The sequence below is a fragment of the Moschus berezovskii genome, chromosome 8 (genome assembly GCF_049115385.1).
Source record: "Moschus berezovskii isolate FMDL1 chromosome 8, NW_MosBer_1.0, whole genome shotgun sequence".
Lineage (NCBI taxonomy): Eukaryota > Metazoa > Chordata > Mammalia > Artiodactyla > Moschidae > Moschus > Moschus berezovskii.
In genome coordinates, this window is record NC_142467.1 from 8,057,058 (window position 1) to 8,345,415 (window position 288,358).

The 288,358-nt window shown below is 41.0% G+C and overlaps 2 protein-coding genes and 1 pseudogene across 3 annotated transcripts; all 3 read left to right on the top strand.

Annotated features, from left to right (window-relative positions):
- The first annotated feature begins 24,793 nt into the window (after positions 1-24,793).
- On the top strand, positions 24,794-40,509 carry NUDT12 (nudix hydrolase 12). Of its 2 annotated transcripts, none has more exons than XM_055430255.2 (7): positions 24,794-25,021; positions 27,677-27,888; positions 28,434-29,023; positions 32,025-32,192; positions 33,727-33,840; positions 35,935-36,134; positions 37,088-40,509. In XM_055430255.2, exons 2-7 carry the CDS (start codon positions 27,683-27,685, stop codon positions 37,196-37,198), a joined length of 1,389 nt encoding a protein of 462 aa, XP_055286230.1. In that variant the 5' UTR covers positions 24,794-25,021; positions 27,677-27,682; the 3' UTR covers positions 37,199-40,509. The 2 variants fall into 2 exon arrangements, with proteins under 2 accessions (XP_055286230.1, XP_055286231.1); XM_055430256.2 differs by having other exon boundaries at positions 24,794-24,927.
- A 15,874-nt stretch (positions 40,510-56,383) lies between these two features.
- LOC148777013 (F-box only protein 27 pseudogene) lies at positions 56,384-56,970 on the top strand (annotated as a pseudogene).
- A 1,947-nt stretch (positions 56,971-58,917) lies between these two features.
- LOC129558986 (uncharacterized) lies at positions 58,918-176,173 on the top strand. Its single transcript, XM_088838422.1, has 12 exons — positions 58,918-58,975; positions 59,839-62,172; positions 68,519-68,710; positions 85,195-85,362; positions 93,091-93,192; positions 103,273-103,383; positions 111,447-111,625; positions 160,265-160,422; positions 162,188-162,230; positions 164,062-164,248; positions 173,789-173,924; positions 175,831-176,173. Exons 1-12 carry the CDS (start codon positions 58,918-58,920, stop codon positions 175,928-175,930), a joined length of 3,768 nt encoding a protein of 1,255 aa, XP_088694548.1. The 3' UTR covers positions 175,931-176,173.
- The last annotated feature ends 112,185 nt before the right edge of the window (positions 176,174-288,358 follow it).

The following is a 288,358-nucleotide window of genomic DNA, read 5'->3' on the forward strand; positions in this document are numbered from 1 at the left end:
TGATAGCTGTCATACTACAATCTATCAAAACTGTTTCAAATGAAGTTAAAGACAGCTGAGCACTATTAGAATCCGTTTATAGAAAAAGCAGAACCAACCTGATAATTTCAACTGAGTCATTTCTGAGTCTGCCTAAGAAGCAAGAAACCCTGTAACAGGTCTCTGCATACCATTAAGTCTGCTCTAGTGAAATCCCTGTTGGGCCTCCGTTTCCTCATCTGAGCAATAACCCCATTCAACTATATGATTTCTCAATTCTATTCTAATTTTAAGTGTTCTAAATTAAATTAGATTAACAATAGAAACTAAGTTGCTATTAATGTCTAGATGACATACAGACACGTAAAGATATGAATGTTTAAATAAGCAATATGTAAGTTACTCAAACACGTTATAAATCTTTTAAAATCCAAGAAAGAATAAACAGTTTTTGATATGTCACCCTTAAAAGTCTTTGTTGTTTCTAGTAATACGACACAAAAACTGAGAAAAACCAAACAATACCTCAATGAAAACAAAAGTCATTTTCTATTCCAAGGTCCTTTTCTTTAAAATGAAAGAAGAGAAATGCAACAAAATCACGGTCTATGAAACAAACTGTAACTAAAGAGGATATTTTAAATTATTTCCACAAATGCCCAGAGCAATTTGAACTTTCTAAAATTTGTTACCCTCTTCAACCAGAGTACTTTAGCTTTATAAAAGGTTTCTTGAAGTTTACCACAAAATTTCAAAATAACTACCTTTTATTAAGTGGAAATAAATAATGTTGCTGTGACATTTTCCCTGAAAACTTTACAGTATTCAAACCACCTAATCTTTGTATTGTAAGTATTCTGTGTTGTTTTTTTTTTCTCTTGGTTCTATAAGCAAAAAATCAGGTAAAAAATAAGCTGATGTTTTTTACTTAGTTTCATAATTAAAACAAAGTTTAGTCTCTAAATGAGTATTTTTAAACATACATCTTACAAGTTTCAACTGAGGTTTAAAATAATACTTGAAATAAAAATTAGCAATAAATTTAAGTCTCTGCATAAAGACTCCTTACTAATTGTATTATTCATGTAGATTTGAAAGGTACATACATTCCCGTTCAAGCTGATCGTACATGAAAAGTCACAACCTTTGCTAGTACTGCCACCTGCTGTTGATTCTAAATCATTTTCCAGCAAATATAAACTGAAATAAAAATAAATGGAATAGCATGGACAAATTGGTCTGGAAAGTAAACATGGAAGGATTTTAAACACATTTTGTGTGCAAGCCACTGATAAAGTTTTTCTAACAAAGTTGTATCTACATTGTAATAAACCTCTTACTATGAAAGAGCCGCATAGTATATGACTGAAAAGATCCTTGAACATTTTTCATTAGTTGCATTTGACTGAGGTATATTTGTTTTTAAATTTTTTATTGAATTATTGCTGTCATAAAATATAATATTGGTTTCAGATTTACAACATAGGGATATGACATTTATATACACTACAAACTAATCACCATAAGGCTAGTAATCATTTGTCAGACTAAAGTATATTTTTTACAAGAACATTAATTATGTAACAGAAAAGAGGGAATTCAGTACCAAAAATCTGAAACTATTAAAGCTTTTTCAGAAAGAATTAAGTGATTTTCTTTTCATTGAGTAAACAAGTCTAATAAATGAGAAATAAGCATCTATGTACAGTTCAGTTCAGTTCAGTTCAGTCGCTCAGTCGTGTCCGACTCTCCGCGACCCCATGAATCACAGCACGACAGGCCTCCCTGTCCATCACCAACTCCCAGAGTTCACTCAAACTCATATCCACAGAGTCGGTGATGCCATCCAGCCATCTCATTCTCTGTTGTCCCCTTCTCCTCCCGCCCCTAACCTTTCCCAGCATCAGAGTCTAACCAGTGAGTCAACTCATCGCAAGGGTAGCCAAAGTATTGCAGTTTCAGCTTTAGCATCAGTCCTTCCAATGAACACCCAAGATTGATCTCCTTTAAAACGGACTGGTTGGATCTCCTTGCAGTACAAGGGACTCTCCAGAGTCTTCTCCAACACCACAGTTTAAAAGCATCAATTCTTCGGCGCTCAGCTTTCTTCACAGTCCAACTCTCACATCCATACATGACCACGGGAAAAACCATAGCCTTGACTAGACGGGCCTTTGTTGGCAAAGTAATGTCTCTGCTTTTTAATATATTATCAAGGTTGGTCATAACTTTCCTTCCAAGAAGTAAGCGTCTTTTAATTTCCTGGCTTCAATCAGCATCTGCAGTGATTTTGGAGCCCAAAAAAATAAAGTCTGACACTGTTTCCACTGTTTTTCCATCTATTTCCCATGAAGTGATGGGACCAGATGCCATGATCTTCATTTTCTGAATGTTGAGCTTCAAGCCAAACTTTTCACTCTCCTCTTTCACTTTCATCAAGAGGCCCTTGAGTTCCTCTTCACTTTCTCCATAAGGGTGGTGTCATCTACATATCTGAGGTTATTGATATTTCTCCCAGCAATCTTGATTCCAGCTTGTGCTTCTTCCAGCCCAGCATTCCTCCTGATGTACTCTGCATATAAGTTAAAGCAAGGTGACAATATACAGCCTTGACGTACTCCTTTTCCTATTTGGAACCAGTCTGTTGTTCCATGTCCAGTTCTGACTGTTGCTTCCTGACCTGCATACAGGTTTCTCAAGAGGCAGGTCAGGTGGTCTGGGATTCCCATCTCTTTCAGAATGTTCCACAGTTTATTGTGATCCACACAGTCAAAGGCTTTGGCATAGTCAATGAAGCAGAAATAGATGTTTTACTGGAACTCTCTTGCTTTCTCCATGATCCAGCGGATGTTGGCAATTTGATCTCTGGTGCCTCTGCCTTTTCTAAAACCTGCTTGAACATCTGGGAGTTCACGGTTCACATACTGCTGAAGCCTGGCTTACAGAATTTTGAGCATTACTTTACTAGCATGTGAGATGAGTGCAATTGTGCGGTAGTTTCAGCATTCTTTGGCATTGCCTTTCTTTGGGATTGGAATGAAGACTGATCTTTTCCAGTACCGTGGCCACTGCTGAGTTTTCCAAATTTGCTGGCATATTGAGTGCAGCACTTTCACAGCATCATCTTTCAAGATCTGAAATAACTCAACTGGTATTCCATCACCTCCACTAGATTTGTTCATAGTGATGCTTTCTAAGGCCCACTTGACTTCACATTCCAAGATGTCTGGCTCTAGGTCAGTGATCACGTTATCGTGACTATCTTGGTCGTGCAGATCTTTTTTGTACAGTTCTTCTGTGTATTCTTGCCACCTCTTCTTAATATCTTCTGCTTCTGTTAGGTCCATACCATTTCTGTCCTTTATCGAGTCCATCTTTGCATGAAATGTTCCCTTGGAATCTCTAATTTTCTTGAAGAGATCTCTTGTTTTTCCTATTCTGCTGTTTTCCTCTGTTTCTTTGCATTGATCGCTGAGGAAGGCTTTCTTATCTCTCCTTGCTATTCTTTGGAACTCTGCATTCAGATGCTTATATCTTTCCTTTTCTCCTTTGCTTTTCGCTTCTCTTCTTTTCACAGCTATTTGTAACACCTCTCAGACAGCCATTTTCCTTTTTTGCATTTCTTTTCCATGGGGATGGTCTTGGTCCCTGTTTCCTGTACAATGTCACGAACCTCCGTCCAGAGTTCATCAGGCACTTTATCTATCAGATCTAGTCCCTTAAATCTATTTCTCACTTCCACTGTATAATCATAAGGGATTTGATTGAGGTCATATCTGAATGGTCTAGTGGTTTTCCCTACTTTCTTCAATTTAAGTCTGAATTTGGCAATAAGGAGTTCATGATCTGAGCCACAGTCAGCTCCTGGTCTTGTTTTTGCTAACTGTATACAGCTTCTCCATCTTTGGCTGCAAAGAATATAATCAATCTGATTTCGGTGTTGACCATCTGGTGATGTCCATGTGTATAGTCTTCTCTTGTGTTGTTGGAAGGTGGTGTTTGCTATGACCAGTGCGTTCTCTTGACAAAACTCTATTAGCCTTTGCCCTGCTTCATTCCATGCTCCAAGGCCAAATTTGCCTATTACTCCAGGTGTTTCTTGACTTCCTACTTTTGCATTCCAGTCCCCTATAATGAAAAGGACATCTTTTTTGGGTGTTAGTTCTAAAAGGTCTTGTAGGTCTTCATAGAACCGTTCAACTTCGGCTTCTTCAGTGTTACTGGTTGGGGCATAGGCCTGGATTACTGTAATATTGAATGGTTTGCTTGGAAACGAGGTATACACAAACATCAGTGAATCTAGGTGAAGGATATACAGATGATCATTTTCCTATCCTTTCTTTCTGGTGTTTATAAAGCTTCTACATATATATATATATATATATATATAGATACAGTCATAAATATATATATGAATTAACAAAAGCAGTTCCCATCTTTTGATGGGGAGCTCGTGGTTTATAATATAAATTGCATTATTTTGAGAGAGGGAAAAGTTAGGTAAAGCATTGGGTTTTTTTTTCTTTTTGCAGCTTGAGGCAGTTGTAAAATAACTTAATGTAGCTTTTTGCAACTGTGTATTCTATAGCATTTTTTTCATTCGGTGATCTTTTAACTTAATGTTTATGGCATTGTGCTTTGTACCATTTATTAAATTTAGAAAAAAATTAATAAAAAAAATAAAGTTTCTAAATAAAAAGTTGGAGGAAAAAGAGAATGCACTGATATACCAGTGCAGCTAAACTTCGAGGAATTTAAGAGACCGCTGAACTTGTATTTGACAAATTTAATACGTAAAGTCTGAGAAAGGCTGAAGTAATACTGAGGCTTTCATTTTTCCTCATTCTAGAGACACACGATTTAGAGCAGCCGTGGTCTTCTGGGAGCTGGCCAGGTGCACAGTTGGAGCAGTGAGCTAATGCTCCCTCTGGGTGAAACAGGGACAAAGTGCATAGAAGAACATGAGTGCACTGAACACGTTTTCCTTTCGAAACTTAACAGCTCCAAAACCATTACGTTAAAGCTTTATCAGTGTCCTTCCATTTTCTGTGTCTATCAAACATTAAAAAACAGAACCAAGACCTTTTCCAAAATATATGCATGAGAATTTTATTATTAAAAATACAGAAAACTCATTTTAAAGCCGCCTATTTTTTACCAAGAAATCTAACATTTGCATAATAAACAGCTTCGGATTGTCTGCTGAACTCTTTATGGATTTCCCCACTCACTTTCCTCATCCGTGTGTATGTGTGTATGTGTTCAGTCATGTCTAACTCTTTGCAACCCCACGGACTGTAACCGCCAGGCTCCTCTATCCATGGAATTTTCCAGGCAAGAATAGTGGAGTGGGTTGCCGTTTTTTCCTCCAGGGGATCTCCCCAACCCAGGGACCGAACCTGCAGCTCTCGCATTTCCTGCATTGGCAGGTAGATTCTTTAACCCTGTGCCACCTGGGAAGCCCTCCCTCATCCACAGAATTTTAAAATCCTTGATCCCAGAAGGTCATAGTCTACAGGACAGTGCTTCTCTCTTCTTGAAGTTAAGAAAGGATGGTTCAGTATCTGATATTTTTGTAAAGTGGCAACATATAAATTTAACGGTTATGGGGTTGTCATTGGGTACAAAATGCATTGAAAAGCAGAAAGAAATGCCCACATGCAAAGAGAAAATACGAAAAGGCAAGTACAATTTTTTTTTTTTTTAAAGGAGAAGAACACACAGGAGGAGAGACAGGGAGCCTGGCAGCTTTCTAGTCCATGAGCCCAGCAGTACTTCCTTCCACGACCTCTCCCGTATCCATACAACCCCCTTCACAAAGGGAACTCTGACTACTTCGCTATGTGAATCTGTTTCTTGAAGCCAAAAGCCTTGACTCCAACAAGTCCAGAGAAAATTCCACACAAGAGAAAAATTCGGACCCAAATAAAAATTTGAAAAAACTGAAAGATGTGGATGGATGTTGTCCATAAAATACAATTTTAGAGACACGTAATATCCATCAAAAAAATTGTCGTATTGACCTAGAGGAGAGTCCACACATCGGAATTTCAATGGTTTCTGTGGTAGATGTTATTATTTATTCAAAATATCCACTCTTCCTTATAAGTTCCCTCTGTAATGACTCTGCTTACATAAGAAATATAATTCCTGCCACCACAATCTCAGGCTTGACCTTGGAACTTGCTTTGGCCAATCCAAAGTAAGCCCAAGGAACCTGTGCCACTGTCAAACAGAAACTTGAATGGCACGTGCGGTTTCACCGAGCTTTCCTTTCTCTCTGACCAAACCGGAAAAACCAACAATGTGAGGTCGTATTACAATGTGAGGATGTATTACATGCCAACCTGCAACAGACATGTAACATGAACATGAAATAAACCTATACTGTTGTAAGTCACAGAAATTTAGGAGTTGACTGGTACCACAATATAACCTGGCAAAAGCTGCTAGTGCAGGTCTCAAACAGATTCTCATTATAAATAAAGCCAATGGATAAGAAAGCAAATATTTAATTCTGAAGTTCATTTAAATATTGCTGAAAGGTCACATCTGAAATGTCTTTTTAGTTTTCAAGCTATCACAGTGTTGAATGATTTTAAGGCTCTTTATATAGACTACTCGGGGCTTCCCGGGTGGCACAGTGGTAAGGAATCTGCCTGCCCATGCAGCAGGAGACCCAAGAGATGAGGGTTCAATCCCTGGATCATGAAGATCCCCAGGAGTAGGAAATGGTAACCCACTCCAGTATTCTTGCCTGGAAAATCCCAGGGAGCCTAGCGGGCTACAGTCCATGAGGTCACAAAGAGTTGGAAATAACTGCACACACACATATACAGAATACTTACCAAAGAACAGATTTATTACATTATCCATGTTTCTAAAAATTGCCAACAGATTTATCAAAAAGATATTTTTTTCTTAATATATACTTCAGAGATATTCTAATTTTAACATGTATACTAAATACCGAATATTCTGACATTTTAAAACAATGTATCAGTTGAGAAAAAGTTTTAAAAAATTTTTTATTTTCTTCTTTTATAATTACGAAAATCTGATTCCAAGGATTTCTCCCTAATAGTATAAACCAAAAGCATCTGTTAACACCACTCTTATTTTATTGGTCATTTTATAATATCTGAAGTCTTACATAATCCAGATAATAATTCTGCTTTATCTTTTTCTGAAAAAAATATGCCTTATTTAATATTTTTATAACTGGAAATTGTTATCAAATAATTATAAAATTAAATATGAAACTAATTCTATATATGCTGCCACTAAGATTAGTTGTGTGACCTTAGGGAAGTCATTCAACTTCTCTAGTCGGACATGACTAAGCAACTAAGCACACAAGCCAGCAGAAAGGCTTAGAAAAACAAGGAGAATGATCTCTGCCAACTGTACAGAGTATGAGTCAAATGATGCCATAAATCCTTGCTCAACCTAAAAGGCCACACGGTCACAATAAAAGAAGCAGAATAGTTACATACAGTTTTCATAAACCTTAGTATGAAGAATAAATTGTTGATGAATCAAGTAGTGTGGGACACCCTTCTATTTCTCCACTAACCCCATCATTTAACCACAATAAACTAATGAGAGAAATTTCTCATACAATTCACTTTTTTATTCTAGGTGATAATTTGATAAACACTCTCCATTTAAAGTACAAAATAATGTCTTAAAGGAAAAGAGATTAAGGAAAAACCCCAAAGTGTTTTAAGTTACATATGCCAGTATTTCTTAAACTTTTTCTCATTTAGTAGTTGCAACACTACTCATTATAACAATTTTATAAGGAAGATACTATCATCAATCCATTATCCAGATAAAATAACTGAGGCACAGTTTAAATTACTGGCTCAAACTCAAAGCTCAAAGTAACAAGAGTCAGGTTTTGAACCAAGGGGGCAGTATTAGAATAACCTCCACTTCAACCAAATATTATCATACTTCCATAAGTGAAGCAAAAAGAATTAGGGAAATAAATGAAATGTAGTAGTGCCAATAAAATAATAAGCTATTATTTCATTAGTTCACATTAAGAACATCTTTTGATTAATGCCATTCACTTGAATTATTGAAATTCCATATTGGTAGAATCATGTGATTCATCAACTAATATAAATGTTGTTCACATAAATGCATAACTTCCATTGCTACAATTTATTTCTTTCATCACTACTGATGAATCAACTTGGAAAAATCCATTTTGTTTCTTTACTAGGGCTGAGAAATTTTAACCTGTGAACTACATTGTGCCTTTGGTAATGAAAAGGTAAAGTTGGAAAAGTTAAGATCAAGAACAAGTAAACACATAGTAGTTGCAACACTAAAAATAACAGCTATTGCACCTAGAACAGACCTGTGATACAGCACAGTAGTCTACAAGAATACACCCCAAATGGTATATATAGCAAACATTTATTGTATTTTTTTGAGAATAAATCTGTAAAAATTACAATGTAAATGAAAATCCCCAGAAGTATCAATACAGTGAAAATGCCTATACTACCAAAGGCAATCTACAGATTCAGTGCAATCCCTATCAAATAACCAATGGCATTTTTCACAGAACTAGAACAAAAAACTTCACAATTTGTATGGAAACATAAAAGATTCCAAAGAGTCAAAGCAATCTTGAGAAAGAAGAATGGAGCTGAAGGAATCCACCATCCTGACTCAGACTATACTACAAAGCTACAGTCATCAAGATAGTATGGTACTGCCACAAAAACAGAAATACAGACCAATGAAGCAAGATAAAAAGCCCAGAGATAAACCCACGTACCTATGGGCAACTTATCATTGACAAACAAGGCAAGAATATACAATGGGGAAAAGAGTCTCTTCAATAAGTAGTGCTGGGAATGCTAGACAGCTGTGTGTAAAAGAATGAAATTTGAACACTTTCTAACAAAGATACACAAAGATAAACTCAAAATGGACTAAAGACGTAAATGTAAACCAGAAACTATAAAACTCTTTGAGGAAAATACAGGCAGAACACTTCATGACATAAATCACAGCAAGATCCTCTATGACTCACCTACTAGAGTAATGGAAATAAAAACAAACAAGTGGGACCTAATTAAACTTAAAAGGTTATGTGCAGCAAAGGAAACTAAAATCAAGGTGAAAAAATAACACTCAGAATGGGAAAAAACAATAGTAAATGAAACAACTGACAGAGGGTTAAATTCCAAAATACACAAGCAGCTCATGCAACTCAATGCCAGAAAAACAAACAACCCAATAAAGAAGTGGGTAAAAGACCTAAACAGACATTTCTCCAAAGAAGATGTACAGATGGCTGATGAACACATGGAAAGATGCTCAACACTGCTCATTATTAGCGAAATGCAAATCAAACTACAATGAAATATCACCTCACAGCGGTGAGAATGACCATCATCAAAAAATCTACAAACAATAAATGCTGGAGAGGGTGTGGAAAAAAGGGAACCCTCTTGCACTGTTGCTAGAAATGTAAATTGATACAGCCACTATGGAGAACAGCATGGCGATTCCCTTAAAAACTAGGAATAACACTACCATATGACCCAACAATCCCACTACTGGGCATATGCCCTGAGAAAACCATAACTGAAAAAGACACCTGTACCCCAGTGTTCATGGCAGCACTATTTACAGTAGCTTGGATGTGGAAGCAACCTGGATGTCCATTGAAAGATGAAGGGATAAAGGAGCTGTGGAATATAATAATGGAATATTATTCAGCCATGAAAAGGAATTCATTTCAGTCAGTGTTAATGAGGTGGATGAACCTAGAGCCTATTATACCAAGAGAAGTAATTCAGAAAGAGAAAAATAAATGTTATATTTTAATGCATATACATGGAGTCTAGAGAGATGGTACTGATGATCCTATTCTCAGGGCAGCAGTGGAGACACGGACACAGAGAACAGACTTACAAACACGGCGGGGCTGGGGAGAGGAGAGGGTGAGGTGCATGGAGAGGTAACATGGAAACATGTGAAACAGACAGCCAGTGGGAACTTGCTGCATGACTCAGGGAACGCAGACCGGGGCTCAGTGACAATCTCGAGGGATGGGTTGGGGTGGGAGGTGGGAGGGAGGTTCAGGAGGGAGAGGACGTATGTCTACCTGTGGCTGATCCATGCTGATGTGATGGCAAAAACCAATATAATACTGTAAAGCAACTACCTTCAATTAAAAATAAATAAATTTACAAAAGAAAAAGTCCCATGGAATGATCTATGTACATGAATAACAACTCTGCAAATACCAGTGAAAGAAACACACCTTAGATGGAGATTTGAATGCTAATGACAACTTCTTGCCAGCTATTACTTTATACAAGAAGACATGCCATTGAAACAGAGAAATGTGAACTTGTGATTTGAGAAAACATTCACTAGCTGCAAAAAAAAATACATTTTTCCAAATTAAATTATATTCAAAACCTTCAAGAAAAAAAATTACAAGATTCAGTTTAATTTAAATCTTACATTTAATATATTCAAATAACTCAGAACTTTTAAATTTAAAGAAACACACACACAAACCATGTCCCCAGTATCAGAGAAAGGTGACAAAAATCCATTACTTTCAGGAGAAAAGAGTCAACCATTTCCAAGGAGACTATTTGACTCTTTAGAAGATCTAATTTCCCAGAATTGAGCCAGGGTTTTTATGACTAGTCCATTATGAAAAAGATCTTATGCATTTTCTTCCAATTTTTCAAATGAGAAAATTCACACAGATTAAATATAAAAGAACCTCTATATTTTTACATCTAAATTTGCTCAGATTATCAACAGAATAGAAATTTGTTTTTATCAATATATCACAGGAAAATGATTTCTCAAAACAACTTTCCTTGGTACTATAAACTACATAAAACAAACAACTGAGATATCACTACATCTTAGCTTTCGAGAAGGCTGATCAGGATCACATACTTTCTTTTTCCAGAATATATGCTTCTTTTCTAATAACAGCAATAAGCCCAAAGGGCATCCATACACATTTCCAAGTTTCAATGATCGTCTACGTATTACGTAACTATCCCAGTATAATGCACTATCCAAAACAGTCTTTGGCCAGTACACCTCTCCAAACAGATACTGGAATTGCTTCCCTCTGCCTTCAATGAACTCTCTGTAATGAAAGTTGCTTTTTAGGCTTAACCTAGAGCTGCGCCCTGTGGGGAATGATGGGTCTTTGTAAAATGTGTTACCGTTTACTAATAAGGATGCAGAAGCAGCACAACTGATGAACCAGCAAATCTGCTCTGACTAATTTGGGCTTTGCTGAATGAATTTGAATATCATCAAAATACATTATCCTTATCCATAACCTGCTTCCTATGATTCGCTCTATCTCCACACTCATTTCAAAAGTAACTTTAAGCACTTCAATATTTTACATACCTGTGCTAGTCCTATGGCATTATATAAAACAGGACTTTTTTTTTTCCCCCTAAAGGATAAAAATGAAGCTTGCTACAGAAAAAAGTTACCAGGTGACTATTTCGGACGTGGAGAAAAATGAGAACATTTACACAGCAATATTACATTTGAAAACATATAATAAATAATAATTTCTCACTTAAATAATAGAAAACTACTTGAATATTCACCATCTAACCACCAGGAAACCATGAAAGAGTAGGTTAAAATTCTTTTACCAGTAACAGCTTGCTTTATCTTGAACACACCTTCCCTCCCTCCCGCCCTCTCCCTCTCGTCCTTCCTTTGTTTTCTCTCTTCTTGGGTCATTCATGAATCTATTTAACTTCTACTAAGAGTGTAACACATGCCAGGCATTATGGTTGAAAAGGATGAAAAGACGGACAGGAGAGTTGTTCCTCAAAGGAGCTCCTAATCTTCTGAGAGTTAGAAAAAGAGAAATGCCTATAAGTTATTATGAAAAAGGTTTATTCGGAGTGCTCTGGAACCAGCCAAGCGAATATAATGAGTGCCATGGGATGGTGACACGTGAACTTAGTTCTGCAAATCAAGTAGGAATTACTCAAGAACAGGTTGTATGAGTGAAGAGGTGGAGTGAGGAAGAAACAGAAGGAGCTGACATGCCACGGTGTCTGTAATAACTGGTGGCGCTCGTGGTAAAGAACCCGCCCGCTGATGCAGGAGACAAGAGACATACGTTTGATCCCCGGGTCAGGAAGACCCCCTGGAGGAGGGTACATGACTGAAGCAACTTAACACACACATACATACACACACACACACACACACGTAGAAAATGAGAGTAGGGGAGCTCCCCAAAGTTGGGTACATACGACAAATACAAGAGTACAGGAAGAAAAAACTAGAGCTTTTCTTACAATTATTCTTACCACCTCCTTTCCCAAAATTATCTTTTTGTACCTATGATGTACTGTATACAGTATTTTAGAATGCTAAATGTTGTACATGTATATAATTTACATACAAATAAATATATTCTAGATATATGTCCTTCAAAATGCAATTGATGGTATTGCGATTAAATAAAAAGAAAGAACTCATACTCTACATTGTCTTGAAAGTGATGTATAGTAATAAAGTACTTAAAGCAAATGAACAACTGGATTTTAAAAGATCACTCTTTAGCTGTAACCTAGGAGATAAATAAGAAGAAGAGATCTGAGACAAGAAAAGTAGTAGTGAAGCCTCTGCAGTAATCCCAGAAAGAAGGTCTTAAACAACTGCGGTGTCGCAGTGGGAATGCCAAAGAGGAGGCAGAATTGCTTATAAGGAAAAAAGATTATCAAGTATAAATCAGATTGACTTAGGCCATTCATTAGATTTTGGTGCAACACAATTCCATAAACACAATTTATACATTCTTCCAAAAGCAGGCTTACAAATCAAGTTGCAAGGTACTATTATCCTATTTGCAGTCATTAAAACTCAAAGATGAAATTATATTCTGATTTCAGGACTAGGACCAATCCTTGAAAAGCAATATGATCACTGTTCTAGCTATTTCACTCCAGTTTCTCTCATACATGGTAAATTAAAATCTTGATCACTGAATATGGGTGAAAAAGAAGGAAGGAGGGGGTTGGCACAGGTGAGGGTGAAATATATTGGCTGATATTAAAGTAAGATGCTAAGACCAGTATCTCATCATGCCCTGGCCTCCCATCAGTGATGGAACAAAAATAGTATTGTGTTTCTGTTTTTCTCTTTCTACTTTACCAGGTTCCATAGGCCAGGGACTTTTAAATGAATCTGCCTCCAAATATGTCACAGACTTTGTTAGCTAAATAAAACAGAAACCATACAAAAGAGGATGAATGATGACCTATAACTTAGGCAGACATTGTTGTTCAGTCACTAAGTTGTGTCTGACTCTCTGTGACTCCATGGACTGTAGCCCACCTCTGTCTATGGGATTTCCCAGGCAAGAATACCGGAGTGGGTTGCCATTTCCTCCTCCAGAGCATCTTCCTGACCCAGGGATCAAACCCATGTCTCCTGCTTAGCAGGCAGATTGCTTACTGCTAAGCCACCAGGGACCCCCATAACTTAGGTTTAAGTTTTATCCATTGGGGTCTAAAGTTCAATTTAAAAAAACTACCTACATTTTGCATAACTGAATAATATTACTCTCCATCAACATTTTAAGAACTCCCTATTTTGGGGATGAATAAATTAATGTTTAAATTTTATTGCAGATCAAAGTGCCTGATCTTACCCAAGATGTATCATACTTATGATCCTGTTGCCAGTAAAGTTCCCTGTGATAAACTGAAGATATCTTTACTCACAGCATGTAACTTTTAAACTAGGACAATATGGGATATTATAAGAGCTATCCTTAGTTGTATTTTGTAATAATTTCTTATCCTGCATTGTAAGTATTTCACATGGCCTTCAGTGGCATAGCTTCTCTCTTAAAGAACTCTATAGTTTTCCCACAAATCTATTGGTCAGATTTATTTAGGAACTGACTAGACAGTATAATGCCAACAGATGAATTTGCAAGGATTTTTCACAAGAACTTCAAATATTAGAATTCACTTTTAACAATAATGTGTTAAGCATTAACGTCAAAGCCACTAATTAATACTGAAAGTAGGTTTTCCATCCTAGAAATATGTAAGTACTTTTTGGAATAAAAACTCTGGAAATTTACTGGATTGAGACCGACAGTTCAGATCAGAGAATAAAAACAAAATGCCATCCCACAGATTTAAAAAGTATTTATTAATCAGTTTAAATTTCACTCCTCTTTTTAATGTATTCTGAGAATATTGAAGCAATCAGCATTATATTATTGTTGTAATGATAGCTTAGGCGGCGACAGAAATCCTCCTTGGGAGACTGAAATCAGACAAGCTGGAGACAGCTGACAGGGCACACTGCAGGGGCACTTTGTTTAGAAATAACAGGATAGGTGCCCTCTAATCATAGTAAAGTCATCCCAGTTTTTCATGCCAAAATTCCAGATTTACTTCTGAACTAACTCTGCACAGGGCTCAAGAAAACAGAATAGATTCACCTCCAGCAATAAATTAACTGACATGCAAGCACATAACATGTGGCTTTAAATATAGCACTATATTACCCATCTTCCATAGAGACAGAATGGACTCTGATTCATACAGCAGGTAACAAACCTAAGGCTCTCAATCATGGCTGAAGGAATTTACGTGCGCTGTAGACACTCACTCTCCTCAGAAGGTCATCTCTGCACAGCCTGGGAAATAATCCCTGCCAGCTGATTTGCAAACTGCCTGAGGCATGGCTCCTGAGAGACATAACTCCTCTTCTTTCAAGGTTAGAGGTCAGAACCATGATCACAGCTCAGTCAAATTTAAAGGAAAAAGTATCTGGGGTCAAAAATATCCTAAGGAAAAATAGAAGACTAAAACTGACAAAATATATTGTGCTCCTCTGAGCTTTAGCATGATGATGGAAAAAAATCTGTTGCAGAATATTAAGTTTAGATTTTTTTTTATCTGACAGCTTCAAAATAACTAAAACTGAATACAGACTCTGACGAATGTCATGCTGCAATCAGTTTCGAGGACATTTTTAAATGCTACACACCCATTTAAATCCTCATCAGCCTAGACATTCCAAAAAAGTAAAATAAAATCAAGTATAAGAGACTTAAACATGAAATGTGAGCAGCAGCTCAATGATTAAATTACTGCATCAATTAACTTGAGTACACAGATAGAAGGCTGCTCTTTCAAGCAATGTTAATTCTGCCTCTGATCAGACAAGACTCCTCCTCACGTCATGCTTGTCGCTTCATAAAACATAACGTACACAGCAAAAAGGCAGAGACAATTTGTAAATAAGAACAAACTGCTCCTTGAGAATTCTCTATAAAATACATAAATTGATGTTTGTGTAAAAAAAAATAGTCATTTCCATACACTTCTAAAAAAGTAGTCATTTCTGTACACTTCTAACGGTGAAAAACTCTGAAAATTGTTTTTGAAAATCATAAGACAGATGATATTACCATTAAACTCAACAAGAGTCACTTGGTACCCATAAAAATCCTAAATGAGCACATTTAAAGATTAAAGGCATTTCTGGAAGTACACATCGCAAAAGGGTAAAGTGCTTTATTTTGGTCATCTCTGCCAACTGCTATTACATGCTGTCATTCTCAGTAAGAGGAAATGCATTTGCAGAAGCGGAGTGAGCGCAACAGGCCTTAAATCAGACAAGCTGGGGGCTGCGGACTGAGCGCTGTCCGCACTCAGCCCACCGGGGTCCTTGAATATCAGGATTCTATGGGGTGCTTTTCTGATATATTTGACTCTTAGTGGACTCTAGTAACTCCTTAAAATCTGGACTACTAAACTACTCAATATCTATTAATTTTACTCTTGCTCTTTTTTAAGGTTCCAGCTTCTATCCAGGCAAAGAGAAAAGGAAGAATCCAATTTGTACTTTCATTTTTCCAGGCCCTTGAAAACTGAGTTCAGAGGTCACCTCCTCACTGTTTTCTGTGTTACTCAGAACAGACTTGTTATGGCAAGCTAGAGACAATGCTGCTGAAGTTGCAGGGGTTCACACCCTTTATTTACATATGCAAAGTCCAGTGCAAGTCTGGTGGCTCTCCAAAGCAGGGCCCTCCCTAGCCTAAAGGCCAGTCCTATCTCCTTAATGTGCCACACCCAGATTACCATCAGTTCAGTTCAGTTCAGTTCAGTCGCTCAGTCGTGTCCGACTCTCCGCGACCCCATGAAACACAGCACGCCAGGCCTCCCTGTCCATCACCAACTCCCGGAGTTCACTCAAACTCATGTCCATCGAGTCGGTGATGCCATCCAGCCATCTCATTCTCCGTCGTCCCCTTCTCCTCCCGCCCCCAACCTTTCCCAGCATCAGAGTCTTTTCCAGTGAGTCAACTCGTCGCATGAGGTGGCCAAAGTATTGCAGTTTCAGCTTTAGCATCAGTCCCTCCAATGAACATCCAGGATTGATCTCCTCTAGAATGGACTGGTTGGATCTCCTTGCAGTATAAGGGACTCTCAAGAGTCTTCTCCAACACCACAGTTCAAAAGCATCGATTCTTCGGCGATCAGCCTTCTTCACAGTCCAACTCTCACATCCATACATGACCACGGGAAAAACCATTGCCTTGACTAGACGGACCTTGGTTGGCAAAGTAATGTCTCTGCTTTTTAATATACTATCAAGGTTGGTCATAACTTTCCTTCCAAGGAGCAAGCGTCTTTTAATTTCATGGCTGCAATCAGCATCTGCAGTGATTTTGGAGCCCAAAAAAACGAAGTCTGACACTGTTTCCACTGTTTTTCCATCTATTTCCCATGAAGTGACGGGACCAGATGCCATGATCTTTGTTTTCTGAATGTTGAGCTTCAAGCCAACCTTTTCACTCTCCTCTTTCACTTTCATCAAGAGGCTTTTGAGTTCCTCTTCACTTTCTGCCATAAGGGTAGTGTCATCTGCATATCTGAGGTTATTGATATTTCTCCCGGCAATCTTGATTCCAGCTTGTTCTTCTTCCAGCCCAGCGTTCCTCATGATGTACTCTGCATATAAGTTAAATAAGCAAGGTGACAATATACAACCTTGACGTACTCCTTTTCCTATTTGGAACCAGTCTGTTGTTCCATGTCCAGTTCTAACAGTTGCTCCCTGACCTGCATACAGGTTTCTCAAGAGGCAGGTCAGGTGGTCTGGGATTCCCATCTCTTTCAGAATGTTCCACAGTTTATTGTGATCGACACAGTCAAAGGCTTTGGCATAGTCAATAAAGCAGAAATAGATGTTTTTCTGAAACTCTCTTGCTTTCTCCATGATCCAGCGGATGTTGGCAATTTGATCTCTGGTGCCTCTGCCTTTTCTAAAACCTGCTTGAACATCTGGGAGTTCACAGTTTATATACTGCTGAAGCCTGGCTTGGAGAATTTTGAGCATGACTTTACTAGCGTGTGAGATGAGTGCAATTGTGCGGTAGTTTGTAGGATAAAAAGGATCTGGAAGACAACGTATATCTCATTACTACTTTGTCCCAGGAGAGCACCACTTCTGTCCAAAATGCATTGGCTATAACTAACCAGAAGGCGTGCCGAGCTTTAAGGAAAGTGGGCCATATCCTCTTCCCAGAAGATCTGGAAGAAGAGAAGAATGAGACATGGGTAAGAACTGTGGGTGTCCAGTGTAGCGTTCTAACCACGCACTGTACGTGATGACTGGATACCCAACAGGCTCTCTACTTTGTCTTCATTCTGTAATATAATGGAAAATGTAATAGGTTTATCATCTGCTTAACTCCTTGAAGGGAACAACCATGTACTATCTTCTTGGTAAATTCCATAAACACACAAACATAACCACAGAAAGTCAGGTACATGCTATTTGAGAAGTTCTAATTTGGAGAAGACTCTTGAGTCCCTTGGACAGCAAGGAGACCCAACCAGTCAATCCTAAAGGAAATCATTCCTGAACATTCATTGTGTTAGGTAGTTAGAATTGGAAAAAGGGGTCCAGAATGGCGGTGGCTAACAGACAAGGGAAAAGCCCCGAAAAATAGAAGGTCCGAGGACCAGAGTGAGGACCTCAGGTGGAACAAACAGCACTCCTGCCTAGCCCCATGTACACAGGGCAGGCCCAGAGGGAGGAGAAAAACACATATAAAAAGAGGAGACAAAGGGCCGGGTGTCTCTCTGGCTCCCTCTCTTCTCTTCACGTCTTTTGCGTCAGCATGCCCTCATGCCTCAAGGATGTATTTTCCTTTATTTTTTAAATAAAACAGAGCTGTAACACGGAGCTATAACACTGATCTGTCCGAGAGCTGTGACATGGTCTGTCTGAGGACTGTAACGCTGGTCTGTCACTTCAAATTTTTGTTGTGACGAGACAGAACCAAGGAAATTACACTCTCCCCCGACAACTGGAAGGACTGACGCTGAAGCAGAAACTCCAACATTTGGCCAACTGATGGGAAGAGCTGACTCACTGGAAAAGACAGACCCTGATGCTGAGAAAGACTGAAGGAGGGAGGAGAAGGAGACAACAGAGGATGAGACGGTTGGATGGCATCACCAATTCGATGGACATAAGTTTGAGTAAACTTCGGGAGTTGGTGATGGACAGGGAAGCCTGGCATGCTGCCGTCCATGGGGTCACAAAGAGTCGGACACAACTGAGCGACTGAAGTGAACTGAACTGAATTTCCAAGGTATGGTAGCCACATCAAAAACACATTTGACTTAATACGAAAGCAACCATTTATTTAACATCAAAAAATATTAATTGAATGTCTCCTATATGCCAGTTGAAACTTCAGGTCCTGTGAAAAGAGAAATAAATGAGATAAATGAGGATCTTCTCATGTAGTAGCTTACATTCTAATAACGAAATACAACAAATAAAAATAGAAACAAGAAATATCAAAAACAAGAATGCCAGAAACAAGAAAATATTTTATCATTAGGAGAGCTACTGTAAACTAGGTCATCAGGGAAGTCCTCTACAAAGGTGACCTTTGAACAACCTATGAATAGCAAAAGTGATGTGACGTGAAGTGAAGTTGCTCAGTCATGTCCGACTCCTTGCGACCCCATGGACTGTAAACTACCATGCCCCTCCGTCCATGGGATTTTCCAGGCAAGAGTACTGAAGTGGGTTGCCATTTCCTTCTCCGAATAGCAAAAGAGGAGGCTACAATTAGAAAATCTATGAGAAGAGTAATTTTAAAAGAGGGAACAGCTAGCCCAAAGTCCAGCGTGAACTTGCTGTATTCAAGAATGTAGAATATGTATATGACGTATGATCAATCCCTATCTGTAATTAGATGTGGCATTATTTTATATTAAAGACCTTATCAAGAGTTCAAAATATCTTCCCTTTTACTGAATTCACCTCTAAATCATATAGAGTTAAAGCACAATTCCCAGCATAGCTCATCACTATCAACCACCAACTTTTATTAAATGCCCTTACATGTGAAAGAAAAGTGGCTATCACTGTAGAAATTTTTTTAAAAAATCAGAATTCACTTAAAAAATTACAGTCTATTACAGAAAAAGGCAAATATAATGAAGTATTAATACAAAATTATAAAAGCAATGTGTAGCATATGTGAGACATATCTCCAGGCAATATAAGATTAATCACCAAGTAAGATTATCTACATAAACATCTACTTATATGTTGTTCATAAATTTCTATCTAGATGAAAGAAAACTGGGAAGATTTTCACTAAATCTGCAGGAATCATTTGACATATTTCTGTCTTAAGAAATAGTCTACGCACAACATTCACTTGCGGGGTATCAAAAAAAAAAAAGAGTAAATTTCCAGAGCAGCTAAAACTGGTTGTTGCACCTAAAAGTGCAACAAAGGGTCCATGAGGTCTTAGAGGTCTGGTAATAGTGAGAGATAAATGATTGTGGAAAGTAATACAATGGATGAACAGAGAGAAAAGAGTGATTTTAAATTTAAACACCAAATTATGTGACTCAAAGGCAATCAATCCAAATTTCATGCATGGATATACAATAACATTGACCCTAATATACACAACACAAAATAATGTGATCCAGAATGAGTGGTAATAGTGATTTATTTATTTAATGATGGTTTATGATCCTCTGAAGGCAATGGCACCCCACTCCAGTACTCTTGCCTGGAAAATCCCATGGACGGAGGAGCCTGGAAGGCTGTAATCCATAGGGTTGCTGAGGGTTGGATGTGACTGAGTGACTTCAGTTTCACTTTTCACTTTCATGCATTGGAGAAGGAAATGGCAACCCACTCCAGTGTTCTTGCCTGGAGAATCCCAGGGACAGAGGAGCCTGGTGGGCTGCCGTCTATAGGGTCGCACAGAGTCGGACACGACTGAAGCAACTTAGCAGCAGCCGCAGCAGCAAGTGATGCAAAGAAAGCTAACCACTATATGATAGAGGTTAAGAATTCAAAAAAGGAAAAATCCTTGTCTTAGTTTAGCTTTTCCCAGAAGTAAACTCTGAGACATAGATTCACCAATTCATGAAACAGGTTATATAGGAAGAAACAACTGTAAGAGAGGGAGAAAGTGAGACAGGGAAAGGAAACCAGGGCAATAAAAAGTTGGTTATTAATCAAGTGTCCACTACAGATAAAAAGAACCTAATCCTACTGGAGGAATCTGGTAGCAAATCTAGAACAGTGCAACCAAGGTAGTGAAAGAGTTTAACAAAGGCTGAGAAATTTATACACTCACTCATGTCAGTAATTAGCTAAGGCTGCTCCCAGGCAATATTAATTAACTAGCACTGTGGATCTACTGAGTAGGAAGAAAAACTGGTGACAAGAAAAAAGGCCCTCAGACCAAAAAAAAAAAAAAATACAGTTGCTGGCAACTAGAGGAAGGGCTAGCAAATGCTGAAGTGGCAAGGAGAAGGGAATGTTGATGGTGAACTGATAAAAATATGGTCAAGAATGACCTAAAAAAAACAAGAGAAGAGGAACTTGAGCCAGGCTTTGAGAAATGGGTTGGATTTAGTTAAGGGAAAACATGTAAGTTAGGAAAAGTGGCATGAACAAAAATACTGAGGTAAGAAAGAGTGAGAGGGATCAAGGTCAGCTATAAGTCAGTTTGGCAGGATCAGAGACAGTTTATACAGAATATTCTCGGGAAAATGCAGCTAAATATACACACTGGGTCCATGTTAAGGAGGGTATCTAATGCTAGGCTAAAGAATTTCAACTTTTTATCTGAGGTATCAAGGAACCCTTAAGTTTCTAAATGACAAAGTCATAAAATGAAAACATTATGACATTAAAATCTGTGTTGACACCATTATTGCCCCTGGAATATAAATGCCTATTGGATAGGATCTATAAACTTCCTTAAATAAGCATTACATGCAGAGAAGTATTCAGTACCACATTACCAACAAGCACCCCAAGTACAAACGCTATGGTATCTAAATACCATTTTTTACTAAATGGAACCAATGCACCTAGGAGAAAGGTCTGAGCACAGTATCTACAAGAAGAGTCTAAAACATTTTGTTATTCCAGAAAGAAAGTATACTCTCAAGCACTGTAGTTGCCTGGTCAAAAGAACTCAGAACCCACTCAGTTCCCACTGGCCAAATAAGAAAGAATTTGAGCGTAAAAATAATAAACATTTTAGAAATATATGAAAAATGTTAATATGGTGGTGGTTTAGCCACTAAGTCATGTCCGACTCTTGCAATACTATGAACTGTAGCCAACTAGGCTCCTCTGTCCATGGGATTCTCCAAGAAAGAATACTGGAGTGGGTTGTCATTTCCTTCCCCATCATGAGTTCATAAATATACATAAAAACTAGAAAGTGACAAGGGAATTAACACATTCTGAAAACTAGGAAATACAGAAGAAAATCACCATTTACGTTACTCTTCCTATAAAAACTGTACAAATATTTAATGATGTAAACTTCACTATTATAAAATAATTTCTGCTAGTAAATGAAGAATTAATGATCAAATAAGAATATTACCATTTTGTAACTCAACAAAGGTCTGGTCAAGGCTATGGTTTTTCCAGTAGTCACGTATGGATGTGAGAGTTGGACTATAAAGAAAGCTGAGTGCTGAAGAATTGATGCTTTTGAACTTTGGTGTTGGAGAAGACTCTTGAGAGTCCCTTGGACTGCAAGGAGATCCAAGCAGTCCATCCTAAAGGAGATCAGTCCTGGGTGTTCATTGGAAGGACTGATGCTGAAGCTGAAACTCTGATACTTTGGCCACCTGATGCGAAGAGCTGACTCACTGGAAGACTCTGATGCTGGGAAAGGCTGGGGGCGGGAGGAGAAGGGGACGACAGAGAATGAGATGGCTGGATGGCATCACCGACCCTGTGGACATGAATTTGGGTGAACTCCGGGAGTTGGTGATGGACAGGGAGGCCTGGTGTGCTGCAGTTCATGGGGTCACAAGGAGTTGGACACGACTGAGCGACTGAACTGAACTGAATGAAATGAACAGATGCTTTCAGACTGTGACGCTGGAAAAGACTCGAGAATCCTTGGACAGCAAGGAGATTAAACCTAATCAATCCTAAAGGAAATCAACCCTGAATATTCATTGGAAGAACTGACGCTAAAGCTCCAATATTTTGGCCACCTGCTGCAAAGAGCCGACTCATTAGAAAAGACCCTGATGCTGGGAAAGATTGAGGGCAAGAGGAGAAGGAGTGATAGAGGATGAGATGGTTGGATGGCATGACTGACTCAAAGGAGGTTAAGTGTGAGCAAACTCCAGGAGATAGTGAAAGACAGGGAAGTCTGGTGTGCTTCAATTCATGGGGTCGCAAAGAGTTGGACACAACTTGGCGACTGAACAACAACAATGAAATAATGGACACAGATGGCAATCATCAGTGGCTGCTAAAACTGTTAGCTGAAAAGGTGACAAGAAAACTCATGTTGTTTATCACAAACCTTATCAGGCCGACAACATCTGAACCCAAAGACCAAATCATAACATGACAGAAAGATAACCAGATAGTGAATGCTTCTTAAAGCTATGCAACAGGAAGTAAACAATAACACCTATGAAGTCTTCTCCAGAGAAAAAACAAAAATCTTGCAATCTGAATAATCCTGTAGGTTTAACTATCGGTTTACAAACAAAAAGAGAGAGAGAGAGAAAGGACATCATATGTATCCATACAATTTGCAAAATTCAGAATGTGTGAAATTCTACAGAATCATTATTTTTTAACAAATAGTCTGCGATGAAAAAATTAAAGGGGAACCCACAGATAGAAAAACATCAAATGTAATGTGGAGATATTGTTTAGGTCTTGATTTCAGCAAATCAATTATAAAATATAGAATAAAATTTAAGACAATTAAATTTGACATTGAGTGTCTCCTTTATGATATTACAGTACTGTTAACATTTTAGTACTAATCATATTGCAATAATGTTCTTTTTAAAAGCACTTTTATAATTTAGATATATTCATAATTCGAGAAAGCCTAACCTTAAATACTTATCAATAAAATAATATGATGTCTGGAAGTCATTTTAAAAGAATCCAAAGGACTGGAAGGAAGACTATTTATTCATCACCAGGGCATCTTCCTTACCCAAACACTGAACCCTGATCTCTTGGCACCGCAGGCAGAGTCTTTAACGTCTGAGCCACCAGGGAAGCCCCAAGAATACTGTTGTGGGTAGGTATTCCCTGCTCCATGGGATCTTTCCAACCCAGGGACCGAACCGGCCTCTCCCGCGATGCGGGCAGATTCTTCACCCTCTGAGCCACCAGGGAAGCCCTTATTTACACTAGTTGATTAATATAGGTGCATTTGTTAACTTACTTAAGATATGTATGAATACAGAGATTGGGTATCCAAGTGAGTTGACTAACTTTAGTATTTCTGATCTCCTGCCTCATCGTTAAAATCATTAAAGACTGAAAACAACTACTCAGAGAAAGAAACATAGAACAAAGTTGGAAGAAAAAAAAAAGTAGTTATGAAAGTACAATGTCGGTGGGCACGCAAAAACTTCACTGAGAAAAGGAACTTTCTATGCCTACAATCAGGGCAGGAAGCAATGGTCTACCTCGAGACTCCTTATCTGTTACCGAATGCAAAGGGGGCAATTTAGTAAAGAAAAAAAACACCTAATCTGGGAATGAGAAGGCTAACAGTGCTGAGCTTTGTAAATCACAAATCACTTAACCTGCGTAGGTTCTGGAGCATGACGACACAGCAAATTAAATAATAACAGCAACAATAATAATTGTGTTGCAAGTACTAGCTTTAGACCTCGCACTTGTCCTAAGGTCTTTGTATACTTTATCATCAATTTCACAGCACCCCAAGGCGGAGGTGTAGGCGACTGACGTAAACTTTTTAGAGTACTGAATGAGGTAGGCATCAATACATGGGACCATTTCTCAAAAGAGGAGACTGAGGGTCGGAGGCCAACAACTCGTTTAAGGTTCTACACTGGAACGACTTGGTCCAGCAATAACATTCCACGTTTGTTTAAACACGAAAGAATGCTTTGAACACTCCAATGCACTGAACTATACATGAAAGAAGCTTGTGGGGGCTGGGCGTGAAATTCTGGAGAACTCAAAACTGTTCCCACAGACCTAGACGTTTTCGTTTCTTTACACACCTCGGTCCCACCGGGGAAAACAAAACAGCCCTTCACTCACCGCTAGGAAGCCTGTCCTCACAGCTGGACTTCAAGCCCTGGCTTCCCAACGCCTCTACCCGCCAACCCCCCGCCTTCTCTCATCTTCGGTGTGTGACCTTCGAACTACATCTCCCATAAAGCCGTGCGCGGACACCTGCCCTTCACCGGAAGTTCGCGAGCCTCCATCCGGCGCCGCAGCGTGGGGTTTCCCCGGCTCTTGGACTACAAACCCGGGTGTCCGTTACTGTGGTCACCTGTGGGTTAGTAGCAGCAGCAGCGGCGAGTTGGCGGGCCGGGGCCCCTTCTGGAGCTGGTAACCAGTTCTCTGTGCTCTTTCCGTCTCCGCGCTGACGGGCCCTGCGCTGCTGGGCGGTGTGGCGCAGCCTCGCGCTAGGGCGCGGACGCAGGTGTGGACTTAGGAGCCTGGGCTTCCGGGAGGGGGCTGGGCGCGCTGCCGACCCAGTGGTCTCTGAGGTGGGGATCCGCTGTGGCTTCACTTGACTATGTTTAAATAACTCTCACAGTCCTGGCACGGAAACAGACGTTCAAGGAACTTGGAGACCCTGGAGAGATCGTGCATGGGGCGGGAAGGGGGCGTTTGGTAGGTGAGCTGGCCCTCGGGAATGCCCCAGAAATTCGGGTCGGTGACCGCAGTGACAAAGCTGTTTGTGAGGCCTTCCCTGTCTCTTGAGCCATGTGGCCTTGGACCAGTCAGGGGCCCTGGTCCACACACCCATAAAACTGGGTGTTGGTTTGGCTCAAAGTGTGAGACGCTTTAAAGTAAAGATTCTTTAAAATCGTCTCTGAGGATCGTCCGTGTTCTTGAAAAGCAAGGGCAGCATTAGGCTAACTGGATCACCTCATCCTGTCTTCAGAAGAACCTGAGGAGAAATGAAAAAGTAAATCGAACAGTAGAGCTGGACTTTAGACTTGTGTGTGCTCTTTTGGAATGAGTAATGGTTCTGTTTCTAGATGGCCTTTCTGGCGAGAAATCGTTAGGGGGAAAGTGTACATTTTCTAATCTTTTCTCCTGAAAATACTGTATGCATAAGCATTGCACTGTGGGTACTGAATGGTACTGTATTTTTGGAGGCCAATTTTGCAGTCAACCGAGAGTGAGTGGACTGTGAAGGAAGTGAGGAAGTGACCATGACTTGAATATTGCCTATAGTAAACCAAACTGAAGAACCTGGATGATACGATTTTAAGGAAAAGGCAACTTCAAAGGGAAAACCATACATGAGTCAGTATACAGCAGTGCAAAATAAAATCCTGAAAAGTAGCTTCTGTTATTCATAATGTTTTTAATGCATTTAGAAATTGTGGGCTTCCCTGCTGGCTCAGAGGTTAAAGCTTCTGCCTCCAATGCAGGAGACCCGGGTTCGATCCCTGGGTCGGAAAGATCCCCTGGAGAAGGAAATGGTAACCCACTCCAGTATTCTTGCCTGGAGAATCCCATGGATGGAGAAGCCTGGTAGGCTACAGTCCACGGGGTCGCAAAGAGTCGGACACGACTGAGCGACTGAACAGAACGGAATGTGAAGAGAATGAAGTAAATCTAGGGTAAATCAAAAGAAATGAATTGTTTTCTAATCCAGAAGTCACCCCTCCTAATTTAAGTTGTATACAGAATTTCAGTATTTTGTTTCTATTCCTGTGAGTAGTTTCAGCCTATTTGTAGGTAGCAGAAAGATAATAAACAGGTAAGGTGAACAGACGCCAAATAAGAAAGTTAATCTCCAGCCCATTTTTTTCTTTTAATATTGTCATGCTGCTACTGATGTACAATTGATAAACAAAATTGCAGTCAGAACTTTAAAGACAACTGCTGTCCAAAATTATGGATTATATAACCTTTCTTTCTTTATAGCCTCAGTAGGTTATTCTCAGAAGGTAGAAACCTAGTTAGAATCCCAAATCTTTTCTTGATAGAATTTCACAGAAAAAAAAAAAAATCATACCTTTAAAAAAAGTACTTTGAGGCGTTTATAGACAACTGAAATATGAACCATTTCCCCCAAAATTGTGCCCTACCACATTCAGTCCACAATTAGGAAGCATTTATTAAGAGGATATGGAACAATTAGTTTCGATCCCTGGGTCAGGAAGATCCCCTGGAGAAGGGCATGGCAACCCACGTCATTATTCTTGCCTGGAGAATCCCATAGACAGAGGCGGCAGACCATGGGGTCCAACAGAGTCGGACAGGACTCAAGCAGTTTGGCATGCACACATGCACACGCACATAGAACAGCTCTTTCTCACTGAAGTAATAGGGTGACAAAGCAGACGAAGTTAGCGACTTTAAAAGCTTCTGTGATTCAAGGATAGACAAAATGACCAATTGAACAGTGTTCAATAATCCAAAAATATATGGTCATCTCATTTATGACAAGTCTAATATTGCAATATCATGGGACAAAGACAATAAATTTGAGAATGACCCTGACTCAAATGGATTTTATCTATTGGGATAAAAATGTATCGTGACCCTTACCTCACACCATGAGCAAAAATCAATCCTTGATGGATTAATCATTCCCTGTGAAAGGTAAAGCAATAAATTTTTTCACATGAAACTTAGTTCTTTGAATAGGATCATAATTTTCCTGAGAGGACAGATCTGTTTCTAGTATCATTTAATCTAAGAGAATACTGTTTATCATCTGCTAAAAACAACTGCTTTATTTCTATCTACTTTAACTCCCCTTATGCCCTGATCTTTATTGAAGTCCCTCTGGTTTGCCTCCAATATACTTTTCTGTTTGTCATATCTTTTACCTTATACCCCCTCCCACTGATGTCACTCCCTTCAACTGTTTTCCACCAAAGTTCTTTATACATTATTTTATACATACTTCATATTGAATTACATTTAAAATTCTCACCTGATAACAGTTTTTAAGTGTATCTTGTGATGACACTTGACAGGTACCTTTTTAAGAGTAAATTGTTTCAGAAACCGTACTAATGTTCTAATTATATCAGCACTCTGATAATGTTCAATCACTGATACAAGAAAGCAATTGTAAATGAGTTTTTTCCTATTTTCCTGTTTTAAGGAAGAAATGTCTTCTGTAAAAAGAAGTCTGAATCAAGAAATAATATCCCAATTTCACTGTTCAGCTGCAGAAGGAGATATTCCCAAGTTAACAGCAATACTCAGTCATTCTCCATCTCTTCTCAATGAAAGTTCTGAAAATGGCTGGACTGCTTTAATGTATGCTGCAAGGAATGGGCACCCAGATGCTGTCCAATTTCTACTTGAGAAAGGGTAAACTTTTTAGGCTGTGCCACCTGGAGAGTGTCTGGTTTAATTTCTGGATAATGTATTTTCTTTTCAGTTTTTCGTGTAGCCACATTTATAACATTGGACTTGTAAATAACTCATTGAACAGTCTTGTTATATAATAACATAATTTCTAATTTAAAACTTAACTTTTTTTATTGGGGAATTAACTTTTCATACTTAATAGCCAAGCAGTTAATGAGTTAATCTAATTTTTTTCCAAAATAATGTAAATCTGCCCACTATGACTACTGAAAACTCCTTGTAAAAATTTAATATCTCCTTACAGCACATAAAATGTATGCTTTTTATTTTACAAATAATCTTCCAGAAATTTTAAACATCCACTCTCTCTAACTTTTAATCATTTATGATTGGTTTTTAACCTTTCCATTAATGTATTATGTTCTAAAAGAAAAAGAAATTACGTAATTATTAAATAGAGGGACTATTGTGTATATCAAGAAAATTTTATTGTAATAAATACTAAAGAAAATGTTTGCTATTTTATTTTTTGCTTCCATCCATAGGTGTGACAGATCCCTTGTCAACAAATCAAGGCAGACTGCACTGGATATAGCTAAATTTTGGGGTTATAAGCATATAGCTAACTTATTAGCTAATGCTAAAGGTGGGAAGAAGCCCTGGTTCCTAACCAGTGAAGTGGAAGAATGTGAAAATTATTTTAGCAAGACACTACTGGACCGGAAAAGTGAAAAAAGAAATAATTCTGACTGGCTGTTAGCAAAAGAAAGCCATCCAGCCACAGTTTATATCCTTTTCTCAGATTTAAATCCCTTGGTTACTCTAGGTGGCAATAAAGAAAGTTTTCAACAGCCAGAAGTCAGGCTTTGTCAGCTGAACTACACAGATATAAAAGATTATTTGGCTCAGCCTGAGAAGATCACCTTGATTTTCCTTGGAGTAGAACTTGAAATGAAAAAAGAGTTTTTTAATTATGCTGGGGAAGTCTCAAAGGAAGAGGAAGATGGGTTGGTTGCCTGGTTTGCTTTAGGTATAGATACCGTTGCTGCTGAAGAATTTAAGCAAAGGCATGAAAATTGTTACTTTCTTCATCCACCAATGCCAGCTCTTCTGCAATTGAAAGAAAAAGAAGCTGGTAAGAAGTGAACACTTGTTTACTTCTATTGGTAATAATCTGGTTTTGGGTACTGGATTAGAATTACATGTATCTGCAGTTTCTAGGAAACACAGTTTTTCCAGGAAGCAATGAAATTAGGCTGTCTTCAGTAGAAATTTCCTGACGTTCTTACCTTAGAGGACTGCTCTTCTGGGTGGTAACAGCAGTTTTGATCAGCCAAGATTAATTTCCCCAGAATTAACACTAATGCATACTGGTTTCATTTGATTGTTCAGTGAATGATTATTGAGTGCCTGCTATACACTAAACATGCTGGCAAAGACCTTGACTATATTGCTTTCTTTTCTGTTGCTTGTTATACCAGTTCACACGGGGTCGTATGTATCATGCTCGGAAATGAGGGATTTTATCCTAAATTCCATTTAAATGTTGTAATATGGCCTGTGTTTAAAAAAAAGAAAAATCACTGTAGCTGCTTTGTAGCTCATGAACTGTAGATAGTTTAGTGTGGAAGTCAGGAATCCTGTTAAGAGGAGGTTGAAGAGTACAGTAGCCCAGGTAAGAGAATGCAGTGGCTTGGATTAATGGAGTAGAGAGAAAAGGAGAGTTTTGAGACATTACGGAGGTGGAACTGATAGGGCTTGAACAGTCGATTGAGACTTATAAGTGAGAGAGGGATGAAGGTAATCTAGACTACAGCCTGAGTTGTTAGGATGATGATAGAGATGGAGGAAAAGTGATGCAGTCAAGGTATATTTTGGAGAGAAAATCAGCAGTGCTTGTTAATGGAGTGGGTGTGGAGTATATGATAATGAAGTGAAAGATTAAAAAGGAATGCTAAGTTTGAAACTTTAGTCATTTGGTAGATACTAATAAGCTTTATTGATAAAATAATACAGAGTCATGGGTAGAGCAAGGGAAGCAGGACAGACTTGAAGTAAATAAATGAAGATTTTATCTTTGGGTATGTTAAGTTTTAGACAAGGGAAACAGAATCTGGAACAAAAAGGAAAGAACTATAATATATCTGTATGCAAGTCATCAACACAATGGTGGTGTTTAAGTCAAAGGAAACTTTCAAGTTGCATAAAAAGTTGAGAGCAAGCAAGAAGGAGAACCTGAGAATCGCCTGAATCCCCCTGAGTTTTAGAGGTCAGACGGAAGAGGAGCCATCAAAGATGATGTTGACAGTATAGGCACAAGTAAGAACAGGAGAATGTGCTCATAGAAACCAAGAGAGCAAAGTGTTTCTTGGAGTTAGTAGTCAAATATATTGAATGCTGCGGAGAGTTTGAGTAAGATGAAGATAAAGGATTTTTTTTGAGTCTTTGGTTTGATAATATGAAACTGTTGGTAATCTGACGAGAGGAGTGTCCGTGGACTAGAAGGAGTAGAAGGTATACTACGGGAGACTGGAGAGTTAACAGGAGGAAGGAAGGGGTCACTTGTCAGTGTCTACGTTCCCTTAGTTAACCTGGCAGGGTCTTCCCGAGACCTCTTAGACACTCATCCCAAAACCAGGAGTGTTATGTTTTATTCTCTACATCTGTGGAAAAAAAAACACTATGAATTTAAAATTTGTTCTCTTTGAAGCTGTGTATGTAATTACAAGATCTTAAAAAGCAGTAAGGAAACTGAAGCTCTTTTACTCAGCTGCTGGGTAACCTTATACAGATCTATAACCTCTGTGTGCCTCAGTTTCCTCCTGCCAAAAATGAGGATAATACTGGTACCTACGTTATAGTGTTTCTCTAAACATTAAATAAGATGATGTATGTGAAGATCTTTGCTGGGTGCTTGACACACAGTAAGTACTCAATAAATGTTAGCTTTTCTTATTGTAATGAGTGAAATAATGGAGGTACTTTGAGTTAAGTTACATATTAGTAATAAGTTACATATTGTAGAGTAACAGCAGGCAGATATTTAATGTTGCCTATGTTCATTGAATGTCACTGTTCCATTTGTTTTAATTTATGGCTTATTCATTTTTCCCAGTTTAAAACATTATTGCTATTTATGGTTATTTTATTTCAAAATCCTTAGACCAAATAATGTATTTTAGGGGAGAGAAGTTTTGTCAGGCATTTGAAATGTAGCATTTCTACTCTTATTGCCCCAATGCTACTATTTTTGGTCAGGCCATATTAATTATTTTCTGAAGTATCAGGGTAAAGGTTGTAGACAGGGTGTACATAGTCTAAGATTTATTCTATTGGGCATTTTTGCCATAAAGTTAATCACAAGAGTTGTAAACACAATATTTTAAAAAATATTCTATGTACTTTCCAGTTATAAACAGAATATATTCCACAGTGATACACCAGTATTGTCTTAGGCACCAAGGAAAGTAGAGATGGATTTCTACACTTTCCTAGTAATATTTCATTTATGGTCCAAATCTAAGTTAGGAACTGTCTTTGTAGTGTATTTTTATGAAAGTCACTATTGTAAAGTCTTCCCTGGACTTCCCTGGTGGTTCAGATGGTAAAGAGTCTGCCTATGATGCGGGAGACCTGGGTTCAGTCCCTGGGTCAGGAAGATCCCCTGGAGAAGGAAATGGCAATCCACTCCAGTATTCTTGCCTGGAAAATACCATTTACGGAGGAGCCTGGTGGGCTATAGTCCATGGGATCACAAAGAATTGGACACAACTGAGTGACTTCACTATTGTAAAGTCAGTATACACTAGAATCATGTATATCCAAAATTTACAAATCACCTACGGTAAAAGCCTAAACTAATACAGTGTATATGGATGTTAGTACATCCATCGTATATGAGAGTTTTATTTCATTAGTTCAAATTAAAAGTACATCTAATTTTCATTTGTCATCTGTAGAATTTAAATCTTTTAATTTAAAAGACATATACAGATAATAAAAATGGGAAAACTAAAACCTTCGATCACACACCTACAATACAGTACATGTCTTTATTATGACCTGAGAATGTTCTTTGCTTATGTATTACTTTACCATCTGTCGCTGAATTAAAGCTTCCTTTGCTCCTGTCGTAGGGGTTGTAGCTCAAGCAAGATCTGTTCTCGCCTGGCACAGTCGGTATAAGTTCTGCCCAACCTGTGGAAATGCAACGAAAATTGAAGAAGGAGGCTATAAGAGAGTATGCTTAAAAGAAGACTGTCCTAGTCTCCATGGTGTTCACAATACATCATACCCAAGAGTTGGTAAGCCTTTTCTTTTACAGTGAAATCTCGGCCATCTGGAAACCTTAGGGAATAAGACATTCTGGAAAGACGAGATTTTGAGCTGCTAAGGAGCATTCAGTTCAGTTCAGTTCAGTCGCTCAGTCGTGTCCGACTCTTTGCGACCCCATGAATCACAGCACGCCAGGCCTCCCTGTCCATCACCAACTCCCGGAGTTCACTCAAACCCATGTCCATCGAGTCGGTGATACCATCCAGCCATCTCATTCTCTGTCGTCCCCTTCTCCTCCCGCCCCCAATCCTTCCCAGCATCAGAGTATTTTCCAGTGAGTCAACTCGTCGCATGAGATGGCCAAAGTATTGGAGTACCTTTTTATTAAAAGCATGTTTAATTTAACCATTAAGACTATAAGTATTAAAGTATCACCTAATTTGATGACTTTTAAGTAAAGGACATTGTACATAACTGGCCATTTCTTAACCTTGGGTTAATCAGCATGAATTTATGCCTTGAGGTACAGGATTTCACAAGCCCACCATCTGGGTCCATTTAGGAAGAGAGAAACAAACAAGCACCCTAACAGTCCAGGACCTGCTTGTGACATCACCAAAACAGCCTGGAGCTAGCTCCTCCATACTGCTGGCGTCTGCCTCTGCCTTCTGTCTCCCAGTTGCTGCTTTGACTTGGCTGTGGGCTTGGAAATCTGATAAACCAGCCCTTTAAAACTGCGCAGAAAGAGACAGATCCAGCCACACCTGAGAAGGTCTCCTGGGAGTAAAGCGCATGGCCTAGTGACAGCTGTTTGCTGCTTCAAGATTTCACATTTGATTACTGATCCTCAGTCATAATCTAGTGAGGCGAACTCACTGAATTAGTGACTTCTCAAATCGTTCCAGAAGTCACTAATGCAGTGAATATTATTTAAATAAATTAATTTTTTTAATGGCTTAAACTTAACCATCGAGCCATATTAGCTTTTAAAAACACTTTGTTAAGGACGAGAAAGGGGCAGCAAAATGAGATGGTTGGATAGCATCACCAACTCAGTGGACATGAGTTTGAACAAACTGAGAGATAGTGAAGGACAGGGAAGCCTGGCGTGCTGCAGTCCATGGGGTCACAAAGAGTCAGACAAAACTTAGTGACTGAACAACAAGCAACAACAAGGATTGGGATGGAAGGAAACATTTACTATGATAAAATTTGAATTTTATCCATGCTGTGTATTAGTTATTTAAACTTCTAATTAAAAAAATAAGCCTAGCATACTTACAGTATGCTAGATTTATTTTTTTAATGCTTATTTTTTATTTTTGTCTTATGCTTATTTTTTATGCTATTAAGATGAGAAAGAAGACAAAAATGGCCTTTCTTTAGCTTACTGACAGTATTCTATGCAATTTCCCTGAAATACTCTGTCTTTAGGCAGATAAAAACAACCTCTTGTAACTCGAAAAGAGTCTTGTTCTTACAGGAGGTACACATTTGTATTATCCTATTAGACAGTGACTTTACACAATGAGTCTAAATTGTTTTTTCCTGTCATTCATACAGATCCAGTGGTTATCATGCAAGTTATTCATCCCGATGGGACCAAATGTCTTTTAGGCAGGCAGAAGAGATTTCCTCCAGGCATGTTTACTTGCCTCGCTGGATTTATTGAACCTGGTGCGCCTTTTCTTTATAGTAATTTCCGTTTAACTTATGATTTCTAAATAAAAATTTTGGACAGCATTTGAAAGTAATCTCTGACGAACTATCATGTTATAAAACTGGGGTATTTTAAAATATTTTCTGTGTTTTAAATAGCATAATTTTTGTTGTCACTAGTGGAATAATTTTGTCTGCTTTAAAAATTCTTTGCTTTTTCATATATTGCTCTTACCCAAGCCATCACTTCCTTCTGCACTATTCAGTTGTCACCTTTTCAGAGAGACTTTCCCAGATGGCACCAACTAAATTAGTTAACCCCATATCCTACATTCACAGTCCCTGTTATCCAGTCTGGCTTTTCCCTAGAGCACTCATCAGCACCTAACAGGGTATATATATGTAAGTATGTATTTCCTGACCTACCTTTCTTTTTATTTATTTATTATTTGCTAGTGCCAGAAAGTAAGTTCCATAAAGGCAAGGGCTTTTTTTTATTTATTGCTCTATCCCAAACCCTTAGAGCATATCCCTCATATGTTGTAGAAGTTCAATAAATAGTCAATAAATATTTGTGGAATAAATGAATATATCTAATTAGCACATATTTAATCTCAATTTCCAGTGTCAGTCTACACTGACAGATAATAATAATACTAAACATATGAACTTTTCCAAACGCTTTCTGTATATTAAATCATATCGTCCTCATACAACTTTACATAGTAGATAGTATTTCCCCATAGCAGCTGAATAACTTGCCCAAGAACAAACAGTGGTAGGACAGGCATTCATACGTGGGCAGTTTGGCTCTAGGTCTATGCTCCTAGTTACTACGCTTGCTCTAGTAGCTCTCGGTCGTTTTTTTAACTGCTATGTAGCCTCCCATTTATGAATATTCCACAGTTCATTTATCCGTTCTGCTATAAGCTTTTAGCATTACCAGCAACACTGCAGTGAATCCTTGTGTACATTGGGCCTTCATAGGGCTTCTAGCTCATAGACCGTGAGCATCTTAATCATTTCCACATATTGCCGTTATTTTCTGAAATATTCCTGCCAATTTACACTGCCTCTGGAAGTACATGAAATGTCTGTCATTCCTCATCTTTACAGAGTTAGGAATATAAGGATTTTTATTTGCTATTCTGATGGGTATGAAGTGGTATATCATTGTCATTTTAACTTTTATTTCCCTGCTGATGAAGTGTCTTTTTCAGATGTGTATTAGGCATGCCGTTTCTTTGCCCCTGAATTTTATATTTTATATTCTTTGTCTGTTTTTGTTTTGGTTGTTTAATCTTTTTTTCTTATTGATTTTAGGGGTTTTTTTAATATGTACTGTATGCTAATATTTATTTAGGTTTGGTCTTGCAGATATGCTAGTCTATGAGTTATCTTTTCAATATTTTTTATAAACATAAATTAATTTTTATAAAGGAAATTTACCAATCTATTTGAAATAGAAAGCTATATTTAAATAACAGAATATTTCTAAACTTTCAGATAACCTTAACTTACAAATTATTCCATTTATTCTAATTCTCAATTTCAATAAATCAGAAATATAAATTCATTTATAGGCATCCCTTTACTTTATCATAGCTGGGTCAGTAATTATCTAGAGAATAATTATTTGGAAAGAGAAAATGAGTTTCATTTTATGCTGTTTTTAAACTTTTAGTGTTATTTGGTTTTTAACTCTTTGGAAAAGTGTTATCTGTAATACTTGTTTGACAACATAAGAAAAACGTTTCAAGATTTTAGTGAGGAAAAGCTTAGCCACATAAACAAGATAACACATAAAATGTCTGCACAGTGTTTAGCCAGCAGTAAGTAGGTACTGGATATTTGTTGATGTTACAATTTTTAAAATGTAACAAATTTAGGCCTTAAGAAATGAAAAGTTTCCTGGCATTTTGATTCTGTATGTAGTCATATATTTAAAAAAAATAATGTTTCTTGAATTCCAATCTACTTTTAGGCTTCTGCTTTCTGATTCTATGAATTGGGTTTCTGTCCAAAGTGATTTTCAAGGGTTTGAACCATTTGGAGCACAAAATGTCCAGGGCACGTTCATCAGCTACTTGTTCTTTTGCCCCATTTGATTAGGGGAGACAATAGAAGATGCTGTTCGGAGAGAAGTAGAAGAGGAAAGTGGAGTCAAAGTTGGCCATGTTCAGTATGTCTCTTGTCAACCGTGGCCGATGCCCTCCTCCTTAATGATTGGTTGCTTAGCTGTGGCAGTGTCTACAGAAATTAAAGTTGACAAGAATGAAATAGAGGATGCCCGCTGGTTCACTAGAGAACAGGTAAAGTTCAATTTAATTTCCTTCTCCTATTGATTGTTCTCTGACTGTATTGGTTTGGGCATGTAGCAAGGATACATGTTTTCAACAAGTTGAATGAATGGCTATGGCCCCCTCATCATTCATGGATTACAACGTAATTGATGTGTCCTATGTTACTTCTGCTGTGACATACTTCTAGTAATGATGAGTCTGTGCCATTTTCTTATTTCAGATGCTGTTCCCTGAGATTAATGATCCCTTCAGTGGCCTTAAAATGGGTGGTCATTATTTCAGATGAGAAGCAGGAATATTATTATTAGACATAGTTTATAGTATTGAAGCAAGTAACTCAAAAAATATCAGTAAAACTGCATAAAAGTTTTGAAAAATTCTTGATCATTTTAAATGTACTTGACAAGACTGACAAAACTGTTTAACAAAGATACACTCAGAACTTTTTAAAACTCATCCTTAAGTAGTACAATGAAAGACAACTTACTTGTCCGTGTCTTGTATAACTCAGTGTCTTTGTATAGAAGCCAGAGGGGCACACTATAGTAGTGATGACCTGAAATCCTTTTTCACTTTGCCTTCACAAAATTAAGTTTATTTTATGCTCCACCTCAAAAAGTAGAAATTAGATTTTTTTCAGAATTTGATAAAAGGAAATTTTTTCTAAAAGTTCTTTTTCACTTTGAAAATATGTGTTTAGCATATACTTTGTTCTTTCATGACCTTATTTTCATCAGGAAAAATGCCCTTCTGAAATATTTTTAAAATTGAATCACTAACTCAATGAAGCAACTAAAAATACTGTACTGAATTTGCATGTTGAAAATGGATGTTATTACTTTCTCCTTTTGTTATTCACTGTGAAAGTCATTACATTTTAGTTAAATTGTTTTAAGCATAGAAATAGTATTTAAGTATGATAGTTTTGAAATCCTAATACATTTTACTGTGGTGTATTTTAGGTTGTGGATGTTCTGACCAAAGGCAAGCAGCAGGCATTCTTTGTTCCACCGAGCCGAGCTATTGCACATCAGTTAATCAAACACTGGATTGGAATGAACCCCAATCTCTAAATCAAATAACTAAACTTTGACTATGTCTAATTGATTTCTAATCCTACTTATTCCTTAAGTGAGATTAGAAATGTTTAATGCTCTTTAGAATGTCAGCTTTTGTTAAATCTGAGTCAGCATTCTCTAAACATTTTTGAGGGGGTTGTACTCAACAGTTTTATCTCACAAAACTGTATCTCTAATAAGAGAAATCATGTTGTAAAGTAGATTCTAAAATGTAAATAAACCTAAATTTCATTGTCTCTTATAAGCATTCACCATTCACTCAAGTTCTTTTGTGAAAAATGAGACAAAATACTTTTAATGAACTTTCAGCTTAATGCTTTCATTACTGTGATGGTCCTTTGGCTGTCACTGGCTGACTTTCATTTTACCGCTGTGACCCGCTTTTCTCTCCTGGTTCCGTCGTTCTGTAGGTGACACTGTTACAGTGTTGCTACGATTCTGTTTTGATCAGTGTTAAGAATGTCCTATTTTAACAACTCTATTAAGTGATCAGTATTCCACACCTTCAGGGAAGGAGAATTTAAGTGAGAGAATATCATTGTGTCTTGGATCCCCTTCTTAAACATAAAATTAATTAATATATCTATTTGTTAACTCTATTCGAAGTTGTTTTTTAAGACAAATTAGAAGTCTTCTTTTTCCCTAAAATTAAACATATTTGAAAGGAATTCTTTCCAAAGTCAGATATTAAAATCTCAGATTTACTTATTAAATAAAATGGCTTATGTCATTTTGTGAAAAGGGAGTGTATCTTCACTAGGAGAAAATTATATAATAATTACTAATAATGTTTATTAAACTCAAATACAGCATCTTGATTTTAGCCTTATTTCAACATTCTAAGAAGCATTTATACAATAACTCTATTTTAGAACTGAATCAGTATGATTTTAGAGAAAGTAAATTGTAGCAATTCACAATTTTGTAATATAGAACTGTTCTATTTCACGAGGTTATTTTGAAATTGTTTTAAAAGGTCTTTTATAAATGTATAAATTTATATAATTTGGCTCTTTTCTATGGTAGAACTGGAAGAGAACTTAAAAACAATATATGTAGTTCACTGCCCTTTTTTTATAGATAAGGAAATCCTAAAAGGTGAACTTAATTAATTTATCCATTAAAGGTGAATTGATTAATTAATTGATGACAGTTATACAATTACTAGTTATAATTGTTAATATAATTAATTATTGTTAATACAATTAATTATAATTACAATTAAGTAATTTAATTACTGATACAACAGTCTGTACTTCACAGTGCAGGATTCTCACTCTAATAGGAAGTAAAAACTATTACTGAAAGTAAATATGTAATAAAATAGAGGATGATAAGACTAAATTTAATTTACCAAATACTGTTCATTAAAATTTTAGGCACTAAAGTTCATTTAAATAAGTTAACTTTTCTAAACAAAACTTCATTTTACTAATGAACAATGATTTTCTTAGTAATTGATGCAGATATTGATATTAGGACTTTAGACAAAATTCAAACTTATATAAGACATTTAGATACATAATAAGATTTGAACTACGTAAGTGTATAGAAAATGACATGCCTTGATTATTATGAAATATAATGACTTCAAGTTCCATTTTATCCCAAAATATAATATTTTAATACTTATAGATTCTAAGATTGCATCAAAATTCTAGATTTTCATAATGTTAGGATAGCATGTAAAATATAAAGTATCAATAAAATATAGTTATGTTTTTGATATTTAATCCTATACTCAGGGAGAATCAATATCTAAGTAAATTATTGTTTTAATAATTATTCTTAAATTGCTAACCTCTGAGAGGTGGATCAGTTCAGTTCAGTTCAGTTCAGTCGCTCAGTCGTGTCCGACTCTCCACGACCCCATGAATAGTTACACATAAATAGAAGGACTAGCAAAGAAATATTATTAAAGACTCAAGTACCGTGATTGTGTCCTGATGAAAAAGAAGGTAACAATACATTAAAATATTTGTTTATTTTCTGTTTCGTGTGTCATGTGTGGTTTTTTAAATATGTTTTGATAAATGTTTTCTGAAAAATGGAAAAAGCCAAATTTTAGTCATCTTTGTTTAAAATTAGTAGTGTGTAAACAAAAAATACAAAAGCCTTTTACAAAGTTGCCATATTTGTAAGGCTTAATTTTTTTATAATTTAAATGTATTTAATCTTTTTAATCTTACAGCTTGGGGTCACATATTTGTCTGCATATATAATATGTTTTATATATATATATATATATATATATATACACACAGAAACTTAACATATACACATGTACACGTCCAGTAAATTTTATCTTTAGATTTAGTTACATATCTAGTCTAATGTCTATTTTTATTACTTGTCTAACATTACCAGTCTTTCCTTTTTTAATTTTTCATTTGGTTGGAAAAATGATTAACTTTTTCCAAAATGAGGTTAGGGACATGGATTAAGACAGAAGAGAAAGAAGCAACAGAGGGTTCCATGAGCTGGAAGGAGAAAGTATAAGTTTTAATAAGCCAAATAAAGTCAATTAAAATCATAAAAAACAGTCGACAGCTAGTCCTAGAACTGTGTTGCTAATACGTATACAGCAAAATACTAGGTGAGACTGTACTATAAAACAAATCTATTAATTATTCACAATAAAATCCCCACAATACAAACTGAATTAGGAATGAGAACCAGTTACTAGGTTCCGAATGTGCGCATGTGTACACGTGTCAGTGTATTTGTGCAGGCTCACGCTCGCAAGAGGATAAGATGGGTGCATGGCATCACCCACTCCATGCACATGAGTTTGGGTGGACTCCGGGAGTTGGCAATGGCCAGGGAGGCCTGGCGTGCTGCAGTTCATGGGGTCGCAAAGAGTTGGACACGCCTGAGCAACTGAACTGAACTGAACTGATGCTCGCAAGCTGGGGGTGATGAGTAAAATTTATGTGCTGGGCTTAAATCAGCCAGTTTTCTCTTAGCAGAAAAAGTATCTAGGACAAAGTAATCCAAAGTGCAAAATTAGGAGCATCTGTCTTCAAGATCTGGGTCTTGAGGCAAACCAGAAGTACTTGCAAAGCAGTTGGAAAGGGAGGGCTGAAGAGTCTGACATCAGTGCAGACGAGAGGGTGCTCAGTAAGGGGGCCACGCGCTTGGGAGCTTTGAAACCCCAGGGGCGAAGAGAGGCCCAGAGGCACCGTGTGCTTTGAGGAGACCAGAAGAATAATGTTGCTAAGAGCCTTCATCTTTAAAGACAATCTCTTCAGTCAGGAGAGAACTGTAAAGGAGTTACTTGTGAAAATAAACGGTACTGAAAAGGACTTTTTTTGCCTTGTCCTTTTTCTTCCCAGGACACTTTGGTAGAATTCAAAACAGCTTCTGAAAGATGGTGTGCAATTTATATTATACCCAACAGAGTTTTCAAGTAATTCCATTTATTCGCCCAACGTAGAAATGGTCACGAGGAAAGTTACTTGAATAATGAGATGGCATGAGAAAAACGGGTCATCAGCAGCCCGAATTCTTTTATATGGGAAAAGTTTTTTCAACTATAAAGTAAAAATCTTGGTAACGTTGATTGGCGTACCAGGCAAATACTGTCTTCACTGAAGGATACCCACATACTATATAATTGTACTCATTGGTGGAAGTAGCAGTTGTAACTTGTCTCTATTCCTTCAAGAACGCATGTCTCTTACTGCTAAGTAGATAACATCATACATTGGACAACATATTTCTCCTTTTCACAGTTCCCATTATAATGATGCTCTACAGAATAGTGGAGTGGCTGTGGAGTTTTAAAACAGATCTTAAGTTTTTGCTAATGGATACATTTTTGACCCTGATGCTGGGAAAGATTGAAGGCGGGAGGAGAAGGGGACAACAGAGGATGAAATGGTTGGATGGCTTCACTGACTCAATGGACATGAGTTTGAGGAAACTCCAGGAGTTGGTGATGGACAGGGAGGCCTGGCGTGCTACAGGCCAGGGGGTCGCAGAGAGTCAGACATGACTGAGCGACTTAACTGAATATTTTTCTAAGGAAGTCTGATAAGAGACAAATTACAGCAGAAAGAATGAAAAAATGTCCTGACTTTTCACTCCCGGGCTCATGGGAACTCCTTGTCTTATCCCTGATGGATTAAGAACATTCTCCTAACCACTTAATTTGGGAAGTAGTTTCATTTTTAGTAATGCGGAAGTTAGACCCAGCAGTAGAAATGGAAAATACTACTCATATCTATTTTAGAACAGAGAACTAGACAAGTGATCCAGTCTGAAGCTTATTTTTGTTTACTTTTTATCCTGCCATTTTACTCTAGCCTGAAATTACACTCTGTTTGGAGCAGTATGATGTTTTGAACACCTCAGTAGAGTATCTTATAAATATTTATTACTGCTTTCAGATAGCAGTGAGCTAAGTCATCTCCATCAATGGGGTAAAAATGATTTAAAATGCCATTTATCCAACAGCTTTGCTGCTAAGAGTTACTTGGCTTTTTTGCTTGGTTTACTTGTGTTTAAAAACAAGCTTAAATACTCCAGTGCCAAACAGTTTGGAGGATTTGGAACTCCAAAGAAAAGGCACCCCAACAATGTGCAAAATCAAATCTCAGGAGCCGTGTTGGTCCAGACAATCATCTGCTCTGCACTGTCAGTGAGGGCTTCAGTGGGAATCTCACCAGGAGTGTGAAGCCAGTCGAAACACGGTGTGTTCTGGGAATAACAAGAGAAAATACAGACCTGTGTAGAAGTATATAATTATTATTTTTGAAAAATACTCTTATTCTGTACAAATCACTAGGTTTGTCATACTGACCTTTTTATTTTCCCAGCCATTTTATACATCCGTATGAGTAGTACACATATTTGTCATTCTAATAGGATGATCATTCATCACATAAATGCTTTGTTTTGTTTTGGGGCTTCCCTACTGGCTCAGCTGGTAAAGAACCCTCCTGCAATGCGGGAGACCTGGGTTCGATCCCTGGGTTAGGAAGATTCCCTGGAGAAGGGAAAGGCTACCCACTCCAGTATTCTGGCCTAGAGAATTCCGTGGACTGTCGGACACAACTGAGCAACTTTGACTTCACTTAACACCATTAAAAGGGCACATAAGTCTTTGTTCAGTATACCTGACATCAATATTAATAAATTATAAGTTCAATTTAAATCTAGTTTTCTGGACTTTGTAAAGGTTATTTTTTCCTCTTCTAATATATTTCTAAGAATTACTATGGATCCCTTTTTTTAAAAAGCTTCTAAGTAAACAACTCTAATTAGCTTCTTCTCCTAATACTAATAATGTTTACATAGGCTTTACATAAAGAATATTAACAATTATTTCATTTTATCCTTAACCCTATCAAATGAATATTAATATCACTATCCCCATTTTACATTTGGCTTAGAGGCATTAAATTTCTCATTCACATTGTTCATAAATAGGAGAGCCCACATTTGAATCCAAGTATTTCACTCTACCAGAGCTATCTTACAAAATGTTTCCACTTACCAGAGCTATCTTACAAAATTTTCTTAATAATGCTGCCTTCACAAAAGTACATCCAGTCTTGATTTCCTCTTTCAGTCCTTTAAAGTTTAGTTATTCTTCAGGTTGGGCCTTCTACTCGTTACTCTGCATATTTCTGCAAGATCTTCACTACTTAGTATCCAGATTTCTTTCTCCAGCTGTCTGTCAGACATACCTACTTGGATATCTCAGGGCCTCCTATAATATTACATGTTTTATTTTATTTATTTATTTATTTATTTATTTTATTTCTAAAAAAGAATTTTATTAAAAAAGCACAAATGCAAAGAAATGAACAGAGGAAAATTTATGCGTCGAACCTGGACTGGTCACTTATGATAATATACATGCTACAATTCCATTCTCTCCAATCATTCCACCTTCACCCTCTCCCACAGAGTCCCAAAGACTGTTCTAAATGCCTATGTCTCTTTTGCAGTCTCTTATACAGGGTTCAGATACATGTTTTAAAATTATCTTTTCTAAAAAAATAAAAAATAAATTAATAATAAAATTATCTTTTCTCTCAAGCATGTCCCTGCTTCTATAGCCCTATTTTAATAGTCTTGCATGACTCAACATGGAACTTTGGGTATTGTTATCCTTAATTTGCCTACTTTATCCATCACCCTGCCCTTTCCTACAGCAAACAATCTCCAAACCCTATCCCTTTTACTTCTCCCACTACTTCAGGTTTTATTCCCAATCCATTCTTCACATTACGGTCAAAGGAAATATTGATAAGGGGTCTTTCCCTTACTTAAAGTTCTTGAAAAGATATCCCTTGGACAAAGAATAAAGTCCTATTTTCTTAGCATAACAATTAATCTCTTCAGTTTAAATTTTCATCACTTCCCTTTCTTCCAACCCCTCATATACCATAATTCATGTTCCGAAGAAAGCCACAAGACACATCTTCTAAATTTTTATTAGGCAGTAATAACATTCATTAAGGATCACCTAAATAGTTATGATCAATATCATACAACACTAGCTTAAATAGAAATATTTCATTTATTTAAAGATTCTAAACTGTTTTTTCATTGATATATGATTTCAGAAATTCTAAATCAGGGTCTATCTATTATTTATCCTAGTTTTACAAATGAGTGCAGTGAGTCCAGGAGAAGTCAGATACTTCCCCGAGGTCAACAAAGGTTATGAAAATAGGACTCAAATTTAAATATTATTAATCAAAGTCTACAACCTCCACCATACCATACACCATACTGCTTCTGCTTCTGAATCTACCACACGAAGATAAATAAATCACCATCCAAGAGCTCAACTAGAGTATTCAAGTTTTCTTTTTTGTTTGGGTTTCTTCCACTTCATCTGCACCACATGAACATCACAGCTGTGTTTCATATATGTCCCATCCAAGCTCCTAAGCCACAAAGGCGTGCAGTGCAGCATTGTTTACTAAAAGCATATCTGAAAATAAACAGACTGTTTGGAATGATTAAGACGGATAATAATAGAATGATTAAAGGATGGTAGATCATTCCTGACACTGCATAAGATTAAGATGCTAATCAGATTTTGGATTTAGACAACCCAGATAAATCCCAAGTAGAACAAGACCTTTACTTCATTTTCTTGCCTTTCAAAACACACATTTTCATTTTATCCATGTCTCCTTTAGAGCTGAGGAACTTATGAAGGCTTTACCCAGGTGAGCTGATTATATGTTCCTTTCAGTTTTCTCTTTTTCTTCTTTTTTATGCCATTTTGAATGAAATATACCCTATTTTAATTCTTGCTGTCCTAAATTAGTTGTTTAGCAAAAGGTTAAAGCAAAAGGAAAATTGTTTGAGTGTTATATATGAAGATAATTTAACAATGTATTTATTTTCAGTCACAAAAAATCCAACAGCTGTTTTTAAGCTGCTTTGTTACAAAATAGGATGGATACATCCAAGCCCCCCCCAAAAAAATTCCGAATAGTCAATTTGTTTAGGCTTCTTGTATTTATGCAAAGAAAGATATCATATGTACATTTGAATAGCCACCACCTATATCCTAATTTGGTTATTTGAAATAAATCGTACATTTGGAAAGCAAGGAAAATGTAATTGAGAAGCTAGGCTGCTCAACATAGCTGAAATTCTTTCTGAATTCAGTGAGGGTCAGTTTAATTTCAAAGCAGCAGTCCTTGTTTTGAATTCCTATATTCTGCTTTGTTTCATTTGCACCATTAAATTTACCAATCACCAAACTTGATTTCCTCATCCAATTTGGTTATAAGAATTTTTCCTGATTAATTTTATACTCAATTATTTCTATTGTGTAAATGTTTTACTCAATTGCTTTGAAAAATATTAATTACCCAAAACATTGTAATCTGATCTCTAGAAAGAAGAAATTAAGAATTAAACAAATACCTTTTGTGTAAATAATCCCAAATCAAACTTGGCAAAATACTGTTTTTGCAACCTCACTTTCAGTTATCATTAAATAGTATGCCCCGAGATTTGGATGGCGATGCATGTTTACAACTAAAAAATCCCTCTCTGATCAAGGATTCAGCCAGTCCCAGGCGTTCTCACCTCCTTACTTTCACTCAGAATTTAAGTATTAGATAGGTTTTCATCTCTTTCTCTTCTTCCAGAATTTTAACATTAGTTCTTTTATTCTAGTGTCAGATTACCATAATGTTGACTAAGTATCCTAAAATTATTTATTTGGAAAGTAAACTGAGAAATAAATCTCTATTGTCTACTGTTTTAGAAAGATATTCTATTCCCTCAGTTGCTAGCAATTCATTTTTTTCTTAAATTTTATGTGAAGTCATTTGACTTTTCAAAGAAATCTGTAGTAACCATGTGATAAAATTATAGGATGTTCATAAAATAATATTGGCATCTTCTCTTCAGGGGGAGAACCATCCAATGACCAAGTTTTCAAATAAGTCTCTGAAATGACACACCAGGAATTTTAACTGGGATGGATCAAATTCTCAACTGTCTCTTCACCTATAATGCCTCTTTCACAGGCTGCTCCTGATTGTTTTTGCGAAAAGCAGAATAAAAATTCTGAATGTGATCTGAATTGTGAAGATAAAAACTCAGTACACAAAATGCACTGATGTTACTCTTATCTGGAGACCTCAGTGAATTTAAGAGATGAGATAGAATGTTAGCACTGATTATCTGCCCAATACAAGCTCAAACATAAAGTGATCCAATTAACTTGGCAGACTAATTCTAAACATAATTTCTCATTCCTTCATCATTGGCCAGACTGCAATTTATTCACTTTCTAATAGCAGTGGGCAAAACTACAGCTTAGACAGTAGATCAAACTATGTAAAAGGAATGAAAGCAGAACTATCAAGCACACACATTTTAAAATAAATGCCATTTTACTGCTTTCAAAAGCATGCATTAGTTTGGATTAAGCTACAGAAAAGTATTTACTTTAGTGAATAGATAAAGTGATCATAGAAGATGTTTCAAAATGTTGATTCTAAAATTAGTGGAGAAGGCATATCCTCTAAACATTTTGAATAAAGCCTCTATGAAGTCCTTACATCTTATAAAGTAATATTCTTATCAAATTATTTTTTCAGAGATGACACAAGTAATTTCAAGGTAATTCAGATTATCCTGAATTATAAACCCTAAACTAGCGATGAGGTTTAACATTGCCCAAAGTACCCTAAATATTATTAAAATTAAGTTGGCTATTAATAAGTAGCTGATGATAACATTTCCAATGAAACATTTGAAAGAACATTGCTCATTAACGTCTTCTGAGTGACTTGAAGAAGTACAGTTAACCTGCAGCCATTTTTAACTTAAATGTTTACTTGAAATTACTATTACTCTTCAGAATTTAACAGTGTGATTATATATGTGTTTTCCTTGATTCTAGGCTAGAAAGGAATGATATTACACATTTTCTACTTTGAGCAATCAAAAACTCTCTAGTATCAAAGACTAGATGAGATTTGTCCCCGAGGAGTAGGACAGGACCTCAGTGAATCACAGGGATTTCACATTTGGCGGGAACTACACACTGAGCCTTCTGTATGGAGATCAAGACACAGTGTTTTCAAACACTGCTCCAAAGGAGGTGTGAGCCTGAATGCTTCAAAATTAAGGGGGTGTCACTTGAACCCATCAGGAGTTGGTAATTCAACAATTATTAAGCCTTCAGAGAAGCATAGCTCTTCTGGAACATAGTTACTGAAGTAGTGTGGCCCTACTTCAGTAAGCGAAAAAGGAGACGGCATTCCTCTTCAGAAAACTCAAAAACATTCTTCATTTAATTAATAGGTAAGGGAAGGTCATCCAAGAAAAAGAGCAGTCCCTGAGATTTATTCAGTTTGTATTAGGTGCCTGTTCTTTGCTGACTTTCTCATATGTGCTTTAGTTGTCCTTTTTCTTCATCTTAATGGAAACACAACTGTTTAGTAAACTTTTTCCTATTTGAAATATGTAAGTGTTGAAACTGTCATCCCTTCTCTAGTTTGCAGACAGTATAATTGGCCAAAGAGAAATAATATTAAGTGTCACATAAGACGGAATACATGAAATGGCTCACTTTAGATAGATTCTGTGCTGGCCAAGGTCAGAGTAGCGGAAAACCATAGTTACAGATTTCTCAGATCTAGCAACTGAAAAATATTTTAGAGTAGATAGGGCTCTAATTGTAGTTGAATAGGGCAATTCCTCCTCGTGCAGTGGTATTTAATCCATGCATCATTCTGCATGTGGGATTAGGTAAACAAACTCTTACAGTCATTCCAAAGCCAAAGAAGATCTGAGGCAGAGCAAAATACACTTCCAAGGATGTCTAGTCTAGTGTTGTCATGATAAGAGCGCACGGAATATGACTACACCTTCTAAAGTAAGAGATGCATGCCATTGGTGATATGCAAAATGGCTTCCAGGGATGCAAGATGAAAGTATTTTCTTCTCATTAGTTATTTGTTCTGTTTTAATATGTATTAGCTACAACCCAGAATGTCACATGTCTTGTTATCTAACATGAAGCTAAAGTGCAAGATTTAGTGAGTCAAAAATTACTAAGCAAATAAACAGCACGGCTATTTTACAGCAGTGGTAAAACTCCTAAAGGCGGTACACAGATCACAGGCAGGAAACAGGAAAGCACGTGGTACTCATTCCTGCAGCCAATATGATTGAATAACTATGAAATTTCTCCCACACGTGTGGAATAGGAGCACATTAAGGAAGATAAGATTCACTGCTCTTGTGCATCCTACAATCTGTCTCACTTCTCTAAGTGGAACCTGGGGAGACTGGGGTAATCTAAGGCTGTCTACACTGGGGTGTTTTATCAACCTTTGCTGGATCCCAAAGTAGATTTCCTCTGAAGCTTTGGAGGCTCCAGTCAGGTGAGCTATGGGGTGGCCTGGTGTCTGATTGGCTGAACCACAGGGAGACTGTCTCCCTAGTGGCACTTCGGGAAGAAACACTCCCGCGCAGTACTGAGCCTCCAAAGAGCATGACCTTCCGGTGCACGTTGTAAGCAGGAAGGTCAAGGCCTTGGCACCTCATTGCCCTGCCAGGTGCCCGCCTTGTGAACACTTCCATTTCACCATAATCCCCCCGTCCTTGCCCATCACGTCAGCTCCTACAGGCAAAGTCAAGCCCAAAGGATAGAAACCTTCAACTCCGAAAAACCACATGTGGACACCAGGGAGACGAGCAATTAAAAACACAGCTTGACTTCTTACTCTGTAGCCCTGGCCTGCTAAGCTGACTTGCTAGATTTTTATCACAAGGTACCTTTCAGTTTAGTTCAGTTCAGTTCAGTTACTCAATCGTGTCCGACTCTTTGCGACCTCATGAATCACAGCACACCAGGCCTCCCTGTCCATCACCAACTCCCGGAGTTCACTCAAACTCATGTCCATCGAGTCAGTGATGCCATCCAGCCATCTCATTCTCTGTCATCTCCTTCTCCTCCTGCCCCCAATCCCTCCCAGCATCAGAGTCTTTTCCAGTGAGTCAACTCGTCGCATCAGGTGGCCAAAGTATTGGAGTTTCAGCTTTAGCATCAGTCCTTCCAATGAACACCCAGGACTGATCTCCTTTAGAATGGACTGGTTGGATCTCCTTGCAGTCCAAGGGACTCTCAAGAGTCTTCTCCAAAGCCCAGGATGAAAGACAGATCTTGTGGCCTCAATAGCCAGGATAGACCTAGGATGCAGTGTGGGGCAGAGCCTCTTTATGCTGGGCTAAGACAAACTAAAGAGTGATCTCTTCCTAGAAGCTTGCAGATATAGAAAGAAAGAAAAAGCATTTGTGCTTAAACCAAAATTTAAAACATTCAAAATTAAGCCTTAGTGTGTACTACTTGGGAAAGGAGGAAAATGAGATGGAATGAAATGAAACTCTATTCATTGCAGGTTTCCTCAGGACTGCCCTAGCCTAAAATCTTAAGGCTATTAAAGATTTTCTGAATGAGACTCCATTCCATCTGATTGCATCGGATTCAATGGGGTTTCTGACTCAGAACCACTTGGTGTGTTTGTGAGGTTGAGAGGGTGAGTAAGTGCTCATTAAAAATGCATATTTCTAGGCCCCACCTCAGAATCCAAATCTCTTAAGAGGCCCCAAAATTGACATTTTTTGCAAGTTACTTCATGATTCTTAAACCCTCTTAAGTTTGAGAATTCTTGTGTTAAACCATAAATTCCTTGAAGTTTAGAATATGTTTACATTTTTATATTAAGGCCCGCTCAGAACCTTAAGCCCATAGCAGAAAGGAATTCTTCAGTCTACCTCTGTGGGAAGCACACTGGGTTTTCCCAGTTATGAACCATCTCCTTTTACCAGAATCATTCTATAAGGAAATGAGAGAGGAAAGAGAGAGTTCCTAGACCATGTCAGGAGGAGCCTCCACATTTAGCACCGTAGAGCAGTAAAAATCATTCAAAAATCTTAAGGCAAAAAAAAAAAAAAAACAGTTCTTCACTTTTCAGAGTATTGCCATGGTGAAAAAGAAGAGAACAGCATCTCAGCACTGTGTTTCCTGAGCAATCGGTTGCAACTCTGTTTCCTCTGATGAGAAATGAGGACGTTGAGTGGGTGATTTCACACCAATCTGTGCTCAAAGGCTAGACTCTTTCGAAAATGTAAGGGATTTTCATTTTTAGTTCATTCGTCTCTTCCTGCACTGGTATTACTTAATGTAGCAAACCTTATTAAATACCGAGCTCAATTTCCTTCTGGTTTACTAATACAAATTTTTCTTTACCCAACATTTAAAACATTAATAATAACAATAAGTTCCACACTCAACAATGCTCTTTTCTATCTGCGTTTCACTTCTGCCTAGATTCTGATTTAACTTGTATAGAGGGAGCTTCCTGCCCTCCAAGGGTTACCCTCATCCACTAAAGTCAAGTTTGAGCAATTATGGGTCAAGTAGGGTGATGACATTTCAACAAAGCTTATTTTTAAAGATAATTATTTTAGTATTGAAATTGTCTGTATCTATTCTTCTGAACTGAAGACCTTAACAGATTTATGCTCCAGTGATCACCAAGAGTCTCTTTTACAGATAGCCATCATACTCCCTATAAACTTTAACAACCTACTAAAAACAAGGTACTTAGGGCAAGGAAAAATTGGTTTCATTGGATGTGAGATTTGAATGTTTCTATTTAAAACCACTAACCTAATAAATTCTAATATTTTATCCATATGAATGTATATAAATATAGGTATAAATAGGGGCTTCCCAGGTGACTCAGTGGTAAAGAATCTGTCTGCAATGCAGGAGACATAAGAGACGCGGGTTTGATCCCTGGGTTGGGAAGATCCCCTGGCGGAGGGCATGGCAACCCACTCCAGTATTCTTGCCTGGAGAAGCCCATGGAGAGAAGAACCAGGCAGGTTACTGTCCATGGGGTCTCAAAGAGGCAGACATGACTGAGTGACTGAACAACAAAGCTGTTAAGTTTCATGATACTAGAAAACTTACAGTAGTTATTAAGAATTACTGCCCAGCAACCAAGTGAGTAAAATTTCCTTCTCGCAGACCCATAGAAGTGAGGGCAAGTCTCAGCTGATACACGGGCTGAAACAGCTGTTTTCCAGTATAACTCTTCCTATGCTCATACAGAATTTTTAGAAATTTAAAGACAAAAGAATACAGTTTAAATTCTAGGCTATTCAAAAATCAGGAATGAGAGTAGAAGATAATATTGTGTACTTTAAATGCACTTTCAAAAGTAATTGGAAATTTTAGAATTTTCGTTAAATATTTTTAACTCGAATTTTTCATAATTTGGTTTACATATATAAATTTCCTTTAAACATTTAGTACAGAGAACATAGTCCATGTGTGAAAACCAAGAAAATGAAGTTATAAGAAATGCACTAAGATTTCTTGCAAATTCTACAAGAAACTGGAGCCAATAGTTATTTTAAAAAGTACTTGATAGCATGCTACACTGGAAGTTAAGGATTTAACCTTCTGAGATGATTTCTTAGAATTTTAATAGCTATCATTTTGTACCTTTTAATGAATCTTTCTCTTCTTATTTCCAGCATAAAATACCCTGTGAATGTTACAAGGAAAACACTTTAGCTTCAACAAATAACAGAGAATTTTTAAGTAATTTTTCAAAACAGCGATACCAGTAAAATTTTCTAACAATACCTTTTAAAAAATCTTTGCCCTGTAACAATATTCTGAAAATAATGGTGTCACTTTGTAATTCTGCAGTAGAAAGACATTGTTCATATTTTCTGTTTACATTTTTCCTCGTTCTTCTGTGAATTATAATGAGTCAAAGCCCAGTTTTAAAAAAAATCTATAAAATCCAATGTAAAGGTCTAAAATATGATAGGTTTTGACTGATATATAATAGCAATCATGGTAATTTTCCTGAGCTTTATTGCCAATTCTACATAGAACAAATAAACATTTATGAAAAATATAAGTCCAGGAAATCTGCAGTGGAATGGATACTATAATGTAAATCCTAAGGTCTAGTGGTGATATATTTTACTTGTGGATAAAATTATAGCTTATGCATTTGTGTAAAGAAAACAGTAAAGTGCCTAGAATTTTTTCAAAGTGGAATGAGAGACTATTAGAGTGTATTAAACAGGGGGAAAGACAAGATTTAATTTGCATATTTTAAAAATCTGTCTGCTATGTAAAGTCAAAGAACATAAATGTAGAAGTAAGAAAATCAATTAGAAAGCCATTGCAGTTGTCCAGATTTTAAAAAATATATTTTATATATATTAATAATATATATATCTACTTTAAATTTTGAATATGTTTACATACATACACATGTTTATGAGTAATATTAATAATTAATAACTTTAACTATCGACAATACAGAGTAAAGGGAAAGAATAGAGGAAAATAGAGAATAGGAAATAGAGGAAAACAACAGAATAGGAAAAACAAGAGATCTCTTCAAGAAAATTAGAGATTCCAAGGGAACATTTCATGCAAAGATGGGCTCGATAAAGGACAGAAATGGTGTGGACCTAACAGAAGCAGAAGATATTAAGAAGAGGTGGCAAGAATACACAGAAGAACTGTACAAAAAAGATCTTCATGACCAAGATAGTCACGATAACGTGATCACTGACCTGGAGCCAGACATCTTGGAATGTGAAGTCAAGTGGGCCTTAGAAAGCATCACTACGAACAAAGCTAGTGGAGGTGATGGTGATCTTTCAAATCTTGAAAGATGACGCTGTGAAAGTGCTGCACTCAATATGCCAGCACATTTGGAAAACTCAGCAGGGGCCACAGGAATGGAAAAGGTCAGTCTTCATTCCAATCCCAAAGAAAGGCAATGCCAAAGAATGCTCAAACTACCACACAATTGCACTCATCTCACACGCTAGTAAAGTCATGCTCACAATTCTCCAAGCCAGGCTTCAGCAATATGTGAACCGTGAACTCCCAGATGTTCAAGCAGGTTTTAGAAAAGGCAGAGGCACCAGAGATCAAATTGCCAACATCTGCTGGATCATGGAGAAAGCAAGAGAGTTCCAGAAAAACATCTATTTCTGCTTCATTGACTATGCCAAAGCCTTTGACTGTGTGGATCACAGTAAACTGTGGAAAATTCTGAAAGAGATGAGAATCCCAGACCACCTGACCTGCCTCTTGAGAAACCTGTATGCAGGTCAGGAAGCAACAGTCAGAACTGTACATGGAACAACAGACTGGTTCCAAATAGGAAAAGGAGTACGTCAAGGTTGTATATTGTCACCCTGCTTATTTAACTTATATGCAGAGTACATCATGAGGAACGCTGGGCTGGAAGAAGCACAAGCTGGAATCAAGATTGCTGGGAGAAATATCAATAACCTCAGATATGCAGATGACACCACCCTTATGGCAGAAAGTGAAGAGGAACTCAAAAGCCTCTTGATGAAAGTGAAAGAGGAGAGTGAAAAGTTTGGCTTGAAGCTCAACATTCAGAAAACTAAGATCATGGCATCTGGTCCCATCACTTCATGGGAAATAGATGGGAAAACAGTGGAAACAGTGTCAGACTTTATTTTTTTGGGCTCCAAAATCACTGCGGATGCTGATTGCAGCCATGAAATTAAAAGACACTTACTCCTTGGAAGGAAAGTTATGACCAACCTTGATAGTATATTAAAAAGCAGAGACATTACTTTGCCAACCAAGGTCCATCTAGTCAAGGCTATGGTTTTTCCCGTGGTCATGTATGGATGTGAGAGTTGGACTGTGAAGAAGGCTGATCGCCAAAGAATTGATGCTTTTGAACTGTGGTGCTAGAGAAGACAGTTGAGAGTCCCTTATACTGCAAAGAGATCCAACCAGTCCATTCTAAAGGAGATCAATCCTGGGTGTTCATTGGAAGGACTGATGCGAAAGCTGAAACTCCAATACTTTGGCCACCTGATGCGACGAGTTGACTCACTGGAAAAGACTCTGATGCTGGGAAGGATTGGGGGCGGGAGGAGAAGGGGACGACAGAGAATGAGATGGCTGGATGGCATCACCGATTCGATGGACATGAGTTTGCGTGAACTGCGGGAGTTAGTGAGGGACAGGGAGGCCTGGCATGCTGTGATTCATGGGGTCATGGAGAGTCGGACATGACTGAGCGACTGAACTGAACTGCACTGAAAGGGAAGGAATACAGTTGGAAAAACAAGAGGGGACATTATTTTTTTAATATTTGTTTGTTTGGCTGTTCCAGGTCTTAGTCTTGGCATGTGGGATCTGGTTTGCTGACCTGGGATCAAACCCAGGCGCCTGCACTGGGAGCACTGAAGTCTCAGCCACTGAACCACTGGAGAAGTCCAAGAGGGCACATTATTAAAAACATAATTATATGCATGGGCTAACTAGACTCTGTCCACCTAGTTCGTTTCTTCTTGCACTTTTATTAGGCACTCACTGTGAGTCAGGCACTGTGCTAGGCTGACACATTCAGTTTTCTCAATTCCCTGAAATAAAGTTGAGCTATTTCAGATTATACTGCAAACTGATTATAAAATTTTCTCTGTATGCTCAGAAATAGTTCCAGGGCATCGATACCATGTGTTGCTCAAAGAGTCGCCTAATTCCTAATAGCCTGGTTTCTAGTCCTGAGTGATGCAGAAAGCAAGGGCTCTCTGGGTATGTCTTTCTCTGATAAAATTAGAACTTAATAAGATAATCTTGAAAATTTCTAAATATTTCTAGCTCTAAAAGAGTTTATGGTTTGATCAGCTTTGTCTAAGCACTAACTTGCAGCTCTGATCCAATGGACTATCTCCCAGTGTCAAGCATTGTGTGTGTGTGTGTGTGTGTGTGTGTGTGTGCTTAGTTGTGAATCCAACTGTAGCACTGTATCCCATCAGGCTCCTCTGTCCATGGGATGTCCCAGGCAAGAATACTGGAGTGGGTTGCCATTTCCTACTCCAGGGGATCTTCCCGACCCATGGATTGAACCCAGGTCTCCTGCATTGCAGGAGGATTCTTTACCGTCTGAGCCACCAGGAAAGCCCAACGTCAGGCACTGCTCAACTTTAATTATGTGTGCATTCTAATAGTCCTGTATATATACACCAATACAAGGTTAAGAATAATAAATGCCATCTACTGGAAACATTCATAACATATTTTCAGTTGTGTTTCTCCATGATAACTCCGCAAGGCGAAATGTGTTGTCATTTTCTCCTTTGGAGACCAGCCTCACAGAGATAACGTGGCCTGCCAAGTAAACAGCAGAGGTGGGACACACCCCAGATCCTCCCCTGAACAAAGTGCAGCCAGCTACATTTTGCTGTTCAAACTGAATGGGATCATACAGAAATAATCAATAACCTAGTCAAGTGCTTTTGAAGCATTTTTTTTTAATTAGAAAATCCAATATGTGTCAGACAGGGGTTAAGAAAAAAAAAGATTTTAATTATGTGTTTGCAATCCTCTCCCCAACCCTACCCCATATTGGCCTTCTAAGAAGAAAGGATTATTACTTGCTTACTCAGCCATAGAAACTTAATTGTGTCTATCGGGGAGAGAATATAAAGGATAATTAGAAAACACCAAATGAGTGTCAATTGCTCTACATAAGAAAAGTAGCCTAAGGAAAAGGAATGTTCATAAAGTTATGAGACAGAATTTATGGAAGAAAAGGGATTTGAAATCAACACATTTCTATGATGGGATTTTGAGGAGAGAAATGGGTTAAGAAGAATTTAAATAAAATTTTGCCAAAACTGGCCACATAGCGGTCGTATTTTATTTGGCAAAACAGATAAAAGATGAGCTTGTCTGCTGAGATGTCCAAAGGCACAGCCTGCCCAAATACACTCAAACTGCTTCATCGGAAGCTATTTTTCTTTGTATCTGTGCAGACAGTTAAATCCTCTGAAAGTGAAGCAATTGAATCAGGTTTAGTTCTAAGCACAGGCAGGTTTTCCCCTGGATAGTTAGTAGGTTTCCTTCTCCCTCGATAGCTCCCCAATACTTTCTATTAGTTAAGACATCAGCAGGGAAAATACTCCTTTATTTCATAATAAAGGCAAAGAATTAATTTGATCTTTCACAAAGAGTAGATTCTTCTATAAAGAATACATGTTGCATACCAAAAAAAAAAAATTTATATACAGTATATATGATAACGCAATGAAGGCAAAGCACTTCTCTACTCTACCCCACTTACTATAGCAGAGTTAGAAATTTGCTGATATTGAATTAGGCCTAAAGAATTAGGTATTTCTATTAGGTTAGGGAAAAACTGGAATATCAGTTCAGTTCAGCCGCTCAGTTGTGTCCAACTCTGCGGTCCCATGGACTGCAGCACGCCAGGCCTCCCTGTCCATCATCAACTCCCAGAGTTAACTCAGACTCATGTCCATTGAGTCGGTGATGCCATGCAACCATCTAATCCTCTGTCGTCCCCTTCTCCTCCTGTCTTCAATCTTTCCCAGCATCGGGGTCTTTTCCAATGAGTCAGTTCTTCACATCAGGTGGCCAAAGTATCAGAGTTTCAGCTCCAACATCAGTCCTTCCAATGAATATTCAGAACTGATCTCCTTTAGGATGGACTGGTTGGATCTCCTTGCAGTTCAAGGGACTCTCAAAAGTCTTCTCTGACACGGTTCAAAAGCATCAATTCTTCTGCACTCATCTTTCTTTATAGTCCAACTCTCACATCCATACATGACTACTGGAAAAACCATAGCTTTGACTAGATGAACCTTTGTTGGCAAAATAACTGGAATATAAAAATGATCAGATGTGGAGCAAGGTGATGGCCTGCTGGGGAGGAGCAGCGTGCCGAGATGCAGGCAGAGGCAGCCTGGCCTGGTGAGGACGACCTGTGGGCCTCTGGGGGCCTGCCCGTCAGTGTCCCCGCTCCTGACACGGAACCCGAGGAGGTGCTGGACCTGAACCGACTGCCTAATGAGCTGCTCCGGGAGGTGCTGAGCTACCTGCCCCCCAGCACGCTGCTCGGGCAATGCCGCCCGGTGTGCCGGCGCTGGCGGGACCTGGTGGACGGCTGGGACCTGTGGCGCAGCATCCTGCCCTGGAAACACCCCGACCTGTGGCCCGTCATCCGCACCTGCCTGCCCCCTGCTGACGACCCCGGGCCCTGCATCCTGGGCCGCTTCTGCGAGCGCAGACCCATAGGACGCAACCTCCTCCGGAGCCCTCGTGGCCTAGGCGGTTTCTAAAGAAGGAAGTATTGGACCTCGAGGAAGAGGGCCTGTGGCCAGAATTCCTGGATAGTAGAAAGACTGAGATTTCTGTCTCTGCCCAGTGAGCGTGATTATAAAAACAGCCTTTAGCTAAGTGCTGACCTTGACATGGGTGATGTCATTTAGGCCTCCCTGAGTCGGACACAACTGAGCGACTGAACTGAACTGAACTGAACTGAACAACCCCTTGGACTTCCCAGGTGGCTCAGTGGTAAAGAATCTGCCTGCAATGCAGGAGACCTGGGTTTGATCCTTGGGTCAGGAAGATCCCCTGGAGAAGGAAAAGTAAAGTGTTAGTTGCTCAGTTGTGTCTGATATGTGTGACACCATGGACTATAACCCACAAAGACTGTACCCTGTCCATGGAATTCTCCAGGCAAGAATACGGTAGTGGGTTGCTATGCCCTTCTCCAGGGGGTCTTCCTGCCCCAGGGATCAAACCTGGGTCTCTTGCATTGTTGTCAGATTCTTTGCTATCTGAGCCACCTGGGAAGCCCATGTGGAGAAGGAAATGATACCCCAATCTGTTATTTTTTCCTGGGAAATCCCATGGACAGAGGAGCCTTGCAGGCTACAGTCCATGGGGTCGCAAAAGAATTGGACACAACTTCAGTGACTAAACAACAACTTCTTAAGATGAAGGAATAGTAATGACTTTACCACTCTCATACCCTTAGTACTTAGCAGAGTTCAGTCTCTGAACCCTCCCTTAACCCCCAAAGGAAACTGGATTGGAAAATGCCTGGTTGGATTCAACACAGATTCAACACATTCACTTAAGAACAGAATGTTTAAAAAAAAAGAACAGCAAGTTGCCAGCAAACGCCACCCTCAGCACCCCTCATGCCCCATTCCCAACACTTCCAACCCAAAGGTAGCGCCATCCTGAATTCTGTTACCATAGATTAGTTTTACCCATTGTGATACTATATATATATATATAAATACATTAATGTCAAAAAATAAATAAATAAATAAAAATGATCAAATTAAACAGAATATGTCTTAATAACTTGCACCCTAAATATCTACACATATGAAAAGAATTTATGTTTAAGTGTTCACATACTATATAATAATGCACTAAATAGTTGGGATGGAAATAAACAGGAAAGGAGAATATAATTATGAAAACAAAATGATTCAGAGAAAAACACTGTGGAATGCCAGAAAATGACATTATGCTATCAAGTTCGCAAATGAATTGAGTTAGTTGGTAACTTTACTAAATCCTAAATTCTGAGTGGAAAATAATTTCAAATTTGATACTTTCAAAGGCCAGTGAAAGCTGAAGACCCTCAGCTCCCCAAAATGAGAAGGAAAAGAAGAAAAGCCTATAAAAAATGGAAACTCTTGAATCCCACATTATGTAAGTCCAATTTATTGGCTTTATAAGTACATAAAAAGTGAACTACCTGGTTTATGTATTTTTATCTTTATCACAGGAATAGCCATAAAAATAGGAAGATAAATGCACATATATATTATAAAATGATTTATAAATTTGGTCAATTGTTACTATATATACATTTCTGCATTATCAATTATATGAATTACAAGTGATAAAAATTCAAATAAAAATATTTACATATTCAAACAAAGGCTATAAAAGTCCCTATTCTTAGACTCTGTTGTCAATGCATTCCTATAAAACTGTCTCAAATCTATCTCCTACTTGCAGAAATTGAAGTATAGGCCATTGAAAGCGGCTATAAGCTGTAAAATTATCAAACTGAAAATGGCTGTATACTGTTCTTCGCATGAGGGTGCTATTTTGAGATTAAATTGTAATCTACAATTCTGGAAGGCAGGCTACCAGTCTATAATCTGCTGTAAATGGGCATCAGAGAGCTGCGTCTCCATGGCTTCTCTCATACAACTTCCACGTGACAGCTCTGACTATACTCAGGCCCACTGGAAACTCTATTTGCTATAAGAAAAGTCATTCCCTCAGACTAAAAGAGAGACAAATAGACAAATGGGAATGGTTAGACTCTCCAAGGACCTTCAGTATGCTCGAGAACCTATATGTCAAATCAGAAGTCTGTACACCTCTCCTGAAATTGGAAAGTAATAATTCCTAAATATATGAGTCTTTATTTGATTATGAAACAGCAATTATTTTTTTGCATCCCAAACTTTTGTGCCACCTCTAGCAAAATTTTGGTAGGATATTTTCCTTTCTCTGATTGAAGTGAATTTATTTATTTATTCTTTATATATAAGTATTTAGGTATTTTATTAAAATATAAAAGTATATATAAAATATTATTTAAAATAATTATAAATACTACTTTTCCCATTGTTATCTTAATTAGCTGAATAAAGATATCCTAGTGGACACCTGGTTCAGAGATTTCCATGACATCATTATTTATCTGTTGCTCATTCTTTTCTTTTCCCTTTGAAATACTCTCTTTCAGACATTTAAAATATAAGGTGAAATCTTTGTATTTTGTCTGCTGTTTGTTACACAAGATACAATACTTCATGCTCATGTTTGCAAATCTGTCAAGCAAAATATTCTAATATTATAAAGCAGAGGAGTAAAGCTTACAAGGTGTCAGTTTAGGGGCCAAATACCTGACCATGGAAACTGGCTCTTTATCAAGAAGTCTCTTAAAATTCATTTGCATAAATTTGCTCTGAAATTTTTATTTCACCCATCTTGGAAGTCTCTGCTTCAGAGTAAAACTTAGATTCCTACTTCCTAAAACTACCAAGTGATATTCTGCATTCTAAGATAATTGATTTAAAATGACATATTTATTAGAAATGAATGTTTGTGGAAAATACCTTGACATACTAGGAATGAATGGAAAATGCTACTCAAAATACTTACAAAGGATACACATTGAATTTCATCCTAAAATTTGGAACAGCTGCTTTCTAAATGGACACAGAAAGCTTTTGTTTTTTTGCTTCTTCTTTAGGTGAACCTCAGGCTGCTGACCAAGCATGCCAAAAAAACATAAAAGAGCTTGAAAAGGAAGTCAAAGGAGACACCGCAGGAGCTTTACTTCGTCAGACTGGGGCATTAGGAAAATCTCAGGGAAGTGGAGATGAGCATACATCTGCTCCTACGCGTAGAAAGCAGAAGTCTCCTTTTCTCCCTGAAGATAAGAAACAAGCCCCCTCTGAAAGCAAAATAATTAAGGTAAAGGATGAGCCTCCTTCATCCCTTTCTGATCGATCAGACAATGTCTTACCAGCGGTCACGTTCAATGACTGCGAAGAACCATTGTCAGAAAAAGTTGCACTGCGAGATTTCCCAAACACATCAGAGGCCCTTCATCCATCAAAAGGCAAATCTATAACAGCCGTGAAGTGCGGGGCTGTCCACGTACAAGTAGCAATCAAGAACAGCTGTTCCTGCCGAACAGGAATGCGGCTCCCAGCGAAAAAGGCGTGCTCAAGACGGCTCCCGTGTTACACTGTCAGACACCTTCAGAGAAGCTACACTTGCAGAAGCTGCTCTTCGAAATGCAAGAAACTATCAGTCGAAGAAGGACAACCCGAAGCGTCATCTAAATCTGAAGGGAAAATTGCCAGAACTGAGAGCCCCTCCCTGAAAGTTAGCATCGTAGGAAAAGGAATTAAAGTCAAATACATGAGTAAGAAAGAGAACGTATTAATAAATATAACTTGTCCGCCAAAAAGTGGGAAAATAGCGAAAACCAGAAGCATTGCCTCCGGTCACTCAGCTAAAGAAGGGCCCCAGTCTTCGGCACAGTCCGACACTGGGCGCCCCGAGAAGGGGCAGCTGGAAGGCGAGCGTCCCAGTTCAGGCTGCTCGCTCGCCTCTCCCCGCACTGTGTCTGCTCTCCAGAAGGAGAATTTTGATACAGTTGTGGTTTCTCTGTGCTCAGGTCCTGACAGCGAGAAGAGTAAGCCTGGCACAGTACCCTCAGTCTCAGATGACTGTGCGGTAGAATCTGCCATCTTTCAGCAAAAGAACTGTGTACTTGGTAAGAATACCCCCCAAAAGAAACATGTCTCTGAGGCTGAGACTCTTCTCACAAACATTCTTCCTACTTCACGTGGTACCTTAAAGACCACAAGCTTAAGCGATACCGACTTAAGTAAAATGCCTTTTGAGGACCCTACAGATGTGAACAGAGACAGAAAAATCATCTCGGATAAAGCAGAAAAGATCACATTGGACCCAGATACACAGCCCAGCCCAGAAGAAATAAATTATTTGCCGAGTTCCATTACTGACATCTTTCCAGTTCAAGATGGCAAAGGCTCTGACTTTGGTTCGTCTTCTCTGAGCGTGCAGTTTGTGGGAGAAAAGGCATCCAACATTTACTGCAAAGGCAGCAAAATTCCACCTGCAGATTGCTATGAGAACTCAGATTCTTTATCTTTCCCTTCTATTCAAAATGTTCTGAAGTCTTCCACTTCTTTCAGCCCATCACCCTGGGCCGCCAGACCCTCAGAACCTAAAGAAACCCCTGGGCATCCCTTTTCCTTTAATCACCGTGCTGAAGTTTTGAAAGACTATGGGCAAGGGCTTGTTGATGTGACTGAGAGAGACTTTGAAAACACCACTTTACATAGTGACTCTCACACAAAAGCTCAGCAACTACCGGATGTGAAGGGGACACCGCATCCACCTCTCAGCCTCGCATCCCCCGGCAACCTCTCTGCTGGCAAGCCACTCAACAGTAGTAGCTGCCTCACCACAGAGTGGGGTCAGACAGGGTCTCGGGCAAGTCATCCAGACACAGCAGTCCCCAGCAAAACAAAAGCACCAGTGATGACACTAGTAGCTGATGAGTTAGACCAAAGATTAATTATTCAAGGAGATAAAGAAGACACTGTTTACTCTAATTATCCCATGGGAATGAAAAATCCTGAAGAGCCTGTTGGCTCTCAGGGAAACATTGAAAAAGACAAATTCCACATAATTATGCCTGCAGTAAAGAACGCATGCTACAGAGATTTTGAAGACCTAGCAAAGGAGAATCATGATGAAGTCTGTTTTCAGACGAATTTTCCAGACAGTGCTGAGTTTAGCTGTGCAATGTGTGCTACAGATAACCTGTTCCTTTTTGAGAAATCCCTGCCTGATGATGCAGACCAATATGGCAACCACGATGAACAAAGCTTTGGACTAACCACTTTTAAACAGGAGCCAGCAGGGTGCCAAAGGACTGCATCAACAAAGCCAAGCCCTGAAGATAATAAAAATGACCCAAAAGAAACTTATGATCACCAAGCAGACATCCTGTTCTCCTCTCAGAAGCAGAAAGCTCTGAAAGGTACAGTGGGCTATGTAGAATCTTTAACTTTCATTGTTTTTACTTGTTTGACCTTTGGGAAGTCTTTTTTTATTGCTTGGGATTTTTTCTTTATGGCTGAAGACATATTGAGTATTTTAGAGTTAGATGAATATGGGCAAGCATATATCAGCTTGCTTTTTTCCATTATCACCTACCCCACCCATAAATAGTGCATAGCAAAATTACCAAGACTGCAGTTTAATATAAAGTTTAAAAAAATCGATTTCTCTTTAAAAGGTTGATGTATTGCCAAATCAATTTTGTGGGAAACGTTAGCCTTTTGCCACTCTTAAATAATCTGCCATTTCTTCCTTCTTGCAAGCTAAGCATGTTCAGTAGAATTGGAAGAAAATGTTTGTGATAAAATGTGTTTTTAAACGTTGCCATGTCATTGCAGAAACACAGCATACATGTTTCAGGAGGCCATGTGGAATACTAATTAAAACAAAGGACAGAAAACAGAAACAGTCGTGGCTAATCCTCATTGAGCCATCCTAGGGACTTCTGACCCCAAGCAGACCTCTGACCTTCCTTGTGGATTGGTTGGCCATTTTCAAACCACTGATAGAACCCAGAAGCTCTCATGGAGAGGGCTAAGATAGAAGCTCTTTCCTAAGTACATAATACTGCCTGTCTGCTTTTAATCTTGGATCTTCATCATATCATTGGAGCATTTCATAGAAGGCCCTTGTTTTTCTTCAATAAGCCCAAATATTTTATACTTAAGGTTACCATTATTCTACAATGTTATTAAATGCATCTTGAAAAAGTAAGGATCGAACCCAGGTCTCCCACATTGCAGATGGATTCTTTACCAACTGAGCCATAAGGGAAGCCCACGAAAAAGTAAAAACTTCCTTCCAAACTGTCAGTAACATTCCTAATGCGGCCACAGATGATATCTGGAAGGACGAAACTTAGTCAAGAAGCTGCCTTTTCTTTGTTGCTATTCTAGCCCTAAGTTTTTAATAGAATAAAATTTAGAAGTAGAAATAAAACACAAAGGCACAGAAGTGTCAGCGTGAAATGTGAAATTTACTTCTCAGAGAATTAAATGCCCTAAAACAACACATAGAGTCATCTGCTTAATACAAACCCACTAAGGTAAAGATCCATCAGTCACAGCGATGGCTGCCCAGTTGCCAGCCCACCCCTAGACACCAGAATCAATGGCATTAACCTGTGCATTTGTTTCAGTCCACAATTATTTCTGTCTGCAGGTAGCTGGTCTGCAATAATAGTACTGGTGTCTCCCAGAGCACGTGTGTGCTCACCTGGATGAGTATTCCTCCCAGGCTGGCTCCTCCTCCACAGACACACTCCTCCCTGAACTGCCTTTCCCAGAACGGCCTGTTTCCTTAAGAAAATCAATAATTCAAGTCAGAATCCTCCCAGAGCTGATCCTTTGCTTCCACAGACTTTGAACTCCTCCCACCTGGTGCACCGTTCCAGCTACCAGCTCCTTGTGTCACTGTGATTCATTAAGAGGCTGTTCCTACAACCCTCTCCTTCCTCTCTTTACTTCTCTTCCCGCAGATCACGCTGTTCCAGCCTCACTGACTTTCTTGAGCTGCTGGAATCTGCCAGGAAAGTGCCCACACCAGTCCTTCGCTTGGGTGGCTCCAGCCCACATTGGTCCTGCTCAGTCCAACCCCCACTACCTGGACACCCCTTCCTCCAAATGTGCACACGGCTCACACTCATTCTTCAAATCTTTGCTCACCTGGTACCTGCTCTCTGAGACCCCTCGAGCCACTCAATTCAAGACTGCAAGCTGAGCCCTGTCCACTCCAGCCTGGGCATACTGTATTCCTTTCCCGTGTCCTAGTTTCACACACAGCAGCTTCCCTTGCGAATGTGTTGTGCATTTTATTACTTTATTTCTTCTGATTTCTCTCACTAGAATGCAGTCATGAGGGCATGGATTCTTTTTTTCTATTTTGATCTTTGTTGTATCCAGAGCACCTGAACAGTGCCTGCCTGAAAAGTAGGTATTCAGTGAATGTTTGTTGAATGAAAGGGTGAATTCAGGAAAGTTACTCTTTGTGGAAAACTCTGTTCACATACAAAAACAAACAAACAAACAGGAAAAGAGTTCAGAAGGGAAAATGCTTATATGAGTTGTTTGAATCTGTAAGTCTTTAGATGGATTTGACTCTCCTAGAGCTATGAGGTTTTTATACTTGATTCAATACCATTGTTATTATGCTATTGCTACTTTAGGCCAGGATTTTGTCAATTTTTTCAGAGTATAGATGGCCTTGAAGAGTGGGGACATCTTTGTACTATTTCTCCAGAAAGTTTTACTTTTAATATAGGCATGAATGTATGCCTTTATTTGCAGAGGGGTCCTCCAGCTTCTCAACATCTATCCATGTACCTCAAATCAAGAATCCCTGACGAGGGTGCTGACTATATTTATGGAGTTCCTTCCACTATGTGCTTGCTTAGGAATTAACTAGATTAGAGGTCGCAGCCCCTAGAGGGGCCGGGCAGGTGGTATAAATGAGTAAAGCAGGCCGTGTCAGAAATGCGGGTGGACCAGAGGGATTGCTGTCCTGAAGGAATGAGAATCAGGCCCTGAGTGGCCAGGCCTTCTAGTTTTTCAAGAGAGCTGGAGATCTGGGATTTTTTAATCTCTATGAATCTCTAGATTATGTGACATTTAAGACACAGTAGAGGCTGAGCAATCTACCATCTCTGAACTAGATTAACTCAGGGCAGTAGGGATGGGCGCGCTACAAGAGTTACAAAGCCAGTACTGTAAGGGAAAGCACACCAGTCCGAACCTCTTAAGACTAAAATTCTGGGTTCCGGTCTGTACATTCTTAGGTAAAGAGGTTGCTCAGGGCCTCCTTTCTTCAGCTACAAATTGCCTGACATATATCTTTAAGACCTCTGCCAAAGAACCAGGAATTCTGTATCGTAAAGCATTTTAATGAGGGAACCCAATCTAGGCGACTCTGAGAGAATGACAGGTAATGAGAAGGAGTAAATGATATTTTGCCTTGTGGAGAAATATTTGTAATTAAACAGTCCTTTCTGTGTAATATGATACAAAACTTACAGGTAACATGTGAGGTCGTTTATTTCCCCGTGCCCCTAAGGAAGGAGTGATTCTGAAAGCCTGCGCCCAGGCAGAAGGTGTCGAGGACTGTAGCAGGGATGAAGTCTGTGGTCCTAATATCTACACCAAGTACTAGGGGTCCAAAGATGCATAAAACAGTCATTCCTTCTCTGGTAACAGAATTGTAGCTCTTGGCCTACTTTCCAAGAAGCTGACTTCTGACGACACTGGGGAATGTCCACACTCACAGCTACTTTGGTGCCTCTCGGTGTGTGAGCAGGGCCAGGGGCCAGGGGCGAGCTGCGAGGCCCAACTTTCTGCCAACAGGGCTCCACCCAGAGCTGCATTTCCCTCTCCTTGGCCTGAACTCCCTTCCCAGGCCCCCTCTGGTTGTCACGGTGCTAGCTCTCTACTTTCGCAGTCACGTTTCATAAACCAGCGCGCTTGTTGACGGACTAACATGTTGTCCCTAACAAAGGGACGGTATGTGTTTTGAGTCCTTCAAGATCCTTCAGGGTCCTCATCCCCATCTGGTTCCTAGATAGGTTCAATAAACCATCTATCAGGTAGTCATGGAATGAGGGAGAGGCTTGTATGTGAGCGGAGGTTACTGAGACAGAGGTTAAATTCACCAGGTGAAAACCTATCAGCTTGAAGTATTCCAGGATTATGCGTATTCAAGTAGTAAGCAGGTCATAAATTTGACACTGAGAAGGGTTCAAGCTCAGACTGAATGATTCCTTGGTAGACATCTTGCAGAATTGTTTTAAGCATAGAGTGTGTGGTTGGACAAAATTACCTTCTATGTGTTTGCAAACCTGCAGTTCTACAAATACCAAATAACAATGGGAGATGCTTTACTGTCAGCAAGCATCACGGTGGCTCCCAAATCACACTTCAGAACACACTGGAGGGCACAGATGTCTCCTCGCTTGAATAGTTAAGATTCTAAAGGAAAGTTTATCTCTCCATGTCACAGTCACAGTCCCCTTACACATACTTTCCTAGATTCATAGGACTTCTTTTTTTTTTCCCCCAGCAATTTCAGAAAAGAATTTCTTTAAATGTATAACAGTCGACATGAGAAAAACCTCCTTTTCATGGATGCCTTCAGAGTCAGCCTGACCTCCCAATCTCAACAAACTGTGGGACTAGAGTGAGCATTGAAGGAAATGTCGAGAGGGCAGCTCTGTAGCATTTTTAAGTTTCACCACTCTGTAAAGCTCCAGAGGGCAAGAGTCATCTTGTTCATAGCTGTAGTCCTAGTAACTAGAATGGCAGAAATTAGTTTAGAAAGGAACAGTAAATATTATAGAATGAATGCCATATTTTGGTCAACTTCTTAAGCCCTAGGGAAGAGGTAGAACTCAACAGGAAAATTATGGAAAATAAGAGGAATTGAATAATAACTCTTCTCTCCTCCCATGTCTTTGGCTCTGCCAAGCGAAGTGAAAATTGTTATGTAAATCAATGAGTTCAGTTCAGTTCAGTCGCTCAGTCGTGTCCGACTCTTAGCGACCCCATGAACCACAGCACGCCAGGCCTCCCTGTCCATCACCAACTCCCAGAGTTCACTCAAACTCATGTCCATTGAGTCGGTGATGCCATCCAGCCACCTCATTCTCTGTCGTCCCCGTCTCCTCCTACCCCTAATTGCTCCCAGCATCAGAGTCTTTTCCAGTGAGTCAACTCGTCGCATGAGGTGGCCAAAGTATTGGAGTTTCAGCTTTAGCATAAGTCCTTCCAATGAACACCCAGGATTGATCTCCTCTAGAATGGACTGGTTGGATCTCCTTGCAGTCCAAGGGACTCTCAAGAGTCTTCTCCAGCACCACAGTTCAAAACCATCAATTCTTCGGCGATCAGCTTTCTTCACAGTCCAACTCTCACATCCATACATGACCATGGGAAAAACCATAGCCTTGACTAGATGGACCTTGGTTGGCAAAGTAATGTCCCTGCTCTTTAATATGCTATCTAGGCTGGTCATAACTTTCCTTCCAAGGAGTAAGCGTCTTTTAATTTCATGGCTGCAATCAGCATCCGCAGTGATTTTGGAACCCAAAAAATAAAGTCTGACACGGTTCCCACTGTTTCCCCATCTATTTCCCAAGAAGTGATGGGACCAGATGCCATGATCTTCATTTTCTGAATGTTGAGCTTTAAGCCAACCTTTTCACTCTCCTCTTTCACTTTCATCAAGAGGCCTTTGAGTTCCTCTTCACTTTCTGCAATCAATGAGTAGTAACTATATATAAACATAAAGAAGATAATGTATTCATGGATATGCCACATTTATTATTCAAATAGTTCTGAGAACAAACTTTGATACTAACAAATTAGATTTTAAATTAAAAAAGACTAAATTCTAAAAACTCATTTGCTGCTGGGAATAAAGTTTAAAATTTGGTTCCTTTTGCATAGTATCAAAAAGTGAACAAAAAATCCTAACCAATTCCAGCCTTTCAAATCGCTTTCAATGTATTATCTATTCTGCTATATGAGTTTTGTTTTTCACTTTGACGATTATTTTCATAAAGTTTGCTTGTATTGCAGTTAGTTTAACTGTAATTTTCTTACTTCTAATTAACATATGGTCTCATAGCTTGTGCTGACAGAAAGCAGCAGTTTGGAAGTAAATAAAATATTTCAAGTTGTTATTTATTCAAATATAAAAATATCAAAGCCTTCATGTAATTTGGCTTTTATCCTTCTCATTTTGAACCAACATGTACAGCAAGAAAAGTATGAAATCTGTGTCCTTCTGAACTGAACTGAGAGTTCAATAGTAAACTTGTTTTCAAAGACTGTACCTGAACTAATTCAGATAATAATACCTTGTACAGTAATTTCAGTAGACATAAGTAACAATGATTTACACTGTGCTCCTCTGAAACATCTAATAAACTAACACAAACTAATACGATGAATCAGGCATGCTGCTGGTGCCCAAGGAATATCTATTGAGTTGAATCCTACTGAGGAAATGCAGGATGATTCCCACGCGTTTTCAACATGAATCTCTCTTCAGTCTATAAAGCTCTTTTTTCTCCTTCTTAGGCCCCTATTTCTTCCTCCTCCTCTTCCTCTCTCGCTCTCTCTTTTTTAATAATGCAAGTTGAGAAAGTGAATCAGGAAGGAATTTGAATGAAATCATTCTAGCTCTGGTCTTCAGGGGTTCTGTTTCAAAGGCTGGAACATTTGAAATTCTATTGTGAAGTGCTGTCTAACTCTCAAACTTAATGTGGTTTAATCTAGATGGGAATTTGGAAATCAGCAGCCTTCGAAAGTTATCCCAGGAACTGGCTCCGAAAGGTAAAAGGGCCAGCGATGGCTCCCAGGAGGAAGCAGTGGAGCAGTGGGCCAGGAGGAGACAGCAGTTCCGAGACGGCAAAAGGTCCAGCTCTGCAGGAGGAAGTTCGTTTGCCAGTAACATCACCGAAGGTTCCGGTGAGTAGACCAATGCCTTCTTCTCCAGAACCAGAACAAAGGCCACTGCTTGCTGAAGCTTAACCCTGTCCTCTCCTTATTTTCAGAATTTAAACCATGTTGTTTGACCACAGCAATGTGGTCACTATATGCTTTTATAGAAAAGATGTTGTTAGAAAAATCAGCTCTTTGTGACCCACTAAGGAATCCCAACTTGGTAAATTACCTCCTTGAAGACACAATTGCCTACTAAGACTACCGTTCTCTTCAGAAACTGAAATAACTCACTATAGGGTTCTTTACTATAGTTTTGCAATGGATCCTATTTCTAAGAATTTGAGTTGGCTTACAAAAATACCTATAGTGCAAAAAGGTAAGAGTAATCTGTTTTATTATAAGAAACCATTTTCTTCTTGTTTTAACATTTCTGAAATGAGGAAGTAGACGTGTACTTTAATGAGAGAGTGCTGTTTCTCTCGCTGTTGAAAAGATGCTGTTAAATCAGTTTTATACTTCTGTCAAGGAGAAGACCTTCCTCAGCCTGTATGTGTTCTTTTGGCGGGCTTAAGAAGTAAACTGACATGAGACAAATTAACAGGAGAAAATCACACTTAATTTCATAGGAGTGGGAGCCGCACACCCATGAGAGAGTCAGAGACTACACGTACACGAAAGATTCGAAGACAGAGATGCATCTCCCACTGGCCCTCTGTCTTACATACAGTAATATATTTGTTTTAATGCTATTCTCGCAGATCACCCTACCCTCTCCTTGCCTCTCTGTGTCCCAAAGACTGTGCTTTATGTCTGTGTCTCCTCTGCTGCCCTGAACACAGGATCGTCGGTACTTTCTAGATTCCGCATGCCTGTGTGAACATACGGTGCGTCTCTCTTTCTGACTTACTTCACTCTGTACGAGAGGCGGTAGGTGCATAACACAGGGAACCCAAACTGGTGCTCTGTGACACCCTGGAAGGATGGGGCGGGAAGGGAGGTGGAAGGGGGCTTCAGGAGGCTGGGGACACGTGCATGCCTATGACCGATTTACGCTGATGTGTGGCAGAGGCCCTCACAATATTGTAAAGTAATTATCCTCCAATTAAAATAAATACTTTTAAAAAAGCCAGAAATGTAAAATGAGGTATATATATCACTCTGAGATAAAAAAATGGAATAGGTTTTTGGTGGTTTCAAAGACAAGAGGGTTGTTCATGGGATAAGAATGGAGGTTTGGTATAGATGTTTGCACTGCCATGAAAAAGGGGCCACTTAGATAAGACTGATCTCTGGCAATAACTCCTTCTCTGGGAAAAATCCCCAGTTTAAGTTTTTATAGGCAGTTATGGGAGGGTCAGTGTTCTCTTGAGCTCAGAGAGTTCCCTTGCCTTTAGCTGAAACAAATCAGTGCGCCAAAGTGCACTCTTGGGGAGGACTCTTCTGAATCCTTTTATCTCAGTCCCACAACCTACGGCAAACTGAGGATGCAAAGTAAGTCATCAGTGAGGACATCTAACTTCCCCTTCAGGGAAATAAGGATTAAAACACGGAGGGGGGGTATTAATATACACCACAATTAGTAGGTCAACTGCAATTTTTAAAATGCACAAAGTTGTGGCTGTGAGTTCCAGTGTTATTTGGGGAACTTACTGAGGACTGTAGCCCAGAAGACTGAAGAGATGGGAATACCAGACCACCTTACCTGCCTCCTGAGAAACCTGCATGCAGGTCAAGAAGCAACAGTTAGAATCAGACATGGAGCAGTGGACTGGTTCCAAATTGGGAAACGGGTACATCAAGGCTGTATATTGTTACCCTGCTTAGTTAGCTTGAATACATCATGAGACATGACAGACTGGATGAAGTACAAGCTGGAATCAAGATTGACAGGAGAAATATCAATAACCTCAGATATGCAGATGACACCACCCTTATGGCAGGAAGTGAAGAATAACTAAAGAGCCTCTTGATGAAAGTAAAAGATGAGAGTGAAAAAGTTGGCTTAAAGCTCAACATTCAGAAAACTAAGATCATGGCATCGGGTCCCATCACTTCATGGCCAGTAGATGGGGAAACAATGGAAATAGTGACAGACTATTTTCTTGGGCTCCAAAATCACTGTGGATGGTGATTGCAGCCATGAAATGAAAAGATGCTTGCTCCTTGGAAGGAAAGTTATGACCAACCTAGGGAGCATATTAAAAAGCAGAGACACTACTTTGCCGACAAAGGTCTATCTAGTCAAGGGTATGGTTTTTCCAGTAGTCATGTATGGATGTGAGAGTTGGACTGTAAAGAAAGCTGAGCGCCAAATAATTGATGCTTTTGAACTGTGGTGTTGGAGAAGACTCTTGAGAGTCCCTTGGACTGCAAGGAGATCCAACCAATCCATCCTAAAGGAAATCAGTCCTGAATATTCATTGGAAGGTCTGATGCTGAAGCTGAATCTCCAATAGTTTGGCTACCTGATGGGAAGAGCTGACTCATTTGAAAAGACCCTGATGCTAGGAAAGATTTAAGGCAGGAGAAGGGACGACAGGGGATGAGATGGTTGGATGTCATCACCAACTCAATGGACATGAGTTTGAGTAAACTCCAGGAGATGGTGATGGACAGGAAGGCCTGGCATGCTGCAGTCCATAGGGTTGCAAAGAGTCAGACATGACTAAGTGTGAGGATTTTGGAATCTAGTTGGTGGGTCAGAAGTACACGTAACCTGGACTTGTGACTGGCAGCTAAAGTGGGGGTGGGGTGGGGGAGGGACTCTTGTAAGATTGGACCCTTAAATCTGTACCCAATTCAAAATCGAGTTGAATTGTAGTATATACCCATGCAGTTTCTGAAGAACTGCTCCCAACACACACAAAAGAGCTGTGATATTAAGCCCAGGAACCCAAAAGAGTTGTGATACAGAGAATGGTGTCCCTATGAGAGAGACAGTAGAGACTGTGTGAATGTCCTGGGTTATGTCCTAAAGACAAGCTGTTGGAATGACCGAGGTACGGTTCAGAAAGACAGTGGTCCACCTTATCCAGAGTGACTTAGAGTCTGGCACAGGTTAGAGATTGAATGTAACTGTAAATGTGGGGCAAATTTTTAAGTAGTTTATTTAAACACAATTTAAATTAACTGTGGTTATCCCACCACAGTGCTCTCACATTCATGTCAACAGTGAAGAATGCAGTGTAAATATTCTATTTTGTCCTGATAGTTTTTGTTCTTGTCTCTTGATCATGTCTAATCCCTCCAGTTGCTTCTTCCCATGTGGCAATAAGGACTCAACAGCTCGAATAGTTTTTTTACTTGAAATTTTACTGCTATTAATTCCAGATTCACAGGCAGTTATAAGAAAGAATTGAGAGAGCCCAGTTTCCCCCAATGATATTTTTTTTGTTTTTTATTGAAATGTCATTGATTTCCTATATTATGTTGGTTTCAGGTGTACTAAATAATTACTTGATATTTAATACATTATGAAAGGATCACCATAAGTCAAGTAACCATTTGTCTCCATATAAAGTCATTGCAGTATTATGACCATATTCCCTATACTGTATATTACATCCCTCTGACTTACTTATAACTAAAGCTTTGTACTTCTTATTTCGCATGACTTACTTCTTAAATTTTTATTTGCACATACACTACTGTATAGGGTTGTTTCATCATCACTCTACTGTTCATGGACTCTTAAAATACCTCCCTGGGGAATACTTTTCTTTTATTGAACTTTCAATAAAATATTTCTGCTGCATAATGTTCATTTTATTCCACTCCTACTTCCCCTTGTCAGTCTTTGGGTTGATATAGTCTAGAAGCTGATTTAGGTTTTTAAAACTCAATACTTTTCATAATCAACACTTAATGTATTCATTAATGTTTATCACTGCTTTTTACACCAATGACTTCCAACGGGATTTGTTTTCTTTTTCTTCTTACTATAGTTATTCTCTAATAGTTTTTTAAGAGAGTCTCTTTAGGAGGTAAACTGAGTCTTTATAAATCTGAAAATGTATTCACTTCCTTCTTAATTCTGAATGACAGTTTAACATAGTTTGGTAGACAATTCTAGGTTCATATTGTTTTAGAAACTAGTTCACCATCTTCCAGTAACTAGTGGTGTTGATGAGCAGTCTGAATCCAATATCATTCTCGCAACTTATGTCATTAGTCCAACTTTTGTCTATTTTACCTCTTAGGGTTTTCTCTTCATCCTCGGTATTCTAAAACGTCCTAGTACATATGTCAGTATGGCATATATTTCCATGTTTGGTATCCAGTAAGCTATCACATGCTGATGACTCACACCTTTCTTCAAATCTCATCAATTCTCAGATACAAGTTCTCTCCTCTCTATTTTCTCCTGCTGTGACCCCTTTTATAGAGTCATTTAAACTTTTAGCTATATCCTCCAGATGTCTTAACTGACCTTTCATACTTTGCATCTCTTCATTAATTTCTATTACATTCTGAGAGAATTCCTTAACCCTATCTTTCATCTTAGTAAGTCACACTGCATCCAAATCATTCTTTCTCTTTAGCCTTTTTTTTTTAATGTTTCTTATTTCAGCAACATTTTTACTTCAGCAACATTCAGCATTTAAAAATGTTTTTTATTTCTTAAGTTCAAAGGATATGTAGATGGTTCTTTTTCGTTGATCTATTTTTTTTTTAATTTTACATCTGAGAACATTAAATGTATTATATAAAGTTTTAATCTAGTTGCTTTGTCAACTATATCCTCAGTACTCATTTCATATTTGCCAAGTTTGTTATCTATATTTCATAGTGTTGGCTTTTCCCAAGTGCTTTGTGATTTTTTGATTGGGTGCTTATTTTTTGGTTCAAATTTCCTACTCACCTAAACACCTCTAACTGAGCCCCCGGGCAGGTATGAAGGCTCCACTATGGTTTTTGCTGTACTCTCTGTGAGAAAGCTGCAAGTTACAATAAAGACATAACCCTGCACAGAATATTCTATAAGCCATCTGGGTGTCTTCTGTCCTCAGTCTTTAACTTTTTAAACATTCATTTTTTTTTCTTAGCTAAAGGCAGGTATAATCACTGCTGCTACTTGAGTCATGGTGGAGTTTCTAAGTGAGGGATGTGCAGACATCAAGCTGCGGACTGGTTCTGGCATGGCGCTCCAATTCGTCACCCTGCTGACTGCACTTGGGGCCTCTCCAGCTCTTCACTCTTGGTCATGCTTCCACCATTCTGCATCAAAACTTCCGCACAGACAAGTCAGAGAAAGACAAGTACTGTATGATATGATTTATATGTGGAATCTAAAAAAGCCATACTCATAAAAAGAGTAAAATGGTGATTACATGGGATGATAGGACAGATGTTGTTAAGGGAACAACATGCAAAGGGCACTAAATAAATCTTAGGGGTGAAATGCACCTCTAAGTATAAGTATAGTGAATGTAGACAATAATATTGTATTATAGTCATCAAACTTACTAGAAGACTAAAACTTAATTATTCCAACCACTAAAAAGAAAGAATGTTACTATGATAGAGGTCATATTGTCAATACAATGGCAATCGTATTATAATGTATAAATGCATCAAATGAACATGTGCACTCCTGAAATTTACTCAGTGTTATACGTCAAATGGGCTTTACTGGTAGCTCAGGTGGTAAAGAATCAGCCTGCAATGCAGGAGACTCTGGTTTGATTCCTGGGTTGGGAAGATCCCTCAGAGAAGGGATAGGCTACCCAATCCAGTATTTTGGGGCTTCCCTGGTGCCTCAGATGGTAAAGAATCCACCTGCAATGAGGGGGACTTGGATTTGATCCCTGGGTTGGGAAGATCCCCGGGAGGAGGGCATGGCAACCGACTCCAGTATTCTTGCCTGGAGAATCCCCATGGACAGGGAAGACTGGCATGCTGCAGTCCATTGGGTCACAAAGAGTCGGACACACCGAGCAACTGAACAACAACAGCACACACATATACCCTCTCTATTTCCTTCCTATTTTTCTTCTGGACTTTGAAATACCTCTCTCCTTTATGAGACAGAAGAATTTACCTGCAATCCCTGCTTGTACTTGTGTATAATTGAACTTACCACAGTGTTCATAAAATAAAAGACCTTGTAGGAATTAGGACCCATCCGAAACCAGGTTTTCTAGCATTCCTATTGAAGTGGGCTACTGGGCCTATGCTTCCTCCACTACCTTGAATCCACGTCTGCAGATAGCTTCCATTTGTCCCTTGAGCTTCTTTTTCGACCCTTCTCCACCTTACTATCTGCCCCAGGACTCTCACCCCCAGGCTTCCTATGGGTTTGGCCACTAGGGAAGATCCACAGAAGCCTGGAGGGAGTGTTGTTCGTTGTTCAACTGCTAAGTTGTGTCTAACTCTGAGATCCCAGGGACTGCAGCAAGTCAGGCTTCCCTGTCCTTCACCATCTCCTGGAGTTTGCTCAGGAGCACGTCCGTTGTATTGATGATGCCATCCAACCACTCATTCCTCTCTTACCCCTTTTCTCCTCCTGCCCTCAATTCTGAAGCTGAAACTCCAATTCTTTGGCCACCTGATGCGAAGAGCTGACTCACTGGGAAAGACCCTGATGCTGGGAAAGATGAGGGGTGCTAAGGAGACTGAGATTCTGGTACTGTTGCCTCAGATCTCTCCCTGTGGTGTACCAGAGGCTGTTTGTGTCCCTAAAGTCACAATCCTGTAAAATCATCCTTTCCACACTGCCTTCCTTGGCTCTGGGGTCTGATAACTCTCTTCAGATTACTCACTGAATGTGTCCCCAACCTTAAGACATACCAGTGCTCTATCCTCATATTGTGAGGATAATATGAGCTGAAACTCCAATGCTTTGGCCACCTGATGTGAAGAACTAACTCATTGGAAAAGACCCTGATGCTGGGAAAGATTGAAGGCAGAAGGAGAAGGGGATAACATGGGATGAGACAGTTGAATGGCATCACTCACTCAATGGACATGAGTTTGGGCAAACTCCAGGAGATAATGAAGAACAGGGAAGCCTGGCATGCTGCAGTCCATGGGTCGCAAAGAGTCGGACACGAACGAGTAACGGAACTGAACTGAACTGAATCCTCATGTTATAGTAATGATCAAAGATCACTTACATTACAAACAGATAAGACACAGCTCTGCCTTGCGTACAGAGATAAGCGAGGACACCCCTCAACAGAGGTCTGGTAGTGCTTCAGAGCGAGGAAAGACAAAGTCTTATTTTATTGACAATGAGAAACTTGATTTAAGGCAGGTGTGTCAGTGTGCGAGCTTGATTAAAACTGGGTAAGGAGAAGGCAATGGCAAGCCACTCCAGTACTCTTGCCTGGAAAATCCCATGGATGGAGGAGCCTGGTAGGCTGCAGTCCGTGGGGTCGCTAAGGGTCGGACACGACTGAGCGACTTCACTTTCACTTTTCACTTTCACACATTGGAGAAGGAAATGGCAACCCACTCCAGTGTTCTTGCCTGGAGAATCCCAGGGACGGGAGAGCCTGGTGGGCTTCCGTCTGTGGGGTCACACAGAGTCGGACACAACTGCAGTGACTTAGCAACAGCAGCAGCAAGGATCATGATTTAAAAGATCAGGACGTAGGGAAATGGCAAGGTGAGGATTTTGAGAATTTCAAAGAGACTAAGGAAATGAACTATCTGTTGATGCATTTTGTTGAAGAGTTGATGGTGGGGAGAGAAGTACCTGTAATGAACAATAAATATATTTGCCCAGTCAAGGGTCTTCTAGACTATAAAATGTGTTGATAATGTGAAACAAAGTGTGTAATTTAGACAATAACATGTGTGGAAGTAAGTGGTTTTGGTTTTCAGTTTCCAAGCTGTAAAAGAGGGTGGAGGTTTTGTTCTCAATATACTCAAATCTTCCCTAGCCTTGGGATAAGGAAATAGACAAAATTTCACTAAGGTGAATTACTCCAAACTGGATTTCCTAGATAGCACTATTCTTAAACTGCCATTCACGTTTTTCTTGGCCTTTTATTTGATTAACTTGCAGTCATTGAAAATTTTCTTTCTTTCCACCTGAGAAAATTTGTTTCTCAAGATAGAAAGAAAATCTTTTGTGGAAAGACAGAAAATCCAAGTCTATGCCCCAACCACTAATGCCAAAGAAGCTGCAGTTGAATAGTTCTATGAAGACCTACAAGACCTTCTAGAACCAACACCCAAAAAAGATGTCCTTTTCATTATAGGGGACTGGGATGCAAAAGTAGGAAATCAAGAGATACCTGGAGTAACAGGCAAATTTGGCCTTGGAGTACAAAACGAAGCAGGGAAAAGGCTAACAGAGCTTTGCCAAGAGAACGTACTGGTCATAGCAAACACCCTCTTCCAACAACACAAGAGAAGACTCTACACATGGACATCACCAGATGGTCAACACCGAAATCAGATTGATTATATTCTTTGCAGCCAAAGATGGAGAAGCTCTATACAGATAGCAAAAACAAGACCAGGAGCTGACTGTGGCTCATATCATGAATTCCTCATTGCCAAATTCAGACTTAAATTGAAGAAAGTAGGGAAAACCACTAGAGCATTCAGGGATGACCTAAATCAAATCCCTTACAATTATACAGTAGAAGTGACAAATAGATTCAAAGGATTAAATATGAGAGACAGAGTGCCTGTAGAACTATAGATGGAGGTTTGTAACATCATACAGGAGGCAGTGATCAAGGCTATTCCCAAGAAAAAGAAATGCAAAAAGGCAAAATAGTTGTCTGAGGAGGACTTAAAAATAGCTGAGAAAAAAAAGAGAAACAAAAGGCAAAGGAGAAAAGGAAAGATATACTCATCTGAATGCAGAGTTCTAAAGAATAGCAAGGAAAGATAAGAAAGTCTTCCTCAGTGATCAATGCAAAGAAACAGAGGAAAACAACTGAATGGGAAAGACTAGAGATCTCTTCAAGAAAATTAGAGATTCCAAGGGAACATTTCATGCGAAGATGGACACAATAAAGGACAGAAATGGTATGGACCAAAGAGAAGCAGAAGATATTAAGAAGAGGTGGCAAGAATACACAGAAGAACTGTACAAAAAAGATCTTCACAACCCAGATAATCACAATGGTGTGATCACTCACCTAGAACCAGACATCCTGGAATGCGAAGTCAAGTGAGCATTAGGAAGCATCACTATGAACAAAGCTAGTGGAGGTGACAGAAATCCAGTTGAGTATTTCAAATCCTAAAAGATGATGCTGTGACAGTGCTGCACTCAATATGACAGCAAATTTGAAAAACTCAGCAATGGCCACAAGACTGGAAAAAGTCAGGTTTCATTCCAATCCCAAAGAAAGGCAATGCCAAAGAATGCTCAAACTACCACACAATTGCACTCATCTCACACGCTAGCAAAGTAGTGCTCAAAATTCTCCAAGCCAGCCTTCAACAGTATGTGTACCATGAACTTCCAGATGTTCAACCTGTATTTAGAAAAGACAGACGAACCAGAGATCAAATTGCCAATATCTGTTGGATCATAGAAAAAGCGAGAGAATTTCAGAAAAACATCTACTTCTGCTTTATTGACTATGCCAAAACCTTTGACTGTGAATCACAACAAACTTAAAGAGATAGGAATACTAGAATACCTTACTTGCCTCTTGATAAAATCTATATGCAGATCAAGAAGCAACAGTTAAAACCAGACATAGAACAACAGACTGGTTCCAATATGGGAAAGGAGTACATCAAGGCTATATATTTTCACCCTGCTTATTTAACTTATATTCAGAGTACATCATGCAAAATGCCAGGCTGAATGAAAGGCAAACTTAAATCAAGACTGCCAGGAGAAATATCAATACCCGCAGATACACAGATGACACCACCCTGATGGCAGAAAGTGAAGAGGAACTAAAGAGCCTCTTGATGAAAGTGAAAGAGGAGAGTGAGAAAGTTGGCTTAAAGTTCAACATTCAGAAAACTAAGATCATGGCATCTGGTCCCATCACTTCATGGCAAATAGATGGGGAAACAATGGAAAAAGTGAGAGACTTTATTTTCTCGGGCTCCAAAATCACTGCAGATGGTGACTGCAGCCATGAAATAGAATACACTTACTCCTTGGAAGAAAAGCTATGACCAAGCTAGACAGCATATTAAAAAGCAGAGACGTTACTTTACCAACAAAGGTTCATCTAGTCAAAGCTATGGTTTTTCCAGTGGTCATGTATGGATGTGAGAGTTGGACTATAAAGAAAGCTGAGTGGCGAAGAATTGATGCTTTTGAACTGTGGTGTTGGAGAAGACTCTTGAGAAGCCCTTGGACTGCAAGGAGATCCAACCAGTCCATCCTAAAGGAGATCAGTCCTAAATATTCACTGGAAGGACTGATGCTGAAGCTGAAATTCTAATACTTTGGCCACCTGGTGCGAAGAACTGACTCATTGGAAAAGACCCTGATGCTGGGAAAGATTGAAGGCAGGAGGAGAAGGGGACGACAGAGGATGAGATGTTTGGATGGCATCACCAACTCAATGGACATGAGTTTGAGCAAGCTCTGGGAGTTGGTGATGGACAGGGAGGCCTGGCATGCTGCAGTCCATGGGGTCGCAAAGAGTCGGACATGACTGAGAAACTGAACTGGACTGAAGAAAATAAATCTTGTTTTATTCACGTAAATTAGATACAATTGCTGTTGGTCCTATTCTTCCTGGTCCCCCAAAGAATATCTCACACAAAAGCAATATAGTTGGTACTCTGGATCCACAAGCGATTGTTTCCAGGACCCATATCCATGGTCACCAAATCCCTGGATGCTCAAGCCCCTAAGATAAAAGGGCTTCTCTCACACACTCCACAGCAAACAACCTGAAGTCCTTAGTTTTATGGGCAAATCCTCTACTACTAGTCTCTTTCACAATCACGTCTGCCTTGCAGAAAAAGGAGCAACTAGAGCTGTGCTGGAATCAGCTCATCCAGGTGGCACTAGTGGTAAAGAACCCGCTTGCCAATGCAGGAGACGCCAGAGACGCAGGTTCAATCCCTGTGTGGATCCCTGTGTCAGGAAGAGCCCCTGGAAGAGGAAGAGCACCTCAGTCCAGTGTTCTTGCCTGGAAAATTCCATGGACAGAGGAGCCTAACAGGCTATAGTCCATGGGGTGGCAAAGAGTTGCACACAATTGAGCACACACCAAGTAACCAACAGGTGCGTTGGAATCAGCTCACAGCGGTTTATTTCAGCCAATTGTGCACTTTTATCGGCTTCCCTGGTAGCTCAGAGGGTAGAGCACTTTTATACCCCCTAACACTGTAATTCATTAACATCAGGTTGGTAGCCTGAAACTGGCCATGGAGAATTTATCCAATGGAAACCAGCAAACACTACAAATCAGGGCTTTTTTTTTTTTTTTCTTTTGGACAATCACTTGTTAAACATTTACCAGTACCCACTAGAAACAACACAGGAATCAGTTGTATGACTTTAATTCAAATTCAAGCCAAAATACCATAATCATTTTAATTCAAGCAATTATTGTTTCCTTTGGGATTAATTCTGTTTTGAATGGAAATGTATAATAACAATTTGTTTCAGATTAGACATGAGGGAATTGAACCGCCATTTTATTCTTCAGTTTATCCAAGGCACAGACACTCAGAAGGCATGCTGTATTTCCTCAGAAACTTTTCAGTAGAGGCTGCAATTCACTAAGAGCTACTGGAGCTAGCATTGCTTAATGTGTGCTTTAAATTTTATCTCATTTATAGAGTCAGGATATGCTCCTAATCCATGACTTAAAATCTGACAGCTTTATCGAGCATCATTAGAGCTGGTGTTTTTCAGTCTGTTAATCTCACCCAGCTCTGACTTCCTACATAATAACTGGAAAACACATTAGGAATGGCATATTTATGTCTGTGGACACAGCTGATCAATCCATCTAGGCTGCGGGGAATGCTGACTAAGGCACACCAGGTAAATAGCTTGAAGGCTGTATACTGAAGTCAGAAGCGTCTGCAGCATGGAGCTCTGATTTTCATAATCTCGAATGGTTCCTGTAGTACAAACAGATGTGGCAAGAATTTGGGTCTAATTGTGTGAGGACTCTTGATAGCATTTCCCTTATTTCATTCCACAATAAGAATTATTAAGGAATTTTTTCTGAATATCAGGATTATTGGTAATTTAAATGCTCTTTGCGTTTTTCTGTTCATACTACATTTTAAAAGTGAACATGTGTTACTTTGAATCAGAGAAAAACACACAATAAAAGTTACTTTAAAATTGGAAAAAAAAGAATTATTAAGGAACTGCACTTACATAATAAAGGAACTTCAATTTCCAATAGTAAGTGCTAACAATTACATTGTGCTTACTATGCCAGGCTTTGTGATACAAGTGAGTTAGGCATGCTGTTTTCATCCTGACTTTACCAAATGTGGAGTCTGAGTCATGGAGAGAATACGAGAATAAGTCATGGAGAGAACAGGAATGTCACTCAGCTGTAATTAGTGGCAGAACTGACTGGACCATTCATATCTGACCTGGTCTCTCACTGGAAATGCCCAAACAGTCTTACTTCGTAAGACACCACTTTTTTGTTACCTTCAAATAATACAGTAGAATGAGAGAGATATGAGAATGTCTAAAAACACCTGAAACTGAGATATTTTATTTTTTGATTCTCAAGTCCAAAAAAAGGAAGTATTTAAATTTTTCAAGAGCAAAGAAGTGAACATGTAATTTCTGTCATACCGAGAATATTTAAGCGCTCATTCTGTGTACGTGTTATGTACAAACTGCTATATATAAAATAGATAACAACAAGAACTACTGCAAAAAATTTTAATTTTTTAAAAAAGAGCTCATTCTGTTTTAAAGTTTCATTTATTAAAAGACTCATCTAGCCAGCCAAATTTAGATGACCAGATTTTGGTGACAGAAATGTTTGGTTTGTTTTCTCTTTGGCTCAAAGTTCCAAAAGGGCAGTTGTTGGGAAATCCAGCAGCTCAAAACTGCAGCAGGTGTGTGAGGTGCTGCTTCATTGGATTTTAACACAAATTTTATGTCTCAGTTTATGTAAGAATATGTTGATCAGCTCTGTCTCGGTAACAGAATGAACAGAAAACTGCTCATCCACACAATCAAACCTGTATAGAAATAAGTGAGCTATTTTAACAGTCTCACGCAGGCTGACAAAAACAAAGATGTCTATAATTTAAAGGCCCACCCTCAGACCTTTAAATGACAGGGGGATGATTACCCATCCAACATGGACAGCTCCTATTCAGAAAAATAATGAAGAAAAATCCTTGTCCAGGAATCTGCATATGTTATATTCATAAATATTAAACTATAACTGAATATTTAAGGCTAAGGATATAGACAAATCAAATCATGGAAGACACTTTAGGGCTTCTGTAAATTTAGCAAGTATGTAAGAAGCAGTTTTGATGTACGCTTAAAGCTCAGATAGGTCAATGAATTACTATAATTTTTTGGTTTACTTTTCCTACCATTTAATGTCAAATGTTACACTCAGATTTATTAAAAAATGAGTGCAAACATACGTAAGGGGTGATGAAATATGATATGTGGAAGAAGATATGCTATATCCAAAGTTAAAGTATTCTCTTCTAAAGCTTTCATCATTTTTATTTCAACAGACAAGATGTCCCATAATATTCTCACATCCTTTACATTTTAGCTTTATTATTACATCCCCTTTATTTTCCCCCACCAAAACTGGATTTATTCAGTCAACATAATCTATCTTTCCAGTACCTTCTTCCCTACTTGTCCACATATGTTTATCTACCAATTCATAACCCCAACATCTTGTAGAAATTTTGCCTACTCCTCACTTGTGTATGCTCAGTCATGTCCAACTCTTTGTGACCCCATGGACTACAGCCTTCCAGGCTCCTGTGTCCATGGAATTCTCAAGGTAAGAATTCTGGAATGGGTTGCCATTTCCTCCTACAGGGGATCTTCCCAACCCAAGGATGAAACCCACATCTCCTGTATCTTCTGCATTGACAGGTGGATTCTTTACCACTGAGCCACCTGGAAAGCCCACCACTCCTCAAGGTCCAGACTAATGATACCCTTCCTTCTTCTTCCCTTCCCTTCGGTCACAACTACTCTCCTTCTTCTGAACCCTCTTATCTCATCCTAAGTACCACATCCGACTCATCTTTCTATCCTCGTTATGCCTAAAATTGTAGCTTGCTCATGACAGAGGAATAATTATTTTAAATTAATTCAACTTGATAAATGAGTAATTTATTTTTTAATTAGTTTATTTTAATTGGAGGCTAATTACTTTACAATATTGTATTGGTTTTGCCAGACGTTGACATGAATCTGCCCCGGGTGTATGTGTTCCCCATCCTGACCCTCCCTCCCACCTCCCTCCCCATCCCATCCCTCAGGGTCATCCCAGTGCACCAGCCCTGAGCACCCTGTTTCATGCATCGAACCTGGACTGGTGATCTGTTTCACATATGATAATATACATGTTTCAATTCTATTCTCCCAAATCATCCCACCCTCGCCATCTCCCACAGAGTCCAAAAGACTGTTCTATACACCTGTGTCTCTTTTGCTGTCTCGCATACAGGGTTATCGTTACCATCTTTCTAAATTCCATATATATCCATTAGTCTACTGTATTGGTGGAGAAGCCAATGGCACCCCACTCCAGTACTCTTGCCTGGAAAATCCCAGGGACGGGGGAGCCTGGTGGGCTGCCATTTATGGGGTTGCACAAAGTCGGATATGACTGAAGTGACTTAGCAGCAGCAGCAGCAGCATACTGTTTTGGTGTTTTTCTTTCTGGCTTACTTCACTCTGTATAATAGGCTCCAGTTTCATCCACTTCATTAGAACTGACTCAAATGCATTTTTCTTTAATAGCTGAGTAATATTCCATTGTGTATATGTACCACAGCTTTCTTATCCATTCATCTGCTGATGGACATCTAGGTTGCTTCCATGTCCTAGCTATTGTAAACAGTGCTGCGATGAACATTGGGCTACACGTGTCTCTTTCAATTCTGGTTTCCTCAGTGTGTATGCCCAGCAGTGGGGTTGCTGGGTCGTATGGCAGTTCTATTTCCAGTTTTTCAAGGAATCTCCACCCTGTTCTCCATAGTGGCTGTACTAGTTTGCATTCCCACCAACAGCGTAAGAAGGTTCCCTTTCCTTAAATGCATCTAAAACCACTTAAGTCATTGTGGATTGATATAAAGCGACTGGTATAATATCATTTGGTATATAAAATAAAAACTGTAAGAACAAGCATTAAAGATATTTGGGATTTGCTCTTGACTGTCTGTGAGAGGCTATGCTGTTTCATGCTTTGTCAGTATACCACCCCGACCATTTCTGCACAAGTTAAACAACCACTTGAACTAGAAACTTATTGTTGCTTGTATCTATGTATCAGGACAACTAACACTTGCACCCTTGAGTCTAGTATTAGGGCAGCAGAAGCAGAAATGTAAGGTGAGTGGCAAGAACCATTACGAGTGAGTCTCCAGAGAGTCAGTGAGCGCGAAAGACCCTTCTTTCCTAGGGGCTTTACATAACCAACCTTTAGCAGAAGCACAGTACTGATGACTGGTGGGCACAGTGCGGGGAGTAAGGGAAGGGCTTTACCTATAATCTTTAAGATAAACACGCAGAAGCAAATACAGTATGTGAGAAGAGATTAAAAGAGGAGTTTGTTGTTATTGTTGAAGAATCATTCTGGGATCTTCAAATCCCACTCTCTTCATGATAATGAAGAAATGTAAGTAAAGGATCTATGCTTTTCTTGAACGTATGTTTTAGTTACAAAATAGTGCTTCTCAGTTTTGTTTCCTTGAAAGACAGAAAGATGTGGGGCATGATTTTATTAAGGTTTTAATTACCCAAACAGGACTACAAAGAAACACTTAGGAGCTAAAAGAATAATGCAGTCTCCTTCCCTTAACTGACACAGCCTCCCAGAGAATCCAATAAACTCCCAAATACACAGAAAATGGTCAAGTGCTATGAATGAAACTGTCAGAGGAAACTACCTGCCTCCCTACACGCCTCATTCTACATGTGAGAGCATAACAGTTTTCTCGGAATGTATGTTTTTGCAGCACCTTCTTTGAAGCACAGAGAAACAATAAGGATTTTTTTTTTCCTCATGCTCGGTATTTTGAAAGGGATTCTAAATCTAATTCTCAGTCTTATGTGGCTTCCTCTTGATATCTGAATACTAATATGTAAGTCTCAGAAACATACTTCTCCACGAAAGGATTAATATACTGACTCCCACCGCACAGACCCTCAAGCAGTGCCTGTTTTATTTATGATAGTTTAGGACTATACAAGTCCTTCCCAAGAGAACTGTCTAACAAACTCAGCTACTTGTTTTCAGGGATCACACTGCGTTAGTATAGATTTTTGCCCTGCATATATATTCAGTGCTTTCTCACCCTGGCCATCAGCAGGTGCACAGCTTTCTTCCCAGATCATAATTCATGTTACCACTTTTTCTGCTCCTCAGTCACCTCAGAAGATGGCTGCTCTGCAGACCTTGGCTTTCGAGTCAGTATTGAAGAAAAAGGATTCTACACAGAGAACTTCCATTCAGCTGCATGGGTTTTCCGAGGGGATGATGGGAATCCTGAGGACAGTCCCAGATGTCTTAGCAAAAAACCCCGACCAGTAGCTGGTAAGGACCTCATAATTACGATAAAATGCATATGTCTTAGAGAAACTGTAACCAGGCAGATCTCTAAAGTTGGCAAACTTGCATACTGGATGGAGCATTTGGGAACATGTGTGTGTGTGTGTGTGTGTGTGTGTGTGTGTATGCGTGTGTACGTGTATACAGAGAACCTTCTTAATATTGTGAAAGAATCTGAAGCTATTAAAATAATAACTGTCTTAGGAACTCATTCCAAAGTAGACCAGTAACTCCAGAGTTGGAATAAAGATGAATGTAGGAAGAGTCAAGAGTCTTTTTCATTCTATGAGTAAAATATACTGTTTTAAAACCAATACAATATTGTAAAGTAATTAGCCTCCAATTAAAAGTTTTTTTTTAAATGTACTGGAGAATACAAACAAGCAACAAATCATTTATTGCTTGAACACTGGACTCTGACCACTTCTTTCACAATATTAAGAAGGTTCTCTATATACACGTACACACACATACACACACACACACACACACACACACACACACTTCTGCCTCATCTTTTTAATATACATAGGTCTAGTCCTGTTTTCAAATGCACACAAAATATGCATCTCACATTTTCATGTATACAGTTTGATATAAAAGAAAAATCCCCAACCAGTAGCTGGTAAGGACTCTATAATTATTAAATTAAATCTATAGCCTGACATATTTAATAATACAATTATTTAGTAATTATACTTTAATTTAATAAAATAAATATTTTCATGTGTTTTTGAAATGTCATTAATATTCAACAGTTTCATGATGTTTTTTAACAGATTAAAATTCAGTTTACTAAAACTGCATTTCCTTAATGGAATAACAGCATAGTGATTTTCTTAAAAAAAACGATACCTGAATAACAAATTTAAGAATGTGAAATTACTATCTCAATCTAATCTTCGCTGCAAAATTTAAGCTATAGAGCTTTTATAAACTTCTGTTTTATTGGTATAAATAAATTACTTTGATGAATAGTAAACAATGTAACTCAAGCAAGCAAAGATTCAGATTAAAAATAATGTTTTAAATTAATTTTACAATCATGCATTCAACAAACACCATTCCTACTATGGTCCAGGCACTGGGGAAAGCTGCTAAAGATACACAGAAGTAACTGGAGTGAGTATGATAGATTTCTATAAAGAGGTTCAGTACAGGCATCAAAAATGTGGTTAGTTTCATCTAATGCCATTTATGGAGACATGAGTAATTGTTGTTACCTATAAAATCATCATTTGTTTCATCTGTAGAGTAAAATAGATCCTTTCTTAATTTTTTCTTATAAATATGAAAGCATTGGAGGATTTTAATGAGGAGAAGTTGTAACTCTAAGTGGATTCCTGTGCTCATGCCTAAGACAATGCAATGTTTGTATATTGCACAGTAAAAATACTTAGTTATACTCATCTCAGAATATGAATTAATTGACATTAACCAGTCATTGAAAAGTAAGCAGTATGAAACTTTGATTCTAAAACTTCAGGAATTTAGAGTGGAATTTTTGAAAATTAAAATGGACACTGAGGAGCTGCATGTAAGTCAATGAAATTAAAATACTTCCTCATATCATACACAGAAGTAAATGCAAAATGGCTTAAAGACTTGACTAGGAGACCCAACACCACAAAACTCCTAGACAAGAACAAAGGCAAAACATTCTCTGACATAAATTGTAGCAATGTCTTCTTAGGTCAGTCAGTCTCCAAAGGCAAAAGAAAGAAAAGCAAAAACAAATACATAGGACCTAATCAAACTTATACGCTTTTGCACAGGAAAGGAAACCACAAATAAAACAAAAAGATAACTTATAGACTAGAAGAAAATATTTGCAAACAATGCAACTGTCAAGGAATTAATTTTCAAAACAGTTCATTCAGCTCAATAACCAAAAAACAAATAACCCAATCAGAAAATGAGCAGAAGACCTAAACAGACAAAGAAGACATGAAGATGGCCAACAGGCAGATGAAAAAATGCTCAGCATCACTAATTATTAGAGAGATGCAAATCAAAACCACAGTGAGGTATTATATCACAGCAGTCATAATGGGCATCATCAAAAAGATTGCGAACAATAAATGCTGGAGGGTATGTGGAGAAAAGGGAACCCTCCCACACTGTTGGTGGGAATGTAGAATGACGTAACTAGTATGGAGAACATTATGGAGTTTCCTTAAAAAATTAAACATAGAGCTACCATACGATCCAAAAATCCCACTCTTTGGCATATATCCAGAGAAGATTCTAATCTGAAAAAATATATGCTCCCCAATGTTCACTGCAGCACTGTTTACAACAGCCAGGACAAGAAAGCCCCCTAAATGTCCCTCAACATATGAATGCATATGAGATGTGATACACACACACACACACACACACACACACACACACAATGAGATATTACTCAGTCACAAAAAGAGAATGAAATAATGCCATTTGCAGCAAGGGAGGTGAGTCAGAGAAAGAGAAATATATGTGGGATCTAAAAGGATGATACAAATGAACCTATTTACAAAACAGAAACTGACTCACAGAGGAGACAAACATGGTTAACAAAGGAGAAACGAGGGGAGAGAAACTGGGTGTTAGGGAGTCGCAGACGCAAACGACTATATTCAAAACAGATCCACAGCAAGATCCTTCTCTATAGCACAGGGAACTCTGATATATTCAATATGCTGTAACAAACTATCACGGAAAAGAATCTTAAAAAGAATATGCATATGTATATATCTATATGTATGTGTGTATATATGTAACTGAATCACTTTGCTGTATTCCAGAAACTCACACAGTCTTGTAAATCTACTATTAAAAAAAAAAAAGAGGCTGAGAATCGAGGAATAAACTTTTTAAAAAAAGAACCAAAATCTTCTATAGTTAACTTTTATTTGAGTAGTAGAATGGCACAGGGAAAGAACACTAGGCTGAAAATAGGATTTTCAGGGTTAGGCTATTTGTTCATTGATGTATTCTCCACACCAAGGACAGTGCCTATTTCATTATAGAAAGCCAATATATATTTGCTGCATGAATGTATAAAAAGTAATTTACTAGCTATGTGACCTTAGAAAATTCACTTATTTACTGTTATTATCTCTCTGCCTATCTTACAGTGTTATAAAATGTGAAATGACACAATATATGTGAAAATTATAGTGGGCTATTTTTATCTGTCTTGACTATTTCTATCTCTTATCCTTATTTTTATTAATTTTATGAGAATTTTAACTAAATATTAAATACATATTCACATATATCTGTTTATATTTATATTTATTTTCTATAAACTGCAGACAATTGCTATTTCATAATATACTAACTAAATTGACCAATATGTATTAACTGTGGCAGGCAGGTGAAAAGATACATTAGATAGAATTCATTCTTCCCTCACAGTATCTTGGCTAACACCTGATGTAAGAAAGTACAATTATCACCATTTCTACAACTGTGTATGGTCATCAAAGAACAAGCGTTTAGTTGATTCACCATTATTTGCTTTAGCTAAAAAAAAAAAAAAAATTTGCTTAATTTTGCCCAAAAATTCATGCATGTGTGTGTATACACACACACACACATATGTGCCACACACATCCACACAGCTAAACAAATTATGCTTAAATGGAGTGAGCTTTAACGATTAATATTTATTGCACTGCTGTATTACAAGAATGTGCTAATTGTTCTTGCTTACTGTTATTAATGCTTGAAGTATTCCATATACCAGATACACGTTTTTAACGATGTGCTTTTGAGACATCAATAGAAGAAGCTGGAGATTGGGAGGAAACATGAGTTGGAGGCAAAAGATTAATTTTAAAACTGAAAGATGTTTTTATTAGCCTAATGACATTTTGAAGATATTGCAATGCTAATTTATATCTACCAATATGTATTGTGAGAATAAATTTTAAACTTACAAAATTCAATCTTTAATACTCTAGAAAGTGCCCTTCTATTATTTGGAAAAATAGAGTTTTAAAAGTTTTGCATCACTACAGAAGTATATTGCTGGAGCTACAAGAAAGTTTTCGGGTATTTTCAATATCTAAGTGGCGTTGTATTTATGGAACTATGTGCCCTTCATTTGAACTTTTACATCTAACAAGATGATTCCAAGGAAATGCTATTTGGGGGGATAAATTACTTGATGATGTGACCACACAGTCTCTGAAAAGACAATGACATTTATTGGTGGCTTTTCAGCAGCTGTGTGGCACTCACATATTATCCACCAGATAGCAGCAAGGGGCTCCAGGACTATAAATCTCAAAATGTGAGAAAATTGTCTTCAGAATGGGAGGGGAACATGTTGCAAAACAATCTGAGTGTATCTTCCCCCACAGGAGCACACTAGAATGGAGCTTACCATTTAAAGATTTTATTGAGTTGTTTATACTTTCACACATTGTTGACATTTGATTTACCTGATTGAAAAAAATAAAAAAACACTGCTACAGCCTTGAAAGCAATAGCTATCTTATCATCGCATGTAAGACAAAAAGCAAACATGATTTGATTTGAATCAACACAGTGAAAATACTCCATTAAACAAACATCAATTGGATAAGCAACTTGTCAAAAGCAGAAGCTAGTATCAAGAGGGTAACCGATAGGGAGCAAGAAGTTTTGACAAGTAGGATTGTTAGAAATGATTTCTACTGAGGTCAGAAGTAGGATTGCTGATTTTCTTTTTTGCCCTGATTAGCTACCAGCTTGCTGCAGACTGCTAAAATACTCATTTTGGGGTCCTTGAATTTCCCAGTTCTGTCCCTTAAATTATGCTGAGATCCAGTAAGTGGCAGTCCAAATAGTCATGTAAAATAACTGCCAAAAGGGAATCGTCTTAACAAATGATAAGAAATCTTCCCAGGAGCACAGAATATAGAACACAGAATTTTAGCACTGGAATACACTTAATACCTGCACAGCACCTTTGGTAAGCTTTTACTGACAGCTCTTTTAACCAACAGAGAAACAGTGTACTTTGTTCAGACATATTGGGATAACAAACATTCCTTCAGGAATCCATATGAAGAGACTCTTTCTTTGAATGTTTGCCAGTTTGGGTAGCCAAGGTCGAGGATGTAAGCTCCACGAGAAAAAGCCTCTTCTCTGTCCTCAACACTGCAGTCCTCATATTGATACATTAGAAAACAACTGGGCACATAGTAGACACTTAGTAAATGTGAATGAATCACCTCTGATATTAGGCTACAATGGATTATTAAAGACAAAGATGCTTATTTCCTTATTTTTATTAGATATTTTTATTCCCTAGCTGACCAAGGAGATGGTCAGCTAAGAACATTTGGAAAAATTACCTAATCCTTTTCTATCTTTGTCATCTTTTTATAAGAAATTTAATTTTTAAAAAGATTTACCTCAGTAATACCTGGGAGGAAACGTAATAAAGCAATGGCAAATCTGCTTACAAGCTCTGCGAAATATAAGGTAAATTTATAATAACAATATCTCTCCAAGATCAGGGAATCACCCACTCAGACATCTGTCAGCAATGGCAAAGAAAGACATTTCTCATCAAAAGGGAAGCTGAACAAAGGTCCTTAGCCACTCAAAATACAATTGTTAAGAATTCCTTTGAATGCTTGATTGCTTCTAACTTTATCCATATGTTGCCTACAGCAGACATTTTTTTCTTAGTATGAACCTTTTATATGAACCTAGAGGATGCAACTCTTCATAGAAGAAATGTCCCTGATCTCCAATATGAAGGAAGATGTAAATATTTCTTAGGAATGAAAAATGATACACAAAAATACAAAAGAATGGCTGAAAAGAAGCTACAAAATATATTACCCACAAATTTTAATGTATTCTTATTTTTAATGGAAAGAAATTCTATTAAATTATATCTTAAGGTGTGAATTTTCCCTGCCTTTATTAATAGATGAGCATTCTTATTTTATAATTAATTGCATTTTTCCTAGAGACCTAATAATACCTTTTTTCCAGAGGCATATTACTATTAATGCACTTCTGGAGCTCAGGAAGTTTATCATTGTACTTTATTATGATTTATTTTCTTTATCATTTTAAGATATTCATTAACATACAGGAAAAAAGCTCAACTAATAAAGTATTTCAATCTAATTGTTGGGGAAAGAGTAATTCTCCCAGTGACTCACTGGAAAAGACTGATGCTGGGAGGGATTGGGGGCGGGAGGAGAAGGGGACGACAGAGAATGAGATGGCTGGATGGCATCACCGACTCGATGGACGTGAGTTTGAGTGAACTCCGGGTGTTGGTGATGGACAGGGAGGCCTGGTGGGCTGTGATTCATGGGGTCGCAAAGAGTCAGACACGACTGAGCGACTGAACTGAACTGATTGCATTAATACTTCTCTCTGATGAAGTTCGGTTCAGTCGCTCAGTCGTGTCCGACTCTCTGCGACCCCATGAATCACAGCCCGCCAGGCCTCCCTGTCCATCACCAACTCCCGGAGTTCACTCAAACTCATGTCCATCGAGTCGGTGATGCCATCCAGCCATCTCATTCTCTGTCATCCCCTTCTCCTCCCACCCCCAATCCCTCCCAGCATCAGAGTCTTCCAGTGAGTCTTAAATACAACCAAATAATATTTTGAAGTCTTTCATTGTGATTCTTCCTTGGGTAACTTTGTCAGCATTTAAAAAGGGATTCTTCTGAGATCACATAAGCCCTTCAGATTTTTTATCTCAGTTGTGTGACTCAGCCATGTATTTTTTTCTAAATAAAATGCAAGGTGTAAATATACTATAAAGACAACACACCTGCCATGGCAACATTCCCTTTATGGAAATTGCCCTTCCACAAAAGGAAGTCTTCCTGAAACATGTTTTCTGCCTTGGAATCCTGCTCTTTCCTTGTCTCTGAAGAGTAATAGCCCAAAGAGTTCTTACCTGATAGATTTTATCTTTTAGGAATTCAGCCTGGGAAAATGCCCTTGGATAGTCTTGAGGTAGAAATTTAAAATGTCCTGAGGTAGAGGAAGATCAAGAGGGTCCAGAAGTGTGTTATGGTTATGACCTTATCAGCAAGCAGAAGTCTTGAGGAAGAAACGCACCCACCCACACTGACACCCACACACCTATATTTACACCTACAGAAAAGACGCGTAAAGATAGCAGCAGGAAACAGGAGAAGACACAAGACTGGAAAACAGCTGGGCCACGTTAATTTAAAATGATTAGACTAACGTTCAATTCTTTTGAATTTTTACCGTCAAGCTTCTGGATCTCTTCACTTTCAGTGCAACATAACTTTACCATTTCTGCAAGGCCCAGCTGCTTCCCTTGCTTCTGAGAAGCTCAGCTGCTCAGGATTTCCTGGGGTTCTGTAAGCCCTGATTATCACGGATGAAGATTCGGTTTTCTTATTCCCACGCGCATTAAAACCTTGTCGGAACTGTCCCCTTGCTGAAACCTGCAAGGGTCAGCTGCTTGGGGAGGAAGCCCTGACCCTTCCTCACCACGTGACTTAGCGGACTTGCTTAGCGTCTTGCTGCCTCAGTTTTCACCTCTCCAAAAAAAACTGTTAATCTTAGGTCGATGTGAACATTAAATTAGATACTAGTTGTAAAGTACTTTGGCTTTTATTAAGCCCGGTATATACTTAACCAGCAATAAATACCAGCTCTGTTTTCATTGCATTTGTAGTATCTAAAGATTAACTCAAAAGAATGTTCTTTTCGTTTCCTCTTTAGTTCGTGAGCGCACCGTGAAGCTCGTCAAAGGGACAGGCGATTACCCCTGGGGATTCCGTATTCAGTACTCCAAACCTATCGTGGTAACTGAAGTGGACGCTAGTAAGTTGTTTCACTACAGCAGTTGTAATTCAAACCAGGACAATGATCTCAGGCCTCGCACAATGTACTCAATAGCCTCCAATACTGAAGTCTTGTAAAACACACATATACAATAGAAGTAGTTTCTAAATCTCAAGTCTATCAAAAACTTATAAGGATTGGCAAGTGCTGACATCGTGATCAATTGTTTTTTAGACTACCATGCTTCCCTGCTGGAATAGACACCTCTGGTAAATATTGGGCCTCCCCATCAAAGAAGAACCCTACCTGTACCTACAAAAACAGGGCTCAAGCTCTGCAGACAAGAAGGGTCTTGAGTAGGCAGCTGCCAATTTGTTACTATTTAATAGTTTCTATGAGGAGTTCCATTCCCCATAGATTATTTCCTTTATGGCTTCTCAGATTTATTTCCTAACAAATTAGGAATTAGTAGATACCTAGTGAAAGATATATCTTTTTCTCCCTGATCTAAAACATGAGAATAAGATATAAAGATAAGATAAATATACCCATACCCAGCAGGCTGCATTGCTGCTGTTGTTCAGTCCCTCAGTCCTGTCCGACTCTTTGTGACCCCTTGGACTGCAGCACACCAGGTCTCCCTGTCCATCACCAACTCCCAGAGTTTACCCAAACTCATGTCCATCGAGTCAGTGATGCCATCCAGCCATCTCATCCTCTGTCATCCCTTTCTCCTCCCATCTTCAATCTTTCCCAGCATCAGAGTCTTTTCCAGTGAGTCAGCTCTTCGCATCAGGTGGCCAAAGTATCAGAGTTTCAGCTTTAGGATCATTCCTTCCAGTGAACACCCAGGAGTGATCTCCTTTAGAATGGACTGGTTGGATCTCCTTGCAGTCCAAGGGACTCTCAAGAGTCTTCTCCAACACCACAGTTCAAAAGCATCAATTCTTCGGTGATCAGCTTTCTTCACAGTCCAACTCTCACATCCATACATGACTACTGGAAAAACCATAGCCTTGACTGGACAGACCTTTGTCGGCAAAGTGCTGCATTAAGGGAGGCCTAATGAAGTTATCACAGAAGGGTGCCCAGGGCTACTAGGGTTTTCTGAATTACATTATAGTCCTCATCTGGACTGGGAGTTTTCCAAGATCAGAAACTGTATCATATCCATTATTTTAATCTGCAATACTTGGTGCAGAGTCCCAAAGGTAACAGAGCTGATCCTCCCAAAACACCTGTGGAGGGAGCATGAGCTCCCTAAGTGTGTGCCCGCCAGGGTGGGGTGGACAGTCAGGGAGGGAGGCATACTGTCCACGAGGCATGCAGCCCTTCCTGCTCTGCCCTGCACCCCAATCCTGTCTCTGATTTCACTAAAATCCCACCTCTATACCTGATTCAAATGCACTTAAATTTTTACTTTTCCTCCTTTCCTCCTTCTCTAGAAAGATAATCCTTTTACCTTCTTGTGACTGATAAAAGTTTTATAAGTATAGTAACAGACGTAGAATTCTTTAAGGTAATAAAGGAAATTCCTTTTTCTCAGTTCCTAAAGCCTGAGAGGTAGACACCAATGCAGAAGTAAATGTGCAGAAGACTGGAGGAAAGCACTGTGACAGACAAGTGTAAGTAGGGCCTTGAGACCACGATGCAGGTCTGGCACCTGTGAAAGGACAGGGAGAAGGAGGCAGGATTGTGCAGGAAGAAGTCAAACTGCACTGCAGCTCTGAGAAATTCTGAGATGGTCCAGAAAAACCATACACTAGATCAGTCTCTCTTTGGCCAGAAACAGGCTGACTCCAGTACCCGCTTCAGATTCAGTCACGGGCTGGAAGCAGTGACTTATTGGGGAGAATGTAGCCTTAGTAGAAGGCAGGATGCCCAGAAAGTGTGGCAGTTGAAGCCTGCCTCGCCTGCCCACTAAGTCACGTCAGTCGTGTCCAACTCTTTGCAACCTCATGGACTGTAGCCCGCCAGGCTCCTCTGTCCATGGGGATTCTCCAGGCAAGAACAATGGAGTGGGTCGCCATGCCCTCCTCCAGGGGATCTTTCCCACCCAGGGATCGAGCCCATGTCTCTAATGTCTCCTGTGTTGGCAGGCGGGCTCTTTACCACTAGCGCCAGCTGGGGAACCCCAACTTTCACTTGGTTACAATCTGCACAGCAGTTTCTCTTGAAGCTGTGTCTAGGTAGTGTGGATCTAAGACCTTTATGTAGAGTATGAAATATGAAGCTTTCAGGAAGGAAAAACAAGGCAAATTGAAAGACATAATTCTCATAAAGGTGTGCCAAATATTACTTTGAAAATAACAAAATACAGAAAGAAATTAAAGAACACCGAAATTAACAGCAGGAAAAATGGGAGCAGTTTGTAAATTTTAAAGATGTCAGTTCTTCCTTAAGTTCATCCATAGATATAATCCCAATTAAAATTCTAGAAGAGTAGCTCTCTTTGTTTTTGCTTTTGTTTTTCTTCATAAAAACGTTTCAATTAGATCCTAAAATATTTATAGAAAAGCAAAAGGCCAGGTTATTAACTTTGATGTGAATAAATTTCAATTAAAGTTTAATCAGCTAATCAAATATGGGTTACTATCAAGCAGGTCATTCTCAGAATGATTGGATAAGGCAGGGAGTTTACCCAGATGTTGGTGGGAGTTGGGGATATACGGGTGGACCCCAGACAAATGAGGAGAGTGTAGAAGGGGAATATGGCTATGGTGACAGAACTCAGATGATAAAACACAAGCATTGCAAATTTTGTCCAAGGACACCCTTTCTCTCCCTCTTAGTGCTCTTCAAATTAGCAAGAACAGGAAACAATTGTGGCTTTAATTATCTCTGTATAGACAAAGACAGTTCACTATTTTTTTTATTTTAATTGGAGGCTAATTACTTTACAATATTGTGGTGGTTTTTGCCATACAGTGACATGAATCAGTCATGGATGTACATGTGTTCCCCATCCTGAACCCCCCTCCCACCTCCCTCCTCATCCCATCCCTCTGGTTCATCCCAGTACACCAGCCCCGAGCATCCTGTATCATGCATTGAACCTGGACTGGTGATCTGTTTCACATACGATAATATACATATTTCAATGCCATTCTCCCAAATCATCCCACCCTTGCCCTCTCCCACAGAGTCCCAAAGACTGTTCTATACATCTGTGTCTCTTTTGCTGTCTCGTATACAGGGTTATCATTTCCATCTTTCTAAATTCCATATATATGCGTTAGTATACTGTATTGGTGTTTTTCTTTCTGGCTTACTTCACTCTGTATAATAGGCTCTAGTTTCATCCACCTCATTAGAACTGATTCAAATGCATTCTTTCTAATGGCTGAATAATACTCCATTGTGTATATGTAACACAGCTTTCTTATCCATTCGTCTGCAGATGGACATCTAGGTTGCTTCCATGTCCTGGCTATTATAAACAGTGCTGTGATCAACACGTGTCTCTTTCAATTCTGGTTTCCTCGGTGTATATGCCCAGGAGTGCGATTGCTGGGTCCTATGGCAGTTCTATTTCCAGTTTTTTAAGGAATCTGCACACTGTTCTCCATAGTGGCTGTACTAGTTTGCATTCCCACCAACAGTGTAAGAGGGTTCCCTTCTCTCCACACCCTCTCCAGCATTTATTGCTTGTAGACTTTTAGATAGCAGCCATTCTGACTGGCGTGAAATGGTACCTCATTGTGGTTTTGATTTGCATCTCTCTGATTATGAGGGATGTTGAGCATTTTTTCATGTGTTTGTTAGCCATCTGTATGTCTTCTTTGGAGAAATGTCTGTTTAGTTCTTTGGCCCATTTTTTGATTGGGTCGTTTATTTTTCTAGAATTGAGCTGCAGGAGCTGCTTGTATATTTTTGAGATTAATTCTTTGTCAGTTGCTTCATTTGCTATTATTTTCTCCCATTCTGAAGACAGTTCACTTTTTATCATCAAGGGGCTTCAGTATTTTTAAAGGCCACCTGGCTTTAAGAACATGCATGTTCGTTTACGGGGAAGGTATTCATGGATGTTGGTCCCTTCCCGCTTCCCTTATTTCCTTCCCGCTTCCTCCTCGCCCTGCTTTCTTTCTCTTCTGTTCTCTTTCACTTCTCCCCGTCACCTCTTTCCTCCTCTGACTTTGCAAGAATATCCTTAAACAAATAAATAATTCATAAGGAAGATAAAAATGACTCCCCTTTAAAACTCAAATAGGTCTGACATGATAAGTTTAGCAAATTTTTGCAAACTATCAAAAACCTCGACACACTTTTCATGCCTGCCTTTCTGGATAAAATAAGTAAATGCCGTCTAATAAAAGGTTATGATTTCTCTAATGCCTGATACCTTTATAACTGTCCAGCTGAGACAGTTAACTGTATCTAATCCATTGACATGTGAAACAAATCAAAATATTTGCATTGTACGTGATGTGATATTCAGGAGGACCTGAGGTTTTGAAAGAGGAGAAATGAAGCATCTCTACTGTAGCAAAAATGCTCCAATAATACACAGTTAACCTCGGATTTTATTCAACATCAGAAAGTGCTGCCCTGGCAGGGATTCATGTATGCTGAGTCTACTTCTCTTTTTTAAAAAAATGTATTCCTCAATGCTGAATAGCAACCTCTGAAATCCATTGTCTAGTCAAATCTACCAAATGAAGGGCTGAGAGACTTTAAAATTGCACATATTTCCAGCATTTCAGAGAATCTCATTCACACCACAAAACATTGTTCTGCATGCAATAGAGAGACTTAATTACACACTGACAAAAGAGCTACAGCACGAAGACCTGTAGGTGGGACAGAGATGATTATCCGTAAGTACACAGAAAGGAGCTTGCTTGTAGCTTACATAACTAATTGCCCACACCCAGCTGGCACTTGTATGAACATTTTTTGTGAAGGCCCAAATGCTTGTGAGATCTGTTGGCATAAACAAAAGAAACAGATGTTCCAACTCTGATACCAAGCAAACTTGAAAAGGAAACAATACATTTAGGGATGGGCAGACCAGAGACAAAATTATGGACAGACCCATCTTTCTGGAAGCTCTAGAGTTTAAAATGCTACTATTATAGTAAAAATTTTTTAAATGAAAAGGACAAGCCCCCTTTTAATGATAAGTTTTCAGATTCTACATTATATGTAAATGTGCATAAAAGAATGAAGTAGCTCAGCATTTAACTCTTTATAATCAATACAGAACTATGTCGCCGAGTATCCTATTGGGGAAACCAATTTAGAAAAATGTGGGCTTGTTTTCTTAACACTTTGATCCTTCCTGTCCAGTGCAGGATGTATACTTCCATTCTGCTCCCAAGAGCAACCTCAAGTAGGGCAACTGTCTGTGTGGTGTATTAGAGTCACCTTGAAACACCTCCCTCCTCCAAGAGATCACCACGCCTCAAACTGTCACCATAATTAGTAGATAAAGGGAAAAATGTGTAAGTTGCATTCAAATTATAGGAATACAGTCAATACCCTCTATAATTAAAGCTATCATGTAAGCTATCAGGAAGAGTTTAACACTACAGAAGTAATTCCTCTACAAACAAGAATAATTTTCACTCATAATGCAAAGATAGATAACAGTTTTTAAATGAGCAAAGGATTTGAGTAGTTCTTTCTCCAAAGAAAGTAAACAAATAGCCAAATAAGCACATAAAAAAATACTCCACATCAGTAGTCATCAAGGAAAACAAATGAAAACCACAACAAAATACCATCCTATGCCCACTAGAACAGCTATACATAAAAAATAGCAAATATTGGCAAGAAAGTGGCAAAACTGAGAACACTTATACAATGGTGATAAGAATGGAAAATGGTATAGCCACTTTGAAAAACAGTCTGAACATTCCTTCTGCGTTAAATAAACATACAGTTACTACTTCACCCAGGAATTTCACTCCTAGGTGTATACCTAAGGTGATGGAAACACATGTTCACAAAAAAATAATTGTACTCAAATTTTCATAGCAGTGTCATTCATCATAAAAATGGAAAACAATGCAAATTATCATCCATTGATGAATGGATAAACAAAATGTGCTATATTCTTATGATAAAATATTTATTCAGCAATTGAAAAGAATGTAGTGCTTGCTACCACGTGGATGGATCTGGAAAATAGCGTGCTGAGTGAGTGACACCAAACATAAAAGACCGTATATTATATTATTTCACTTATATAAAATGTTCACAACAGGCAAGTCCACAGAGACAGAAAATAGATTAGTCATTGCCGAGAGCTGAGAGGTTGGGGGAGATGGAGAATGACTGCTCTTGATTACTTGGTTTTTTTCTGGGGCAACAAAAATGTTCTAAAATTATATTGTGATGATAGTTTCACAACTCTGTGAATACACTAAAAAGCATTTAATTGTACACTTTAAATGGGTAAAATGATATGGTATGTAAATTTTGATTCAATCAAGGTGTTAAAAAAAAACAAGGTATGTCCATACTGATGGATTCTTTAGGTCCAATATTGTTTTTAAAGCTAAGTTTACTTGGAAGAGAAGATCTGTTACCAAACACTCATACTTTTGATTATATAGTAGTTTATCACTTCATCTAATCAATCATTTAGCATATGATTCAGCACAAATAGCTCAAACATTTGTCTTTCACTTCTACCCACTCCTTAAAACTCTTTAGCTATAATTTGCTTTTCCTAATCCAGAATCTGCCTGCAGTACAGCAGACCGGGGTTCAATCCTTGGGTCGGGAAGATCCCCTGAAGAAGGAAATGGCAACCCATTGCAGTATTCTTGCCTGAAGAATCCCATGGACACAGGAGCCTGGTGGGCCTCAGTCCACGGGGTCACAAAGAGTCGGACACAACTGAGCGACTAACACTTGTGACTTCACTAATCCAGCTCTAGTCACATTTCTTCCATTCTTGTTCATCTTGACCTTGTGAATAGGCAAGGATTTAGAACCATAGTTATTATGGTTACTTTTGTGGTGTCACTATAGCACTGTTGACCATTTTCTCCATCTTGAAAATTTTCCTTTGCCTTCACTGAGCTTTTCTAACAAATTTTTATTGGCGTATAGTTGCTGTGTTAGTTTCTGCTGTACGGCAAAGTGAACCAGCTGTACACAGACATACATCCCCTCTTTTTTTCGTTTCCTTCCCATGGAGGTCACCCGAGCATTGAGTAGAGCTCCCTGTGCTATTCAACAGGTTCTCACGAGTCACCTACTTTACACTTAGTACCAGCAGTGTGTGCGTGTCGATCCCAATCTCCCAATTCATCCGACGCCCCCGCCCCGCTCCGTGGCGTCCATACGCTGGTTCTCTGCACCTTCGTGATCTTATCCTCTTGCCTCCACGCTCCCTAGGCCCTCCCTGCCCTTTCTTTGTGCTCCTCTTTAGCCGCCCATTCCCTCTCCCTCCTTGAAGGGAATTAGGATTATTTTTCAAGATCTTATTCTCAGTGCTCTCTACAGCTCTCCTTACATTTGCCCCTTTCATTCTAAATTCTGAGTCCATTTCTCAGGCCAGCTTGCTATCCTAGATTTCAAAGATGGTTTTATACCTGGCCCAGTGAACATTTTCAGTGTTTTCTCTTGCTTGGTTATCTCAGTATATTTAGTCAATGTTTGTAATGCCCCAACCACGTGCTAGAGATTATACTAGCCATGGGAAATGCCTAAATCAATCAATAAGAAATTTTACTTGCTCATGAGATGCTTATCGTCTAAGAGGGGTAGAAAGGCATCTGGCCCTACTCATGCAAATGAGTGCCTTGAGGTAATTTAGGTCCTATGGCAGCATTTTATACCTTCTATTCATTTCTAGTTCCTGTTTCCAGATTCTGTGTTGATTCTTATAATAATATCTTTGCTGAAAAGCTTAACTTAATCCCTCCCTATTCTAAATTAATCTTCTGAAAACCATCGTGTATCTATTTTTTCTGCTCACAAACTTCTAATGACTCTCTTGTTTAAGGACCAAGCACAAATTTGTCATCTTCACATTCAAGACCCTTTATATACTGGCTGTCTTTTCATCCTTATCTTCCAGGCTCACTGTATCCACCCACAACATCTGCTCCAGTGGATCTGAATCACCACATTTTCGCACATCTTTAAGACATTCTGCTTGTGTACCTTTGCTCAGAAGATTTTCTTTCTTGGCTGGCTTGCTGATTGAAGTTATGCTAGCTTCGGTAACCGAATATATATTAATGGTTTAAGACAATAAAAGATCATGAGTCACTCAGGCTGACAGTCTCATGTGGATGTTCCTGGTTGGAAGATGGCTTTGTCCCACATAATGTTTTGAGATACAGGTTTATTTTTTCTTTAGTGTCTCACACCACAGGACCTTGAAGTCAGGAAGACGGATGGAGAATATGGAGCACGGTCCTTGGGGTGTTTTTATGAGCCACACCTAAAAGTAGTACACATCACTTCTATCCAACTCCAATGTCTGAAACTCAATTATAATGCCTCCAAAACTGCAAAAAAGTCAGAGAAAAGCTTTCCATTTATAAACCCAGATGGAAAAGGAATTGGGTCTGTGAACACCAAGCACTCTTTATCATCCTGCCTTCCCCATTACTTCCCACTATGGAGAATCTATTCATCAAGGTCAGACCAAATTCCACTTCTCTGGAAAGCATTTCTTAACCACTCCAAATGGGAGTGAGAATTCTCTTTCCTGAAGTTTTACAATGCCTATTATCTTCATGTTTTTTATACTTGCCATTCAAATATTATAGTATTTCTTTTTGATTACGCATGTCTTTTCTTCTCCAATGGAATTCTAAGCTCCTTGAAGGTATAGTTTTTAGGTTTTTCATTCATTCAATATGTATTTATTGGATAAGTACTGTATAAAGACATAATATTTAGTAGCATATGAAGTAAGAAAATTGATAAGAAATTGTTTCTGGATCTATATCATCATTCTGGAATTTGACTCAGAAGGCATTGCCTTAATCAAGTCCTTTAAGACAGTGGAATAAATCTTTTCAAATTATCAACCATACCATGAGATGTCAATTCATCACAAGGATGATATTATGTAAATAAATAGATATATGAAATATTACTCTTCACTTAACCTTCCAAAATTGATTGACCATTGCCTGTTCATGCAGAAAAGGTCTTCTCTACTATAATAAACAAACTTAGACAAACTACAGTCATTATTAAAAATATCCAAAGTCATGTAAGCTCACTAACTCAGTCATGCTTCAAGATCAAAAGTATTTGAGGAGGTTTATGACATCCTATATATGACAGCCTAATATTGTTGTATAATATTCTGCAAGTCCATAAACACGCACTCAGCACTAGGATCTAAGGAAGAGAAAATGGGTTTAAACTGAAATGAAAAAGAAAAAAAAAAAACAGATTTAAATTGCTGCAGAAAGAATCTTGGTCAAATACATGGGAGATCTTATTTAAAATGAATTTACTCTGAAATGATTTATTACACCCTTTTTGACTCCTAGCGAATATTAGGTATGTTACAGTATATGTGGAAGCCTAAAAACCAAGGAGTAAACTAAATGGCCTCTGGAGAGATCCTCCCTACCTTCCAAAACTTAAATCTAACTGTTTGAGGCTATTTTGGGCTCAGAAAGGAGCCCACACCGTGAAAAGCAAAAGCAGCTCTTTATGTCTTTTTTCTCTGACTACTTCAAGATCTGTTTTTGCCGCCACTTCATAAGTATTTCAATTACTTGTTCCCTCAACAATCCTGCAGAGAAGCTCTGCCCCTATCCCCCTTTTTACAGATGAAGATATTGAGGTTAAGTGATTTTCTCAGGGTGACAAAGAGACCTAGCAGCAATGAAGGAATGAGAACTAGCAGTTCAACCTGCCGGTGGCTGAATAGATTGAGTTTCTGAGCAGCCTGGCTATTATATTGCAAAGAGGCCACACAGACGCCTGGATGGACGTGTAAAGACACCATGCACTAGAAATGAAAGGAGACTGCCAGGACAGGCCTTCCCTTCTTATTAATGACACTGGCGATTGTCTAAAGTCGGGAAGAAAGGCCCGTTAGAGAAAGAGCCTTTTAAAAAGAGGACCGACAGCAGAGGCACTCAGTGTGGGGCCCCTCCTCAGTGAGACCCTCATTGTCTCTATTTGCAGACAGTGCCGCCGAGGAAGCCGGGCTCCAGGTCGGGGACGTGGTGCTGGCCGTCAACGGCACGGAGGTCACCAGTGTGGAGCACGCAGAAGCCGTGCACCTTGCAAGGAAAGGTAGGTGGTCTGCAGGGTCCAGGGTGAATCTGACGAGGCAGAGATCTGAAATACAGCAGGGAATACCAACATGAGGAGGCGGAAACCCGCAGAATGGGTACAATTTCACGTCTCTCCTGAGACTACCGTTACTGCCTTGTCATCGACATGATCTCTCATAGAAATTGAATCGCATGTCCGTCCCATGTTCCTTCCGTATCGATGGCCAGCCACAAAACTGAAATCAGCAAATGGGAGCGAGAAGAATGTGCTCTGTTTATTACCGATACATCTCCTTCAACTCCTTGCCATGAAAAAATACCATTATAACAATTCATTTACTGGGTCTCTTTTTCCTTCTCCCCCTCCTTTTTTTTCTTCTTTTCTTTAATTCCATCAGTTTTTAGAATTAAAAGCCTCTGGGTTTTTATGTTATAAAAGAGAGAGAAGGACATAAAGAAATTACAAACCTAAAGCTCCTATAGGTTCTACTTGAGGCCTGCCTTTAAAGCAATCTGACACAGATGGGCCCGCCAAGAGAACAATAGTGACACACACCCTTTACCCCCATATCCACTCACGTTAAACTTTGGGGAAAGGTTAATACCATCTTCGTCTCTGCAAAACAAGTTACTTTCTTTAGCACCGTTTTACAAACCCTCGTCTCCCCAGAGACCTAAAAATATACAGCTGATAATTGCTGTGTTCCATCATGGGATTATTTAGTGAGGTGTCCTATTCCCGGCTTCCCAAAGGCGGCATATGTACCTCTGTGGCCCCGAAGTATATTATCAGGCCATGAGGTATTAAAATGTGTGCATTTGGAACAAGACATATGTGCTAGAAGTATAACTTATTGCTGAGCAATAACTATCTCTTGACATTTCTCATGATGCCATCACGCTTGGGGGTAAGCGACAGCAAGACTTTACTATGCAGACCAGCACAAGAAAATGGCTAACAAATGCTGTGTCCTGACAAGCACACTGAAGCTTTTGGGGTAGAATTTAGCTTAGTGTTTGGCTGTCTGTCGAGTACCTGCTGCACCAGGAATCCAAGGACACTGTCAGTACATGCAGCAACTCCTTACAAGTCCTACGCAAATCTCTACCCTTATGGAGCACACATTAGGAACTGGGAAACATGGCAGTGATCATACTCATGAACTGATGGGCTCTCATTCAGTAAGGGAGGGGTACTAACCCTCGCTGCTGGATTTCGTTGTTCCCACAGTTCTTTCTCACAAATTAATTTTCCAGTTTTTGAGTTAAATAAAACCGAACTTTAGTAATATTTACGCTCTTAGTACTTCTTCTATTTTTCCCCAAGAAGCTTTATGTTCCTTATACCTCTGAAGCATTCAGCCTCAGTTAATGGAAGACAGAAAACATCTGTAAAATTTGAATGGGTTTTGGGGGCTCTCTAAACGCTGATGGACTAACACAGATACTGGGGAAAGAGCATTGCGCTGTCCTGGGCAGTTAGTGGTAGGCTGGTTTTACCCGCTCTTATGAGCTGAATTCCACCACTCCTTGCTTGCCGGCGTGGACTTCTGTCCTAAGACCCTGACCCTAGGGAACCTCAGTGTGTCTTTGCCAGTCCTTCTCAGATCCGACAGTGGAGATGCCTTGGAAGCAGAAAGGTGAACTCAAGATCTGAGATGCTAAAGTGAGAACAGTATAAGAGTCTTTTAGGGAAAGGGGGTCTTTTGGGACCTGTGTGTGTTTGGAGGGGTGGGAATCACAGCCAATAGCAAAGGGGCCTGAAGACCATAGGGAATGGCTGAGGGACCGCCTCATAGTGTTTCTCTCCCCATTGTGGTCCTCGGGGCCACTTCCCCACCCCGCCCCCCTGAAAGCCTGATGGAGGGAGCACCCCTTGCGGACAGTCAGTGAGGCCCTTGAGACCTAGCTTGATTAGGAAGCTGACCATTCGGTCGCGTAATCTTCAGCACATCTCTGAGGCTACCAGCTTTTATCTGAGAAATAAAAATTAAAAAGATGCAAATAAAGTGAAGCGGACGAAAGGAAAAACAAAGCTTTAAAAATAATAAAAGACTACTTTGAACACTGGATAATGATAAGTTTAAAAACTAGATAAACAACATTGTTCAAAAGCATTTAAAGAGCCAACATTAGTGCAAGAATAGACAGAAAATCTGTGTAGACAGTTATAAAACATTTATAGAGTAAGATAAGAGACCACCTCTCCTTTCCCCCATTACCATCCCCACTCCATTCCCCACTCAGAAGCCCAGGATACCACTTTTAGAACTATCCAACTTTCAAAGGACAAATAATCCCTATTCTATAGAGTTTTTACCAGAAAATAAGTAAGAGTGAATACATGTCAGCTCATTTTATGAATCTACTACAACTTTGATTCCAGAACCAGAACAGTACAGTATGAAAAGCAAAATCATATGTTAATTTTATTTATGAGTGTATAGATACACAAATCCTAAGGAAAAAAAATAGTAAATACCTGAATCAAACTATTTATTAAAATTATACATAATACATCATAATCAAGTAGGATATGCATGTGTCTTAGTCACTCAATCCTGTCCAACTCTTTGTGATCCCATGGACTATAGCCTGTCATGCTCCTCTGGCCATGGAATTCTCCAGGCAAGAATGTTCCAGGTAGTAAAGGTAAAGGAAGGGGAAAACAGCCTTACCGAGAGGCAGTGGGTCTCTGAGAAGGAGACACGTGACCATGAAACTAAAAAGAAGAAGACGAAGGGGAAGAAATAACAGGAATCATTTACTTTTTATATAGTACTTTATAAATTCGATTTGCTTAGCAAGCCCTATAAATTGGTCATTTTTGGAGTATATGGAATCTGAAACAAGCTTTTGGAGGTTCTCTTTGGGAGAGGAAGTCACCAACTTGTCTAAAGAAAGTAAGAATTGTGAAACAAATGACTGAGCTTTTTGTTACATTCATATGAAACATAGAGGTCTTGAAATATATATTCACCAGGTGCCTATTAAGAGTGTGTTTAAAAACTTAATGTTTACATTTGACTCTTGGGTCTGTTTGTATAAGCTTCTTAAAAGTCTATCTGATATCTTTTTGATTGCTATATATCTCTGCACAGTTTCACTCCCAAGTATGTGAAACTTTGGCAAAATCCTATCATATTACTGATTGTTATGTTGCTAATTTAGATATAGAAACATCAATAACTTTTCTCAGAACCTTAAATCTTAAATCTAACTGTATGTCAGATTCACCTGAGACCCTCTTAAATACAGAATTCATGGTGGTGGCCTGCATGTTTGTAATTTTAATCAGGTCTCCTGGCATTTCTTTCGCAGCCAGCCCAGCATCAGTACACAGCCCAGCATCTTAGAAGCATGGCCAAAATCTTATGGACATAAGATTAAATACCTGTTGTGTTAGCTTCCGGCATAGGGGTTATCATATCTTCCTAGCCCAGCGTTAGAAAGAGGATCCACTGTATTTTACAAGGTCAAGTTTTCAATAGTTCTGTTGAAATAATAATTCCATTCAATAAGAATAGACTAACATGTTAGTATATGTTATATATGATAGAATAGGGAATAATAAAAGTAATCAAATAGCAATTCTATTCAGAAATACTAATCACAACACCTAGAAAAATTACTGCAGTTTGATAGATGGGACTACCAAAGCCGGAGATTTAAGAAAACATTCAGTATCACACTGGGAATGACAATAGCTCCATGCGAATTTTTCTTTCATTAGGTCCCTCTTGCTTTCTGGTCTGGGCTTTTATAGGGCTTGGTTCCTTAGTCAAATGGAGAATTGAATCATCAAATTGCTGATTGAAAAGTGCAAACTGAAAAGCGCTGAAAAGAAAGGAAGGGGAAAACACGGACGCTGAGTCAACCTGGAAGTCCTCTGGGCGTGTCCTGACAGCAGGCTGGACTCAAAGCGGGCACGGAAGAGCCGGGAGCTGGGCCTGGGGTGGAAGGCAGTGCCAGCCCCTGCGCCCGCCCTCGGGGACACGCGTCGTCCTGCAGGCGCTGCTCCACGCGTGCGCGGGCGGGGGGCTTGTCTGACAGCAGGGGTGTGACTCCGACGCGGGTTGAGATCGGGGGCATAAGAAGAAGACAGTGATCCGAGGAGGAAGTGTGAATTAGAAAAAGAAACGCTTTTTCTCTCTCCTGTAGCTGCAAATAACCTCACCCACGACTCCGTACTTCCAAGACTCTCTAGGCCAAAGTGCTAGGGAAGGAGAGTTTTCTGGAGAGCTCTTTGTTTTTTAGGACATCTTCATCGAAGAGCTGAATGTGCTAAAGGCGTGGATTTTCAAACTCTCGCATCTCAGGAAACAAAGAGTTCTCTTCACTCTTTCACCTCCCTACCTACACCCTTCCTCCCACTCACACCCAAAAAGCGGGAAAGATTTCTGGGGTGTCCAGTGGAGGAAGGCGAGGGCTGTGTGTTTCATTTCACAGGGCGGGGAGGGACCTAGGGAAAGAAGAAGTAATGGCGGTGGGGGATTGATTGCGGCATCCGTCCCTGCACTGATCGCCGGGGCTGATCGGGCTGGCCGGGCCGGTGTCCCCTCCTCCCTCACGTGTGAGTCCCTCCTGGAGCCACGCGCTTGTCACAGAGGAGGACCGTCCCCGATAGAGGAGGACCGGTCTCCACATCAAGGGTGTATGAGTGGCTGCGCGCCTCTGCTGCTGCTGCTAAATCGCTTCAGTCATGTCCGTATCTTAGCGACCCAATGGACTGTAGCCCACCAAGCTTCTCCGTCCCTGGGATTCTCCAGGCAAGAACACTGGAGTGGGTTGCCATTTCCTTCTCCAATGCATTAAAGTGTAAAGTGAAAGTGAAGTCTCCCAGTCCTGTCAGACTCTTAGCAACCGCATAGACTGTAGCCTATCAGGCTCCTCCGTCTATGGGATTCTCCAGGCAAGAGTACTGGAGTGGGTTGCATGCCCTCTGCAAGGGGATCTTCCCAATCCAGAGATTGAACCCAGGTGTCCCACACTGCAGGTGGATTCTTTACCATCTGAGCCAGCAGGGAAATCCAAGAAGACTGGAGTGGGTTGCCATGTCCTTCTCCAGTGCGCCCCTGCTAGACTCTCCAAACAAGCTCTCAAGCAGTAATGGCAGGGGTGAGGAGGGGTGTAGAACTCATGATTCTGTTGTTGCAAAATATTGAGGGTGAAAATGAATGCATCCAGGGGAAACGAAATCAGAGTCAAGAAAGGCCGAAGCGTGGCGGTTGCTGCAAAGACCGTGCTCATGAGCAGAGCCTCTCAGCAGCTGAGACTTTCCCGGGACTCGCCACTTCAACTGTGGTCCAGCTTTACCTGAGGGCTCCTTACAAATATGGAATCCCAGGCCTCATCCCAGACCTACTGAACGAGGCTGTGCACTCAGGAAACCCACGGGGCGATCTGTGTCCACACTTAGCCTCAGAAGTTCTGCACTGGGACACTGGCATGTTTCAGGCGCCCGGTAAATTAATAAAGAAATAACAGCAGAACCAGACGTGTTTAATTGTTTGTACTGAACGTTTTGTGGCTTTTGCAAGAATACTGGAATGGGTTGCCATTTCCTCCTCCAGAAATGTCCTTCAAGGAGATCCAACCAGTCCATCCTAAAGGAAATTGATCCTGAATATTCATTGGAAGGACTGATGTTGAAGCTGCAACTCCAATACTTTGACCACCTGATGCAAAGAACTGACTCATTGGAAAAGACCCTGATGCTGGGAAAGACTGAAGGCAGGAGGAGAAGGGGATGACAGAGGATGAGATGGTGGGATGGCATCACCGACTCAATGGACATGGGTTTGAGCAACTCTGGGAGTTGGTGATGGACAGGGAGGCCCGGTGTGCTGCAGTCCACGGGGTTGCAAAGTGTCAGACACAACTTAGTGACTGAACAACAAACCTAATATTTAATTATTTTAACACATACATTAAAAGGACTGTGTATAGATAATCAAATGTGAAGCTAACATCAAAAGTCTAATGTCTCTGTAAATGTCAGGTCCAGGCCCTCCTGGCCCAGTGTGGACCTGCAAAGAGTATAACATCACCACCACCTAACAGCTGTTTGGAACTCAGTAACTCCCCAAACATCAGACTCACGTCCTAACTCTGAACGTGAAATACTTTCCTTCTAATATAATGACACCATGGTGCAGCAGGACCATCTGTATCCCTGCCCCAGAGAGAATTTTCTGGTGCACCAAGTTATGTTTTTGGCCAGCTGAAACTCAAGTTTAGCTTGATCGGTATCAGAGAAACCCATATGCAGTCTTTGTAAGCAAGAGGAAAATGACCTCGAGGGGCAGCCCGCTGCGGCAGCACATAAATAAGTTGGCAGATGTATCAGCTATGCATATTAGTCCAGGAGTACAGTTCTTTGGGGACTGGAGTCCAAAGACAAAGACATCTGTGGGTTGCTGGTCAATCTGGAGCATTTCTTCTAATTTTTCTGGATGTGTTTTTGACAGGAGCTTAAGGGCAGTTCAATAAATTAAAATGTATTTACATGGCAATGAAGAATTTTCTTGACACGCAGAGTTATTTAACTACCAAGGTGCTTTGCGTGCTGCTAAAGTTAAGACTGTGTCAGCCTTTCTGGGACAGATCTTTATTTTCAGGGCCATGTGGCTCAGCCAGGAATGATCCCCTGGGTTGGAGCTTGTCATTTATATAAGAGGAGTCTCCTCACTGACCCCCATTTCCATAGACAGCTCTAAACAGATCAGTAATCTCAATGTCAGACATCATGATGAAGTCAGCGCTGCCAAGGCCAAATGTCCCCCGTCAGGGATGTGGCCTCCATCTCAGAGGAATTGTAAATGAAGTCATACCCCATTTACTGTCTTCAAAGCATGTCAGGGTTGCTGTCTGTCTGAGTGACATTCAGAGAATTTTCTTGAGGCATCAAGAGGTAGGCGTATGATCAAAGTCTGTGTTCATGCTGGCAGCATCGAAGCACAGTTGGTAGACAGTGACCTCATGTTATCAGGGACAGGGACAATTTTTCTCAAGCTCTTCACCAAACCAGTTCTATAGAAATGGGGACTTGAAGTCCAGGCACTCTAAGAAGGAAGGAGTAAGAAAGACAGTCTAAGAAGGACACTCTAAGCAAGTCAGGCACGGAAAGCTCTGGGTCCAACCCTCAGGACTAAGCCGAGTTGGCAAGAAAATAGGGTAAAAGACATGTATGCTTCAAGCCTCCTAGACTTTTGGTCAAGTTCAAAGGGGAGTAACTGATTTTGATCAGAGACGACATTGGCAACATACATTGGCAGTGGTTCAGGCCCTCCCTTTAGCTAACAAAGATCAAAGAAGCTAATCATCCTGAATAAAAGTGAGATGGATTACCCATCATCCTTCTTTGGATATAAATCAAAATATATTCAATACTTAGCTTGCTGTTGGTACAGACAGAATGAGCAAATCCAAGTCATCCATAATCAGACCCAACTAGGCCATGTGGTTGAAGAGGAGGAATTCTGTCTTAGAACCAGGTAACCTAGATCTCACATTTGATTCAACCCTTAAAGGAAATTGGTCCTGGGTGTTCATTGGAAGGACTGATGCTAAAGCTGAAACTCCAATACTCTGGCCACCTGATGTGAAGAGCTGACTCATTTGAAAAGACCCTGATGCTGGGAAAGATTGAAGGCAGGAGGAGAAGGGGACGGCAGAGGATGAGATGGTTGGATGGCATCACCGACTCGATGGACATGAGTTTGAGTGAACTCCGGGAGTTGGTGATGGACAGGGAGGCCTGGCGTGCTGTGGTCCATGGGGTCACAAAGAATTGGACATGACTTAGCGACTGAACCGAACTGAACTTATGAGCTCTCGGTCCTCAGAGAAGTCACTGTACCTCCCCAGTTTTCATTTTGCTGTTTGACCTGAGAGTCTAATTACTGGAGAACTCTCGGATCCATTCCAGTGGTAGAATTCTATTTCACTGATTCCATTTATGGAAACTACAATCTCTTTTCCATCCATTCCTTCTGGCAAGCAAGAGTCCTCGCGGTTCGTTTAAGATCTGCAGCCAAGTCAGGGCTCTATCATTTACCTGTCTCGCACTCACCCCTCCAGGTCCAGACCTCTTGACTCTGGTGGTGGGATCCGACATCAGCCGCTGTCCCAACACCCCCCGGCCCGCCTGCCGCGGCTACCTGCATAAGAGGACGCACTCCGGGTTCATGAAGGGCTGGAGGAAGCGGTGGTTCGTGCTGAAGAATGACGGCTGCCTCCAGTATTACAGACACAAGAAGGTAAACTCAGGGGAAGGCAGAGGCTGGAGCGCGTAAGAACACGCAACTCTGGGGTGTGCGGTGGGTCTATTAGCAAAGGATTGTCTTGTCAGGTCCTGCGCATGATGCAAGATTCTAGAAACAGGGCTCTCTCCTGTGACTTCTAAAGAACTTTTCCTTCTCCAGAGGTTCAGAGGAGTGTAATTTATTTTCTCTGCGGCTGCATAAATCAAGGCTGGCATGAGTTTCTATCTCATTTATTCCTATTTTCAGACGCTCTGTGAAAACTCTCTTATCAAAGTCAAGAAAATAAGAGCCAAACCATATACCTAGTGCCCTAGAGAAATCAAGGCCAACTAAGGCAAAGCACAGCTAACACCTCGCTGACCCGCTGTGCTGGGCACTGTTTCCTAGGTTACAGGGGCTGGTGTCGACGAAGCTTCTGAAGCAGAGGTCCTGAGAATATACTTCATCTCCTCACCTAGGGCCCCGCAGAGCAGCGATTTCTGAGGTGAAGGGTGAAAGCTTCTGGGGAATGTTCTCAGAATATGAGCTCTAGTCCTCCTCCCCAGTGTTTCTCCCCGTGTTCCAGCCAAGTCTGAGGTGAGGCCTGGGCCTGCGGGTCTGGGGAAGGGACTTCGGGTGACTTTAGCCCACGGCGCAAACAACCAACCAGCAGGCCGTGTCCTGTGGGCAAAAGGGTTTTCTCTGCCCTGTGCAATACAACACCAGGGTTTCACTGGGAGCTCAGTCAGTAGGGAATCTGCCTGCAGTGCAGGAAGCCCAGGTTCGATCCCTGGACTGGGGAGATCCCCTGGAGAAGGAAATGGCAGCCCACTCCAGTATTCTTGCCTGGAGAATCCCATGGACAGAGGAGCCTGGTGGGCTACAGACCATGGGGTCACAAGAGTCAGACACAACTTAGCAACTAAACCACCACCGCCATGCAATATTCCATCCAATTTCCTGGTGGCTCTGTGGTAAAGAATCCGCCTGCCAGTGGAAAATGCAGGCTGGATCCCTGGGTCGGGAAGATCCTCTAGAGAAGGAAATGGCAACCCACTCCAGTATTGTTGCCTGGGAAATCCCATAGACTGAGGAGCCTGGTAGGCTACCATCCACAGGATAGCAAGAGTTGGACATGACTTAGTGACTAAACAACAGCAACGTGTAATGTGATGTTTAATTTTTTTTTTTAAATCACATGCATCATACATTTCAGAGATTTTGCACAGAAATTCCGATGTCCAATTTCTCTTGAAAAAGTCTCCAGCTGAGTAGTGGCTGCCTTCTCCAGAGAGGCAGACAGCTGCCCAGTCCGAGAGAGGGCCCACTGTTTCCTATGTCCTCTGCCCTACTGGCTTCTCCCAAAAAATTATATTGCCCTAGTTTCTTAATTTTAAGGGTTTTGAGGGTATTTTATATATTTTAACAAAGACATTCATTCCTCTCCATAACAAGGAATATCTATTTATCTATCTGTGTGCCTAGTCGCTCAGTTGTGTCCAACGCTTTGCGACCCCACAGACTGTAGCCCACCAGGCTCCTGTGTCCATGGGATTTTCCCAGGCAAGAATACTGGAGTGGGTTGCCATTTCCTTCCCCAGTGTATCTATCTATATGTATATAAAGAAATCAATACATTTTAAAAAAATAAGGAGTGATTTTGCATGTGGAATCATTGTGAATACTTCTTATTTCTAGACTGTGGATCACTTACTTGTGACACAGACCAGGAGGTGTCTGCCTTTCATGGCAATGTGAGCCAATCAGCTGCTTTGCAAAAACCATGTCTCCCTCCAGGGCAGGAAAATAAGATTCTCTGTAATCAGGGTGAGAAGCCCTTGCTTTCAGTCTTCTGAGTATGAAAGGGGAACAGACCCGAAGTTTCCAACCTGGGTATGCTTCAGAAGCCCCTGACAAGTTTGCCAAAGTACACATGCAGACTATTTCCCGCCACCTTACCTCCTGAGTGGGGCCCTGGAAACTGTAGGTTCTTTTGTAAGCAGTTGAGTTCATTCTGAAGGAGCAAAGTTCATCTATAGTCATAGAAACAATAATGCAAGCTTGCCAATTGCTCTTTCACGGAGTAGATGGTTTGCTATCCTGATAGTGTGTGCTTCCCACCTCCCAGGGATAATTTTTTGTTTCCTTTTGTGAAATAGTGACAGTAGTATTAATACATGCTAGCCTTTCTTTAATGGCCTTCCTCAGCAAAACAAATGCGGAAAGCAGCCTTATGTCAAGCATCTCATACTTTTAAGATTCCTAGTTCTTGAGATTTAGAGTGGTTCCTGCCACGGTGTCTGAGCTTGCCAGGGGGCAATCACGGAGCTAGTGGTGCCTGCAGATGTTGTATTTGGCTTGCACAATGTTTTCATAAATTTTTTAATGAAATGCATTCAGGTGAAGCATGTGCTCTCCAATCTGCCATAATCCCTACTCCTGCTCATTTCCTCACGCTGAGCCCAGTCATTTAAATTTCTCACTAGGCCCTGTAGGGATACGTGTGTGTGAGTCCTGGGGTAGAATTTATGTGAAAAATTTAAAGGGTGGTGGTAGAGTGGTTAGAATTAAAATAGATATTTTTAAAAAACACTTCTAGTCCTCTTTGGAAAAGAAATATGCATCTTATAGTGAGTTTGGACACAGCTAAGAAAAGAAGCATCTTGAGTAACTGCAGTTGGAAGCATCACCACCACAACAGGTTTAACACAGAAATGGTAGAATATAGAAATATGGCTTTATTTTGTTTACAAAGGGCCAAAATCAGATCCCTTGCAATGCAACAAATTCCAGAATACATCATGCATAATCTTTAGGGTAGATTGCAGTGACTGAGAAGAGTTAAGTGGGCATCATAAGAACACAGCAGATTAAATTAGCAGAAAATCAACTCAGCTATACAGTATTCATTCATGCAACAAATATTTATTGAGTGATTTTTAAGAGCCAGGCATTATGCTAAGCACTGGGAATTAAAAAAAAAACAAAAAGACACGGTGCCTGCTCTGTTTGTACTTACAATTCCTGTTATAGCTGTGTTTCTGCTTGTATCAGTGGAAGAGACTGATATGAGGAAATAGACCCACAAATAAAGATGCAATTGTGATTGGTGCAGTAAGAAAAATTATGGGATGTGAGAAGAGAATTGTAGCAGTCTGAATCCACACAAGAGGTGCAATCATACAAAGATTTAAAAAGTGAAGCTTCATATAAATATGGCTTCCATGATGTCTCAGACGGTAGAGACTCTGTCTGCAATGCAGAAGACCCAGGTTTGATCTTTGGGTTGGGAAGATCCCCAGGAGAAAGGAATGGCAACCCACTCCAGTATTCTTGCCTGGAGAATTCCATGGACGGAGGAGCCTGATGGGCGATAGTCCATGGGGTCGCAAAGAGTTGGACACGACTGAGCGACTAACCCACATGCATACATAGGCTCTAAGAAAACTCTGTCACCAAGAGAGATTACTCAAGGAAGGGCAGCCCTAGAAAGGGCAGCCCTCTCCAAGGCTCTCTGTGAGAAATGTAGCTGAAGCTCCCGACTATCAGAGCAGCTCGCCGGTTTGTTGAGACAGAGGTAGGTAGTCTGCAGTCAGAGAGCAAACAGGAAGTAACCCTGTGGAGCCCAAGACGGGGCAGGCAAACTGAAGCTGGCAGCTGGTGCCTGGGTGAATCAAGGAACTAGGGGTGCGTCTACTGTAGGGAGCCCGGAGCACGAGAGACCCCTGAGCAGTGGATGGGCGGGTGGAGGTGTAGGAAGAACCCCAGGAGCGGAGCGAGTGAACGAGCAGAGGGCGTCAGGGCCCCCGGGTGGGCGGGGGGTACCCATGGGGAGGGCCACCGGAAGGTTTGCATCACATCACCTGAGGGCCACACGGTTCCCGGGGACAGCGTGTCCTGGGTGAAGAGCTCAGACAGAGCTTCCCCAGAGGCCCACAACTCAAACTGCAGACCCACCCTCGGCAGCCGCAAAAAGCAGGAGACCCCTTCCCCTTGCAGCGTTCCTCTGTCGCCCTCTACTGAGAAAACAATGCACTTATTGTTTAAAAAACAAAAACACAAACCTGGGGGAGGAATTGCGTGCACTATTGCAGAGCAAGTACTCAGGGGTGAATTTGGAGCTGAAAGCCACAAGTTCATAACTGACACAAGATTAAAATGGAGGGCTTAGTAGACACAGGAGTATAGAATGAATTCCATCTTGAGGATGTAACAGTTTAGCTTAGGCCTAAGGGCTGAATGAGGGGCTTCCCCCATAGCTCAGTCAGTAAAGAATCTGCCGGCAATGCAGGAGACCCGGGTTCGATTCCTGGGTGGGGAAGATCCTCTGGAGAAGGAAATGGCAACCCACTCCAGTGTTCTCGTCTGGAGAGTCCCAAGGACAGAGGAGCCTGGTGGCCTACGGTCCATGGGATCGCAAGAGTCGGACACAACTTAGTGACTAAACCACCAACCACCATCAAGGGTGAAAAGAATGTTAGCAAGAGAAAGCGTTGGGATGAGGGTTCTCTAGGCAGGAGAAAACACGTCAGAAGTCCCTGAACTGGATGAAAGCTTGGTGGGTTTGATGGACTCTGAGAAAGTCCAGGGCAGCTACACCATGTGCAGGAGTGCAGGGAAGGCAGGCAGTCCTGAAGAGGGGGCAGGAGGCCGTCCCCGCAGGGCCCAAGTCAGTGACAGGGCTTTCTGGATGTTCTCCCAGCTACAGCAAAAAGTCAGCAACATTCTCGTGGGCAAGGCAGTTTCGAAAGATCATTCTGACTCAGCATGGAGAATAAATTGGAGGAGACTAGAGTGGAATGGAAACACCAGTTACAACACTCGTGCCATAGCCTAGGCAACAGGAGGCCCTGGGTTAAGTAGTCTTGACCAGGGCGGGAATAAGGAAGCTAAGTGGACAGACCTTGAGAGATATTTAAAAGCTGAAATCAGAAGGATTTAATGATGGACTGAACGTGGTAGGGAAATGGGAAAAATGGGCAATCAAGGATGACCAAAGTAACTGTTTGGTGACTGTTCGGAAAGGCATCATTTGCTGAAAAAAGGAGCGGGTTACCAGGGTATAGAGCAAGGGGAGATGAGAAGTTCATTTGGGACTACAGTTCGAGTATTGTACACACTTCCTATTTAGACTGCAGCAAGTATACACATCGCATTTAAAGCCATGGAAATTGATGAGACTGTTAAGGGGGAGAATACAAAGAGAGATGCGAAGAGAATGCTCAAACCCAGAGCGTGGGCAGGGGGGAGAAACAGGGAGACGGGGTGAGAGGGGTGGCCAGAGAGACAGAAAGGACACCCGGAGACGTGCGGTGTCCTGGAGCCACGACAGAGGGAGAGGTTTCAAGAGGGCGAAAGTGTTTCCCGGCGTCGCTGAAAGGCGGTACCGTGTGACTGTCAGGACGCCCCCACTGAGTCGCATTGTGCAAGTGCTTGGAAGCTTTGTCAAGAGGAGTCGGGTATACAGGGTGAGTTAGGAAAGAGACAATTCATTATGCGAGTTGGAAAAGTGCGAGCAGCCCCTGCAGACCCGTCTTTTGAACATCTGGCCCATGAAAGAGACTAGAGGCGGAGCGTGACAAGCGAAGAGCGCTGGTCCGCTTACAGCGGGCCTGATCGCTGATGGGGCCGGTTCGCCGCCACTGTTGCTGCTGTGCTGTCAGTCTGTCTATTCCTCACCTTTCTCGCCTCCTCTCGAAATGGCCCACTTGGAACCCAGAGCCCATTGTGCAGAGTGAAGTGAGTCAGAAAGACAGATACCGTATGCTAACGCGTGTGTACGGAGTCTAACAAATGGTCCTGAAGAATTTACTTGCAGGGCAGCAGTGGAGACACATACATAGAGAACAGACTTACGGACGTGGGGGGCGGGGAGGAGAGGGTGAGAGGCGTGGAGAGAGTAACAGGGAAGCTTACGCCACCACAAGTAAAATAGACAGCCAACCGGCATTTGCTCTCTGGCTCAGGAAACTCACACAGGGCTCTGTATCAACCTAGAGGGGTGGGGTGGGGAGGGAGATGAGAGGAGGTTCAAAAGGGAGGGGACATATGTATCCCTATGGCTGATTCATGCTGAGGTTTGACAGAAAACAGCAAAATTCTGTAAAGCGAATATCCTTCAATTAAAAAATTAATTAATTAAAAAAAATAGCCCACATGGGCTTCCCCAGTGGCTCAGTGGTTAAGAATTTCCCTGCAATGCAGGAGACACAGGTTCAATCCCCGGGTTAGGAAGATCCCCTGGAGGAGGGCATGGCAACCCACTCCAGATTCTTGCCTGGAGAATCCCATGGACAGAGGAGCCTGGCGGGCTACAGTCCATAGGGCTGCAAAGAGTCAGACACGACTGAAGCGACTTAGCACATGCGCATGATCCCACTTAACTTGGTAGTTATTAAGTCTTTTACTGTTCTTTTGGTGGTTACCCAAAATATTACACCATGCACTGAGACTTTCTAGAGTCAAATATAGATTAGTATTTAAACTATTTTATGGACATCACAGCGTCTGATTTAACCGTGTCTTAAGTAATAACGTTTGTGCTGTCACATGCTTGAATTCTGTACAGACTGCAAATCTGCTGAGATATTATTAGCATTTGTCATAAATCAATATCCCACTTCTCAGTGTAAGTTGTTTCTTTATGCTTTATTCTGCATATATTCTCCTGAAATTCTTCTGTCTAGTCGAATAGCAACGAATCTCCAAAAGGTCTCACTTTCAGCAATTATATTTCCAGTTCTAGCGCCCACTTAATTATTTGTTTATAGTTTCCTATTCATGCTGAAATGTTTAAACCTGTGTTTCGTATTTTGACATAGTAATCATAGTCATGCTGAAGGCCATCCTTTATCAGGATCCCCTATAGATGCCCTGTTTCCATCATCTGCCATTTCTGCAATTTTGTCTCAGAATTTTAAGCAACCCTCAGACACTGTGAAGGTGGTCTTTTTGTCATTCATTCTGATTCCTGAGATTGGTCTTCACGATTCTAACCCAGAATCTGATTTATCAAGATCTCCTCCTTGATGGGTCTGAACTCCACGAGTGTGTTGAAATCTCTGCTCAGCATCTTCACCCCTTCAGATAGACGTGACCCCAGCATTGGGCTCATCTTTTGCTGGGTTTTAGTCCCGATATTCTTCACTATCTTACAGGCTCTCTGATGTTTTCAAAGAGGCATTTATAAACACTCCAGCTTTTCTAAGTTTCTTAGTTGGTCCTAATGAACCATCTGACATTAAAAAAAGGACAATTCCAGTGACAGTTGAAAACAAAGGAGATGTGAGGGGAGAATTGTTTTGTTATTCTTTTTAAAGGTCTAAAATACCAGTTTAAGTGTGAATGATTCTGAAAGTGGAGTCAAGCAAGGAGAAAAAGGCTGGAGATACAGAAAAAGAGGAATAACTGGTGGATCCATTTACCTTATATGCCATCTGCCCTAAAAGTTGGGTAAATATAGCTCATCAATACCAGCAGAGAAAATGAACTTTATGAAGGATAAGACAGAATGCTCAACTAGGTTTTTAAGAGAAAGGGAACATTCTCTGTCCATCAGAGCAGAACAAGCCAAGTTTTGTTCTGTTCTGTGACTACGTCTGCAAGAATCCACATGTGGGTGTTGGGGGGCGGGGGACTGGGAGACACTGGACACACTGGGCCTCACAGATCTCAAAGAAGAAAGCAGCTACGCTTTAAATACTTGCCTCTACTTCAGGAATTCTGATTGTCATGGCATACTTACTTTGCTGTGTTGGAGGAAGACTCCGAGGGACTGAGGCGCAGAGTGGTGCAAGAGACTTCATTGTGAACAAAGTGTAAACTTTGGAGCAGGAAATAGGATCAATTATTTTAGCCATGTGTCTTGAATTCTTTTGTAAATGTGAGCTGCTAATCTTTGATTTCCTTCTGTGAAAAGAAAGCAGATGATACTCCCTTCCAAAATTGCCGCGATATTCACAGTGCACTTTCAGAGGCTGTTAAGCTTTAACCCTAAGTGCAGGCAAGGTAAAGCAGACTGGAGTCCAGGCTTTGAAGGTCAGCCGGCTCTACAGCGCCCAATGTTAGAATAACTATATACTAGGACTTTCACAGTACACTAAAGTATACTAAAAATTATCAGAAAGAATAAAAGAATTGCCCTAGAATTATCTCAAGACAAGTCCAAGTCCCTTGGACTGCAAGAATATCCAGCCAGTCCATCCTATCCTGGGTGTTCATTGGAAGGACTGATGCTGAAGCTGAAAGTCCAATACTTTGGCCACCTGGTGCGAAGAGTTGACTCATTGGGAAAGACCCTGATGCTGGAAAAGACCCTGATGCTGGGAAAGATTGAGGGCAGGAGGAGAAGGGGACGACAGAGGGTGAGATGGCTGGATGGCATCACCGACTCGATGGACATGAGTTTGAGTGAACTCCGGGAGTTGGTGATGGACAGGGAGGCCTGGCGTGCTGTGATTCATGGGGTCGCAAAGAGTCGGACATGACTGAGCGACTGAACTGAACTGAACTGTCTCAAGATGCAGAAGAAAACCAGCCCCGCAGAATGGGCTTGAATGGACCGCAGGAATAAACAACACCGTTGGCTTCCGATGGTACTTTACGCTCTTGCTTTTTAGCACAATGGTTCTGTGCAGGTAGCGCTCCAGGTGATCCTATGGAGGGGATGGAACCCTGGAGCTCTGAGGAGAAATCAGACCAGGAGATTCAGCTATGTTCTATATGAAACCATTTGCATGTGGAGTTGGCGCTATATGTCAAGGTCCCCTAGGAAGACTGTCAATTCCAAGAGAAGAGAGCTGAGGCCAAAGCCGCGGGAACAAGGGCAGAGCTGGTCAGAAGTCTGGCACAGGGAGGAGGGTCTGGCCTCAGAGGCCGAACACAAACAGCCAACGGGACCAAAAGGAGACCAAAAGGAGTTTTATGCTTGCAGAGCCCAGACAAAAGCATGTTTCAAGATGCTGGGAGCAGTCCCTGGAGCTGATGCAGCCATGAAGTAATTGCCTGCTAGACACAGGCCTCTTAGAGGGAGACTGGGTCTCCCTTGTTAGTACAGGCCTTGCTTCTATCTTTAAACTCACTTTGGCCCAGTCTAAAGGCATGCTTGTCTGTAATATCCGGAGGGAGGAAGAGAAGGCTCTCTCGAACGCACATTTCTCTGAAGCACTTTCTCTCATCTCCGTTTGTAAGGCAAATTCTTGGGAAGAATCGTCTAGCACTGCATTCCTTCATTTACTGTCCTAACCCACTGCAATCAGGGGTCTGTCTCTGCTACACGTGTCTTCACTGAAATCAGGATCACGCCTACGTAACCCAGGAAAAGAGAATAGGATGAGAAAAGCAGTGGGCTACCAACGTTTAACAGGAAGTGATAATGTCTACCTGATAAAACTCTTATGTGGATTAAATTAAGTATGTAAACCAACAATTACAGGGTCCGGCGCAGAATGGCAACCACTAGATTTCCTCCCCTTGACCCGTGTTCCTTCATCTGAGTGATTCATGTAGCTGATAAGTGAGTATAGATGCAAACTCACGTCTTCTTGGCCAGAAAGGATACTTCTATCTTTCCATGACTCCAGATTTCCTTCCCAGGGCTTTAGTCCCCAGTTTTGTGCCTCCCTGCAAACTACCTGGAAGAGAGATGTGAACATAAGAAATATTAACTGAGATTTGTGTCATTTGCTGATTTCATGAGAATAGAAAAAATGAATACCTCATCAGCCGAAAAATACTCGTGGCATTCAGAAGGCAGGGAATGAGTCAATGTGTGCAATCAATATGGTAGAGGATTTCCAAGTTTCCAATAAAATCTGGACTAAGCTCAGCTCAGCTCGAGGTTTCAATACTGCACCTCTTTGGAACTTTCAGTTCAGTTCAGTTCAGTCACTCAGTTGTGTCCGACTCTTTGCAACCCCATGAATCACAGCACGCCAGGCCTCCCTGTCCATCATCAACTCCCGCAGTTCACTCAAACTCATGTCCATCAAGTCGGTGATGCCATCCAGCCATCTCATTCTCGGTCGTCCCTATCTCCTCCCACCCCCAATCCCTCCCAGCATCAGAGTCTTTTCCAGTGAGTCAACTCGTCGCATGAGGTGGCCAAAGTATTGGAGTTTCAGCTTTCGCATCAGTCCTTCCAATGAACACCCAGGACTGATCTCCTTTAGAATGGACTGGTTGGATCTCCTTGCAGTCCAAGGGATTCTCAAGAGTCTTCTCCAACACCACAGTTCAAAAGCATCAATTCTTCGGCGATCAGCTTTCAACACAGTCCAACTCTCACATCCATACATGACCACGGGAAAAACCATAGCCTTGACTAGACGGACCTTGATTGGAAAAGTAATGTTTCTGTTTTTTAATATGCTATCTAGGTTGGTCATAACTTTCCTTCCAAGGAGTAAGCGTCTTTAAATTTCATGGCTGCAATTAGCATCCACAGTGATTTTGGAGCCCCAAAAAATAAAGTCTGACACTGTTTCCACTGTTTCCCCATCTATTTCCCATGAAGTGATGGGACCAGATGCCATGATCTTAGTTTTCTGAATGTTGAGCTTCAAGCCAACTTTTTCACTCTCTTCTTTCACTTTCATCAAGAGGCTTTTTAGTTCCTCTTCACTTTCTGCCACAAGGGTGGTGTCATCTGCATTATCTGAGGTTATTGATATTTCTCCCAGCAATCTTGATTCCAGCTTGTGCTTCTTCCAGCCCCACGTTCCTCATGATGTACTCTACATAGAATTTAAATAAGCAGGGTGACAATATACAGCCTTGACGCACTCCTTTTCCTATTTGGAACCAGTCTGTTGTTCCATATGTAATTTAAGAGATTTCCCAGTAGGTGGCGCAGCTTACTCACAAATGGTTTCCAGCGCCCACCTGGGACCGAAAGTCGGCAAAATTCTTGTGAATTCAGGAAAAGACTGAGAACTAACGTAGACCAACTTTCTCCTTTTCCCGGATATGAAAATGAGGATTAAAGATTATATAATTCATAAGGGAAGACCCAGCATTTAAACCAGGTTGTTGATATTCACCTGGAATCCACCTCTTTATACAGGCTACCAGCCTCAAATTTGGGGTAGTATCTGCTAAGAAGGTCACGCAAAGATAAAGCAGCTAGCTCTGGGTTAGGAAAGTGTCAGATACATAGGGAGATGACCACTTTCTTAAGATGATATTCTGTTGGGGCTGTTTATCCAGTATTAAGAAGTCTCGATTTAAAAAAGGACATTTAAGATGGGAAGAAATCCAAATCCCTTTCACCTTCCTGACTTCCTCCCACGTCCTTGTGCTTCTTCTCCTACAACAGCGTCCCGCTTGATAGTAGACTTTCAGACTGTGAACTAGAAGGGAGCCATCCTCCCAAGGCTGCTTCCTTTCCAGGCAGCCCCAGTATGGGAATTCCCAAGGACAAAGGCAAGGCCATCATGCCATGTCCACTTGTAAAACATATTCTTGGGAGAAATTCATGACCATCCTGTTATTGGCAAAACAGTTACTGAAACCTTACTATGTGTCGGAGACAAGCTGTAAAAACAATAGAAGGCCAATAGGTCTCATAGAGTTTCGCTTTCCTGTGGGAAGAGAAAGGAAGTAAAGCGGATAATTTCCGACACTGATAAGTATCTGAGTTTGAGAGTGGCTGACATTACTTTGCCAACAAAGGCCCGTCTAGTCAAAGGTATGGTTTTTCTAGTAGTCATGTATGGATGTGAGAGTTGGACTATAAAGAAAGCTGAGGGCCGAAGAATTGATGCTTTTGAACTGTGGTGTTGGAGAAGACTCTTGAGAGTCCCTTGGACTGCAAGGAGATCCAACCAGTCCATTCTAAAGGAGATCAGTCATGGGTGTTCATTGGAAGGACTGATGTTGAAGCTGAAACTCCAATACTTTGACCACCTGATGTGAAGAGTTGACTCATTGGAAAACTTCCTGATGCTGGGAAAGACTGAGGGCAGGAGGAGAAGGGGATGACAAAGGATGAGATGGTTGGATGGCATCACCAACTCAATGGACATGGGTTTGTGTGGACTCCGGGAGTTGGTGATGGACAGGGAGGCCTGGCGTGCTGCAGTCCATGGGGTCGCAAAGGGTCAGACATGACTAAGCAACTGAACTGAACTGAACTGAGAGGAGTGGTGGGGTTGGGAGCCTAGTTTCAAGGAATAGTCAAGGAAACTTGTCTGAGAAAATGGTATTTCAGATGAAATAAAGATCTGGAGGAATGATTTCAGTAGAGGAATTGTTAGTACAAAGGACCTGAGGAGGGAATATTAAGCTGTTTTCAGTCATTATAATCTAAGCATTAGGCACTTCATCCTGTTGGTTCTTAAGCACTTGCTACCTGGTATAAAGAAACATCTTGAAGGCACTGAAATTGAAACGAGGGAAAGAAGAGGCGTCCCGTTGGATCACATCAGGTGTGTCTCCTTTCCCTCACCTGGACATTGTAAGGACACTTGAGTCCTGCAGGCGGGCCCTGGTCTGTGGGGAGGCAGGGATCACCAGGAGCAGAAAAGACTCACTAAATACACCAAATACAAGCTGCACGTACTTAAAAGAGCTTTTAAAACAGCCTGCTTATCTCCATCTCATTGTTTCTCAAAATGTGGTCTGAAAACCACAGATTAGAATCCCCTCGGCACCTGTTTGATACCCCTGGACCTCAGATCAGGTCTTCCAAATCTGCCTGTAGGGGTTGGGGCTCAGGAATAAGGATTATAATAAGTGTGCACACACACACACACACAGTGAGTGCCATCCACGCTAACACTGAGAACTGATGCTCTGTGGAGTTTGCATTTCCCCAGTGTTTCGGTTCTTCAAACAGTTTGGCCTTCAACTTTTTCCTGGCACAGGCTCTGTCCTTTCTTTAAAGCAGGAAGAGGTTACAACGCCTCTGAGAGAAAATGGGAAGATTAATGCATGGCCAAAAGCCCCGTGAAACATTAGGGGGTTTTAAAGAGATCTTTAATAGTCTTTGATAATGTGATTTTTTTTAATCTATAATATATGAAGGAGCACCTTTCTCTCTGGATTTGAATAAAGAAAGGATGTCAGGCTTTCTTCACGGGTGTAGTATTAGTTTTCCTGTGGATGGTGTGATTTTGTGGGCAATAATGAGCTCTTTCTACATCTCACGGGCTCTCACGGGCTTCCCTGATGGCTCAGAAGGTAAAGCGTCTGCCCACAATGCAGGAGACCCGGGTTCGGTCCCTAGGTTGGGAAGATCCCCTGCAGAAGGGAATGGAAAACTACTCCAGTACTCTTGCCTGGAGAATCCCATGGACAGAGGAGCCTGGTGGGCTACAGTCCACGGGATCGCAAAGAGTTGGACACAACTGAGAGACTTCACTTTCATTTTCTTTCACTTTCTCAAGAGCACCGAGTTCTCACTGTTCTCAGGGACACAGTAGGAAGAAGGTTCATTTAGTGAGATGTGGGCTGGGGGGATGAGACTTCAGATCCTGTAGCACAGCAGTGAGGACCCCACGAACTCGTGTCGGGTGGTGGAGAGAGAGGGCGTGCGCCTCACGTCCACTGGTATCTTTGCATTTGATTCAGAAAACCATGGCCAAAAGAGCAAGGGTAACCGGACTTCATACCCACCCCTCCACTATCTACCATTAGAGACTGAGTTTGCTTCGTTTTCTAACTCATCCCTCCTCGGACAAGCAAACCCCCGTGGAATTAAACAAGCAGAAGGAGTAGCATTATGCGGTTGCCCGATTTAGACCAATACACTGAATGCTTGGTTTCTTTTCTAATTTTAATCATCAAAAGCATCAAAAGCACATGAGTGTCTCCCACAGATTTTTCTAGCAGGCCATAATGCCGACAGCAGCAGCAGGACCTACCGCAGCGGAGCCTTTTGCTGAAAGACGGTTCGACACTCTTCAGCTGTTTCAACCAGAATGTCAGAGGCTTCATCAGAATGCATTGTGTTTCCTTGGCTTACACTCACCTCCTTGTTTCAGTACAACATCTGCTAAAATCACAGAAGGAGAACCAGCCAAAGTATGTGCATTTGATCTTCATGGGAATTCTTGCGGCACAAATTTAAGAACGGACAGTTAAGACAAATTATTCAGGAAGGACATACGTGTGTTAGTCGTTCAGTCCTGTCTGACTCTTTACAACCCTGTGGACTGTAGCCCGCCAGGCTCCTCTGTCCATGGAATTCTCCAGGCAAGAACAGCGGAGTGGGTTGCCATTCTCTTCTCCAGGGGCCCTTCCCAACCCAGGGATTGAACCCTGGTCTCCTGCATTGCAGGTACAAATTTAAGAATGGACAATTAAGGCAAATTATTCATGAAGTGCACATGCGATGTGCATCTTTCCTTTTGGGATATACTTGTCATCATCATTTCCATGGAGGGTATTTGTTTGCAGACCTGTCCTGTCACCTCAGAACTAAGATAGCGTTTCCTTTTAAACTGAGTCATCTTTGTCCTAAATACTGCACAGTCACACCGGTCTGCCATCTCCTGTTTCCTTGGGCCAAACAGGATGACAAAGCAAACTAGGCGATCGTCCCCAAGTCGCTTTGTAGTCACTGCCGTTGTGTGTGGTGGTCAGATGTGTTTGTTATATTGCAAGGAATTACCATAGTGAATGAGTTGCACAAAATTCTACCCAAGAAATTCTAAAATAAAGAGCTTGCAAATGGAGTGCCTGCTCTAGCTATGAAAAATGTGTTCCGAAAGCACAGAAGGAACATTTGCAACTTGAAGCTTTTCATCAGAAATTGAGAGAACTCAAGGTCAGTTTAATATTAATTCTCTCCCAGCTCTTTCACCTAAGAGATATCACGTTGCATTTGAATCTGGTAAATAGATATGAATTTAGGTCAGTTTAGCCTTCAAAGGACAAATTTCTTGAGAAATATCCTGTATGCATCTATTTAGTTTTGAGGATCATTAGGTTATTGTAAAGTGAAAATGACCAAAGCTTACCTTTTTCATAGAAAGGGAAATTTGTTTCTGGTAAGTCGAAATTGCTTTTGAATAATTTATAGGGAACAGAGAATTCATCAGATCTGATATCAACAGCCATGAGTTTGCCTTATTCTATAATGGGTGGGATGGGAGCTGGAAAGCTGGAGTTGGTTAGCATGAGAATTCCTATCTAGAACCTCATACAGGTTAAAGGCAGGCAACATTTAAGAAATGGAACACTGGAGTCAAAACTATGTAAAAAGGAACCTTTGAAAAAAATAGCCTTACTGTGAATGATACTCTCTAGACAACCCCCCCGACCCAATGCTGATATTGATTCCACCATAGTTGACAGTCAGTAAGCAAAACCTCATCTCTTATCACCATCCTCTCCTCTTTTTCACTGGTAGGGAGACGATAACAGGAACATGATAAAGTAGTAAAGTCAAATAAAATGAAAACAGATTGCTCCAAATAAAGTGAGATAAGACCTTCAGTTGATAACTGTTCAGTTCAGTTCAGTCACTCAGTCGTGTCTGACTCTTTGTGACCCCATGGACTGCAGTACGCCAGGCCTCCCTGTCCCTCACCAACTCCCAGAGTTTACTCAAACTCATGTCCATTGAGTTGGTGATGCCATGCAACCATCTCATCCTCTGTCGTCCCCTTCCCCTCCTGCCTTCAATCTTTCCCAGCATCAGGGTCTTTTCAAATGAGTCAGCTCTTCCCATCAGGTGGTCAAAGTACTGGAGTTTCAACTTCAACATCAGTCCTTCCAATGAATATTCAGGACTGATCTCCCTTAGGATGGACTGGTTGGATCTCCTTGCAGTTCAAGGGACTCTCAAGAGTCTTCTCCAACACCACAGTTCAAAAGCATCAATTCTTCAGCGCTCAGCTTTCCTTATAGTCCAACTCTCATTTCCATACCTGACTACTGGAAAAACCATAGCCTTGACCTGATGGAACTTTGTTGGCAAAGTAATGTCTCTGCTTTTTAATATACTGTCTAGGTTAGTCATAACTTTCCTTCCAAGGAGTAAGCGTCTTTTAATTTCATGACTGCAGTCACCATCTGCAGTGATTTTGGAGCCCCCCCAAAATAAAGTCTGTCACTGTTTCCATTGTTTTCCCATCTATTTGATCTTAGTTTTCTGAATGTTGAGCTTTAAGCCACCTTTTCCACTCTCCTCTTTCACTTCTGTCAAGATGGTTTTTAGTTCCTCTTCACTTTCTGCCATAAGGGTGGTGTTATCTATATATCTGAGGTTATTGATATTTCTCCTGGCAATCTTGATTCCAGCTTGTGCTTCATCCAGCCCAGCATTTTGCATGATGTACTCTGCATATAAATTAAATAAGCAGGGTTACAATATACAGCCTTGAAGTACTCCTTTCCCAATTTGGAACCAGTCTGTTGTTCCATGTCCAGTTCTAACTGTTGCTTCCTGACCTGCATACAGGTTTCTCAAGAGGCAGGTCAGGTGGTCTGGGATTCCCATCTCTTGAAGAATTTTCCACAGTTTATTGTGATCCACACAGTCAAAGGCTTTGGCATTGTCAATAAAGCAGAAATAGATGTTTTTCTGGAACTCTTTTTCTTTTTCAATGATCCAGCGGATGTTGGCAATTTGATCTCTGGTTCCTCTGCCTTTTCTGAATGCAGCTTGAACATCTGGGAGCTCACGGTTCACGTACAGTTGATAGATGATCGATTCCCTGTTTCTTACACTGAAATATTAGACTTCTTTCTCTCACTCCTTTAGACCTGCTGCTAAATCACTCTACCTTGAATCTCATCATAAATTTTAAAAATCTATGATCTTGGACTTCCCCAATATCACATGTTTAGTCTTGTTATTTAATTTTAAATGATCTTATTAATCATCTTTTTGTGTGCAAAGGATACAGATAATCATTCATCTAGAAACCAAGTTGAGTAAGACTAAGTTCCTAATCTCATAATGGGCGGTGATTGAACTTATGCTTTTAGCATGACTAAGACTTCTGCACATATAATGTGGGAAAGAAACTCTGAGATGGAAGCAACTGCCTGAGAAAAGGCTATACAGGGGTATACTGAGATCCAACCAAGGAACCTTAGTGGGGTTGACTGCAGTTGGCCTGCATCGTGGGGTATACAGAGAGGACTAACGGAGACGTAGGCTGTAAAGACAGACCAAAGCCAACGCTGACAAATCTTAATCCACAATAAAGAGCCGCACCCCGTGTGGGCGGCAGTGAGGGGCCCCTGAGGGGCTCTGAGCCCCAGAAGCATGACTGAAAGACAAATGAAGCTGTTCCTCAGGACTGGGAGAGGTGCCGGGATGCTGGGTTGAAGGGTGAGCGAGGAAGCTTTGCCCAGACAAAGGCAAGAGACAGGAGGCTGCCTTTGGCTGAGGGCACTGAGAATCAGAGAAAGAAAATGGATTTCAACAATATTTTGCTATTCCAAACTGCTAGCCTATGCTGTTTTCACCAGTGTTACATCCTCTGTCCCACTAAAGACACCCTGCTTGGCGGTTCCTTGACCAACCTCTCCAGCCCTTAGCTATGGAAGTTCTTAACTTGCAGTTCAAGGGCGCCCAAGACTGTAACATTAAAAGGTTCTTGAACTTGGATGGAAAAAATGTTACATCTTTATGCTCACTATTTCACTATTTTTTCTCCAGCTGAAATTTAAATGTTTCCTCAGTTATAAAATAGGGAATAAACCACCATAAAATTAGCTATTCTGTGAACATTTTTTGTTCTGTAAACTTTTTAATGACAGAAATTACAGATACTTTGTGTCACAGTTATGGTTCATATACTAATATATAACTTGTATTCGTCACTATTTCAAAATTAGGTAGCAGTTAGTCCCATTACCAGATCCTGTTGTTTAATATGTTATTTAAAAAGCAGATGCTATCATATCATGTATTTTTCTCTACTATTTTGATAATGATATTTCAGTGTAATTAATTTTCTTTGTAATCCTAAATATTTTGATTACACACATGAAAATGTTATTCTAAAAAAAAAAAAAAATACACAAGCTTATCCAGACTGCCAAATATAAAAAAGCTTTGCGGAGATCTAGGTCATCATTCGAGGTCCTGGCCTGACACAGTTTCCTGACCATCCTCAAGATCTTGCTCTGTACTCTTGAGAGAAAACCTTCCACCTCTCCCTCCTTCTAAACGTAGCCGTGCCTTTGTTCAGCCCCTGCAGAAAGGGAAGGAAAGATGTCCCCTTACCTGCCGCCTCATTGCTGGTTCCAGTTCTTGCCCCCCACCACCATTCTATTTTCAGTTTTTCTTCTACTTTATGAACCTTCTTTCATATACCTTCAGAATGCCGCTGCTTTCATAACCAAGCATAATCTGTCTCCATTTTGTCCTATTTTTCCCCCTGCAAAATTCTTTCTACACTAAATAACATGCTGCACTCTGCCGGATCTAGTCAGTTCGCTGTTGCTGCATCCCAGAAGCCAAGGGCTTTTCAAAGTGAATGCCAAGCTTCCATTGATTCACTTCTTAAGAAGAGAGAGCAGGAGGTGAGAGAGGAATTTCCTGCTGGGAAATAAACGCTGTGTGAGGCCCCTCATCAAGGCTGTGGACCATACAGTGACGTGAGGAGGGCGGGAAGGAAGTTGGTGACTAACAAAGAAATGGAGAGGGGGTATTTTAGGGGTCAGGGAGTGCACCAAACATGAATTTTGTCTGGGGTTGAGCCTGACTGCTCCCACTTAATGATCTTGTGTGTTGGGAGTCTTGGCACGTGTGCATAAACTGATAACCTCTGCTGTGTAACTTCTCAAGGGCACAGGCTTAGGCCACACAACAGAAATGAAACCACAATAAATACTGGCTTTGTTGACACTGTGATTAAACTAGAATAACTTGAACAGATTTAGTTTTCATAAAAAGTTTCAGTTTGTCTCATTTCCTGCGACTGAGAGATGGCTCTGGTGATGGAAAATGCCACACGTTCTGGAGAATTTTGTGGGTCTTTTAGTATGGTTTTGTGTGGTTGGGTCTTTTTTTCTCCTTTGATATACACACCAAATGACTAAGGAAAACAATACGGTGGAAAACTATACACAGAATTTTCATCAGTATTCTCTCCCAATATTGCAAGTAAACACTGATATTTCAGTGGTTGTTTGGAAACTGAATAAAAATCAAGAAAAATAGGAATAGGAAGTTTGACCAATAAGATTGGACCTACACATGCAAAGATGTCCAATATCACAAAATGTAGGTTTAGAATTTAAATGACTTTTATAATGTGAAGAAGTAGTTGGTGGGTAGGGACTAGTATGTATGTACTCAGGGAAGAGGAACCAAAGGTATGTTTGTGTGAAACTGAAAATGTCAGGGGGTTAGAGTGGGCCTTACGTATCCAGAAAGCAAAACTAAAATGGAAAAGGCAAGTGCTCCCTCCCTGGCCACTGGGAAGTCTTTGTTTTAGTAAGGATAGCACCGGGGTTACCTTACCTGAGTCCTAGGCCCAGGAAGACACGAATAAAGAGGATAGCTATCACAGGAAAGGTTAACATTCATATAGGATTTTTAAAAAAAGAATTTAAAAAGTACAAAGGACCTGACATGTTACATATGGAAAAAAGAAGATGGTGAGAATTAGGGCATGCAGACTAGTACTGCTCCAAGGTGGTATTCAGAGCCCATAGTTTTGGGGATCTCAGTTCCCTGATGGGCTGAACCCAACCACAGCAACAAAGGCCCAGAATCCTAACCACTAGGCCATCAGGGAACCCCCTTAAAGGACAATGTATTAAGTTGTTCATAAGTAAATTTTTTTCTAATTTAATGCTTTATCCTTTCTTCTGAAATTACATCCCTTCTAATTTTCTAGTATTAAATTGCCTTTCACTTTTTAAAATACAAATAATAAATGGAAGATTTTTCCTAAACACCCCTCTTCAAGAAATTTTTTTTTAAAGAATTGAAAAGTCTATCCAATCTCCCTAATTTATTTTAATTTTCTACTCTGAATAGTTAGTTCAGATTAGTGATCCATGAATTTGTTTATTACGTAAACTTTTCAGAAAAATTTTAACACACATCCTCAGTGTATGGGATCTTTTTTTATAAACCACATTCATATGCTGCTCTGATAAATATATCCATATTATTAAACTTACACAAAAATATAAATTTAAAAGATGAAAAATAAACACTAAAATTTATTTTACTTGTTAAAGATTCAAAATACCCATTATATTTCTCTCATCTTAAAATATTGAGGCCACCTTATTTAATATACCTTTTTTTTTTTAAGTCTTGGGTTAACATTTGGTGTGACAGGAATTTGAAGGCCTAGCTCAGAATTCTGTTTATTTTCACTCATAATTTTAGTCACTGTCATAACTTTTCTGTACACTTTACAAAGATAGAAGAGATCCAAATGGAAGAAGTGCCTTATTGTCTGTACTTCCTAAATCATGCTGCTCATTTGTCAACCCCACCCACCAATTATGCAAAGTTTTCCCTTAAATTTGGCTAGTAAATATCCATCTTCCATAGTGTCAGTCACTCATCCATGCAAAGTAACTGGGCAGTATTGCTTTTTACTATCTTTAACAAATGAAGTCATAACATCTTATTTGGGAGATTTTTAAATTCCAGCTTCCTTAAATGTGGAGATGTGAGTTTTTACAGGTGAAACCCACTGTTTATGGCAACTAAATCATTAATGAGAGAAACATTCCTAAAATGCTTTTTCCGTAATATGAGTGTCTTTCAAAAGCATTTCCTTTCTCATCCATTATTAAAAAGTGACCTTTACCTTGAAGGGGCAAGCTAAGTTTGCTTATTATTTCAAATATCTGCTAGATAACACACTACTGGTAGCTACTTGTCATCACAAGAAAGGTCAGCCAACCTGGCAAGTGAGGGGTTCTGGGGTTTTTGTTTTAATAAAGAAGACAATGTACAATTAATCTTAAATTTGACATGTTACCTTTCTGTAACATAACCAACAAACCTCTGTGTTGCACTGAAGATTTTTAAGATCACTGGCCCACAGCATTAGAAAGTATTGTAGGAGTTTTTCCATCAGAAGGTGATACAGTTTCTGAATCTTCACACTGCTGTGTGCTGAAAGTGCACACACAGCTGTGGTGTGCAACCAGTGCCTCAGAGCATGGAACTCACTCTCCCCTGGGGAAGTGGAGTCTGGGTGGAGGTTCCTCACCTCTAAGCACCTGAACCACACGCTACATGATGGTACCAGAGACCAGCTGTGTACTCAGTATTCACAAGCCTTAGTTTATTTTATGTTTAGCTAAAGGTCTAAAAATGAAGTTCTGTTATATCCTTCTTGCATCTCAATCTCTGAGCTGTACATACCAAACAGACCAATGTCTTAATCGACTTGATAATGTGTTTTTCTGTTTTTCTAATTGACTGTGAAAGGCCAATAGTTTAAATGGCAAAATTTATTACTTAACATTTCAGTTGTCTTTCTGAACATAGTGGGCTATTATACACCATACGTGAATGTGTGCATGCGTGCATGCAAAGTCACATCAGTGGTGATCAGTTCTTTGTGACCGTAGACACACAGTGGTGTCCACAAATTCTTGAAATTTTCCAAGAACAAATTAAAAGAGACATAAAGCCTAGAAAGTAACTAAGGATAAATTAAAACAAAGAATTCATTTTTAAGGAATATTATTAAAAAATAAATTCTAAAGAAAAATAACTTTTCTTTACAGATCTTTTCTAAAATATTAAACTGCCCGAGATGTAAGGAACTCTATATTACAGCATGCAGTCGGAGCCAGACTTTCCTGCTGGTCTATGAACACACAACCCTTGGGCTCTTATGTCTGAGTTTTCACAAGAGGCACCTTGGCACAGCCCTTCTGGTTCACTAAGAATGTCATTCTCCCTACAATTAAAAGATGTATTTGATTTCTATCAATACCACAGCAATCATGTTATCTTGTGATCATTACTCAAAAAGCTCAACCAACTGAAGTTAAATACAAACAAAAATGTAATTGAAGATTCCTGAGACTTATAAATAGTCTGACACAAGTACCCAAGGAATAAAATACTGAAAACACTAGTTTTTGACAATTTGTTTTTTGGTTGTTTTTCACAAAATTGACATATAAAATTAAGAGACTATACCAAAGAGCTATAAAAGCAAAAGCAAATGAAATTACCACAGTTGGGCCATTTAAATTACCAGGAAATAACAAGTTGCTAGGATTTTTTTTTAATGTTTATATATTTGCAAAGATACCTATTCTAATAGTTTGTGTTGATTAAACAACTAACATACACGTAATATATTCATTGTTAAACAGTCAAATGTAAACAATACAGTCCATTCTTATTAGCCTCAGTACTGATGTTCTGTGGAGTCACTGCAAGCACAGAATTAGTGAATACTAAAGGGAAATTCTGAACTGAAAGGGAAAGTACATGGCTAGGCTCCACAAGGCCTCTGGTCAGGTTTTCATCAATCATTCAATACATAACCTTGTTTTATGTGGGTTTCTGTTTAAATATTCTTACTTAATACATATTGTTGAATCATTAATATTGAATTCACAGCCTACAGCCCTATAGCTTATGCTTGAAAGAAACTTAACTAATACAGGCATACCTCGAGATATTATAGATTTGTTTCCCAACTACTACAATAAAGTGAGCATCCCAATAAAGTGAATCACAAGAATTTTTTGGTGTTTCAGAGCATATAAAAGTTATATTTACACTTTCATGTAGTCTATTAAGTGTGTGATAGCATCATGTCTAAAATATGTACATAGCTTAGTTAAATTACTTGTGTTGCTAAACATCATCTAAACCTTTAGTGAGTCATAATCTTTTTTCTGGTGAAGGGTTTTGCCTGTATGTTGATGGCTGATGATTGATCGGGGTGGTGATTCCTGAAGGTTGGAGTGACTCTGGCAATTTCTTAAAATAAGACAACAATGAAGTTTGCCATATCAACTGACTGTTTCTTTCATGAATGATTTATCTGTAGCATGCAATGCTGTTTAACAGTATTTTACCCACAGTAAAACTTTCAAAATTGGAGTCAGTCATCTCAAACTCTGCCATTACTTTACCAACTAAGTTTATGTAATATTCTAAATCCTTTGCTGTTTCAACAGTCTTCACCAGGAGTAGATTCCATCTAAAGAAACCATTTTCTTAGCCCATTCATAAGAAGCAACTCCACATCAGTGAAAGTTTTATCATGAGACTGCAGCAATTCAGTCACATCTTCAAACTCCACTTCTAATTCTAATATTTTTGTTGCTGTTATTTCCACCACCTCTGCAGTTACTTCCTCTACTGGAGTCTTGACCCCCTCAAAGTCATCTATGAGGGTTGGAATCAACTTTTCCTAAGCTTCTGCTAATGACATTTTTAACTCTTCCCATGAATCACAAGTGTTTTTAATGGGATTTAGAACAGTGAATTGGAGAAGGCAATGGCACCCCACTCCAATACTCTTGCCTGGAAAATCCCATGGACGGAGGAGCCTGGTAGGCTGCAGTCCATGGGGTCTAGAAGAGTCAGACACAACTGAGTGACTTCACTTTCACTTTTCACTTTCATGCATTGGAGAAGGAAATGGCAACCCACTCCAGTGTTCTTGCCTGGAGAATCCCAGGGACGGCGTAGCTTGGTGGGCTGCTGTCTATGGGGTTGCACAGAGTCAGACACAACTGAAGTGACTTAGCAGCAGCAGAACAGTGAATCCTTTCTAGAAGACTTTTAATTGACTTTACCCAGATCATCAGAGATATTATCTTTGCCAGGTAGAGACTTATGAAGTGTATTTCTTAAATAATAAGATTTGAAAGTCTAGATTATTATTTGATTCATGGGCTGAAGAATGGATGTTGTGTTAGCAGGCATAAAAATAACATGAATCTCATCATGCATCTCCATCAGCACTCTTGGGTAACCAGGCACATTGTCAGTTCAGTTCAGTTCAGTCGCTCAGTTGTGTCCAACTCTTTGTGATCCCATGAACCACAGCATGCCAGGCCTCCCTGTCCATCACCAACTCCCAGAGTCCACCCGCATTGTCAATGAGCAGTAAATATTCTGAAAGGAATCTTTCTGAGTAAGAGATCTCAACAATGAGTTTAAAATATTAAATAAACGGTGTTGTCAACAGATATGCTGTCATCCAGGCTTTGTTATTCCACTTATAGCACACAGGCTGAGTAGATGAAGCAAAATTCTTAAGGGCTGTAGGATTTTCAGAACCATCAATGAGTACTGACTTCAAGTCACCAGCTTCACTATACCCTAGCAAGAGAGTCAGTTTGTTTTCTGAACCTGGAAGCCAGATATTAACTTCTCCTCTCTAACTATGAAAGTCCTAGATATATCTTCTGCCAATAGATGACTGTTTCATCTACAATGAAAATCTATTTTTTAGTGTGCATTCATTCATGCTCAACTGTTTTAGTTTTGTCCAACTCTTTGCAACCCTGTCAACTGTAGCCCTCCAGGCTCCGTCCATGGGATTCTCCAGGCAAGAATACTAGAGTGGGTTGCCATGCCCTTCCCCAGGGGATCTTCCCAACCCAGGGATTGAACCTGGGTCTCCTGCATCTTCTGCACTGCAGGTGGATTCTTCACCCATTGAGCCATCTGGGAAGCCCCTCTTTAATGATCTTAGGTAGATATTCTAGATGACTTGCTGCAACTTCTACATCACCACTTATTACTTTACCTTACACTTTTATGTTTTGGAGATGGCTTTTTTCCTTCAACCTCACGAACCCAACCCAATGAACTGACCTCTGCTAGCTCCAGACTGTTCTTTAGCAGCTTTCTCACCGCTCTCAGCCTTCATAGAATTAAAGAGGTAGGGCCTTGCTCTAGATTAGGCTTTGGCTTAAGGAAATCTTGTGTCTTGTTTGAACTTCTATTCAGACCACTAAACTGTTCTCCCTATTGGCATATGGCTATTTCGCTTTCTTATCATTTGTTTTTTCACTGTAGTAGCATTTTTTATTTCCTTTAAGAACTTTTCCTTTGTACCCACACCTTTGCTAACTGGCACAAGAAGCCTAGCTTTTGGCTTGTCTTGGCTTTCAACATGCCTTCCTCATTAAGCTTAATCATTTCTAGCTTTGGACTTAAAGTGAGAGATGTGTGACCCTCCTTTATCTTAAACCCTTAGAAGCTATTGTCAGATTGTTAACTGGCCTAATTTCAATATCTTTGTGTCTCAAGAAATAGGGAGGACCAAAGAGAGGCAGAGAGAAGGAGGAATGGGGAAAACATTTGTTGCGGAAACAATCACAGCACACACAATATTTCTCCATTAAGTCTTCCATCTTGTATCAGCACAGTTCATGGAGTCCTAAAAATTTACAATAGTAGTATCAAAGATCTCTGATCATAGATCACCACAACAAATATAGTAATAATGAAAAAGTTGGAAATATTTTGAGAATTACCAAAATGTGACACAGAGACAGGAAGTGAGCAAATGCTCCTGGAAAATGCTGCTGATAGATTTGCTCACTGTGGGGTTGCCAGTTCAGTTCAGTTCAGTCGCTCAGTCATGTCCGACTCTTTGCGACCCCATGGACTGCAGCATGCCAGGCCTCCCTGTCCATCACCAACTCCCAGAGTTTACTCAAACTCAAGTCCGTTGAGTCGGTGAAGCCATCCAACTATCTCATCCTCTGTTGTCCCCTTCACCTTCAATCTTTCCCAGCATCAGGGTCTTTTCCAAGTAGTCAGTTCTTCACATCAGATGGCCAAGTATTGGAGCTTCAGCTTCAACATCAGTCCTTCCAATGAATATTCAGGACTGATTTTCTTTAGGATGTACTGGTTGGATCTCCTTGCAGTCCAAGGGACTCTCAACCACCCTAGCTGCCTATAAAAATATTTTACTACCCATGGGTTTGGTCAAACCAGATCTTGGACTGGTGAGATTTAAATCACATTAGGAAGTATCTTCTGATCTGAAAAGTATGCAGATGTCATTCACAGTGCTCTTGTGAACAAAAACATGCCCATGTCCTCATGCTTATCTCCCAGTCTGAGAGTGAAGGATGACTAATGGCAGGTTTTCCATGAAGTGGAGGGTGTACTGAGGCAGTAGTTAAAGGAATGGGAAATAGTATCAAGAAATGGAGCTCTCCAGGTAGGTTGGGATGAGGTGGTAGAGACATTTATTGAACAATGAAAGGTGTTTGGGCTTCATTATTAAAGAACTCACTGGAGACTTTAAGCAAGGATATAACATATTCATATTAACATTTTTTAACAGACTTGCCTTTTAAACATGGCAACATGAAGCAGTATCTGGAAAAGAAATTGTTAGCAGGAGAGCTTAAGTTATTAAGCTTCATTAACCCTCCTGGTGGATTGGAAAAGCATAGCTTTCCAAAAATATTCCACTAGGGGGGCAGTTTATGAAAAAGCGCGCTGCCGGGTCTCAGGACACTTTCTCTAACCCACTTGGGAGACTGTTTCGTTCTTCAGCGTTCAGCATCCTAGATGAGATGCTGCTCCTGAGAACTGCATTTCACCACTGACAAGTGTTTACTCTCTCCTGAAAACTCTTGAGTTACAAAATATTCAGTATTGATGGGAAAATCTGTTTCAATGAAGCTGAGCTTGAGAACATTTATGACAGGAAGAAATGATGATGAAAATATAGACCAGGGGCCCTATTGACCCTATTGACCCAATGCCCCTATTGACCAGGGGCATTTCTTTCAAGCTTCTTTCTCAAGTTTCCGTTAAGTTAGAGGGAAACAAGAAGCAAAAACTCCTCGAAGAAGAAGTTAGAGTAGAAGGTTTCTACTCTACTTTAGATCTCCCATGTGGTCAACATTCACTTTACTTCCAGGCACTGTATTAGATACTTGGCACATCTTATGTCATTTATTCTTGTAACAATGATATGAAATATTGAAGTTAAATTTCACCAAGACTAAGGCACTTACTCAAGGCTACATACACAATTACTAAGTGGCATCAGAATGTAATCTTCCCTGGGGTTGCAAAGAGTCGGACACAACTGAGCGACTGAACTGAACTTGCAGCTCAGTCAGTAAAGAGTCTGCCTGCAATGCAGAGACCTGGGTTCAATCCCTGGGTCAGGAAGATCCCCTGGAGAAGGAAATGGAAACCCACTCCAGTATTCTTGCCTGGGAAATCCCATGGACAGAGGAGTCTGGCAGGCTACAGTCCATGAGGTCACAAGAGTTGGACATAATTTAGTGACTAAACCACCGCCACCATCAGAATGTAAGTTTAGGCCCCCAGTCAAAGCTCTTTTGTATTGGCTACACTATTTGTAATATGCAGGTATGTACAGCAGCAATGGTACTGAGTTTGGTAATGGTGTCAGACAGCTATATTCAGGTTCCGCTCCACTACTTAAGAGCCTTGTAAATTTAGACAAGTTATTTAACATGAGCTTCAGTTTCTTCTTCTGTTAAGTGGGACCCACAATGCTTGACACTCAGGGCATATTTGAGTATTAAGTAACAAAAGGTCTCAGCTCAAATACCAACAGCTGCATAATTAATGCTAGATTTCTTCCTTAAAATAAAAAGTAGGTTCCATACCTGGAAACTCTTCTGCTATATACCTGCAAAGTGAAAGTGAAAGTCGCTCAGTCGTGTGCAACTTTTTGCGACCCCATGGACTATACAGTCCATGGAATTCTCTAGGCCAGAATACTGGAGTGGGTAGCTGTTCCCTTCTCCAGAGGATCGTCCCAACCCAGGGATCGAACCCAGGTCTCCTGAAAATCTTAGACAATTATGATGTTTGTAAACCACATACGAATGGAAAAGGCAACAGCATACACAAAGAGGAGAGAGATGCTTCACGCTGACCTTGTCCCTAGGATCATCATGCCTCTGTTTCAGTAAAAAGGGAGTCGTCGAACGCCAGCTGTTTGCCAGGCATCATGGTAGGCACTGGTGATCCTGTTGATAAAACAGAATGGTGCCTGCTCCCATTGAGCTTACATTGTGGTGAGAGAGATGACAAATACATAAATGATCTTACTACCGAGTGTGATACGTAAAATTAAGTTCTGGGGTATTAGTAACCAGGGTGAAGGCTCCTTTCAAAAAGATTTCCCAGGAGTGGCCTCCCAGAGGATGAGATCCAGAATAAAAGAACATACAGTTTTGTGAGGATCTGAAACAAGAACGATCTAGAAGCGCTGACTCATTGGAAAAGACCCTGACGCTGGGCAAGACTGAAGGCGGGAGGAGAAGGGGACGACAGAGGATAACATGGTTGGATAGCATCACCGACTCAATGGACATGTGTTTGAGTGAGCTCCAGGAGTTGGTGATGGACAGGGAGGCCTGGCGTGCTGCAGCCCATGGGGTCACAGAGAATCAGACACGATCGAGTGACTGAACTGAAACTGAACCAGAGAGAGCAACCACCACCAAGACCCTCAAAACAAAATGGCCTGAGGTTTTAAGAGGAGCAGGCACAGGCCAGGGTGACAGGAGCAGAGGGCCAGGAAAAGGCTGGTTGGAGAAATGGTTGGAGAAGCAGGCAGAGCCTTGCAAGCCTTGTACTAGAATGTGGTACTGGTTTTGTCATGGGAAGTCATGGATGGATCTCAGCCAGTTGAGAGGCATGGTGCACGGAGTAGAATAATGCTGCCCTCCACATCTGAATTCCCAGAACCTGTGACTTTATGACCTTACATGGCAATAGACATGGAGGTGGGAGGTTAAAGATGCAGAGGTGGGAAGAGTCCTGGATTATCCAATGTTATCACAAGGATCCCTGTAAGAGGGAGGCGCAAGAGCCAGACTCAGAAAAGAACACATGACAAAGGAAGCAAAGGTTGAAGTGTTGTTGGGCCACGAGCCTAGGAATGCAAGCTGGAAAAGGCAAAGAAACAGACTCTCCTCTCCCCCAGAGAATCTATAAGGGAGGAAGCTCTACCGACACCCCGATTTTAGCCCAGGACCATGATCTCTGACTTTGGACTTGCAGAACTAAAAGAGAATCAATGTATGTCCTGTTAAGCCACTACGTTTGCGGCGATTTGCTACAGCAGCAACAGGAAACGAATGCAATCCCTGCACAGCTTCTGAGTGGAGAAAGGCGTGGAGGGGATGAAAGGCAGAACTGGAGGCCGGCTGAGGTGCTGTCACAGGAATCCAGACAGGAAGGTCTGTACAAGTCAGGAAAGCCGCCCAGACCTGACATAAGGAGGTGTCCTGGAGATAAATTTTGAAGACAGGGATAGTAGGACTTGCCAAGCTCTGCTCCTAAACGATCCTTTACTTTGGCAGGTGCTGGAACCCCTGGGTACTACTGGCATACTAGAGTCATCAGCCTTAGAAAGCAAGTACTGCCTTACTAGGTACTGATTTGACACATACATAATTTACTTATGAACCAGAACATCTAGCCAGTGGGGAAAACAGCTCAGAGCCCAGACTGAATAAGTCTAAAGGCACACTCTTTGGTTCTGTACTGTCATAAAGAACAGAAAAACCAAGGTCAAAGATAAAAATGGGCACGTTTGAGGGGTGCCTTTGAGAGGACAGATGTGCGCTTGTGGTCTAATTTGAGGCTCCACACAATTTCTTCCTTCCAAGAAGAAGGATTTTCTCCAGAGTGGAAAAGAGGAGGAACGTGACAGTTTTTGCACCGCCAGCACGGTTTGCCTAACCCCTCCGAGTACTGTTCTCCCTTCCTTCCTACAGTCTGCAGGCCAGGGGCCCCCCTTGGCTGTTTACCGTGAGACCGTGAGTCCTACCTACCAGATTTCAGGCTGTGGTCTCTGCCCACAGCCCTCTCACTGCAGAGCTGTCTGAAACACCAGCTTGGGAACTGCAGACCCAGAGACGGGGGAAAATCCCACAGGAGACCAACAGGGCTGCCCTGTCACACAAGAGGCCTTTCCTTCCCTGAGAGAAGACTGAAATAATCAGCCCTCAGACCTCCCAGGAACTGGCCTGCAGGACTTCCCCTCAAGGACCTCCCCCACCCCGCGTGGTTACAAAGCTCCTCCTCTCAGCAGAAAGGCTGCCGTCAAGGGTGAGCCACACGGGACGGCGGGTGGGCGGGAGTCCACGTCGTCCTCCTCACGAGCCGCGGGCGTGTCCGCGGGGGCGCTGAGGCTTCGCACGGTCCCCTCTGAAGGGGGACCGGAAGCGGAAGTCGCCCGCAGGAGCTTCCGAACGTGGCGCGCGGCCTCCCTTCCGGCCGGGCCTCCGAGCCCCTTGGCCTCGCTCACTGTTCCCTCTGTTCCCCGCGGCCCACGGGTTACGTGTGGCTCTAGACTCTTCTCACAGAGCTGAAGCAGTCTGCTCCTAGCTGAACTGGGCAGAACCTCATGTCCTTCCGGTCCAGAACACCCAGCACTGACCACACCGCGGCTTTTCTATGGACGCCATTTTATTTCGTGGTCCCATTTCCCTGCCACTCTGGAGATGAATGCCGCATCTCACCTTCCTCACGCTCGCCAGAGGCTTCACCTCATCTCTGGGTGAGGACCTCCACTTTTATCGACGATGGAAAACATGTTTTTTGCTGAAAGAACAGCCTGATGGGGGGCGACAAGGTGCCCTCTATCTCTGATTCCCTGCCGTCGGAGTTCGACCTCATCCCTGCTGTCTATTTTGGGAAGCTTTCCATCCCACAGGCCACAGAGGCAACCAGCAGCCTGAAGAGAATGGCACAGGGATGAGCACAGAGGTCACCCTGGATACCGTGTGTTATGAGCTGATTACACACTTTCCCAAGGCCGCCCTTGGTACAGATGCTGTGACTGCTAAATGGCACCTACTTCTCGTTCCAGCAATTAGTTTTGATCTCTCTGCTTTAATGCTGTGTCTGGTTGTTCTGAGAGAGAAAGAAACGCTCTGCCTCTGCATCATTTGTTTTTTATGTCTTCATTCGGTGAAGACTTGCTGTAGGTCTCTGCTAGGCGTCCTGAGTGGTAAGAACGAATCATTCCCCCCCCCACCCCGCCCCAACCTGCCCCAAGAAGGGATTAGCATAGAGGAGGAGATAAAACAGGTAAGCAAAATACAATGTACAATGTGTTTGGAAGAAGGAGATGGCCCTTCCGTTATTCAGTCCTTCAGTCGTGTCTGACTTTTTGCGAGGCTATGATTGTAGCCTGCCAGGCTCCTCTGTCCATGGGATTCTCCAGGCAAGAATACTGGAGTGGGTTGCCATGCCCTCCTCCAGGGGACCTTCCTGACCCAGGGATCAAATGTATGTCTTTTATGTTTCCTCCATTGGCAGACAGGTTCTTTATCACTGTGGCCACCTGGGAACTACCAATTATTTGCTGGGCAAAGTTGGAGCTCTGAAGATACAGAGTGAAAAAGGCACAGGTGCCCACTCTCATGGGGAGAGATGATCATTACACTAGTAAAATATTACAACGTTAATTTTAAAAGTGGTCAATGCGATTAACAGGAATGGGATGGGATGGGGTGAAGGTTAGCAGCTTAGAGCAGGCATTCATGTAGACAGGTGACCCATTCACCGTCCAGACAGGTGACCTCTCTGAACAACGAGATGGCTCTAACTGCCAACCCTAGAGAACAATCAGTTCAGTTCATTTCAGTCACTCAGTTGTATACGACTCTTTGCAACCCCATGGACTGCAGCATGCCATGCCTCCCTGTCCATCACCAACTCAAACTCATGTCCATTGAGTCAGTGATGCCATCCAACCATCTCATCCTCTGTTGCCCCTTCTCCTCCTGGCCTCAATCTTTCCTAGCATCAAGGTCTTTTCAAATGAGTCAGTTCTTCACAGCAGGTAGCCAAAGTATTGGAGTTTCAGCTTCAGCATCAGTCCTTCCAAGGAATATTCAGGACTGATTTCCCTTAGGATAAAACTGGATCTCCTTGCAGTCCAAGAGACTCTCAAGAGTCTTTTCCAATACCACAGCTCAAAAGCATCAATTCTTCCACGCCCAGCTTTCTTTATAGCCCAACTCTCACATCCATACATGACTACTGGAAAAACCATAGCTTGACTAGATGGACCTTTGTTGGCAAAGTAATGTCTCTGCTTTTTAATATGCTGTCTAGGTTGGTCATAGCTTCTTTTCCAAGGAGTAAGCGTCTTTGAATTTCATGGCTGCAGTCACCATCTGCAGTGATTTTGGAGCCCAAAAAAATAAAGTCTGACACTGTTTCCACTGTTTCCCCATCTATTTGCCGTGAAATGATGGGACCAGATGCCATGATCTTCATTTTCTGACTGTTGAGTTTTAAGCCACCTTTTTTACTCTCCTCTTTCACTTTCATCGAGAGTCTCTTTGGTTCTTCTTCACTTTCTGCCATAAGTGTGGTGTCATCTGCATATCTGAGGTGATTGATATTTCTCCCGGCAGTCTTGACTCCAGCTTGTGCTTCATCCAGCCCAGCATTTCTCATGATGTACTCTACATATAAGTTAAATAAGCAGGTGACAATATACAGCCTTGACGTACTCCTTTTCCTATTTGGAACCAGTCTATTATTCCATGTCTAGTTCTAACTGTTGCTTCCTGACCTGCATACAGATTTGTCAATAGGCAGGTCAGGTGGTCTGGTATTCCCATTTCTTGAAGAATTTTCCACAGTTTGTAGTGATCGATACAGTCAAAGGCTAAAGCAGAAATAGATATTTTTCTGGAACTCTCTTGCTTTTTTGATGATCCAACAGATGTTGGCAATTTGATTAGAAAAGGCAGAGGAACTAGAGAAAGAATAATATGGGCAGAGAAAACAAGTGCAAAGGCTGTGAGGTGGGTACAGGCTGGGACCTTTAGGAGAGAAGTGATAATTGAGCTTCAAAGACTGAGTAAAATGGCATTTCTGAAAAACAAAATGGCAACAAGCATGAACTGCATTGAGTTGGAAGCAAGCATTAATTTGAATCAAGGTCTAGTGAAACTTGAAATTCAGAAGATAAAATGAGGTAGGTTATTTATGCAGAACCCAGGGCCAGGCCACAGCTGTGGGGTCTGGCCTGTGAACAGGAAGCCCCACGGGGTTTAGCACAGCCTCTGACTTGATAAGAATGTGCTTTAGGAAGATTTCTCTGGCATTAGTGGGAACCACTTATACCTTCAGCACACAAATATGCCTCTGTGCTTTAGTCAAAGCTTCCTGCTTCCTGCTAAATATTCATATTCATGCCTAGGTTTTTTGTAAGAGCCTGGGCTATAAAACAGTTTTCAGAAGGACTAGCAATATGATTTGTGGGGCCCAGGGCAAAATGGAAATGCCAGGCCGTTTGTTCAAAATGCAGAGTAAAAGCATCTTCCTTCCTTCAGCTGTCTCTGTCTTGACTTGTCGTGGTGGTTTGTATTTGCTCTTTAGTACAAAATAACTCCTCAAGCACAAGGATACTTGCCAGATGTGTGCCGACCCTCACGGGTCTCAGATGCCTTCCCCACTGACCCAACAGTCCAGCACCCATACCCAGGATTGCCCAGCGGGGAAGGCAGCAGTGGGTGCAGGGCAGAAGCAGAAGAGGCAGAGGTCAACACCCCATCCCTCAGAGTCAGGGAGGTGGAACCACTATGAGCCAAGGCTCCAAGGCCCTGGGGCATGCTCCACCATTTCTTCAACTTCACTTACAAAATGCGAATTCAAAGATCAAATCTTTGAAGAATTTCAAGATGCTGATTGCACCCTCCTGCTGCGGGCCTTGGTGCAAGGCACAGGTGGAATGCCCCTGAAGCCTGCTCTAGTTAGGGTGTGAGGAGAGGGCTTCCATGTAGAGCTTTTCCCCAGAACTTAAACTTGGTGAGCTACTGCCCTTCAAAACCATGAATGCTGCTACTGTCCTATAAGATGTTGCCATTGGGGAGAACTGAGGGCAGGGCACATAGCAACTGTCTTTATTATTTTTCAACTTCCTGTGAATCTACAGTTGTTTGAAAATGTTGTTGCTGTTCAGTCGCTCAGTCGTGTCCAACTTGGCCACCCCATGCACTGCAGCACAACAGGCTTCCCTGTCCTTCACTATCTCCCAGAGTTCGCTCAAACTCAAGCCCATTGAGTCAAAGATTATATATCAAAAGCCCTCACACATATGCTATTTTTCTGAAGACAGGGAGGGGTGAGGCAGTGGGAAGGAAACCAAGAGCAAGATTGGGAGGATGAAGTTAAATGAAGTTAAAATACTTAGTGGTATTCAGCTGGACATCACAAGTTAACTTGCAACCTCAGCTAGAAATGCAAAAGGGGAGTGGTCAGGCTCACATTCCACAGGTGAGGGACTGATCAGCTTATTTCTGACCATACCCTCTTTTAGCCTGTTCAGATCCATTAAATGATCATTTTCTGATCATTCACTATATACAAAGACACTGTACTGTCGTATGCTGTCTGGGATTACAGTACAAGTGCATTTTATGTCAGCAATGCATTCCCAGAGTTGATGGTATTGAAAACAAATAACTTTGAGTTGCCAGCTAAAAGTAGTACTACCTCATGGCAATGGAGTGAACAGAGTTGTCTTGGCCCGTGTGTGTCAAAATTCTAGATTTCTTATTTAATTTAACAGTATTCACCTTATTTCTGACTTTGTGCCTGGTATTTACATAATACTATTCCAAATTTGCAGTTTGAATTGACATAAAAGAATCTACACAGATGTTAGAGGGATAATGTTGGAATTAATTAAACATATATAAAGCGTCTAGCATAATCCTTGAAACAAAACAGGCAGAAAATTAAAGGTAGCCATTCTTATTGCTACCTTTAGCAATAAGGTACTACTTCCAATACTACTTCCAATAAAATCGCAGTTTTGCAATCCAAAGAATAGTATCTTTAAACTATAAAGGTGGGTTATTTAGTTGCTAAGTCATGTCTGACTCGCCTTGCAAGAGTTCCATTTAAAAATAATAATAATCTATGTGAACACCATCAAATAGAGCTCACAGAGTTAAAACATTTTACAAGAAATTACCATTTAGCATTGAAGTTTTAAGTGTTTTTCCAATGAAAGAAAAATTAATGCCCAGTCAATTCTTCTGCTTCTGTGCAAATGTGGAACAGAATAACAAATTAAACCTACACATCCTCCCAAAGCTTTGTTCTGGTCAGTGATTAAAATACCTCTTCCATTATGTTTATGTTGTTTTTCTTTGCTCATATCATGGGAGAAGGACTAGTAATCAATGAGATCTCTGAATTAAAAGCAAACAGTGTAGAGGCACTCTGCACAGTCCTTCCCTGAATGGACACAAGTGGCCCCTCATGGTCTTCCACTCCTGGGTAACAGCTCGTGCTTGAAGGACGTTTGAGCAACAGTGCAGGGCCAGGGCAGCATTCAGAGGCCCCAGCACCATCTTCACGTAGTCTAAAAGCGAGCCTGCCCTTGGGTCTGACCCTTGTCACCATCATCACCTGTCCCGAGCAGCATGTCCTCCAAAACCACTCTTACACTGTGTGGGAGCCTCAAGGGTTCAAAGAAGGCTAAAGCTGCCATATAAGTGCACACTATTCCAGAGAGAGAGAAATGTTCCTGAAAACAGAACTAGGGAGACTGACCCCTAAATAGTTCATGTTATAGCTATGAAGAAACACAACAGAACACCAGAAACTTGTTCCAGAAGAAACTGTCATGCTAGGTACCAGATCCACAGGCTTCTTAACAGCTGGCCAGCTGGATCATTTGGTGTTTCAGTCATTTACTTCCTCTGGATCCTTCCGGTAAGCACCAGAAGCTTTCCAGAAGTAAGTAAGCACCATGTTACCTACTATCTGTGAAAAAACACACACTGTTTGGACAAATGGAGCTGGTATCTACCTTGGTCCATAGCACCCACATGAAACAGTTCATCTAATGACAGATGAGGATGACCAGCTTTGGATCCAGGCCTCAATATTGCTAACTTCCTGCCTGAGCAGAATTGGGCAACTCAGTGAGCTTTCCCAAGCCTTCCTCCTGAATTGCAAGAGGGGGATAATAATACCCCCGACCTCCTAAGGTGAATGTGAGCCTGGCAGGTAGGAAATCTTATGAAATCTCATTTCATGGGGACAATTTCATGCTGTGGTTAGGTAAGCCATGGTTCACACCCTGGCTTTACCACCTATTAGCTGCATTTCCTTGGTCAAATTACTTAACCTCACTTGCTCCCATTTCTTTGTTTGTAGAATACAGATAACTGTCATAGTGAGAGGATTTTCCAACCTCACTCAACTCCACAAAATTAAGACCAGTCTTTCTGAATGCAAAGAATCAGGATCAGTTTTTCACCATTTAATCTCCACTCCCTGGTAGCTCAGATGGTGAAGAATCTGCTTACAATGCAGGAAACCTGGGTTTAATTCCTGGGTCAGGAAGATCCCCTGGAGAAGGGAATGGCAACCCACTCCAGTATTCTTGCCTGGGGAATCCAAAAGACAGAGGAGCCTGGCAGGTTGCAGTCCAGGGCTACACCATCGGACATGACTGAGTGACTAACTTTCACTTTCACAGTTTTCACTCCGGACAAGGCCAAATGGCATTAAGAAATCATGCATACTATTTTTAGTGGTATGCTCGAAATTTATTTTCCCTTTCTCAAAAGTCTAAGCCATTCAGATTTCCTGAGGTTGAACAGAAAGGGGTTTGCTATAAACTGCCAGCCAAGGCTATGGACATAACAAAGCAACTACTGTGAGGAGCAGGTGGAATTCTGACTCTGTTACCTCCCTGGGGTTTCACAGTGAATGGGCGATGGAAGCAGGTTCAATGAGAAGGCTGCCATTGTTTACTAAATATATTAAACCAGAAGGCCACCATAATTTCCAAACACAGAGAAAATTCTCACAGGAATTTGGCATATGTTACATGTTCTCTACCCCTGTTTATAAACTTGCTTATGGTGGTCTTCTGTGGTCAAGACTCTGCCTTCCAATGCAGGGGTTATGGGTTCAATCCCTGGTCAGGGAACTGTGTACCCAAAATTTAAAAGAACATTGGAGCATAGCTCTGATTTGATTCCCCAGAGAAAGAAGAAAAAACTTTAATTATATTGTGACTGTTAGGAGAGCACAGAGACCCATACACGGAGTGTCTGATGGAGAATCTACAAGACGAGACATCAGATGACTGAAAGCGCACAGCACACAGCCTCGTGTGTGATAAGAACCCAGTCTCAATAAATTACTGGCCAAGAGAAAAGAAAAGAACCACAGGGGGCACTATATAATTCGGCACTCCGTTATACAGTGCAGGCGTGCTTTGCAAGAAGAGCAAACATGGTTATGGCAATAAAAAGCAAATTGTGTGTGTGAAAGTTGCTCAGTCGTGTCCGACTCTTTGTGACCCCGTGGACTATATAGTCAATGTGATTCTCCAGGCTAGAATATTAGAGTGGGCAGCCATTCCCTTCTCCAGGGGATCTTCCCAACCCAGGGATCGAACCTAGGTCTCCTGCATTGCAGGCAGATTCTTTACCAGCTGACCCACCAGGGAAGCCATTAAAAGCAAAAACCACTTCATAAATGAAGAAGAATTTGAGCCAGACCTCAAAGGATGGCTAGAATATGATTTTGGGGGCTAGAGACAGGAGGGCATGAATGGTGAGGGAAACCTGAGCATACACAGAGAAGGAATGAGTGGTTTGTTCCCGGGACCTTGAAGACTATTGTGGAATCTGATAGAAACAATGAGGCCTGTTTGTAGAGGGCATTGGCAATCAGCAAGAGAACCTTGTTTGCATATTTTGATGTTTCCTTGTGTCTTATCAGTCTGGATCCATTCAGGAGATGAAAGTCACACAGTAAAGTTAACACTTCCTGGTATCTGCATTGCAGCATCCACAGAAACAAATGTCCATAGTGCTGGCGAGCCAAGGCTGATGCCTGGGCATACGGAGGGGGCTGTGCACATAGAGGGTGCTGGGGTGCCACCAAGTATGCTGCTGATGGGTCCTAAAGAGGCCTCCCTCTGTAGCAACCTAATGGACTTGCGTGTACCTCAGCCAAGTGGTCTGGAGTTCCCCAGAAGTCCACTCTCATAGAACCGAGGAGGTGTGCAGGCAGGAACTTTGACTAAAACACTGGTTTCACTGCAGTCCAGACTGAGAGCTGAGGTCCCCTGGGGAAGCTTCATCCTGCAAGCTCTTAGCATGGGCAGAAACCTCTGGGGCTGAGGAGTGGAGAAAAATATAGCATTCTCTAGTTCCTCTGGAACTATCCACAGGATCCAGGAAGAAGACCCCTTCATGTGATCTCTCTCTAGTGCTCTGTCCTGGCAAAGCTGAACTACATCAAGCCATCTGGCAAAGGCAAATTATTTGAAGGTTCAAGCTCCATTTTCAGGAGTCGGGGAATGAAGGGTAAGTCAGGAACTAAGAAGCACTAAATGGGCAACTGTCCCCACGGGCAGACCTTCCATCACAGTATCAGGCAATGTGGGTTACCTCGTCAAGACTGTGCTGGCGTCAGAGCTCGGCCAGGAGGCTGCTGCAGCGACACAGTCATGACAGGCCAAGGCCTCGGATCAAAGGGATGTCAGCTGGGATGAAACAGAGAGGTCAGGTAAGACAGTTCAAGGGAACAGGATCAACAACTGAGGAAAAATGATGTGCTGACTTGGGAAAATTCCAGAGTCTCAGAACATGTACAGAAAGGGGACTGTGGAACTGCCGAAAACTCACTCTGAGAGGCTGAAGACTGTGAAATCCACCTCAGGTTGGAGCCTTTGTAGGTCCTTAGTGCCTAGCACGACTGGCAGTAGGTACGGACACACTTCAGTAAGCATTGGTGGAAGGGAGGGAAGGGGGGGTGGGTGGTAAAGAGAGAAATCCTTTACAGGATTAGTAGAAGAGTAGTCCAGAGTCTGGGATTAGGGGCAGGAGGAGAAGCGGACGACGGAGAATGAGATGGCTATATGGCATCACCGACTCGATGGACATGAGTTTGAAAGAACTCCGGGAGTTGGTGATGGACAGGGAGGCCTGGTGTGCTGTGATTCATGGGGTCGCAAAAAGTCGGACAGGACTGAGCGACTGAACTGAACTGAGTGCAGAGTCCCAGTCCGAGTGTGCCCAGAGGCAAGGACTAAATCCTCCAAATCCCTGAGTAAAGGGGCAGAGAGCCTATAACGAGCTTTGTTACCCAAGTGGCCAGAATCCAGGCACAGGAGCCTCTCCTGAGATCATCACAACTCCCTTCCAAGACACGACAGTGAAGGTGCCCAAGCTCTCCCCATTGCGGCCTGCTCCCTCCACCCCAACTCCACCCCACCCAGCCTGGCTCTCCACCCAATAATATGCCCCCAGCGCTTCCGGAGCAGGGACTTCACTTGCACAGCCTCCCTAGGTCTTGGGGATGTAGTAGGGATGGTTCATTCACACTTAAACTGAAAGTTGACCCCCTCTGTGAGAGAGAAACTTCCTTTAACAACAGTTATGCACCTCACAGAGAAAGGTGCTGTTACCCCCATTTTTCAAATGAGGTTCTGAGATTAAGTCTTACCCCTTGTTCACGCAGCATCTAAGTCTTGGAGGAGAAAAAAAGAAAGACATGTATAGTAACTTACTTTAAATAATATTATCCTGTCACCCATATTAAATTACAGCCTCTTGATTCTTTTTTTAGTTTCTTACTCTTCACTTTCATCAAATTCTACAGAATAATGAAAGTTAACATGTACAGGTCACTTATAAAGTGCCTAGCAGGGTTCCTAACACTACACAGATAATATCACAATCCTTAAAGCAACCTTGTTTTATACAGAAGGAAATTGAGGAGCAGAGAGGTGATGTAACTTGCCCAAGCTCACATAAGTGACCTAATAAGTGGTACGTGAAGGTTCAAATCCAACTGGGCTAGCTCTAGAATCCATCTACAAACTAGCAATGCACCGAGTTCAGAGAGAAGCCTTGTAGGGCAAACGTTCAACTGCAGGGTTTAAGGTGTAGAATGTCTTGATTTTACACTTGGCCTGGTGACTCCTGGACAGTTTGAACAGGGTCATGACTATGACTCAGATTCACACTTCACAGTTTTCCTGTTGTAATGAAACTGTTGCACAGTAGTTGTTATATTCTAAGGGATGGTTCAGGAGCCAAGGAAAATGTTGACAAATGAAACGTGATTGAGGCCAGAAGTGTATTCAGATCTATCGAGCCCAGGCAGCCAGGACCCCAACATCATTAGCATCCTTCCATTTGGCTAGTCTTCCAGCAGGAAGCCTGTCTGTCTGAGTGCAGCGTAATGTGTTGGTGTTGATGAACTCCCTCAGCCCCCAGAGCTGCCCGTGTTTTCTGGAGCCCAGTGTCTCCCTGGTGCCAGGAAACACTATGGTGTTGCCAGCATGTATTTATCACTCTGAAAAAATGGTTCATCCTTCCAGGCAAACTGAAAAGAAAAGCACAAAATTCTGAGTTTGCAGCCAGTTACCTCTGCTGATGTCACAAATAAGCTAGACTGCATTATAAAAGCACAGAAAGAACAGTAACCATACATTTATCCAGAATGCACAGCTTCTGCATTGTGGGGGCACTATTATCATCTCAATGTCTTGATAAAATCAAAAAGAGAAAGAGTAGATCCACAAAGCTTTGGCAAGGCACCCAGTACCTCTTAAAAACAAGGGCTTGACCTACATGCTTGCTTAACTTTCTGCTCTGTACTTCATCTATCCCTCCTTGCCTGCCTGGAGAGAAAGATGAAAACATGAATAAATAAACACATACCCGCATCTGACAAAACAAGATCTGCTGGAGAAGGGAATGGCAAACCACTCCGGTTTCTTGCCTTGAGAACCCCATGAAAGGCAAAAAAAGATGATACAGGAAGATGTATCCTCCAGGTTGGTAGGTGTCCAACTTGCTACTGGGGAAGAGCAGAGAAACAGCTCCAGAAAGAATGAAGAGGCTGAGGCAAGTCAGAAACACCCGCCAGCTGTGGGTGTGTCTGGTGGCAAAAGTCAAGTCTAGTGCTGTAATGAACAGTGCTGCATAGGAACCTGGAATATTAGGTTCATGAATCAAAGTAAATTGGACAAGGTCAAGCAGGAGATGGGAAGAGTGGACATTGACGATTCAAGAATCACTGAACTGAAATGAACAGGGATCAGTGAATTTAATTCAGATGACCATTATGTCTACTGCTGTGGGCAAGAAACCCGCAGAAGAAATGGAGTGGCCTTCATAGGCAAGAATAGTCTAAAATGCAATATTTGGGTGCAATCTCAAAAATTACAGAATGATCTCGAGTCATTTCCAAGACAAACCATTCAACATCACAAGCCTGAAGCTGAATGGTTCTAAGAAGACCTACAAGACCTTCTAGAACTAACACCCAAAAAAGATATCCTTTTAATCATAGGAGACTGGAATTCAAGTAGGAAGTCATGAGATAGCTGGAATAAGAGGCAAGATTGGCCTTGCAGTACAAAATGAAGCAGGGCAAAGGCTAATAGGCTTTTGCCAAGAGAACATACTGGTCATAATAAACACCCACTCCCAACAACACAAGAGAAGACTCTACACATGGACATCACCAGATGGTCAATACCAAAATCAGATTGATTATATATTTTGCAGCCAAAGATGGAGAAGCTCTATACAGTTGCAAAAACAAGACCTGGAGCTGACTATGGCTCAGATTATGATCTCATTGTTGCAAAATTCAGGCTTACATTGAAGAAAGTAGGGGAAACCACTAGACCATTCAAGTATGACCTAAATCAAATCCCTTATAATTATACAGTGGAAGTGACAAATAGATTCAAGGGATTAGATTTGGTCGATAGAGTGCCCGAAGAACTATGTGCAGAGGTTCGTGACATTGTACAGGAGGCAGTGACCAAAACTATACTAAAAAAAAAAAGAAATGCAAGAAGGCAAATGGGTTGACTGAGGAGGACTTATTGAGAGAAAAAGAGAAGTGAAAGGCAAAGAAGAAAGGGAAAGATATAACCAACTGAATGCTGTGTTCCAGAGAATAAGAAGGAGAGATAAGAAAGCCTTCTAAAGTGAAGGATGCAAAGAAATAGAGGAAAACAATAGAATGAGAAAACACTAGATCTCTCTCTTCAAGAGAATTAGAAATACCAAGGGAACAGTTGATGCAAGGATGGGGGAAAAAGGACTGAATGGCAAGGACCTAACGGAGCAGAAGAGGTTAAGAAGAAGTGGCAAGAATACACAGAAGAACTATACAAAAAAGAGCTTCACGACCCAGATAATCACAGTGGTGGTGTGATCAGTCACCTAGAGCCAGACATCCTGGAGTATGAAGTCAAGAAGACCATAGGAAACATTGCTAGGAAGCTTACTAGGACAAAGCTAGTGGAGGTGATGGAATTTCAGTTGAGCTCTTTAAAATCCTAAAAGATGATGCTGTTAAAGTGGTGCATTCAATATGTCAGCAAAGTAGGAAAATTTAACAGTGGCCATAGGACTGGAAAAGGTAAGTTTCCATCCCAATCACAAGGGAAGGCAGTGCCAAAGAATGTTCAAACTACCATACAATTGTTCTCATTTCACATGCCAGCAAGGTAATGCTCAAAGTCCTTCAAGCTAGGTTTCAGCAGTACATGAACTGAGAAATTCCAGATGTTCAAGCTGGTTTTAGAAAAAGCAGAGGAACCAGAGATCAAATTGCCAACATCCACTGGATCATAGAAAAAGCAAGAGAATTCCAGAAAAACATCAACTTCTGCCTCACTGACTATACTAAAGCATTTGACTGTTTGGATCACAACAAACTGTGGAAAATTCTTCAGGAGATGGGAATACCAGACCACCTTACCTGTCTCCTGAGAAACCTGTATGCAGATCAGGAAGCAACAGGTAGAACCGGACATGGAACAATGGACTGGTTCAAAGATGGGAAAGGAGTATGACAAGGCTGTATATTGTCACCCTGCTTATTTCATTTCTATGCAGAGTACATCATGAGAAATGCCAGGCTGGATGAATCACAAGCTGGAATCCAGACTTCTGGGAGAGATATCAATAACCTCAGACATGCAGATGATACCACTGTAATGGCAGAAATTGAAGAGGAACTAAAGAACCTCTTGACGAGGGTGAAAGAGAAGAGTGAAAATGCTGGCTTAAAACTCAACATTCAAAAACCCAAGATCATGGCATCCAATCCCGTCATTTCATGGCAAAGAGATGGAGACAAAAGTGGAAACAGTGACAGATTTTATTTTCTCCATCTCCAAAAGCACTGCAACTGGTTACTGCAGCCATGACATTAAAACAGTCTTGCTACTTGGAAGAAAAGCTATGACAAACCTAGATAGTGTGTTAAAAATCAGGGACTCTGGGGACAAAGGTCTATATAGGCAAACCTATGGTTTTTCTGGTAGTCATATGCAGATGTGAGAGTTGGACCATAAAAAAGGCTGAGCACCAAAGAACTGATGCTTTTGAATTGTGGTGCAAGAGAGTACTTTTGAGAGTTCCTTGAACAGCAAGGAGATCAACCACTCAATCCTATAGGAAATCAACCCTGAATATTCACTGGAAGAGCTGATGCTGAAGTTGAAACTCCAGTACTTTGACCACCTGATATGAAGAGCCAGCTCACTGGAAAAGACCCTGATTCTGGGAAAGACTGTTGGCAGAAGGAGAAGGAGTGACAGAGGGTGAGATGGTAGGATGGCATCATCAACTCAATGGACATGAGGCTGAGCAAACTCTGGGAGGTAGAGAAGGACAGGGAAGCCTGGAGTGCTGCAGTCCATGGGCTCACAAAGAGTTGGACATGACTTAGCGACACAACAACAACGACAATATTATGCATGCTGCTGCTAAGTCACTTCAGTCGTGTCCAACTCTGTGCGACCCCATAGACGGCAGCCCACCAGGCTCACCCATCCCTGGGATTCTCCAGGCAAGAACACTGGAGTGGGTTGCCGTTTCCTTCTCCAATGCAGGAAAGTGAAAGTGAAGTTACTCAGTCGTGTCCAACTCTTACTGACCCCATGGACTGCAGCCTACCAGGCTCCTCCGTCCATGGGATTTTCCAGGCAAGAGTACTGGAGTGGGATGCCATTGCCTTCCCCGAATATATGCATACATGTATCTATATAATAGGGCTTCCCCTGTGGCTCAGTGGTAAAGACTGCCTGCAATGCAGGAAATGTGGTTCAATCCCTGTGCCGGGAAGATTCCCTGAAGGAGGAAATGGAAACCCACTCCAGTGTTCTTTCCTGGGCAATTCCATGGACAGAGAAGCCTGGTGGGCTACAGTCTATGGGGTCACAAAGAGTCAGACACGACTGAGTGACTAACACGTTCATCTATGTTAACAGTCTTGAGTTGTGTAGCGAGGGGCTTGAGTCTTTAGATGAAATAGAATGAAGACTTCTATTTGATCACAGGACAAAGATAGCAAAGGCCACTGAAGCGAAAGCACTCATATCTTTCCTTCTCGCCTTGGCAGGCTTTGCCGCTCTCCTCATCCTGTTAGGCAAGATATGAACAGAGATCATCATCTTATAGCTATCCAGCGTGGTGGTTTTCAGTCACCAGTGGGCAGGGTTGCCTCCAAACTGCTGCCTAGAGATAAAGTGCTCTCAGAATCATTAATAAGGAAAGACACTCCTTGTTCAATTTTTGCTTCAATTTGCTAGCTTTAAATACAGTACCTGAAGTGTGTATTTCATGCACCCTTTCATGTGGTACATTGCCTTAGGACATGCTTTCTTTCCCTCTAAATTCATCTTGGGTCTGTTTTACCCACTGAGGATTAACTCTTTTTCATGGTTAAAGATGCTTCTTTCCTCCTCCTTAGTGTGTGTATTTTCATGGCTATGCCTTCAGATAAAATGAGCCATGTTGGTATGACGTCCCAGCCTTTTCTCCCTCGTAGATAAAGAGGCCTAGCAGCAAGAATAAAAAGTTCCTAACGTGTTCAAACAAAAATTCTGAGGAACACAAATAACCCAAAACATCTGCAGGCAATTTTACCAGAGAGCCCAAGTTTCAGACAGACACAAATGTCCTTGTCTGTATTTTTCTTTATAGAAATAATTGAATTTAGAAGTGGATTCATTCTGGGTTGGATTTTTGTCATTATTATTTCTTACTATTTCCCTTCTCTGAGAAGTCTGACCTTTGAGATTATTGCTGTAGAAATCTTATTTGCAAGATAGATAATGTCAGCATTATCTAAGGCCATATGGCATAAACAGTCCAAGTTCTTTTCTTCTCAGCCAATAGCTTCTGGACCTCGCTAAACAATTTGTTGGTAAATCCCTTCAGCGTCCCTGCTATTTTAATCAATCCTGCACACAGGAAGTAGCTGGATCACTGCTTCATGCTTTGGCTCAGGAATAGAAAAACAGAGCTAGAGCCTTTCCATGCCTTGGAAAGGAGAATATAAAGTTGTGGGAAAGCCAGAGTCTTTAAGAAATCTTCATTGTTTCTAGTCCTGGCTTAAGGGAAACTTTTGGCAGAGCCAGAAGGAAGGAATCAGACTGAACCCATTTAAGAATTATTGCCAAACTGAAGGACTGAGTTTTGCTTAAGGGAGGAGTTAAAAACCCTAGGCATGGCAGTAAGACAGAAAAGAGATTTCAGTTGTTCTTTATCTCTAGAAAACATTGGATTGGGGAACCACAGTCTAAGCAGAATTAGGATTAGACCGAATGAAGACTCCTTTTCACCCCTTGAACCTCCACAAGAGTGGAATTTAAGGTGTTGGTCTGGGGAAATCGAGAGGAAAGAGTAAGATGAATATGCAAAGCCACCCACGCCTGCTACACTGGCTCTGTGTCCACGATTCTATTGCAGCTGCTCCCAGGGCTACAGCAGGCTCATACTCAAGGGAAATGAGGCGGCAGCTTAGATTAGTACAAATGGAATCTGGGCCTTGATGGATAGTAAGAGACAGCAGCCATCATTTAAGACAATTTTTTAAAAAATTTTAATTGGAGGATAATTGCTATACAGTGTTGCGTTGCTTTCTGCCGTACAACAGCACGAATCAGCCACAACCGTACATACATCCCCTCCGCTTTCAGCCCCGCCGTGTGTGTATTCAGTGGCTCAGCTGAGACTGCGCCACCGGCGAATCCCACGCGTGGCAGTGCAGATACTCAAGCGCTCCTCTCAGGTCATCCCACCCTCTCCTTCCCCTGCTGTGTCCACAGTCCATTCTCTACGTCTGTGTCTCTATTCCTGCCCTGCACTCAGAGCAGTACGTTTTCTAGATTCCATATATATGTGTTAATGGGCAATATTTGTTTTTCTGACTTGCTTCACTCTGTATATAGGCTCCAGGTTCATCTACCTCATTAGCATTGACTCGAATGCAGTCCTTTTTATGGCTGAGTAATAATCCATTGTATCTATGTACCACAACTACTTTATCCATTCATCTGTCGATGGACATCCAGGTTGTTTCCATGTCCTGGCTATCGTAAAATAGTGCTGAAATGAACATTGGCGTACATGTGCCTTTTTCATTTATGGTTTTCTCAGGGTATATACATTCCCAATAGTGGAATTGCTGGGTCATATGGTAGTTTTATTCCTAGTTTTTTTAAAGGAATTTTCATTTTGTTCTCCACTGTGGCTGTGTCAATTTATGTTCCCACCATCAGTGCAAGAGACTAGCCCTTATTTTAGGTCTACTCCGTTCACCGATCATTCATTCTCCTGACACAGATGCAGCCTGAGTAGAGGCACAGTAACTTCAGGAGCTATTCTTGGTTGCGTGTCATATGCCGCAGAGGTGTGTTCCTTTGCCTTGTCCCGCAGCAAAGGATGGAGGAGAACACTGGTAGTTTCAGAGTTAACTAAGAGTGCTGATGCCAAGAGCCAAACATGTTATATCATCTTATCTCCCTAATGGGTCCAAAGGGAAGCAGCCCCACTGAGTATTTGCTCTTAGCAAACGAGCACATCTGTCACTTACTAATAGAATAAAATCTCCAGGCTTTATTTATGTTTCCCCACTTCTTCTTGTAGTTTAAGATGCTCCTGGGAAAATAATATAAATAATTAGCTGCTCTTTATAGGCATGAAAATTCTTTATCCTGATTAAAGCAAATGAAAATATATTCTCCTGGTTTCTGATGTCATTATTGGCCATATACAATTGTTATAAAATGTGCTACTTTCTTTCTATTTACTAAAACAGCGCAAAATTTTAGATCTCTGTCTATATTCCAGGAAAGCTCATGGCTTCAGGAAATATTCTGTCTCCTAAAACATAAATATTGCAGCTTTCAATGGCTGACTCTAAGAGCCATGGCCCAAGAAGCCAGATGTGTGAGAGATACAGTGTGGAAGGCATAGCCAGAAAACCAGTGCTTAAATTCTGTTTCTATACAACCTTGGGACATCTCCTTGAAACTCCGTTTGTCAAAAAGACAAGCAGTACAGAGTATTGGTGAGGGTGTGGAAAATCTGGAACATTCATACACTGCTGGTAGGAGTGTAAAATGGCACAGCCACTTTGGAAAACTGGCAGTTTTCTACAAAGTTAAAGACAAAGTTACCATATGGCTCAGCAATGTCACTCTTAGAAATCTACCAAAGAGAATGAAAACGTGTGCCCACACAATGACCTGTACACAGGTGTTCATAGCAGCATTGTTTGAATTAGCCCAAGACTGGAAAGAAACCCCCCATCAGCTCAGGAACAGATAAACCAAGTGACGCATATCCATAAAGTAGAACATAGCTCAGCAATAAACAGGAATGACACACCAATGAGAACGGCAACACGGACGAAACTTGAGAACATCACACTAAGAGAAAGAAGACCACAGAGGACATGATTCTACTTGCAGGAAATGTCTAGAAATGGCAAGTTTGTACAGACAGAAAACAGATCTGCGAGTGCCTGTGATTGGAGGGGTAAGGGTGGCAATTGATTGCAAACAGACTCAAAGGAAATTTGACGCAGACAATATTTTGACATATAAATGTAAAATAAATGCAAATAGCAAAATATTTACCTATAAACTGATTTTAGTTTTGCATACAAGTTTCAAACTACTGTCATTTTAAGAAAGTAGTCTTTATTCACTCTGTGCTGCAAGTTCTCTCTAACTTTTGCAAGTTTCCTGACTTGCTTAAAAAAAAAAAAAGATAATAAAACTAACTACCTGATGAGCATTTGTGAAAATAAATCAATTAATAGACGTAAAGAAATTAGAAGACGGCATAACACACAATAAGTATGGAACTAACTGGAAAAGACTCTGATGCTGGGAGGGATTGGGGGCGGGAGGAGACGGGGACGACAGAGAATGAGACGGCTGGATGGCATCACCGACTCGATGGACATGAGTTTGAGTGAACTCCGGGAGTTGGTGATGGACAGGGAGGCCTGGCGTGCTGTGATTCATTGGGTCGCAAAGAGTCGGACACGACTGAGCGACTGAACTGAACTGAACTGAACAGGTTAAGTATAGACACTAACTAGATACCACCAAATACATATATTTTGTAATATCAGTTTCTTTTGATATTCTTTTTTCTGTTGGGAAAAAAAATAGATATGAATGATTAATGATACTCTCCCAAGTTGGCATAAATAAAATGCATATTAATAGAGGAGATTCAAAAGGGATGTGGGAAATTTGGAGTTTGATGTAATATATCACAGACAGCATAATCTACAAAAGCTCATTTTGATTTTATTTTCATTTCAGAACAATCAATTCAGAAAAATAACTGTAGTCCTCCTTTCCTCTCTCATTTTCTCCCTTATCTGCTTGGCTGCGGTGCCCGTGCTGAACCTCTTCTTATCAATTACAGGATGAAGGAAAATGCTCGCCTCTGGAGGTAATAAAATTAGAAGGTGCAGAAGTTGGCATTGATAGCAGCTTGGGAAAACCATTTGTGCTTAACTGTGTGCCTCAGTCTGGAAATAGAACATTTTGCCTGTGCGCAACTTCAAACCAAGAATTCAAAAGGTAATTGATTATTCTTTTATCTTACTAGTTTCACTTGGAGTGGAGGAATGCATCTTCAACAGCAAGCTGACGGAGTCTTGGGGTTGGAAATAGGAAAGGGAACAGCAAATTCAAGGCACAAGTCAATAAACTATCTTTTTATTATGTATGACAAGTTGAGTTTTTCATATTTCTGCCAGTTTTTTTCTAACAGAATCTCCAAAAAAATAGATGTATCATCTAACTTAATTACCTTAGTTCTCTAAGTTTTCTAAAACAGCTCACTACTGCCACAGGTCACATCTGGCTTCCCCAGAAGTTATAAGATTCATATATTTAAGATAATTGGATGGTTAATCAGAGGAATAAAAATAATGTATTAAAAGTAGGGTTACAATTTAACAGTGAAATGAGCAAAATTCATCATCATCATCATAATATAGGTTCCTGGGGGAGTTCACACAGTTGACAATTTGTAAGCATATCACCCAGTCTGAGGGTGGAAGTGTGAAGGCATTCTTAGAGGGCGGCCCATGAACTCTAAGCATTCAACAACTTACAATCATTATTCCGTGTGTCCCTGTGGAAGTGGAGAGCATGGGTCAATCCAGTGAGTCAGCTCAGAGCTGCTGTGTACACACTGCTACTTTACGGTGAAGGGTGGGGTGGAATGGGATGAGGGAGACAATGGCCCGAACATGGGTCAACAGGGTTTAGAAGGATGTCACATCTCTTTGAGAGAATTGGACTCCATTTGTAAGGAGAGCCTTAGGTCTGAAACCTTTCAGGCAAAGAATATACTGTCTGTCTCTGTTTGTGGAACACTATGTGCTGAAATGCATATTTTTCTTTAAAGGACAAACAGGGAGACATGCTGACAGGAACGTAATTGTATTTCAATTCATGGGGAAGATATTTATTGGGTAGCTAATATGTCCAAGACACTGTTTTAAAATCTCTAAGAACTGTTCATATGATGAAGCATCGATTTTTGCCTTCAAAAAAAGCTCTGAACCAAGAAGATAAGACATTTATTCTAGTATTTTTAATGCAAAATAGAAATTGAGTAGTGAGCTGGGGGAAGACAAAATGGCACAGGAATCTAGGGTGGGGAAGGAAAATCTCTGGATGTGGGGATGAGCAAGGAGTTTATGAATGGAATGGTATAGCATCAGATACACGCACAAGAGGAAATCGAGCAGAGACGGGCAGAGGGAGTATATCAGGCTTGCCGTACGGTTTGATTGGAAGTTACAGGCTTTGAAAGAAGCTTGGGAAAGACTGGCAAGATAGGGTGGGATAGATAGGCTGATATCTGGCTGAGGAGAAAAACCGAAGAAAGTTCAGTCGTCACGTAGAGACGCCAGTGCACTCACAGTGGTCGCTCAGTCTAAGGAACACTTGGCAGGTGGGTAGGGCAGTGGCTGTTTACCAGTCTTTCCACTGGCTAACAGTCAGGGCTTTACAGTTGTTATCAGGCCTGCTGGTGTTAAATTCACATACCATAGTAAAATAGTGAATACATTTTCCCTTAGGCACTAATTATAGTAAAGGAGGAGGAGGAGAATAATTTATCTTAAATATGCCCGGTAGGTGTGGGATTTTGGCACCTAGTAACACCAGTTTTGTAAGAATATGCCGCTCTTCAACCTTGAATTTAGAACCACGAAATATATCTGAGTCTCGGGACTCTTCTGTCTGAATGACGGGGTCCAGGGAGAAAAACAAGGCCCTCTGGGACACGTAGCACGTTCCCCGAGAAAAGGACCTCTCCTCTCTCTTTCAGGTGGCTGGAAGCAATGGACAAAGCAGCCCACCCTGTCCACCAGGTAAGGAGCCCTTGCTATTCTTCTGTGCCTTCACTCTTCTCTGAGGGGGAGAGGATCCAGCTGGGCATCACGCAGGCCACCCTGGAACGTCTCAGATCTGCCCTAAAAGCTGGGAAAGGGGATTTCCAGTCAATAGGATTTCCCGCTCAGATGTTATGGAGGTGCTTGTTCTTTTTGTTTTCACGGGTTTGGAGGCTATTCCTGTCAGTGAGCTTGGTGGGTAGTCCCAACCAGGGTGGAATTTCTGTTTGACACAAAACAGTTGAGTGGATTCCCATGAGGCTAAACCACTCCTACTGTTTTCTTCTCAGTCCCTGAGAACAAGGGCTCGGGGATAGCTTGGGACAGTGCTCTTGGCCAAGCAGCTTATTGGAAAACGTGTTGTATGTTCAGAAATGTAGTCCTTTCTGTTCCTGTCCTTATTCTGAAGACATATTAGGTCAGCTCTCAGTGTTCCTGCCTGTTCGTGATTCCTTGCCTTGAAGTAATAGAATTTTTAATTTAGGCTTGACACACAAACTGATGGATAACTTCCTAACACCAACATGTGAGCCATCACTTCAGCCCCTAAGGCATTTGATACTCTTCTTTCTGAGCTAGGACCTCATCAAGAGCAGAGAAACTGCTTCCATATTCAATAGTTTCATTTCTGTGCCGTAGATACATTTTTTAACAAGGTCACACATTTCATTTAAATATGCTCATTTCCTGACAAAAGGAAACAGAAGAAAAAGGTATTTACTATCTATTATCTTCTCCACGTATTTTGGCTTTTGTACATTCCAGAAAATTTGGGTGGTCTGAGCTTAAACGTACTACCCTGTGCCCTGTATCTGCCCTTTCAGAATAATCACCAGCATTATCGTCAGATGACAAGCAGCAGGACTCGTGTTTCGTTTTACCTGAAACACAACACTCAGTACTCTCACCCATCTCTCCGATGCATCGCTGTAATGAGCTTCGGTGCTTTTAAGAGGGATCTGTTCTGCTAATGCACTCAGAGTGTCTGCAGCAGAGTGAAAAAGAAACATCCAAACTCCCAGCAGGCTCCCAATTCACAGCAAACAATTCTGCCAGCTCTGCATTCTGAAATCTTTTGCACTGCCTGGTTAAAACTAAAGAAAAATGAAAGCAAATGAAAGTAACTGGCTAGCACCCAGCAAGGTGTCCTGATAAAGGGATAAAGCATCACACCCCCTGCCTCAGGTCAAGTTTCCAGGAAGAGCCTGCCACTGGGTCAGGACTGTGCCCCAGGACCGTGGACCTCTACCTCTCCAGGGTCGAGGATCTTGATTTACTGTGGGCCTTCCACACCACTGACCATGTGAGCCTCAGGTCTGATCGGGCCTGGGGCATTTCCCTTGTTCCTTGGCACAAACAGGAGTGCTAGGTAAAGTACATCATGAACCAGGACCTGCAATTAGTCACGGTGGACATACCAGGAACAGGGCTAGAAGGACAATCCCAAAGGTAAGTAAAATAGCTCATTGGGGCCAACACTTAGAGATGGACCTTTAAACAATAGTCTTTGCTGAGATTCCCGTTTTTCTTTCTATACATAACTGATATTCCTTTTGATCTCCTCACGATGGAATAGAAACCAAAGAGAAGGGATACCTACGGACGTGAAAAGGGAAAGTTCTCTGTGGCCACTGGACAGGTTCAGATTGTCTGGCTTATTTCTCAAATGCACAGATTGCCTTGGCAATGGGATCACTTAGGACAGGGGCTTCTCTGAAGTCAGCCTTCCTGCTGACGTCACTGGCTCCAGGACGCAGTGACTGCTGGTGCAGGATGGCTTCTCAGGTGACTCTTTGGTGCCACCCTGCAGAGCCATGTCTGGGAAGACGTTACCCTGCACAACAGCAGCCTCCCGCCCCTGGCTATCAAGAACCCAGAGTGCCTGGGCCTTCTGCACCAGCTGGACGGAAGCACAGACGTGTGGATGCAGTACTACTGCATCCTGAAGGATGGCTGCTTATACTTCTATGCCAGCATTCGCTCCACCCAGGCCTCAGGTACGGAGTCAGCTTTTACAGTCATAACAGTAAAGCCACCTTAGCTTCACAGAGCTTTTACCAAACTTTATGCTGTGTAAATTAGTTCACGTTTATCTTCTGGAGAAGGGGTACTACTCTTATTCTCATTTTACAGATAGAAAAACTGGCTGGAAAGTCTGCACAACTTGACAAGATCACATGTAGTAAGCAATAAAGCTGAGATCTGAACACAGGCAGTGTAACTCCAGAGCCTGAACCCCTGTGCTATGTTGGGCTTAGTCAGTTGGTCGTGTCTGACTCTTGGCAACCCTATGGACTGTAGCCCGCCAGGCTCCTCTGTCCGTGGGATTCTCCAGGCAAGAACACTGGAGTGGGTAGCCTACCCCTTCTCCAGGGGAACTTCCCAACCCAGGAATCAAACCAGGTTCTCCTGCATTGCAGGTGGATTCTTTACCAGCTGAGCTACCAAGGAAGCTCCCTGAACCCCTACCCCGTGCTTTTACTGCCTGGAACAGTGAAAAATAAGCCCCTTCACTTTTTGATGGCATTCAGAATCAATGCCAGTAGTTTTCTTGGGTAGTGACTCTACCCTTTTCTGATAGTATCCCTAATCTCAGACAAGTGAGTAATGAAAAGAGCGTTGATTGTCAACTTTCCCTGAATAAGTTACTCAAGTTCCTGAAACTTAGTTTCCTCATTTATAAAATGGAAGCAGCAATCTATTTCACAGGACTGTTGTGAAGATTGAGCTTCCCAGGTGGCGCTAGAGGGAAAGAACCCACCTGCCATTGCAGGAGACTTAAGAGACCCGGGTTCAATCTCTGGGTCAGGAAGATTCCCTGGAGAAGGAAATGGCAACCTACTCCAGTATTCTTGCCTGGAGAATCCCGTGGACTGAGGAGCCTGGTGGGCTACAGTCTGTGGGGTCACACAGAGTCAGACATGGCTGAAGCAACTTAGCACAGTACACAGCACACATTGTGAAGATTAAACGAAGTAATTGCCATTAGAGTTATTTATGCTCTCTATATAAAGTACTCTATACAAAAAGCTCTTTCTATATAAAATGTATATATATTCATTAAATTTTATATATATATATATAAATATTATACATTTTAATATGGCTGCCCTTATGGCTCCAGCTGGTAAAGAATCTGCCTCCAATGCGGGAGACCTGGGTTCGATCTCTTGGTTGGGAGGATCCCCTGGAGAAGGAAAACGCCATCCACTCCAGTATTCTGGCCTGGAGAATTCCATGGACTACAGTCCATGGGGTCACAAAGAGTCAGACACAACTGAGCAACTTTCACTTTCACTTTTAATATATTACAAGTCATATATACAAAATGAGTATGTAAATAATACAATTTAGCAGTAAAATAATTATTCATGATAAGATTATTTATCTTCTTAAAATTTTTGACAAAAAATGATTACTGCTGTTTTATTTGCAGTTGGACTTTTTTCCCAAACGAATAATCCCTAAATAATGATGAGTAGTGAAGATCCAGAATCTTAGTCATTTAATTTCCTTTCCCCCACCCTTTTTAGCATAAATGCCTTTGTTTAATTAAGCTAGAAAATCATGCCAAGTGGGTGATAATTTCCCCTTCTTGGAAGGGTACAAAAGAGGTACAAATTAAGTATCACTCTGTGGTCCTTTTCTCATCACTCAGGATGAACAATAAATCTCCTTTACTAACATATTCTTTCACTTTGACAGTATTAAAACATGACCCAGAATATTAACCAACTATTAGGAGGTATCCAGCATGCCTAAGCATTTACAAGACAGACTATTCCTATGTGACCCAAATTCATAGCTTTAAGCACCTGGTACCAGGATGAGAATGAAGGTAAACAAACCAAAGCTCTAAAGTAGTCATCGACTGGAGTTTTCATTATAAAATATCAGTGCAAAAGTCTGAACCATTTTAATTAGCAAATCAATGAAGTTCACTTTCAAGAGAATGTTTCCATAGATACAAAGTGAATGTTTAGGTTTGATCGCTTATATTACTCCATGTTAACCAAGGGCTTCCAAACCCCTGGGGCCCAAAGACTGTTACTGATTCCAAGAGTTTGAAATGGGAATGATAGCCCTTATTCTGAAAGGTCAAAGAAGGCCCTATTCAGAAGAATCCTAGCTGGACAGCTGGAAAATAGCTACGAATAAATGGCCTAAAAATAATAACAGTAAAAGCGAGTACAGGTTTTGTACTCATCACTCTAATAAGTATTTTTACTTATTATTTCATTTAATTTCTACAACAATCCTGTAAATAAGTTATTATCCCACCTACAAGTTTAGAAACTGATACTTAGCAAGGTTAAATCATTTGCCCATGTTCCCTTAGCTAGTAAATGGTGAAGACAAAATTCGAACCCAGGCAGCCTAAGTTACGGGCTTCCCAGGAGGGGCAGTGGTAAAGAATCTGCCTGCCAGTGCAGGAGACACAAGAGACACGGGTTCAATCCCTGGGTTGGGAAGATCCCCTGGAGTATAAAATGGCACCCCCCTCTAGTACTGTTGCCTGGAAAACCCCATGGATAGAGGAGCCTGGTGGGTTTCAGTACATGGGGTCACAAAGAGTCAGACACGACTGAGCATGAGCACGAGGAAGCCCAAGTTACAGCAACAAAAGAAAAAACAAAGAGTAAAATGTGAAACGTTTCCTTATATTGAGCTCTTATTACTTCCCATATCTTTCCAGAGCCTTTGTTGCAGCCAGAGCCCTCTATGGCCTTGCACTTTGTCCCCAACCCCTTCTTTCTGGCTTTCTCTTCCACTCCTGTGTTAAAATACCCTGCATTCTCCCCAGACACGGTCACCTTCTACCTGCTGAGTGCACCCCACCTCTTGGACAGTTTTCTGACCTCATGTCTTTGCTTGTGTTAGTTCCTTCCCCTGAAACGTTCTCTACCTACTGATTCCCCAACATACATTATCCAGACACTACCTGTCTCTGACTGTGTATTCAAACGCTGCCCATCTCTGCTAGACAACAATCCCAGATGGTCCTAAGTAAACAAAGCATCTCCGTTTCCTGGGCTTCCGGGCCCCCCTGTCTTGCAACACTTGTTACCCTCTACTTTGTATTTTATCTCTAGTTGGCCATTTTATCTCTTCTAAGGGATATGTGCTCAGAGAAGACTCTTATTTTACGTATGCTTAATGAATAAACCAATAACCAAAGGGACTCAGTTGGCCATTATTCCTCTGAAGAATCATCCCCTCATTTAACAACAGGACAGACGAGAAGATTGTAAAGACGATTCAAAGGCAAAAACCAGAACTCAGGCCACCAGATGCCTGGGCTTTGGGCCATAGACGTAGTCTTTTCAGCTGGAAGAAGTCATCCAATTTCTACCTATTTTTAATTTTTTCTCTTGAAAAGATTTCATATGTGGCTAATAAAAATATTTAATCCAAAGACATTCATTCTTTCCCAGCCTTACTTCTCAAATATTCCATCTTCACAGGTCCTTAATTTCTAGCCAAAAATTATTTCACATATGAATTAAAAGAACCTGCTCCTTACAGAAATTCCAACAGAAATTTTGTATCTAGGCCAGGTTATAAAACAGAGGCCTGTGATTTCGGGTCTTTAATGACTCTACTCTTCCTGGAATACAAAATGCCTGAGCATGTACCTCATTCCAGGAGGAGTACTTTACGGCCACCAACTCCCCCCACCCCGCCCACTCCCACCCTGACAGCTGCGGGGTCCAGCTGGAAGCTCTCCCAAGGTTAATCCGCTGCTTACCTTTCTTTTTCCAAAGTAGTTTACCCTTCCCTAGACTTGAACTTTAAATTGAAGTTTATATCCTTTTTCTAAGAGTCCTTTTCCATCTTCCTGTACATCCTGACTCTGATTATGACCTGAGGCTCACAGCCAGTGGTCCCACCCAGTGAAACTTGAGATAGGATTCGGGTGAATCCAAACTTCCAGTGGGAGATTCCCAAAATAAATATGCCCCTCTCCACCGTCCACAAAAAGTCACTGCCCTGGCAAACCACTTTTTTTTTTCCAAAGGACTGGATCATACTGCTCAAGCGTATTTTATTTTTGAATGTTTCCTGCGTGTCCAGAACTTGGATAAACACTCTATGTCTATTATCTGAAACTAATATTTGCAAGACATCCACAGCTGTTGGCCCATTGCAAGTAAGAAACTAGAGCTTGGAGAAGTTAACATGCCTTGGGTCAACCAGCTATTAAGTGACAGAGACAAACTGTGAACAAATGCTCTCTAACTCCTGTGCTTAAATGCTCTGTGTAGCACTCCCTGGTGGAAATTAGTCTTCTGAAAGTAGTACTCGTACTCGGTCTGTAATGCTGCACTCTGAACATCGCACACTGACCCTGATAGACAAGGTCCACCCAGTCCAGCTGTTGAACCACAGGAGTTAGGAGGACAGCAAAGGAACGGATTGAGAATGACCGAAACCTCATCGTACCATGAGCACCACATGTGCTAAAATGTTTACTTCAGCGTAATCATTTTGTATGCATGGAGTATAAATTATTAGTATATTAATAAGGATTACACAGAGTTCTAATGCTCCTTTTCTTCTAGACGACACTAAAGAAATGACCTCTGTGCTGGTCTGATCTATGATTCCTTCTTTATCTTTATTTTTCAAGCTCTACTTGGCTCTTGCCCATCCTACCCTGGTTTGGTTCCTAGGTCTCCAGCCCTCTGAAGGTCATAACCTTGAAGCAGGCCTTGAATACCATTTATAGCAGTATTTATCAAAATGCAGGGTTTGACCCTGCATGCATGATTACTGAGTCACGCAATCAATGTAGCGAGTTGTGGACCAGTATTTAAAACACAGTGAAAGTGAAAGTTGCCCAGTCATGTCTGACTCTTTGCAACGCCATGGACTATAGACTGCCAGGCTCCTCTGTCCATGGAATTCTCCAGGCAAGAATTCTGGAGTGGGTTGCCATTTCCTTCTCCAGGGGATCTTCCCAACCCAGGGATCTAACCTGCAGTGCAGGTGGACTCTTCTGTCTGAGTCACCAGGGAAGTCCTAAAAAATTCTAAAAAACAATAGAATTTAATATAATAGAAAATATCATGGTACACCTCAATGTTTCACAAACTTTTGGTTTAACTGCATTAAAACAAGTAGAAGCCTATATTTATTACATCTTTAGATCACAGCCCAAAAAGTTGGAAAAATGCTAACGTACAGAAACTCTCTGCATACATGCTTGTTTAAATGGTCCATTCTCTGTATCTTAGAGTATTCAAGGAAGGCTCTTTACTTTCTGTCATGGTCAGGCATGATAACATGTCTTTGTAATATGCTGTCTTTGTAAGAAGGCTAAGTCTTAATAGCATTGTCCCCTGGCTCTAGCCTCTCAGTTACTGTACTGTTTTATTTCATTTATTATTTACTTTATTCCATTCATTTATGTTCTTCATTAGCTAATCTGGGAGACTTCATGTGATATTTCTTCTTTCTGAAGGCATCCATAGTGTTGAGGCCTGGGGGCTTCCCTGGTGACGTGGTGGTAAAGAATCCGCCTGCAATGCAGGAGATGTGAGTTTGATCCCTGGGTTGGGAAGATCCCCTGCTGGAGGGCGTGGCAATCCGTTCCAGAATTCTTGCCTGGAGAATGCCATGGAGAGAGGAGACTGGCGGGCTACAGGCCCTGGGGTCACAAAGAGTCAGACGTGATGAAGTGACAGCGTGCACCCAAGTGGTGCTGGGGGCCTGACCTAGTCCTTGTGACGTCACTTGAGGAGCTGAGAGAATACAGAGGACAAAGAAGAGGAGTCAGGGTGGAGGTAACGATGAAGCGAGGGGGCGCGAAGCCGTGGGAGCCACCTCGCAACCCGAGCATCCAGCAGGGTTTCTACCGGCTTGCTAACCCTGTTGGATGCTAGTCCCACATTTTCTGTTGTTTAGTTGCTGCTGCCGCTAAGTCGCTTCAGTCGTGTCCGACTCTGTGTGACCCCATGGACGGCAGCCCACCAGGCTCCCCCATCCCTGGGAGTCTCCAGGCAAGAACACTGCAGTGGGTTGCCATTTCCTTCTCCAATGCATGAAAGTGAAAAGTGAAAGTGAAGTCGCTCAGTCGTGTTCGACTCTTCGCGACCCCATGGACAGCAGCCCACCAGGCTCCTCTGTCCACGGGATTTTCCAGGCAAGAGTACTGGAGCGGGGTGCCATCACCTTCTCCGTGTTTAGTTGCTAAGTTGTGTCCAGTTCTTTTGCAACCCCATGGATTGTAGCCCACCGGGCTCCTCTGTCCTTATATCTCCCAGGTAAGAATACAGGAGTGGGTTGCCATTTCCTGCTCCAGGGGATCTTCCTGATCCAGGGATCAAACTCATGTTTCCTGAAATGGCATATGGATTCTTTATCACTGAGCCACCTGGGACGCCCTAGTCCCACATTGTATTTTCAGCTAAATATGCCTCAAATGTCTATTTTGGGAGCTGGAAAATAGCCCCCATCAGTTAGGTCCCTGAGGTCTTTTCTCACCGTTAAGGAAACTGCTAGTACTTTAACAATATGTATGACTGGCTGGCCTATGCCTGCTAATGTTGAAAAACCACTGTGATAATTCCAGAAGCCTTTTGTCAAATGCCTCTTCCCAGACCTGAAGTCCCTTATCATTCACTGTACACATGGTATTTTTTTTCTCTTTCTCTCTCTCTAGCAAGAGCTGGAACAAATTGTAACTGTTAACTATTATTGTTTTTATTTTTAATTTATTTTAATTGGAGGCTAATTACAACATTGTGGTGGGTTTTGCCGTACATTGACGTGAATCAGCCACGGGTGTCCGTGTGTCCCTCATCCTGAGCCTCCCTTCACATCAGGGTCTGTATGCACTTCTCAGATATATTTTACATTATTGCAACAAATGTATAGTTCTTATGAGAAATCTCTGTGCAAAAATTGTGTTAGCTTATTATTTATTGCTGCCACCCAATGAATGATCATGACCAGCCCAGTGAGGTCCCTTGAGTAATGGGGTAACGGGGTTACAACTGGATGACTTTGATGCTGATCATTCCTACCCTATAACTGGTTAGCAGAGGGGTCAGAAACTTTCCTGTTTGTAGCAGACACCTTTGGACATGGCTGTCTGTCTCTTCTCAGAACGGGTAGGGATGGAGGAAGGTATTCTTATCTGCTCAGACATATGAGAAAAGGAAATATAAGCGGGAAGAAGGTAACAACCAGTACATAATAAAAATGCCATGTGCTACTGTTTGGAGCAGAGAATTAAAACAGCAAAATAACCCTCAGATATCTCCTTAGGTTTCCAATAGTCCTGAAATATCTAACAGATTGCTTACTCTACATCCAGTATATATCCCCAAAACATACATCTCATGGAAAAACATGCACATGAATATTCATAACAACGTTATTCATAATAGCCAAAAAAAGGAGGAAAACTCAAATGTCCAAACTAACAAATGGATAAATAAAATGCTGCATACCAACAAAAAGAAATGAAGTACAATACCTGATACAACACGAGTGAGCCTTGAAAACTGGCCAAGTGGAATAAGCCAGTCACAAAAGATCACATGCTCTATAACTCCATTTATATTAAGTGTCTCAGGAAAAAGAAATCTATAGACAGAAAGTCGGTTAGGATCGCCTAGGGTTGGAGTGGGGAAACAGATGCAGAGTGAGCGTGGCTATGGAGTTTCTTTTGGGGGCGGTAACTCAATGTTTCAAGATTAGGTTATGGTGATGGTTGCACAACTTCATAAACAAACTAAAAGTCAGTGATTGTACACTTTAAATAGACAGATACTGTGGTGTGTAAATAATATCTCAAAGTTGGTTTATGTCTATCTAGCTCAAAGAAAGAAGTCATTCTCTGAGTTCGGTAAACACCAATAGACTGGGTCCTACGAAAAGAAAAAACTAGCCATTTTTAAAACGAATGCTTTCCTAGAGGTTAGCTCTAAAATGGACTCTTTAAATAAAAATTTTAAAAGGCTTTAATATTGCATCTAAACCCCCTCTATGAAGTAAACAATTTCAAAGTCCAAAAGCCACTCATTCTGTTTAAAAAAGAAAAATTTGTGACTTTCTGACAATGTGTGTTGGTATCACGTGTAGCCAAAAGAAAAACAAAAACGAGTCAAATTTTCCTTTTACAGTTACTCATTATCATACCAGCATAGAATGGTTATCCCGTGGTGTAGCAAAAATCCAAGTTGCATTTTGGCATTTTGTAAGTATAGTACACAAAGCAGGCTTCTCAGATGGCTCGGTGGTAAAGAATCTGCCTGCCAATGCAGGAGACACTGGTTGGATCCCTGCATCAGAAAGATCCCTTGGAGGAGGAAAGGGCAACCCATTCCAGTATTCTTGCCTGGAAAATTACATGGACAAGAGAGGAGCCAGGTGGGCTACAGTCCATGGAGTTGCAAAGAATTGGCCACAACTGAGCAAGCACAGACCATAGCTCACTAAAGTGGCTTCTGGGGCGGTGGGGTTTGGGGAGTGAGAACAAGAGTTAGCAAGCACAAGAAAGAGAACTAAAATCTAGTCATCACTGTTAATGATATGTGCTAGAGTATCTGCGTGAGATTCAGCTTACCTCAGAACATCAAGACACCGCAAACAATGCACAAGTGTTTTGACTTTTCAGCACCTTCTCCTAGACTGATGTCTTCCCCTTCCAACCCCAACTCCTAAATAATGTCAACAAAATTCTGGCCAAGCAATATATAACTGCTAAGATAGAGTCAAAGGACCATGGGAAAGAAATTATCTTGCAAAACCGGTCATTTATTCTCATTTTAATTCAAGTTGGCTCCCTCATATCGCCCTGTGGGTTCATATTTTAGAAGTGCTTTGCATTTGCACAAAGGTGAGAATCTATGTTGGTCGTAGAAACCTCTGGCAATCTTCGCTACTCCTCAGGATGTCTTAATGGTTCTGTCCAAGCAGACACTATTTAATATTTCCTCTAATGTAATTTTGTAGGTGTCAATCTTTGATACCAAGACATGTATTTCAAAATGTGTCCTCCAGGAACACACTAAAAAATAAAAGCTACTTTAGGTCCACAGTAACACGAAGCTGAGTATTGAACATGTAATGAAAAGACTGTGAAAGTGAAAAGAAAAGGAAATCCAAACTTTGTTCCCGTCTTGCCATTAATAATTGGTGGATAACCTTAAATTATATATTTTTTGGAGTCTCATTTCTTCGTCTGTTAAATGAGACACTTGGACTAGAGTTTCATTTGGAGACAAAATTTTCTTGACACCGTGTCAGAGTTTTTCTCCACCTTCCGTTCCATCGCTCAGTCGTGTCCAAGACTTTGCGACCCCGTGGACTGTAGCCTACCAGGCTTCTCCATCCATGGGATTCTCCAGGCAAGAATACTGGAGTGGGTTACCATTTCCTTCTCCAGGGGATCTTCCCAACCCAGGGATCGAACCCCGGTCTCCTGCATTGGAGGCAGACGCTTTAACCTCTGAGCCACCAGGGAAGCCCTCCACCTTAGTCTTCCCTTATTCTCCTCACTTGCTTTGCCCTTTCACCCTCTGTAGGTGGCCTTTATCTGCAAGGATACAGGGTGAATGAGCAGACCCTTAGTGTCAAGCAATCAGTAATTGAACTCAAGCCTCCATCGGAAGAATTTAAGACTTTCTATTTCTGTGCAGAAAATGAGACAGAAAATCAACGGTAAGTCAAGGTCAATGTATTTCTTCTTTGTCGGTCCCGACAAGAGCTTTCTAAGCAAACCCTTGTATTCATTTTCCAACCTCAGCTCGACATCTTCTACTAAATATTCCCCTTTCTTTGCATTGTCCTTATAGCTAATATTCCTCAGGATTTTTTTCTCTCAATACACAGAAGATGATTCTTCTAGAAGTAATTTTTTTAAACAAAAAAGGAGTCCATAGTTCCCCCCAAGGCAGTAGCTAACTCAGGCTTCAATATAAAAATTTCACGAACACTATAACCTGTAAATATTAATTTATTATTAAATAAAATATTTATTAATTCACAGATTAGCTGTTTTACCACATTTCATGTAACTCTTATTGATATGTCCATCTGGTCAGATGTGTTTGGTTTTGTTATAAGCCGTTGAAGGGCGTAGAACTTATCCATCTAAACTGATACGTTCAGTATCCAACTTGGTATGCACAAACGGGCACTTGTTTCATCATAATTCTGAAAAAAACCAGCAGGAAAGCTAACAGATACAAAACCAAGAAGCAGAGGAGGTACTTAGAGGATCTTCCTTCATCACCCAAGTCTCCCTGACCTAACTGCAATCCCCAAGACGCTCAGTGTTTGCCGTCTCCTGTTCCTACCCTCAACTGATGCTGACCATCCAGACACTTTCTTCCAGCTGTCTGGATGAAAGGGATCTAATCAAGAAGTTTACAGTGACTTATTAAAACAAAGCACAGGGGGAAACTTCCAGGGCCATTTGTGAGAACGAGATTCATTTTTTCAACCCAAAGAGATAAAACTCCCAAAGTAGAATTTTAGGAATCCCCAGCAAGTGACCATTTGGAAAAGGGAAGAAGGATCTCCCTAGGCCTTCCCCCAACCTTCCTGTCCCACTGACCCCTAAGCAAGGGCTAGATGGGAGGACAATAACAGAATTGCTAGATATTTCCCAAGGTCTTCCTCAGACATGTGCTGTATAATCTGGTGGCATACTAAGATTGTCCTTTGAAGGCGAGCTCCAGCGGCCATATCGGAAAAAGGGCCAATGAAATAGAGTTAACTCCTAGCTGATAAATTTATGGCTTCTCGAAGAGAGAGTTAAATAGTTAGATCTCACTGCCAAACCCATGAGTGGATACTACCAAGAGGAAGCAATATTAAGACATTAAAGAAATATTTCACAGTAGAAGGGCAAGAGTTTCAAAGTGTGGTCTTTAGGACTCTGGTTCCAAAAGATATCCCACTCGCAAAAAGTAGTAAAATAAATCTAGGAAATGATAGAAATCATATTCTCCTCTCAGAGAATCTGAGAGCATATTAATTCAGTGTTTCCGAGACACACTGCTTGAAGGAGGCCTGGGTGACGCCCCTTAACTCCCACTGCATAAGCTATCTGACTCAAACCACTTTTAAAAAATAATGCCTATTAACCACTCTTAGAATAAACATTATATGGGCAAATTTTATAATACATTATCCAAGAAAATGAAAGGAATGGAGAGGATGAGATGGGAGATTTAACTAGAGTTTTCATTGGCGTTCACAATGTGACAAAGGAATATTTGGCCCTAACAACAATATTTGATTACTGTACATTTGATCAGCTAAACTTTAGAGAGAAACAGTAAAATACTAGTAATAATTTTAAAAGCCCCGTAGCTTTGTTACACTCTCTTCTGACCCTATTATTTATATTAACTTTACTTCATAGTTATCACTGCATATTTCTCTTCTGCTGTTTTACCTTTTTGTTCAATCCAAAACGTGAGGATCATGGTTTACTATATTAATTTCAAAGTAAATATCCAAGAGGAACAGCTGTAAAATAAATCAAAAGACTCTGTAACATTTCATCTCCCTAGAGAACATTTTTTTAAATAATCGTCCTGTACTATTACTTCCACAGCTGGATTACAGCTCTGAAAATATCCATCAAAAAATGGCTTCCTTTGCACCAGGCTATTCAAGACTTCATGAACCGACCTCTAGAGGAGACCAGAATGTGACCAAAATCCTAATTTTAAGAGAAAGGATCCACGAAATCACCACTAGCCAGTTACAAAAAGAAATAAAAACATTTATCATTATATAGCTTTGCGAGTGAAGTTCCTCCGATATATTTAAATATTGTGATGGCTATAATTTTTATTTTGAACCAAAATACTAAAATCTAATATGACATTCAGATAACTTTTATTAACATCATTAATAATTTCATGTTTTCCCCCTCAAAGCAGCACATGTTAGCATCAAAATATAGTATGCTGCATATCTCTGACTTTTTGAAAGCATAAGTACAATAAAAGCTGATTTATTTTATTTTTTCTTTTATATTCTTTGCTAAATATTCTACCCTGTGCTTTGAATACAGGCTTCCTAGAATGTCTGCAAGTCATGATGTGAGAAGTTGATATTTGGGAAATTTAGGCTCATGAAAATGAAATGGCTTAAATGAGCAAATATTTCAGCTAAACAAGGACCTTTCTGTTAGGTTATCTTAAAATCAAGTGACCCAAATGTCTCTCAAATTTTCCTGTATAAAAGAAAATAATTATTATCATAAAAATAAAACAAGGAAATAATTAAGACTGAGTTTAGGGGAGAAAACTCAGAGGCATGGGTCATATACCTGAATTATCATCTGAATATCTATCACACAGCAAAGGGAAAGCACAAAATAAATCAAGAATGTTCTATTCTTGCTCCTGAACATGAAGTTCAGAGAAATTCAAGATTGAATTCCAAGCACTGAGTTCATTTCTCAGAGGAACAATCCCGGTGTGTGTCCCAGATGCTGTGGTTCACTCAGAAGCCCCACACCCTCACTCATGCAACACAGAACACAGCTTTCAGGGCGTCCACCTGTCAGAGTCAAGCACTCTGGAGCAACTCAGTTCAGCTCAGTCGCTCAGTTGTATCCTACTCTTTGCGACCCCATGAACTGCAGCATGCCAGGCCTCCCTGTCCATCACCAACTCAAACTCATGTCCATGGAATCGGTGATGCCATCCAACCATCTCATCCTCTGTCGTCCCCTTCTCCTCCCACCTTCAATCTTTCCCAGCATCAGGGTCTTTTCTGATGAGTCAGTTCTTCGCATCAGGTGGCCAAAGCATTGGAGTCAGTCCCACCAATGAACACCCAGGACTGATCTCCTTTAGGATGGACTGGTTGGATCTCCTTGCAGTCCAAGGGACTCTCAAGAGTCTTCTCCAGCACCACAGTTCAAAAGCATCAATTCTTCGGCGCTCAGCTTTCTTCACAGTCCAACTCTCGCATCCATACATGACCACTGGAAAAACCATAGCCTTGACTAGATGGACCTCTATTGACAAAGTAATGTCTCTGCTTTTCAATATGCTGCCTAGGTTGGTCATCACTTTCCTTCCAAGGAGCAAGTGTCTTTTAATTTCACGGCTGCAATCACCATCTGCAGTGATTTTGGAGCCCAGAAAAAGTCAGCCACTATTTCCCCATCTATTTGTCATGAAGTGATGGGACCGGATGCCTCACGACCATAGTAAAAACTTGAAAACTTGCCTCTCCATAAAATAATTGTGTTTCGGAACTCACAAGGACCTAACAGCTCAGCCTCTCTTCCTTGTGGTTGAGGCTCAAGGAGGTCATTTCCCCCTGAAGACCTCCAACATCGATGACCGCACAATGGGAGCTGAGCCCAGGTCTTAACCCCAATCCAGCATTGTCCCTACTCATCCTACAGCCCCACTTTGTGGGCAAGAATGTGGGGATGTTTCACAGAGACGGTGCGAGTACCCACTCCTCAAACCGGTGGGATGCGTCTAGTCTTGGGGAAAACCACTGATCCTAGCAATATATCATGTTTACGTTTCTAGTCTCATGGGAGGCCTTCACCGTAATTCAAGTTACATCCTCTTCCAGAGAATCTTAAATGCAAAAATCATTCAAAATTCATGCCGTTTTTCCTACCTGCTTTACCTCTATCCCCCCACCCAGAAGACCAAACTCTTCAAATCAATGGCTACAGTTTGCATCTGTCGTTCAACACAGCTCAGATAAAGGAGGCTTATGAGTGTGTGAACATATCCAACTCGGTTCCCATCCTACAAGAAGTTGCCTGAATGAACTCATGCCCTGACAGGCATGCTGTAGTACTCTGACCAACTTAATACCATAATCCAAAATATTCAATTAGCAATAACAGATAGCCCTCTGTTCTGACAGTGGTCCCTTTGTTCTCCAGCATTTATCATGATAATAATGAGGACTTTCAGCGGGGGCATCATCAGTAATGTTCCTGTCCGAAACCTGGAGCTCACACATCCTCTCCCCAGCGGAGCCCTCCGCCTTTCTCGAGCCCCACCAAGGAATGCACCAACTGTGCCGTTACCAGGCATCCAGCTAGTGGCCACACACAACTGTAACACTGGCACGAAGCTTTCCCCTGTAGGAGAAACATAAAAGCAACTACCTCAGTAAAATGTGAATACCGTTTTCTCAGAATTAAGCAATCGTGTAAATCACTTGAAAGTGAAAAGTATAGCAACATTCAAAGTTCAGAGCTACTCTTCAAAAATGACTGCAGTTATTCCTGGAAGGTTCTAGAGAACTAAACAATCCAAGGCATATTAAGGAAAAAGTTTTATGTGAGCATTTTCCTGTGGAGAGGATTTTATATGGTTATTAAGGGGTATGTGACTCCCCCAAAGAACCTTTTAGTCCTAAGATTAAGAACATTTCCCAAGATGTGCAAGATTTCCATCCTCAATAGGAACATCAAGGAGGGAAAAGTACAGACCAGTCATCTACATAAATATTGTCTGATTGCACATTTTAGGGTCAGTCCATCTTTTAGCAAATCAAGGAAAGTTCCCCATTGGCCCAAGGGTCAGTGAGTCAATAAAGGTTCACTGAAGTGCCAGGTGCCACCGGTGTGGGACCATTTAGGAGAGGCAGAACAAATTGTCCAAAGTATGCACTCTGCTGCCAGAGGGCCTGAGGCCAGCTTCTACTGGGCCACGTCCTGGCTGCGACCTTGGGCGGATTACTTTAACTCTCCCTGTTTGAGTTTCCTTATCCATGAATGGACACACAGTGTCTGTCACCCATGCTTATGAGAATTAAATGAACACTGTATGAAAAGCACTGTAGCAGTGAGCAGCCCCAGTGAATCCTCAAGACGGTTATCAATATTATTAGCAGGAGATTGTCAGCTCGCTGTATACAGATCTCCCATCTCTGTGGACACCTTCAGAAAAAAATACACGGTATCTCTTTCACTTCATTCCCTGAAGGTGGAGAGAATGGAGGTGACTTCCATCTTCTTTTTTAAAAAAAAATTTATTGGAGTATGCTGCTACTGCTGCTAAGTCACTTCAGTCGTGTCCGACTCTGTGTGACCCTATAGACGGAAGCCCACCAGGCTCCCCCATCCCTGGGATTCTCCAGGCAAGAACACTGGAGTGGGTTGCCATTTCCTTCTCCAATGTGTGAAAGTGAAAAGTGAAAGTGAAGTCGCTCAGTCGTGTCCGACCCTTAGCGACCCCACGGACTGCAGCCTACGAGGCTCCTCCATCCATGGGATTTTTTAGGCAAGAGTACTGGAGTGACTTGCCATTGCCTTCTTTATTGGAGTATAGTTGACCTATAATGCTTCCTTCTTTAACAGAGAGGGCCAAATATAGTTTCAGACCTTCAGAGCGGCATATTGCCTATTCAGAGCCTCTAGGACTGGCCTGCAGTTTGTCAAAACTCTGCTAGCCCAACTCCTTAGTAAACTTCAAAGATTTCCCATCAGCAATCCCAGAAGTCCTAAGTTAGGCCCAAATTATTCTCAGAAGGTCCCTATAGGACCTACGTTGGGCTGATCTAACTCCCATTCTTATTCCACCTCATCTGTTGACAGTGTGCATACTATAAGGAAACCCCTGGACTGTTCTGTACTTGGGAATTCTATTTGGTGAAATTAAATTAATAAAAGGTCCTTGCCATGCTCTCCTGTCCTTCAGTATCTTCTGGAGTTTGCTCAAGTTCACGTCCATTAAGCTGGTGATGCTATCTAACCATCTCAATCTCTGCTTCCCTCTTCTGCCTTCAATCTTTCCCAGCATCAGGGTCCTTTCCAATAAGTCAGCTTGTCACAGCAGGTGGCCAAAGTATTGGAGTTTCACTTCAGCATCAGTTCCTCCAATGAATATTCAGGGTTGATTTCCTTTAGGATCAACTGGGTGGATCTCCTTGCACTCCAAGGGACTCTCAGGAGTCTTCATCAGCACCACAGTGTGAAAGCATCAGTTCTTTGGTGCTCAGCTTTCTTTATGGTTCAACTCTTATATCTGTATATGACTACTGGAAAAATCACAGCTTTGACTATACAGACCTTTGTAGGCATAGTGATGTTTCTGCTTTTTAAAACACTGTCTAGGTTGGTCATAGCTTTTCTTCCAAGGAGCAAGCATCTTTTAATTTCATGATAGAAGTCACCATCGGCAGTGATTTTGGACCCCAAGAAAATAAAATTCATCACTGTTTCCACTTTTCCCCTTCTGTTTGCCAAGAAGTGATGGGACTGGATGCTATGATCTTAGTTTTTGGAATGTTGAGCTTTAGGCCAGTTTTTTTCATTCTCCTCTTTCACCCTCATCAAGAGGCTCTTTAGTTCCTCTTCACTTTCTGCCATTAGGGTGGTATCATCTGAAAATCTGAGATGTGGTTGATATTTCTCCCTGCAATCTTCATTCCAGCTTGTAATTCATCCAGCCTGGCATTTTGCATGATGTACTCTGCATAGACTTTAAATAAGCAGGTGACAATACACAGCCTTGTCATACTCCTTTGCCAATTATAAACCAGTCAGTTGTTCCATGTTCAGTTCTAACTGTTCCTTCTTGACCTACACACAGGTTTCTCAGGAGGCAGGTAAGGTGGCCTGGTATTTCTATCTCTTTTAAGAATTTTCCATAGTCTGCTGTGATCTGCACACCAGGAGCTTCTCTGGTGGCTCAGTGGTGAAGAATCTGCCTGCAATGCAAGAGACACAGATTTGATCCCTGGGTCAGGAAGATCCCCTGGAGAAGGAAATGGCAACCCATTCCAATACTCTTGCCTGGGAAATCCCAAGGACAGAGGAGCCTGGTGGGCTACTGTCTACGGGGTCGCAAGAGTCAGACACAATTTAGGGATTAAACCACCGCAACCCATCTCTCCAGCTAACTGCTACTTTTTTCATTATATCAAGGACTTCAAAATGACATGAGGAGTCAATCTATTGAGTGAGAGTGGAAATCAAACCTGGCCAAGGACTTCTCCATGAAGTACTTGGCCCTAAATTATATATGCATATTGTTGGTTAAAAAATAATCCCTTCACATTGTTTCCAAATCCGTCTTTTTAGAATGGAATCCATTCCTGACCAGAGAATTTTCATTCAGTGACTCTTGACATGCTATGATTACCTTGTTGAATATGTCAACAAGGTTCTGAATATACTACTAGATTATTTGATCAATCATTTGAAGCAGAATGGGAAGGATCCCACATCTGTAATTATTCATATAATGACTCAGGGAGTTAGAAATACACCTCTTTTACTTCCTGTCTTCCCTGAAGCTAGCAAAGTCTCCAGCATACCTTAATCATTCAATATTCATACAGTAAAACCATAAACAAATGAATTCCAATTATTAGTCTTATCACAGATGAAAATTAAATCTGCTAGTTGAACTCGGAGTTGCATTAGGACTTTATAGAAAGATAAGATATTAATATATTATATTACGATTAAGGTATTATGTGTGCACTTAGTCACTCAGTCATGGCCAACTCTTTCCAACCCCCATGAACTGTAGCCCACCAGCCTCCTCTGTCCATAGGGATCCTCCAGGCAAGAATACTGGAGTGGGCTGCCATGTCCTCCTCCAGGGGATCTTCCCAACCCAGGGATCAAACCCAGGTCTCCTGCATTGCAGGCAGACTCTTTAACATCTGAGCCACCTGGAAAACCCTAAGATACTATAATTATGAAGAAATTGTGACATATTATAGAACCAAAAGGCAAGAATGCACCTAAGAGGCAGTTTCAGTGGGAATTGAATCATAAGGAGAAATGCAAGGTATCTTCTTTCTCTGCTCCTCTGCTTATTGTGTCACTTCATTCTTACTTCTCTCTGCAAGTTGACTTTGATTGATACAGAGAATGAATATGTGAATTTTAAGTCAAAACCAAAGGAGAATCATAGCCTTTTGACAAGATGCACACATGGAAATTGCCTAACCTTCATATTCATAAAGTCTGTGGCTAGAGGATGGAGTAGAAAGGCTTTATAGCAGTCATAGCTAGCATGAGCATGTTAGGGTGAGGTACCTACATATTGCTATTAACAGTAAGGGCTTACACAGCAACACTTACAGAAGAGCAAAACTAAAAAAGCAATCTTCCCTCTTATTCAAGATGAGATAAGGAAGGAGCCATCTAGTTTAAAGGCACTGGCTACCACACAGAAGTAAATGCTGTGACTTCACTCTCAGATGGTTTAAAGTTGTATCCCTCACCTTGAATAATGGGACACAGAATTGATATCTGGGGGCTTCCCTGGTGGCTCAGACAGTAAAGAATCTGCCTGCAATGCGGAGACCTGAGTTCGATCCCTGGGCTGAGAAGATCTCCTGGAGAAGGAAATGACTACCCACTCCAGTATTCTTGCCTGGAGAATCCCATGAACAGAGGAGCCTGGTAGGCAAAGTTGTGTTTCTTACCTTGAATGATGGGACCCAGGATTGATATCTAGGCATTTATTATTCAAGTTAAATGTCTATCAGAGTCTTGAGTGATTAGGGTGACCATATAATTTAGCTTCCAAATCAGGACATTTTGAGAGGAGATACTATTAATAATTATGCTGAGACAATGCATGTAAGCAGGAAATGTCTCAGGCAAAGTGAGACATATGTCACTTTATGAATAATGTACAAACTGGTATTCTCCGCTTCCTCACCCACATAAGGAATATGATTTTAGTTGACAGATTCAAAGTTTGTATTCAAGTTTGTATGTTCTCCCTGTGAGAGAATAATTCTATTTTTCAATACCAATTCCAACAAATTGAAAGAGACCGATTACTCATGACCAAGGGTAGGGTCACATGATAAGAAAGTAGTTTCTTATCTACTGGTAACTCTGCAATCCTAACCCTGTTTCTGTTTGGAATGGAGTAGGGGAGGAAGCACTGTATTTCCAGAAAAATGGAGACTTGGGGAAGCCAAATGTTGGGATCTTATCCTACTGAAAAAGTTTAATGATATACAAGAGTCCTAGAAATTAAAAAAATCCCCATCAAAATGACTATACAATGTGTTCACATGCTGTATTGCCACGCATGCTTACAAAGGACATGAGATTCTTGTGTCAGAGACAAAGGACTTGACTGCTAACAGCAAAAGCAGCCATCGCCCACCACAATTAAGCTGGAGCCTGTTACACTGTTTCCAGCATCATCAACTGGCCATACCACTTGCAGGAAGTCATTTGGCTTTTCAGAAATTAAGTCTCCTCACTTTTATTTTTGTGCTATGCGGAGCCTAAAATGGGTTTTAAACTAGTTGACTCAGGCAACAGTTGAGAAATTACTGTTTTTCCCGAGCTTATAAGAAATAGTGGAATCAATTATTCTATACTTTTAAAAGGTTACTATGTTATACAGCAAATCACTATATAGTTTGAGATTTTGAGGATGTAATGAAAAGTGAAAGTGTTAGTTTCTCAGGCATGTCTGACTCTTTGTGACCCCATGGACTATAGCCTATCAGACTCCTGTCCATGGAATTCTCCAGGCAAGATTACTGGAGTGGGTAGGCATTCGCTTCTCTTGGACATCTTCCTGACCCCGGGATCAAACATGGGTCTCCTGCATTGCAGGAGAATTCTATACCATCTGAGCCACCAGGGAAGCCCAAGGACGGTAGTTCTCTGTAATTAAAATTGTAAACAGAAAACCAGAGCCGCCTTGTGGTGCTGCACATGCGCAGTCACTCAGTAACGTCCGACTCCGCAACACGATGGACTGGAGCCCGCCAGTCTCCTCTCTCCACGGGGTTCTCTCAGCAAGAATACTGGGGTGGGTTACCATTTTCTTTCCTCCTCCAGGGGATCTTCCAAACCCAGGGACCGAACCCATGTCTCCTTTGTCTCCTTGCGTTTGTAGGGGGAGTCTTTACCACTGAACCACCTGGAAAGCCCCCTTTTGGTGGACACTATTCATATCTATTACTGAAGGCAAGAATCCCCAAGAAGAAATGGAGTAGCCTTCATAGTTAACAAAAGAGACCAAAGTGCTGTACTTGGGTGCAATCTCAAAAATGACAGAATGATCTCGGTCTGTTTCCAAGGCAAAACCATTCAATATCACAGTAATCAAAGTCTATGCCCCAACCGGTAATGTTGAAGAAGCTGAAGTTGAACAAGTCTATGAAAACCTACAAGACCTTCTAGAACTAACACACAACAGAGATGTCCTTTTCATTATAAGGGACTGGAATGCAAAAGTAGGAAGTCAAGAGATACCTGGAATAACAGGCAAATTTGGCCTTGGAGTACAGAGTGAAGCTGCTGCTGCTGTTGCTGCTAAGTCACTTCAGTTGTGTCCGACTCTGTGTGACCCCATAGACAGCAGCCCACCAGGCTCCCCCGTCCCTGGGATTCTCCAGGCAAGAACACTGGAGTGGGTTGCCATTTCCTTCTCCAATGTGTGAAAGTGAAAAGTGAAAGTGAAAAGTGAAAGTGAAGTCGCTCAGTCATGTCAGACTCTTTGTGACCTCATGGACTGCAGCCTACCAGGCTCCTCCATCCATGGGATTTTCTAGGCAAGAGTACTGGAGTGGCTTGCTATTGCCTTCTCCGACAGAGTGAAGCAGGCAAAGGCTAATACAATTTTGCCAAGAGAATGCACTGGTCATAGAAAACACCCTCTTCCAACAACACAAGAGAAGATTCTACACATGGACATCACCAGATCGTCAATACTGAAATCAGATTGATTATATTCTTTGCAGCCAAAGATGGAGAAGTTCTATACAGTGAGCAAAAACAAGACTGAGAGTTGACTGGTTCAGATCATGAACTCCTTATTACCAAATTCAGACTTAAATTGAAAAAAGTAGGGAAAACCACAAGACCATTCAGGTATGAGCTAAATCAAACCCCTTATGATTATACAGTGGACAGGACAAATAGATTCGATGGATTAAATCTGACAGAGTGCCTGAAGAACTATGGGTGGAAGTTTGTGACATTCTACAGGAGGCAGGGATCAAGACCATCCCCAAGAAACAGAAATAAAAAAGGCAAAATGGTTGTCTGAGGAAGCCTTATAAATAGCTGAGAAAAGAAGAGAAGTGAAAGGCAAAGGAGAAAAGGAAAGATGTACCCATCTGAATGCAGAGTTCCAAAGAATAACAAGGAGAGATAAGAAAGCCTTCCTCAGCAATCAATGCAAAGAAATAAAGGAAAAGAAAAGAATGGGAAAGACCAGAGATCTCTTCAAGAAAATTAGAGATATCAAGGGAGCATTTCATGCAAAGATGGGCTCGATAAAGGACAGAAATGATATGGACCTAAAACAAAAGCAGAAGATATTAAGAAGAGGTGGCGAGAATACACAGAAGAACTATACAAAAAAGATCTGTATGACCCAGAAAATCATGATGGTGTGATCACTCACCTAGAGCCAGACATCCTGGAATGAGAAGTCAAGTGGGCCTCAGGAAGCATCAATACGAACAAAGCTAGCAAAGGTGATGGAATTCCAGTTGAGCTATTTCAAATCCTAAAGGATGATGCTGTGAAAATGCTGCATCAATATACCAGCAAATTTGGAAAACTCAGCAGTGGCCACAGGACTGGAAAAGGTCAGTTTCCATTCCAGTCTAAAAGAAAGGCAACATCAAAGAATGCTCAAACTACCACACAGTTGCACTCATCTCACACGCTAGCAAAGTCATGTTCAAAATTCTCCAAGTCAGGTTTCAACAGTACGTGAACCATGAACTTCCAGATATTCAAGCTGGATTTAGAAAAGGCAGAGGAACCAGAAATCAAATTGCCAACATGGCTTGGATCATTGAAAAAGCAACAGAGTTCCAGAAAAATATCTGCTTTATTGACTATGCCAAAACCTTTGACTGTGTGGATCACAATAAACTGTGGAAAATTCTGAAAGAGATGGGAATACCAGAACACCTGACCTGCCTCCTGAGAAATCTGTATGCAGGTCAAGAGGCAACAGTTAGAACTGGACATGGAACAATAGACTGGTGCTAAACTGGGAAAGGAGTACGTCAAGGTCGTATATTGTCACCCTGCTTATTTAACTTATATGCAAAGTACATCATGAGAAACGCTGGGCTGGAGGAAGCACAAGCTGGAATCAAGATTGCTGGGAGAAATATCAGTAACCTCAGATATGCAGATGACACCACCCTTATGGCAGAAAGTGAAGAGGAACTAAAGAGCCTCTTGATGAAAGTGAAAGAGGAGAGTGAAAAAGTTGGCTTAAAGCTCAACATTCAGAAAACTAAGATCATGGTATCTGGTCCCATCACTTCATGGCAAATAGATGAAGAAACAATGGAAACAGTGACAGAATTCATTATCTTGGCTCCAAAATCACTGCAGATGGTGACGGCAGCCATGAAATTAAAGACGCTTACTCCTTGGAAGAAAAGCTATTACCAACCCAGACAGCATATTAAAAAGCAGAGCCATTACTTTGCCGACAAAGGTCCATCTAGTCAAAACCATGGTTTTTCCAGTAGTCATGTATGGATGTGAGAGTTGGACTATAAAGAAAGTTGAGCACCAAAGAATTGATGCTTTTAAACTGTGCTGTTGGAGAAGACTCTTGAGAGTCACTTGGACTGCAAGGAGATCCAACCAGTCCATCCTAGAGGAGATCAGTCCTGGGTGTTCATTGGAAGGACTGATGTTGAAGCTGAAACTCCAATACTTTGGCCACCTGATTCGAAGAGCTGACTCACTGGAAAAGACCCTGATTCTGGGGAAGACTGAAGGCGGGAGGAGAAGGGGACAATAGGGGATGAGATGGTTGGATGGCATCACTGACTCCGTGGACATGAGTTTGAGTTGGTGATGGACAGGGAGGCCTGGCGTGCTGTAGTCCATGGGGTCACAAAGAGTCACACATGACTGAACAACTGAACTGAACTGAAATCACATGATGCTGGAATCAAACTTGACCCACTTATAGAGCTCTACTACTGCTTTGATTTAGCAAGAAAGCAATGAAGTGTTATGTTGTGAATGTCAGTTTGCAACAGGAACTCTCCTGGGTGAATGCCTTTGAACCACACCAAATCCTTTCTTTTGCTAAAATCCCCCCTCAGACTTTCCAGCTGATTATACGTATTTGTCCTTTATGCTTCATCAGTTTTTCAACTTGTAGATAAAAATAAAATGTTTTGCTCAGTGAATCTGTTCAGTTGTAGTCATTGTAATTATGACTTTATTTTTAAATGATCCATGTGGTATTTTTTATGCTGTATAATAAATTAAAATTTTGTTTTGGGGAATTTCACTCTGTTCTTTGTAGCAGCATAAGCTAACAGCTTTGCTCTACTTTCAAACAGACTCTTCACTCTGTCTTCTCTCACTGTCCTCTGGAGTGTTAATTACATGTGAGATCTGATACTAATTGGATCAATAGTTATATACAGCCATACTTCTTTCAGAATTATTATATTTACTATGAATTATTTAACTATAGATTTCCACAAAAATCTACTAATGATGTTGTTTTCCGAGTTTCCCCCTCCTTATTCTCATCAGAACATCTTCCCAACCTTTGGAAAGGAATCTGTGTGTGTGTGTGCGCGTGTATGTGTGTGTATTTATCATCTTTTTGTAAAAATTTTTTCTTAGTAATTTCTAAGCCATGAGGTGACACAGACATTAAATTTTATGACAGAGTTTCAATTGAACAAAATGTCCCTTAAAATGCAGTAGCAAAAAAGGAGGTTCTCTTTCCCCTACAGTCATGGAAAGTGAAGCATGAAAAGCTGTATGTTTCTCTTTCTCCTATGGCACCCGTTTTTCTGTTCATAACGGTGATGTTTTTACACCAGGAACAGCTTACACCTGGTTCCAAATGCTGTAGTACCTTAAAGTTGTATGCACATCAGTTTCAGCTATAGAAATTTTAGGTGTTCATACATGCATTACCAGCGAGGTAAAATTTCCAAAATTTTACTAAGAATGTATAAACATGCCATGTCAAATCATTGTTCCTTCATATCCTGCTACAAAGTCTAAATGCTTTAGAAACCAAGTAAATTAAATTTGTCCACCTAACAAACCTGTATGCAATCTGGTTATTTGCTCATGCACATTTGTAAAAGCACCAGTGTCATGATCCAATAGATAAATATTCAATTTATGAGGTAAAAAAAGTTATGACCAAGCAAAAACCACTACAATATTGTAAAGTAATTAGCCTCCAATTAAAATAAATAAATTAATTTTTGTAAAGTTATGACCATAGCATCAATATATTTAGTCAAAATATAGAATTAGTTTTTAAGTGTATTCAAATCTTTCGCCTCTGTGATGATTCATTTTTCATGACTGAATGATAATATTCATCCATTCATTCATTCTCAATATGTGTTAGACCCTGGAAAACATTTACCTGGTATACAAAGTCTCTGGCCACACTGAAGAGCTGACCTTGTAGTGTAGCAGCCTAGCAGTAAGCTAGCAATAAAATAAATCAATGAATTAAATAATTATAAGGTGATGAGTACAAGGAAAAATATAACCAGTTTATTCTGAGAGAAAATAAAAATGATAATGTTAGATAAGAAAGGTCTTTCTATGAAACTAAGACTCAGTGCTTGCTTTGGCCGCACATACACTAAACTGAGACCCAGAAGGTGAGAAAAGCCTCTTTGGAAATAGTTGCAGGTCTTGTAGTTCTGCTGGAGCAAGGAAAACAAGTGAATGATCAGAAAATGGACTGTTGATTAAAACAGTTTGGTGATCACGGAGTAGGAGCTCCAAGACACAAGTGGCCAAGGGAGAGTGAGTTAGACTGGCCAAAGTACACAGAACTCAGAACAGAGACGAGGTAACAGCATGGATTGGAGAGGCTCAGGCTTCATATCACCATGGAAATGAACTGGGAAGACAGGCATAATTAACTGCAATATATTCTTAATTAAAAGTAAGCATTGTTTCAGCACTGCGGTCTCAAATATTTTGTTTGGTAGTATGGCATCCTACCACCAAAGAGGTGGCGAGAATACACAGAAGAACTGTACAAAAAAGATCTTCATGATCCAGATAACCACGATGGTGATATGATCACTCACCTAGAGCCAGACATCCTGGAATGAGAAGTCAAGTGGGCCTCAGGAAGCATCACTACGAACAAAGCCAGTAAAGGTGATGGAATTCCAGTTGAGCTATTTCAAATCCTAAAGGATGATGCTGTGAAAATGCTGCATCAATATACCAGCAAATTTGGAAAACTCAGCAGTGGCCACAGGACTGGAAAAGGTCAGTTTCCATTCCAGTCTAAAAGAAAGGCAACATCAAAGAATGCTCAAACTACCACACAATTGCACTCATCTCACACGCTAGCAAAGTCATGTTCAAAATTCTCCAATCTAGGCTTCAACAGTACCGAGAACTTCCAGATGTTCAAGCTGGTTTCAGAAGAGGCAGAGGAACCAGAGATTAAGTTGCCAACATCCACTGGGTCATAGAAAAAGCTAGAGAATTCCAGAAAAACATCTACTTCTGCTTCATTGACTATGCCAAAGCCTTTCACTGTGTGGATCACAATAAACTATGGAAAATTCTTAAAGAGATGGGAATACCAGACCACCTGACCTGCCTCCTTGAAGGTCAAGAAGCAATAGCTGGAACTGGACATGGAAAAACAGACTGGTGCCAGATTGGGAAAGGAGTATGTCCTTTCCTTGTTACCTTGTTTCCTATGTTACCTTGCCTATTTAACTTACATGCAGAGTACATCATAAGAAACACGGGGTTGGATGAAGCACAAGCTGGAATCAAGATTGCCAGGAGAAATATCAATAACCTCAGATATGCAGATGACACCACCGTTAAGGCAGAAAGTGAAGAGGAACTAAAGAGCCTCTTGATGAAAGTGAAAGAGGAGAGTGAAAAAGTTGGCTTAAAACTCAACATTCAGAAAACTAAGATCATGGCATCACGTCCATCACTTCATGGCAAATAGATGGAGAAACAATGGAAACAGTGACAGACTTTATTTTCTTGGGCTTCAAAATCACTGCAGATGGTGATTGCAGCCATGAAATTAAAAGACGCCTGCTCTTTGGAAGAAAAGCTATGACTAACCTAGGCAGCATATTAAAAAGAAGAGACATTACTTTGCAAACAAAAGTCCATAGAGTCAAAGCTATGGTTTTTCCAATACTCATGCATGGATGTGAGAGTTGGACCATAAAGAAAGGTTAGCGTCGAAGAATTGATGCTTCTGTACTGTGGTGTTGGAAAAGACTCTTGAGAGTCCCTTGGACTTCAGGGCAATCAAACCAGTCAATCCTAACAGAAATTCTCTATATTCTTTGGAAGGACTGGTGCTGAAGCTGAAACGCCAATACTTTGGCCACCTGATGTGAAGAACTGACTCATTGGAAAAGACCCTGATGCTGGGAAAGACTGAAGGCGGGAGAAGGCGACAACAGAGGATGAGATGGCTGGATGGCATCATAACTCAATGGACATGAGTTTGAGCAAGCTCCAGGAGTTGGTGATGACAAGGAGGCCTGGCGTGCTGCAGTCCATGGGGTCACAAAGGGTCGGCCATGACTGAACGACTGAACAATAACAAATGGCATCCTCAGCCAACTGACCAGTTAATAAAGCACCACTGCTCAAATCTGTGATGACAAAATGTTCTCATCATTATTTTCAACTAATAACAATTTAAAAATAAAACATGATAAATTTGCATGACATTTTTTTTGACACTACCTAATCCCTATACCTTGTACTGCAAGGAGATCCAACCAGTCCATTCTAAAGGAGATCAATCCTGGGTGTTCATTGGAAGGACTTATGCTAAAGCTGAAACTCCAATACTTTGGCCACCTCATGCAAAGAGTTGACTCACTGGAAAAGACTCTGATGCTGGGAGGGATTGGGGGTAGGAGGAGAAGGGGACGACAGAGAATGAGATGGCTGGATGCCATCACCAACTCGATGGACATGAGTTTGAGTGAACTCCGGGAGTTGGTGATGGACAGGGAGGCCTGGCGTGCTGTGGTTCATGGGGTCACAAAGAGTCGGACATGACTGAGCGACTGAACTGAACTGAACTGAATCCCTATACCTCTTGTTGGGCTGAACATTCAGTAAGAGTAGAATTGGGTACTGATGTATTTTGACCCCCTACCACTCCTGGAGGCTTCCCTGGTGGCTCAGTGGTAAAGAATCCACATGCCAATGCAGGAGACGTGGGTTTAATCCCTGGGTTGGGAAGATTCCCTGAAGAAGGAAATGGCAACTCACTCCCGTAGTCTTGCCTGGAAAATCCCCATGGGAGAAAAGCCTGGTGGACCAAAGTCCATAGGATTGCAAAGAGGCAGGCATGACTTAGTGACTAAACCACAACAACCTCTCCTGGAACTTTTACCACTGATAAACACACTGTCAAATGATGCTTTTAGGATAACAAAGTATTGTGTGCTAAGTTACTTTTTCTTTACGCAAAGCTGGTTACCACAAAGTTGGCTCAATTGATTATTGCCAGTGCTAATGGTTAGTGACTGAGTTAGATTTGCTCTCTTCCAAGTCCTCAGGTGGTACTCCTAAAAGAGCCAGTTTCACAAAAGATCATGTCTGTTGTTATTGTTAAATTATCTGCCATTACAAAATAACTCAAAGCACAGTTCCTAAAATCACAGGTCAAAAGTGTCATAGTCAAAAGATGTTTAGTACATTCTTTTGTCATGTGGTAAAATTTTTGTGTCATACTGAAAGATAGACATTGAAAAATGTATGTGACTTTCTGAAATCATAAAGAAAAACTATGATGAAAAAGAGAAATGAATACCCAGCCTTGACAGTAAAGAAAAATGAGGCTTCAATTATATTCAAAGTAGCCTTATCATATATATGGTCACTCACATGACCCAGAAAGAACTGCCTGGCCATTTACAGGCAAATGTGGGAGAACAGGAGGGGAAAGGATCACGTTAACCAATTCATTTGAAGTTTCCATCTTCCTTAAAAAATAAGAGTGAAAAGAATGAGTTTTCAAATCTTTACTGTCAAGACAAAGAAACAAAAAGTCTGGTAGAAGTTGGAAAATCTAGGTGTCTGGAGGTTACCTAAGAATAATAGAGTTAAAGACACGAGCTCCTATAAACATAGAAGTAATAGTCTGAGAGGCAGAGATTTACTTAGAGAACCCAGTAACAGAGCAAGGAATGCCGGTAAACTGTAGAAAAGCTTTTCAAAAAGGGTGACCTCTAGAGAAATGCATTCGGTTGCCTTTCATTCTCTGCTAAAGAATTGAAGTCAGTTCACTGACAGAGCAAACTGAGAGCACAGCCATAACACAGTGAGTTCTTGATGTGTCTGAGAAGATATAACCCCAAGGGCATTGTGACTTGGTCGCCAGAAGCAATGGCTGCATTATTGCATATGACAAGGTATCTAAATGGTTTCCTCAAAATCCAAAGGCCAATGAATTTTGGAAGCTTTCCATAACCAAACACTCCAAATTTGGGGTCGAATAGACTCCCCTGACTCCAAATGACAAGCTTGTTTTGCTTCCATTGGACATGATTGACAGGAAATATTACAAGTTCAGGCAACACAAGTGCAAAATATAATAAGAAGTAAATGTGTAGTTCCAGAGAACACTGACCTTCTGGTCCATGAAGGGATAGCAAAAGATTGTCAATCACTTTTTTGGTTGGGAAGAAAGAACAAATCCAGGCCCCCTGCATCAAGGATCTAAATGTCTCACTATTCCACTACAAGAGTAATAGAAAAGAAGTACTTTCCATGCTATAGTTTCCATATCAAACTCCAATCCAACTAAGAATGTTCTTGAAAGAAATAAGGACCCCAGGGCGGTGAGTACTAAGAAGTCTAGACTAAACTCCACCAGTCACAAAGTCATCTTAAACTAGAACTCTTCAGCCATACATGGTTAAAGAGGCTGAAGATACTTAGGTCAAAACAGATGGCATGATGGTGTTTCCAGCTGCCTGCTACATGTTCACATCCCTGAAAGAAGTGATGTGAACGGTGTTAATTCCTCTTAAGGTGTCCCTGAGTCACAGTGATGCAAAGCAATAGGTACCAAAAGAAATAAGACCATCACATTCTGAACCAAAGTAAGCAGTTTTGTCTCTAGTCATAATAGCATTGTCCAGTAAGTAGCCTCCAGCTACATGTGACTATCGAATACTTGAAATGTGACTGGTAATGTGTTTATAGTACAAAATATGAACTAGATTTAGAAGACCTAGTGCCAAAAAATGTACAATAATTCATTAATAATCTTTACGTTCACTAAATGTCAAAATTATATTCTATTAGAGATACTGGATTAAATAAAATATATTATTAAAACAATTTTACTTGTTTCTTTTCCATTTTTAATGTTACTAGAAAATTTTTAATTACATATGTGTCTCACAATATTATTCTATTAGATAGCACTGAGTTACAGCTGCCATATGGTCCTGATAGAAAAAAACGAAACAGCCATAGAGACAGGAGTCTCCTCTTCCAGGAAGTCTTGGCTGGAGACTGAGCCCTACCACATAGTCTTTGTATCACTAAGAAGCTGATAGGGAAGGCTGTACTTTTCCAAGGTGACTAACAAACTAGGAAATCTGTGAGTCTGCAAAAATTAAACTGCAGAGCTATGAAATAAACTATTCATGTTGGAAACTGTAAGGGTTTTTAAAAGAATAAGAGAAAAAGGGCTCAAAGAATCGTGGGCAAAGACATCACTCACACACATGTACTAAAGATAATCAGTGGGAGAACTGTGTGAATTCAGATATAGAAACCAAAGTGAGACACACTCCAGAATGCATAGGTAATCTTGTTGTAGGCATACTCCCACACAATCCAATCCCAACAGTGAGAATTCTGCTGTGAGATACTGAGGATTAGCTTGTCCTACATCTATGCTTATACCTTTCTGGTGTTCCTTCCTATAACACAGACGCACAAAGCGCAAGAGTACCTCTCCTAGACTCTATAACAGCTTGGCTTCCAGATGTGAGTTCGGTCGTATCTCAGATCATCGGAGAATACGTCACGGATATGATGTGCCATCACACTCACGAAGCTGATGTTCATTTCCTACTAACAAGGCTATTCTGCTGTACAAACACAACACAGTCATGACAAAAGTTAACACTGATACGTTCAGTTCAGTTCAGTTCAGTCGCTCAGTTGTGTCCGACTCTTTGCGACCCCATGAATCACGGCACGCCAGGCCTCCCTGTCCATCAGCAACTCCCGGAGTTCACTCAAACTCATGTCCATCGAGTCGGTGATGCCATCCAGCCATCTCATTCTATGTCGTCCCCTTCTCCTCCCACCCCCAATCCCTCCCAGCATCAGACTCTTTTCCAGTGAGTAAACTCTTCGCATGAGGTGGCCAAAGTATTGCAGTTTCAGCTTTAGCATCAGTCCTTCAATGACCACCCAAGATTGATCTCCTTTAGAACGGACTGGTTGGATCTCCTTGCAGTCCAAGGGACTCTCAAGAGTCTTCTCCAGCACCACAGTTCAAAAGCATCAATTCTTCAGTGATCAGCTTTCTTCACAGTCCAATTCTCACATCCATACATGACCATGGGAAAAACCCTTGCCTTGACTAGACAGACCTTTGTTGGCAAAGTAATGTCTCTGCTTTTTAATATGCTATCTAGATTGGTCATAACTTTCCTTCCAAGGAGTAAGCGTCTTTTAATTTCCTGGATGCAATCAGCATCTGCAGTGATTTTGGAGCCCAAAAAAATAAAGTCTGACACTGTTTCCACTGTTTCCCCATCTATTTCCCATGAAGTGATGGGACCAGATGCCATGATCTTCGTTTTCTGAATGTTGACCTTCAAGCCAAACTTTTCACTCTCCTCTTTCACTTTCATCAAGAGGCTTTTGAGTCCCTCTTCACTTTCTGCCATAAGGGTGAAGTCATCTGCATATCTGAGGTTATTGATATTTCTCCCGGCAATCTTGATTCCAGCTTGTGCTTCTTCCAGTCCACCATTCCTCATGATGTGCTCTGCATATAAGTTAAATAAGCAGGGTGACAATATACAACCTTGACGTACTCCTTTTCCTATTTGGAACCAGTCTGTTGTTCCATGTCCAGTTCTAACTGTTGCTTCCTGGCCTGCATACAGGTTTCTCAAGAGGCAGGTCAGGTGGTCTGGTATTCCCATCTCTTCCAGAATGTTCCACAGTTTATTGTGATCCAGACAGTCAAAGGCTTTGGCATAGTCAATGAAGCAGAAATAGATGTTTTTCTGGAACTCTCTTGCTTTCTCCATGATCCAGTGGATGTTGGCAGTTTGATCTCTTGTGCCTCTGCCTTTTCTAAAACCTGCTTGAACATCTGGAAGTTCACGGTTCACATGTTGCTGAAGCCTGGCTTGGAGAATTTTGAGCATGACTTTACTAGCGTGTGAGATAAATGCAATTGTGCGGTAGTTTGAGCATTCTTTGGCATTGCCTTTCTTTGGGATTGGAATGAAGACTGATCTTTTCCAGTCCTGTGGCCACTGCTGAGTTTTCCAAATTTGCCGGCATATTGAGTGCAGCACTTTCACAGCATCATCTTTCAGAATTTGAAATAGCTCAATTGGAATTCCATCACCTCCACTAGCTTTGTTGCTGCTGCTGCTGCTGCTGCTGCTAAGTCACTTCAGTCGTGTCCGACTCTGTGTGACCCATAGACAGAAGCTCACCAGGCTCCCCCGTCCCTGGGATTCTCCAGGCAAGAACACTGGAGTGGGTTGCCATTTCCTTCTCCAATGTGTGAAAGTGAAAAGTGAAAGTGAAGTCTCTCAGTCGTGTCCGACCCATAGAGACCCCATGGACTGCAGCCCACCAGGCTCCTCCATCCATGGGATTTTCTAGGCAAGAGTACTGGAGTAGATTTCCATTGTTACCACCGGCTAATCCTCAGGCTCCACTGGAGTCTCACTAATTGTTTCAGTAATGTCCTGTATAGGATCCACTTTAGAATCATGCACTGCATCCAGTTTTCACTAGTTTTTCACTAGTTTTCTTTATCCTCCTCCCATTTGGAATAGTTCCTTGACTTTCATGAAAGAGGCATTTTTGAGGTTTAGAGGTCATTTATTTTGTGGCATTATCTTCAATTTTGGTTATTCTGATTGTTTTTCATGATCAGATTAAAACACAGATAAGAAGCTGTATTCTTCTCATTTCATCCCATCAAGTGGCAAAAAACCTATTCCCACCGTTGCTACTAATTTCACTTTGATCATTTGGCTGAGGTGGTATCTGCCAGGTTTCTCCACTGAAACCTTATTCTTTAACCCTCTGTACTTAATAAGTGTTTCCCACGAACCTAATCAGCCGTTTTCCATAGCTCAGTGGTAAAGAACCCACTTGCCAAAGCAAGAGATGCAAGAGACATAGGTTCGATCCCAGGGTCAAGAAGATCCCCTGCAGAAGGCAATGGCAACCCACTCCAGTATTCTTGCCTGGAAAATCCCACAGAAAGAGGAGCCTGGCAAGCTAGAGTCCCTGGGGTCGCAAAGAGTTGGAGACAACTGAGCAACTGAGCATGCACATAGGAAGTAGTTGTGGGGAAGCATTTTAATCTGTGTAAATGTCCCTTCTCTTACCAAATTTTTAATTTATTCACTTATCTCTCTATATCAATATGGATTCATGGTTTCTGATTTTATTAAATAGGTTGTAATCCATTATTCGCACTACTGATTTTGATGCTCAAATTGCCTGAGATCTGGTCAGCAGGAGTTCCATCAGCCTGGCTCTGCATCAGGTTGATATCATCCACATCATCCTTAAATCACTTTTGTACTCTCTAACACAAAAAGATGTTCCAGATACATATGGGACTTTCCCTGCCCCAGCCAGGATTGAACCATTTCTCCAGGAAGCCCTGATTCCTCTTGGTTGAAAGTAGGAGTAATGTTAGCAGTCAGCCACTTCAGGGAGTGCCTTGGCTCCAGAAAGCCACCTTGCCCAAGGTCACACTCTATCCCAAGGTCACACTCTATCCTGGCAGCCAGGTCTGGTGGGAATGAAAGTCTGGAAAACCCAAACTGCACCTGCAACCCAGATCTAGTCACTAGCTGTGTTCACTGACATTGAGATGCTGCTTCTCCTAGGCCCTCTCAAGTGGGCAGAGGTATTGTGTGTGGGCGTGAACATGAACACATTTACAAGAGTAACTATTCACACATCTGCAATAGGCTGAAATATGGCACCACAAAAGATATTCACACCCTAATTCTGCAAGCTGTGAATGCTACACAGTTGAAATGCTACATACAGTTGAAAGGGGGGAGTAAAAGGAGAGACTTCGTTGTTGTTCATAGCTCAGTCGTGTCCAACTCTTTGCGACCCCATTGACCACAGCACGCCAGGCTTCCCTGTCCTTCACAATCTCCCAGAGTTTGCTCAATTCATGTCCATCAAGTCGGTGATGCCATCCAACCATCTTGTCCTCTGTCGTCCCCTTCTCCTCCTGCCTTCAATCTTTCCCAGCATCAGGGTCTTTTCTAATGAGTCAGCTCTTCGCATCAGGTGGCCAAAGGATTGGAGTTTCAGCTTCAGCATCAGTCCTTCCAATGAATGCTCACTGTTGATTTCCTTTGCAATGGACTGGTTTGATCTCCTTGCTGTCAAAGGGACTCTCAGAGTCTTCCCCAACACCACAGTTTGAAGGCATCAGTTCTTTGGCGCTCAGTCTTTTTTACCAACTCTCACATCTGTACATGACTACTGGAAAAACCATGGCTTTGACTGTATGGAACTTTGTAGGGAAAATCACAACAATTTTGGAAAATTCTTAAAGAGATGGGTATACCAGACCACCTTATCTGCCTCCTGAGAAACTTGTATACAAGTAAAGAAGCAAAAGATAGAACCAGACATGGAAAAATGGACTGCTTCAAAATTGGGAAAGGAGTATGTCAAGGCCGTATATTGTCACCCTGCTTATTTAACTTATATGCAGAGTACATCATGCAAAATTCTAGGCTGGATGAAGCACAAGCTAGAATCAAGATTGCTGGGGTAATATCAATAACCTCAGATATGCAGATGACACCACCCTTATGACAGAAAGTGAAGAATTAAAGAGCCTCTTGATGAAAGTAAAAGAGGAGAGTGAAAAAGCTGGCTTATAATTCAACATTCAAAAAACAAAGATCATGGCATTTGTTCTCATCACTTCATGGCAAATAGAAGGGGAAACAGTGGAAACAGTGACAGACTTTATCTTCTTGGGCTCCAAAATCACTATGGATGATGAATGCAGCCCTGAAATTAAAAGATGCATGCTTCTTGGAAGAAAAGCTTTGACAAACCTAGACAGCATATTAAAAAGCAGAGACATTACTTTGCCAACCAAGGTCCGTCTAGTCAAGGCTATGGTTTTTCCCGTGGTCATGTATGGATGTGAGAGTTGGACTGTGAAGAAAGCTGATCGCTGAAGAATTGATGCTTTTGAACTGTGGTGCTGGAGAAGACTCTGGAGAGTCCCTTGGACTGCAAGGAGATCCAACCAGTCCATTCTAAAGGAGATCAATCCTGGGTGTTCATTGGAAGGACTGATGCTAAAGCTGAAACAGCAATACTTTGGCTACCTGATGGGAAGAGTTTACTCACTGGAAAAGAGTCTGATGCTGGGAGGGATTGGGGGTGGGAGGAGACGGGGACGACAGAGAATGAGATGGCTGGATGGCATCACCGACTCGATGGACGTGAGTTTGAGTGAACTCTAAGAGTTGGTGATGGACAGGGAGGCCTGGTGTGCTGTGATTCCATGGGGTCGCAGAGATTTGGACATGACTGAGCGACTGAACTGAACTGAACTGAAAGTTGGAGAAAAAATTTTAAATAAATGCAAATTCAGTAGAAGCGTTGAAAGTTAAAATTGAGGCTTTTTTTTCCTTCATAAAATAGAACAAAAAGACAAAGGAAATTAAAAATTAGAGAGAAAAAAATGAAGAAAAAGAGTATCATTCTAGCCTATATAACATCCAACTAATAGGAATTATGGAGAAGGCAATGGCAAGCCACTCCAGTACTCTTGCCTAGAAAATCCCATGGATGGAGGAGCCTGGTAGGCTGCAGTCCATGGGGTCGCTATGGGTCGGACACGACTGAGCGACTTCACTTTCACTTTTCACTTTCACACATTGGAGAAGGAAATGGCAACCCACTCCAGTGTTCTTGCCTGGAGAATCCCAGGGATGGGGGAGCCTGGTGGGCTTCCGTCTATGGGGTCACACAGAGTCGGACACGACTGAAGTGACTTAGCAGCAATAGGAATTATAGAAAGAAAAATATGGAAAATTATCAAAGGTATAATACAAAATTTATCAGAGATGAATGGCATAAATCTTAATATATAAAAGCAAAAAATGCTCACATCAAGCATCATGGTGAAATTTCTAAGCACCAGGGTAAGTAGAAGACCTTTTTCCAGAAAAATCTAGGTTATATAAAAAGGGGTGTGCGAGCATACATGTTCAGTCATGCCTGACTGTTTTCCACTCCATGGACTGTAGCCCACCAGGCTCCTTTTGTCCATGGAATTTTCCAGGCAAGAATATTGGAATGGATTGCCATTTCCTACTCCAACAAAGGGATTGGATTAGAATATAATCAAATTTCTCTATAATCGAGAATTCTATATTCAATTACTCTGTTAGTCAAATGAGAGGGTGGTATAACAATGTTTTCAGAGCAGAAAGACTCAAAAATCTATTTCCCATGAAAACTTTTGAATCAGTCAGGTGAGGTAGATTAAAGTAATATCAAAATCTGAATCTTAATACAGCAAAGGTTTCTTAGTGTACTTGGAATTTATGTGAGTACAGGAGATTACCTGGGATTCCCAGGTGGCGCTAGGGGTAAAGAACCCACCTGCCAATGCAGGAGACATAAGGGACATGGTTTCGATCTCTGGGTTGGGAAGATCCCTTGGAGGAAGGCATGGCTATCCACTCCAGTATTCTTGCCTGGAGAATCCCCATGGACAGAGGAGCCTGGCGGGCTACTGTCCATAGGCTTGCCAAGAGTCAGACACGACTGAAGTGACTGAGCACGCACTCACACACAAGAGATTCTCCAGGTCAAGCATCTTACATGGCAATTTGGCAATCCAGGTTTAGCCTTGGTCTTATGACTGTCTCTATTCAAAGCCTGGTATCTTCTTCCATGGGTAAAGAGTATGCTTTTGCCTGAACTTGTATGTGTCACTTCCACTCACAGACCACTGGCCACAACTAGATAATGATTTACATAATGCAAGGAGACAGTGAAGTGTCTCTCTCCCCTTTGTCCAGGAAGGTCTTAGAGAAGTACTATAAGTGTCTGATTTTTTTAAGAGCCACTGTTGAATGTGCTCAACCCAAGCAAGGAATTATCCAAGAAAAGGAAAACTATGAGATCCAGAAAATAAGGATTCTACATCATTAGGTTTGGAAAGCAATCAGTCCAAATTAAAGCAGGAGAATTCAGGGCTCTGGGAAAGAGGTCATGAAAGGAGGGGAAAAAATGGAATTGGTGGACTATCTTGCATGTGTGAGGATTTACAAAAAATGATCATAGTCATCTATAATAGAATATATTAGAAAAGTTCTTAGAAAACAAGGGAAATAAAAGCATGAGTTAATTACGGAAAATGAAAGTTGTGTAAGAAATAAAATGTGATTATATTCACTACTTGGCTTAGCAATAACATAATTTAACAAAATAATGCAAACATTACCTTGAAACAACAATTATTATTATTTATTAATTTATTTATTTTAATTGGAGGCTAATTACTTTACTATATTGTGGTGGCTTTTGCCATACATTGACATGACTCATCCATGGGTGTACATGTGTTCCCCATCCTGAACACCCTCTGACCTCCCTCCCCACCCCATCACTCTGGGTTGTCCCAGAGCACCGACTTTGAGTGCCCTGCTTCATGCACTGAACTTGCGCTGGTCATCTATTTTACGTATGGTAATATACATGGTGGTGGTGGTTTAGTTGCTAAGTCGTGTCTGACTCTTGAGAACAAATGGACTGTAGCCAGCCAGGCTCCTCTGTCCATGGGATCCTCCAGGCAAGAATACTGGAGAGGGTTGCCATTTCCCTTCTCCAAGGGATCTCCCTGACCCAGGGATTGAACCCAGGTCTCCTGCATTGCAGGCAGATGATTTACCAACTGAGTTATGCAGGAGCCTGGTAATATACATGTTTCAGTGCTATTCTCTCAAATCATCCCATCCTTGCCTTTTCCCACATAGTCCAAAAGTCTGTTCTTTACATGTGTCTCTTTTTCTGCCTTTCATATAGGATCATCATTACTGTCTTTCTAAATTCCATATATATGTGTTAGTTAAACAAAAATTATTACATAACTATATTGGAGTGAGAATGAAAAGAAAGAGGGTGTAAGAGATAATTAAATGCTCATCAGCCTGTCCAAAATTGGCGTATCAAGGACTAACCACAGCGTATGTGTTATACAACCACTCACATTGCCCCCACTGTCTCCTTTCTGAAGGTGCTGTCTACACCCTGGGCTGATCCACCACCCCACCTCCATCACTTTTGCCAAGCTCCCCAGCTGGCTGGAGTTAAGGTGAAGTCTAGCACTTGGATGGCCCACACAAGCCCTCTTCCCATCCTGGCCTGTCCATGCAATGCAATGTAACACCACAGGGTGTGGGATAAGCTTCTCGGAGGCCACCCCCAGAGGCAGGATCCTGAACTATGGAAGAGTTAGCTCCCCACAGAGTGAACTCGGACTAAAGAGAAAAAGTAGATCAGAGCCAGCCAAGCAAAGGAACTTCCGTCCAAAAAGTATTTGAAGGCGGGGCTACTGATCACATTCCATCGGGACAAAACCACATGCCGAAATGACATGCTTGCTAAGCATCCATCATGTAATGTATTACATGGCACTGCTTTGTAGCTTTCCTTGCCTCACTTCCCTTTTTTCTTACCTTCATCTACTTGGGCTTATACCATCCGAATAAAGTATCAAAATATTAATCTTTGAGTTTAATCTGTTTTTAGAGAATCTAGGCCAAGATAGCATATTATTTTTAAATATAGAGATGTGTACTCTTGCTGGGGAATATGATTATATGATGACAGTATTGCAAGAATGAGAAGAAAGATTATTAATTTCTTTTATATATTTTCTGATATTACTGACTTTAAAAACTATCTCCATATATTACTTTTATAAATAAAAATTAATTTAGGAAGAAAATGTGTGATGATTACCATTACATGCATTTAAAATTGCTTGCAAAATTTATATTGCTTTTGTAAGTTTTCCCCATAGACCAAAGAAACAAGCTAACAATTATTTTAGTAGTAGTATAATAATGTTGTAACTTAAATCTCTGTAGTCATACACATATTATAGATTTTTTTAAAAAAAAAAAAAACCCTTTTATGAAAAACGAAGGAAGATGTCACCTTAAGATCAATACTTTCTTGTATCCTGCTTAAAGTGCTATATTCTTGAAATGACAGCAAGTGCTTTATGGCAGAGTAGCCATAAGTCAATCTATACTCATCTTAGTGAATTATAGAGGAAAGAGAAGCAGCTAAAAAAAGAATCCATTTTATTTTTACATTGACTGTCTTTTGAAAAATGAAACTGAGGGTAGAATTAATGATTTAATTAAACCACTTAATGTTTTATTAAAGTCAATATGGCCTAGCGTTTCTGTGCAACCATCAGCTTATCAATAAAACCTCATATTTGTTTTTGCCAAAGAATTCATAATTTTTATTAGAGGTCCCTCTATTATAGAACCTCTAACTGTTTTCGGGAAATCATATGTACCTTTATCTTATGAAACCTTTCCATGAGGGGATCACAAAATTCTACTGAAAAAAAAAAAATAGGTCAGGTTCTAAAGGCATGATTTATTCAGCCTGGTTTACTACTCACCATGAGGAGCTTTATTTCTGCTCTATTCAGCAGAATATCTGTTGAGCTCTTACAGCAAAGGAGGGACTCAAGGTCACCAGAGCCACCTGAGGCTGATGTACTCAGCAAGAAGGACTGAAGCACCAAAGATAGTTCTCTCACTAGAACCTGTTAGTCCTTCCCACTTCTTTGGAGTATGTCTTTATTTATCTCTAACTCCCCCATTTCTATATCCAACATAAATTACTGACAGTAAATAGCCAGTTAAGGAAAGAGGGAAGTAGGTAAGAAGAGGCCTCCAGGATAATTTACAAATGCAAACCCATCTATTTCATCTGAAGCATTGAGATCAGATGGGAACAATTCTGGCAGAGAGGAAGGGAGTGGAAATGCAAGGCCAAAGAATAAAATGTGACATAACATTTGTGCAGTCCCTGCCACCCCGTTACCTTATACGACTTCCCTTACACATCTTCACTAGGAGACCCAGGACGGTGTGAGCCTATAGATCATGAGACAGAGGACGCGTCCCCATGCCCACGCGGCCCTATTAGTACCTTTTCTTTGGTCTGTGTACTGCTGGAGGGCAACTTTGCAGGCAAAAAGCTGCCTTTTAACTAGAAGAGAGTATCTGTCCCCGAAATGCTGACTTCTGTGTACACAGATCAAAGCCTCTGTGGGTGGGTCATGTTCCCACCCTCTCATAGGACAAGCATCTTCTCAGGCCCCTCTTTTAAAAGAAAATACAGACCCACAAAAGAACTGTTTTCATCACATTTGTCATAAATGCTCAGGCCCACCCAATACCACAGATTCATTTTCTCCACACTTTAGTCTAATGGATCTTTATGAAACAGTTCAAAATAAAAATTTGAAATTCGCAAGTTTCACATTATTTGTTTCACAAGATATTGAGCAACTGGAATGATTGACTCTACAAAGTAATTGATTTGCTCTGTAATATATATATGTGTAATATAATATATATGTGATATAATATATAGGACTATACCACAATACTCTGTTTATTTTCTTGTCCGCTTCATCTTCTCATCCACCATTTGTCCCTTATGTGTTTCCACTCACCCAAGTGTTTCCATCTTCTTATTCTTGTTCTGATTGCCACTTCTGCTGCTGCTATTTAGTCACTGAGTTGTGTCCGACTCCTTGTGATGCCCTGGACTGTAGCCTGCCAGGCTTGTCCTCATTATGGAATATGAAATAGGAATTCTTTTTCTCATTCTTTTCTTCTCCTGGTTGCTGCTAAGGAGTATGTGGTAGGAGAACAGAAGACTGGCGTTAATATTGGCATTTTAATACACTGATCATGATATGGTGACCTTCAGCAAATGCTCTTTTTTTCCCCTAAAACATACAAAAATTAACACATATATTCCTACTATCCATTTCCAAAATTATTAACTTTTAATACTGAATTAATTGCTCTAATATTGCTTCTGTGTGGATAATTTAAAATAAAACTGCACAAGCAATTTATGCTTGCTTTCTTTAGGAAAGGAAGGGGTAAAGGGAAGCCGGGAGGGGAAGGAGGAACTTAAGTGCTCTTTGACAACCAGCAAACTCCTTTCTCATTTCTCCTCCTTATTCTCTGCCCCACAGGGAGCTCGCCCACACCAGGCAACCAGTAGCACCACATACATAATTTAGATTTTTTTTCATGATTATATATGTATCCAGAAATAACACACTATGCAAATCTTCTGTCACTTGCTTTTTCACTCAGCATTAAGTTTTTGAGCTCCGTCCCTGATGATTTATATAGATCTAGGGCACTGTCATTTATAGTTTTGTCAAAAGTCCCCTCCCCACTTGCTAAGGAAGTAGTGTCATTTGCTAAGTATATAGGGATAAGCTCAGCCTCTACCCACATCAAGCCTTCTCACAAGTATATTTACCATCACTAAAAAGTGGAGGCTACTTTGGCAAATTCATAGAAAGACAAATTTACAGTAAAGTCCAGATTTAAAACCAAAATGAAAACTTTGTTGGAAAGTTTAAATAATTTTATACTCAAAAAAAAAAAGCATTTCTCCAGCTGTCTAAATTAAGGCACTACTAAAGTTCAAACCAAGAATATTCCTTGGCTTTGAATCTATTGCCTTTTCTTATGGCTGGAAATCAGATACATTTTTTTTTCCCCTAAAAGCTCTTGCCAATGTATACTTTCCTCTAAAAGAGTTAAATAAATGTCAAAAGGCAAGCCAGCTCCCTTAATAATATTTCCTTTACTCAGATGATCTATTTTGGTTGAAGTTTTGCATATAGAGATGCACTCGCTCTTCTTGACACATTTCCAGAAAATATGCAAATAAGGCTCAGATTCTTCTACAGTCTTCTGCTCCACTGCTGTTCAGTATGTAACATTCCTTCCCTTCACTGTCCTGAAGGATTAACCGTCTCTTTATTTTGATGCTCCCAGAGAAGAGAAGCTGCTTTTGAGAAGTTCTTCCTTTCATTCGCTGGTCTTGTCCTACTAGTGACTGCTTTAGGAACTGTTCTCAGAGAGTATACACCTGTTTTTCCCATTTATTTCGCTTCTTCAAACTCTCTTTCTGGACCCCACTGGTCCTTGTCCTTTAGAACTGTGATAAAAGTGCCCAAGAAAGGCACACATGTGCACAGCGAGTCCCACATTGCGCATGTATGTGTCAGAGGGGTGGGGGCTCTCTAGACACTTGCCTGTCTGCTGCTGTATCTGAGACCTCTCACCTGGCACAGGTAACACTGCCTCTTCTCTTTTAATTCCTACTTCCCCAAGCTCTTGTATTCTCAATCACAAAAAAACTATTTCTGCTCATAAATGCATACAAGGTTGTTTGACGGTATCATTTTAGGAACCATAAAACCTGTCCTGTGTGCCCGAATGGAAATTAATGCTGCCATTAGCCATCAGTAGAATACAAAGTGGCATCTGTTGATGAACAGCGGCACAGTGAATGAAAACAGAGTAAATGCACCAAGTATTGAAAAGCACACTATCTCTACAGAGCCAGACACTCTGGCTGACCCACTGCCCCCCAGATGGTTTCTGTCCTTCTGCTATTCACCCTCTACTCCAAAATATTTTCTCCATTCCTTCCCCAATATGAACTTGAATGACCTAAAGGTTAAGGTTTAGAGGAGGTAAAAGAGGAACTGCTGGTCATGTAAGCTGCCAAAAACCAGCTCACTCCAGATACTCCGGAGAAATCAATACTGAAAACAAAGAAACACGAGCTCTTGGTTCTGGGACATCACTTCTTCTGTGTTTTTTTTCCAGTTTTGCCAGGAATTTATTGTGAAAGCTGGAGACAGCTGAGGTAATACCCAGACAGATTCACCTTAAGCCCAACAATGACTCATCTTTGTTTCTGCCATGTGTGCGAGAGGAACAAAAATATAGTGGTTTCTTAATTATCTCCATGTGTTACTCTTTGGGCTTCCCTGGTGGCTCAGACAGTAAAGTGTCTCTGCCTGCAATGCGGGACACCCGGGTTCGATCACTAAGTCGGGAAGATCCCCTGGAGAAGGAAATGGCAACCCCCTCCACTACTCTTGCCTGGAAAATTTCATGGACAGAGGAGTCTGGTAGGCTGCATGCAGTCCGTGGGGTCGCAAAGAGTCAGACACGACTGAGCAACTTCACTTTCACTTTCTTTTGTTATTCTTCTGTAAAATTCATATTTAATCTGATTTCCCTGCAACATGCTTCTGAAGGAAATACCCAGTCACCATTGACTCATACTGAGAGAACCTATTTTGACATCAACCTAAGTAAAACACACTGTAGAAGATGTGTATTTCGCCTAGAATTCTAAATGCATTCTTTCAACAAAGGTATATAATTTAGAACTTAAAAATGTACTTTGGATGACTTGCACTTATCGTCCCATCCTACCTGGGTAGGTAATAGCCCTATTTTATTGCTTGTCACAGGGAGTTTCTAGAATGAGTGTTTTTCGTATCAAAAGTGAAAACAGACGTATGATGCAGAGTCCTGCTCCGTGTAATCCTGCCTCTGTGTCAGAGAGTAAGTGTGGTAAGTCTCGGATGGCCCCAATTATGCAGCTTCACGCTAGGGTGAGAACACTGAAGCCAGTCTGCTCATCACCTTCCAAACGCAGTGTCTCATGTGACCCACTACCCTGTCCTGTGCCCCATAAATCTGCCATCAGACCTGATCAGATATTCCTAAACTCTTTACCTGAAGTCCACATCTTTCTTGTTCTTATTATCATTGCCATCACTCTGATTTTATTTTCTGTTAGATTAGCATCTTCCTTCACTGTCTCCCTGGCCCTATCCACGTTCTACCTGACTGCTGAGAAAGAAAGCCAAAGTTGCTCAGTCGTGTCCAATTCTTTGCGACCCTATGGACTACAGCCCGCCAGGCTCTTCTACCCATGGCGTTTTTCAGGCAAGAATACTGGAGTGGGTTGCCATTTCCTCCTCCAGGGTATCTTACAACTCAGAAATCAAACTCACGTGTCTTGTGTCTCCTGCCTTGGCAGGCGGATTCTTTACCATCTAACTGAGAGATCTTCCTAAAATGCCACTTCTATCATGCCAGGACCCAATCCTGAAACCTCTGCTCCCCAGAAGTGTAGGCAATACAATGTCTCCCAAGGCTGTTGCATGTCAGATGTCCCTGACGTGTCATGTTATATAACAAAAGATACTCTGCACACAGAGTTAAGGCTGCTGCTACTAGTCTTAAAAATAAGGAGTCAACTATGGTAGGCCCAATTTAATCATGTGAGCTCTTGAAAATAGAACATTATTAGGCTGGAAGCTGAAGAAATGCAACAGAAGGGAAAGTCAGAGAGATTCAAAACATGAAGATTCAACTCATCATTGCTGGTTCAAAGCTGAAAGGAAAGATAACAAGGAATGCAAGTGGCCTGAAGGAGCTAAGAGAGGAGTCCAGCTGACAGCCAGCAAGGAAGCACATCAGCACCATGGCCACAAGAAATGGAATTCTGCCAACAATCTGAATTAGCTGGGGAACAGACTCTCCCCCAAGGCATCTGACTAACAGCATAGCACAGCCAACATCTTGACTTCAGCTCTGGGAGATCCAGAGGAACCAGATTTCTGATCCACAGAACCATGAGATAGTACGTGTGTACTCTTTTAAGCCACTCAGTATAGGATCATTCATTATGACAGCAAGAGAAAAACATTCCACCAGATAACCAATCCAAACTCTTCTACTCCAAGAGCAGTCAAAGTCTAGGCCTCCTTGACTAAGCCCAACTGATTGCCTTCTGCTCACAAACACATATTTTTATTTTCCCCAGGTCAGGTTAAGCATTATACACAGAGCTTTTATTTTTTTGAGTAGGGGAAAAAAAAAAACAGTAGAGAAATATCTGAGTAGTGTGAATTCAGAGAGTGCGTGGTAGGTGCAGAACCATGCTGTCTTGACCTCCCTCAATGGAGGACTTTCTGCCCAGCTGCAGCATGCGGTCAGCAGCAGCCCCGGCTGCCACTCCTCTGAGGATCTGCTTGAGCTGCAGGCAGCCATATGCCTCAAGGCCACACTCTTCCCAAGGAAGTTTGTATCTGTGACTAAGTGGAGAAGTGGGGATAGAGGAAAGTGAAAGGCACTCAGTCGTGTCCAGCTCTTTGCGACCCCATGGACTATACAGCTCATGGAGTTCACTGGAGTGGGTAGACTTTCCCTTCTCCAGGGGATCTTCCCAACCCAGGGATCGAACCCAGGTCTCCCACATTGCAGGTGGATTCTTTACCTTCTGAGCCACAGGGGAAGCCTGGGAATGGAGAGGCTTGGGCATTGGGGCTCAACAGGGGCCACTCTAAGATGCTCTTCATAAGGCTGGCTGAGGCTCTTTCTGGCCCACATAGTAGTTTGACTTCTTCCTGTACCCAAACCTGCGCCCCACTTTCTTCACAGATTCATTCCTAATAAACGATTCAAACCCCACACTCCGTCTCAGCATCTTCTTCTGTGACAGAATGATGAATACTAATAAGAAAATAAGGCAGGTTAAAAAGACAGTATCTGGGATAACAACCCAGAGGAAGAAGGTAGCATAAAATAATCATGCTACAAAGACTCAGAAAAGCGATACCAAAAAAAAAAAAAGCTTTTACAAATTAGGTCTAAGCATATGTGAAAGTAGATTGTAAGAAATAAAAGCTAAGCTGAAAATCAAGATAACAGAAGTGCAAGCTGACATGGAATGGGATATGGGAAATAATTGTACCTGGAAACAGGACCTGATGGCTAGAAGCTGTTTTTAATATAAACATAACAGATTTACAATATTGTGTTAGCTTCAGCTGTACCGAATAGTGATTTTTTTCTCAATTATATTCCATTATAGGTTATTACAAGATATTGGGTATAATTCCCAGTGCTATACAGTAAATCCATGGAATGTAAAAAAATAATGCAGATGAATCTATGTACAAAACAGCAACAGACATACAGACCTAGAAAACAAACTTATGGTTACCAAAGGAAAGGGGCGGGGAGGGGAACAAATTAGGCGTATGTGATTAACAGATACAAACAACTCTACAGAAGCTTTGGTTGCATTTCATACAGGGGGAGGAAAATAGAGTTCAAGTCCATGTGAAACAGAAATTGGAGCTGAGACTCTGCATAAACATAGGACACTGAAAGAGCTGCATCCTCAGTAGAAGAAAGACTGAAAACACTCAACCTATCTGCCAATGAAAATTGGCTCTGCCTTGAGTAGGAAAAAGAAACATCCCCCTGTATGAGTGAGAGGCAGACAGAATAGATTATAAGTATAAACAAAATAATGCAAGGAATAAAAAGGTATAGAAATGAGAGGAAAAGAGTAAGACAGTAAAAATATGAAAAGAAAACTAAATAAATTGAGGAAAAAAATAGAACCCCTAATAGTGAAAAGTTTTATAAAAATTCAATGATTAGATTAAACAGAAGATCAAACAGAACTGAAGAGAGAATTAGCAAAGTGGAAAATGGATCTAGGAACATTTGTCCAAGGCTGTGGAGGCCATGGAGGCATGCCACTTAGATTCCCCTCTAAGATATTCTGTGAAGAGAGCATAGTTGATCAATAGCCTCCTGAAACCTTTGGATTCACCACCTTGTTCACTTTGAGACCTAGACTCAGGGGTCCTAGAGCCAAGCCTTCCTACTCAAGATGAAGTGGGGATCTTTTTTTAATGTCTTTTTTTTCCCCAAAAAACTTCGCATCATCCTGACCTAAACCTCTCTAAAACTACACTCCAGTCTAAGGTTCCACCTACTAACTCCTCCTTTCTATCTATCTCCACAGCTGTCAGCCATGCAACACTTTCTGCAGAGTCTCCTTGTCAATTCCAGCTCCTTAGCTATCTGTAATGTCTTTCAAAAAAAATCTCTTGCATATATATTCCTGTCTTGGCTGCTCTTTCTTAGAGAATCCAAACTGACACAAAAAAAGAGCAAGCAACATTAACATTGAATATAGGAGGGCATGATCAACATTAGGACATTAAACAGTCTTTCTATTGTATGAAGGCAAAGAGTTTGCCAAAGTGTTTGATTAGATTTGTATATTTTAAGAATAAATGTTTAAAATGTGAAGACAAACATTTTTTTCTTTTTTTACTGAAGGAAAATTGCTTTACAATGTTGTGTTGGTTTCTGCCATACAGCAATGAGCATCAGCCATAATTAAACACATGATCCTCCCTCTTGAGCCTCCCTCCCCTCACCCCATTCAAATTTTAACGGTTGCAAATAGAGCTCATTATTGCAAATGCAGACGAGTTAAGAAAACTTTACCAATCTAATAAAAGAAGAAAAAGCAAAGCAAGAAAAAGTAAGATAACTAAAAGGTACAATTTATGATAACCAAAAGGTACAATTACTGCGCAATTGAACTCATATCACATGCTAGCAAAGTAATGCTCAAAATTGTCCAAGGCAGGTTTCAAGAGTAGGTGAACTGTGAACTTCCAGATGTTCAAGCTGGATTTAGAAAAGGCAGAGGAATCAGAGATCAAATTGCCAACATCTGCTGGATCATTGAAAAAGCAAGAGAATTCCAGAAAAACATCTACTTCTGCTTTATTGTATGCAGGTCAGGAAGCAACAGTTAGAAATGGACACGGAACAACAGACTGGTTCCAAATCGGGAAAGGAGTACATTAAGATTGTATGTTGTCACTCTGCTTATGTAACTTATATGCAGAGTACATAATGAGGAATGCTGGGCTGCATGAAGCACAAACTTGAATCAAGAATGCTAGCAGAAATATCAATAAGCTGAGATACGCAGATGACACCACTCTTATGGCAGAAAGTGAAGAAGAACTAAAGTGTCTCTTGATAAAATTGAAAGAGGAGAGTGAAAAAGTTGGCTTAAAGCTCAACGTTCAGAAAACTAAGATCATGGCATCTGATCCCATCAATTCATGGCAAATAGATGGGGAAACAATGGAAACAGTGACAGACATTTTGAGGGGGGTGTTCCAAAATCAGTGCAGATGGTGACTGCAGCCATGAAATCAAAAGATGCTTGCTCCTTGGAAGGAAAGTTATGACCAACCTAGACAGCATATTCAAAAGCAGAGACATTACTTTGTCAACAGAGGTCCATCTGGTCAAAGCTATGGTTTTTCCAGTGGTCATGTATGGATGTGAGAGTTGGACTGTGAAGAAAGCTGAGTGCCAAAGAATTGATGCTTTTGAACTGTGGTGCTGGAGAAGACTCTTGAGAATCCCTTGGACTGCAAGGAGATCCAACCAGTCCATCCTAAAGGAGACCAGTCCTGGGTGTTCATTGGTAGGACTGATGTTGAAGCTGAAACTCCAATACTTTGGCCACCTGATGCAAAGAACTGACTCATTGGAAAAGACCCTGATGCTGGGAAAGATTGAGGGCAGGAGGAGAAGGGGATGACAGAGGATGAGCTGGTTGGAAGGCATCACCGACTCAATGGACATGAGTTTGAGTGAACTCTAGGAGTTGATGATGGACAGGGAGGCCTGGCGTGGTGCAGTCCATGGGGTCACAAAGAGTCGGATATGACAGAACAGCTGAACTGAATAATTTTCGATGGCAGAAAATTCAAATTATCATGATAAATTTTTCATTTAAATTGAAAATATTATATGAGCTTATTTAAAAAATAGAGCTGCATATGGCAAAAAGAGAAACACCTAACTACAATGTCCCCTCAAGATAGAAACCAAAATTATGAAGACAGATGTTACGAATTTTAAAAAGTGGGATAACATTTTAAATATCAGATAAAAGGTGATTTTAAGATATTTTTAAAAATCATTATAGAGAAAACAAGGAACATTTCATAATGATAACTAAATTTACTGGAAATATAATAATCTTAAAACTGTAAGCACTAAGTAACATAGCTTGAAAATATCTAAGTATGAGGGAAAAGATCTCAAGAGATATAAAAGAATACACAATCATAATGAGAGTATTTGATACATCTCTCTCAGGCACTTGAGACTCAAATGAAAAAAAAATTATTAAGGACACAGAAGACTTGAATATCACAATTAAAAAGAGCAACCTTATATATATATATATATATATATATATATATATATATATATATATATATATATAAATCTACTATTATTTGAGAACATACATTCTTTTTAATGTTTTCCTCATGGCTCAGCTGGTAAAGAGCCTGCATGCCAATGCAGGAGATACAAGAGATCTGGGTTCAAACCCTGGGTCAGGAAGATCTTCTAGAGAAGGAAATACAATCTACTACAGTATTCTTGACTGGAAAATTCCATGGACAGATGAGCTTCGTGGGTCTGTATAGTCAGAGCTATGGTTTTTCCAGTAGTCACATACAGATGTGAGAGTTGGACCATAAAGAAGGTTGAGCACCAAAGAATTGATGCTTTCAAACTATGGTGTTGGAGAAGACTCTTGAGAGTCCCTTGGGCAGCAAGGAGATCAAACCAGTTAATCCTAATGGAAATTAACCTTGAATATTCATGGAAAGGACTGATGCTGAAGCTGAAGCTCCAATACTTTGGCTACCTGATGTGAAGAGCCAACTCACTGGAAAAGATCCTGGTGTTTGGAAAGATTGAGGGCAGGAGGAGAAGGGGACGAAAGAGGACAAGATGGTTGGATGGCCTCACTGACTCAATGGACATGAGTTTGAGCAAACTCCAGGAGATTGTGAAGGACAGGGAAGCCTGGCGTGCTGCAGTCCATTCTTCTTAACTGTACAATAATGCAATAAAACTAGAAATCAGCAATAAAATAAATCCTAAATTCCATACATTTGAAAATCCTTTTAAAAACTGTTATGCAAATAATGTGACCAAAAAGGGCTTAATTTCCAAAACATACAAATAGCTCATAAGACTCAATAATGAAAATAAAACATACAACCCAGTTTTAAAAAATGGGCTGAAGACCTAAATAGGCATTTCCTCAAAGATATCCAGATGGCCAACAGGCATGTGAAAAGATGCTCAACACTGCTCGCTATTATTAGAGAAATGTAAGTTAAAACTATAATGAGGTATTACCTCACACTGGTCAGAATGGCCATCACCAAAAAGTCTATGAATAACAAATGTTGGCAAAAGTATGGAGAAAAGATCAATACTGTTGGTGGGAATGTAAATTGGTGCAGCCACTATGGGGAACAGTATAGAGATTCCATTATATAACTAAACATAGAGCTACCACATGATCCAGCAATCCCACTTCTGGGCACATATCTGGAGGAAACGCTAATTTGAAAAGGTACATGTACCCCAATGCTCATAGCAGCACCATTCACATTAGCCATGTCATGGAAGCAACCCAAATATTCATTAACAGATGAATGGAGAAATATGATGTGATACATACATATAATAGACTACTGTACTCAGTCGCTTAGTCACGTCTGACTCTTTGAGACCCCATGGACTATAGTCCACCAGGTTCTTCTGTCCATGGACCTTTCCAGGTAAGAATACTGGAGGGGTTGCCATTTCTAAGTCCAGGGGATCTTCCCAACCCAAGACTTGAACCCATATCTCCTGCATTGACAGGCAGATTCTTTACCACTGAGCCACCTGGAAAGCCCACAATGGAGTATGACTCAGCCATGAAAAAGAATGAAATAATGTCATCTGCAGCAACACGGGTGGACCTAGAGATTATCATACTAAGTGAAGTGAGCCAGGGAAAGACAAGTGTATGCTATGGCTTATATTGGAATCTAAAATATAACACAAATGAATTTATTTACAAAACAGAGACTCACAGACATAGAAAACAAACTTATGGTTACCAAAGGGAAAAGGGGTTAGGAGGGATAAATTAGGACTTTGGGATTAGCAGATATAAACTACTATGTGTATAGATAAATAATAAGAACTGATATACACAGGGAACTATATCCAATATCTTGTAATAAACTATAATGGAAAGGAATTTTTAAAACTTGTTCAATAATTTGTAGTCCAAAAATTAAATCATCATGAAAATTAAAAAAAAATAGAATTGAACAGCAATTCAAAAAAGGTAGAAACTATATATCAGAACCAGTGGGAAATGGCTACTATCATGCCTGAGAGTAATTACCGTCAGATCAGTTCAGTTCAGTTCAGTTCAGTCGCTCAGTCGTGTCCGACTCTCCGTGACCCCATGAATCACAGCACGCCAGGCCTCCCTGTCCATCACCAACTCCCGGAGTACACTCAAACTCATGTCCACAGAGTCGGTGATGCCATCCAGCCATCTCATTCTCTGTCGTCCCCTTAATTACCGTAACCCACCTTAAATTCATGGACTAAAATAATGAGCTAAGCACCCAACTTAAAAAGTCAGTGTAAAATATAAAAAGTAATCCTGAATAAACCAAAAGTAAAAAATTGAGAACAGGGAATAAATGAGCACCAGGGAAGTAGGTATTTATTTCAGACAAGGTGGGAAGAAATGGCCTCTCCAAAGAGAGAAATTTGAACAGAAATCTGCAAAGTGAAGATTTAAAATATCAACAACGTACTTTTTGAAAATAACAATATGCACATTTTGCTTTCTCGTCTGCCATGAATAAAGACAGAAAATTGGCTTCCCAATCTGCAGTTCATAGCAGGTGTATATATAGAGTGGAAAAAATCATGCGTCTCTTGGCTCACGAATCGTCCCTCAGGGATAAAGCCATCAATGCAGCCAGCGCTGTGAGAATGGATCCTTGGAGAGAGGATTATGACAGAATATACGAAGGAAATTTATACACCTGAAAGTTGGATAGTCTCCCAGTTCTGTCATCCAGTTTCCCCAGTGGAAGTCAGCATTTTCACCTTGCAGTCCAGCCACACAACACTGCACCTCTTGTGACCTGGCCTCGTACCAGCAATTGAGACTCGTTTGTGACACCACGGCCCAGCAATGCCCCTGGAGACTTGGGCTCCCAGTCTTAAAGTTCCTTTTACTTATCCTCGTTTCCCTTCGTACTCTGCTGACCACCTCATCCAGATTAAGTTGATTACTGATGTTCTCACAGCAGAGGACTCCCTCATCATAGTCACATCACTGCCACCAGCGAGGGTCATCCATCATCATGAGACTCTGTCATGTCCCATTACTCTCTAACTCCACTAGTTGGATCCAACTTTCCGTACCCACCAGCCTTCTGAAAACCCATCAAAGAACTCCCTCTCACATCACACTACTCCACTAGAGAATACTTGAAAGTGAAAGTGAAGTCGCTCAGTCGTGTACGGCTCTTTGCCACCCCATGGACTATAGCCAACCAGGCTTCTCGGTCCATGGGATTTTCCAGGTAAGAGTACTGGAGTGAATTGCCATTTCCTTCTCCAGGGGATCTTCCCAACTCAGGGATCAAACCTGGGTCTCCCACACTGCAGGCAGACGCTTTACCCTCTGAACCACCAGGGAAGCCCAGTATTTAGCACCTGATCGTTTCCTTGTTTCTTTATTTGATTGCTTCTTTCACGTCTCCCCACTATCACCACCACCACCACTGCCAGAATGTCATCTGCATGAAACAAGAATCTTCATCTTGTTCACTGCCACATACTAGTTGCCAGCAGTGCCTAGCACATTGTGGGAACTTAATAAATACTTTAAAAGATGAATCAAGAAATGAGTGAATTTCTCCATATATATCCAGGGACTCTTCTCTCTGCATAAAGGCAAGAGGGAGGAACATTAGCACCAACACAGATTCTTTAGCATGATGCTGTCATTTCAGAGTTCGTAAGCAACTCCAGAGATAACGTTGTCCAGCCCCCTCATGCCCGTCTTTGCCACATGAGAATTATGCTCCTGCTATGCTGGCCCCACTCCCAGATTCAAAGGACTGTACTACATTGATTTTAGCTGGGGCAAGATGCCAGCCAAGGACCATTTGGGAAGAATTTCCCACAGTAGGCAGAAAATGACAGCACAGTTGCAAGCTTAAATGCCTCTCGGCAGCAAGTGATGCTAAACAGGCTCCATTTGAGGCTGCATTGCGGGAGAGCACACCTGGGCATCCTGGAACAGGATATCAGCAGCCAAAACTGCATCTTGTTTAAACCCCAGCCCAGGCAAACCCGGGAGATCCACTCGCACAGCAAGAACCTACTGAACCTTGTTAATCGTGAACATAATTAAACCCTGCCTCCTGGAAAGTTTTTCTCTTTGGCATTTGCTTGCTGCAAAGTTGTCTAAAAGTTCAACAATTGGGAACACGCAGGTCATAGTCACTTTTTTTTTTTTTTGACAAAGTTGTGTATAGAGCCAAAAAATAAAATGTCAGTGGGGAAAAAATGGCTGGAGAATGGAAATGTTATCTTAGTCAACCAACAATTTCCCTGCCAAATATTCACACCATGGCTGAGAACCAATTCTAACAGTTAATAAGCAAATTTGACAGAAATTGCTAAAAACTAAATTTTAACAGGTAAAACTGTCAGAATTGCAACCAGTTCAGCTAATTTTTTTGAGTACCATAAGACCAATCCTAGTAAGGTCTAACTGGCTACACCAGGGTGTCCAAACCACCTTAAATTTTGCTTCTTCCATGAAAAAGAATTTTCTCTGATTCTTTCAGGACTAAGTGTCAATGCTGTTTGTTATGGACTCTTTTATTGACTCCTGCTAATTTTTATGAACTCTTGTTTCTTAAATAAAACGTAAGCTCTTTAAAGATAAGGATCACAATTGTGTCTTTAGGGTTTAGCACATGACCTGGGATAGACAGGTGACAATTAAGTGCATTTGGTTAAATAGATGGATGAACATGTGGATGGACAAATGGACTGATGAGGGAGCCAGACTGCGCATTCTAGAAGACCGTTTAAGTACCCTGTATCACAGTGCCCTCTGATTCTAGGACAGCTCAGTGGATCATATGTGAAAGCTCCATCTCACTGCATTCCGCTTCAATCTGCACGTCTTTCTGCTCTGCCCAGGGTCTAACACTGCAGGTACCTACCTCTTCAGCCCACACACAGGCAGTCTGGTCCGCAAGGGTGGTGGAATGAACATTCTTAGGGAAATCCTTACCTGTGGGGTGCAAGAGTCAGTGGATGGATGTCCCAGCCTCCAGCCCTTCAGGCAGACAAGCCTCAGAGACGTTCTGTACAGGTCTCATCAAGTCTCAGCAGAATCAGGCCTCCACTACCTACAGCAGTCTCCTACTGCATCTTTATGCTGGCTTTCTCTCTGCTCAGTCCTTCACGCCTGCTTCCTAGGATCACCTCCCAAATAAAACATCTTCACCCAAACCTCTGTCTCAAGCTTTCCTGTTTTGGAAACCCAAAGAACTTGTGTCATGATGAATCTAATGTGAGATGCTCACCCTAGGAAAAACATCCAAGGACCTAAGTGATCCAAGACGGGATAGCCTCAGAAAGCATACATGAGGCAATATATCACATATGGCCAACCAGCAACAACGCGATGAAAGACAAAACAACGAACACAGTCCCTAAAAACAGCAGATGCCTGTCAGTCGTTCCTTCCTCTTTCCTGGCTGCTTCCACGCCTGTGTGCACTGCTGCTTCTGCAGGCTCTAGGAATCCAAGCACAGACGTCAGCCTCGAAGGTGCTCCCACCACCGTCGGTCAGACAGGAGGCTCTGTCTGTCTGTGGCTTTCCATCACCCTCTTCAGTTTCCTGTTTCTAATAAACCTAAGTGGGATTATACCTATTGTCACTCAAAAACAACAGTGTTTCTTTAAATTATTAGCAGCTTCACTTCAGAGTGTCTCTGTGGAGTAATAATTAAACCCCAGGCTCTAAGCCTTTGAGAGGGTTGATATAAAATGGCTAGATGAAACCATCTTCACAGAAAATATAATGAACCTAACACTGGAAAAGAGTCTGATGCTGGGAGGGATTGGGGGTGGGAGGAGACGGGGACGACAGAGAATGAGATGGCTGGATGGCATCACCGACTCGATGGACATGAGTTTGAGTGAACTCCGGGAGTTGGTGATGGACAGGGAGACCTGGCGTGCTGTGATTCATGGGGTCGCAAAGAGTCAGACACGACTGAGCGACTGAACTGAACTGAACATTATATTTAGGACATTGACATGGGCTTTGCTGGTGACTCAGTGGTAAAGAATCCAAATGCCAGTGCAGAAGATGCAGGGCTAATCCCCGGGTCAGATAGATCCCCTGCAGAAGCAAACGGCAACCCGCTCCAGTCTTCTTGCCTGGGGAATCGCATGGACAGAAGAGCCTGGCGGGCTACAGTTCACGGGGTCACAAAGGAAATGGACACAACGCAGAGACTAAACAACAACAACAAAGCCGCAGAGGCTCGAAAACTCTCAAGAATTTGAATTTTGAACAGAAGTGCGCGCAGGTAGAGGAAGCCCAGCCAAATCGTTTGGATGGCCCTGCCGGAGCTAAAGAGGCTGCCCGTGCCCTCCTGCCAACACTCTCTGAGCTGCCCTGGTTTCTGCACATGTCAGCGCCTGAGTGCTCATCCTCTTAGTAACATGAGTCATCTCTCCAGAATCCATCTCTTTAATTTCTCTCTTTTATTGGCTTAAGCTACCAAGTCAGTTTTCATTGTCTTACAAATAAAAAATGCTAAATGATAAAATTTTATTACTGTAAATTATGTCCTCATTCCAATAAAAGTGCCAGGAATTCCCTAAAGCAGCAACCCTGGTCACTCTCCACCTCCGGCTAGATTGTCCTCCTAGAATAACTCACCCGATTGGTGACTCTTTAAGAAGGAAATAAGCGTGCCCCATTCAGACCTTCTTTGCCTCTCTTCCCTCGGCCAGACAATCTACAGCAAACCCTATTTAAAGGAGGACTGGGTTTGCCCCTCTCCACCACTGACTGTTTTGTAATCTCGCTAACTCAGCATCAGCAAGCACGTGTAGCTGCTGCAAACAAACCTGATTCTTTGATTTTCATCTCTCTGTCTCCCTATTTGTCTGATTTCTGTCTGTCTTCTGTCTGTCTGTCTCTATCTGTCTCTCTTTCGGTTCTGACTTAGATGGTAAGGAGCAGCACTGTTTACTAGGCCTCATCAAACCCAGACAGAAAGCTAACATTTAAAAGCATTTTGGGAATGAATGGAAAGCTTCAGAAATTAATAGTGATGGACTGAACAGTTCATTCTAAAGGAGATCAATCCTGGGTGTTCATTGGAAGGACTGATGCTAAAGCTAAAACTGCAATACTTTGGCCACCTCATGCGATGAGTTGACTCACTGGAAAAGACTCTGATGCTGGGAATGATTGGGGGTGGGAGGAGAAGGGGACAACAGAGAATGAGATGGCTGGATGGCATCACCGACTCTATGGACATGAGTTTGAGTGAACTCCGGAAGTTGGTGATGGACAGGGAGGCCTGGCGTGCTGTGATTCATGGGGTCACAGAGAGTCGGATACGACTGAGCGACTGAACTGAACTGAATAGTATACTTAATATGTTCACATACTGACCCTAAATTCAATGGTTAGGGATCTGGGCAAGAAAATTACATGTGGAGGATAATCTCTAACTGTACGTTAATATACTTGTTTTGTGACTGTTAGCATGTTATGGTCATAATATTTCATTTCTTCCTCTGTTCTTTGCTTACCACAAGGAAAAACAGGTATAAGAAAATAGAAGTCTTGATACAGTGCATTCTTAGAAGCATGATAGCTCCTTCAGCTAAAAGGACCAAGGAGTTACTAAGTTGCTTTTGAGATCTGCTAATAGATTTTGATGAATTCTAAATTGTGACACCTTTCTGTATAAACGTCTCAGGAGGCTTCTTATTCTAAAATCTGAGGCTAATGGTGAATAACTATCTTAGCTTATAAATCAAAAAGAAGTATTAACCAATAAAAGTTATAAAAGTTGATGTTTAGTGTAATAAGTACAAATTATACTCTAGTGTTGGTATTTAGATCTTCCACTTTTATAGAAAGCATTAATTAATTAATTAATACTATCAGTTGACTAAATGAGCAAAATCAATAACAGTATTACAAGTGCTGGAGCAGAGCCTCTGCATTCAGTCATCCTTGTCTATACAAAGCTTCATTGCTTATTCCATAACATTAAACATGGATGTAGCTCCCAGGAGGGTCACATATAGACAAGTAGCATAAATCTGGATTTGCAAAATGTGTAAACATCACAACTTCTCCAAGATTACATTTTCATTTTAGTGAATTTTACCCAAAGATGTGAGATATCTCGGAGTTTCAGTCACTTAGGGTAACCAGACGAAGTTTGGGAGACAAAGTGACCTTGAGACAAACTTTACTAGCATCCCACCTAAATGCAAGCTCTAACCTTATTCTCTGACCCTTTGATATGCCAAAAGTACATTTCATAAAACAGAGACTATAGTATTCCTGTCTCTTTACCCCCCTTGGATTACTGAGGCTTCCAAACTTAAAGTGAGCAACATCACAGTTCCTGCAAACACACTGTATCTTAGGAAAGAAATCACAGCACGTGCATAACTCTGATCTCACATTTGCAATTCTCAACCACTTTTTCAAGCACCTTGTTTCTGCAAAGAGAAAAATCATTCCAAGTCTAGGAATTAGTGGCGAGTGAAGCTGGCAACATTTGAATTCTTCACATGTCTAATCTTCACACTATATTTTAAACAAATTCAACTTAAAACAGAAACCCTAAATATATCGTGGACAGAATCTATCTAAGTGGTGGCTAAAATGAATTGCAGTCCCACCTCTGTCTCTACCAATACACTAAAACTGTTTATCCCAATAAACACACTGGTTAAGCAATAAAATTGAGTTTGCAGCTTCAGAAGTGGCCCTAAATCTTCATGAGCTTCAAAGTTATCTCCAATAAGTATGCAATCTGGATAAAAACAGTGGGCGTGCTATGCAAACATAACATCAAAAGGAACTCTAGTTTTTCGTTCCAATCTGACTGTTGTCCTAAGCCTACTTATATAGATACTCTGGGCCCAAGATTGATCACTTAATTTTCTAAATTTAATAAGTAAGCTGAGGAGTATAATAACAATACTTAGCCAGTGATAGGCTTGGTGATTCTATTCTTGGTACTTTGTTTTTCATTATCATTATACGAAAGTCTCCAAAAAGATCTTTGACCCTTTATAGAACACTTGTTTTAATTAAAATATGGGAAGATTTCAATTGTCAAAATTAATAATTTAACACCATGAAATTTGATGAGAGTTTCAAAGCAATTTTGTCAAATGGATTTTCTGCCAGTTAAATATATGCTCTGATCAATTTCAGAATACTTTTTTTCTTTTTTCACACGTTCAGTGTTGGCTTTCCTACTCAATGAAGGGAATAAAAGAGAAAGTAAATTGAAGATTTTCACCTGTGTTGGGTTCTGTGCTAACGCAACACCCAGTGAGGACTAAACTTTGCTTCTGTCATCCTATTTAAGGAGGCTTGGGGTCAGAGTGGTTTAATAGCTTGCTCAGTATCACAGTGACAAAGGCAGAACACAGATGAGAGAGGTTGAAAATCACTTGCTAATACTTGCCGCTGACGTTTCAGAAGACAGTTTCTCTGGATCAGATGATATAGCCCTGCCTCAGTCGCTCTTTCTCATCTCATTGGAATTTTAGGAATAAGACGCTACAATGCTGTGTCTAGTATATACTATATCCCATTAAAAAATGCTCTGGGGCTTCAGTAGAAAACTTCTTTGAAACCAGGAGTGAGAAATTATTAAATTTTGCCCAAACAAGGGATAACAAGATCTAGGAGTAAAAACAGACACGCAGAATTTGTATCACTTTTTCAGAAAACAGTACAGCATCCAGCTAAAAGCAGGAACAGAGGGTCTGCATGTGGACAACACTGAAGTGGGAATTCAGAACCAGATGATGGTTCATCTCAAGCCTGTCAGTGAGTTTCAAACAAGCAACTAGGAAAGAAGAGAAGTGAAAACCGTCTTCTCTCTAAATTCTTCAGGAATGCACATTTAGCACAAATCGAACGCAGAGGCTAACGTAAAGTCTGGGTTTGAAAAGCAGAAGTAAGCTTAGTTATCCTGAGCATTGTTTCAAAAAAACAGCTGCTCCCAGAATCAAACTTGCATTAACCATCAAGGGCAACAACTGCAACCAGTGGTCACCTCTATTCAAGGTCCAAAGAATGGCAGAGGGCGCTCTGAGCAGTATTCACCAGCGAGAGCTGGAAGTCTTCTCAGGCGACACGCCTGCAGAGACTCATGCAAAGTCAGGGTCAAGAGAGCGCCAAGGAATGGCACCAGGAAAGGGGTGAAAGTGTCCTGTTCCTGTTCGCTTTGTGAGTCTTGTCACTTGAGAAAAATGATCTGGAAAAACCAAAGCACTTCAGCGGCCTGGGGACAAGGTTGAGTGAAACAGAGTTTTTTCCTGGGGTTGGAAGGAATGGGAAGAGGATAATTGTGGAATCCTTATTCCTCAAGGCTGAAATATTAACAAAAGCAACCCAAAACACAGGCGCACACCCACTGAAATGAAGAGCAATCCAATCCTACATTTGTCATGAACAAGCTGTGTCTTAGAGGTTGATATTCCTCAGCCTCCTCAGCCTGCCCGTCTCTTTACCCAGGAGTTTAATTTTAGCCCTGTATTAATTATCCATTACAATTACACATAGACTTGGGCATGCGCGTACACTGTAATGGTTCTGCCGCTATCACGGACTTGCTCTGGAGCGTGTTCGTGTCACCTCCGTCCCTATGGGATACGATATTGTTTACTGCCTACTGCCTGACACTCACATTTTCCCTGGAGATGGCTGCCCGGAAATAAGCTTCCTCCAAAATGAAAGCTCTCTGCCAAGGCTTTTCAGGGGGAAGAGATAAGCTCTCTGCATCACAGGCCATGCAATGACAGAACGTGTATACGGCGACAGAATCAAAATTCTCCAACCAAACGTCTTCGGCAAGAGTGGCTTCACGTTCTTGGAGGTCCACACAGGTGGCCACGCCTCACCCAACTGATCCAGTTCAGAAATGTGGTTCTTGTGAGGCAAGGGAAGTGGGCGTTGAAGGCTTTTCCTGTCTTTTCAGCAGTGCTGGTGATTGCCAGACGGGCTGGGAAACAAAGGCTCAGCAGAATTATCTCTGCACTTCCCCCAAGCCCAGCTGCTTGCCCTTGGCATCTTGAAAGGAGCACTTCAATGAGCTCTTAGCCTCTGAGAGTGAAGCCTGAAATGTAAGACCAGAAGCATCTATTTATTAAGCTCGGTCACTAAATGAGTCTTGCCCCATGGCCAGCGCCACAGTGGAGTTAATGGGGATGGAGCAGACACTGAGCTAGGACATATTTAGCCAGGGGCTGCACCCCAAGGCCTGCCTCCTTGCAAAAGAATGAGGACAGCGCTCTCCGGACATCAAAAGGGCTTGAAGGGGACGTGCAGGCAGAGAATTCAGGCGACTTTCACTCCTCACACACTCCCTTTCTCTATTACTGGAAGCCTGGTTGTGTGGTTCCTGCAACACAACGCTGGCCTGACAGGACTGCAGGCTTTGCTCAAGAGTCAGGGCTCTTCATTTGCAAAGGGGTTGCATATCTACCGTGACCCTCCCACATCTGAGCGCTAGGCCACGTGCTGCAGATACAGCTTGAACAAAACCAAAGTCTCTGTCATGGACTCCTCTCCAGCAGTGGGAGTAGCCAGCAAGGACTCAAACAAATACACCTGTGGTTTTTTGATTGTGATGCTGCCATGGGGACGGCTGTAGTGTGGCTGAATAGCAATCTCAGAGAGCGCGGTCAGGGAAAGCATCTCTCAGGAGACATCACGTCCCCTGAGCCCTGCCAAGCCCTGGGGTGGAGGCCTGAGCACGTCCTCCAAAGAACATGGAGGAGGCAAGGTGTCCGGGGGTTAAACACATCTCTGCTTTGATAACTGCGCCTGCATTTTATCCCCCCAATCACCTAGGGGGAAGGGTTTACTATGGGGACATGGCTGTGTAATGGATTCAGTTATTTGGGCACTGAAGCTTTGAGGAGGCCACATGATATACCGAGAGAGAGATACGGGTCCAAATTCCCAGCACGCCGAAGACTGCAAAGTGAAGCATGCGCTTTAACTTCCATGAGCCTCGGATTTCTCATTGGGAAGAACGGGTTGACATGGGATTAAATTACAGAGCATGCCGTGGTTCTCTGGATGATTCTTGGCACATGGTAAGTGCTCCAGGAGCACTCGTTAGAGTCAACAATTGTGCCTGCTCCAGACGTGAAGGTAAGCCCTTTGCAGACTTTTAAAAATGTAATTCTCCCAATGAAACAGATGCTATCATTATCACCATCTCAAACAGGAAGAAACCAGAGTCTAGAGGACCAAAGAATAAACTGCTCCATTCGTAAAGCTGGTCAGCAGGGGAACTGGTACTCAACCCTGGATCGGCTCCCCGGCCAAACATTTAACTCACTTCCCTAGCACATCACAGGCGTTTGGGGAGTTTTAACTGGAAGCCGAGTCGCACCTCTTCGGGTGGAATCAGAAATCACACACTGCTCTCTCATCTTCCTTTGAGAAGGTCACAAAGGAAAGGGAGTTCCATTCCATCCTGATCTTCTCTTTTTGCTGTCTTCTCAGCTAAAACGGCACAAGGCTGGAAGCTCTTTGGCTTACTTTTCATTAAGGAAATAGGCTGGAGTGGGCGTCGCTGGGGTGAGATTCCTATTGCTCTGTGCAGGGAAAGGTTTATCACACAAACACACTGTGACAGATGAGGTCCAGTGATAGAAATGGCCCTTGAGCAGCCTACTGCTTCGCCACTATCACCAAAGAAAAGCTGTCTCTGTAAGGATGATAAAAACTTGGTCTGAAAAATCAACAAAGTAAAAAATAGCTCAAGTTCAACAAGACCATCCATGAAAAACATCCTACCATCACTCTATACTCTATTGAGAATTTACAAGGAATTAGGCAGTCGATTGCATACAAACAAAAGGGGTAAGAAACCAAGAATTTCAAAAATAATAATGACTATGTTATGTATATTCTAGGAAAGTAGTAAAGATATAAAAAGAAAGCCATGTGGAAATGTAAGGTTTTTCATTCATTTGGTGCACAAAATTTATTAAGAGCATATTATTCAATGAGATGGCTGGATGGCATCACCAACTCAATGGACATGAGTTTGAGTAAACTCTGGGAGTTGGTAATGGACAGGGAGGACTGGCGTGCCGCGGTTCATGGGGTTGAGAAGAGTCGGACACAACTGAGCGACTGAACTGATGAAATACACTGAGCACTGTTCTAAATCCTGGGGATTCAGCAAGCAGTAAACAAAACAAATAAAAAGACATGCCAGCAGAGCAATCATAGCAGTAAATACCTAGCATCATGGAACTTACTCTACTTGTGTCAATATTGATCATACAAATATTCATCATTTTTATCTCCTTAGCTTTGAGGTTGACTCCTATATCAGGGTAAGTACCTGCCAGTACCCACTCCAGTATTCTTGCCTGGAGAATTCCATGGACGGAGGAGCCTGGTGGGCTACAGTCCATGGGGTCGCAAAGAGTCAGACACGACTGAGCAACTGCACTTCACTTCACTTCACCTGCCAGTATGCTCCTTCCATTAATTCTGTGTCAAGTGAGCCGGACTCCTTCCACAGCTGCCAGAGAGTTCAGTCTGATAAGAGAAGGGGAAAATGAAAAGCAACGTATGATATGAAGTCAGGAGGAGTCCGGTGAGGCTGAGGGCAGAGGAGGAAAGAAGGGAATGGTAACCTCTCACAGTTTTGCCCACCCCAAACACAGGCCATACGAAAGTAACTTTACTATCGTTCTGAGTAAACCACCCGCTATGGCGTTCAAAAAGGGAAAAAAAAAAAGAAAAGAAATCACGTAACACATTTCAAAGTCCAGAAACAATGCGTATGGTCTGCATTACCATTGCCTCTGTTAGCATGGATAATCAAGAGTCCACTGTGTGTGTGCAGTTCCAGCTAGCCCCAAGCAGGTCCTGAAATACCGCAATTACATGGTTTCCTCCCACTCCTGGCCTGCAGAATGGACGCTGAGGGAGAAGGGGTGTTCAATCAGGCTGCAGCACGGGAGTAAACCTGAAGAAAAGCACAGCGTCTTAAAACAGGTGGGAGAAAGGAGCTCCCCGCAACACCAAGAACAGTCCCGTTTTGGGAGGAAAGAAAGATGAGGCCAGAGTGACACGATGCGATCTGATTGGTCAGTTACCCTTGACTTCCAAAAGAAGATTCCAGGAGACCAGAGGCCAACCCGAGACAGCAGTTAGCCAGGAGCAGGGAACAAGCGAGTGAGCGGGGGCGAGCAGGCGCCGGGGACTGTCAGGCCTGCGATAGGAATGGCACCATTGTGCCTGCAGTTTCAGAAGTGGCCCTCCTCTCATCCTGCTTTCAAAGGCGCCCCTCCGTTCACCTTCTCGTTAGAACAGCCTCTCCAGAAAAAGTGCTGAGACCACACAAAGCAGGACATTCATCACTAGGGCAACCCGTGTGCTCAATGAGAGCTGGCGAGCACAAAGGGGCTTGCTTGAGGCTTTGCAGGGAAACTGGTTCTCTTCGCCTCAGACCATATTTCAGATTTAACGCTGGATTTCAGACAGGAAACAAATTCTTTTTCTTTTTTTTTTTTTTTTGGTTTTTGTGCACTAGAAATACTCATGAAGGATGAAATCATCCTTTTATTTTTTTCAAAGTAGGCAAGTTCTTGGCTGCTATTAAGCACCAAATTTCATTTATCAAAACAACTAACACCATCTACATTCCATCCTGTTTTATACCATCCCATTTATAGCATCTAAATTCAGTGTGGCTCATTGTCCCCCAAGATGTCCTAGACACTTAATGTGCAAGGACAGTTCAGATATACTTCTTCCCAGCTCTGTTCCTACCTGCTTCCCAACCCCAACTGCCTTTCACCCTGTAAAAGACCACACACAGACACACACACACACACACCCCACACATGTCTCAGGGCTGGTAGAAGCTTACCCAGCTAAAGCCCAAATATAATGTGTGAAATGATGCAAGAATCTGGCTACAGCATTGTCCACACATATAATGGAATTTACTGGAAGTCATTTTTGTCTTATAAATCCTTTTAAGGGCTTTGAGATATTACAGTTACAAAAAAAAAAAAAACATCCTCCCTTCAGTAGAGGCAAGGGGGGCAAGTTATCTTATAGCACACCATGTTTAGCTTTTAGTTAGTGTGGTTACCTAATCAACTCTACTTAATTCCTGGGCATCCTTATATATACCTATTTCTTTTCCTGAAGATGGAATAGAACCACTACATTTGACTGGAAAAATAATATTTTATCTCAGTTTTATTTTAATCTGCTGTTGACAAAGCTTTTTCTCAGTCACTTTTCAGAGAAATATCATCTCCTGAGAAGTCATCTTTAGCATATTAGAATCTCAAGCAAAAGTTCCATTGTGGACACCTGGGGCAATTTTCTCAGATATAGGACAGACTTCAGCTGGAGTGTGAAATTGCATCTTTTTTTGTTTTCGGTCTTTCTCATGTATTCCAAGGAGTAGGGTGAATTGGTTTAACACTCCTGTTTCATAAACTGTTTTTTTCATTTTGTTTAAAATCTATGCATAGCACCTAAAAAAAAAACAAAAAAACTTAAAAAGGAATGCACCTGAAACACTAACTCACTCTTTCACATTCACCAACAAAGAATTAGAGAAATCAGGGACATAACCAGACACAGTTAATAATAACCAAAAAGAGAGTACCATGTCTTAAGTCAGTGAATAGATCCCAAGATTAACAGGACATAAATTCTGCTCTGGGGATATTTAGGCAAAAATAAAGAGGACAGAGTATTTACCCATCTACAGAGAAAAGTTCAGTGTCTAAGAACAGGCAATACCTTGTAGCTAACTACCTAAACAAGAGCTGTTTGCACTCTTCTCAATAATTCAATGATTTTCAAGAGTCTAAAAACATCCTGAGATCAAAATGTTTGGAAGTTGCTATGCTAATCAGATTGAGTAGAAAGTGAGGAAGCAGGCACAGAGATTAGAAGCAATGTTTTCAGGAACTCTAGCTAAAAAAAGTATTATTTAGAAGAGCACTTTGTAATCAAAGGTGTTGGGTGTGTATGTGTTTTAAGATAGATTGTATTTAAATTTGAGCATGTTTAAATATGAACAATAAGGGTCCATAAAGCAGAGACATTACTTTGCCAACAAAGGTCCATCTAGTCAAGGCTATGGTTTTTCCCGTGGTCATGTACAGATGTGAGAGTTGGACTATGAAGAAAGCTGATCGCCAAAGAATTGATGCTTTTGAACTGTGGTGCTGGAGAAGACTCTTGAGAGTCCCTTGGACTGCAAGGAGATCCAACCAGTCCATTCTAAAGGAGATCAATCCTGGGTGTTCATTGGAAGGACTGACGCTAAAGCTGAAACTCCAATACTTTGGCCACCTCATGTGAAGAGTTGACTCACTGGAAAAGACTCTGATTCTGGGAGGGATTGGGGGCGGGAGGAGAAGGGGACGACAGAGAATGAGATGGCTGGATGGCATCACCGACTCGATGGACATGAGTTTGAGTAAACTCTGGGAGTTGGTGATAGACAGGGAGGCCTGGCGTGCTGTGATTCATGGGGTTGCAAAGAGTCGGTCATGCCTGAGCGACTGAATTGAACTGAACTGAACTGAAAGAGAGGGATGCTGTATATAGGTGGAGATGGGGTAAAGAGAACACAATCCCTAAGAAGAAATGCAAAATTAGTCTTAGGTTGGAAAATCTGTGAAGCCTCTCCTTTGAACAGGAAAAAATTAGCAAACGATTGATCCTGATGCTGAGAAAACTAGTCTTTGTAGCAGAAAGTGGAGGGCACTCCCACCTTATGGTTGCTATATACTCTGTGAATTAGGAGGCAAGGCCTTGTGTTGAAAAAGAGAAGAAAGGTTGGGAGTCAGGGAAGAGCAGGAGATGGGAGAGACTGGAGAGTGTCTGACAGCATTCGCACGGAGGATGTGAGGGACACGGCTGGAAGCCTGGTAGGATTGGCCAGGAAGCACTGGAACATTGTTGACGAAAGTTAAAAACCATCAGCTTATAGTGAACCACATCAACGGATTAATTTTATTTTACTTTGCTGTGAAATATAACATATATACAGAAAAGTGCATTAAATACACTTTAAAATTATACAAATATTTCTAAAGTTAATCAATACCATTACCCTACCAGATAGAAAGGCTTTCACTGAGTTTACTCTCCCACTATTACGTCATTATTATCATGTATTTTAACACTGTATTTTCCTCTATAATGCATTATTATCACTTTTTGTAGTAAGTGTTGATTGATATTTACCTACGTATTTATCATTTTCTTTCTTCTTTCACTTTTGGCCTTTCGTTTGGGCTTACCTTCCATTAGAATTTCCTTTAGTGACAGTACATTGGCACAAACACTCCTTACTTTTATTTGCCTGAAAATAATCTTATTTAACCTTTATTTTTTTTGAGATTTTTCTCAGGATATAGAATGCTGACTTAGCATGTATTTTCTTTCATCACTTTGGAGACATCATTCCACTGACTTCTGGCTTTCATTGCTAGGATTGAGAAGTCAACAGTCAACTGTTGCTCCTTTTAATGTATTTGAAGGCTGATCACCAAAGAATTGATGCTTTTGAACTGTGGTGCTGGAGAAGACTCTGAGAGTCCCTTGGACTGCAAGGAGATCCAACCAGTCCATTCTAAGGGAGATCAATCCTGGGTGTTCATTGGAAGGGCTGATGCTGAAGCTGAAACTCCAATATTTTGGCCACCTCATGCGATGAGTTAACTCACTGGAAAAGACTCTGATGCTGGGAAGGATTGGGGGGCAGGAGGAGAAGGGGACGACAGAGAATGAGATGGCTGGATGGCATCACCGACTCTGTGGACGTGAGTTTGAGTGAACTCTGGGAGTTAGTGATGGACAGGGAGGCCTGGTGTGCTGTGATTCATGGGGTCACAAAGAATTGGACATGACTGAGCTACTGAACTGACTGAACTGAACTGAACATTTTTTTCTGGCTGCTTTGAATATTTTCTTTTTTGGTGCTGTGCAGTTCTATTGTAAAATATCTAGGTATGAAGTCATATTTACTCTGCTTAAGATTTTTATTAGTTGTTTTTTTTTCCTTTATCTTTGGATTGGTATATTTCATCAGTTATGCAAAATTCTCAGTCATTAATTCTTCAAGTCTTACCTCTGCCCCTACTCTCTCTCTTCAATTAAATGATACACTTCCCTCTATGACTTTTAACCTTATTTTTATACTCTTGTCTTTTCATCATTTATTCTGTATATTTTTTCTCATCTATATTTCTATTCACCTTCTGATTAAGTCTGTGGATAATTTACTGTTAAATCCAGACATTGAGTTTAATTGGGGTTACATTTTGGTTTTCATCTAGAAGTTTTACTTGGCTCTCTTTCATCTGATAGGCTAAATTTTAGAATTCCCTGTGTTTGTCACTTATTTTAGAGAGTACACAAAACTGTTTACCATTTGTGTCCAACGAATCCAAACTATGAAGTATTTGTAGACCTGTTTCTTCAATCTTCAAAAAAATTCCTAATTTTTCCTCTTCATAATATTCTGTTGCTTTCATTAAGTCGCTCAGTCATGTCCAACTCTTTCCAACCCCATGGACTGTAGCCTACCAGGCTCCTCAGTCCATGGAATTCTCCAGGCAAGAATACTAGAGCAGGTTTCCATTTCCTTCTCCAATTCTGTTGCTCAATGTGATTGATTTTATTTTTGACTATATACTTTTAATTTTTCCTGAAAAAAAAAAATTTGTGGGGATTCCTTGAAGCTTAGCATCAAGTTACCTACCTCCAAAGAGATCTGAATTTACTTCTGCCTGTAAACCAAGGGCATTACAGTCTAGAACCACCTTAAATCACATTTTTAACTTGAAGTTTCCCTACACCCTCTTCAGGATATATGAACTTAGCCTGCAAATCTGCATACAGTTTGGCCTGTGGCCACAAATTTTCAAAACATGGTTTTTCTTTCCTTTTTTCCTCTTCTATGCATAGTTCCAAAACAACTTTTCTGGCAGTTTCTTTCCTGAGAAACTTATTTACCCTGAGAGTCTAGCCTTTTGTGATTACGACTTAATGTGAGGTGAATCTGTTATTAGATCCCCCACTTACATTGGCCCTAGGTCTGAAATTATGATCACTTACCCTATGAAGGTGCCAAAAACAAGTGCAATTTTTCCAATGTTAGAAAGCGCTTCTGGGCCAAGTGGCTTCAGTGTTCAAGTTACTTCTTTGAGTGTCCAGTTGTTCTTAAATTTCAACCTGGTTATTCTTTAATATCTTAAAAATTCTTCAATGTTTTAAATCTGGTACTTTAAATATATCCACATTTTAAAATATTTTCAGCAGGAGAAAATAGTCCAATACTCTAGTCAATCATTACCAAAGTGAAAATCATGATATTTCTTCAAGAATACTCATCAGTTCAAGTACAGACACAGGGAAAATGAGCATTTTATTTCATTCAGGACTGGGATTTTGCCAAATAAGAATAGAAAGAGGATTTGGCAAGTCAGCTTAGGGAATAAATGTTTGAAGTCTTAAGTTATAAAATATGATCTGGATGAGAAAAATAGGAAATATTTGAAAGCAGACTGATAAACAGAGTAGACATCTCATTGGGGTCAAAGAACTGATATGTCAGGAACAACTTAGTAAGTTGTAGATTTGATGAGCAAGGTGAAATTGAAAGAAGTATACCAAGTGTCATTTGCTTTACAGAGAAGGATAATTTTCACAGAAGTAGAATTATGACAAGGCAGATCTAGAAAACAACCAAATGGGACTTCAAGTTATGAAAGCTAAGAAGCTTTTATCATTTCACTGTGGATTCCAGTGAGAAATGAAGATTCACTTTCCTCTCTTCAGGGATCAAATAAAAATAAGAAGAGAGGCCAGGAAATGGTAGACAGTTTAGCATCCAAAGAATTAGTTTTATTAATGGCCCAGGCAAGTGCTTCATAACCTGCAACGTTTGGAAATCTGTAGTATATCTGGAATGGATTACACGGCTTAGGAAAACTCTCTGGCAGTGAACAACAAATAAAAATGCTTGAAGATTTTCCACAGAAAAGATCCAAGATACCTGAGCTCAATATTAGAAGCAATCACAAAACTCACAAGGAGACAAGCACCCTATAGGCCAATGAGAAGCGAGCAGCACAATCAGACCTATAGTATCTTCATACACTTGAATTAGCAGCAGAGAATTTAAACTAAGTATGCTTGATATCGAAAATTAGAGATATCAAGGGAACATTTCATGCAAATATAGGCTCGATAAAGGACAGAAATGGTATGGACCTAACAGAAGCAGAAGATATTAAGAAGAGGTGGCAAGAATACACAGAAGAACTGTACAAAAAAGATCTTCACGACCAAGATAATCACGATAGCATGATCACTCACCTAGAGCCAGACATCTTGGAATGTGAAGTCAAGTGGGCCTTAGAGAGCATCACTACGAACAAAGCTAGTGGAGGTAATGGAATTCCAATTGAGTTATTTCAAATCCTGAAAGATGATGCTGTGAAAGTGCTGCACTCAATATGCCAGCAAATTTGGAAAACTCAGCAGTGGCCACAGGACTGGAAAAGGTCAGTCTTCATTTCAATCCCAAAGAAAGGCAATGCCAAAGAATGCTCAAACTACCGCACAATTGCACTCATCTCACACCCTAGTAAAGTCATGCTCAAAATTCTCCAAGCCGGGCTTCAGCAACATGTGAACCGTGAACTTCCAGATATTCAAACAGGTTTTAGAAAAGGCAGAGGAACCAGAGATCAAATTGCCAACATCTGCTGGATCATGGAGAAAGCAAGAGAGTTCCAGAAAAACATCTATTTCTGCCTCATTGACTATACCAAAGCCTTTGACTGTGTGGATCACAATAAACTGTGGAACATTCTGAAAGAGATGGGAATCCCAGACCACCTGACCTGCCTCTTGAGAAACCTGTATGCAGGTCAATAGGCAACAGTTAGAACTGGACATGGAACAACAGACTGGTTCCAAATAGGAAAAGGAGTATGTCAAGGTTGTATATTGTCACCCTGCTTATTTAACTTATATGCAGAGTACATCATGAGGAACGCTGGGCTGGAAGAAGCACAAGCTGGAATCAAGATTGCCGGGAGAAATATCAATAACCTCAGATATGCAGATGACACCACCCTTATGGCAGAAAGTGAAGAGGAACTCAAAAGCCTCTTGATGAAAGTGAAAGAGGAGGGTGAAAAGTTTGGCTTGAAGTTCAACCTTCAGAAAACGAAGATCATGGCATCTGGTCCCATCACTTCATGGGAAATAGATGGGGAAACAGTGGAAACAGTGTCAGACTTTATTTTTTTTGGGCTCCAAAATCACTGCGGATGCTGATTGCAGCCATGAAATTAAAAGATGCTTACTCCTTGGAAGGAAAGTTATCACCAACCTAGATAGCATATTAAAAAGCAGAGACATTACTTTGCCAACCAAGGTCCGTCTAGTCAAGGATATGGTTTTTCCCGTGGTCATGTATGGATGTGAGAGTTGGACTGTGAAGAAACCTGATCGCCGATGAATTGATGCTTTTGAACTGTGGTGCTGGAGAAGACTCTTGAGAGTCCCTTATACTGCAAGGAGATCCAACCAGTCCATTCTAAAGGAGATCAATCCTGGGTGTTCATTGGAAGGACTGATGCTAAAGCTGAAACTCCAATACTTTGGCCACCTCATGTGTCGAGTTGACTCACTGGAAAAGAGTCTGATGCTAGGAAGGATTGGGGGCAGGAGGAGAAGGGGACGACAGAGAATGAGATGGCTGGATGGCATCACCAACTCAATGGACATGTGTTTGAGTGAACTCCAGGAGTTGGTGATGGACAGGGAGGCCTGGCGTGCTGTGATTCACGGGGTCACAAAGAGTTGGACACGACTGAGCAACTGAACTGAACTGAACTGAACTGAATGCTTGATATGTTTAAAGAAGTAAAAATGGAGACATAAAATATGAATAAGATGTCCAGGCATGTTTGAAAAAGAAGCAAACAGGATTTCTAAATCTTAAAAAAGAAAATGTAATAATGAAGTTAAAAATCCAATGATGGGTTCAAGAGCTCATTAGACACAACTGAGGAGTTAGTGAATCAGAGATCTGGAGAATTATCCAGAATACAGCATAAAGACCCTAAGAGATGGAAAATATGAAAGAGTTAAGATAAACGAAAAAAATAAATATTTTGAAAATGAGTATACTACCCAAAGTAATTTATACATTCAATGCAATCCCTGTCAAGCTACCAATGATATTTTTCACAGAGCTAGAACAAATAATCTCACAATTTGTATGGAAATACAAAAAACCTCGAATAGCCAAAGCAATCTTGAGGAAGAAGAATGGAACTGGGAGAATCAACCTGCCGGACTTCAGGCTCTACTACAAAGCCACAGTCATCAAGACAGTATGGTACTGGCATAAAGACAGAAATACAGATCAATGGAACAAAATAGAAAGCCCAGAGATAAATCCACGCACCTGTGGACACCTCATCTTTGACAAAGGAGGCAAGAATATAAAATGGAGAAAAGACAGTCTCCTTAACAAGTGGTGCTTGGAAAACTGGTCAGCCACTTGTAAAAGAATGAAAATAGAATACTTCCTAACGCCATACACCAAAATAAACTCAAAATGGATTAGAGAGCTAAATGTAAGACCAGAAACTATAAAACTCCTAGAGGAGAATATAGGCAAAACACTCTCTGACATAAATCACAGCAGGATCCTCCAAGACCCACCTCCAAGAATATTGGAAATAAAAGCAAAAATAAACAAATGGGACCTAATTAAAATCAAAAGCTTCTGCACAGCAAAGGAAACTATAAGTAAGGTGAAAAGACAGCCTTCAGAATGGGAGAAAATAATAGCAAATGAAACAACTGACAAAGAATTAATCTCCAAAATATACAAGCAGCTCCTGCAGCTCAATTCCAGAAAAATATACGACCCAATCAAAAAATGGGCCAAAGAACTAAACAGACATTTCTCCAAAGAAGACATAAACATGGCTAACAAACACATGAAAAAATGCTCAACATCCCTCATAATCAGAGAAATGCAAATCAAAACCACAATGAGATCCCATTTCACACCAGTCAGAATGGCTGCTATCCAAAAGTCTACATGCAATAAATGCTGGAGAGGATGTGGAGAGAAGGGAACCCTCTTACACTGTTGGTGGGAATGCAAACTAGTACAGCCACTACGGAGAACAGTGTGGAGATCCCTCAAAAAACTGGAAATAGAACTGCCATATGATCCAGCAATCGCACTCCTGGGCAAACACACCAAGGAAACCAGAATTGAAAGAGACACATGTACTCCAGTGTTCATTGCAGCACTGTTTATAATAGCCAGGACATGGAAGCCACCTAGATGTCCATCTGCAGACGAATGGATAAGAAAGCTTTGTTACATATACACAGTGGAGTATTACTCAGCCATTAAAAATAATGCATTTGAACCAGTTCTAATGAGGTGGATGAAATTGGAGCCTATTATACAGAGTGAAGTAAGCCAGAAAGAAAAACACCAATACAGTATACTAACACACATATATGGAATTTATAAAGATGGTAACTTTAACCCTGTATACGAGACAGCAAAAGAGACACAGATGTATAGAACAGTCTTTGGGACTCTGTGGGAGAGGGTGAAGGTGGGATGGTTTGGGAGAATGGCATTGAAACATGTACATTATCATATGTGAAACGAATCACCAGTCCAGGTTCGACGCATGATACAGGATGCTCGGGGCTGGTGCACGGGGATGACCCGGAGGGAGGACATTGGGAGGAGGGATGTGGGAGAGGGGAGCAAGAAGGGGAACACATGTACACCCGGGGCGGATCCATGTCAATGTATGACAAAACCAACCAATATAATATTGTAAAGTAATTAGCCTCCAATAAGAAATAAAAAAAAAAATAATCTGTGCTGTGATTCATGGGGTCGCAAAGAGTCGAACACGACTGAGCAACTGAATTGAACATAAATCTGATTAGATTTTCAAAAGCAGAGATGGGGAGAGACAATTTCCAAAGAGTTTATGGCTAAGAATTGCTTAAAGTAGAGCAAACCCAAAGCACACACACATTAAAAAAAATACTCACACCTAAACTCAGTTAGCAATTATAGAACACCAAAGAGCAGATAACCTGCAAAGAACTAAAGCAGATTTAAGCAAGTATTTTTTCTGAATTGAACCAAATAGCAAGTATTTTAGGCTTTACAAGTTTCACAGTCTTTATTTCAACTATTCAACTTTGCCATTTTTATGCAAAAACACCCACGGGCAACATGTAAATAAGTGACCATGAGTGTGTTCCAGTCAACTTTACTTATAAAAACAGGCAGCAGGACATACTTGGTTCATGAGTCATAGTCTGCCAGTTCCTGAACTACAGAATGTCACCCTGACTTTGGATATCCAATAGATGTCTCCCGTTCCCTTCCCAAAGCCCTCATTGCCCACCCAACCTAATTAATCCTGTTCGACACGAGAAGTTAGAACTAAGAGTGACCCTGTCTACTTGATTGGAATCGGCCAAGCAGAAAACTGCTCCCCGCATCTCCAGCGACACTTCCCCCGTGTGCCCCAATACGACCAGTGTAGACAAAAGGAGCTCACGGAAGGTTATTTAGAATCTGCTCTTAGAATCCCTCAGTCCTTATACTCGCCCCATCCCCAGGTCAAAGAGGGCAAGGCCCATGGACACACAGGCAGCGGCCCATCATTTTTACGGTGGGTACCAGTATCACATCCAAGAAGCTAAATAGCAGACCAGTTCATGAAGAAGGATTATGGCCGCATTTCCTGTGACTGTCCCACAACGGCAATGCCAGGAAGCCGAATATACCTCTGGAAGCACTACTGTGGACCATGCGTGAGATGACCAAGTCGGGGGGAGGCGTTCTAAGGATGTTCTTTTATATCAATGCTCAAAGACAGGGCCAATGGGGACCAGCAAACCTTGACCAAAGCTGCACCGGGCGGCGGAGGCAAAACAGAAAGCAAAGTTGTAAACACCAACCCACCCTGAGGAGCACATTTCTGCAGGGTTCCCAGAAGTTCGGGTTAGCATTAATCATCGCTCCTAATTGCTGTCAGTTAACTCTCCTGAGCCCTCTCCCGACCAAGCCACCATCCCATGAAATATGCTGTCTTCCCTTATAATGCATTTTCAGTCTTGCCAGTAACAGAATCTGTGGCTTTGGGGTTCTTTTACAAGAACACTGATCGAATTACCTGAAGACATTTTGGTGTGTTCTGGGTGACTGGGCAGAATTCCAGAAACAAATGCCTACATTACCCTCAGATAGAACACCTAACTTTTCAAGACTGCACAGAAGTAGATGTCTGTCGGGCATTCCCAGCTCAGCCACTGATGAAGGTGCCGTGTATTTGACATCCTCCTCTGTCTGATAGGTTGCCCACGCTGCAGGTAAGCTCGTAACCACTAAAACATTTCCAGTAAAGGTCCTTTGTTGCCACAGCGTGCGATGTTTGCCACTGGAGATGCAAACAGACCAAGCTTCTTTTAGTCTAATCCTGCACACTGCAGACTCCTTTCCCAGCCTTATAAATCTCATTGTGATTTCCATTCCATTAAATCCATTCACTTAAGAAACTGCTGCCTATTCTATTATTTAAGTGCTCAGAAAAAAAACAAATCAAGCAAACAAAAACCTTGCATCCTTTTCCCCCTAGTAAGTTTCAATAATTTGCAACATTTTGGAAGTTCTTTCTAATGGTATCAAGAAAATCTATCACTTGTTCATTGGAAGGACTGATGCTGAGGCTGAAACTCCAATCCTTTGGCCACCTCATGCGAAGAGTTGACTCACTGGAAAAGACCCTGATGCTGGGAGGGATTAGGGGCAGGAGGAGACGGGGACGACAGAGAATGAGATGGCTGGATGGCATCACTGACTCGATGCACACGAGTCTGGGTGAACTCCGGGAGTTGGTGATGGACAGGGAGGCCTGGTGTGCTGTGATTCATGGGGTCGCAGAGAGTCGGACACGACTGAGCGACTGAACTGAACTGACCTGACTGAAGATATGAATAGCAGTATAGACGATGACAGCGCTGTAGTTTATTCTCCTGAAAGGTGGAGAAACTGAGGCCTACAGTCTGAATGACACTTGTCAAAGAGCAACAGTGTCAGAATCAAGCACGATTTCATCCTAATGACTCATTTCCTGCCCCCTGATGCATGTCTTAAAAGCTGAACTTTTCATTTGCGTTGATTCCAAGATTGCTAACTTCCTTTTCCCACAAACATTGCTGACTATATTTATATGTGTGTGTGTATATATACATGTCTCTATAATGTGTAGAACTAATAGAAGTTGACAATTGAATAGTCATCGTGTCAACTTGACTTTCATTTGGCCTTGGGTCAGTGTTACTTAAAGTGAAGAAGTCAAGATGATAGCACAGCAGATGCTGCCAAATGAAAAATTTGCCGCAATGAGCTTTTTATGAAATATTGAGGCTAAGCAGAGAACCAGTGCCTCTGACAAAAATACTCTCAGTCACTCTCCTCCCTAAATCACAGTGTGGAGGCTGCTGGCACTCTGGGTTTTCCACTGCCATCCTGAATGTGCTGAGCTGGGAAACATCCAAGATCAAGAGATGACCTTTTATTGCAGACTGTGAGATCATCTTCATTCCCATAGGTTTACATTCCAAACAAGCATTCCGTTTTTGGATGTTTTGGAAATTCCACACAAATTCTCACTTGTACAAAGGTAAAAAAAAAAATTCTTACACTGAGCAGGAAAGGAGATTGCAAACCCTCTACTAGCAGCAGCAGGAGAGGAGTCAGATATGGGGGGCGCACTGCGTTCTCCCACCTCCATGGTCATGTTCGTTGACCTTCACCCTCCCCTCAAGCTGCAAATCTAACCTCACACGCCTAAACAGGCACACAGCTTATTATCTGGTGGATGCCTTTGACCGATCACAGTGAGGTCAGCCTCAGTTTAGAGGAAGGAAAGGAAGGTGTCCCTAGAGATGCTGCCAGAGGACAAGGAGGTTTTTCTGTGCCTAATGAGTAGCACAGTAAAGACCACCTGAAGATTCTTTCAGTTCTCCTTGTGTCACTGGCTGGGGCATTCCAGATCAGACGACATTGACTGAGCACCCAAGAGGGGCTGAGGTCGCGCTCTGGATCCCTCCAGACACCATCACTCAAGGCTTGGCAGCTCCCGCCGGGACGGGCTTAGGGGATAAGGGCCATGCAGCTCTCCTCTGCAGACACAGAGAGCCCGCAGCCCCTCTGCTCAGCGGCACGGAGCAGCGGCCGGGGGCCAAAGAGGCCTGAGGTCCAGCTTTAGTTCAACCACTCCCCGGCGACACCACGGTAACCTTCGGCTTCCCCGACTGCAGCGGCCCGGCTGTTCTATTCCCGGCACGATGCTCCTGCTGGCCAGGATTCATTTCTCTCTGTTCAGCTCAAGTTGCAGTCACACAACGAAATGCACAGGGACAAGATTTCCTGAGGCTTTCAGGTGCAGTTGGCCAGGCAGGCTGTGACTTGCTACATTTCCAAGTCAGGGGTGAATAAATAAAGGTACCGATTGCTTCCAGACTCTAGTCAGCATCCAACAGATATCTCAAATTAGTCATTCAGGAGAGAGTTAAGGATCATTTGAGTCATTTATGCCACAAAATATTTCAGAGCACCATGTCCTCAGCATATGCTCAGGCCTGGCTGATACAAATATAGATAAGACACAGACAGGAGGAGCTGGCAGGTGAGCGGGAGAGAGAGAAGCGCGCATGCAATGCAACGCAGTGAGCGCAAGTCAGAGATGCGTGCAGGAACCTCGGGAGACCAGCGGCTACCCCGCTCTGAAATGGATGAGAAGGCTTTCTTAGGAAAGTGTGCCCAGGAAAGGAGGGCAGAGGGAGGAAACGGTGTGTGTTACAAGAAAGAACAAATACACACCAAGCAAAAAGAGCTTGTAGCAGAACGCTACTGCCCGCACTGGTTACTGCCAGAATATGTCATGTGTGTGCACTGCAGGGCTGGGAGCAGGTCAGGAGTTAGGAACCCAGGTGGAGGTCGGGTTAAGGCAATGTTAGTGTCCCATGGAAGGAACTTCATTCCACAGGAACTGAGAAGCCACTGACGGCTTTGAGCAGGGAAGAACACGGTCAATATGCACTCCTGAAACATCACTCTGGCAACATCGTAGAGGAGGGCACCCAGGAGACAGAATAAAGAGGAGGACAGTAGGGAACTTATTTCAGAAGCCAGGATAAACAGTGGTGAGGTCTTGACTCCCATAGCGGATCACCAAGTCTGCAAACCCCAAGCATCCCCATTTAAACACAGTGTACAAGCCACATTGAACCCACCGCAAAAACTCTACTGTGTGAAGTGTACCTAAAGCTGGAATTCTTCCTAAAGCAGATGGAAGTAAGGACAGAAAAGGTTGAGAAATTCCATTCACTTCCGCAGTTGCCCAGGCCTGCTTCTGACCCCATTCCATGAGGGCCCAGACCAACTCCTACCTGACGGTAGCTGGCTTGGTTCTTGGGATGTAGCTGAGACCATCTACATGGATGCAGTGGCCACATCCATGACCACTGCGCAGCTCCCATGCCTCCACCAACATCTAAGGACTTGCTTCTCATCTGTTTCATGGTCATCGTCATGTCTGCCCCTCATCAATTGACCTACAGAGTTGGCTTCTCCTTGACAGCTCAGCTCTGTGGTTGTTCAAATTCCATGTGATATAATGCTTGATGAGGGTAAAGAGTACATCCCGGCGTGTTACAGAGGGATGTGCATGGTTCCCTTCCTCCTAGCAAGATAACACCAGGCACTGCAGTCTCACGGGCAGAATGTCTTTCAATCTTGAGCATTGGAAGGCCAGTCCTGTCTCCTTTTTAGGGCACCCAAGACAAGGACTCACCCTCTCTTCACACCTTAAGGGGTCATTCAAGCCTGTCGAACAGCCCGCGCTCTCCAGCCTTCCGTCATCCCCAGGCTGCAGAGCCCGTGCCGAGGCTCTTGGCTTCTTGCCTAGACTGGCTGAGCAGAGGTCTCTCTGGGCTGCAGACTCTCCCTCGCTAGGTAACAGTTCCTCCTGCTGCCAGCCCCCTACTACCCCTGGTGGTGAGAAAAACTTTCCTTCTGCTTTTCTGCTTTCACTGAAAAAGTAAAAAGAAAGAAAGCATGCCTGGCACATTCTTGTACACCTTCAGTTCTCTTCTCCCTTCTCAACTCCAAAAAAAAAAAAAAAAGTGAAGGAAACAAGGATCTATTGCTTGCCTCCTTCCCACTCCCCACTAGGGAGCCTCAGCACTACTTTTTGGAAGCAAGCTTGATGGACTAGAGGCTGGAACAGACAACCTGTGCTTTCCCCCTGGTCACAGTGTCATATGACAGTATAACCGCTGCTTTCTTGTGTTTCTTACCCAAGACTATACACACCTTGAAGAAACTGTGGCTGTTTCCTCACGGCCCGCCATCCTCGCAGTGTCTGGGGTTCCATGGTTGTGCCATTAATGCTGACCAAATAAATGCACAGGCCACCTCCACTCACACAAGCAAATGACCATTCAGTTGGGCTTACAACACACCCCAAGGTATTCTGAGGGTCATATCTCTGGGATACTCCCGTCCTACAGGCTGTACTCTCATGATTTTCAGGTCAATATTTTTTCCTTCCAAGACAGTCATGACCCTAGGCAGATGTTCTTGAATAGCAGATGTTTAAAATCTAATCAAAAGAAGAGAAAATTCTGCACAGCTACCTTGATAATATGTTAAAAAGCAGAGACATTACTTTGCCAACAAAGGTCCGTCTAGTCAAGGCTATGGTTTTTCCCGTGGTCATGTATGGATGTGAGAGTTGGACTGTGAAGAAAGCTGATCGCTGAAGAATTGATGCTTTTGAATTGTGGTGTTGGAGAAGACTCTTGAGAGTCCCTTGTACCGCAAGGAGATCCAACCAGTCCATTCTGAGGGAGATCGATCCTGGGTGTTCATTGGAGGGACTGATGCTGAAGCTGAAACTGCAATACTTTGCCCACCTCATGCGATGAGTTGACTCACTGGAAAAGACTCTGATGCTGGGAAAGGTTGGGGGCGGGAGGAGACGGGGACGACAGAGAATGAGATGGCTGGATGGCATCACCGACTCTGTGGACATGAGTTTGAGTGAACTCTGGGAATTGGTGATGGACAGGGAGGCCTGGCATGCTGTGATTCATGGGGTCACGGAGAGTCGGACACGACTGAGCAACTGAACTGAACTGAACTGAACTGAACTCATGAGTAAGCACTAGGAAACATGCAGCGTGAATAAGTCAGTGCACGTACTGGAGAGGTGGCATCCATGGTGATTTTAGTACCAAGACTTGGGCTGATGCCGGACAAAGTCATAAAGGGCAGTCTGTCTCATGTCCTCTCTTCTTCCTGTTGGTCTCACTTCCCACCACAGTTGCTGCCATGGAGCCCATGACACTGGAAAACACTCATAGATGTATGGAACTTGTGGCAAAATCAGGACCGTCACGTCATGTCAGGCCAGGCATGAGGCTCAGCATTTGCACCTAGAACTAGGGGGACTCTCCCAGATAGATCCCAAGGTTAGTCAGTCAGTTCAGTCGCTCAGTCATGTCAGACTCTCTGTGACCCCATGGACTGCAACACGCCAGGCCTCCCTGTCCATCACCAACTCCCGGAGTTTAGTCAGATTCATGTCCATTGAGTCGGTGATGCCATCCAATCATCTCCTTCTCTGTCGTCCCCTTCTCCTCCCGCCTTCAATCTTTCCCAGCATCAGGGTCTCTTCAAATGAGTCAGTTCTTCCCATCAGATTATCAAAGTTATTGCAGTTTCAGTTTGAACATCAGTCCTTCCAATGAATAGGCAGGACTGATCTCCTTTAGGATGGACTGGTTGGATCTCCTTGCAGTCCAAGGGACTCTCAGGAGTCTTCTCCAGCACCACAGTTCAAAAGCATCAATTCTTCAGTGCTCTTCATGGTCCAATTCTCATATCCACACATGACTACTGGAAAAACCATAGCTTTGACTAGGCGAACTTTGTTGGCAAAGTAACGTCTCTGCTTTTTAATATGCTGTCTATGTTGGTCATAACTTTTCTTCCAAAGAGCAAGCGTCTTTTAATTTCATGGCTGCAGTCACCATCTGCAGTGATTCTGCAGCATAATTAACTTTAAGCAGGACTTAGACAACAATTGGTGTCAACTAAAATCTAGTGTGCAGGAGGCTAACTTCCGGTATGGCAGCGTGAGGAGCGCTGATGACCCACTTCTGGAAATGTTTTTTTCTGAAAAGGAAAAAAAAAACAAAAACAAAAAAACAATTTAGGGACTTTGTTTGTGGTCTAGTGGTTGGGAATTCACCTGCCAATGCCGAGGACACAGGTTCAATCCCTGGTCGGGGAACTAGATCCTACGTGCCGTGGAGCAACTAAGCCTGTGTGCCACACTGCTGAGTCCACGTGCTCTAGGGCCAGTGCTCTGCAGCAAGAGAAGCCGCTGTGAGAGCAGCCTGTGTGCCACAAGTAGGGAAAGCCCAGGCACAGCAACAGGAGCCTGCGCACGGCAGCGCAGACCCAGCACAGCCAAAAATAATTAATAAATAAAACTGTCTTTAAAAAGCACTTTAAAATCTCTGGAAATAGTTCTAGAAGCAAAGAGCAAATGGAATATCTACTTAGGAAAATCGCTGAAGACTTGGTAAGAAAGGTGAGAATCTACGGAATTTGAACAAAGCCCTCTCCCTCCCTCCCAACTCTCAGCTCAGTAAGATGGCAATTCCACTCCAGACAGCTGCAGCCTAGGGCACAGGGCTCCCTCTTCCCTCTGCTCCCGGTCACAGGGCTTTCTTCCCTGGAGGAGTAGGACTTCGGTATTTCTCATCCTGCTCCAGCCACCTGTTGCTGAGGTTATGTCCCAGGTGAGTGGGGTGGAGTGGTGGAGACCCCCTTCTTCTGTCAGTCCCTGCTTGTGGAACAGAAGCTGCACTTTGGGTGCTGCAGCCCAAGACGAAGGCAGTCTTGGTTGCTGTTGCTTTGACTCAAGAGCCAGTGGTCCAAAGCCAGAAAAGGCAAGCCTGGAAGACCCTGGACTGCGGCCTCTACCTTCACTTAGCCCTGAACTCCTAAAACAGAGGGTCACACAGGTAGAAGCTTGCTATTATGCCTACTCCCATCCCTAGAGCCGAAGTTCAGAGACTTTCTGCCTGGAAGGAGAAGCAGACTATGAAACATGGAGCCCTTAATCTCTCCCAGAGCAACTAGATTCCTTTGCAATGGAGTATGAAGAAATTCAACTTTGAGGGCTCTCTCAAGAATAGTGGAGGTTTTGGTGAAAGGTAGTTGACAGGAGATCTGTGGATTTAATGAAGATACATTCTAGATTGAAGGTCAGATAGTTTTTTGGCAAGAACCAGGGAATAAGACCACAGGGGGTCAGAATATGTACCTCAGAAAACATTCCATCAAAGGAGCCACAATTTGACTGGACTCATTTGTAGAACAATCTAGACCCCCCACACACACATTACTTTTGAAAAGAGTAGCACAATCAGTAGGCAATTGTGGAGTTAAAGAGCTGGCTGAGTCTCTTTCTAGATACCCCTGCCAACACCACTGTCATCGCAGGGTGACTGGGGAATACCCAAAGCTGCACCTTCGTGAGGAGCCAAATAAGAGACTTATTACTGTGGGAAGGAAATACACTTCTGCTTTATTGACTACGCCAAATCCTTTGATTGTGTGGATCACAACAAACTATGGAAAATTCTTAAAGAGATGGGAATACCAGACCATCTTACCTGACTCTTGAGGAATCTGTATGCAAGTCAGGAAGCAACAGTTAGAACTGGACATGGAACAATAGACTGTTTCCAAATTGGGAAAGAAGTACGTCAAGGCTGTATATTGTCACCCTGCTTATTTAACTTATATGCAGAGTACATCATGAGAAATGCTAGGCTGGATGAAGCACAAGCTGGAATCAAGATTGCCGGGAGAAATAACATAACTTCAGATGTGCATATGACACCACCCTTATGGCAGCAAGTGAAGAGGAACTAAAAAGCCTCTTGACGAAAGTGACAGAGGAGAGTGAAAAAGCTGGCTTAAAGCTCAACATTCAGAAAATTAAGGTCATGGTATCTGATCCCATCACTTCATGGCACATAGATGGAGAAACAGTGGAAACAGTGACAGAATTTATTTTGGGGGACTCCAAAATCGCTGCAGATGGTGACTGCATCCATGAAATTAAAAGATGCTTGCTCCTTGGAAGAAAAGTTATGACTAACCTAGACAGCATTATTAAAAAGCAGAGACATTACTTTGCCAACAAAGATCCATCTAGTCAAAGCTATGGCTTTTCCAGTAGTCATGTATGGATGTGAGAGTTGGACCATAAAGAAAGCTGAGCACTGAAGAATTGATGCTTTTGAACTGTGTTGCTGGAGAAGACTCTTGAGAGTCCCTTGGACTGCAAGGAGATCCAACTAGTCAATCCCAAAGGAAATCAGTCCTGCCTATTCTTTGGAAGGACTGATGTTGAAGCTGAAACTCCAATACTTTGGCCACCTGATGTGAAGAGCTGACTCACTGGAAAAGACCCTGACGCTGGGAAAAATTGAAGGCAGGAGGAGAAGGGGACGATAGAGGATGAGATGGTTGGAAGGCATCACCAACTTGATGGATGTGAGTTTGAGTAACTCCGGGAGTTGGTGATGGACAGGGAGGCCTGGCGTGCTGGAGTCCATGGGGTTGCAGAGTCGGACACAACTGAGTGAATGAACTGACTGTGATTACTTCAGAGATGTGTGATCATGAATTAAGATTTAAGGAGATCTTTCTCTGAGACACTGAGAAGAGAGAGCAGGAGTAGGGGAGGGGAGTGCTCTTTTCCTGTTAATTTTGGACCTGGAATTCTTAGGTCTGGAGTGGCCACTGTCCCATCATTTAGAGCTGAAAAATGAAGTCCATTTTGAGGTGAGACAAGAGCTAGAGAACAGATCTCGGTGTGGTCCTTTCAGCCCTGGATCAAACACACCTGTAACTTGTATTGTCCTGGAAACCAATGAAATCCCTAATTCCTTTGAGTTTCATAATTTGCAATTTTTTTTTAATTTTTATTGGAGACTAATTATTTTACAATATTATATTGGTTGGTTTTGCCATACATTGACATGAATCCACCCCGGGTGTACATGAGTTCCCCCTCCCAACCCCCCCTCCCACCTCCCTCCTCCCCTTATCCTCCCTCTGGGTCATCCCCGCATACCAGCCCCGAGCATCCTGTAACATGCATCGACCCTGAACTGGCGATTCGTTTCACATATGATAAAATACATGTTTCAATGCCATTCTCCCAAACCATCCCACCCTCACCCTCTCCCACAGAGTCCCAAAGACTGTTCTATGCATCTGTGTCTCTTTTGCTGTCTCGTATACAGGGTTATCATTTGCATCTTTCTGAATTCCATATATATGTGTTAGTATATTGTATTGGTGTTTTTCTTTCTGGCTTACTTCACTCCATATAATAGGCTCTAGTTTCATCCACCTCATTAGAACTGGTTCAAATGCATTATTTTTAATGGCTGAGTAATACTCCACTGTGTATATGTACCAAAGCTTTCTTATCCATTCGTCCGCAGATGGACATCTAGGTTGCTTCCATGTCCTGGCTATTATAAACAGTGCTGCGATGAACATTGGAGTACATGTGTCTCTTTCAATTCTGGTTTCCTTGGTGTGTATGCCCAGGATTGCGATTGCTGGGTCATATGGCAGTTCTATGTCCAGTTTTTTGAGGAATCTCCACACTGTTCTCCGTAGTGGCTGTACTAGTTTGCATTCCCACCAACAGTGTAAGAGGGTTCCCTTCTCTCCACACCCTCTCCAGCATTTATTGCATGTAGACTTTTGGATAGCAGCCATTCTGACTGGTGTGAAATGGTATATCATTGTGGTTTTGATTTGCATTTCTCTGATTATGAGGGATGTTGAGCATTTTTCATGTGTTTGTTAGCCATGTTTATGTCTTCTTTGGAGAAACGTCTGTTTAGTTCTTTGGCCCATTTTTTGATTGGGTCATTTATTTTTCTAGAATTGAGCTGCAAGAGCTGCTTGTATATTTTGGAGATTAATTCTTTGTCAGTTGTTTCATTTGCTATTATTTTCTCCCATTCTGAAGGCTGTCTTTTCACCTTGCTTATAGTTTCCTTTGCTGTGCAGAAGCTTTTAATTTTAATTAGGTCCCATTTGTTTATTTTTGCTTTTATTTCCAATATTCTTGGAGGTGGGTCTTGGAGGATCCTGCTGTGATATATGTCAGAGAGTGTTTTGCCTATATTCTCCTCTAGGAGTTTTATAGTTTCTGGTCTTACATTTAGCTCTCTAATCCATTTTGAGTTTATTTTTGTGTATGGTGTTAGGAAGTGTTCTATTTTCATTCTTTTACAAGTGGCTGACCAGTTTTCCCAGCACCACTTGTTAAAGAGACTGTCTTTTCTCCATTTTATATTCTTGCCTCTTTTGTCAAAGATAAGGTGTCCACAGGTACGTGGGTTTATCTCTGGGCTTTCTATTTTGTTCCATTGATCTATATTTCTGTCTTTATGCCTGTATCATACTGTCTTGATGACTGTGGCTTTGTAGTAGAGCCTGAAGTCCGGCAGGTTGATTCCCCCAGTTCCATTCTTCTTCCTCAAGATTGCTTTGGCTATTCGAGGTTTCTTGTATTTCCATACAAATTGTGAGATTATTTGTTCTAGTTCTGTGAAAAATATAGTTGGTAGCTTGATAGGGATTGCATTGAATGTATAAATTACTTTGGGTAGTATACTCATTTTTACAATATTTATTCTTCCAATCCACGAACACGGTATATTTCTCCATCTATTAGTATCCTCTTTGATTACTTTCACTAGTGTTTTATAGTTTTCTATGTACAAGTCTTTTGTTTCCTTAGGTAGATATATTCCTAAGTATTTAATTCTTTTTGTTGCAACAGTGAATGGAATAGTTTCCTTAATTTCTCTTTCTATTTTCTCATTATTAGTGTATAGGAATGCAAGGGATTTCTGTGTGTTGATTTTATATCCTGCAACTTTACTGTATTCATTGATTAGCTCTAGTAGTTTTCTGGTAGAGTCTTTAGGGTTTTCTGTGTAGAGGATCATGTCATCAGCGAACAGTGAAAGTTTTACTTCTTGTTTTCCAATTTGTGTTCCTTTTATGTCTTTTCTGCTATGATTGCTATAGCCAAAACTTCCAGAACTATGTTGAATAGTAGTGGTGAGAGTGGGCACCCTTGTCTTGCTCCTGACTTTAGGGGAAATGCTTTCAGTTTTTCACTGTTGAGGATAATGTTTGCTGTGGGTTTGTCATATATAGCTTTTATTATGTTGAGATATGTCCCTTCTATTCCCACTTTCTGGAGGGTTTTTATCATAAATGGATGTTGAATTTTGTCGAAGGCTTTCTCTGCATCTATTGAGATAATCATATGATTTTTATTTTTCAGTTTGTTAATGTGGTGTATTACGTTGATTGATTTGCGGATATTGAAGAATCCTTGCATTCCTGGGATAAAGCCCACTTGGTCATGATGTATGATCTTCTTAATGTGTTGTTGGATTCTGATTGCTAGAATTTTGTTCAGGATTTTTGCATCTATGTTCATCAGTGATATTGGCCTGTAGTTTTCTTTTTTGTGGGATCTTTACCAGGTTTGGGGATTAGTGTGATGGTGGCCTCATAGAGTGAGTTTGGAAGTTTCCCTTCCTCAACAATTTTCTGGAAGAGTTTGAGTAGAATAGGTGTTAGCTCTTCTCTAAATTTTTGGTAGAATTCAGTTATGAAGCTGTCTGGACCTGGGCTTTTGTTTGCTGGAAGATTTCTGATTACAGCCTCTAGTGCCATGCTTGTGATGGGTCTGTTCAGATTTTCTATTTCTTCCTGGTTCAGTTTTGGAAAGTTGCACTTTTCTAGGAATTTGTCCATTTCTTCCAGGTTATTCATTTTATTGCCATATAATTCCTGATAGTATTCTCTAATAATCCTTTGTATTTTTGTGTTGTCGGTTGTGATCTCTCCCTTTTCATTTCTAATTTTATTGATTTGGTTCTTCTCCCTTTGTTTCTTGATGAGTCTGGCTAGTGGTTTGTCAATTTTATTTACCTTCTCAAAGAACCAGCTTTTGGCTTTGTTGATTTTTGCTATGGTCTCTTTTGTTTCTTTTGCATTTATCTCTGCCCTAATTTTTACGATTTCTTTCCTTCTACTGACCCTGGGGTTCTTCATTTCTTCCTTTTCTAGTTTCTTTAGATGTAGGGTCAGGTTATTTAGTTGAGTTTTTTCTTGTTTCTTGAGGTGTGCCTGTATTGCTATGAACTTCCCCCTTAGCACTGCTTTTACAGTGTCCCAGAGGTTTTGGGTTGTTGTGTTTTCATTTTCATTCATTTCTATGCATATTTTGATTTCTCTTTTGATTTCTTCTATGATTTGTTTCTCTTGTGTTGTTGGAAGAGGGTGTTTGCTATGACCAGTACATTCTCTTGACAAAACTCTATTAGCCTTTGCCCTGCTTCATTCCGTGCTCCAAGGCCAAATTTGCCTGTTACTCCAGGTGTTTCTTGACTTCCTACTTTTGCATTCCAGTCCCCTATAATGAAAAGGACATCTTTTTTGGGTGTTAGTTCTAAAAGGTCTTGTAGGTCTTCATAAAACCGATTAACTTCAGCTTCTTCAGCATTACTGGTTGGGGCATAGGCCTGGATTACTGTAATATTGAATGGTTTGCCTTGGAAACGAACAGAAATCATTCTGTCGTTTTTAAGATTGCATCCAAGTACTGCATTTCAGACTCTTTTGTTGACCATGATGGCTACTCCATTTCTTCTAAGGGATTCCTGCCCACAGTAGTAGATATAATGGTCATCCGAGTTAAATTCACCCATTCCAGTCCATTTTAATTCACTGATTCCTAGAATGTCTATGTTCACTCTTGCCATCTCCTGTTTGACCACTTCCAATTTGCCTTGATTCATGGACCTAACATTCCAGGTTCCTATGCAATATTGCTCTTTACAGCACCGGACCTTGCTTCTGTCACTGGTCACATCCACAACTGGGTATTGGTTTTGCTTTTGCTCCATCCCTTTATTCCTTCTAGAGTTATTTCTCCACTGAGCTCCAGTAGCATACTGGGCACCTACCAACCTGGGGAATTCATTCAGTATCCTATCATTTTGCCCTTTTTTACTGTTCATGGGGTTGTCAAGGCAAGTATACTGAAGTGGTTTGCCATTCCCTTCTCCAGTGGACCACATTAGAGATTCCAAGGGAATATTTCATGCAAAGATGGGCTCGATAAAGGACAGAAATGGTATGGACCTAACAGAAGCAGAAGATATTAAGAAGAGGTGGCAGGAATACACAGAAGAACTGTACAAAAAAGATCTTCACGACGAAGATAGTCACGATAACGTGATCACTGACCTAGAGCCAGACATCTTGGAATGTGAAGTCAAGTGGGCCTTAGAAAACATCACTACTAACAAAGCTAGTGGAGGTGATGGAATTCCAGTTGAGCTATTTCAAGTCTTGAAAGATGATGCTGTGAAAGTGCTGCACTCAATATGGCAGCAAATTTGGAAAACTCAGCAGTGGCCACAGGACTGGAAGAGGTCAGTCTTCATTCCAATCCCAAAGAAAGGCAATGCCAAAGAATGCTCAAACTACCGCACAATTGCACTCATCTCACACGCTAGTAAATTCATGCTCAAAATTCTCCAAGCCAGGCTTCAGCAATATGTAAACCGTGGACTCCCAGATGTTCAAGCAGGTTTTAGAAAAGGCAGAGGAACCAGAGATCAAATTGCCAACATCCGCTGGATCATGGAGAAAGCAAGAGAGTTCCAGAAAAACATCTATTTCTGCTTCATTGACTATGCCAAAGCCTTTGACTGTGTCGATCACAATAAACTGTGGAACATTCTGAAAGAGATGGGAATCCCAGACCACCTGACCTGCCTCTTGAGAAACCTGTATGCAGGTCAGGAAGCAACAGTCAGAACTGTACATGGAACCACAGACTGGTTCCAAATAGGAAAAGGAGTACGTCAAGGCTGTATATTGTCACCTTGCTTATTTAACTTATATGCAGAGTACATCATGAGGAACGCTGGGCTGGAAGAAGCACAAGCTGGAATCAAGATTGCTGGGAGAAATATCAATAACCTCAGATATGCAGATGACACTACCCTGATGGCAGAAAGTGAAGAGGAACTCAAAAGCCTCTTGATGAAAGTGAAAGAGGAGAGTGAAAGGTTGGCTTGAAGCTCAACATTCAGAAAACGAAGATCATGGCATCTGGTCCCATCACTTCATGAGAAATAGATGGAGAAACAGTGGAAACAGTGTCAGACTTTATTTTTTTGGGCTCCAAAATCACTGCAGATGCTGATTGCAGCCATGAAATTAAAAGACGCTTACTCCTTGGAAGGAAAGTTATGACCAACTTTGATAGTATCTTAAAAAGCAGAGACATTACTTTGCCAACCAAGGTCCGTGTAGTCAAGGCAATGGTTTTTCCCGTGGTCATGTATGGATGTGAGAGTTGGACTGTGAAGAAAGCTGATCGCCGAAGAATCGATGCTTTTGAACTGTGGTGTTGGAGAAGACTCTTGAGAGTCCCTTATACTGCAAGGAGATCCAACCAGTCCATTCTAAAGGAGATAAATCCTGGATGTTCATTGGAGGGACTGATGCTAAAGCTGAAACTCCAATACTTTGGCCACCTCATGCGACGAGTTGACTCACTGGAAAAGACTCTGATGCTGGGAAAGTTTGTGGGCGGGAGGAGAAGGGGACGATGGAGAATGAGATGGCTGGATGGCATCACCGACTCTGTGGACATGAGTTTGAGTGTACTCCGGGAGTTGGTGATGGACAGGGAGGCCTGGCGTGCTGTAATTCATGGGGTCGCGGAGAGTTGGACACGACTGATCGACTGAACTGACTGATGATTTGTTTATTATTTAGCAGTGTGTTGTTCAGCCTCCATATGTTGGCATTTTTAATGGTTTTTCTCCCGTAATTGAGATCTAATCCTACTGCATTGTGGTCAGAAAAGATGCCTGGAATGATTTCAATTTTTTTTTAATTTACCAAGGCTAGATTTATGGCCCAGGATGTGATCTATCCTGGAAAAGTTTCCATGTGCGCTTGAGAAAAAGGTGAAATTCATTGTTTTGGGGTGAAATGTCCTATAGCTATCTATTAGGTCTAACTGGTCTATTGTATCATTTAACGTTTGTGTTTCCTTGGTAATTTTCTGTTTAGTTTATCTATCCATAGATGTAAGTGGGGTATTAAAATCTCCCACTATTATTGCATTATTGTCAATTTCCCGTTTCATACTTGTTAGTAATTGTCTTACATATTGCGGTGCTCCTATGTTGGGTGCATAAATATTTATAATTGTTATATCTTCTTCTTGGATTGATCCTTTGATAATTATGTAGTTTCCTTCTTTGTCTCTTTTCACAGCCTTTGTTTTAAAGTCTATTTTATCTGATATGAGTATTGCTACTCCTGCTTTCTTTTGGTCTCTATTTGCCTGGAATATCTTTTTCCAGCCCTTCACTTTCAGTCTGTATGTGTCCCTCGTTTTGAGGTGGGTCTCTTGTAGACAACATATATGGGGGTCTTGTTTTTGTATCCATTCAGCCAGCTTTTGTCTTTTGGTTGGGACATTCAACCCATTTACGTTTAAGGTGATTATTGATAAGTATGATCCCATTGCCATTTTCTTTATTGCTTTGGGTTCGAGGTTATACACCCTTTCTGTGTTTCCTGTCTAGAGAAGATCCTTTAGCATTTGTTGAAGAGCTGGTTTGGTGATGCTGAATTCTCTCAGCTTTTGCTTGTCTGTATAGCTTTTGATTTCTCCTTCATATTTGAATGAGATCCTTGCTGGGTACAGTAATCTGGGTTTTAGGTTATTTTCTTTCATCACTTTAAGTATGTCTTGCCATTCCCTCCTGGCCTGAAGAGTTTCTGTTGAAAGATCAGCTGTTATCCTTATGGGAATCACCTTGTGTGTTATTTGCTGCTTTTCCCTTGCTGCTTTTAATATTTGTTCTTTGTGTTTGATCTTTGAACTCTGGATGGAGGTTCTTGACATTGTACAGGATACAGGGACCAAGACCATCCCCATGGAAAAGAAATGCAGAAAAGCAAAATGGCTATCTGAGGAGGCCTTACAAATAGCTGTGAAAAGAAGAGAAACAAAAAGCAAAGGAGAAAAGGAAAGATATAAGCATCTGAATGCAGAGTTCCAAAGAATAGCAAGGAGAGATAAGAAAGCCTTCCTCAGCGATCAATGCAAAGAAATAGAGGAAAACAACAGAATAGGAAAAACAAGAGATCTCTTCAAGAAAATTAGAGATTCCAAGGCAAAATTTCATGCAAAGATGGGCTCGATAAAGGACAGAAATGGTATGGACCTAACAGAAGCAGAAGATATTAAGAAGAGATGGCAAGAATACACAGAAGAACAGTACAAAAAAGATCTTCAAGACCAAGATAGTCACGATAATGTGATCACTGACCTAGAGCCAGACATCTTGGAATGTGAAGTCAAGTGGGCCTTAGAAAGCATCACTACGAACAAAGAAAGTGGAGGTGATGGAATTCCAGTTGAGCTATTTCAAATCTTGAAAGATGATGCTGTGAAAGTGCTGCACTCAATATGGCAGCAGATTTGGAAAACTCAGCAGTGGCCACAGGACTGGAAGAGGTCAGTCTTCATTCCAATCCCAAAGAAAGGCAATGCCAAAGAATGCTCAAACTACCGCACAATTGCACTCATCTCACACACTAGTAAAGTCATGCTCAAAATTCTCCAAGCCAGGCTTCAGCAACATGTGAACCGTGAACTCCCAGATGTTCAAGCAGGTTTTAGAAAAGGCAGAGGCACCAGAGATCAAATTGCCAGCATCCGCTGGATCATGGAGAAAGCAAGAGAGTTCCAGAAAAACATCTATTTCTGCTTCATTGACTATGCCAAAGCCTTTGACTGTGTCGATCACAATAAACTGTGGAACATTCTGAAAGAGATGGGAATCCCAGACCACCTGACCTGCCTCTTGAGAAACCTGTATGCAGGTCTGGAAGCAACAGTCAGAACTGTACATGGAACTACAGACTGGTTCCAAATAGGAAAAGGAGTACGTCAAGGCTGTATATTGTCACCTTGCTTATTTAACTTATATGCAGAGTACATCATGAGGAACGCTGGGCTGGAAGAAGCACAAACTGGAGTCAAGATTGCTGGGAGAAATATCAATAACCTCAGATATGCAGATGACACCACCCTTACGGCAGAAAGTGGAGAGGAACTCAAAAGCCTCTTGATGAAAGTGAAAGAGGAGAGTGAAAAGGTTGGCTTGAAGCTCAACATTCAGAAAACAAAGATCATGGCATCTGGTCCCATCACTTCATGGGAAATGGATCGGGTAACAGTGGAAACAGTCTCAGACTTTATTTTTTTGTGCTCCAAAATCACTGCAGATGCTGATTGCAGCCATGAAATTAAAAGACGCTTACTCCTTGGAAGGAAAGTTATGACCAACCTTGATAGTATCTTAAAAAGCAGAGACATTACTTTGCCAACCAAGGTCCATCTAGTCAAGGCAATGGTTTTTCCCGTGGTCATGTATGGATGTGAGAGTTGGACTGTGAAAAAAGCTGATCACCGAAGAATTGATGCTTTTGAACTGTGGTGTTGGAGAAGACTCTTGAGAGTCCCTTGTACTGCAAGGAGATCCAACAAGTCCATTCTAAGGGAGATCAATCCTGGGTGTTCATTGGAAGGAATGATGCTAAAGCTGAAACTCCAATACTTTGGCCACCTCATGCGACAAGTTGACTCACTGGAAAAGACTCTGATGCTGGGAAAGGTTGTGGGCGGGAGGAGAAGGGGACGACGGAGAATGAGATTGCTGGATGGCATCACCGACTCTGTGGACATGAATTTGAGTGAACTCTGGGAGTTGGTGATGAACAGGGAGGCCTGGCGTGCTGTGATTCATGGGGTCATGGAGAGTCGAACACGACTGAGCGACTGAACTGAACTGATCTTAACTGAATTTAATTAATATGTGTCTTGGAGTATTTCGCCTTGGGTTTATCCTGTTGGGGACTCTCTGGGTTTCTTGGACTTGGGTGATTATTTCTTTCCCCATTTTAGGGAAGTTTTCAATTATTATCTCCTCAAGTATTCTCTCATGGTCTTTCTTTTTTCTTTTTCTTCCGGGACTCCTATGATTCGAATGTTAGAACGTTTAACATTGTCCCAGAAGTCACTAATATTGTCCTCATTTCTTTTAATTCTTTTTTCCTCTCTGTTTCATTTATTTCTACAATTCTATCTTCTAGCTCGCTTATCCTGTCTTCTGCCTCTGTTATTCTACTATTTGTTCCCTCCAGAGTGTTTCTGATCTCATCTATTGCATTATTCATTGTATATTGACTATTTTTTATTTCCTCTAAGTATGAAACCTTTCTTCCATCTTCTCAATCCTTTTCTCCAGGTTATTTATCTATAACTCCATTTTGCTTTCAAGATTTTGAATCATTTTCACCATCAAAATTCGAAATTCTTTATCAGGTAGATTCCCTATATCTTCCTCTTTTGTTTGTGTTGGTGGGCATTTATCTTGTTCCTTTACTTGCTGGATATTTCTCTGCCTCTTCATCTTGCTTATATTGCTTTGCTTGGGGTGACCTTTGCCTCTTCTGGCCGTTTGTGGAGTTCTGTTTATTATGTAGTTTCCTCGCTGTGTGTGGGGTTGGACGGGTGACTTGTCAAAGTTCCCTGGTTAGGGAAGCTTGTGTCGGTGTTCTGGTGGGTGGAGCTGGATTTCTTCTCGCTGGAGTGCAATGTAGTGTCCAGTAATGAGTTATGAAATGTCAGTGGGTTTGGAGTGACTTTGGGCAGCCTGTATATTGAAACTCAGGGCTATTTTCCTGTGTTGCTGGAGAATTTGCGTGGTATGTCTTGCTCTGGAACTTGTTGACCCTTGGGTGGTGCTTGGTTTTAGTGTAGGAAGCTGATCACCTAAGAATTGATGCTTTTGAACTGTGGTTCTGGAGAAGACTCTTGAGAGTCCCTTGGATTGCAAGGAGATCCAACCAGTCCATTCTAAAGGAGATCAATCCTGGGTGTTCATTGGAAGGACTGATGCTAAAGCTGAATCTCCAATACTTTGGGCACCTCATGCAACGAGTTGACTCACTGGTTAGACTCTGATGCTGGGAAAGGTTGGGGGTGGGAGAAGAAGGGGACAACAGAGAATGAGATGGCTGGATGGCATCACCGACTCGATGGACATGAGTTTGAGTGAACTCCGGGAGTTGGTGATGAACAGGGAGGCCTGGCGTGCTGTGATTCATGGGATCACAGAGAGTCGGACACGACTGAGCGACTGAACTGAACTGAACTGAACTGAACTGATGGAGGTGTTTGATGAGCTCCTATCGATTAATGTTCCCTGGAGTCAGGAGTTCTCTGGTGTTCTCAGGATTCAGGCTTAAGCCTCTTGCCTCTGGTTTTTGGTCTTATTCTTGGAGTAGTCTCTAGACGTCTCTATCTGTCATTTACAAGGTGGTTCCCTCTGTTTTAGCTTCTGTTTGCTGGTCTCTTCAGTGTCTAATTTCCGCCCTGATACTAGGGGACGGGTGGACACTTTTTAAGGCTCAGTTGTTCAGTCCTGTTCTGGGAAGGGAGGAACGCTGCAGACAAATATCTCTGGCGTCTGTGGGGAGTGCTCGCAGTGTCTCGGCCACACTGGGTTTGACCCCACTCATAGCGCGTGTGTTGTCCCAGTCTACACTGCACAGGCTCTAGGTTGCTCTGCCGGGAACTGTCTGAGGCCGGCGCTGGGTTGTATGCACTTCCCAGGTCTGAGCATCTCAAGTTCAGTTTCTTGGGTACTCCACAAAGGCGCAGACTTGGCTGGGTCTGCGTTTTGTGCCTTCCCCAGTCCGAGCAGCTCAGGTGACCAGGTGTTTGGCGAGCGGGGTCGCTGCGACTAATCGCCTCCCCAGTCCCTGCCACTCGGTTTTCTGGGTGTACAACCGGAGCACCTTCTCAGGCGGATATCAACCGGCCTGAGCCCAAGAAGTCTTGATTAGCAACAAGCCTGCCTGCAGTTTGTATCGGATGCCTTTCTGGGGCTGCAGTTGCCCCCTCCGGCTCTGGCTGCGCTCCCTGCCTGTCTCGGCGGGGGATGGGGGATGGGCTGACCACAGCCGGCTCGCTCTGCTCAGTCCTTTGTTCTGTGAGCGGGGCTGGTGGAGTCTTAGGTTAGAGCTTTCCGCCTTTTCGTCGGGAAGCTATCCCAGTCTGCTTTGCTATCCCCAGTTAGTTCTCTCAGATTGTTCTCGCGGCATTCAAGCGCAGTCCTCTCTCTAAGCAGTTCAGCCGGCTCCTCCCTGCCCAGCCCCCACTTGCTAATGGCGTATGCAGGTGTCTGCGCTGCTTCTCTGCTGGGAGTTACCGTTTGCCAGGTAATCTGTGGGTTTTAATTATTTCTTTCTTTTTTCCTCCCGGTTATGTGGCCCTCTGAGGTTCCAAGGCTTGCCACAGATTCGCCAGTGAGAGTGTTTCCTGGTGTTTGGAAACTTCTCTTTTTAAGGCCTCCCTTCCTGGGATGGAGCTCCGTCCTTACTTCTTTTGTCTCTCTTCTTATCTTTTTTTTTTTTTTCCTACCTCCTTTTGAAGACAATGGGCTGCTTTTCTGGGTGCCTGATGTCCTCTGCCAGCATTCAGAAGTTGTTTTGTGGACTTTATTCTGCGTTCAAATGTTCTTTTGATGAATTTTTGGGGGAGAGAGTGGTCTCGCCGTCCTATTCCTCCGCCATCTTGTTCCTTCTCCCATTTGCAATTTTAAAAATGGAGGGAGATATTATGACAATTTAGTAGCCAAGTGAATGGGCAAAGCAGAACAAGCTCTATGACATAGTATGGAAGACAAAGGGTTTCTATGGAGAGTTATATAGAGAGGCATCTACAGGCAACAGGGCAGACTTCTAAAAGGTAGTATACCAAAACTGTCAGGACTTAGTGTGACCACATGAGTAGTCGGATAGAAGAACAAGTATGAAGATTCTGTGAAATCTGATGTTCAGAGGCACGTAGGAGGCAAATAAGAGAGCAGGGACTTGGAACCCACAAGGCACCCCAAGGGCAGCCTAGGTGATCCTCGGGCTCAGACCTGACTGACTCTAAGGTGACTCACAGACCAGTGTATACACCTGCCCTCTGCCTTCCCCCTTTGTTAACCCTCTGATTTCTGGTCCTGCCATTCTCTTCCTGCCGACTCCATTCCAGCCATAGTGGCCACCTCATGGGTCTTCCGAGTGCATCAGACATGCTCTCCCTGGGGACCCCTGCCCTTGTTTCATGTTCCCGGGAGGCTCTTTCCCCAGATATTCGCATGGCTGCTCCCTTCATTTCCTGCAGGCCTCTGCTCAGACGTCAAAATATTAGACAGGTCTTTCTGGATCAGTCTATCCAAAATAGCAAAACTTCACCACCAACCTGATTCATTCTAAGCTCCTTTCCTGCTTTCTCTTTCTCCATAGTGCCTAATACTATCTGACACTCTACTTGTGTACTGTTCATTTGTTAACTGACTTTCGTTAATAGAAAATAAGGAGTGTGAGGACACAGGCTTGTGTTTTCTGCTGCTATATCCCTGATACCTAGAACAATATAGATCACAATATGTGCTCAATAAAATGCTGTGGAAGGAGGGCAGGAAGAGAAGTGGGGCGGAAGGAACCAAGATTTGGCAGCCATAATTGGGGCACTGAATCCTAAGTCTGTGTGAGGGTCTCGATTATGGTCACCACTTAATAAGACTGAAGTGGAAGCTTGCCTCCCTCAGGGTCCCAGGCTCCAATTCCTCCTACCAATTCCGTGACTACCCTTTGACTACCACTGAACCCCTGCTAAAATAATAAAGGTTGTTCACTGATAGACTGAAGATAAACTTAATTTTAGATGTCTGCACAATTTTTACTGTGTTCAGTAAGGATTTCCTTAGTGCCTAGGATAGGCAGTAATAGTATTGCGCTAGGAGCTGCTGGAACTACAGATATTAGAATAGTGGAGAGGATTCCTGATGAAGCTATGATCTCATTTACAATGTCCAAAAAGGACTACTGGAGATCTAACAGTCTTCAAAACTCAAAGAACTGCAATTATGGTGACATCATAAGTGGTGAGGTTTATATCTGGGAGTAAGAAGTCTTATCCACACCTCTCAGTGGTAGGCTAGAGTTGGCTTACAGCAGCTCATGAAAGCCAATTGATTTTTCAGGATTTTTTTAAGGACAGTTGTTAAACACAACCACTATTTAAAATTAAATTACTTAAGCTGCAATTAAATAAATTAAAAACAAAGGTAGTAAAAACAAGTAAAGTCATCCCTTTCTAGGGTTTTATTACACCTTATTATTACTTTATGCTCTCAGGGTTGTTTACACCTATTATTATCATCACAGTCACACTATATAATGGCAAGCTACTGAGCATCTCTCCCCAGCTCCACATTCCACAATACCATATTGGAGGCCTGGAATCTGTCATGGTGAAAGTACTTACACCATGGAAATCGGCAAATTGCTACAAGCCAGGGCTTGATTTATTATTTTGATGACTGTCAAGACTTAAAATGGTGGAGGAACTGCTAGTAGAGTTGATTGGAATTAAAAGTGTGTCATGTTTATAGCTGTCACATTGTGAAAACTCACAATGTTCTTCTAGCATTTGAAAACTGTTACCCAAGTCAGCAAAATGTAACTTACATCATTGAGAAATGAAGTTTCAAAATACATCTTTGTTTCCTCACTGAATTCATGTCATAACTGTATCTGCTCATCAACTGCAATCATATCTGATTAGGGACGCAATTGTTTGGCAGAAACCAGCAAAAACGTTCTGAATAATGAAGAGGATTGTGTATTTTATTACTTGTAAATAGTGTACTGTCCATTCTCATATCCAAAAAATGGATAATAAGCTAATGGATATACAAACTGGCATACTTTATTTTTACAGCAAGCTGGTTGTTAAATATTTCCAGCACTCTACTGCCCACCTTCTTCCCTGACCTATATTAAACCAAGGATATTAAGTCACTTCGTATGACATAATAAGAAATGTAAATTCAGTCTCTATGCCAACTTCCTAGCACGGGGTTCCTAAAACTTTTGTAATTTCCTGAATGATAGGGCTAATAGAAGTATCTTTTAGTTTCCATTTTTTCTTCACCCCAGGTTCCAGAGAACTTTTATTAAGATCGGTGGAGTCCCTGGAGTGATCAGAGTGTCTTTTTGTATTCTAATAGGGTAACTGGGAGCTGGGGTCCCCAGGAAGCTTCAGGCTGAACACCGGAAAAACCAAGGCATGATTAGAGGATTGGAACTTTCAGCTCCACCTGCCAACCTCTGGATAGGGGAAAAAGGCTAAAGATTGATTCAATCACCAATGGCAAGTAATTTAATCAATAATGACTACAGAATGAAGCCACTAAAAGCCTCTAAAAAATGGGATTTAAAGTTCCTGGGTTGGTGAACATACCCACATGCCAGGAGTGTGACACACGATTACACCCCAAGACATAGAAGCTCCTAAATTTTATTTTTATGTATAATGGCTATTCTATTTGTAGCAGAAATCATTAGTGTTCACCAAAATTCATCTGCTCCTTTGTGCTTTCCAGCCTTTCTTTCAGTTAATGTGGACTGTGTGACTAGTGCTGCCCAGTGGAATACTCACGGATGTGACATGTGACTTTCCAGACCAAGACAACTAACAGCTGCTGCGTCTCCGTTCCTCTTCCCCTGCCTGCTCAACTCCAGCCCAGTTGGCATGGTTACAAGATAAAGTCAGTCCACGCTGCTGAGCCATCTTTGGGGTGAGAGCCACACAGGAATGTCAGCTAAGCCACATCAAACTTTGACTGAGTATGAAATAAGCTTTCTTTGTGTCAAGCTACTAATATTTTACATGTCATATATAGCCTATGGTACACCTATGAAATTCCAATTTATGCCAATATGAAAGAATATCAAGAACAATAAGCAACTGAAACAATGATAAATTTATATACATAATGTACCACAACAAGGCATTGGACCTTGCTACCTATTTCAAATACCAGCCCCACCAGCTTTAGAGCTTAGACACGTGACTGACCTTGGATGCCTTCCTTAACCACTCTGTGTTTCTTATGTGCAAAATAGGACAGTGGTGATGATCAAATGAGTAATGTAACTAAATCTGTGTGTTGGCATATACTGAGTGCATACAAAATGGGTTATGTATGTGAAGAATAATTTGAACTTGTCAACATAAAGTTTTACTATCATTCACTCAAGTTTATCAAACAAACTACAAACAAACATATTTAATGAAACCATACAGCCAACAGTAAACTAGATTCTGAGCATACAAAGATGAATGAGACGTGGTTCTATTTTCATAGAATTCACAACATAGAGGTCATACTAATGTGATTAATGACAACATACAGAACCGTGTTCTGGGCTTCACAAATATGTCTTGTTCCAAAAATATTTCCTTTCCAGTGCCTTCTGGAACGCAACTTGAGTATTCTGGCACAAATAACCTATCCTGTATCAGTTAGTCAGTTCAGTTGCTCAGTCGTGTCTAACTCTTTGCAACCCCAACATCAATCTCCCAATGCACTTTCTGGATTCAGTTTACCCTCTCTCCAAATTGTCTCGTTTGCCTCTTAGAATAGGGATCTGATTAAAATTATTCTACTTAAAAATCCTTAATATATCTCCATTGATTGCACATAGAATAAAATATTGTAGAGCAGCAAGACTTGCCTGCAACCCTGAACTATCTGCACCTAGTATCCTCTCATGCAGGAGAATGGGAGAAATATAGTCTAAATAGAACTAGAATAGAAACCCTGAATATGGATCTAATTCTGCCTCCTACCTCTTTGGAAACTTGGGTGAGAAAATTAACTTCTCTAGATCTCAGTTTCCCCATAAATACAAAGGAGATGTTACTTGTTCAAGGTTGAGTCAAATAACATCATAAGTGTTATGAGTTATCATTTATAAAATATAAAGATACACATATAGATAATGCTTCTGAAACTTTACTGTAGGGAAAAAAGTCCTCTGAGGATGCTGTTAAATCCAAGCACTTTCCCCAAGAACCTTGATTCAGTAAGTCCAACCTTAGTTCAGTTCAGTTCAGTTCAGTCGCTCAGTCGTGTCTGACTCTTTGAGACCCCATGAATCACAGCACGCCAGGGCTCCCTGTCCATCACCAACTCCCAGAGTTCACTCAAACTCATGTCCATCAAGTCAGTGATGCCATCCAGCCATCTTGTTCTCTGTCGTCCCCGTCTCCTCCCGCTCCCAATCCCTCCCAGCATCAGACTCTTTTCCAGTGAGTCAGCTCGTCGCATGAGGTGGCCAAAGTATTGCAGTTTCAGCTTTAGCATCAGTCCTTCCAATGAACACCCAGGATTTATCTCCTTCAGAATGGACTGGCTGGATCTCCTTGCAGTCCAAGGGACTCTCAAGAGTCTTCTCCAGCACCACAGTTCAAAAGCATCAATTCTTCGGCGATCAGCTTTCTTCACAGTCCAACTCTCACATCCATACATGACCACGGGAAAAACCATAGCCTTGACTAGACGGACCTTGGTTGGCAAAGTAATGTCTCTGCTTTTTAATATACTATCTAGGTTGGTCATAACTTTCCTTCCAAGGAGTAAGCGTCTTTTAATTTCATGGCTGCAATCAGCATCTGCAGTGATTTTGAAGCCCAAAAAAATAAAGTCTGAGACTGTTTCCACTGTTACCCCATCTATTTCCCATGAAGTGATGGGACCAGATGCCATGATCTTTGTTTTCTGAATGTTGAGCTTCAAGCCAACCTTTTCACTCTCCTCTTTCACTTTCATCAAGAGGCTTTTGAGTTCCTCTTCACTTTCTGCCATAAGGGTGGTGTCATCTGCATATCCGAGTTTATTGATATTTCTCCCAGCAATCTTGATTCCAGCTTGTGCTTCTTCCAGCCCAGCATTCCTCATGATGTACTCTGCATATAAGTTAAATAAGCAGGGTGACAATATACAACCTTGACGTACTCCTTTTCCTATTTGGAACCAGTCTGTTGTTCCATGTACAGTTCTGACTGTTGCTTCCTGAAGTCCAACCTAGAGACAGGAAATCTGACTTTTTACTAAGCACTCCAAGTGATTCTGATGTAGGTAGTCCATGGACCACACTTCGAGAAATACTGATGCAAAGTATCATAAGGGCTTCCCTGGTGGCTCGGTGGTAAAGAATCTGCCTGCCAATGCAGGAGACACGGGTTTGATCCCTGGGTGGAAGATGCCCTGGAGAAGGCAACGGCATCCCACTCCAGAATTCTTGCCTGGGAAATCCCATGGACACAGGACCTTGGTGGGCTGCAGTCCACGGGGTCACAAGAGTCAGACCACGACTTATCGACTAAACAACAAAAATATCAGAAATTCCAGAAGGAAGAGTCCTGTCCAATGTAACTATTACTTGACTCAATAAAAATATATCTTCAGCAATATCTTTCATATTTTGATTATTATTCCAACAATGGAAACTGTTGTCAGACTTAGTAAACTGGAAACGTATATTTACTAAGAAACCCAGAAATATTTACTGAGACACCCAGAAAATTTCATCTCATTTTAGTCTTTTCATTTCATTTTAGTCCTTGGGAAAAAATTTTTAAATGTACATTTCCTCCCAATTTAATGATAAGGAAACTGAGGCTTAGATGTTGTAGAAACAAATTTCAAACCTCTGGTGCTGTCTGGAATGGAATTTGAGAACATTTGGAGCCTGAGTATAAACCCAAGGTCTTTCCATTCCTCACGGCTGCCTCCTAGATGGAGCCAGAATTGGCCAGAAGCCAGATTCTATAGCTGCTCTTGAGGTGTAAAGGCAGCTATTATCAGTCCTGATGAACTTCAATTCACAAATCAATATTTTCCCATTACCGGTTCTGCCTCCAGACATTTTTTGTATTATATTTGAAACACAGAAAATATTACCTGTATTGTAGTTATTTCTCTTCTCCGAATTGAGCATGTGGCCCGAGGCAACTTGTGGGAGGTGGAATGGAGGCTGGGGCTGTCCCTAAGAGAGTTGCCTGCAGTTAAGACATTCAGAGGAGACTGATGGTGATAACTCTTGAAGTCCTATGGAAATTTCATTCTACCTTACAGTGAGAAATGTAAATAAGGAGCTGAGTATATACAAATATATACATGCATTTACTGAAAGCCCACTAGCAAAGACAAACTTAAGCTATCTAAAGGACTTACACTTTTGCCACTCAAGTGTTCTTTGTTTTGTTTTTAAGCTATCAATAAAACAGATGAGAAAGTATTACACAATTTACTGACCAAAATACACAGAAGCCTTAATAAAAAGAGAGAACTTACCTCTCAAACCTAGTTTATCTTAATGTTGTGATTAATAGCTATAATTAAGCACTGTAAAATTCAGAGGTACATGATCATATAGGAAAAAATAATTTTCATATATGAAAATAATAATGCCAGTATAATTTAAATTCCAAATAAATCTTTATTTTAATAGAGGGAAGAAGCATTCCTATTTTTATTTACTCCTAGGTGTCTGCTTGAAGCTAAGTGACTACAATACATTAACTGAGGAACTTTTAGGAAATAAGGCAAAGTAATAAAAAAAAATGCATGAAAACATTTTAAATAGAGGGGGAAAAAAATCCCACGCACCATCCTATAACTCACTATTCACACACACACAGAACAGTAACAGATGTGCGACAGAAATTGAAGGAAAATTTTTCTTGTGCTAATCTGAGCTAACAGCTGTTATTAAGGCTGACTCTTTAATACTTTTGTCATCACTTCTAAAAACCAGCTTTCAAATGTAGAAAGGAGAATTTGCAAATAGGGAGGGAAACTTCAGGAATATAAATTTGTCTGTTCTCAGTACTGAAGTTCCTCACCTTTTAAACTCGCAGTCAATAGTTTTCCATTACCAGCTCTGCCTCCATACACTTTTATATGGAAGCCTTGAAAAAATCACTTCCGTTGTGGTTAAAACTCTTCACTCTATTAACCACATTTTTGAAGGACATCATACAGCATCTTGAAATTCTTGTATTGCAGGTAAACTTCAAATGAATATATCTCAACAAGCAAAGGTCCCGGCGACTCAACCGAAGGGCTCTGTATGTAGTGATAAATAAGCAGTTTTACAGTCAGATGGTCCAGATCTAATACCACCCTCACCATTCTGTGATGCTGGGTGAATTATTCAAGCTCTTTGAGCCTCTATTTCCTTCTTTGCAAAATGGGATAATAATAGCATCTACCGATATCAAGTAGTCATGTATGGATGTGAGAGTTGGTCTATAAAGAAAGCTGAGCGCCGAAGACTTGATGCTTTTGAACTGTGGTGCTGGAGAAGACTCTTGAGAGTCCCTTGGACCTCAAGGAGATCCAACCAGTCCAACTTAAAGGAGACCAGTCCTGGGTGTTCATCGGAAGGACTGATGCTGAGGCTGAAACTCCAATACTTTAGCCACCTCATGCGAAAAGCTGACTCATTTGAAAAGACCCTGATGCTGGGAAAGATTGAAGGCAGGAGGAGAAGGGGGCGACAGAGGATGAGATGGTTGGATGGCATCACTGACTTAATGGACATGAGTTTGGGAAAACTCTGGGAGTTGGTGATGGACAGGGAGGCCTGATATGCTGTGGTTCATGGGGTCACAAAGAGTCGGACACAACTGAGCGACTGAACTGAACTGAACTGAACCGATATCAAGGATGTCTTGAGGATTAAATAGTATACAAATATATATGCATGTGGGTTTCCCTGGTGGTTCAGTAGTATAAAATCTGCCTGCCAATGCAGCAGATGTGGGTTCTACCCCTGGGTCAGGAAGAAACCCTGGAGAAGGAAATGGCAACCCCCTCTAGAATTCTTGACTGGGAAATCCCATGGACAGAGGAGCATGGCGGACTACAGCCAATGGGATCTCGAAAGAGCTGGACACAGCGACTAAACAACAACAGTATATACATATGTGTATGCGAGGTATACGTACGTGTGTGCATGTATACACGTGTGTGCCTGGCTTAAAGTCGTGACTAGTACAACACACGCATTTTTTAGGGGTCAGATGCTATTGTTATCTATTATTTATTGTATGTTATTTATTATTAGCATTATTACAAAACTACCATACAACTTAGCCTACAGATCAGACTGGGGCATTGATTAATTTAGAATCTGTGTCTCTGTAAACATTAACTCATGAGAAAACTCCAGCTAAATATATATATATATATATATTTTTTTTTTTTTTTTTCCCACTGAGCACTGTTTTGAGGAAGTTAAATTTACTGAATGGACTGACTGACTGGTGCTGTGTACATGCAGGGAGAATGTGACCATGACTCATCTCAAAACTGTTTTATCAAATTCACTTCTCTATCACGAGTCAGAGGACATCAAAGATTTCTGCAATTTCACAGTCAGCTTGTGGCAACCAGGGGGATTTGGTTGAATCAATTACTTTAAGGACATTTCAGTTGCTGCTTATCCAGGACTTAAGCAGAAGGTAGCATTCTTTTCTGCATTCTTTGATGAGGCTTGTTTTGGGGGCTGGAACTAATTTCCTTAAGTCTCTGAATTGAGTTGATTGTTAGCATGGGAGAGTGAAGTGTGGTTTTCCAAAGGAGATAAAGAGATTATGTTTTCAACCAATTTTTCTAGAAACTAAAAAGCCATATTCTTTCACCATGAGTAATGCAATTTCATTTTTTTCTTCATTAACAAAAATATATAGTTTTGTCTTCAGCAACAAAAATATATATTGACAAAAAAATATAGGAAGTATACAGAGGTGCAGGGTTATTCCTCTTCCTTATGCTAAATGAAAAAAATTCCAACTCTTCTTTTTAGAACATAGCTGTACTTATTCTTTTTCAAATAGCTTTTCTATCTCTGCCCTTTTTCATCTTTCAGACATTAATTTTTTTTCAGCATTTAATGGAATGAAAATTAAATGGCTCACATTGTATAAAATTAAAATCACTTTTTGTCTCCTTATTTTGATAAAATATGTTTTCAAACACCAACATATCCAACTGGGTGAGCTCCAGTTTGGGAAGAAATATGGTTTTTTCACTCCCTCCTTCTAAGTCTATAGGAGAAGGACTACATGTGAGCTTTCACAGAAACAACTAAATACATGAATTCTTATACTGTTTTTCACATTTCTCAGAAACTCAGTGGTAAACTTTTCCATATCTTTAAATCCTGCATGGCCTTGAGGCTAAAATATGAACCCTCGCTCTTTATCTGCCTTGTCATTGGAGATATCTTTAACAATGCATGAGTTTTAGGTGATTAGCAAACAACAACTGAAAGGCACCAGATAACAAATAATAAAGCAAGTGATGGCACCCTTCCTGCCAGATAAACATGCCTCACAGAAAGCTTAACTGTCAGATACCGACAGCTTCATCTGTTTGAAAGAGATTTGATAATAGCCTGAGATGTCAAAATTCAGCTGCCAATACTAAACTGTGGCTTTCAAAATGCTCTATGGTCGTGTAGGGCATAAATTCCAAGGAGCAACTGAGCTGCCTCACAGCTTGGCCCCCTATCCTAGTCCTGGGAGAGCCTTGCATCTGTGCAAGTCCAGTGACTGCAGCTTTTTTTTTTTTTTAAGGAGCTGCGATTGGGGCACATATGTGCCTACATGCTCTGTCAGGACTCTTCGTGACCCCATGGATCTTCTGCCTGTGGAATTTTCCAGGCAAGAATATTGGAGTGGGTTGCCACTTCCTACTCTAGGGGATCTTCCCCATCCAGGGATCAAATGCATGTCTGCTGCATCTCCTGCATCAGCAGGCAGATTCTTTACTGCTGTGCCACCTAGGAACCCAACTGGAGCTCAACCTCTCACAAAATAGCAGAGAAGCCTTTCGGGTGCTAGAATATTCCAAAGCCTTTTGAGGTCTCTGGAAAGGAAACAAAATTCAGCTCCACGAGTTGGATCACAGCTGGGCAGAAAGCATTCGGGCAGTACTTCAGCCAAGATTCTCAAGGTGGAAAATGATATCCTGGGACTGCTCCTTCCTCGCCGGTGACCCTGCTAAGTAGAAGCAATTTCCCCGATTACAACTGCAGTTTCTCATCAAGCATTACATAACCCATATCATTTCATCTGCCTCAAATAAATTATTCATGTCATTTGGGAATTCATCTGGGAGCTGCAGATCAAATGCCCCATTTGCTGCTAAATTACTGTTAGCATTTTTCTTTCTCTCTTTTTTTTTTTTTTTCTGATTTATTAGTTGTTTACACAGAGTATTGCTTGCATATAACTCATTTTCCTCAGTGTTGTTTTTCTGTAAAAAATTACATCCTTATTTTCTTTTGAATCCTCAAGGGCAAGCTGAAGATTCTTTTTGGCCCTAAAAAAAAGGTAGAGTACCCACCCTCAAAAATTTCCATTATATACAAAAACTTTCTCAATCGATGCTATCCCATCAAAGTCTTGAACACATAAAATGCTCTTCTGTGAAGACAGCAGTGTGATGGAAAGTAGTCTGATTGTGGGGTTTTTATCCCATCTCCTTTGCTTCCGAGCTGTGAGACAAGAGGCAAAGAATCTTCTTCTCTTGGTCTCACCGGTTTAATCTCTATCACAAACATGCTGTTAGCACAAATTTTGGTAACCACCACAAAAATTAAATTAACTAACACACAGAGTGTTTACGCCAGCACTCAACAGTTAGTAAATATTCATGGAGCTGGTGATGGACAGGGAGGCCTGGCGTGCTGCAGTCCACAGGGTCGCAAAGAGTCGGACATGACTGAGCGACTGAACTGAACTGTTAATACGAACTGTTGTTTTCTTATTTATTTAAAATAAATGTCACATTATCCTGATTTGATCTTTTCGGGAATTCATTAATTTAAACGAATGATAGTGAAAGTGAGTCCACAAACAGTGGAATTATGTGACTTCTGGAATATGTTACTACTAATATTGCCATGCTGGATGGCACCACCGACTCGATGGACGTGAGTCTGAGTGAACTCCGGGAGTTGGTGGTGGACAGGGAGGCCTGGCGTGCTGTGATTCATGGGGTCGCAAAGAGTCGGACACGACTGAGCGACTGAAATGAACTGAACTGAACTGAATATCGCCATGCAATTCAGCCATTCATCTATCAAGGACTGGTAAGTTAGTAGCCCAAGGCATGTGTCTAGGAAAAGGAGAAATTGCCATTTTACTCAGGAAATGTCAGTAGAAATCACAGAGCTCCAGTTCTTATCGGTGTAAGTGAATATTGTCTGAGGGCCAGCCTGGACCCCCTGGTTTGGGCTGTTATTTCTCCTTTCATTTCTTATTATTTTGTTTATTTGGCTCCTCCCTCTTTTCTTTTTGGTGAGCCTGGCTAAAGGTTTATCAATTTCATTTATCTTTTCAGAAAACCATCCCTTGGTTTCAATAATCTTTTCTGTTCTTAATCTCTATTTTATTTATTTTCTCTCTGGGCTTTATTATTTCCTTCCTTCTATTGGCTTTAGGAGTAGTTTGTTCTTTTTCTATTTATTTGAGATTTATCTTGTTTCTTGAGAAAGGCCTGTATCACTATAAACTGCATCCCATCCACCTTAGAGTGTTGTGTTTCCATTTTCACTTGTCTGGCGTATTTTCTAATTTCCTCTTTGATTTCATCATTGACCCATTGGTTTCTTTATTAGCATGTTATTCAATCTCCACATGTTCTTTCTTTTCCCATTTTTCTTTCTGTAATTGATTTCCAGTTTCATAACGTTGTGGTTGGAAAAAAGGCTTGATATAATTTCTATCTTCTTAATTTTCTTGAGTCTTGTTTTATGGCCTAAGAGAATATTCCATGTGCACTTGAAAAGAATTTATATTCTTTTATTTGGGGATGTAAGGTCCTGTAGATATTAAGTCCAACTGGTCTATTATATCAGTTAAGATCTCTGTTGCCTTACTGATTTTCTGTCTGAATGATCTGTCCATTGATGCAAGTGGGGTGTTAAAGCATTATTATCAAATTCTCCTTTTGTGTCTCTTAGTATTTGCTTTATCCATTTAGCTGTTCCTGTATTGGGTGCACATATGTTAATGAGTGTGCCATCTTCTTGTATTGGTGCCTTTATCATTATATAATGCCCTTCTTTGCCTTTTGTTACAGGTTTTGTTTGAAAGTCTACTTTTTTCTAATATGAATACTGTTGCCCTTGTTTCTTGTTTCCATTGACATTCGATTTTTTTCCTACTCCCTCACTTTCTGTCTGTGAGTCTATTGTAGGCAGCATATAGAAGGATCTTGAGTTTTGTTGGTGGTGTTTTGTGTTTTTTTTAATCCAATCAGCTCCCTGTGTCTTTTGATTGGAGCATTTAGTCCATTGACATTTAAAGTAATGATTAATGAGTAGGTACTTGTAGCCACTCTGTTCCTTGTTTTTCCATTGACTTTGCAGTTCTTCTCTCTTCATTTCTTCTCTTGTGCTTTGATGCTTTTCTTCAGTTGCATGCTTGTGTTCCTTTTACTTTGCGTGTACCTATTGTAAATGTTTGATTTGGGTTACCATAGGGTGAGTGCATGTTGACCTGTAACTGTATCTACTTGTTTTAAACTGGTGGTCATTTAAGTCCAAACACACTCTAAACAATCTACATATTTTGACTCTGCTGCCCCACATTTTGTGTTTTTGATATTGTATTTCACATCTTCATGTGAATCCCTTAACTTTTTACTGTAGTTATTGTTGTTTTTGTAATTTTCTGTCTTCTAATCTTCATACTGGCTTGTTTAAGTGATTGACCCTCAATCCCTGCTATGTATTTGCATTTCCTAGTGGGATTTTCCCTTTCCTATAGGTTCCTCTTTTCCACTTACAGAAAACCCTTCACATTTCTTTTAGTGTAGGTTTAGTACTGATGAACTTTTTCAGTTTTTGCTTGTCTGAGAAGTTCTCCATCCCTCCTGCTATTCTAAATGACACCTTGATGGGGAGAGTATTTCAGGGTTTTCCCTTTCTGAACTTTGAAAATACCATGCCACTACTTTCTGACTGCAAAGGTCTGTGCAGAGAAATCAGCTGATTGCCTTATGGGGATTCCCTTGTATAAGACTGTTTTATTCTTGCTGTCTTTAGAGTTCTCCAACATTTCCTTTTTAATTATATGTCTTGGTATGGGTCTGTTTGAGTTCATCTTGTTTGGGAACCTGTGTGCTTCCTGTACCTGGATAACTGTTTCCTTCTTCAGGTCTGGAATTTTTTAGCCATGATTCCCTCAAATGCAATTTTTAATTTTAACTTTATTTATTCATTGATTCGTGGCTCCTCTGGGTCTCCACTGCTGCCTGGGCTTTGCTCTAATTGCGGTGAGCGTGTGTTACCGCTAGTTGTGGTGTGCAGGCTTCTCATTGCAGAGGCTTCTCTTGTTGCATGCCAGAGGCACTAGAGCACACAGGCTTCGACAGTACAGGCTCACGGACTCAGCAGTCGTGGTTCCCAGGCTCTAGAGCACAGGCTCAACAGTTGTGGCAGATGGGCTTAGCTTCCCTGTGGCATGTGGCATCTTCCCTGATCAGAGATCAAACTCATGTCTCCTGCACTGGCAGGCTGATTCTTTACCACAGAGCCACCAGGGAAGCCCCCTCAAATACACTTTTTTCTTCCCTTTTCTTTCTTCTTCTGAGACCCCTATAATGCAAATATTGGTATGCTTAACATTAGTCTAGAGATCTCTTAAATTGCTTCCAATTTTTAAAATGTGTTTTTCTTTTTGCTGTTCTCATGGGGTGATTTCCATCAGTCCATCTTCCAGATCATTTACATATTCTTCTGGATCACTTAGTCTGCTACTCATTCCTTCAGATGTGCTTTTTGTGTGAAAGTTCTTGGATTTTTAAAAGGCATCTCAACTGTTAAAATGCACTGTATTTATACACAATGCAGGTTAAACAAAAAATACCCAAGGGTAGATAGACCTGATCCATGAGCTACCAATCTGCTTAATCTAGAAATGTCACTTGGATAAAGAACCAGAGCTACTGTACCTTGGCTCCAAAATCACTGCAGATGGTGACTGCAGCCATGAAATTAAGCCATGCTTGCTCCTTGGAAGAAAAGCTATTACCAACCTAAACAGCATACTAAAAAACAGAGACATTACTTTGCCAACAAAGGTCTGTCTAGTCAAAGCTATGGTTTTTCCAGCAGTTAATGTATGGATGTGAGAGTTGGACTATGAACAAAGCTGAGTGCCGAAGAATTGACACTTTTGAACTGTGGTGCTGGAGAAGACTCTTGAGAGTCCCTTGGACTGCAAGGAGATCCAACCAGTCCATTCTAAAGGAGATCAATCCTGGGTGTTCATTGGAAGGACTGATATTGAAGCTGAAACTCCAATACTTTGGCCACCTGATGTGAAGAACTGACTCCTTGGAAAAGACCCTGATGCTGGGAAAGATTGAAGGCGGGAGAAGAAGGGGATGGCAGAGGATGAGATGATTGGATGGCATCGTTGATTTGATGGACATGAGTTTGAGTAAACTCCAGGAGTTGGTGATGGACAGGGCCTGACGTGTTGCAGTCCATGGGGTTGCAAAGAGTCAGACACGACTGAGTGACTGAACTAAACTGAACTGATATTATGCAGAAAAGATTTCTTTAAATCAGTGACTTGTGAGAATCCATAAGCTCTTTTTTTTTTCCATTTTGTAACAAAACTCAAAATTTCTGATGCTAAAAATTATAAAGGCAGGATGTGAGGTATCCTCTCTATTGTTGAAGGAAGGTATCCCTGGCTCTTCAGACGTGATATATTCAAGCAAAATCATAAATGCAAGGAATCCGTTTTCATGGGCTTCTCCTTTTTCCAACCATTGCCACTTTTCAAACCTTTTGGAGCACCACAAGCACAACACAGTCCCTACTCAGTCAATAGAGCTCCACTCCATCAAGCCCTTTCAGTAGACGTTAATAACCGCTATGGTCCACCAAATCATTCAGAATCAGACCAGGGTACAAAAGTGCATCATCTTTCCAAGCACATTCTGACAGTCACTAAACCAGTCTTTTCCCAGAAGCCAAGAATTCATATACATATAAATTGTTCTTTGTAGTTACACAGACTATTCAAGGTACTATTTGCCCTTTTATTTCACTGAGCTGTAATTTTCATAAGCTTACTTTCTAGGATGGAATGGCGACTCCTCATTTGTGTTTTCTTCACTAATTAAATACAGAAAAGGAAGTCTCCAAAACTCACCATGAAACCTTATTAGTATTTGCAAACTTTATCCAGACATCATTTAATTTAGTCATATATTTCGTTGAAGTATAAAATGCTTCCAAAGGCTTTTGGTATTTTGGTCACATTATATTAGGTGTCTGTTGCTGTATAACAAACTACCCAAAGTTTAATATCATAAAACAACAATAATTTAGTATTTCTCACGATCCTCTGGTTGGCTGAGCGGTCCTGATCTGGTTTGCCTGGCCTCACTCATGTGAGTTTGTCACACCCTAAAGATGGCTAGGCTGGAGGATCCACATGGCCTTATATGTCTGGGAGTGGTTGCTGATCATCAAGGGGGTCTTGATTCTCCCCAACATGACCTCTCCTTCTCCAGTGGTCAAGATTGGCTAGACTCCTTGCATGCCAGTCTCAATAGAGAGGATAAAAGCAGATGCTTTAAGTCCAGAATTTGCAGAATTTCACATCCACTTCATTTTATTCACCAAAAAGAGTCACAAGGCCACCTCTACTGGTATAGCTCCTCTTGATCAAGAGACTTTATAAACTAAAAGAAAAAAGTTACCAGTCTTTCCAGATTCAAATCAGCAGAGAAACAGATTCTAACTTTGAATGGGAAGAATATATATACCAGGGTGAAAAAAAATCATTTCAATTATTTGAAAACATTTTGCAGTCCACCCCACAAGTTGACTCACTCATAAAAATATTACAAAGTTATTTGATATGTAATAGAGGGACACAGATTCTAAAAATCCTCTGTAAAAAAAAAAAAAATACTCTTCTGAACAAGCACCTGACCAAAGGTGTCAGTTGCCTCCTAAGTGATAACTGTTAAGTCCTCTCACATTTACTTTTGTTTGAGCTCCGGCCACTGCCACCAACTTGCAAGACTCCAACCTCCTTCACAGAGGCTGGACTCTCCCTAGGAATGCAGTCCTGGGCAAATGTTTTTAGCAAAGTCCTGGACTATATAGGGCTTGCCTCATAGTTCAGTTGGTAAAGAATCTGCCTGCAATGCAGGAGACCCGGGTTTGATCCCTGGGTCAGGCAGATCCCTAGAGAAGGAATGGCAACCCACTCCAGTATTCTTGCCTGGAGAATCCCATGGACGGAGGAACCTGGCAGGCTACAGTCCATGGGATCACAAGAGTCGGACACAACTTAGCAACTAAACCACCAACCACCTCCACCTGACTGTACAAACAGTGACAGCCAGTCAAAATGAGCATGGGAGCACCATTCTAGAAGCCCAATCTCACACTATTCTACAAAAAAAATTACTCTTCTGACCACTTGCCCTAATGTTTCTCTGTTCCCTGAGGCTGTTAAGAATCCATGGCGCATCTCTTTGGCACAACTTTGTGATGGGCAGTTATTCTCAAGATCAATCTCACACTGACTTAGTGAATCACCGCCTTTTGAGTTAGGAGACTTCTCCAAAGTCCCAGATGCTCTCTCAGTTCACATGTAACCACTGCCCAGAAACGGAAGAGAGTTATAGCCCCTAGGGGGCAACTTTCAATAAATGGGGGTTAGAAGAAGGTGATTAAATGCTCCAGCTTCCCATCTTATGGACAGATAATTAGAAAGACATTCTATACATTTTGCAGAATTCCTGGTAGAACGGAGCTCCGATTGCTTACTTAGAGGACTGCAGTGATGCACTCCTGTATTCTTTTTGTCCTTCCCTCTTGCTCCCAACTTCTTCACTCCTGCTTCTTGGGATCACTGTCCAAATAAGTTACATAAACCCTAAGCCTTTATTCAGGCTTTGCTTTCAGAGGAACACAAACTAAGATACCATGGGATTCCTTTTTTTTAAATTGCCAACACATGTACAACCCAAAAGTGTGGAAGAAATGAGTCATACCATGGAGGAAAACTGTGATCAAAGAGAATCAGTCAGCAGAGGAATGCTTGCTGCCACCTCTACCCTACAGATGCTTCTGAAAAGTAATTCTTTAAATGGCCTCTTCGAGAGCCCCTTGAAATTGGCCAATTAGGCTCAAAACCAGGCAGTGGCCAGTTTGATAACATATCTTCATATTGGTTCTCCTTCTTTATCTCATTCCCTTTTCCCCTTCCTCCTGTTCCCTGTGGTTGAAATCCTTATTAAAATAATAGCACATTAGCCCTTAACACAAATGTTGCTTCCCATATAGCCCAAACTAAGATAGTATACACAGAGAATTCAACTCAACTAATAGTTAGTGAGGAAACATGGGGCCTGGTGGTTATTAAGAGTTCAGGCAGACTTCTAGTTTCTGGTCTACCATGTAAGAATTTAGAAGTCACAAGCCCAACCTACTAAGTAAAAACGTAAACAAACTGAAAAATCAACAAATTTTCTTAGATCCCTTGGAGATATGAGGTCACGGGATGAACTGCTGCCCCCTAAATTAGAGAGATGGATAGGTAAATACAGAGAGTTACAGCTTACTAGAGCAAAACCTCGGAGAGAACCGGGTGCTGGGGTAGGGAAACTTGAACTGCAATTGACAAGTTGCTGGAGGCTCAGTGTGGGAAACTCCAACAGTGAAACAAACAAAAACAAAACTCCATGGGGACCCAGTCATACCAGGGTACCCACACTACTGTGAGTTTTACTTCCAAAAAGTCTACCAGGTCCTCACAGGGAAAATCAGAGAATGTCAGGGAATTCCAGCAGAGGGAGGGAAGACGGGACCATCTTGAAATACATCAGAGCATACTGTTCGTACTACAAGGCCTGCCCTCAGGAGAAACTATTTTACCACCGCTTAACCTGATGGGGTTTCATCAGAACCTGTCCTACCTGGAGGAAGAGAAACACTCAACTCCAGTCCCCTCTAGCCATCCAGCTGGAGTCAAGGCCAGCAGAGGGCGGGGTGCTGGGGAGGGATTGAGCAGATCTGGTGAAGTTCACAGCTCAGGAGTACAGAATCACCAAAAGACTGAGCACTAATCATAGGACTGAAGCACGCTTCATCTCCCCCCTCACCTTACCCATACATTACTGAAAGCCTCCCCCACACCTTCAGCTCAGTTCAGTTCAGTTACTCAGTCGTGTCTGACTTTTAGAGACCCCATGAATAGCAGCACGCCAGGCCTCCCTGTCCATCACCAACTGCCGGAGTTTACCCAAACTCACATCCATCGAGTCAGTGATGCCATCCAACCATCTCATCCTCCGTCATCCCCTTCTCCTCCTGCCCCCAATCCCTCCCAGCATCAGGGTCTTTTCCAATGAGTCAACTCTTCACATGAGGTAGCCAAAGTATTGGAGTTTCAGCTTCAGCATCAGTCCTTCCAATGACACCCAGGACTTGGATCTCCTTGCAGTCCAAGGGACTTTCAAGAGTCTTCTCCAACACCACAGTTCAAAAGCATCAGTTCTTCAGTTCTCAGCTTTCTTCCCAATACATTTACTAAAGTTCCTTTTACCCACCAGACCATATTCATCTTTCAACAAAAAATCACAAGACATATAAAAGGCAAAAAAAATACAATTTAAAGAAATGAAACAAACATCAGAATGAGAGTCAGATATGGCAAAAATGTTGGCATTATCAGACCAGGGATTTTAAAATCTATTACTAGTATGCTAAAGGTTTTACTGGGAAAAGTAGACACATGCCAGAACATAGAGATACTGTAAACGAACAGATGGAAATTCTAAGAAAAATCAGAAGGAAATGCTAGATATCATCAAAAACACTGTAAAAGAAATAAAGAATTCTTGCGATGGTGTTTCCAGTAGTCACATATGGATGTGAGAGTTGGACTATAAAGAAAGTTAAGCACGGAAGAATTGATGCTTTTGAACTGTGGTGCTGGAGAAGACTCTTGAGAGTCCCTTGGACTGTAAGGAGGTCCAACCAGTCCATCCTAAAGGAACTCAGTCCTTCATATTCATTGGAAGGACTGATGCTGAAGCTGAAACTCCAATACTTTGCCACCTGATGTGAAGAGCTGACTCACTGGAAAAGACCCTGATGCTGGGAGAGATTGAAGGCAGGAAGAGAAAGGAGTGACAGAGGATGAGATGGTTGGATGGCATCACCGACTCAATGGACATGAGTCTGAGTAAACTCCAGGAGTTGGTGACGGACAGGGAGGCCTGGCGTGCTGCAGTCCATGGGGTCTCAGAGAGTCAGACACGACTGAGTGACTGAACTGAACTGTGATGACTCATTAGCAGACTGGACTCAGCTGAGGAAACAATCACGGAGCTGGAGGATGTGACAACAGAACTTCCAACACTGAATTGCAAAGAGAAAAATGACTGGGAAAAAGAAAAAAACACAGAATAGAATATGTAAGAACTGAAGGACAGCTACAAACGTTGTAGTAATGAAAATACATGCAATACATGTATTGAAATGTATTAATGTATGTAATGTAATGTATGTAATTACATAAATATGTAATGAAAATACATGTAATGAAAGTACCAGAAGAAGAAGAAAGAGAAGGAAAGAGAAGAAATGCTTGAGGCAATAATGACTAAGAATTTCCCCAAATTAACGTTAGACAGCAACCCACAGATGCAGGAAGCTTGCAGAACATCAAGCAAGACAAATGCCAGGAACTACATCGAGGCACATCACATTCAAGCAACAAAGATAAAGAAAAAACCTTGAAAGAGGTAGAAGGGAAAAACACCTGACTCACAGAGGATTAAAAATAAGAATTAATCTGACTTCTCCTCAAAGAAAGAAGAACGGAATGAAATATTTAAAGTGTTTAGAGAAAAAGCCTACCAACAGAACAGAATTCTGTTTCTTGTGAAACAATTCTTCAAAAATGAAGTAGAAATAAAAAATTTTTCAGACAAACAAAAACTGAAAAAATTTGTTGCCAGTAACCTATTGAAAGAGTTTTTTAGAGAGAAGAAAAATAATATAGGTCAGAAACTTGAATCAACATAAAGAACAGAAGAGCATATTGAAGAAGGAATAAGTGGAAGTAAAATAAAAGCTTTTATTTTTCTTGTTCTTAATTGACCTAACAGAAAACAGTTTGTTCCAAATGATAGCAGCAAGATATTCTATTACATATGCTAATGTATGCATACATATGCATATGCACGCATATGTTTATGAGTGTTTATGTGTAAGTGAAATGAATGACAGCAGTCATACAAGGGACAAGAAGGAGGAATTAGGAATGTTTTGCTATTATAAGGTACTCATACTACCTGTGAAATGTTATTTGACAGTGGACTTGGATTATAAATGCATACTGCAAACTCTAAGGCAACTACTGACAAAGAAAAAGAAGCGTAGTTGATACACTAAGAAAGGCAAGAAGGTGGAATTGTATAACATGTTCAATTAAAGCAATAAAAGGCAGAAAAAGTATGGAAGACAAAAATAGGAGTGAAGAACAAGAGCAACAAATGGAACACAGTAAGAAATGTGGTAAATATTAATCCAACCATATGAATAATTACTTTAAAATCCAATGGTCTAAACATGTCACCTAAAAGACAGAGATTGCCAAATGGATCACAAACCAAGACACAACTATATGCTTTCCCAAACACACCCAGTTTAAATACAAATACACATCAGATTAAAACTAAAGCAAAAGCAAGAGAGTTGTAGGAAAACATCTATTTCTACTTCATTGATTACGTCAAAGCCTTTGTCTGTGTGGATCACAACAAACTGTGGAAAATTCTGAAAAAGATGGGAATACCAGACCAGCTGACCTGCCTCCTGAGAAATCTGTACGCAGGTCAAGAAGAAACAGTTAGAACCGGACATAGAACAACAGACTGGTTCCAAATTGGGAAAGGAGTACGTCAAGGCTGTATATTGTCACCCTGCTTGTTTAACTTATATGCGGAGTACATCATGTGAAATGTTGCGCTGGATGAAGCACAAGCTGGAATCAAAATTTCAGGGAGAAATATCAATAACCTCAGATATGCAGATGACACCACCTTTATGACAGAAAGCGAAGAGGAATTAAAGAGCCTCTTGGTGAAAGTGAAAGAGGAGAGTGAAAAAACTGTAAAACTGAGTAAGACTGAACATTCAAAACACTAAGATCATGGCATCCGGTCCCATTACTCCATGGCAAATAGATGGGGAAACAATGGAAACAGTGACAGACAATTTTCTTGGGCTCCAAAATCACTGCAGATGGTGACTGCAGCCATGAAATTAAGACAGTTGCTCTTTGGAAGAAAAGTTATAACAAACTTGAAGTGAAGTGAAGTGAGATCACTCAGTTGTGTCCGACTCTGCAACCCCATGGACTGTAGCCCACCAGGCTCTTTGGTCCAAGGGATTTTCCATGGGAGTGGGTTGCCATTTCCTTCTCCAGGGGCTCTTCCTGACCCAGGGATTGAACCCAGGTCTCCTGCATTGTAGGCGGATGCTTTACTTTCTGACCTACCAGGGAAACACCAGACAACATATTAAAAAGCAAAGACATTACTCTGCCGACAAAGTCTATCTAGTCAAAGCTATGGTTTTTCCAGTAGTCATGTTTGAATGTGAGAGTTGGACTACAAAGAAAGCTGAGTGCTGAAGAATTGATGCATTTGAACTGTGGTATTGGAGAAGACTCTTGAGAGTTCCTTGGACTACAAGGAAATCCAACCAGTCAATCCTAAAGGAGAACAGTCCTGAATATTCATTGGAAGGACTGATGCTGAAGCTGAAACTCCAATACTTTGGCCACCTGATGTGAAGAACTGACTCATTTGAAAAGACCCTGATGCTGGGAAAGACTGAAGGCAGGAGGAGAAGGGGACAACAGAGGATGAGATGCTTGGATGGCATCACGCCTCAATGGACATGAGTTTGAGTAAACTCCAGGAGTTGGTGATGGTCAGGGAAGTCTGGCATGTTGTAGTCCATGGGGTCGCAAATAGTCAGACACGACTGAGTGACTGAACTGAACTGAACTGAACACTCATCAAAGTAGAACAGGAGTAGCAATAATAATTTCAGTCTAGAAGACTTCAAAACAGGAAATTTATCATGACTAAAGAGGAGCAATACATAAAGATAGGGGGTTAATACTCTTAGAATTCAAAACAATCTTTAATAGCGTGTATGTGTCTAGCAATAGAGCATCAAAATGCATGACATGAAAACTGGTAGATCTTCAAGGAGAAACAGATGAATTGCCTTATTATAATTGCAACATCACCCCTCTATCAGAAATGGAAGAATCCAGCAGCCAAAAATCAGTCATAACAAGGCTGAACTCAACCACACTATGAATCAACAGGTTATCTTGACATCTATAAACTACTTCATCCAACAATAGCAGGATCCACATTTTTCTCAAGATTTCCCATAATAGACCACATTCCAGACCATAAAACACACCTTAAAATATAAAAGAATAGAATGCATCATACGATGCATACTTTCAGATCACAATGGAATTAAACAGGAAATCAGTAAAAGGGAGATAACTGGAAAACCCCCACTTTAATAAATAGAGGCTGAGATTCTAAATAACATATGGATAAAAGGAGAAATCTTCAGAGGAATTCCAAAATATTTTAAACTGAATGAAAATGAAAATATAACTTTATGGGATACAGTGAAAGCAGTTCTTACACAGAAGTTCATAGAATTGAAGGCATATATTTAGGGGAAAAAAGAACAGAAATTAATAGAGACAATCAACAAAACCCAAAGTTGGTCCTTTGATAAGCCTCTGGCCAGGTTAACTTTTAAAAACAGAGAGAAAACACAAACTCTCAACATCAGAAATTAAATAGGGAACATTACTATTCTATATACATTAAAAGGATAATAAAGGAATAGTACTAATAACTCTATAACCACAAATTTGATAACAAACCAATTTCTTGAAAGATTAAACAAATTTCTTAAAAGATGCAACTTGTCAAAACTCAAGAAGAGATAGACAACTTGAAGAGGCCTATGTCTATTAAAGAAATAAAAAATTAATAACCTTTCAAAACAGAAAGCACAGGCCCAGATGGTTCAACCACTCAGTTCAGTTCAGTTCAGTCGCTCAGTCATGTCCGATTCTGCGATCCCATGGACTGCAGCACGCCAGCCTTCCCTGTCCTTCACCAACTCTCGGAGTTTGCTCAAATTCATGTCTATTGAGTCAGTGATGCCATCCAACCATCTCATCCTCTATCTTCCCCTTCTCCTCCCGCCCTCAATCTTTCCCAGCATCAGGGTCTTTTCCAGTGAGTCAGCTCTTCATATCAGGTGGCCAAAGTATTGGAGTTTCAGCTTTAGCATCAGTCCTTCCAATGAACACCCGGGATCGATCTCCTTTAGGATGGACTGGTTAGATCTCCTTGCAGTACAAGGGACTCTCAAGAGTCTTCTCCAACACCACAGTTCAAAAGCATCAATTCTTCAGCGCTCAGCTTTCTTCACAGTCCAACTCTCACATCCATACAAGACCACGGGAAAAACCATAGCCTTGACTAGACAGACCTTGGTTGGCAAAGTAATGTCTCTGCTTTTTAATATACTATCTAGGTTGGTCATAACTTTCCTTCCAAGGAGTAAGCGTCTTTTAATTTCATGGCTGCAATCAGCATCTGCAGTGATTTTGGAGCCCAAAATAATAAAGTCTGACATGAAGTGATGGGACCAGATGCCATGATCTTTGTTTTCTGAATGTTGAGCTTCAAGCCAACCTTTTCACTCTCCTCTTTCACTTTCATCAAGAGGCTTTTGAGTTTCTCTTCACTTTCTGCCATAAGGGTAGTGTAATCAGCATATCTGAGATTATTGATATTGATATTGACATTAGTTTATAATAAATTTTGTCATAGTGAGATACACAATTTAATCAGAAGTTAAAGGTCACAAAAGGGCATTTCATCATAATCTACTGTAAAATAGATCTATTGTAAAAATAAATAAATGTCCAGGCACAACTACAAATCCTGTCGTGGACATTTGGTGACCATTTAGCTTTCTGTAGAACTCGAATCCTGGTATTAGTCAGCTTTATAACTTTGATGAACTTCCCAAACAGGAAGCCACGAAAGGCTCCATCAGTGCTATATTTGGTAGTGGTTTAGCCCTTACTTAGAGAACTCTGTTCCATATTGATCCTCTTACCTCAGAAATGACAACTATCCTTGGGGAAGTGAAAATATACAGAGCTATTCAAGCTAGGCTTAGCTCTGGGATTTATGTCTGCAAGATACAAAATGCTAAATAGGCAAGGAAGCTCAAGAACACGCTTTCATCAAAAAGGCATAGAGACTTGTAATCCCGGCCATTCAAATAACTCTCTAGCAACCATTCTGGAAATATGACTACAAAATAGAGGCAACGTATTTTAGTTGTCAATATAATTAAAAATATAGACATACTTGACCCAAAGCCCATCAAAACTTCCTACAAGCTTCACTGGACACAGCAGAAATCAGTACATAGGAGATTATTAAGGTTAATACATTCCTGTCATCTCAAACCAACTACCATAATTTCACTTTTAACAATAATGAAATCTTGGTGTGACTCTAAGGATGATTCACAGTGAGGTTCTGACTTAGTTACACAGAGTAATTTTAAGCATCACATGATAGAAACACATTAAAGATAGAATTTTACTGAATTCAGTGATGAAACCTGTTATCAAAGAGTCACTATCAAGACTCCAAAAGGAGTACAGTTTAATGCAGTGTCTGATTAGACCTTTTGAACCCAAGCGGAAATTCAAATTTTACAGAAATTAACACAGTTTAAAAACTTATTTAAATGATATTCATGACATCCTATCTGGCATTTTATTTATGCTAAGTAACTTTAAAAGCACAGTAGAGTATAATGGAATATGTATCTCCCACCATAATTCAAATAAATGTAATTTCTAGTCCAAAATTGCCTAGGAGGCCAATTTCCAATTTCTACTTTTTCAGAAAATCCATTTGTACAGAATATTGAAGGTCCCAAAACATTCTTTAGAATATTGTTTTATTGGTTTTCAACAGTAGATTCAAGGTCTGGATAAGCAGAGATGACATATTTGTGGCTGCAGAATGGAATGCAAATATTAACCTTGACCATGTAAAAGCCAAAGAGTAGCTGATATGAGGATGCAGAAATAGGAAAGGAAAAATAAGAAAAAAGTAGGGGTACAGCTACTTAGATCTGCTCGTTTCACAAAGCAAGGAATCAAAATATCTTGCCAAGGTTCTATGATATTATTTAAAAATTACAAAGGTTTAAAAAACCAAAAATAATATTAATATCAAATTTTAACAAAGGAGATGGGCATGGGAGAGGAATGTGAGTTATTACCTCAAGTTTCTTAATAGAAAGTCTATCAGTTCAGTGCAGTTGCTCAGTCGTGTCCGACTCTTTGCAACCCCATAGACTGCAGCACGCCAGGCCTCCCTGTCCATCACCAACTCCAGGAGCTTGCTCAAACTCATATCCATCAAGTCAGTGATGCCATCCAACCATCTCATCCTCTATCGTCCCCTTCTCCTCCAGCCTTCAATCTTTCCCAGCATCAGAGTCTTTTCAAATGAGTCAGTTCTTTGCATCAGGTGGCCAAATATTGGAGTTTCAGCTTCCCCATGAACAGTATGAAAGGAAGTCTATGAATGTGGTTTATTGATTTATGGAAGAATACAGGAATAAACACCTTTTCTAACATTGTCAAGCTAGTCTTCAAGAGAAATCTAGAAATCTAAAAATTTAACAGCATGAGTTTGCCTTTGTGGAGAATAGTTGGAAATAGAGAATTTTGGTTGAGAAACTGTTACTTTTCATCATAAACGCACCTGTATAATTTTACACATATAATGTGTTACTTTGAAAAACAAATTTTAAATAAAATATCACTACATACGGATATTGGCATTACTTAATAAATATTTAGAGAGAAATACTAAAATAGATAACTTTAACAGAAAACACAGAGCATTTTCATCATAAATCACCATAAAAAAATTTAACAAACTTTTTCCTGAAAAGCTTAGTGTTTTCCAGCTTATTAACATTTTCCCAAAGAAACAGGTCCAGGAAAGAAAACCCTATTTCAATTTAATAAGTGAGGACTCACTCAGGAGGGTAAAAGGGAAAGGAACAAAAAAGAGACCACATTTCTAGGCACTGCCAGGGGTATCCCTGGGACATTGAGAAAGACACTTAATCCACTGGGGCCTGAGTTTCCTTTTCCAGTAAATGAGACTTGGGCAAAAAGGCCTTGCAAGTGTTCAGAATCAGTGTTACATACTCTTCAACAAAGCAGTTCATTTCATGTAATTAGACTCAAAGATTTCAAAACTGAATCATATCTTAAGGGTCAGTCTTACTCCTTATTCTGCAAAGAGGTAGGTGAGGTCTTATGAAACTTCCAGAGCCAAGCACTAAGGGTAGTAGATCCAGAACCACAGACTTGCATGCTGCCAAGCCTGTATTAGACAACTCGGGCAGCCATAACAAAATACCAAAGACTAGGTGGGTATAACAACGGAAATGTATTTTCTCATGGTCCCGGAAGCTAGAAATTTGAAATGAGGGTGTCAGCAATGTTAGGTTCTAGTGACAGTCTGCTCCTTGGCTTGCAGATGGCAGCCTTCTCACTGTGTGCTCACAGGGTCATCCTCAGGCATATGTGTAGACAGCATCTTTTTCTTTTCCTCCTCCTATAAAGCCACCGATTTTAGCATATTAGGACTGTCCCCCTCACCCCGTGACATCATTTAACCCTAATCACTTCCTAAAAGCCCTTTCTCCAAATGGAGTCAGTCACACAGGAGGTTAGGGCTTCAACATATGAATCTGGGGAAACAGTTCGGTCCATAGGAATGTCTTTCAAAAAATGGATGGCACAACTTTTCCACATTCCTTCTCCCTGCCAACAAAACACAACCCTTGTTTCTATATTTTAACATTTCCATATGAAGGAAATAATATCGGGATATAAAAAAAGGAAAATATACTACAGCTTTACATTGTTTCCCATTTGTCAGTGATGACTTGTTTTAAGACCAATTGCATAAAGATTTGCATGTGACACATTTCTCACTTTTTCCACATCAAAGAGCAAATCCATCAACACAAGTATAATGATGCTAAGTTATCCTGTGATAATTTTCACAAAACAATAACCCACACCTTCCTTTTAAAATGACAAAATAAAACAATATATTCAATGTCTGGGTAAGGTAAGACAGATACTTTCAGCTTGGTGTTTAGGAAAAGAGCTTGTTTGCTAAAAGCAAAAAAGCATATGCAGTCAGTGAAATTCAGAAATAAGGAGCTGAGAATGGGAAACTCAGTTTTAGACGAAACTGGTACTTAAATTACAATATGTCTAGAAATGGGAAGAGACGCATGAAACCCATGAAGTTGCAGATAGTGCAGTTTATTTAGCTAAAAGGAAACATAAAAACTTATGTAAGAGGCAAGAGTACACACTACAGATCAAGTAGAAAATCCTTTAGTAGAAGTTTTAGAGATAAAGGACCAAGGACAAGGAGACTGATCTGATTCACAGATCTCACATTTCTTCTGAGAGGAGAGAGTGTAGTAATCCAATAACACCTCCTTTCCTCAGCCTCTCTACCCTCAACTTCCCTCGGCAGTCGGTGAGCGCCTCCTTGGCTCCCATGGTATCCAGAATAAACACCTTTATTGTGAGCCTTGTACTGTCGTCTTGCAGCAATTTTTCCAAATGTGATTCTCACACTCTCTGCATCAGACTCAGCTCCATCATTCCCCAGACCTCTCACACCAACACGCTTATTAAAAATGTAGATTCTTTGGCACTTCTATAGAAAATATCCCCCCAAGGATGGGCTTAGTAATCTGCATTTTTTCCTAAGCTTTCAACCAACTATTTTGGATACTACATTCAGAGAATTTCTACTATATATTAACTATTGGCCTGTCTCTTACTAAACTTTGGGTGCCTCTGATGAGAGGCATTATGATTTAGCCACCTCTTTATCACCAATGATAAGCTCAAGTAGGTTCTCAATAAATACATGTTGACTGGGACCCTGGGGAGCACCTCTGAGTAAAAAGAAGACAGGGAACTTGAACTCATCAAATGACTGACCACAACAGAGGATCTAAATGGCGTTAAATCTTCAAGGTGAAATGAGTACAAAATTATTTTGAGTTCTGATACAGAATTGATTCAGTATTTCAGAAACCATTTCTGAAACATTTACTAATCTTACTCCGTGGGAAACCAGACTTAATGGAAGCTCCAAAGAACTTGGTCCCTGGAGAGCAGTGACTCAGGAGAGACACGGCAGTGATACTTAAGAATGCCGCCAGAAGCAGTCAGGGAGATGGCCACCAAATAAGCTTAGAAAGTTCCTCACTTCCTGGGAAAGATTTGCAGCTGGAACTGAGGTTGAGATGAAAACCACATGAGAAGCAAAGTTTCAAAATGGAGCCTCTAGGACTCACACAGGAAGCCAGACACCAGAGGATGACCCCACCGCTGAGCTGATTCCCATCCTTCAATCATGTTTGAGAAAGCAGAGACTAGGAATGGAGGTTATTTTTCCAGAAAGAAGAACACTGGGATGCTGATTGTTCGATGGAAAATGAAAACGTGAACAGTGAGACCTTGATCTAAAGCTATGAAATCTTGCCTGCCACCTGAGAAAGTAGGATCTAGGGAACAATGATAAGATTTGGCCCCTTCTGTCTTGCCATAAAAGAACACTCAGGCTTGCAGAAGCAGAATATGCTGCCTTCCCAAGGAGGCAAGCTATACATTCTAATACTAGGCCATGTCCAGGTTTCATGGTCAGGTTGGTGTGTAGGTCAATATCATTATGATACCAACTTTATTCAGTTCAGTTCAGTGCAGTCGCTCAGTTGTGTCCGACTCTTTGCGACCCCATGAACCACAGCACGCCAGGCCTCCCTGTCCATCACCAACTCCTGGAGTCTACCCAAGCCCATGTCCATTGAGTCAGTGATGCCATCCAACCATCTCATCCTCTGTTGTCCCCTTCTCCTCCTGCCCCCAGTCCCTCCCAGCATCAGGGTCTTTTCCAATGAGTCAGTTCTTCACATCAGGTGGCCAAAGTATTACAGTTTCAGCTTCAACATCAGTCCCACCAATGAACACCCAGGACTGATCTCCTTTAGGATGGACTGGTTGGATCTCCTTGCAGTCGTCCAAGGGACTCTCAAAGTCTTCTCCGACACTACGGTTCAAAAGCATCAATTCTTCGGCGATCAGCTTTCTTCACAGTCCAACTCTCACATCCATACATGACCACGGGAAAAACCACAGCCTCTGTC

Bases quoted from the DNA above. Each gene is read 5' to 3' on its own strand.
- NUDT12 (XM_055430255.2), top strand. From the start codon at position 27,683: ATGTCTTCTGTAAAAAGAAGTCTGAATCAAGAAATAATATCCCAATTT. The intron at 27,889-28,433 runs GTAAACTTTTTA...TTCCATCCATAG, and splicing joins CAATTTCTACTTGAGAAAGG to GTGTGACAGATCCCTTGTCA. The intron at 29,024-32,024 runs GTAAGAAGTGAA...CTCCTGTCGTAG, and splicing joins ATTGAAAGAAAAAGAAGCTG to GGGTTGTAGCTCAAGCAAGA.
- LOC129558986 (XM_088838422.1), top strand. From the start codon at position 58,918: ATGCTCGAGAACCTATATGTCAAATCAGAAGTCTGTACACCTCTCCTG. The intron at 62,173-68,518 runs GTACAGTGGGCT...GGTTTAATCTAG, and splicing joins GAAGCAGAAAGCTCTGAAAG to ATGGGAATTTGGAAATCAGC. The intron at 93,193-103,272 runs GTAAGTTGTTTC...CTCTATTTGCAG, and splicing joins GGTAACTGAAGTGGACGCTA to ACAGTGCCGCCGAGGAAGCC.